The sequence below is a fragment of the Mytilus galloprovincialis genome, chromosome 2 (assembly GCF_965363235.1).
Source record: "Mytilus galloprovincialis chromosome 2, xbMytGall1.hap1.1, whole genome shotgun sequence".
NCBI lineage: Eukaryota > Metazoa > Mollusca > Bivalvia > Mytilida > Mytilidae > Mytilus > Mytilus galloprovincialis.
Window position 1 is genome coordinate 115,515,890 of NC_134839.1, and position 254,684 is coordinate 115,770,573.

General features: G+C 33.4%; 4 protein-coding genes across 6 annotated transcripts; all 4 read left to right on the top strand.

Annotated features, from left to right (window-relative positions):
• The first annotated feature begins 16,187 nt into the window (after nucleotides 1–16,187).
• On the top strand, nucleotides 16,188–81,107 carry LOC143065522 (integrin alpha-4-like). Its single transcript, XM_076239147.1, has 21 exons — nucleotides 16,188–16,435; nucleotides 25,087–25,223; nucleotides 28,024–28,112; nucleotides 45,201–45,413; nucleotides 53,455–53,512; nucleotides 53,962–54,078; nucleotides 57,820–57,926; nucleotides 60,136–60,204; nucleotides 62,124–62,264; nucleotides 62,715–62,826; nucleotides 63,103–63,282; nucleotides 65,933–66,139; nucleotides 66,450–66,625; nucleotides 68,108–68,242; nucleotides 70,179–70,678; nucleotides 71,314–71,485; nucleotides 73,870–74,139; nucleotides 74,851–74,979; nucleotides 77,243–77,335; nucleotides 77,746–77,871; nucleotides 80,315–81,107. Exons 1-21 carry the CDS (start codon nucleotides 16,284–16,286, stop codon nucleotides 80,474–80,476), a joined length of 3,345 nt encoding a protein of 1,114 aa, XP_076095262.1. The 5' UTR covers nucleotides 16,188–16,283; the 3' UTR covers nucleotides 80,477–81,107.
• Nucleotides 81,108–85,884: 4,777 nt separating this feature from the next.
• On the top strand, nucleotides 85,885–159,436 carry LOC143065523 (integrin alpha-4-like). Its single transcript, XM_076239148.1, has 21 exons — nucleotides 85,885–86,096; nucleotides 116,376–116,512; nucleotides 117,591–117,679; nucleotides 120,129–120,341; nucleotides 124,303–124,363; nucleotides 125,915–126,031; nucleotides 126,592–126,698; nucleotides 127,992–128,066; nucleotides 129,535–129,675; nucleotides 132,040–132,151; nucleotides 134,449–134,628; nucleotides 139,519–139,725; nucleotides 142,347–142,522; nucleotides 142,869–143,003; nucleotides 152,132–152,631; nucleotides 153,742–153,919; nucleotides 154,647–154,877; nucleotides 155,202–155,330; nucleotides 156,417–156,506; nucleotides 157,351–157,476; nucleotides 158,998–159,436. The coding sequence occupies exons 1-21, from the start codon at nucleotides 85,951–85,953 to the stop codon at nucleotides 159,127–159,129; spliced, it is 3,282 nt and encodes a 1,093-aa protein (XP_076095263.1). The 5' UTR covers nucleotides 85,885–85,950; the 3' UTR covers nucleotides 159,130–159,436.
• On the top strand, nucleotides 121,193–123,832 carry LOC143061964 (uncharacterized; the record flags this gene model as incomplete). Its single annotated transcript, XM_076233820.1, has 2 exons — nucleotides 121,193–121,537; nucleotides 123,788–123,832. Coding segments are annotated over 2 exons (390 nt in total), but the record flags the coding sequence as incomplete, so codon positions are not given.
• Nucleotides 159,437–164,047: 4,611 nt separating the features above from the next.
• Nucleotides 164,048–233,411, top strand: LOC143065524 (integrin alpha-4-like). 3 transcript variants are annotated; one of them, XM_076239149.1, is made up of 21 exons: nucleotides 164,048–164,259; nucleotides 174,097–174,227; nucleotides 176,229–176,308; nucleotides 178,562–178,732; nucleotides 180,367–180,427; nucleotides 181,002–181,109; nucleotides 181,560–181,663; nucleotides 182,397–182,462; nucleotides 183,076–183,207; nucleotides 186,559–186,664; nucleotides 194,460–194,639; nucleotides 195,931–196,137; nucleotides 197,248–197,411; nucleotides 199,232–199,366; nucleotides 206,337–206,827; nucleotides 207,984–208,128; nucleotides 209,334–209,456; nucleotides 211,105–211,233; nucleotides 215,605–215,694; nucleotides 232,035–232,160; nucleotides 233,202–233,411. In XM_076239149.1, exons 1-21 carry the CDS (start codon nucleotides 164,099–164,101, stop codon nucleotides 233,337–233,339), a joined length of 3,048 nt encoding a protein of 1,015 aa, XP_076095264.1. In that variant the 5' UTR covers nucleotides 164,048–164,098; the 3' UTR covers nucleotides 233,340–233,411. The 3 variants fall into 3 exon arrangements, with proteins under 3 accessions (XP_076095264.1, XP_076095267.1, XP_076095266.1); XM_076239151.1 differs by lacking the exons at nucleotides 164,048–164,259; nucleotides 174,097–174,227; nucleotides 176,229–176,308 and adding an exon at nucleotides 176,501–176,516; XM_076239152.1 differs by lacking the exons at nucleotides 215,605–215,694; nucleotides 232,035–232,160; nucleotides 233,202–233,411 and having other exon boundaries at nucleotides 211,073–211,206.
• Nucleotides 233,412–254,684: the final 21,273 nt, after the last annotated feature.

The following is a 254,684-nucleotide window of genomic DNA, read 5'->3' on the forward strand; positions in this document are numbered from 1 at the left end:
TAGATTAATAAAATGAAAACCAAGTCTTGAAAGGAGATTTTTCATATTTATTATCCAAGAGTTATTTTTTTCAGTTGCTTTATATATTTTTAGGGCAAGTGAATTATTTGATTCAAGTATATGAAGCCAATATTTTATTGCTGAAAATTCTATTCTGGTATATAAAGGCAATCTATTTAGCTCGGCTAAACATGCAGCATTTGATGCTTTACAATGTATTCCTAGAATTTCTTTAATAAATTTATACTGCAAGTGTTCAAAGGGATCTGAATCCCCGTGTTGTTTGCCTATTCCCCATACTTCACTACCGTATAGAGCAATAGGCACAACTAGGGAGTCAAATAATTTTTCTAACAGCTTGCATTGGTTATTTAGTCCAATTGTTTTTTTTATTTTAAAAAGTGCTTTTCTACCCTTTTCAACAAGCAATGAGCTGCACAGATTTAGATTTCCTGTGTGCTGTAGTGTCATGCCAAGGTAGCAGTATGATTTGACAGTTTCCAGGAATTCGTTATTATATTTAAAAAAATTATTATGGGTTTTCCCATTTGAGTTAAATATAATGACTTTTGATTTGTTTATGTTGACTTCTAGTTTCCAGCATTTACAAAAATCACTAAAAACATTTAAAGCTGTTTGTAGTCCCTTTTCAGAATTTGATAATAAAACTATATCATCTGCAAATAAAAGGGAATTTATTGTTGTATCTCCAATTACAATGGGATCTGTATTAGCATCTTGGAGACTTTTTACTAAATTATTTATGTAAAGATTAAATAATAAAGGACTGAGAACATCTCCCTGTTTAACGCCACGGTTGGAGATAAATTCTTCACTGAGACCATTTTGGAATTTAATTCTACATGTAGTATCGTCATACATAGAATGAATTATATTAAAAAGTTTACAGGGTAATTTAAGTTCTAAAAGGATATAAAATAATCCATTTCTCCAAACTGTGTCAAAGGCCTTTCTGAGATCAACAAAGGCAGCAAACACCTTCTGTTTCTTATTTTTCTTTTGTTCTATAATAGATTTCAAGGTGAATATGTGATCTGAGGTACGGGATTTTTCTTTAAATCCAATTTGGTTTTCACTAATAATGTTGTGTTCATTCATGAATTTTGTAATTCTCATATATATAATTTTATTGAATAATTTTCCAAGATTGGAGGTTATAGAAATACCTCTGTAATTTGAAGGGTCTAGCTTATTGCCCTTTTTGTGTATTAATGAAATGAAACTTTCATTCCATACCTTAGGAAATGTTCCTTTTTTGAAAATTAGGTTAAATAATTTAGTTAAAGGGTCAACTAGTACAGGTATACCATATTTAATCATTTCATTTGAAATCAAGTCCTTTGCACTGGATTTGCCATTTTTTAAGGTTTTAGAGGCTTTGATTATTTCATCTGATGTTATTGGTTGGTTATATGACATATTTATATTATTGTTTTTTAGTGCAGTTATTAGCTCATCTAATTTTTTAAGGATAGTTTTGTGAAATTTATTGTCCTTTGGTTGAGCCTCACAAGAATTTAAATTTTTGAAGAAGTTATAGAATGTTTGCTCGTCCAGTTTTTCAGTAGTATTATTTTCTGATGCTCGTTTCAATTTATTAAGTAAGTCCCAGAAGGATTTTGGGTCACTTTTGATATTATTGGACAGATCAGAACATATTTTATTCTTGTATAATTTTTCTTCTTGTTTACATTTTCGCCTCAATTTTGAGCGATAAGAGTAGTATTCTTTTCTGTAAGCTCCATTAAATGGAAATTTATTTATAAGAAAGGCATAGTGCTTAACAGTTTTATATAAGTCATCACATGAACCTGAAAACCAGGGTTTTCTTTTTGGTTTATTTGTTTGCTTTTTAAGGCGCCCTTTGATAAATTTGGCCGAAGCCAAAGCTGTTTCTTGAAGAATTGTGTTTAAGTCATTAACAGCCTCATTACAATTTAAGTATTTTGTACTGAGAAATTTCCTGAGTTTGGTACTTGTATTTTTATCCTGTATTAGTGTAGAGTAACGATTTATAGCTTCTGAATCCCATAAAAATTTACCTGGGAGTGGTTTTAAATATGCTTGTTGGGTTTTAGTATTGTCATAAAAAGATGTTAACAAGCTACAGCTTATTGCACAATGATCTGATAATGTTGTAAAGTCATGCACAGTAAAACTATTTATGGCATAAACATGTAATAAGTTTGCAGATGCAACTGCATAGTCAACAACACTAGAACCATTATATTTTATACAAGTATATTTACCAAGTAGATCGCCAATTGTTCTACCATTCAAAATTCGTAGCCCAGCTTCTTTACAAAGCTCGATTAATAATTTGCCACTCTTATTTGGCCTTTTATGATCAAGATTATTTCTTGGTGTACCTATATCATATATATAGCTATCATCCTCAGCATGAGGATAAATAGATTCATCAGAGTATACAAAGTCTGGTGTTGTGCTAGTGTAGGCATTAAAATCGCCTTGAATCAATACTTCACCATATTGACTATAGTTTTCTATATTACAGAGTAATTTTGAATACATTTCTTCAATATCTTTTGGTTGCCCAGAAGAATTTTCTGGGGAAAAATAGATAAAAGCAAGATATATATCTTTTGGAAGATTAAAAAACTTATGGTTAAGCTTTACCCACTGGATATCACTATGTTCATTAGGAAGCTTAGTCAAACCTTTGATCAAAGAAAGTTTGGCATATATTGCAATTCCACCAGAATTACGCCTTGCTTTTTTATGTTTAGATCGACTACTGTTGCAAATAAGTGCATAATCTGGTATATTCAAAGTAGTTCCACTGTCACTCCATGTTTCAATTAAACTAAATAGATGCATATTAGATATAATATTCAAAAAAGTAGGGTCCTTAATTTTGTCTTGATTTAAGCCCTGGATATTCCATAAACCAATTTTCAGGTTATTCGTGGTCATTGTTAAAGAATCAATGATGGTAAGATGTTGGGAAGTTTTGTAATAAATTGGATTTTTTATGACATGATTGCATGTGTTTAGATGTTGGTTTGGTTATAAATGAAGATATTAAATACCTTAATGAATGTCCTATGGTCTAGGTACCTTTAAATAATAATATAAGAAATAAAACAAACAAAAAAACAAAAAACAAAAAAAGTTAACAATTTACTTTATAGGTGCATTAAGAGGTCAATTATTGACATTTTTGGTGTAAAGAGGGATAACTCTAATTCATAAGTAAGCTTGAAGAAAAAGATTGATAAAAAGATACATAAAAATAAAATGAAGATATATTAACTGTTGATGATGCACAGGCAATGACTAGAATCAATGTACTCAGGATATATGTAAATGATATCAAGATACATAATGGTACAAATATAATGTTATATTGATATATGATACACAATTCATATTTTCAATGTAAAATGAATAACAACCAAAAGAAATAATAATCAAAGTAAAAAAAAAAAACAAATATATAAAAAAATAATACAGTTCTGACAGTTAACAATGAGAATCAGAATGGTTCACTCACAAATTGATAAAGAAAATATTTATTAGAAGTCCATTCTCTGCATAGCTGGTGGCATGAGCAAACTATAGTGGAAAAATCAATATAAGATAGCACTTAATAACTATTGGTCTAGACTTGCTACATGTCCCTTCCTAATTATTATTATTTTTTCAATTTTGCCCCTTTAATAGTTTTACTGCTATAACTAGGAGATTACAATTATACTGACATCTGCAAGGGCAATCAGTAGGCTGGCACTTATCAGTAAACATATAAATTACTAAAAGAGAAATATTAGAAAGGGAATTGTAGCAAGTCTACTATTGGTCAAAAAACCTATAAAGAACAATCCGCCAATAAATCAACACTGAAACATCTCTGTGTGGATCAAGTGGAAAAATGAAAACCGCATAAAATTTGGCAATCTATTGGGTCATCGCGCGCGGTCACTGAGGTGAAAAGGTCTATCAACCACTGTCGTATAGCAACAGGGACATACCTACTACAAACCGACATAGCTGAATTCAATTACAATAAAGAAACTGCAACATGTCCATTATGTGGTCTAGAAGAGGAAGATATGATACACATGCTCACAAGTTGCATACTGCTACAGGATGTCAGAAAAACACATCTATTAAGCCTAATTAAAAAACATCATCATTGGATACATTAGACTAAGACAATGGAATGCATTCTTTGAAAGTTGTCCCGTTGGCGACCATACCACATCTCCTTATTTTTTGTATACAAACATCTTTCAGAAAGATCGGTTTTCCATTATGAAAAGTACTATTAATTAAAAGTGGTTTTTAACGTGATTGGAAAAATAAAAATACCATGGCGAAGACGGCAAAATGACTTTTTTTTATTACTTTTCAAACAAATTAGAAGTTTCATAGAACTCTGGAAAAAAACCTTTTTTTGAGATCATAATAAAGATAGTCATGGTAAAAAACTATGAACGTATTGAAAAGTTAAAAATTATTTCGAATTAGAAAAAATAATATCTTCTACAAGACCTTAACAGAAATGACATTTCATAAATGGTAAAAATTAGAGTAATGGTAAATTACTTATAAAAGTTGGTAGGCATACTAGAACGTCGTTAGAACCGAGAATTTGTTCACTCTGCAAGGATGGAATGGCCGATGAGTTCCATTTCCTCATTAGATGTAAAGAGTTCGACTTCAATGACAGAAATTTTACATATTTTGCTATATAAGTGATATATTCTCCTCTTTTTTTAAATATGCATAAACAAGATAAATCTATTTTTATATGAAAAGGAATGATACTGACGTATGAACTGTATGTGTGGCTGGAACAATATGTATGATAAATCCATGTATTTGAAGAAAACATAATGTTGCAAAGAACTAGTGTAGTATTAATGCTTCTTGCAATCGATTTGATTTGATTTGATTCGTACTGCATTATTCACATTGTGTATTTGAGTATCTGCATTAAGTACCATACTTTCATTTCATATCATGTAAACTAATGCAATCTCAAATCACGTACTTAAACAAAAACATCACATAATGAAACAAACACATCATGTAATGAAGTAAAAACATCACATAATGAAATAAACACATCATATAGTGAAAAACACATTACGTAATGAAGTAACCACATCACGCAATGAAAAAAACACATTACGTAATGAAGTAAACACATCACGTAATGAAGTAATCACATCACATAATGAAGTATCCACATCATATAATGAAGTAACCACATCACGTAATGAAGTTACCACATCAAATAATGAAGTAACCACATCACGTAATGAAGTATCCACATCACATAATGAAGTAACCACATCACGTAATGAAGTTACCACATCAAATAATGAAGTAACCACATCAAGTAATGAAGTTACCACATGACGTAATGAAGTAACCACATCACGTAATGAAGTTACCACATCAAATAATGAAGTAACCACATCACGTAATGAAGTATCCACATCACATAATGAAGTAACCACATCACGTAATGAAGTTACCACATCAAATAATGAAGTAACCACATCAAATAATAAAGAAACAACATCACATAATGAAGTAACCCCATCACGTAATGGATTAACCACATCACGCTATGAAGTAACCACATCACGTAATGGATTAACCACATCACATAATGAAGTAGCCACATCACATCATGAAGTAACCACATCACATAATGAAGTAACCACATCACGTAATGAATTAACCACATCACGTAACGAAGAAACCACATGACGTAATGAAGTAACCACATCACATAATGAAGTAACAACATCACGTAATGAATTAACCACATCACGTAATGAATTAACCACATCACATGATGAAGTAACCACATCACATAATGAAGTAACCACATCATATCATGAAGTACCTACATCACATAATGAAGTACCTGTAATGATGTTACCACACCACATAATGAAGTAACCACATCAAATAATGAGGTAACCACATCACATTATGAAGTACCGACATCACGTAATGAAGTAACCACACCACATAATGAAGTAACCACATCACATAATGAAGTAACCACATCACGTAATGAAGTAACCACATCACATAATGAAGTAACCACATCACGTAATGGATTAACCACATCACATAATGAAGTAGCCACATCACATCATGAAGTAACCACATCACATAATGAAGTAACCACATCACGTAATGAATTAACCACATCACGTAATGAAGAAACCACATGACGTAATGAAGTAACCACATCACATAATGAAGTAACAACATCACGTAATGAATTAACCACATCACGTAATGTATTAACCACATCACATGATGAAGTAACCACATCACATGATGAAGTAACCACATCACATAATGAAGTAACCACATCATATCATGAAGTACCTACATCACATAATGAAGTACCTGTAATGATGTAACCACACCACATAATGAAGTAACCACATCAAATAATGAGGTAACCACATCACATCATGAAGTACCGACATCACGTAATGAAGTAACCACACCACATTATGAAGTAACCACATCACATAATGAAGTAACCACATCACGTAATGAAGAAACCACATCACATAATGAAGTAACCACATCACGTAATGGATTAACCACATCACATGATGAAGTAGCCACATCACATAATGAAGTAACCACATCTCATAATGAAGTAACAACATCACATAATGAAGTAACCACATCACATAATAAAGTAACCACATCACGTAATGAAGTACCTACATCACATTATGAAGTAACCACATCACATAATGAAGTAACCACATCACGTAATGAAGTAACCACATCACATAATGAAGTAACCACATCACGTAATGAAGAAACCACATCACGTAATGAAGTAACCACATCACGTAATGAAGTAACCACATCACGTAATGAAGAAACCACATCACGTAATGAAGTAACCACATCACGTAATGAAGTAACCATATCACGTAATGAAGTAACCACATCACGTAATGAAGTAACCACATCTCATAATGAAGTAATTACATCACATAATGAAGTAACCACATCACGTTATGAGGTAACAATAATAAATTCTAATGCAATTAGTTTGTACCAATGGTTCTGATTTGACATTAGTCAGCGTTAAATTCTCTATCTCATTGACTGTAACAAAGGAAGCCGAAAATGTTGAATTGCTGAATGTACTGACATGTAATTTCTACAATAATAAGCAGAAAAACCTGACATTTTGCACATGAAAATCTTCTTTTTATCAAATTTTATTACATTTTGAAGCGGCACAGAAGCCAGAAAACTCCCGGTAGTTATGTTTGACGCCGGAAGCATATCAAGTGTAGGGACCAAAGAAAATAACATCTTTTCGCGGAATTTTCTTTAGTGAAGATTTTACACTGAAATAAATTTTTAATGATTGAAATTTAATTATGAACTTGTTTTGCATTATAATAGAGATACCTGTATTGTATTTGAAGCTTTGCGGACGTCCATCGGTAGTTTTAATGTCGCAAATACCTGTTTACCTGTCTCCGCTACGCGTCGCCAGGTAAACTATATTTGCGACAGTAAAACTACTGATGGACGTCCGCAAAGCTTCAAATACAATACAGTTATCTCTTAAATAACCACATCAGGTAATAAAGTAACGACATGCCATGTCTAACTAACCACATCATGTAATGAAACAACATCATTACATAACGAGGCAATGACATCATGTTAAAAAGTAACCACATTATATACTGAATTTTTTACAACAGATAAAGTGGTAAACGAATTCATAAGCTTAAGTCTTAAAAAAACATTGAAAAAAACTTTAACAACAGCTAAGCAAGCGAGACGACATGCATTCAATGAGCGATGAAAAAGATCACTTCATAAGATTGAATTAAGTTTATGTGTTTTCTTCTGTGTTAGTTTTTAAACGTATTTGTTTTCTCTCTATATATACACATGGAAAAAAGTATTGCAACCCCAGATTGAAATTTAAATTAAAAAAAAAACTTTTTATTTAATTGTTGAAATAGAACTAGTTAAACATTATTTAAATATCACCTGAGCTTAATCAATAAATATCGACTGTATCAGTTCGTATCTGCACACGCAGCTAATGTAGTCGAAAACACTAACACAGATATTTGTGTCGTCATTGTTTTCAACACTTAAAATAACCAAGTTTATTAGTTTATGTTATTGACACCTTGTAATTGGTCATCCACAACTCATAACTGCAGCAAGATGGCAGATATCCAGCATGAGGGAAGCAGGTATGTCGCTTTGATAATTGCACGTATTGTTGGTCATCACCATTCCTATATAAGTCATTTTGAGAATAAAAATCAGGCAAGAAACGATGTTAAAGACCTTCCGAGGTCAAGAAGACCCCCTATGACATCTGCAGTGGGAAAAAAAGCATAATGAAGGTTGGTCAGAAGGAAACCCATTGCAAACAATACAATCCTAAAAAGAGAATGGTTACCATACAGGAGCCTTTAAACAAGAACTGTTCCAGATCGGCTCATCTCTACTGGTTATCTTGCGATAATACCATTTCGGGGACATTTGCCTACGAACAGACACACAGATGACCGTATCGAATATAGTGCAGAGCTCGCCAAAGTTGGAAATTAGCGTCGTGGAGGCAGATCCATTGTTCCAATGGAATTCGGTTAATCTTCCTTGGCCCAATCGTTGCCAGAATTTGAACCATATCGAGCATATATGGGACACTACTGGACGTAAAGTTCATGAAAGGTAACCCCAGTTCAAACAAGTCATGAAATAAACAATACCCATCAGGATTCAGAAGACGTTAAGATGCGGTTATCCGTTTGAATGGAGGCTACGCACAAAGTACTAATTCTTTGGCGTATAACGATCAAGCATGATGCGAACAATCATCTAAAGATTAATTTTGAAATGTCTGACCTTGTAAAGTTCGACTACAGTAAAAGTTGTAAAATACATTTTTTTGTTGTTCAAAAAACACTTTATTTTGTTATAAAAATTTTGGTTAGATAAAACTTTTTTTTTCATACATTTTTTGTTCGTTTAAAAGCCGATGTTATCATTAACTACGTTTCAATATTATTTTGAAAATATTTTATCTTATTCCATCCTAAATAAGAGACTGATTTTTCAAGTTTTAAAAAATCAAGGTGTTGCAATACTTTTTTCAATGTGTATATTTATGACTTTTAAACATCAGTTTACTACTGTTGTCCTTATTTAGCTGGCTATAAAACCAGGTTTAATCCACCATTTGCTGCATAATAAAAAAACTGTACCGAGTCAGGAATATGACAGTTTTTAGGAACTTTCCGTTTCCAGTTTTCCTCATAGTCGGTATTTTGTTAATTTACCTTTTCCTGAGTAGTCTAACCGACATGCCTTAAATCAACTATGACATTCAAATCAACTTCCATAGAAAGAGAGATAACACGTTTCTGCCAACGGTGAAATGTTAAGCTTATCTCTGCAAAATTCAAGATAAGAAATTTTCATAGTTGTAATTTTACTTTTGATATAATTTTTATTTAAGTCAACTGTATTTGACTCCATTTTCTATATATAAACTCATCATAGATACCAGGACCAAATTTTTTTATATACGCCAGACACGCGTTTCGTCTACAAAAGACTCATCAGTGACGCACGAATCCAAAAAAGTTAAAAAAAAAAAAAAAAAAAAAAAAAAAAAAAAAAAAGTACGAAGTTGAAGAGCATTGAGGACCAAAATTCCTAAAAGTTTTGCCAAATAAAGGTAATCTATGTCTGAGGCAGAAAAGCCTCTGTTTTTCAAAAATTCAATTTTTTGTTAACAGGTAATCTAAAAATATAACCATATCAATGAAAATTCAAGTCAGCACAAAAAAGTAATGACTACTGGGCTGGTTATACCCTCTGGAAAATAAATCTTCACCAGCAGTGGCATCGACCCAGTGGTTGTAAATAAACTCATCATAGATACCAGGACTAAATTTTGTATATACGCCAGACGCACGTTTCGTCTACAAAAGACTCATCAGTGACGCTCTAATCCAAAAAAGTAAAAAAAACCCAAATAAAATACGAAGTTGAAGAGTATTGAGGACCAAAATTCCTAAAAGTTTTGCCAAATCGAGCTAAGGTTATCTATGTCTGAGGTAGAAAAGCCTTAGTTTTTCAAAAATTCAAAATTTTGTTAACAGGTAATTTATAAATATAACCATATCAAAGATAATTCAAGTCAGAAGTGCTGACTACTGGGCCGATGATACCCTCGGGGAAATAAATCTCCACCAGCAGTGGCATTGACCCAGTGGTATATATGTGCTCTTGTTTAAAATGTTTAAGTATGTTTTTGCTTTTCTAGAACCCTTGAATAATGTTTATTTATCTTATATGTAGACGTAGAAGGACATGCGGCGGACAAACCGTGTTGTTTACTTCCGAAAATGCGAAAAAATTAAAACACGTCAATTCAAATGAGGAAAATAAATTTACAACATGCCTTCTGTCAACGACCAAAAGTTAAATTATCTCCATCGGCAAGTGATACGACATGCCTTCTTCAAACGACCAAAAGTTAAAATATCTCCATCGGCAAGAGATACGACATGCCTTCTTCAAAACGATCAAAAGTTAAATTATCTTAATCGGCAAGAGATACGACATGCCTTCTTCCAACGACCAAAAGGTAAATTATCTCCATCGGCAAGAAATACGACTAGCCTTCTTCAAACGACCAAAAGGTAAAATATCTCCATCGGCAACAAATACGACATGCCTTCTTCAAACGATCAACAGGTAAAATATCTCCATCGGCAAGAGATACGACATGCCTTCTTCAAACGACCAAAAGTTAAAATATCTCCATCGACAAGAGATACGACATACCTTCTTCAAACGACGAAACGTTAAAGTATCTCCATCGGCAACAAATACGACATGCCTTCTTCAAACGATCAACAGGTAAAATATCTCCATCGGCAAGAGATACGACATGCCTTCTTCAAACGACAAAAAGGTAAAATATCTCCATCGGCAAGAGATACGACATGCCTTCTTCCAACGACCAAAAGGTAAAATATCTCCATCGGCAAGAAATACGACTAGCCGTCTTCAAACGATCAAAAGGTAAAATATCGCCATCGGAAAGAAATACGACTAGCCTTCTTCAAACGATCAAAAGTTAAAATATCTCCATCGGCAAGAGATACGACATGCCTTCTTCAAACGACCAAAAGGTAAAATATCTCCATCGGCAAGAGATACGACATGCCGTCTTCAAACGATCAAAAGTTAAAATATCTCCATCGGCAAGAAATACGACTAGCCGTCTTCAAACGACCAAAAGGTAAAATATCGCCATCGGCAAGAGATACGACATGCCGTCTTCAAACGAGCAAAAGGTAAAATATCTCCATCGGCAAGAAATACGACTAGCCGTCTTCAAACGATCAAAAGGTAAAATATCGCCATCGGCAAGAAATACGACATGCCGTCTTCAAACGATCAAAAGGTAAAATATCGCCATCGGCAAGAAATACGACTAGCCTTCTTCAAACGATCAAAAGTTAAAATATCTCCACCGGCAAGAGATACGACATACCTTCTACAAACGACCAAAAAGGTAAAATATCTCCATCGGCAACAAATACGACATGCTTTCTTCAAACGATCAAAAGTTAAAATATCTCCATCGGCAAGAGATACGACATGCCTTCTTCACTAAATTATCTCCATACAGCTAAAGGAATAAAAACTATTACAATATTTAAATTAAGTGAGACGTCAAGTCTTCACAAACGATGAAACATCTCTTTATAAACATATCTGGGTATTTATTTTAATGTTAAATTTGATTGCCCTTGTTAAGAGAGTGCAACACTCACTACACTTGAAAGACACTTAAAAATATCTTTAATATAATATTCCCAAGCATTTTATCATGTCTCCTACTCTGTTCGAAGTCTCTCTGTCCAGTAGGAGTCATTTACCTTTTTTTTTTTAATTATAAATAGTAAGCACCATAAACTATATAGCAGGGCTTACAAGTGAGACGTCTATCTAGCTATAAAACCAGATTCAATCCATTATTTTTTACCTAGGGAAATGTCTGTTTCAAGTTCATGTGGATGCTTTATCCTCTTTGCATGACAAATATGTCGTTGTTCCGGCAGATAAAGCCTCCAATAATATATGTAAAAAACATTATTTGCAATGTCTCACTACAGAGCTTGGAATTGATCAAACTACTGGTAATCCTACATATTCTTTAACATCATTTACCAAGGATGAAATTTTACAAAATCATAAATCTGTCCTTCTTTCTTTTGGTATCAACATCAAAGAAAACGAAGAAAACTTGCCCTCATTATACTGGATACCTAAATTACACAAAACTCCATATAAAGAACGATACATAGCTGGGTCTTCAAAATGTTCGACTAAACATCTTTCTAAAGTATTGACTACTATTCTTTCTACAGTTAAAGATGGGCTTCAAAAATATTGTGAGGAGATATATTTTACCAGTGGTGTTAACCAGATGTGGATTCACAAAAATTCGAAAGATCTACTGCTTAACCTTCGATCACAATCTTTGCAATTTTGCAGCAACATAAAAACTTTTGATTTTTCTACGCTATATACTACTATTCCCCATGCTCAGTTGAAAGATCGACTTCACCAACTCATAAAACAGAGCTTTTTCTATAAAAATGGGAATCGTAGATACAAATTTCTTGTTTTGGGATACAATACTTCATATTTTGTGAAGAATCACACTGAATCTTCCAGAAAATATACTGAAGATGATATTATTAAAATGCTGGACTTTTTGATCGACAATATATTTGTTGAGTTTGGAGGATTTATATTTCAACAGACAGTCGGTATTCCAATGGGTACTAATTGTGCACCCCTGCTGGCTGATTTGTTTTTGTATTCGTATGAAGCAGAATTTATTCAGAACCTTCTAAAAGACAAAAAGAAAAAACACCTTGCGAAATTCTTTAATTTTACTTTTCGATATATTGATGATGTTTTATCGTTGAACAACCAATACTTCAGCCAATACTTACATCTCATATATCCCAGTGAACTTGAAATTAAGGATACTACTGATACTAGAAGGACTGCTTCATACCTTGATCTTTTCCTCAATATTGACGTAGATGGACGACTTCACACAAAAATCTATGATAAACGGGACGATTTCAACTTCCCAATTATCAATTTCCCATTTCTCAGCAGTAACATACCCTCTGCCCCTTCGTATGGTGTTTACATATCACAATTGATACGTTATTCACGTGCATGTTCACACTATACGGACTTCATATACAGGAGTGTGCTCCTTACGCAGAACCTGCTCCAACAAAGTTATGAGGAGGACAGATTAAAATTGACACTCCGTAAATTTTATGGACACCATCACGCATTGGTTGATCCCTATGATGTCTCTTTAACCAAACTAGCTAAGGACATTTTTACCACATGGTAGATTGTGGTTTGTCATTATGTCGTCTAATCTTTTAATTAACAAACGTGACTTATTCCCGATTGTGACCGTTTTGCTGAATGTGAATTCGCATTACTATAAGACGTGTTTCTGTACTTGTTTATCCCAAATTCATGTATTTAGTTTACATGTTTAATGTTATATTTGTAATTCTCATCAGATTTTGTCAAATGTGTTGACGTCTTCTTATTATATATTTAGGTATGACGTATAGAGAAATTAATCACCTCCTCTTTATTAATTATATTAAATTTTGTACGATTATTTACGTTTGAAGTTGGATTCATAACAAACTGGACATATATATATATATTACAGTTAATTGCTATTAATAAGTATTGCAATATGCATTTTGTTTAAATGAATTATCAGTATTTAGTTCTAAATCAATCCTAATTTTATCTCATTTTTGAATGATAGTTTTTCATATGTGACGTCATGCTGTTTCTAAATTTCATAAATTCAAATGTGGCATAACGTTTCTGCCTTTTCGCCATCGTATGTGACGTCACAATTTTTTTAATTACGTTGACGCCTGGACTGATTCGGATGTGTGTCTATTTTGTGATAAACTTGGGTTTAGTTTTCTGTAATTAGTTAATATTTCAGTTTCATTATGTATATCTCTTTCATATTCATTTGTTAAAATTTACTGTTTGCAATAGCATTAAGTATTCTATATAATAAGGATGTTCTTATCCCGTGCATAAAAACAATGCCGTATTTGTCAAAACCTTTTCAACTTTTGATCTTCAGTGTTGTACATCTTTGTACCTTTTTCACGTTCGATCTTTTATATCTAGGCGTTATGTATTCAGGTTTAGTTTTCTGTAATTAGTTAATACTTTAGTTTCTTTGTGTATATCTCTTTCATATTCATTTGATAAAATTTACTGTTTGCAATAGCATGAATTGTTCTATATAATAAGAATGTTCTTATCCCGGGCATAAAACAATGCCGTATTTTGCGAAACCTTTTCAACTTTTGATCTTCAGTGCTGTACAACTTTGTACTTTTTTCACTTTCGATCTTTTATATCTGGGCGTCACTGGTGAGTCTTGTGTGGACAAGGCGCGTTTTTGGCGTATTGAATTTTAAACCTGATGCTTTTTGTTATTAATCATGTTTTTCTGTGTCTAATATGTTCTCCTATTTATTTGTATTGTAGTCCTGTAATATTATGTTGTCATTTCAATGTTATATTTAACTTTGCCATTAAAGTGCGAGGTTTGGCATGCCTTAAAACCAGGTTCAACCCACCACTTTTATTCCCCTTTAAAAGTGTTCTGTACCAAGTCAGGAAGATGGTCATTGTTATAATATTGTTCGTTTCTCTTTGTGTTGCATTTTAACGTTGAGTCGTTTGTGTTTTCTCTTATTTTTGAGATATTGAGATAAGACGTGGCACGGTACTTGTCTATCCCAAATTCATGTATTTGGTTTTCATGTTACATTTGTTATTCTCGTGGTGTTTTGTCTGATGATTGGTCTGTTTCTGTGTGTGTTGCGTTTCGGTGTTGTGTCGTTGTTCTCCTCTTATATTTAATGCGTTTCGCTCGGTTTTGGTTTGTTACCCCGATTTTGTTTTTGTCCATGGATTTATGAGTTTTGAACAGCGGTATACTACTGTTGCCTTTATTTGCCATTCGTTTGATGTGTTTGAGATTTTGATGTTTGTCAATTAATAAGGGACTTTCCGGTTTAAATTTTCCTTGGAGTTTGGTATTTGCATGGCCTATGATACTAATTTGCGTTATTTTACTTTCTATGCACCAAAAGGGTACGCACAAATAGTGCTTTACCTGTTGCTTATGACATGTGACAATAAGGTGATAAGTCGAGTTGTTGGTAAGATCAAAAGAAGATGGCGGACCGGATTGTACCTATGACAATTGAAATTATTCAAAGTCATATGTGACACATACATTTGTCGATTGCTAGAAAGTATGTATGGTCATCTATTAGAAGAATATGTCAAAAGCTATTAAGTTTCTATGTCATCTATAAGGGGAACATGCTGTAAAGTCCGAACTGATTTATGATCCCACACATAAAACATTTCAAGTAAATTACCGTTTCTTTAAATCGTTTACAATAAGAATTCGTCTTTCAATAGCACCTCATAAGAATAGCAAGTATGTCTCTCAATTGAAATAGGGAAAGTAATAAAGACGATATTACACAAAATCAACTGCGAATAATTTAAAATATTTAATTTGTGATGAAAAACTGCCTGTACAAAAGAGAACAACGACCCTATAGATCAAAACTAGGGAACCATGCGATAAACACAATTCAATAAATGTATAGTATTTAGGTAAGAAATGTTATCGAGTAGAGAGAGACCATTAAACCAATTAACCCACACCTTTTTATTTTATGAATATGAAGTATTATCGGTCACCTAAACTGTTTAAACTGAGTTTTTTTGTGAAACATTTTAGTTTACTGTTGCAGAAAGGTAAAATTGATTTTTAAAGTATTAGTTTCAATTAAAAGTTACATGCATATACAAAACTATACCCTTTATAATTCATTAGATGTATATTCTATTGACAAATTTACTTAACATCAACTCAAGTATGACACAGCGATTCAAATTTCAAAAAGTAATGTTGCTTCCTGATTACTATGTACTAGAAGATAACATTTTTTAAAAGGGCATTTTTAAAGACAATCGAAGGTAAACATTGAACTTTTCATTTCCTCAGTGACTAATACAAAAGTAAATTTGTGTTAAATATTTCCTCAATATTAAACTGTGATTGCAGGATGACATTGAACGTGATAACATGTTTGATGCTGGTGATTGGAATAGACTGCTTCAATATAGATACAAACAATGTAGTCAATATTCTCGGGCCAGAAGGGACACATTTTGGATATTCTGCTGTAATGTTTAGCAACGAGGATAGTCAGAAATGGTTAGTATGTCTAATACTTTAATATGAGTTTATACATATACTTACAGTAAAGGAAAGTAAAAGGAAAATAACATTAAACAAAACATCATACAATTCAGGTTGGCAGATAATATAACATTAACAATGTTTTTAACAATGAAAAAAAAAATAATGAGGAAGGCTAATATTTTTATTTTTGTTTTGAAAGATGTAATTCCGAGTCTATACGCAACATAACAATCAAACTTTTCATTGACCATTAAAAGGAAAGTTTTAGAGTCGAATGTTATTTTCTATTTGTAGATAAGATTATAAGTGTGCTTTTGTGCTTTTAGTTTCGATACACGTTCTAAAAATTTCTGATCATAGATCGCGAATTAGTATGACTACTAAGAAATGATTTCACTTTGATTTGTAATGCTATTTTTTCCAATCAGAAAAATATTATTGTTTGTCCACTCAGAAGAATAAAACTGATTTGTCCACAAAATCATGTTCTAATCAGATCAGAAACATTGGACTAATTCGTTAATTAATTACAGAATAAGCATGCAAAACAGTAGTGTGTTCTCTTATAACCTCTTCTTTTGATTATGGGAACACATCGCTAGATGGACTCCCAGCAACATCTATTCAAAAATTAAAGCGAGGTCAAAACACAGCAGCTAGGGTCATTTCAAGGAAGAGAAGTACATCCACATCACACCAATCATGAAGTCTCTCTATTGACTGCCCGTAACGTATCGATGCCAATATTAAGTTCTTGTCTATGTGTTCATGGCTTTGCAAGAGGAGGCACGGGTATATCTACAAAAACTCGTTCATATATATACAAACCAATGCGAGCACTTAGGTCTGACAATGTCATGATCTTATCAGCGCCACGTGTAAAAACTAAAACATATGGGGAGAGAAGAATCATCAAAATTGGGATGTTGAAATTAAGGAAATACTTAAACTGGACTGGCAGCCGTTCTGTGGAATGATTTACCACGTGATTTACGAAACATCCATTCTGTGAACTTTTTAAAGAAAAACCTGACAACTCATTTATCAGACATACTTTTCATAGTTTTTATGATATATTTTGTTATCAAAGTTAATTGTTTAAGCAATAAGTTTTGAATTCTCAACTTACTTTGATTAGTAATTTATTTTTTAGCATTTTTTATTGAATATTTTACTGAGTAATAAAAGTCCAGTTTAAGTATTTCCTTAATTTCAACATCCCAATTTTACATAAATTTAATAATTTATCAGTGAATGTAATAGTATAATTAAGTTTTACATGCAATATTTTAAACATCTGTTTGTTAAAGGATCAACTAACATAGTCTTTCATATTTTATTGTAAATACTTATATATTGATCGGATATATGTTGTAAAGCGCGTAGGGGAATTTTAATATTATATAATGCGCTGTTATAAATACTGTTTAATAATAAAAATAAAACTGATTCTTCTAACACTCAGAACATTAGGACTGATTGGTCACTTAGTAAAATAAAACTGATTTGTCCACTCAGAGAAAATAAAGCCCGTTTGTCCACTTAGGAAAAATAAAACGGATGATTTGTCCACTCAGAGAAAATAAAACTGATTTGCCCACTGAGAGAAAATAAAACTTGTTTGTCCACTTAGAAAAAATAAAACTGTTTTGTCCACTCAGAAAAAATAAAACTGATTTGTTAAATCAGAACACACACTTACAAACTTAGTATTTATTTGTGCACTTTGAGCTTCAAGAAGATAATACAATTTTGATTAACATAGATGTTATGGGTATTTACTAATTTAAAAGACGGAAGTATTGTTTGGTGTTAAATAACAGTAGGTCATATACTCAGGTCAGATATTAAGGTGTCGACAACAGACCATCTTGACGTTATCAGAGACATCCTCATCGTACAAGCCGGTCACGTGTTCTATTTAAAAAAAACTGTTTATCTATTGTGTTTATAATATTTCAATTGCACTATTAAAAGTGAAATAAGATAGAGAAAGTATATGGGGAATGTGTCAAAGAGACAACAACCCGACCAAAGAGTAAAACAGAAGCCGAAGGCCACCAATGGGTCTTCATCACAGCATGAAAATCTGCACCCGAAGACGGACTTCAGCTGACCACTAAACAAAAATGTGTAGTAGTTCAGTGAGAACGGGCATCATAGTTAACATATAAAAGATGTTAAATAAAAAAAAAAACCACAAACGACTAGTGTATGTCCCAGATTACAGTTAATCCTATCTTATTCAGTTCTCTGGAACATTCAACAGTTTATTTCCTTCTTCCTGATAATTACTTAATATGCTTCGTTAATCATGTATATGTGAACAGTCTATTTATTTAGTTATACGATATCCAATGTTTGTCTACACTCACGTTATTTAAGGCTTTTTCATTTACATATACCCTTTATGTTATTCAATTCAATTGCTTTTCTTTCACATACACCCCATTATTTTATTTAGATAACTTGCTTTTGCATTCACACACACCCCTTATGTTTTCCAACTCGATTGCTTTTTCATTCACATGTACTTCATATGTTATTCAACCCAATTGCTTACTCATTCACATATACTTTATATGTTTTTCAACTTAATTGCTTTCACATTCATACATACCACTTATGTTATTCAACTCAACCGCTTTTCTTTCTCATATACCCCTTATGTTTTTTACTCATTTGTATTCACATTCACATATACCCTTCTGTCATTTAACTCAATTGCTTTTCATTCACGTATACCCAATATATTATTCAACTCAATTGCTTTTTCATTCACACATACCCCAATGTTGTTTAACCCAATTGTATTCACATTCACTTATACCCGGGGTAACCCCATATGTTATCTAACACATTTACAATCTCATTTGCATATATCCTAAATGTACTGAAAGTGGTAATTGATTTGATATTTACCAAAACATATATTCGAATAACGAAAAATCCAAAAAGAAACAATTTACAATGCATGGACTCATAATAAAGGATCAGTTTTTCGTATGTTTTTTTCAGACTAGACTGCGTTCTTATTCATCTCAAATGAATAGCACCTTGCGATTCAAACTGGTATAATGAGTGCATTGTTTATGAACAGGGGCTTTCGAAGATCTAACGACTGATATTCCCAAAAGTCCCCTTATACACTACTGTAGAAACAACATTTAACATCAAACCGTTTCACGAATGATATTGGATATGTTCCTTACGTCGTAACTACAATCCCCTTCCCTTTCATGAATGTGACCTACCTAATTAGACTATTTACCGGATTTGTAATCACATAAGGTAGCAATAAACAGTTAGGTAAACATATTAAAATTTGCCCTCATAAATTTTACCATCCCCTTTTCATTGCTTTCTAGCAATACTTAGCTTACTGCTTGTGTCATATATATGTGCATATGTATGTAATCAGAATCTTCCATAGATTTTATATCCAGTATATAAAATGGTAAAATAAAATTTCTTTTGGGTGTATCCATGGCAAAAATCTGCACTTATTTGCTATAAAATATTGCAAAAAGGGGGGAAAAGATGTCTCATATTTCCCCAAAATTTGGCTAAAAGCAGAATTTCAATCGCTTGAAATAATACCTTTTCTGAAACTGTGTACATATATCATTCGGTAGATCCAATGAAAATCATATGTCTTTCATCTCATTTTTTTGTAAAATTGCGTCAAAAACTTCGTGAAGAAAAAAAGTGTTTGTAAACATTACATTAATTTCTGGACCGATGGCCGGTCAAGCTATAAAAATACGGATTGTCAAACAGAAAATAGCCCATAAAGCATGTTAAAAACAATCTTGATGCTCTTATAAATCATCTTTGAAGGCTAAATTAATACTCAGCTGTCTAAAAATGAATTTTATTACACAATAACTTTCCTATTTGAAAAATCACAGGTCCCAAAATGTAAAACTAAACTCCTAACTGTGTATTGCTACCTAAGCAACACGACGGGTGCCATATGTGGAGCAGGAATCCGGGTCCGTTCGCGCCCATTCATGTTCGCACCCACTCATGTTCGCACCCTTTCACTTTCGCACCCTACATGTTCGCACCCAAAGTCCGTTCGCACCCTACATGTTCGCGCCCAATATAAATTGGTTTTGGGTTTAATAACTTTGTAATCAAGTTTTGGCAAGTAGTATTCTTATAAGTATAATTGTTTTCGTTGTCTCAAAATAAAGTGAGACAGCATTTTTATTGTGTTGAATAAATCTTAATTATGTTTTGGATAGTGTATTGTTAAAAAAAATAATATTCCTTTCTAGATAAAGTGGCATTCTGTCAACGTTTTATTTTGTGTTGAATAACTCTTAATCATGTTTTGGTTAGTGTATTGCTATAACTTTGTTTCATTGACTTGTTTCAAAATGGAGTGAGATTCTGACCACGTTTTTTTTTGTGTGTTGAATAAATTTTATCATGTTTGATCATGTTTTGGTTATAATAGTGTATTGCTATATTTTATTGTTTCATTGTTTCAGATCAAAGGGACCAAGCTGTTAAAAACAATTATCTTTTGTGTTTTTCATTTAAAATCTTCAATCTTTTACTCATACCAAGCTATAAATACATTCAGTATTTACACGAAAGCAATTAAAAACAACAATCATGATTTTCCAATTATCCAACTGGAATTTGAATTAAAATTTGGCGAGAACGTGTAGAGTGCGAACGTGCGAGGTGCGAACGTGTAGGGTGCGAAAGTAAATTGGGCGCGAACGGACCTGATACCGTGGAGCAGGATCTGCGTACCCTTCCGGAGCACCTGAGATCACCCCTAGTTTTTGGTGGGGTTCGTGTTGTTTATTCTTTAGTTTTCTATGTTGTGTCATGTGTACTATTGTTTTTCTGTTTGTCTTTTTAATTTTTAGCCATGGCGTTGTCAGTTTGTTTTGGATTTATGAGTTTGACTGTCCCTTTGGTATCTTTCGTCCCTCTTAAATGAAATTTTAACACTACAACGTCTGTTTATGATCAAGGACATCTATCCTCGAGAAGAATTAGAACGAAAATATTTCGTGTATGGTGAAAAAGTTCTAAAAAATACTAAAAAGTATCAAGGAAAAAAGTGTGTACTATACATTTAGGCATGTATTTTGAACAGTCGCTAATGGAATTTTATTTTTAACCAAGATGCCATCATCTCCAGATATTCTATGCAATTAAAGGAACATGATGGAAGATGTTTATTTTCTCCTTGGTAATATTTATGTACGTTTCGGCAACACAGTTTATCGACATGTTGTAGGAATTCCCATGGGCACTGATTACGCCCCTTAAATAACATCTGTTATGATTCAAAGTTTATTACCAAACTCAGGAAAGACCCGTCTTAATTGCATTTAATTGATAAATTCTTTCCGATATTTAGATATTTCGGTTTTAAACAGGAAACTCCAAACTAAAATTTACAACAAAAGGGACGATTTTTCGTTCCCTATTTTTAATATTCCGTTTTATGAACGGTGATGTTCCTTAAGCATCAACCTACGGTGTTTATATTTCACGACTCGTTCTCTATGCCCGTGTTTGTTATGTCTTTTTTGATTTTAACGAACGTAATCTATGTATTACTGGTAAATTATGAAGCCAGGGATTTGATTACTCAGTACAAATTACTGAAAACCTTTACTATATTCTTCCATAGATATACAGATTTGGTTTTGAATTTTGGTTTCACCTGTAGAAAACTTATTTCTAACGGGATAGCACATCCTCATTTTTACGGAAATGTTTACCGTGCCCGGAAATTTAGAAACAACCCGTGTAAACTTATCGATCCTTTATTTACTTATTCTTAAAGATTACTAATTCAACACTGTAATGAGATCATTGCATATTGTTTTTCATGGTATTATGATTGATTTTGTTATTAGTTATTTAAAGGATAATAAATATTATTCTTATATACATATTCACAATGCTGGATCTTCAATCTGCCGATATCTGTATCTTGGCATCGCAGAAGGACATGTTTGTTTCTTACTGTTTATGACGTCTTTAGAATAAATCCATTGGATGTTGTATGTGTTCGTATTGATAATTTAGTCTTAGATGCAGGAATTTTTTATTAGTTGTTAGTGGCTTTGAACTAGCTATAAGTAACTGCGAGTATTCTCATATTTGTACTTATAGTCTATTATAGTCTATTTGTTGTTAGGATGTACACATATCCGGCCATGTCCACTTTTATCCATCTGATGAGTTGAGCCTTGTTAAACTGATTTCTATAGTTCGTTCTTATGTAGTACTGTTACACCACTGTCCTAGGTTAGGACAGTGGTGTACTGCTGTACCCATACTGTGACTATTTTACTTATATAGATATAGGTAGATGTGGTGTGAGTGCCAATGAGACAACTCTCCATCCAAATAACAATTTAAAAAAAAAAGTAAACCATTATAGGTCAATGTACGGCCTTCAACACAGAGGCTTGGCTCACACCGAACAACAAGCTAAAAAGGGCCCCAAAATTACAAGTGTGTCTGTTTTGTTCACGCATTGTAGTAAACATAATGGAACTTGATGCGACTGTCAAACAAATGAGAGTTTAGCGCTATAAAACCAGGTTCAAGCCACCATTTTCTACATTTGAAAATGCCTGTCCCAAGTCAGGATTATGACAATTATTGTCCATTCGTTTGATGTGATTGAATCATTTGATTTTGCCTTTTGATAAGAGACTTTTCGTTTTCCGTTTTGAATTTTTCTTGGAGTTTAGTTTTTTTTGTGATTTTACAGTTTAATCATCGAAATGACCTCTAAAGATCGTTACATAACCTCCAAAAAACATAAACATACATACAGATAGATATCAACCTATCGTAAATGGACTTTGCTATGTGTGTTCTATGTTATGCTATATATCGGTTGAATAATAAGTTAATTATCGTCTTAACCCGTATAAGAATGATTCTTTTGTGAATTCCAGTTACCCTTTTCACTTATGTAAACATACTTTTTCTTTAAATGGCTGAACACGACTTAAACATGCGTTAAACATCTCTATCTACTGGGTTAAATTGATGGTCACATATATACAGATTAAATAGTTTATAGTTTAAACTATTTATTTATAGTGGATTGGGAAACAAGTTTTGCAACTTATATTAATCCCTTTCCACTTTGCGGGTGCGAGTGCTGCCTTGTAGCGGCATTAGCCTACTCTTTTTCGAAATCTACAAGGGTGTCTTTAACGTGCAAGAGATATGGCTCTCTCTTAACACGGGTCAGCCATTTATCGTCTACTTCCGACGGACTATCATCGTTTCCTTAAGACCATTCTCGCAAATGGTGTCAAGGGAGAGCCGAAAATTGAGTTCCTGAAATTTTCATCTCGAACGGGAATCGAACCAGGAACCAGATTAAATGAGGTCAAAATGTTCACCTGCAAGTATTTAAAATTTTTACATTTTGTAGCTAATGCCCCTTCGTTTAGGGAATGTCTGTTTTGAATGTTCCTTGGAGTTCGATATTTTTGTTATTGTTAAAAAACACATTTACAAGATTTCTTACTCTATCCTTAAGGCACTCTTATCAATGTATTTTATTTCGTTTGAAATAGAGTTTTTCCCGTTTGCTATTTGTAGTTAATATTTACAGATAGGAACTAGTATAACTAGTTCGGATACTGGTTTTGTAACAGTATGTACTATTTATAAGTTTGATGTTAGGTGCAGGAGGCACGAGGAAAGTTTTGGCGGTTTTTATGGGTGGGGTTTAAAGGTACTATATAAAGTTTGGGATTTAAATGTATCAGTATCGAAGGTGCTCGCAGTTACGTCGGATTGAAGTTGGTCACATAGGTATATGTGCAGTTGCTGCTATGTTTATTGTACGTACAGGCGTTGGAGGCATTAGCCGGGGGAAAAGAAACGATGCGAAAGAGGAACAGTGTTATATGTCATGTGTTTATATAATGTTTCGATTGAAGAAATATGAACAATTCAGTAAAATAAAGTATTGTATCGCAAGAGAAAATAAGATGTTACTGCGAGCAACTAATCCTATATCTGTGTTTGTCTTGTTTATAGCCTATTGAATTAGAGATAAAATGCTTTAAATTCGGACGAGCAGGGCGAGGGAGAATTTAAATATATAATATATAATTTTTAGTAACTAACAACAAAAACACTATATCATTCGGACATGCTTTGATATAATAAGCCCTCGAATTTTAACTTGATAACATGGTTCCATTTGGAGATTCCATATATCACCAAGCTATCGGAATTCCAATTAGAACTGACTGCGATCTACTTATCGCGGACCTGTTTTTGTATTGTTATAAGTTACAATTTTTGACTAAAATCAGCAAAGAACCATCGGAAAAACATCAGATACAAAAAATTGATATTACTTTTAGATATTTGGATGATATATTGGCTCTCAATAATGACGACTTTAGTCTGAACACTAAAGAGATTTATCCTTTTTAACTAACTTTTAATACACAAAATTACTAACAATGAAACCTGCGCTTTTCTGGATCTTGATATCTATATCATAAACGGGAAACTTAATACCACAATTTATGATAAAAGTGGCGATTTTCTATTTCTTATGTTAATAATGAATCTTATGGTGTCTCAAGTTTAAGTTTCCCTACTGATTTTTTTTATATTCTTACTTGAAATTATTACAGGGTTGTGGTTGGAGCTATAAAGGCAAACTTTACAAACGACCTAAAAATAAAGACACCAGGCAATATATTCAAGTGTAAACTAAACTTCACTCAATCCACACAAGACACGTGTGAACCAATGAACATCAGAACAGATGGTAAGTAAGTAAATGAACAACATTACTAACGGTTGGTTAAAATCAATCAGGACATGAGTGTGAACCATTAAACATTAGAACCAATGATAAGAAAGTAAATCTCATTCCGGACGTGAGTGTGAACCAATTAACAACAGAACTAACGGTTGGTATAAATCAATCAGAATGTGAGTGTGAACCAATGAACAACATTACTAACGGTTGGTATTAATCATTCAGAACGTGAGTATGGACCAATGAACATCAGAACTGATTATTAGTAAGTAAATCTTATTCCGGGCGTGAGTGTGAACCAATGCACAACAAAACTAACGATTGATATAAATCAATCAGAGCGTGAGTGTGAACCAATGAACAATAGAACCAATGGTGAACCAATGGTAAGTCAGTAATTCTCATTCCGGACGTGAGTGAAATAAAAACCAATAAACAGCACTTACGATAGGTAAAAATCAATCAGGATGTGAGTGTGGACCTATGCACACCAGAACCAATTGTAGCTAAACAAAACCCTTTTAGGAAAAGAGTGATTCAATGAACATCAGCACTTAAGGTAAGTAACAATGAAATCAGAGTGAATGTGCAGCAATAAACATCAGCACTTAAGGTAGGTACAAAATCCTTTTAGGATGAGTGCGAACCGATGAACCAATGGTAGGTAAAAGATCGAATCAGGACCAGCGTGAAACAATGAACATCAGAACTAATTGGATAACAATAATGTTTATAAGGCCAACCACAAGTTCTCTAAATCAAAATAATTTCTCAGCTATAAACCACATTGAAAACGTCAAAAGCGTGAGTAAAACATTATGAATGGTTTTAGAACAAAGTCATCGATTTTCATTTTTACAGCACGGTTTAAAAAGGAAGTAATTTAAGTCATTATATCCGTCCCATAGAAGGTTTTAATTTTCTAATAGATTGATATCTTTTAAGTATTGTTTTCAATTACTTTCTATAAATAACCTATTTCTTCAAATAATTTTTCTTTTTAATTTGTATGAAACTTTTAACCAGTGATATTATCAATAAAATGTATTCATAAACAGGAAGTAGTGTTAGACATCAATCAAATAGTTTCACCAGTATTTTACATTATAGTCATAAGTTGTTATGAATTTCTTTTATATGGAAATTAGATTTAACAAAATTATACATATAACTCAGACAAACCAAATTTTGATATGCTAAAACGCTTTTTATAAGGTGTAAAATGCGTACTATAAAAAGTGATAAGATTAATTAATTTGACTTTTCTCGGTTTTAAATTCTAAAAAGCAAGTTAAATAAAATTTATATCTGATACAAAAGTGACATATTAAAAATTGTTAGTAACATAAAATAAAAATTATTTAACTAAAAAAGTAAAGGGTTTTGTATACTTTTGTGTGTCTTTTCGTGTTTTTTCTTTTAACATAGTATTATTGGTTCGTCTTCCACTTATGATATTTGATTGTCTTCTCCATTTTTCAATGTAGATCATTACACAAATATCAAACAGTACGAAGACGATCTCTCGGAATCTTTATGTTTTGTTTTGTATGTGTACAATTGTTCGAAATGAGCAGAAAAGATACCAATTGATATATCATTCTAATTATTTCATGCCCTCTAAGATATATAATGGATTTAGACTACATTTGCCATGAAAACTTTTTCTAAATATTTAACAGTCAATGATTTATACTTATGTTAACTTTGAACGTTAGTAGCCAAGGGACCGACAGAGGAAAAAAAAGAAAAATAACTTCAAATTCGAATTAGAGTAAAGTTTCTCTAAGAAGTTAGAATAATAATGTCTTGATTTATCAAGGAGGAATATCAGAAAAGAATGTTATAAATAATCTTATTACCGACGCACTGCATACAGAAATGATAAAAAAAACATCTGGATCTTTAGGCCACCAGCATTGTATGTATTTATTGTAAATAAAAACATCAACAAATGAATGTCTTGCGTTTAAAGCAGTTATTATAATTACCATCAGCAGGAACATTGAATATTTGAAAGCCATGAATAAGTACATAGGAACTTCGAAGCTAAGTGACCACAAATGACCGAAAAAATATATATCGTTGTAAATTTTGCCTGCGGGAGGTGGACTTTATTTTTTGATGATTTCTTAATTAACCGATGATGACTTTTTTAGAAACGTTTTCTATAAATCATGCCAGTAACTGAGCCGAACTTGTCCACATCATCTGTGGTTGTTACAAAAAAAGTACAATAACAAAAATACTGAACTCAGAGGAAAATTATAAACGGAAATTCCCTAATCAAATAGCATAATCATAAGCTCAAACACATCAAACGAACAGAGATCAACTGTCATATTCCGACTTGGTAGAGACATTTTTATATGTACAATGACTGACCAAGATTTAGTCCGAGATTACTCTGACGTCCAACGACTGTTTTGCCAGACAAGCTGGGCCGTGAGATGTCAGAGTAATTTCGGACTAACCAACATTTTGATATCAACATGAATTGTTGCTAACACTGTGTTTTTTGAAGCAGCTTTCATTGCCTAACCCATCGACTAACCTAAACATATCACAACCGACTGTCAATCGATGGAAGTTATGTTAAGAAGTCCAACTAAGATAAAAATTCATCTTATCTTAAAAGTTAAAAATACTCAAATCCTTCAGATGTTTAAGTTCATAAGTGAAATATTTGAAAGTATCACTACGGTAAAAATGTACAATCCAATTGAAATTAGAATAGAGAAGTCTATAACAAAACCAAACGACATCAAACAATTGATTTCATTCCAACCAATTATATACTTTACAGGTAATGCAAGATGGCCACATCTCCCTGGATACGAAGAAGACAACGAGTTACTTGGAGCTTCCATGTCTATTTTTGATGACACCATAATCGTAAGTAAACCACAGTTACCAAAATCGCGTTATGGAAACTTTCCTTGACATTTAAATGATTAACAGTTACTTCTACGTATTAGATACAATTCAAAGGAAACAAAGAAACAGGCCGATAACATCCGTTGCAGGATAGTTTTCTTTACGAGTAGCTGGACCTAACTACAAGTGCATACATACTATACGGCAAAATAAAGGTAACAAAAACAGGCTGTTTTTTTTCAAAGTAATATTATTTTAAACTTTTTTTCAACACTATCATGTTAAATTTTTTTTTAATTAACACTGTTACGTACGGTATTCGGAAAATCAGGAATCAGAACATTATTTTGTGATCTGCTTGACCATGATATATATTGTTTCTCATTAAATTTAGAAACATAATATTTTGTTTCGAAACAGAACTTGTATCCCTTAAACGAGGTAAAAAGCTGTGTCTAAGTCCATATCTGAGATGAGGAATACCAGTGTTTTGTCAGTAGATGCAATGTTGATAGTCACGAGTTTCAAAATCAAGTTTTTAAGATGAATTAGATGATATTCGAATTCATCAACTGCACAATGCAGTTATATCTTATAGCATTATCATAACTAATTGTATTGGACCAGTTCTGATGGGCGTCAAGTTGGTTACCTATTCCCTATTCCCTATTCGTTACCTATTCCCTATTCGTTGCCTATTCGTTACTTATTCCCTATTCCCTATTCGTTACCTATTCGTTACCTATTCCCTATTCCCTATTCGTTGCCTATTCGTTACCTATTCCCTGTTCCCTATTCGTTGCCTATTCGTTACCTATTCCCTATTCCCTATTCGTTACCTATTCTCTATTCCCTATTCGTTACCTATTCGTTACCTATTCCCTATTCCCTATTCGTTGCCTATTCGTTACCTATTCCCTATTCCCTATTCGTTGCCTATTCGTTACCTATTCCCTATTCCCTATTCGTTACCTATTCGTTACCTATTCCCTATTCCCTATTCGTTACCTATTTGTTACTTATTTGATTTTTAATATCCTTCCCCCTTTTTAATTATGGCATGGAATAGTTTAATATGGCTGCCGTTACCATGGAAACGGCACAATTGTGAAAAAAAATCAGTTTTTTGGTTTTTGGTGAACTGTTTGGATATGCTTCAACTCAGAATCATCATATTTTATGTAGGTGCCCACTATGTACAGGTGTTGGATGATTTTGGCGATCCTTGGAACTACTATGTTGCTATGGAAACTACACCAAAATTTTCAAAATTCTCCAAATGCTCAAAACTTCATGAAACTTCACAGTAATGATGAGCAACATTGTTAGATGTGGCATTTGGAGTTGGAATTTTCAAAATAGGTCTTGTTACCATAGAAACAATACAAAAAGGTCAAAAATTTCAAAAATTAGAATTTTCAGCAAACTGGATGAAACTTTACAGGAATGGTAACTGGCATAGCCAGAGTTGGATTTTGAAGTTGGAATTTTCAAAATGGCCGCCGTAACCATGGAAACAGGAAAAATATAAAAAAATTTAAAATTTTCAATTGTGTCCGTGTCTCTGGTGGTAAAAATGTGTTCTTAGAGATGAAAATACCCTATTAGCGCTCATGTACCCGTTCCAGCGCTCGGTTAATACCCTGTTACCTATTCGTTACGTATTCACTTAAATAAAACGTTTGTTGTACGTTGCACCTTTTAGAAAGGAATTTTCAATTTCTTCCGTGTCTCTGGTGGTAAAAATGTGTTCTTAGAGATGAAAATACCCTATTAGCACGCATGTACCCGTTCCAGCGCTCGGTTAATACCGTGTTACCTATTCGTTACCTATTCGTTACCTATTAACTTATGATACGTTTGTTGTACGTTGCACCTTTTAGAAAAGGATTTTCAATTAAATTCATATCTCTGGTGGTAATAATGTGTTCTTATAGATGAAATACCCCTATTACCGCGTATGTACCCATTCCAGAGCTCAGTAAATACCCTGTTACCTATTCGTTACCTATTCGTTACCTATTCACTTATAATACGTTTAGTGTACGTTGCACCTTTTAGAAAAGGATTTTCAATTGTGTCCGTGTCTCTGGTTGCAAACATGCGTTCTTAGAAATGAAATTCCCTATTGGCGCGATTGTACCCATCCCAGCGCTCGGTTAATACCCTGTTACCTATTCGTTACGTATTCGTTACTTATTCACTTATAATACGTTTGTTGTACGTTGCACCTTTTAGAAAAGGATTTTTTAATTGTGTCCGTGTCTCTTGTGGTAACAATGTGTTCTTAGAGATGAAATGACCATATAAGCGCGCATGTACCCGTTCCAGCGCTCGGTAAATAACCTGTTACCTATTCGGTACCTATTCGTTACCTATTCACTTTTCAGGATTTTCAATTGTGCCAATAAGTCTGGTGGTAACAATGTGTTCTTAGAGATGAAATGACCCTACTAGCGCGCATGTAACCGTTCAAGCGCACGGTAAATAACCTGTTACCTATTCGTTACCTATTCACTAATAATACGTTTGTTGTACGTTGCACCTTCAAGAAAAGGATTTTTAATTCAGTTCATATCTCTGGTGGTAATAATGTGTTCTTATAGATGAAATACCCTATTAGCGCGTATGTCCTCGTTCCAGCGCTCTGATAATACCCTGTGACTTATTCGTTCCTTATTCGCTTTTAATGCGCAGGGTAAACATTGCACCTTGATATAAATCGTTTTTTAATTGTGTTCATGTCTCTGTTGGTAACAATGTGTTCTTAGAGATGAAACTACCCTATTAGCGCGCATGCACCCGTTCCAGCGCTCGGTTAATACCCTGTTACCTATTCGTTACCTATTCACTTATAATACGTTTGTTGTACGTTGCACCTTTAAGAAAAGGATTTTTAATTAAGTTCATATCTCTGGTGGTAATAATGTTTCTTATAGATGAAATATCCATATTAGCGCTTTTGTACACGTTCTAGCGCTCGGATAATACCCTGTTACTTATTCGTTCCTTATTCGCTTTTAATGCGCAGGGGTATACGCTGCACCTTTAAATAAATCGTTTTTTAACTGTGTTCATGTCCTTGGTGGTAACAATTTGTTCTTAGAGATGAAATGACCCTATTAGCGCGCCTGTATGCGTTCCAGCTCTTGATTAATACCCTGTTACCTATTCGTTACCTATTCACTTATGATACGTTTGTTGTACGTTGCACTTTTAGAAAAGGATTTTCAATTGTGTCCATGTCTCTGGTGGTAATAATGTGTTCTTAGAGATGAAATAACCCTATTAGCGCGCATGTACACGTTCCAGTGCTCGGTTAATACCCTGTTACCTATTCGTTACCTATTCACTTATAATACGTTTGTTGTACGTTGCACCTTTTAGAAAAGGATTTTCAATTGTGTCCGTGTCTCTGGTGGTAAAAATGTGTTCTTAGAGATGAAAATACCCTATTAGCACGCATGTACCCGTTCCAGCGCTCGGTTAATACCCTGTTACCTATTCGTAACCTATTCGTTACCTATTTACTTATAATACGTTTGTTGTACGTTGCACCTTTTTGAAAAGGATTTTTTAATTGTGTCCGTGTCTCTTGTGATAACAATGTGTTCTTAGAGATGAAATGACCATATAAGTTTGCATGTACCCGTTCCAGCGCTCGGTAAATAACCTGTTACCTATTCGTTACCTATTCACTTTTAATATGTTTGTTGTACGTTGCACCTTTTAGAAAAGGATTTTCAATTGTGCCCATAAGTCTGGTTGTAACACTGTGTTCTTAGAGATGAAATGACCCTATTAGCGCGCATGTAACCGTTCAAGCGCACGGTAAATACTAGTAACCTGCTACCTATTCGTTAAATATTCACTTATGATACATTTGTTGTACGTTGCACATTTTAGAAAATTATTTTCAATTGTGTCCATTTCTCTGGTGGTAATGTGTTCTTAGAGATGAAATACGACTATAAGCGCGGATAAACCCGTTCCAGCGCTCGGATAATACCCTGTTACCTATTCGTTACCTATTCACTGATAATACGTTTGTTGTACGTTGCACCTTTTCGAAACAGATTTTTAATTGTGTCCATGTTTCTGGTGTTAACAATGTGTTCTAAGAGATAAAATTACCCTATTAGTGCGCAAGTACCCGTTCCAGCGCTCGGTTAATACCCTGTTACCTATTTGTTACCTATTCGTTACCTATTCGTTACCTATTCGTTACCTATTCACTTATAATACCTTTGTTGTACGTTGCACCTTTTAGAAAGGAATTTTCAATCGTGTCCGTGTCTCTGGTGGTAAAAATGTGTTCTTAGAGATGAAAATACCCTAGTAGCACGCATGTACCCGTTCCAGCGCTCGGTTAATACCCTGTTACCTATTCGTTACCTATTCACTTATGATACGTTTGTTGTACGTTGCACCTTTTAGAAAAGGTTTTTAAATTAAATTCATATCTCTGGTGGTAATTATGTGTTCTTATAGATGAAATACCCCTATTAGCGTGGATGTTCCCGTTCCAGCGCTCGGTTAATACCCTGTTACCTATTCGTTACCTATTTGTTACCTATTCACTGATAGTACGTTTGTTGTACGTTGCACCTTTTAGAAAAGGATTTTCAATTGTGTCCGTGTCTCTGGTGGTAAAAATGTGTTCTTAGAGATGAAAATACCCTATTGGCGCGCATGTACCCGTCCCAGCGCTCGGTTAATACCCTGTTACCTATTCGTTACCAATTCGTTACTTATTCTTTTATAATACGTTTGTTGTACGTTGCACCTTTTAGAAAAGGATTTTTTAATTGTGTCCGTGTCTCTTGTGGTAACAATGTGTTCTTAGAGATGAAATGACCATATAAGCGCGCATGTACCCGTTCCAGCGCTCGGTAAATAACCTGTTACCTATTCGTTACCTGTTCACTTTTAATATGTTTGTTTTACGTTGCACCTTTTAGAAAAGGATTTTCAATTGTGCCCATAAGTCTGGTGGTAACAATGTGTTCTTAGAGATGAAATGACCCTATTAGCGCGCATGTAACCGTTCAAGCGCACGGTAAATAACCTGTTACCTATTCGTTACCTATTTACTTATAATACGTTTGTTGTACGTTGCACCTTTAAGAAAAGGATTTTTAATTAAGTTCATATCTCTGGTGGTAATAATGTGTTCTTATAGATGAAATACCCGTATTAGCGCGCATGTACTCGTTCCAGCGCTCTGATAATACCTGTTACTTATTCGTTCCGTATTCGCTTTAAATGCGCGGGGTAATCATTGCACCTTGATATTAATCGTTTTTTAATTGTGTTCATGTCTCTGGTGGTAACAATGTGTTCTTAGAGATGAAACGACCCTATTAGCGCGAATGCACCCGTTCCAGCGCTCGGTTAATACCCTGTTACCTATTCACTTATGATACGTTTGTTGTACGTTACACCTTTAAGAAAAGGATTTTTAATTAAGTTCATATCTCTGGTGGTAATAATGTGTTCTTTAAGATGAAATACCCCTATTAGCGCGAATGTACTTGTTCTGGTGCTCGGATAATATCCTGTTACTTATTCATTCCCTATTCGCTTTTTTTGCGCAGGTTACATGCTGCACTTGAAATAAATCGTTTTTCAATTGTGCCCATGTCTCTGGTGGTAACAATGTGTTCTTAGAGATGAAATGACCCTATTAGCGCGCATGTACCCGTTCCAGCGCTCGGTTAATACCCTGTTACCTAATCGTTACATATTCACTTATAATACGTGTGTTGTACGTTGTACCTTTTAGAAAAGATTTTTTAATTAAGTTCATATCTCTGGTGGTAATAATGTGTTCTTATAGATTAAATACCCCTATTAGCGTGTATGTAGTCGTTCCAGCGCTCGGATAATACCCTGTAATTTTTTCGTTACTTATCCGCTTTTAATGCGGAGGGGTATATGCTGCACCTTAAAAAAATCGTTTTTTGATTGTGTTCATGTCTCTGGTGGTAACAATGTGTTCTTAGAGATGAAATTACCCTATTAGCGCGCATGTACCCGTTCCAGCGCTCGGTAAATACCCTGTTACATATTCGTTACCTATTCGTTACCTATTCACTTATAGTACGTTTGTTGTACGTTGCACCTTTTAGAAAAAGATTTTCAATTAAATTCATATCTCTGGTGGTAATGATGTGTTCTCATAGATGTTATACCCCTATTAGAGCGCATGTACCCATTCCAGCGCTCGGTTAATACCCTGTTACCTATTCGTTACATATTCACTGATAGTACGTTTGTTGTACGTTGCACCTTTTAGAAAAGGATTTTTAATTGTCTCCATGTCTCTTGTGGTAACAATGTGTTCTTAGAGATGAAATGACCCTATTAGCGCGCATGTACCCATTCCAGCGTTCGGTAAACACCCTGTTACCTATTCGTTACCTATTCGTTACCTACTAGTATTCACTTATAGTACGTTTGTTGTACGTTGCACCTTTTAGAAAAGGTTTTTAAATTAAATTCATATCTCTGGTGGTAATAATGTGTTCCTATAGATGAAATACCCCTATTAGCGTGGATGTTCCCATTCAAGCGCTCGTTTAATACCCTGTTACCTATTCGTTACCTATTTGTTACCTATTCACTGATAGTACGTTTGTTGTACGTTGCACTTTTTAGAAAATGATTTTCAATTAAATTTATATCTCTGGTGGTAATAATCTGTTCTTATAGATGAAATACCCCTATTAGCACGTATGTACCCGTTCCAGCGAGCAGTTAATACACATTATTACCACCAGAGATATGAATTTAATTGAAAATCCTTTTCTAAAAGGTGCAACGTACAACAAACGTATTATAAGTGAATAGGTAACGAATAGGTAACAGGGTATTAACCGAGCGCTTGAACGGGTACATACGCGCTAATAGGGTCATTTCATCTCTAAGAACACATTGTTACCATAAGAGACTTGATGACAATTAAAAATCCTTTTCTAAAAGGTGCAACGTACAACAAACATATTAAAAGTGAATAGGTAACGAATAGGTAACAGGTTATTTACCGAGCGCTGGAACGGGTACATGCGCACTTATATGGTAATTTCATCTCTAAGAACACATTGTTGCCACAAGAGCCACGGGCACAATTAAAAATCCTGTTCTAAAAGGTGCAACGTACAACAAACATATTATAAGGGAATAAGTAACGAATAGGTAACGAATAGGTAACAGGGTATTAACCGAGCGCTGGGACGGATACATGCGCGCCAATAGGGTCATTTCATCTCTAAGAACACATAATTACCACCAGAGACACGGACACAATTGCAAATCCTTTTCTAAAAGGTGCAACGTACAACAAACGTATTATAAGTGAATAGGTAACAAATAGGTAACAAATAGGTAACGGGGTATTTACCGAGCGCTGGAACGGTTACATGCGCGCTAATAGGGTAATTTCATCTCTTAGAACACATTATTACCACCAGAGACATGGACACAATTGAAAATCCTTTTCTAAAAGGTGCAACGTACAACAAACGTATCATAAGTGAATAGGTAACGAATAGGTAACTGGGTATTAATCGAGAGCTGGAACGCATACAGGCGCTAATAGGGTCATTTCATCTCTTAGAACACATTGTTACCATAAGAGACATGATGACAATTAAAAATCCTTTTCTAAAAGATGCAACGTACAACACACGTATTATAAGTGAATAGGTAACGAATAGGTAACGGGGTATTTACCGAGCGCTGGAACGGTTACATGCACGCTAATAGGGTAATTTCATCTCTTAGAACACATTATTACCACCAGAGACATGGAGACAATTAAAAATCCTGTTCTAAAAGGTGCAACGTACAACAAACGTATTATAAGGGAATAAGTAACGAATAGGTAACGAATAGGTAACAGGGTATTAACCGAGCGCTGGGACGGATACATGCGCGCCAATAGGGTCATTTCATCTCTAAGAACACATAATTACCACCAGAGACACGGACACAATTGCAAATCCTTTTCTAAAAAGGTGCAACGTACAACAAACGTATTATCAGTGAATAGGTAACGAATAGGTAACAGGGTATTTACCGAGCGCTGGAACGGTTACATGCGCGCTAATAGGGTAATTTCATCTCTAAGAAGATATTGTTACCACATGAGACATGGAGACAATTAAAAATTCTTTTATAATTTAAAAGGTGCAACGTACAACAAACGTATTATAAGTGAATATGTAACGAATAGGTAACAGGGTATTAACCGAGTGCTGGAACGGGTTCATGCGCTTTAATAAGGTCATTTCATCTCTAAGAACACATTGTTACCACCAGAGACATGAACACAATTAAAAAACGATTTATTTCAAGGTGCAACGTATACCTCGTGCATTAAAAGCAAATAAGGAACGAATAAGAAGCAGGGTATTAACTGAGCGCTGGAACGGGTACATACGCGCTAATAGGGGTATTTTGATCTATAGGAACACATTATTACCACCAGAGATGTGCATTTAATTGAAAATCTTTTTCTAAAAGGTGCAACGTACAACAAACGTACTATAAGTGAATAAGTAACGAATAGGTTACGAATAGGTAACAGGGTATTAACCGAGTGCTGGAAAGGGTACATGTGCGCTAATAGGGTCATTTCATCTCTAAGAACACATTATTACCACCAGAGACACGGACACAATTGAAAATCCTTTTCTAAAAGATGGAACGTACAACAAACGTATTATAAGTGAATAGGTAACGAATACGTAACAGGGTATTTACCGAGCGCGGGAACGGTTACATGCGCGCTAATAGGGTAATTTCATCTCTTAGAACACATTGTTACCACAAGAGACATGGAGACAATTAAAAATCCTTTTCTAAAAGGTGCAACGTACAACAAACGTATTATAAGTGAATAGGTAACGAATAGGTAACGAATAGGTAACAGGGTATTTACCGAGCGCTGGAACGGGTACATGCCCGCTAATAGGGTAATTTCATCTCTTAGAACACATTGTTACCACAAGAGACATGGAGACAATTAAAAATCCTTTTCTAAAAGATGCAACGTACAACAAACGTATTATAAGTGAATAGGTAACGAATTGGTAACGAATAGGTAACAGGGTATTTACCAAGCGCTTGAACAAGTACATGCGCGCTAATAGGGTAATTTCATCTCTTAGAACACATTGTTACCACAAGAGACATGGAGACAATTAAAAATACTTTTGTAAATGATGCAGCGTACAACAAACGTATTAAAAGCGATTAGGTAACGAATAGGTGACGAATAGGTAACAGGGTATTAAGCATGCGCTTGAACGGGTACATGCGCGCTAATAGGGTCATTTCATCTCTAAGAACACATTGTTACCACCAGAGACACGGACACAATTGAAAATCCTTTTCTAAAAGGTGCAACGTACAACAAACGTATTATAAGTGAATAGGTAACGAATAGGTAACAGGGTATTTACTGAGCGCTGAAACGGGTACATGCGCGCTAATAGGGTAATTTCATCTCTAAGAACACATTGTTACCACATGAGACATGGAGACAATTAAAAATCCTTTTATAATTTAAAAGGTGCAACGTACAACAAACGTATTATAAGTGAATAGGTAACGAATAGGTAACAGGGTATTAACCGAGCGCTTACACGGGTACATGCGCTCTTATAGGGTCATTTCATCTTTAAGAACACATTATTACCACCAGAGACATTAACACAATTAAAAAACGATTTATTTCAAGGTGCAACGTATACCTCGTGCATTAAAAGCAAATGAGGAACGAATAAGTAACAGGGTATTATCCGAGCGCTGGAACGAGTACATATCCGCTAATAGGGATATTTCATCTATAAGAACACATTATTTCTACCCGAGATATGAACTTAATTGAATTTTTTTTTCTAAAAGATGCAACGTACAACAAACGTATTTAAAGCGAATAGGTAACGAAAAGGTAACGAATAGGTAACAGGGTATTAACCAAGCGCTTGAACGGGTACATGCGCGCTAATAGGGTAATTTCATCTCTTAGAACACATTGTTACTACAAGAGACATGGAGACAATTAAAAATACTTTTCTAAATGATGCAGCGTACACCAAACGTATTAAAAGCGATTAGGTAACGAATAGGTGACGAATAGGTAACAGGGTATTAAGCATGCGCTTGAACGGGTACATGCGCGCTAATAGGGTCATTTCATCTCTAAGAACACATTGTTACCACCAGAGACACGGACACAATTGAAAATACTTTTCTAAAGGTGCAACGTACAACAAACGTATTATAAGTGAATAGGTAACGAATAGGTAACAGGGTATTTACTGAGCGCTGGAACGGGTACATGCGCGCTAATAGGGTAATTTCATCTCTTAGAACACATTGTTACCACATGAGACATGGAGACAATTAAAAATCCTTTTATAATTTAAAAGGTGCAACGTACAACAAACGTATTATAAGTGAATAGGTAACGAATAGGTAACAGGGTATTAACCGAGCGCTGACACGGGTACATGCGCTCTTATAGGGTCATTTCATCTTTAAGAACACATTATTACCACCAGAGACATGAACACAATTAAAAAACGATTTATTTCAAGGTGCAACGTATACCTCGTGCATTAAAAGCAAATGAGGAACGAATAAGTAACAGGGTATTATCCGAGCGCTGGAACGAGTACATATGCGCTAATAGGGATATTTCATCTATAAGAACACATTATTTCCACCAGAGATATGAACTTAATTGAATTTTTTTTTCTAAAAGATGCAACGTACAACAAACGTATTTAAAGCGAATAGGTAACGAAAAGGTAACGAATAGGTAACAGGGTATTAACCGAGCGCTTGAACGGGTACATGCGCGCTAATAGGGTAATTTCATCTCTTAGAACACATTGTTACCACAAGAGACATGGAGACAATTAAAAATCCTGTTCTAAAAGGTGCAACGTACAACAAACGTATTATAAGGGAATAAGTAACGAATAGGTAACGAATAGGTAACAGGGTATTAACCGAGCACTGGGACGGATACATGCGCGCCAATAAGGTCATTTCATCTCTAAGAACACATAATTACCACCAGAGACACGGACACAATTGCAAATCCTTTTCTAAAAGGTGCAACGTACAACAAACGTATTATAAGTGAATAGGTAACGAATAGGTAACAGGGTATTTACTGAGCGCTGGAACGGGTACATGCGCGCTAATAGGGTAATTTCATCTCTAAGAACACATTGTTACCACATGAGACATGGAGACAATTAAAAATCCTTTTATAATTTAAAAGGTGCAACGTACAACAAACGTATTATAAGTGAATAGGTAACGAATAGGTAACAGGGTATTAACCGAGCGCTGACACGGGTACATGCGCTCTTATATGGTCATTTCATCTCTAAGAACACATTGTGACCACCAGAGACATGAACACAATAAAAAAACGATTTATTTCAAGGTGCAACGTATACCTCGTGCATTAAAAGCAAATGAGGAACGAATAAGTAACAGGGTATTATCCGAGCGCTGGAACGAGTACATATGCGCTAATAGGGGTATTTCATCTATAAGAACACATTATTTCCACCAGAGATATGAACTTAATTGATTTTTTTTTCTAAAAGATGCAACGTACAACAAACGTATTTAAAGCGAATAGGTAACGAAAAGGTAACGAATAGGTAACAGGGTATTAACAAAGCGCTTGAACGGGTACATGCGCGCTAATAGGGTAATTTCATCTCTTAGAACACATTGTTACCACAAGAGACATGGAGACAATTAAAAATCCTTTTCTAAAAGGTGCAACGTACAACAAACGTATTAAAAGTGAATAGGTAACGAATAGGTAACGAATAGGTAACAGGGTATTAACCGAGCGCTGGAACGGGTACATGCGCTCTAAAAGGGTAATTTCATCTCTAAGAACACATTGTACCACCAGAGACATGAACACAATTAAAAAACGATTTATTTAAAGGTGCAACGTATACCTCGTGCATTAAAAGCAAATAAGGAACGAATAAGTAACAGGGTATTATCCGAGCGCTGGAACGAGTACATATGCGCTAATAAGGGTATTTCATCTATAAGAACACATTATTACCACCAGAGATATGAACTTAATTAAAAATTCTTTTCTAAAAGGTGCAACGTACAACAAACTTTTTAAAAGCGAATAAGTAACGAATATTTAACAGGGTATTATCCGAGCGCTGGAATGGATACAAATGCACTTATAGAGTTATATCACCTCTAAGAGCCCAAATCTTCCACCAGAGACAACAAAACAATTGAAAATGATGTTTTAAAATGTGCAACGTAAGATACTCGTATTATAAGCGAATTATGGAACGAATTAAACAAGGTAATTGCATGCTCCGAAACGATGTACACCCTGCTTACATGTTTAACTCCACCACATTATGTGAGTACGTGCCTGTCCCTAGACAAGAGCCTGAAAGTAGTTATCGCTTGTTTTTGTGTCACATATTTCCGTTTATTTTTTTGTATATGAAATACGGCCGTCAGTTTTGTTGTTTGAATTGTATGAGGTTGTCATGTCTGGGCCTTTTATAGGTGACTACACGGTTTGGGCTATGCTCATTGTTGAAGGCCGTACAGTGAACTATAATTGATAATTTCTGTGTCATTTTGGTCTAATGTGGAGTGTTGTCTCATTGGCAATTATACCACATCTTCTTTTTTATGCAAGCGCTAACACGGTGATTTCATCCCGTCGAACCAAGATCCATCTTCAAACATACGGACATAAAGCAGTTAAAAGGTAGAACGTATAAAAACAAGTAAGGAACAAATGCGTATCGAACATGAAGTAAAAGGATCGGTTGAGCACAAACACATATAAATAGGTCATAAAAAGATCATTTTACCACAATGAATATCATATGTAAGAGTACTAACAACTAGATTTGTAATTGCTAGCAATAACAAATGGCACCCGGCCTTCCCCCTATTACCAGGTGAGCGGCAGCCATTTTGACAATTGCAAAGTCAAAGAGAGCATCTTCAGATGTCTAGTAACATTTTTGCAAAGTTTCATTAAGTTTGAACATTTTGAAATTTTTGATATTTTTGCTGTTTCCATGGTTACGGCGACCATTTTGAAAATTCTAACTTCAAAATCCAACTCTGCCTATGCCAGTTACCATTCCTGTAAAGTTTCATCCAGTTTACTCAAAATTCTTATTTTTGAAAATTTTGACCTTTTTGCATTGTTTCCATGGTAACAAGACCTATTTTGGAAATTCCAACTCCAAATGTCACATCTACCAATGTTGCTCATCATAACTGTGAAGTTTCATGAAGTTTTGAGCATTTGGAGAATTTTGAAAATTTTGGTGTAGTTTCCATAGCAACATAGTAGTTCCAATGATCGCCAAAATCATCCAACACCTGTACATAGTGGACACCTACATTGTTTTAAAATATGATGATTCTGAGTTGAAGCATATCGAAACAGTTCACCAAAAACCAAAAACTGATTTTTTTCACAATTGTGCCGTTTCCATGGTAACGGCAGCCATATTAAACTATTCCATGCCATAATTAAAAAGGGGGAAGGATATTAAAAATCAAATAAGTAACGAATAGGTAACGAATAGGGAATAGGGAATAGGTAACGAATAGGGAATAGGGAATAGGTAACGAATAGGCAACGAATAGGGAATAGGGAATAGGTAACGAATAGGCAACGAATAGGGAATAGGGAATAGGTAACGAATAGGGAATAGGGAATAGGTAACGAATAGGCAACGAATAGGGAATAGGGAATAGGTAACGAATAGGGAATAGGGAATAGGTAACCAACTTGACGCCCATCCAGTTCTGTCAATTGAGGAATAAAGTTAACTCAATATACATATTGTTTATATACTATTTTGCATTATTTTTTTACACCAACAACCTCCGTATTTCCGGCCCAAATATTTGGTGCATGAACCAATAAACTCTCTTGTTCGAATTTTAATCTGTTACCCCTTTTAATGCTCTACATTCTTATCTCTGATAATACTTATTTGTTTTTTGGAGTTAAATTATCCTTTTTAAAACGTGTATGTATCCGTTTTGTGCTCAACTGACCCCCTGCTACTTTATATTCGATACGTATTTGTTCCTTATTCGAATAAGATACGTTGTACCCTTTCAACTCCGATGTTTCGTGTCTCTGGAGTTGAATCTTGGTTCGAAGAGAGGAAAACCTCATATGCATCTTTTCGGTGCTCGACTGATACCTTTTAAGTTAGCTACGAGTCCCGAAAGATGCATTTACCCTTTTAGTGCGTATGTACTACTTTCAGTGCTCGACTGATACCTGTTACTCAGTCGTTCCTTATTCACTCATAAAACGTGTGTATATATACATTGCACCTTTTAAAAAAAACTTTCAATTTGTTTTTAATTCTGGTGTTAGCCTTTCGTTTCTAGAGAGAAATAACCTTATAAGCGCGTATGTAGCTGTTTCAGCGTTCGACTGATACCCTGTTTCTTTTTCGCTTATAAAAATACGTGTGTTATACGTCGCACCTTTTAATCAAAATCTTTTTTCTTGTCTCATGTGTAAGCTATTGGTTCTTAGAAGTGAAACAACCATATATGTGCGTATGTACTCGTTTCAGCGCTCGACTCAAACCCTGTTACTTATTTGCTACTTATTAGTTCATATTCGCTCTTAATACGTTGCATCTTTTTATTGTTATTTTTTCTTTTATTTTCTTGTCTCTGGTGTTAGCTGTTTTAGAACTTGGATGCGTATGTATTGTGCGAGTTGTAAAAAAGGCTTAACTCATCAGATGGACAAGAATACAAGTTGGCGTGGCCCGGTACTTATACATCCCGACACAAAAAGACACAATGAACAGATCTGAGCGTACTCGCAGTTATCTGACAGCTAGTTCAAAGTCACTAACAACTAATAAAAAAAACTTGCATCTAAGACTAAACTATCAATCCGTACACATCCAACATCCAGTGGATTCAGAAGCGAATTAGTAACAGGGTATCAATACAGTGTGGAAACGGGTTCACATCCCCCGATTGAGTAACTTCACCTCTAAGAACCAAGAACAAACACTAGGTCACAATGATCAAGCAGTTATAATTTGCAATATATAAATATTGAATAAGGAACAAATGAGATTGAATAAGTAACAGGTTATCAGTAGAGTAATGAAACGGGAAAATACGTGCTAGTAGGGTTATTTCACCTGTAAGAACCCATAGCTAACACCAAAACAAGAAAAAAATTGAAAATATTTTGTTTTAAAGGTGCAACGTATAACACACGTATTATAAACGCATAAGTTACTGTGTTTCAGTCAAGCGCTGAAACGGATCCATGCACGATAGTATCGCATCAACTGATTCTACATATTTAGACGCGTTTTGTTGTAAATGATTGTTCTCAACGGACCCTTGTTGTTAATATCTAAATGTCGGCGAAGATATCAGGCAGACTTAACTGAATCTTTTGTATCCTTTTGCAAGTTCGATGGGGAAGTTGCATTCAATATATACCAAACTTTAAATTATTTAGTAAAAGGACATCATCTTTATTGTAGAAGGTTAAAAAAAAACTCGATCGGCTGTTCTAAATGCATGCAAAAACACCACCTTTATCGTTTTTAATAAAGACCACATAAGTTCAAATGTTTCATTTATCAACACTTTAAGAAGCACAACCATCCTATAACATATTTAGCTGTTCAATCTTTAGAAGTAGCCTCGGGAATCTCATCTAATGTTTGGACGACCACAGAAAAAATAAGTGAATTAAACATGTTAAATTGGATTAAAAAATTAAAGATAGTCTATCCTCTCGTTCTTAGTGATTATTATGGGGAACCGGTTATATATCAAACACTGATTCTGTTAACATTTTTGACATAGTGTCTTAAAACTGTTCAAACAAACCATCATGTCCGTAATATAAATTACAAACAGAGAAATGTTGTACCAACTATACAAATATTTCGGACCTTTTTTAAAAAATATAACGGCAGACAATATTTGTAGACAAAGCCCCATTTTTTATCTGTTAAAAAAGTACATCGAAGTTTAGAGGATTGCAAAACAATTCCGTATTGCAGTTCTATGTATGAAATCGGCAAAATTATAATTGCATCACGTTTTTCTAAATTTTCTAAAAGTTGATTTCACTGAAGATCATACAAACATTTGATGGAGGTTAAATATGTCAATACATGTTTTAATTTTCTATAAAAAAATCCTGTATTATTTTTTTTATATAAAATATTTATTTTTGTATTTTTGTCTTTCAATTTTGCCAATGTGATATGTATATATGCCTATTTGTGCTTCTTTGTTACATACCTGTTGGTTTTCATCATGATTAAGATTATAACACAATGTTGTCTGCTGTACAGCAATTTTTGTCATTTCATTATTTCTGTTTGTTTTGTTCACACATCGTTGTCAATAATATAATGGAAATCGATGCGACTGTCTTACAAGTGAGAAGTTTAGCTAGCTATATTACCAAGTTTAACTAATCATTTTCTACATAAGAAATTGCCTGTACCAAGTCAGAAATAAGACAGTGGTTAACCATTCGCTTGATGTGTTTGAGCTTTAGATTTTGCCATTTGATATGGGAATTTCCGTTTTGATTTGTTTTTGTGAATATTTGTGATTTTACTTTTTTCTAGATCACTCGACAAACCAGGCTTTATCAAACTACAGCTTTTGTTACTCGGAGGTCAACTATGTATAATCACTTATTTCTTTTTAAAGTTACCTCGCGCTGTTATCTGTAATCAATTTTCAATTTTGCTATATTTCAATTTAATAATATAAAATAATGCAAATTTTTACAAGCTTAAATAATCCACGCGTCCATTGAAATTCAGAATAACTCTGTTGATTTTTATTTTAAAAAAACAAATAGGTAAAATTAATGTAAATATATATTAGTAAAGCCCCAGATCGATAAAATAGTGTATACAAACTTATATTACTATACAAAACATTAATACGATTTTTTTTCTTTCTGCGATTAACAATAATTGTACTTATTAAACTAAAGAAAATGTATCTGTCTATTTTTTTTTGTAGACTTGTGCTCCTCTGTGGAAAAATATGATTCCATTGCGAATTTCCAAGTTTGTCCATCCTATTGGAAGTTGCTTTAACATAGATAAAGATTTGCAATCCTATACAACAAAACAATTTAAAAATAGGTTCTTCGATGACAAATATGCAGCAGACAAATCAAGTGGATTCCATTTCGAAGTTGCTCAGATAGGATTTTCAATATCTAACAAAAAGGTAAGGAGATACGACAAGAATGTTGTTTCAAAGTATTGTAAAAGAGGGACGAAAGATACCAGAGGTACAGTCAAACTCATAAATCAAAAATAAACTGACAACGCCATGGCTAAAAATGAAAAAGACAAACAGACACACAAAAGTACACATGACACAACATAGAAAACTAAAGAATAAACAACACGAACTTAACCAAACTAGGAGTGATCTCAGTAGCATGATCTGAATATTGGCTTATAGAACTTTATAACAATTTGACAAAAGGTACATATGCTTGACTGATCATACGTATCACTCATTGTTTGCGTCATGGAACTTCGATGGCTTAAACCCTAATGTCCCCCTCCCCCAAAACAATAAAATAAATTAAAAAAAATTCCTCAAATTCGGATTATAATGTCATTTCAAGCGTCAAACGATAGCTTGTTGTTCGCTTATGCCAAAACAAATATGGGGTCTATCCAATGTTTTGATTAAAAAAGTAAAAGCAATAGCTGTCGGTAATACGTGAATTAAGGAATAAAACGTTGCATGTTCTAATAATTTAATCGATCAATATAATCCCAAGTATACAAGAGACACGTCACAAAGTCTTGACTTTACTATGTAAGACTTAAGTGACGTTCCCGCGTTGTGTTCGCGCCATATTTACAACATCAAAACGTTGCATGTTCTAATAATGTAATCGATCTATATAATCTCAAGTATACAAGTGAAAGTCACAAAGTCTTGACGTTACAATAGAAGACATAAGTGACGTGCCCGCGTTGCGTTCTCGCCGTATTTACAACAATAGCTACTTCCGATACACACAAGGTCACTTCTGGTTGGCCTTTGCAAGGTCAAATGGTTTGCAATAAAATTAACGGTACCAATTTTCTTGCACCAGATGCGCATTTCGACAATACATGTCTCTTCAGTGATGCTCGCGGCCAAAATATTTGAAATCCAAAGCTTATATAAAAGATGAAGAGCTATAATCCAAAAGGTCCAAAAAGTATAGCCAAATCCATAAAAGGAACCTATTGCAACCTATTGTAAAAAGTCTCGCGTACTTTTGCTGTTAATCGCAGGCTGAACAATAATCAGGGAAACAAAATCAATAAAAATATTCCTCCCAATACTATCTTTCGGTTATAAGATGGCTGTTCAAGTTTGGTAAAAATCCAGGTTAGTTTATGAATCTAAGAAATGTTTTGAAAACTTTAACTGCAGACTGTATGTAATATTAACTCGAGGAAAAACAAAGTCCATTTATATGTAAAATACGGATAAACAGGTACAAAATGTTAACGCAATTTCCTTCTAGATACTTGCTTTTGATCATAACCAAGCTTCAATCCAAGTTTGGTACAAATCAAGGATAGTGTTTTGGACGTATCGATATAAGTAAACACAAAAGCGTCTTCAATGTTTCGTATACTTTACTAGTCTAATATATACAAGAGAGACGTCGGCAAGTGACGACGTTGCGGGCCTATTGTTACGTAAATGGCGGTAAAACGTTAACCAAATAAAAGAGTATAAAATAACTATAACTAATTCACAACATTCTGGGGGCCGCAAAATGCAATTACTGTTCATGTATTGTTCATAAAAAAGGGTATTGAAAAAATACTTTTAACAATTAAAGTTCATATTTCCAATGGCACCAGTTTCACAATTGGTCTCGTGGTAATCAGTCCATTTGATGTCCGAAGTTTGACTGCTCTTACGACTTCATCTTTCCCGGTGATCAAATCTTCTATAACAGCTAGTTTCCACATCATTCTCGGTGAATTGTCCATGATTTGTACGACGGAACCGATTTTTACATGTGCGCTTTGGTTTCCGGCGACGCGATGAAATTCTCTTAATCCGGTGAGGTATTCCATTCTCCATCGTTTTGCAAAGTGTTCAATTAAAGTTACTTTATTTGTTTAACGTTTTACCGCCATTTACGTAACAATAGGCCCGCAACGTCGTCACTTGCCGACGTCTCTCTTGTATATATTAGACTAGTAAAGCATACTAAACATTGAAGACGCTTTTGTGTTTACTTATATCGATACGTCCAAAACATTGGTGCCGTGACAAAAACAGAAGAATACGAAAGATGAGTACCGCGAAGATGAAGACCAGACGAGCTGGACATCGGGGCGTTCTTACTAAGTTACTGTAGAAAGTGGAACCGAGTTTCGAGGAACTTTTACAGGAATATGACGTTAGTGAACTTTCAACCATTCGAGGACTTATTGTGAAGAAGCAGGAAACGATCGACCAACTGAACGAGAAGATTGTGGAGGAACTATCGGAAGAGGAAGTGAGCGAAGAAATAGAGGAAGCCGACAGATACACATATGACATAGAAATGAGTGTAACTAAACTTTCAAAAATCATTAAGGAATCGGAAATCACAGACAAACAGTCAAGTATGTCATTGCTTAACCCAAATGCACACGAGTTTATTAATTACACAAATCATCAAGAAAGTCAGCCACAGCCCAGTTTCATGCACGCAAATACATCAGCGTCCGTTTTTTCAAACTCAAGCATGTACCACAAACTTCCCAAATTAAATTTACCAACCTTCGGTGGGAATATGTTAGAATGGCAACCCTTTTGGGATTCGTTTAGTGCTGCCGTACATAATAACCTGTCTTTAAACGATGTACAGAAATTTAATTATTTAACATCTCAACTGTTCGGAGAAGCCACCCAATGCATACCAGGTCTACAAATAACTAACACAAATTACGGACAAGCATTACATGTACTGAAACAAAGATTCGGTCAACCACATAAGATAGTACAAACATACATGCAGAGTTTAATCAGCCTTCCTAGTCCAACGTCAAATATTGCACATTTGAAAAATTCTACGACAGTATGGAAAACTACATCCGTGGCCTTGAAAGTATAGAGGAGTCTCATGAGTCGTTCGGAAGCCTTTTAGTGCCCATAATATTAAATAAATTACCTGGGAATATACGAGAAAACATGGTACGTGCCCACAGAGGCGACCACTGGGACTTGCCGTCGTTACGGCAAGCAGCTATTCAACATGAGATAACGATTAAGGAAGCGGGTCAGTCGGTAAACGGTGATGATATAGAGCCAAATTACACACCCACATCAGCATTCTTTACGGGAACAAATCGCAACTACGCAAATCAGAAAGGGAAAAGAGACATAACCAAGAAGCCGTGCATCTTTTGTCAAGGAGTTCACGCCCCATTAGCTTGTAAAACTGTTACGGAAATTGAAGCTCGAAAACGCATTATTAAGGAGAAACAGGCATGTTTCAATTGCTTAGGAAATCACAGAGTTGCCGATTGCAAATCCGATAAAACTTGTAAAAATTGTAATAAACGATACCATACCAGTATTTGTTCAAAGAATGAATCACACCTGTATACCAAGTCTAAAGATAGCAGTACATCAAAACCAGATACCGATGCCGCAGTCGCAAGCATGCATTCATCAACATCATCGGTTAGATCGCAGGTATTGTTGAAAACCGCGATAGCACCTATCACGTATGACAAGACACATTTTAACACCGCCAATATACTATTAGACGAAGGAGCCCAGCGAAGCTTTATCACTCAAGAGATGGCCGATTTATTGAACCTGAGACCACACAGGAAAGAAGCGATAACGATATCCGGTTTCGGTGAATCCAATAAGAAGGTTAGAAATTTACAAATTGCTACTATCTATATAAAAGGTCTAACGAATACACTTATCCCTATTGAAGTTCTTATAGTACCACAGATTGCTTATCCGATACATACTTACGCAAGGAACCAGTCGAGTTTTCAGTATTTAAATGGATTGAAGTTAGCCCACCCAGCTATACAGGACGAGGATTTTGAGATATCAGTCTTAGCTGGCGCCGATTATTATTGGGATATAGTTGGAGACAGAGTAATAAGAGGTTCCGGACCAACCGCTGTACAGTCCAAAGTTGGATACTTGCTATCAGGACCTATACAATTGAACACTAACAATAATAATCAATCAACGTCATCGATTATGAACATTTTGATCCCACACAGACTAGAAGAATGTGAAATACATAAATTTTGGGAAATCGAATCCATAGGAACAGAAACAGACAGCGAAGTGAAAGCGAAAACGGACTTGCAAGAAATGACCACTTACCAAGAGAATAACATTCATTTGAAAGACAATAGGTACATCGCCAAGTTTCCATGGAAACCAGAACATCCGGAGTTGCCTAGCAACGAGATGATCGCCAGAAAGAGAGCATACAACGTGATAAACCGACTTGCTAAAGAACCAGAGATGCTTAAGATATACGGTAACATTATCAACGACCAAGAAAATCGAGGTTTTATAGAGAAGGTTGAGACCCCGGATGAGACTACTAATCGAGTACACTATATTCCGCACCACCCAGTGAAAAAAGATTCATCGACTACACCGATACGTATAGTATATGATTGCAGTTGTCGTCAAGATTCAGAATCACCCAGCTTAAATGATTGCCTTTCTTCTACACCGCCGCAGCTTAATAAGCTAAAAGATATACTTACAAGATTCCGCTACGGGAAATACGCCTTAACAACTGATATTGAGAAAGCATTCCTCCAGATTCGACTAGACGAAGAAGACCGCGATTCCACCCGATTTTTCTGGCTTAGAGATCCAAGCAACCCCAAGAGTGAACTTGAGACTTACAGATTCAAGGTAATTTTATTCGGAGCGACATGTTCGCCATTTATTCTTAACACTACATTATTGAAACATTTATCAACGGTTACAAGTGCTACAGCTGAGATACTGAAGCGTGATTTGTATGTATACAACGTACTTACAAGTGTTAATACGGAAGAAACCGCCTTAAATTTCTTTGAAAAATCTAAAGAACTCATGACAAATGCAGGATTCAATTTGAGAACATGGAAGTAAAATAGCAATCAACTTAGCAACGAAGCTACAAAGGCAAACGTACTTGATACGGATAGCGAAACGAAAATTCTTGGGATGCGTTGGGATGCGAAGTCAGACATATTGACATTTGCGAAATTGAATGAAGATCGTATAGATATTGATAATTCACAAGCGACAAAGAGAGAAATATTGAGTAAATCATCGTCAATTTACGACCCACTCGGAATTCTTGGACCAGTGACCGTAAGAGCTAAGCTACTGGTACAAACATTATGGAAAGAAGGATACGATTGGGACAAGGTGTTGCCTAGCAACATAGTTAAATCATGGTATGAAATTTTAGATGACATCCGAGATGTAACAGTTAATACAAAAATCGCACGACATTATTTCAACGATCAAAATGAGAACGAAAGCAACGAGAAAATCACATTACATGTCTTTGTTGATGCCAGCCAACGCGCTTATGGAGCCAGTGCCTACTTGTGTAAAGGAAACTCTTCTTCTCTCGTAATTGCAAAAAACCGGATCGCTCCGCTCGCCAAAATGACATTACCGAAGCTAGAATTGATGGCTGCAGTAATAGGAGCTCGAATGGCTAAAAACCTCACGAAAACCCCAAAAGCACAACGCACAGTACTATGGAGTGACAGTCAGATCGTTCTGCACTGGATTTCGTTTTGAAAATCATTTGGAAGATTTGTTCAGAATCGTGTGATAGAAATTAAAGAATCGACACAAAATTACGACTGGAAATACGTACCAACAGACTCAAATCCAGCCGACCTTCAAACTAGAGGAATATCATCAACGCAATTCAAAGAATCGACTTTGTGGATGCAAGGACCGTCGTGGATATCGGATGAGAACAGTTGGCCTACATGGACCCCACAAGTTAAACAAGAGACTCTTTTGTTAACGACAACAGATGACAGCGAAAGGACAAAACCGTGTGAATTAAGTGGAATTTCGATAATAATTAATCTATCGAGATTCTCGTCATTAAAGAAGTTACTACGAGTTACATGCTACGTGTTTAAATTTGTGAATATATGTAAAAGTAAGCGACCGTATAACTTGAGGAAATATGCTAGACACGGAAAAGATATTACGAAAGATGAAATCGACCGCACAACTCGTACATGGATTACAGATATTCAAAATGAAAAATTCAGTAATGAAAAGCAGCAACTCGCAAACCCGTCACATGACAAGAATCTACCGTTAGTAAGACAACTGCGCTTGTTCATAGATACAGAAGGTGTCATTCGATGCGCCGGGCGCATACACAATTCACAGTTAGACGACTCCGCCAAGTTTCCAGTGTTACCACCGAAGAAAAATCTATTTACAGACTTAGTTATATTGAACGCGCACCTGCAGATGTTGCATTCTGGTGCTGGACAGACAATTACGCAAATCCGCCAATCATATTGAATACCTTCCATTAGACAATGCGTTAACCACATCGTACAGAAATGTGTAACGTGCCGAAAAGTGACCGGAAAAGCATTTCCACAGCAAATTTCGCCTCCGCTACCAAAGGACAGAGTCACCGATATGATACCGTTTACGACAACTGGTGTTGATTTCGCTGGACCACTATTCGTTAAAGATAATGGACTTGTTACAAAAGCGTATATTTGCCTATTCACATGTGCGTGTATTCGTGCCGTACACCTAGAACTAGTTACGGATATGACAATCGAGTCATTCAAATTAGCGTTTATACGATTCGTAAGTAGGAGAGGAATTCCGAGTACTGTGTATTCCGATAATGCACCAACCTTTGTTTCCGCCTCACATGACATTCCGCAGGAAATGAACATTCAAATTAATTGGAAATTTATTCCGAAAGCTGCACCCTGGTACGGTGGATGGTGGGAGAGACTAGTTGGAATTACGAAAACAACATCCTGGTCACGGCACCAATGTTTTGGACGTATCGATATAAGTAAACACAAAAGCGTCTTCAATGTTTCGTATGCTTTACTAGTCTAATATATACAAGAGAGACGTCGGCAAGTGACGACGTTGCGGGCCTATTGTTACGTAAATGGCGGTAAAACGTTAAACAAATAAAAGCGTATAAAATAACTATAACTAATTCACAACAGATAGTATTAAAAAAGTTATTAAATCTTTTTTAAAACTTTAAACAGAGAGTAAATGTATTGTATTAAGTCCATTTGTAAGTGAAATACGGAAAAAAGGATTTCTTTTTACAAAATTCACTTCTGAATACTATCTTATGATAATAAACAAGCTTCTGTCCATGTTACAAATCCAGGATAGTATAAGGAACCACAGAGTGAATATATGGGGATGCCGCCGACAACGACGACGACGACGGAATGTTAGACCAATATGTCTCGACTTTTTTCTTACTAAAGTCGAAGACTCGACATAAACTATGTTTGGGAGATAACTCTTACAAGAAAAGGTGTTTGACTTAACAGGTTCAGTTGTAAAATTGCAATAACTGTTCGGTATCATATGCAAAAAATCTAAGCGACATCTTCAAAAACGAAAAATCGCCGATAGATAAAAAGTGGTGGATAAAAAAAAGAAAAAAATAATAATTAAAACCCAGTTGTTCAGAGAACAATTGATGATCTTTCCACTTGTAAATATCTATTTTGATATGAAAAATAGCAAAGTTGGGTTAAAAATGTCATTTAGAGGGTTAGCCCTATAAAACCAAATTTAGTCCACAATGTTCTACATTTGAAAATGCCAAGTCAGGAATATGAAAGTTCTTGTCCATTCGTGTTCGAAGTGTTTTGTTATTTGATTTTGTCATGTGATCATGGACTTACCGATTAGATTTCAGTATTATTGTGATTTTTACTTTTTTTCCAGTTTCAAATGATAGATTATTGTACCCGGATTTCAAAAATATATGGTTTCTTTACAATTCGTTTTAGATACTTGAAACTTATAATACACGTTTCCTATGATATGACCGATATAATTTGAATGCAAATTATATGTTGACCCCAGTTTCACTATCCACTGAACATAGAAAATGATAGTGCGAGTCGGGAATCTGTGTACTATGGACACATCACACTGATGTTAATGTTTGTTAAGACAAAAGTTATATTATCGATTAAGATTATTGATATTTTATATTCAATAGTATGAAGATTCATTGTTAGACATACTATTAGGAGCTCCAGGATTCTTTGAACACAAAGGTTTGTATCTTATAATTTAATTTTTGTTGTGACACGGACACAATTTTTTCTGCCACACACCAGGTTTGTTTTTAACAATATTAAATTTGTTATAGTATTCCTTTCACAAGTTAGTAATGTGTGTTTAATAATCTGCCATGTTATGTTATATGAACAGTTATAGCTTAAACAAATATGTCATATTATGTTTTACAATTTTCTGCTACTGGTTAAATATCATGAATCGAGTATCACCAGTTGATTATAAATATAACGGATAATTGTATCTTTAATTAATAGTTTAAAAATTACAATGCCTGCCATATAAAGTTATTTAACAAGATTGGTAGGCTCTCTGATGATATGAACTGTCAGTAACTCTGTGAATGTATAACAAGATGGATTTCACGAATACAATAGTTTCATTTATTGTTTAACTGGTGATTTTTTTATTTTTTTTATACCAACAGGTGGCTTTTTACAGTATACTGATGATAAAACGATTGCGAATTCTTTTGATAGCTTTACCCAATATGAACTTGCCGATGTATCCCTGAAGCAGGATTTGCAGCAGGGGAGCTTAATGGGTATTTATACGTCTATTTCATTTTTATTTGAATAATCACAAATAAATAAGATATTAAGCACATATCCCGACAATTTCTCAGTTATCTATTTAATCCCTAATTCTATAAAAAACATGTAAAGAGAGTTGTTTTTTGCAGACTATGTACTTACGCCCAACCTGTCGTTTGCTTTTGTCTTCAAGATCATAAATTTACTGATTAATCGTGTTTGGCTTTGGACTACTTTTAAATGTACCCTATTACTTTTTTGGCACCTTTTTGTATCTTTTCGTTGTTTAAAACGGATAACACGTTACAATTGTAGAGATAAATATAAAAGAGGGCCGAAAGATACCAGTCGACATTCAAACTAAAAAATCTAAAAAAAAAAAAAAAAAAAAAAAAAAAGACAAACAGACAAACAATAGTACACAAAACACAACATAAAAAAATTGGTACTCTCAAAATTAAATGAATGCACAGTGTAAAACGACAAGATATAAACAAGGTCCTTCGATTTTCTTATATCAAAAGACAATTTTCCAACTGATTCTTCGATATTTTAAGGTTGTGTAAAAATATTCAAGTATTTAAAAAAAATCCGTTGTGTACCAATTGTTCCACGAGTATAATTTGGTTTGTCAAAATGGGGGATCTTTTGTTTGTTTTAAAGCAGATGAAGATGAATATGCAATATAAATTCTTTATATGTTTAGATACCCATTTGAAATAACTGGTTTACCTATATTAGGAAGTTTTTAACAAGTGCAAAGTAAACGAAACCTTGAGTGCTCAAACATTTTAAGTTTCCACCAATTCTGCATTAACCCTTGTTTCTTATGTATTTGTTTAAATCAGCAATTTATAAACGCTCATAAAGAACAACTTTATTTCGATATCTTGATATTTAACTTTTTTAATAAGGTATTGTTACTTTTCTTATGTCTAAAAAAACAGTTCTGGTCTTAAAATAGCTTTTCAACAAATAACCATTTAAATATTGCATGTCGGGCAGTTGTTAAGCTACTTTGCAGACTTATTCACTACAATGGATTCAAATCTGTTTCAGACAGTTCACCTGCAGTCAATTACATCTGTTTAGTTTACTATAGATTATGATGCTATAAAACGAACATACTAAGTTAAACGGTTGTATATGTTCGAGATTGCTTGTTAGTTATGTAAGAGCATCTCTGATTTTAAACCGGATTTTTGTGTCAAAAATTTCGGTTAGTGATTTGGGGATGTACGGTGGTCGGGCGGCTGGGCAGTCGGGCGGCTGGGCAGTCGGGCGGCCGGGTGGTCGTGCGGGCGGCAACCAAATGTTGTCCGTTCATTTATTCATAAACCGTTCAACAAAAGCTTTTAAAATGTTAATATGTTGTGACGGACAACAAAATGAAGGTCAAGTTCCATTATGACGATTTTGACTTTTACTGTTCAGGAATTATGGTTCTTGAAAGATTGAAAAATGATTTTTCCAGTTGTGTCCGTGCATTTACGTATGAACTTTTCAACCAAAGCTTCCCAAATTTTAATATGTTGTTACTGATGACAAAATGAAATTCAAGTTAAATAATAAAGATTTTGACTTTTACCGTTCAGGAGTTATAGTTCTTGAAGGATCGAAAAATGACGTTTCCATTCATGTTGTTGCATTTACTCATGAACCATTCAACATAAGCTTTCAAATTTTAATATGTTGATACTGATCACAAAATGGAGGTGAAATTTGATATTGACGATTTTCACTTTCACCGTTTATCAGTTTTGGTTCTTGTGATATTGCCTGGATACAAATAAATGTTAATAAAGCCGGTTTGCTGTCGTTGTGACAGCCTCTTGTTATATATTGCGCTGTTTGTCGTTGATATAATATGTTGGTTCTGTGCTGTATTTCTTTCACGAAGTGTTTAGGCGATATTTATTTATTTTGTCAAAAAGCTAGCCATTAATCATAATTCCACCCACCATGTTTTCTTAATAGTCCTGTACCAAGTTAGGAATATGGCAGTTGTTACCAAATAGTTCGTACGTTTCTATGTGCGATTGTTCGTGTTGCACTTCAGTGTTCCTTTTTTTCCTCTTGTAATTAATGTGTTTACCTCGGTTTTGGTTTGTGGCATGTATTTGTTTTCCCTAAATCGATTGATGAATTTGAACCCTGGCTAAGATTCTATGTAATGTTTCAGCTACGATAAACAGTGTGAAGTAATTTTTAGATATTTTGACTTACAGGAAACTACTATATTGGAAAGATAACAGTTTTTAAAAATTCAATGGAAAATATTCCAACCAGAACAGGTTTCGAATGAGATTCCTATTATATTAAAATAAAATCATAATGAGAAGACGGAATGGCGTATATAAACTGTTTGTGCTGTAGTATAAATATGTATGATGAAAACTTTCGTTATGCATATATATAAAAAAAGATGTGGTGTGGTTGTCAATAAGAAAACTCTCCACAAGAAAGCAAATGACACATAAAATTAATAACTATAGATCACCGTGCGACCTTTAATAGTGAGCAAAACATGAACGAAAAGCTTATGAAAAGAAAAGCAGAGGGGAACAAATTTTACATAAAAGTCAAGATGGATTACTTTAGTGGTATGATATCCTAGTCATCTTATAAATTATTTTTTACCAAACAGATTACTTTTAGGTTTAATTCTTAGATCCTTTCTAAAATTTGAGTCGTCAATGCTCAATAAATTCGAACTTTTTTTACCTTTTATACTTTTTTGTTTTCGAATTACGCTGCTGAGTCTTTTGTAAACGAAACGTCTGATGTACATAATTTTTTCCTAGTATTTATGATGAGTTAATTAAAAGTTTAAAATAACTCACCTTGCTGACTTATATAAAGAAATTCAGTGGCGAACAACTTTTACATTAAAGTCAAGATGGATACTTTATTTAGCTAAGACCATCATCAGTGGAATGATATCCAAGTAAAAATGTTAAGGTTGCCAATAGGTTCAGAGTAGAAGTTCATACTAATACTCAAACATCAAAACAGATAAGATTAATTTGACGATTAGATGTGTATTTCGAATTAATACATTTTCATAAACAGATTTTTTCCACAAAATGATAAATACAATTTGTTTTATTTGCGGGGTGTCATGGTAATATTAGTCTAAATAAATTAGAAATTATTGTAGAAAATTGTAGGTTTTAGAAGGACAATATCGGAAACAAATTACTAGATAAAGTTAAAAAAAGACAATAATTCTGCAAATTTTAATAATATTTTTTTTAAATAATAAAATTATTCTTATCTATGATATATATTTTTTGTATTCATCTGTTAGAGTTAAGCCTTTTTCAACTGATTTTTATAGTTTGCTCTGATGTTGTACTGTTACACCAATGTCCTAGGTTACGGGGAGAGTTGGGATCTTGCTTACATGTATTACACCGCCACATTCTGCATGTATGTGCCTGTTCCGAGTTAGGAGCCACATCTTCTTTTTTTATTGTAATTGTGAAAGTGTGTTGCTTTTTATAGTTATAGAAGTACTAGTACTTGTTGTTGTGTACTAGTGTTTTTAATCATCTTCTTTATTTTTGTATCCTTATAACGTGATCAATTTGCGTGATTTTTTTAAAGATGGTGCCTACTGAGGAATAAATATTATGTAGTTTCGCATGTTTCAGTTGTGAAAAATGAAAAATGAAATAATAAAAAAAAAACAGAATTTGTTTTGAAAATGTAGTGTGAAAAATATAACAATATTTCTATTCTTATACCAGGTTACTCTGTCAGCACAGGGAATCTTTCAGATTCTGATGAACATTGTCCCGGAACTATTGTACTAGGAGCCCCACACTATATATCGACAAGTGGAATAGTAGGGACGGTAAGTTGTTTTCATTTATACTATCTGATGTTTATCTAATTCTAGTTCAGAACTATTATTCCTTCTCAAATTTCGTTCAGTTTATTTACATTTTATATATGAACATTTAAGATTATAGTTTGGGCTTTCCTACAGTACATATATGTCAGTTATTATTAAAAAAATGACAAGCATGAAACAATCGATTTAAAGTTGATTAAAGTCGTTCATTAAGCATATGAATGGCGACACACATACACTTCCGAATGGGAAACACCAGCTAATACCAACAAACTTAACCATCAGATATAAAATTGCTATTGCATTCTTTCATGAAGCATATGAACGTCGACACACACATATCCTTATGATGAAAATTTCTGAATCGCAATACACTTAAACATTCCAATGACGATAACATCAGAACGGTGACAAAATCAGACACTCAGTGTCAAAAAAAGTAAAATCACCAAAATACTGAACTTAGAGGAAAATCAAGTAGGAAAGTCCATAATCACATTGCAAAATCAAATAACAAAACGCATCAAAAACGAATGGACAAGAACTGTCATATTCCTGACAGGCATTTTCAAATGTAGAAAATGGTGGATTAAACCTGGTTCTATAGCGCTAACCCTCTCACTTTAATGACAGTCTCATCAAATTCCGTTATATTTACATTGATGCGTTAAACATACAGACACAATAAATAAAATAGTCAAAATATGGGTACATCAGTCATCATCGTATAACAATTTTAAAATGAACAATTTGACAGAACATATTAACACGAATCTACGAACACATTGATTGATTTGAGTGTCTGACGTCAGAATTTTTTTATACGTCACTTAAATCTGTCGTTCAATGTGCATACAAACAATTTTAGAATTTACATAGGCAATATTAGCATATAGGGTTAAAAATTAAAAATTATGTAAGAATAAGTTTCAGAAATAGACCGAGATATAAACTAGTCCAAAAGTTATATATAGAATTTATAAGAATCCAAAAATAGTAAATTCCACTACGCAATACACATAAAACAACTGTGGCAAAAACAAAAACGAATGTCATTACAACAGAACTAAAAACATAAATAATGTTCACATTTTAAGTAATCAATATAGTTTGGTGTTCCATTTCATCACGAAAACGTTGAATAGTTTTTGAATAGTTGCTCTTTGGTCGAGTATGGACATAATCTTCATTTCCATTCTCAATTTTATAGCGTTGCAACATGCCACTATTGATTTTAGGTCTTTAATATTTCATTACCAAATTCAATATCATGTAGTTCACGGGTTCCGATGAATCAATTTTTGATTTAACGTAATGAAATGCTGGCATAACACCACATAAAAGAGAAATATAGACTTTTATATACGCACCAGCTGATTTTATTTATAAGTAAAATAGTGCAAGGAAATAATTTATCCTTTTTTTTATTTTTATTAAATCATAAATCAGGGGAAAATGGTCATTTTATTTGTATTTGATATAATATAGAAAGTACATACTTGAAGTAAAATCATGGTTAACATATCTTAAAGGGATACAAATGAATTTGTGGAGACATTGTTTCTTTTTCTGTTATTTGTTATACGTGAAATGATTACAAAAAACAAGCTATCAAGTAGGTTGCACAATAATTACTATTTGGAAACTGTCTATCTGCTGAAATCATAATTGACCTAAATAAGCTTATTTGGTATGGATTAAAATTGATGGAGTATCATTTGTTGGAATCAATGTGGGTCTTAACAATGTCAGATCTTCTAGGACATAAATTTGTAAGGAATAAAAAACACTGTTCAGTGCAGTCTATCTTTTGATTTAGTATGTGAAACCGCAGTATGGATCTTTCAGATATAAAAATTTCTAATATTGCTTCAAAATAATAGTGAATGTGATTGCTTCATGTTTTTTCTCTTATATTTGATATGTTTCCTTTGGTTTTAGTTTGTAACCCGGATTTGTTTTCTTTTAATCGATTCATGACTTTCGAACAGCAGTATACTACTGTTGTCTTTATTCAATGTTTCTTACTAGATGTTAATTACGTGGATGTAGACACAAAATGTCGTTTATGGCCTTTAACAAGTTTTTCAAAGACTTTTAAGACAGTAATCACAAGACGGTCTATATACGATTAATACATTTCACACGTTAAATTATTTTTATTAATATTTGTTTGAACTCAATCTTGATATTAGAGAATTTTTTTCAGGTGTTTGTTTTTTGTTTAAAGCAAACTGACAAGAAGTTATATTTGAAGAAACAGTTTACAGGTGAAAAGGTACCATTTGACTTTTGCAATATATGAAACCGAATGTAATCTTAGCTGATACAATATGTTAAGCTTACAAAACCTGTAAACAGACTTATTAACTACGATACTTTTATCAGGGCATGGCATATTTTGATTTTAATATTGATAAAAAAAGGGTCTCGCATCAGAAAAAAAGCAGATTTATTCTATAACCTGTTGTTGGCATGATACGGGTTATGTTTTCTTATATATCTGATGATGGTATGATACTAAAACCCTAACGGGAGGGATTGGGCTTGATATCAATATGATGAAGACATAATCTTTCAATCTGTTTTATTGAGGTCTGGAGCTGACATGCCTGTAACTGCTAGTAGTCCTTTGTTAATACCATTGATATTTTGTTTATTGTTCTATTAATTGTATTGTCATATTTAAAAAAAAAAAAAAAAAAAAAAAAAGGTAAACAAATCTGTTGTTCTCGGTTGGAGTAAAGAAGTGAACATTTTTCGTAATATTGAATACTCCAAGGACGGTACATATTTAAAAAAGTGGGAAAAGATTTAACACAAAAAATGAACAATGAATAACCGAAATACATTTCAAATTGTGTCAAAAGGCAAATTAACAAGAGAGTACGATTTGAGAATACTTGCAGCAACTGAAAACTTATTAAAAGCCAAAAACAATTAAAACTTTTAAATCGTGCATCAGCGACTAAAATTAATTAAAACACATTCAGGGATTTAGTGTGTATACGCCATCAACAGTCAAAGAATAGATGACTTATGCATTGCTAAAGTATTGACATGCAGTAGGTTATAAAAAAGAAGATGTGGTATGATTGCCAATGAGACATCTCTCCACAAGAGACAACAATGACACAGAAATTAACAACTATAGGTCACCATACGGCCTTCAAAAATGAGCAAAAGCCACACCGCATAGTTAGCTATAAATGGATTCGAAATTACAAGTGTAAAACAATAAAAACGAGAAAAAATTAAGAGTACTCACAATTACTGATAACTAGTTCAATGGAAAACAAATAGATTTAGTGTAAAGATGTCATAGACATAAAAACATGACCCTGTGCAATGCCAAGATACAGGTATCGACAAATTGTAGATCAATGAATGTGAATATCTATATAACGCTTATATTTAGTTTGCTTTTAAATTACTAATAGGATAGTATGGATTTAACCTTTTCAAAAGTCGTGTACAGATAAAGCCATATATCAATAGAAAATAAACCTGGATGTATAAATTAAGCTATGTTTTAATTTGTTGATTAAAAAATTAATGTAAGTGCCAATGTAAACCATTACGAGACACATTTTTACAACGTCAGTAAAATAACCTTTACTTATAAGTTTGTTTAAAGGTTTGATGAGTTTACACGGATAACGTTCTGATTTCAGCACTTTTAGTACAATATTATCGTAAATATTAGGATTCAAAATTCCGTTTTTAATTTGCTGATCAAATCTGTGTATCTATGAAGGGTTGAGTAAATGTTTTAAGTATTTTATGGTAACAAATACATGACTTAATAATTTACCAGTGACGCATTGATTACGTTCGTTAAAATCAAGGATGTTACTACGCAGACGTGCGTAACGATCAAGTTGGGATACATAAAAACCGCATGATAGAGCCAATGAAACATAATTTAAGATATTAAAATTAACTGTATGTAATTAAAAATCGTTCCTTTAAAAACTACCGCTGTTTATGTTAAAACTATCAAAAATACGTTTTTTTTGGTCAAATTTCAGTAGTATATATTTGGAGAACTCTGGCTAAGACGTGTTGTAACTGATGAAAGCAATACTTTGATTTTATAGGCTTGTTTTCACGACATCATTCAATTTCTCTTTCACCCACCAAACTATATGAATCCACAGTTACCCGCCTACGATATAATGTATTTTTTTCTTCCAGTCCGGAGGTGGATTTGGTAGTTCGGTTGTCTTTGACGATATAAATGGTGATGGATTAGATGATTTACTTATCGGAGCACCTCTTCAATATAATGACGTTCTAGATTCAGGCGTTGTACACATTTACTATGGGGACACAAAGGTACGTAGATTGATTGAAAGGTTGAAAAAAGTATATTTTTTTAACACTGAAGTACACAAATACTGCATCCATTATATTTCACATCAGTACAGCAGCGCTAAATATTAGATTGTCGACACATGGGAATAAATAGTCCATCGGTGGCTTCTCAAAATTGTAAAAAAAAAAACCCGTATAAAACATTCCATTTATAGTCTGAATATTTGTAAAGAATAAAACACTGTTCAGTGCAGTTTATCTTTTAATTTAGAATAACAAACATTCTAATAACGTATTTCTGCAACAACGCATGACTCGTCATATTTTGTTTAATTAAAAGTTATTCGATTAAAATGATATTTACTGTCTTGAAAGGCATAATTTATGATGTTTGGCAAGGAATGTCCGTTTTTGTATTAACCAAAGATAACTTTATATATCTATGTATGATATTTCTTTACACATGAACAGCCAAATGTATTACTCAGAGTCAGTGGACAAAAGTTGCTAGGAATGTTAGAATGGGGACGATTTGGTACAGCATTGCAGTGTATAGGAGACATAAATAAAGATGGATATAAGGGTACGTAGGGGGAGGAGGGATCTCATGTGGGTCGAAAAGTTAATCCTGTTTTTCTATCCGGAAATATGGTTTAATTGGAGATATGTACTCCGTATGCAGGTCTGTTGGAATGTTGCTAAATAGAAATGAAAAGATAAAAATTGTGAAGCTGAAATCACCTTTTTTGTCGGAAACTTTTTTGTTTTCAACTGACTTTTAATTCAATACACGTGTTTAAACAAAAAGTAGTATCCTATATATTCATTTCTTAAGAATGTAAAATATATCTTTACACAGATGTAGCCATTGGTGCACCGTACGAGGAGAACAGTAAAGGGGCAGTATATATCTACCATGGTGGTTCTACTAAACTAACGTTCACACAAAAAATTAAAGCGCAAGATATAAGCAGTAACTTACAGTCGTTTGGTTGGTACATTTCTACTGCTTATGACATCGACAAAAACAACTATCAAGGTAATTAAGTAAGATGTTTCAATAATTTATTTAAGGAAATTCGCTGCTCAGTTTGAAAATGAATAACTTTCCGTAACACTAGTAAAGATTGATAGGAGATAAATAAAGGAATAAAAAAGCAAAAAAATATAGAGGTCAATGTGCAATGTTTTCGAGATATAAGCCATTGCAATTTTGGCGGAAAAATGTTGATTTTTCATAGCTTTATCATTGACAAGTTAAAGTTCTCAAAAACTATTAAAAAAATAAAAACAAAATTTTAAGGCTTTAACAAATGGCTTATAGTTATAAATGTAAAACCTTTATAAAAAGAAAAATGGGGATCAATGGGCAAATTGTAAAAGTCATTCAACTGGACAAAACAAGAGGATTCCGAAAATCTGGCAAAAATTCCCAAAACATGACAAGCGAGCATCCTTAAATGTTATTATTTATTCATAAAAAGTTAAAGTACAAAAATACCGAACTTCAACGGAAAGTCCTTTGTCAAAATCAAAAGCTCAAACATCTCAAAACGAACAGAACTTTGAAAGCAACTGTCATATTGCTGATTTGTTACAATAAGATGGAGAATGGAAATCGGGAATGTGTCAAATAGACAACAACCCGACCATAGAAAAAACAACAGCAGAAGGTCACCAACAGGTCTTCAATGTAGCGTGTAATTCCCGCACCCGGAGCCGTTCTTCAGCTGGCCCCATAAAAATTATCTACTAGTTCAGTGAAAATGAACACCATACTAATTTCCAAATTGTACACAAGAAACTAAAATTAAAACAGGATAAGACTAATAAAGGCCAGAAGCTCCTGACTTAGGACAGGCGCAAAAATGCGGCGGGGTAAAACATCTTTATGAGATCTCAACTCTCCCCTATACCACTAGCCAATGTAGAAAAGTAAACGCATAACAATACGTACATTTAAAATTCAGTTCAAGAAAAGTCTGAGTCTGATGTCAGAAGATGTAACCAAAGAAATTAAACAAAATGACATCGATACATAAATAACAACAGACTACTAGCAGTTAACTGACATGCAAGCTCCAGACTTCAACTTAACTGATTGAAAGATTATGATTTCATCATATGAATATCAGGCACAATCCTTCCAGCTAGGGTTTTAGTATCATACCATCATAACATATATGAGAAGAACATAACCTGTGTCATGCCAACAACTTGTTTTTGAATACATGTGTTTAATTTCGATGCAAAGACCTTATTAATGAATCAAAATAAACGACCAAATATGCAATCTTTAATGACCTGACAACAGTATCGTTACTATATCCCTTCTTAAAGTCTATTTAAAGGTTTTGCTAGTTTCTGAGGTGAATACTGAAATTTTTGTGCTTTATAAAGAATATTTCTTTAAAAAATTAAAACCTGAACGTATAAGAAGTTTGCATTGAGCTATATTTACGAATGATGTCCTTATACCGATGATAAAATTTATTATCACTATTTTGTGCATTTTTCCTTTGATCTTTTTTTGTGATAATTTTCATATCATGCTTCTCGCTTGAGATGGAAAAATTATCGCTAGAAACTAAGGAGGCCACGTGGCGTTGCTAACGAAATTGACATGAAATTGACAACGTCTTTATAGGTAAAATAGCGATAAACAGATTATCATTGGTCATCTCAACTCGATTGCTTTTCTCACTTTCGCTGTACCAGCTCAAGCGAGAAAATCAATCTCGTTGAGATGATCAACGATAATCTATAAGTAAATGTTTTGACTAGTTTGTGATATCGAAAACCCTGGTGTAATAACTTTTCAGTAATGCATAAATTTCTCTCGTTAAAATCTAAAACATTGTTACATACACGAGCGAATCGTACAAGTTGAGATATATTTATAAACATCGTAAGATGGTGACAAGGGAACGTCACCATCTACAAATGGATGATTAACGATAGGAAATGAAAAATCATCTCTATAATCGTTCAAGTAAATTGTGGGTTAAACCACACGTTGATTGAATCGAAATAAATAACCCGACAGGAAAAGGATCAATCTTCCAAAAATTAGAGAAACACGATTATGCTTTTAGGCGATATATCTTTGTTTTATTAAAAATATGTTATATATTGGGATATAACAGTTGTAGTCCTGAGACATAACAAATTGGCTGTACTAAGTGAGGAACATGTTAATTGTTATCCATTCGATTTATGTGTTTAAGATTTTGATTTTGCCATTTGGTTATAGACTTTTATTTTTTTTTACTAAAAGTTCGTGTTTTTTGTTATCTAACTTTTTGCTTATGCTTGAAACAATAAAGGATATTTTTAATGACGAATTTGGTTTTTTACAGAATTCTGAGAGTATTCCTATAATAGACTTACAACAATTTAATGTGGTGAATAACACGAATTGCATTTGAGTAAATATACATCATTCATGTATGATTTTTTTTATTTTGTTCAAGAGGAAAATTATCATATTTTTAAATGACCTAAAAAACGGGGGCTTTCCGAGATAGGTACAAACAATAAAACCTTGTTACACATGTATTTGTCAGCAGCGTAATGTGGTAAAATTAATGTTTTTTGTAAATGTCTACTGTTAACTCTTTGAAGGCATCACTGTCATTTGAGTTTGTGTTGCAGACAACAGATTATGATCATTTCATTTTTATTTTTAGATTTCTTAGTTGGATCTTACATGTCCAATACTGTTACCGTATTACGAGGCAGACCTATTATAAAGCTTAACAACACAATTGAAATTTCCCCATCTGATATACCTCTGAACTCCTCTGAACTGAAATGTCGAGATAAATTATACAGACCATGTGTGACAGTTAGACTGTGCTTTTCCTACTCTGGTGTTTCAGTTCCGGATTCCATTTGTGAGTATAAAACGTTTACTTTTACACAATCTATTCATGGTAAATGATGAAAATAGTAACAAGTGAACTAAAAGGTACATCGAATGCGACCTAAACCTTTTCTACGAAGGATTTTAAGGTCTATTATTTGTTTTTTTTCCGTATGCTGTATAAATAAAACAGATTTTACTTACAACAACTTTTGATTAAACAAAAAATATGATGAGAGAATAACTGCACTGTTGATAACAATTTGAATGTTTACCCCTTGATAAAGCATGGACCAATATGTTATTTTAATCAAATGTACCTTTGTATTTCTAATTCCTAGTGGTTGATTATAATCTAAGCTCGGATATTCTGAGAACTATGTCAACACCAAGTAAACCATCCCGGGTTCATCTTTCCTCCGACACAGAAGAAATTGGAAGTGGTAACTTAGAAAGCAATAGATTTCAAGTCACACATTTGTCAGAATCATGTATGGAGTACTACGCTATTGTGATGGTTTGTCAAACTATTTATTTTTGAAGAAAGGAAAACAATATAAAAAAGAAGATGTGGTATGATTGCCAATGAGACAACTATCCACAAGAGACCAAAATGACACAAACATATTCCAGTTAGTGATAAAAATCAGAAGTGAATTAATCAAAATCTCACGATGACAAAAATAAAAACGGTGTAGTAAACAACAGCAATATTTGAAGAATAAAGTAGATGAGTAAATAAAGAACAACACAAACCAAAACGAACCCAAGAAATCTCAGGTACTCGGAAATGTAAACTACGTTCGCAAATGTGATCAGAACAGGATTGATTCAACATACTATGAACACTTGCATGAGCAGCTCTGCAAGATCCCTGATCAATTTGGGTTATAGGATTTTTGTACGATTTTCAGTTTTCTAAGTAGTACTTTATTAAAATGTTCGTCTTTTGGTCATTGTTTTGTTTATTAATATGGCTATGTCAGTGATTATTCCTCTTATGAGTGTAGAATCCTGGTATCTACCTACTCTATTTAATACGTCAAAAAAATACTATAAATTAATTCTCCAAAGGTATGTCAGAAACATGAGTGCAAATCGAATAATCTTAATGTAAGTTAAGACGACTGTTTAGCTTGAATCAATTTCATTTGCTTTATCTATGTACTGCAATATCATCATGTACCTCCGTAGTTGCCGCAATGCTAATATCGTTTTCTAAAATATATATTTTAAAATCTCTATGGACATCATCATGAGCCAAATCAGTGTAACATTTGACGCAAGATACAGTGTAGGACATGTTTGTCTGAATAACTATTTCTCTCTGTTTGTTATAAAGTTACACCAACGAAAGTAACTTATTAGAGATTATATCCATGCAATGAGTACATTTATGAGAAGAACCTGATTTAACGTGTTTTATTTACTGGTGTTTGTAGCTATAATATTGGTTGTTTTTTTTACTATCAAATGTTATTACTTCATAGGTATTTTATTCCACATCCTTCTTTTAACAATGACTTTGATGTAGTAAACGGTCATGAATGTGATGGTTGTTTTGTGCGTTCTGGTTTTGGAAATAAAGATGCATGGTCAGTAGTGTGTCATCAAAATAAACACAATACGAGTGCCTGGTGTTAATCCTAGTGTACTCAATATTGGATGCAAACACAAACACGACAGTAGGTGTAACCATTAAAGGCCCCGATCCTGGTCGATCCGTAGGTTGGGATTTTATTCTTTTGGACCCGATGGTAGGTGTGAATACACTTTGACTCGAGGTTGGGTGAACATTCTACTCGATTCATATTTGGGTGTATATCGACCATTATGGGTTTTTCAATACGATCCTGCAGTGGAATTTTAATGACAACAATGTACTGAAATTGTGTGTATAGGAATTAGACTATACTACATTGTTATGAATCATTTATTTAATATATGCATCTACAATTAAATAAAAGTAAATAAATATAAAGAATATTGCTTCTATTAGGCAGTGGACAGACAGTTTTTTGCTTCGCTGGAGGAAGAATTAGTTATGGAAACAACGTACAGACTAAGTGATACTCCACTACTGGGAGAAGTTCAACCTGTACTGGACAATGCTCTTACAATCAACAGAGACTCAGTATGTTATGTATCTTAACACTTGTAGGTGTAGGGGATTGAATTGATTAAAATACAAATAGCGCAGATATTAGTCTACCTTTTAAACGTTATGTTAAAACTGGTTAAGCCAGAAATGACATAGTGGTCACATCTTTAAACTTAAGCTGCTCTTAATACATACGAGCGATGTTCAAATCGTGAAATCAATTCAGAACAAACATTCAAACAAATCCTGATAAACAGAGTAACAAAAGAAAGGCAACTAATCATTTCCAAATTTGAATGACATAGGTGTATCTCATGTTGTCACAAATGTTTTCACGAATGTGACCTACCAAATTAGACTATTTACCGGATTTGTAATAACATTAGCAAAATGACGGGGGATCCGGATCTGCTCACCATTCCGGTGCACCTGATATCACATCAAGTTTTTGGTGGGGCTCGTGTTGATCAGTCTTAAGTTTTCTATGTTGTGTCTTCTATTCTGTACTATAGTTTGTCTGTTTGTCTTTTTATTTTTAGCCATGGCGTTGTCAGTTTATTTTCAATCTATGATTTGACTCTCCCTCTGGTATCTTTCGTCCCTCTTTTATGCATGATTTACCTGCCCTGCCATTTTGAGTTAAAATGTCACAGTGGCTTACAGGACACCATCTTACAATTGATAATAAGACCAAATCAGACTATGGAAATCCAAAGAAATAAGTAAAGATTGAGAATTTAAATCACAACAACAAAATCTTCTATATTCTGTAATTAGACTTGGAGTTATTTCTCTTGTTATTTTTAATTTGTTAAACAAAAATGATGAATGATATGATAATCAGAAAAATGCCACTCTAGAACAACATTATTGACATTGCGATACCGTCGGGAACTCTAATTCACGCCGACAAAATATTTAAATGTCTGCGTCCCAGGCGGTGTTCTGGATTTTACTTCACCGCACACTACTATTTTTTCAAAGTCAACATATAGGGCTGTGTGTCATATTTTCAACGTTAATATGCTCCGAACTTCTGAGAATTTAAACTAACACTAAATTACTTAACTTCCTCTACCTCGACTGTAAGGTTCTCACATATTTCAATGTAAACAATATTCATATGTATATTTACTGGTAACATTCCCGAATTATGTCTTTATGATATGCAACTTACAGATCAGAACTGGTAACCAGTATTTCAACAATATTAATTATATATGAATATTCTAAATCTCCCCAAAAGAGGCGTGGTTTGCAAAACAGCTGTATTTACAAATTGAAACCTATAAGTGTTGTTATTCATCATAGCAATAACCAAAAAACTGCCTACTGAGCTGATGATGCCATAGGTCTCGACCACGTGCTTATAAAAATGGAAACATCGTTTCATAAATTTCATGCGTCTTGAGCGCATTTTGTATATGTCTGTCCTTAGTCAGTTAACTGTAATTCAATGGTTGTAATATGTTGCCGTATCTCAATTTGCTTTATATTCATTGTTAAATACATGAATGAGGCCGTTAGTTTTTCCCGTTCAAATTGTGTAACACTTGTCATACGGGGCCTTTTAAATCTCACTTTGTAGTTTGGAATTCGTTAATTGTTAAAGGTCGAACAGACACCTATGGTTGTTAAGATCTATGTCAGATTGTCTCTTGTAGAGAATTGTCTCTTTGACAATCATACCAAATCTATTTTTTATATTACAATTGATTTAGCTCCATCAGGAACGTTAAAAGTCCAATATTTGAAAGCCAAGTTTGTATTATAAGAACCGAAACAGTTGGAGAGCTTTATGATCAAACGAGACTATAAAACATATCCAAATTATTCAGGTCAGCTTTGTCTTATGGAGTCGAAACCTTAGTTTTTTTGCTATAATTTAGAATTCATAATCGGATAATTTTAGAAAACAGTCAGGCAAAGACGAAAGAAACTATAATAAAAGATATTTGGTTTGTTTCAGTCTAACTTTTCAACAGGTTGTAATGGGACATGTCATCCTGACCTGAGGATTGAAGCCACATTAAATCCACAAGAAATTGTATTAGGAGTAACTTCTGAAGTAGATGTTACCATTAAAGTTACAAACAAAGGGGACCAGTCACATGGAACACAGATAACTATTGATATATCTAACAATACCAGATATATTGGATTTAGTCAGCCGACAAATCAAGTTACAGAGCCTGTAGACTGTAAAAATATTGTGGAAGAAAACAATGAGACACACGTTCAGTGTGATCTGAGAAATACATTATTTCAGCAACAAATCGTCATCTTCAATGCCCGCTTTACAGTGTCACGTGACTTATTGATTAAAGATGGCGACAATCTTGGTAATTTTGATCAGCAGCTAATCTTTAGCACTTTTATAGAAGCCACCAGTACCGATATGGATATATCGGATAATTCATGGAAATTAATTGCTAGTGTGAAATTGCATGTCAGTGTACAGTTAAATGGGTAGGTGATTATTTTACGATGCAAACAGGATAAAAGCAATGAGAAGTTTTATATTGATGTTTATCGTAATTGGTAATTGATAATACAAATCCGCTACTTAATCTTTTGAAAGTGTAAGTGATTTTATAACTCAAGTTTATTTCTTTGAACACATAATGGGTTGCATATATTAACACACCGAACTGAAACACCGTCATATGTAATTATCATTTTTAGGTTCCCCTTTATTACCTCAGAAATAGATTACCCTAGCTGTAGTTGGCAAAACGTTTATGATTTTATGGTAATCAATGCTCTTTAACTTCGTATTGAATTTGGCCTTTTATACTTTTTTGAGCGTCACTGATTAGTCTTTTGTAGACGATACACGCGTCCGGCGCAAATACAAAATTTCTAACCTGATATCTATGATGTGTACATTTGGTAATTAATCATACCAAGCCGTGACTCCGACACGCATTATGAATGTTAGATGTGTTTTGAAAGCTAAAATAATGTATAACAGTTCAAGAGACGATGAGCTCCCACGTTGTTCACTAGTTTTATCATTCTTTCAACTATCAATTTGAAAAAAAACGAAAGACTTTTCATTTCCATTAATTGCATAAAATTATAAACTATTTTATTTCGTACAGAATATCAAGACCAGATCAGTTAACTATCATAGAGAACGATATAGTTAATTTCGTTCATACCTACGATATAAAGAATGATGGTCCTAGCCCACTGTATAATGGATCAATAGACATCTGTCTACCTGTCATATCAGATATAGGAATTAGTATGATGACAAAAGAAATGATACAGGTAACTTAAAAGGTCCTAGCCCTCTGCATAATGGACCAATAGAAATCTGTCTACCTGTCATATCAGATAAAGGAATTAGTATGATGACAAAAGAAATGATACAGGTAACTTAGAAGGTCCTAGCCCACTGTATAATGGACCAATAGAAATCTGTCTACCTGTCATATCAGATAAAGGAATTAGTATGATGACAAAATAAATGATACAGGTAACTTGAAAGGTCCTAGCCCTCTGTATAATGGACCAATAGAAATCTGTCTACCTGTCATATCAGATAAAGGAATTAGTATGATGACAAAAGAAATGATACAGGTAACTTAGAAGGTCCTAGCCCTCTGTATAATGGATCAATAGAAGTCTGTCTACCTGTCATATTAGATAAAGGAATTTAGCTGATGACAAAAGAAATGATACAGGTAACTTAAAAGGTCCTAGCCCTCTGTATAATGGACCAATAGAAATCTGTCTACCTGTCATATCAGATAAAGGAATTAGTATGATGACAAAAGAAATGATACAGGTAACTTAGAAGGTCCTAGCCCACTGTATAATGGAACAATAGAAATCTGTCTACCAGTCATATTACAGATAGGGATAAGTATGATGACAAAAGAAATGATACAGGTAAGTCAAAAGGTCCTAGACCTCTGTATAATGGATCAATTAAAATCTGTCTACTTGTCATATCAGAGATAGGGATAAGTATGATGACAAAAGAAATGATACATGGAAGTCAAAACGTCTGCTGAACAATTGACCAATAGAAATATGTTTACCTGTCATAACTGATGTAGAGATTGGTATCATGACTTATATACACTTATGAATAACATAATAATAAGTATAAAAAAGATGATTTGGTATGATTGCAAATGAGACAACGCTTCACAATAGACCAAAATGACACAGAAATGAACAACTATTAGTCACCGTACGGCCTACAACAATGAGCAAAGCCCATACCGCATAGTTAGTTATTATAGGCCCCGAAATGACAATGTAAAATAATTCAAACGAAAAAACTGACGGCCTTATTTATATAAAAAGAATGAAGACATTTGAATATTTAAAACAAGCCACCATGCGTCATATAAACTATTATTGCACATCAATGATTAGATCATAACTTCGTTGCAGACTATCGCACTAAAGTGTGACCATTGCACTACAGTGTTTCGATTGCTTATCCGATTCCTACAGTATATTCACATTTATATAAGAGAGGTAATAAAACCTCCCCATTTTTCCTTCAAATTTTTTTCAAGTCAGGAATATAATAGTGTTTATATATGTATGCTGGCGTTTTTTTTTGTTCCAGTTTAGTGATTCTGTTGTTCTGTTGTTTTCATTTCACAGTAAATGTGTTTCCCTCAGTTTTAGTTTGTCACCCGGATTTGATTTCCCTCAAACGGTTTAAGTCTATTGAACAGTTGAAAACTACTGTTGCCTTTCTTAAAAAGTGCTTTATGAACTTTCTATTTTTTCTCCTATAGTAGTTGACGTGTACTTAAATAATCCATCCTGATTGTGCTGTCGCATTTTTTTTTAAATAAAAATTTATTGTAATTTAAATTAATACATCCCAATAGGTGTGTTCTCGGTCAAATTTAAAGTAGTCAATTTATTCATTGTGTACATGTATTAATACTGGTAAAGATCTAAAGCTCTCGTAAGAAAGATCGTTCAGTAATATCCCGTCATGTTAGATATAGACATTGCATCTAAACAGATTTAGGAACAAAATAATAAACGAAAACTAGCATCAAAATAATAAACACACCAAAATGACAACAAAACTCTGTTGAGACTGCCATAAAATTCAGTAGAGGACGTACGATACACACCTCAAAAGCAACTTACAAAAAAACAAAAGACACGTAGTAGAGGTATTAAAATACTTGCAGTTACTGATAGCGAGTAAAGTAAATAACATTTTAAAGATTAAATCATGTAGCTTAGAATAAAACTTAAGCTTAAAGCTACTCTTGATAATCTCATATAATATAATGTTGTCATTTTAATGTTTTATTTAAAAATGCCATTAAAGCGGGAGGTTTGGCATGCCACAAAACCAGGTTCAACCCACCATTTGTTTTTCTTAAGATGTCCTGTACCAAGTTAGGAAAATGGACATTGTTATATTATAGTTGGTTTCTGTGTGTTACATTTTAATGTCGTGTCGTAATTTTCCTCTTATATTTGATGCGTTTCCTTCAGTTTTAGTTTGTAACCCGGATTTGATTTTTCTCTCAATCGATTTATGAATTTCGAACAGCGGTATACTACAGTTGTCTTTATCTATACCAGAAATGATAATATGAAACAACCATTATTAACTTTACTAATCTAGAAAGTAACTTTTACAAGTTACCGTTTTATTACAGATATCAGGACACAGTTCGAGGATTACATGGAGTGTGGTTGAATTTGCAGGCGAATCATTTAATGAACATGTTGATACTGATTTAACGACATCTGAACCCTTTACAAATCAAGGTTCAACTGTATCGTCTAGTAATACAACAAATCAAGATTCAACTATACCGACTACGTTTAGTAATACAACAAAACAATCAACACAAAGTCGACGACGGAGAGAGACTAATCAGATGCTCAGCCAAGAACAACAATCAAAACGAACAATTAAGGAAATTGTAAGTGATGAAAAGCATAATCAACGTCTACACTTTACATTTATTGTACGTGTTTGTTTGATTGTGAGTTTACACTTACATTTATTGTACGTGTTTGTTTGATTGTGAGTTTTCTTGTTAGGAATCGAGTTTACTTGCAAACGTGTCTCTTATTCATATTTGTTCTGCTTTTGGTATTTTAAGTTTATTTCGACAGCTGAAGCTTGATGTGTTGAAGACCATGTTGTTGCCTTGTGCTTACTGCTATTTGGTCAAGTTGTTATCTCTTTGACATATTGCTCGTTTTCAGTACGTACCTATTTTGTTTTGACAAATTAGAAATATTTTAGCAGTTCATTGAGATAATATCTATGACATCGAGCTGAATAATACCAAACTAAATTCTTTCGAGAATATGATTAAACATAACTGTATATAGATGCAAGCTAAAACTTTGGACCGTCGATGTCATGATTTATCATTACCAATACTCAAATTGGAACCCTGTATACAGATGCAAAGTGAGTGATACAGTGTCCTTGAATTAATACTTCTGGTACTGCGATTGAGGCGCAAGTTATAAATGACAGGTTAGTGGTACATGGTATTTGAAATTTCTTCTCGATTTGTAATGCAATTAAATTTCTGCTTACGTTTTAGAACGATTGTAGTTATTCATCTCTCCTAAGTGAAGGACAACATACTAATCAAGTTAAACCTATGTTGTTGTAGTCGTGTCGCACAGTTGATTCGAGTAAATGGGCGATCATTGAAATAAAGGTTGACATGTTAGAGAAAGACGAAACAGATAAGTTTGATGTTCTAGTGAATATATCAGAGGATTCACTTAGTTTTACAAAGGTGAGTACATTGTTTCTGGGGGACATTTCGCAGTTCTGATCCTCGGAAGTGATTTAAAATTAAGGTATCATGTTTTGATAACCCATGATAGTGTAATTGACTGATTGTTTGAATTTGCTGTCAAAACAGCTCTTTACCAGCGACTTTTTTCAAAAATATATCTTCCGAGAAAAAAACCCAGTAAGTCATGAACATTTTAGGTAGAATAACGATCAATATTTGTTGTATTTGTTATTGTAAAAAGAGCCATACTTTTATTAATTGATACTTATTTTTTCAAATGGAATCTTTTTATACAATAAATTGTTTTTCATGTAGAGATATGTTACTTAAACAGTTAAACAAAACAGCGAACTACACGGTAAAAACCTGACAAAACACTGAACTACACGGTAAATAACTGACAAAACAGCGAGTACACGGTAAATAACTGACAAAACAGCGAACTACACGGTAAATAACTGACAAAACACAGAACTACACGGTAAATAACTGACAAAACGCAGAACTACACGGTAAATAACTGACAAAACACAGAACTACACGGTAAATAACTGACAAAACGCAGAACTACACGGTAAATAACTGACAAAACACAGAACTACACGGTAAATAACTGACGGTAAATAACTGACAAAACACAGAACTACACGGTAAATAACTGACAAAACACAGAACTGACAAAACACCGAACTACACAGTAAATAACTGACAAAACACCGAACTACACAGTAAATAACTAACAAAACACCGAACTAAACAGTAAATAACTAACAAAACACCGAACTAAACAGTAAATAACTGACAAAACACCGAACTACACAGTAAATAACTAACAAAACACCGAACTAAACAGTAAATAACTAACAAAACACCGAACTACACAGTAAATAACTGACAAAACACCGAACTACACAGTAAATAACTAACAAAACACCGAACTAAACAGTAAATAACTGACAAAACACCGAACTTAACAGTAAATAACTAACAAAACACCGAACTAAACAGTAAATAACTGATAAAACACCGAACTACACAGTAAATAACTAACAAAACACCGAACTAAACAGTAAATAACTAACAAAACACCGAACTACACAGTAAATAACTGACAAAACACCGAACTACACAGTAAATAACTAACAAAACACCGAACTACACAGTAAATAACTGACAAAACACCAAACTAAACAGTAAATAACTAACAGAACACCGAACTAAACAGTAAATAACTGACAAAACACAGAACTACACGGTAAATAACTGACAAAACACAGAACTACACGGTAAATAACTGACAAAACACAGAACTACACGGTAAATAACTAACAAAACACCGAACTAAACAGTAAATAACTGACAAAACACCGAACTAAACAGTAAATAACTGACAAAACACCGAACTACACAGTAAATAACTAACAAAACACCGAACTAAACAGTAAATAACTAACAAAACACCGAACTAAACAGTAAATAACTGACAAAACACCGAACTAAACAGTAAATAACTGACAAAACACCGAACTACACAGTAAATAACTAACAAAACACCGAACTAAACAGTAAATAACTAACAAAACACCGAACTAAACAGTAAATAACTGACAAAACACCGAACTACACAGTAAATAACTGACAAAACAGCGAACTACACGGTAACTAAAAAATAGGAAAGTCCGTAAAAAACTGACAAAATAAACGTTTTTGTAGTTGACAGCGCATACAGTATATATCATGTCTCAATGATGTACAAAGTCATTAGAATATAGATAAGGGTGAACAATAGTGTAAAAACCTCTTGCGTCCGAATCGTACCTCTCTCTGCACCACTTATCGTTAAAGTCACAAACTCGATAGCGCGAGGTATCATTACTGAGTGACGTCAAAAGTCATGCAAACAAAAGAAATATTTTATCACGAACTTAAGCAAAACTGTAACGTCAATAAATCGATACACAACTTCAGGACAAAAACACTGTTATTTATTATCATCTCTTCAACCTCGGCTCTCGTGCTGATGTTTTGACCATTGACTGATAAGAAATTTCATATGAAAACTTCAAGCAATAATCTGATATTATTATTTATTCTGTATCACGAAAGGGATATCAAGTAAAATTGTCCTATTTCTTTGGATGATACTGAATATTTGTATCCTAGTCCGCGTAAATAGTATGATTTTTCTGCGTTAAACATGTAAGACCATACATAACAACAATGTATACCGCTATTTACGATTACAATTATTTTTTTTCAGGTGACTGGTATAATTTATAAAAGTATAGCAACACTAAAGAGTGAGAATAGTAACAGACAACTCATCGTCGCTACCAATTCTTCGAGCATAGAAGTAAGTCCAATTTTAATTCCAAATTAGAGATGTCATTCCATTTTCACGGTCCACTGTACATAGAAAAAGATGGTGCGGATGGGGCATTCGTGTTCTGGGGACACATTCTTGTTTAATGATAGGACTAGCTTGTTAAGTCCGACTTTTTCAGAGAATACCCTTCACCGTGTGTACGATTAAAAACACAAATAAAAACAGATAAGGTGGTTCTACGGCAACCATTCAATAACAAATCCTTTGCTTTGGACAAACACATACAAACACTTTAAACTCTCCATACCTGGGATAAACAGTGAATATCATTTGAAAAGTCTGTAACTCATCGAAGCGACAATATGTTCATATAAATGTAAATAGAATAAGGTTTTATCCTAAGTCAAATACACAATGTTTTACGTGATCACTTACAGGTTCCAAGTGAAATATTTCCAAAAGATATTGCAGTACAGTCAGAACAAATTAATTTATGGATTATAATTGGAAGCAGTGTTGGTGGATTAGTACTTCTTGTTTTACTGGGTGTAGGTCTATGGAAGGTGGGTATGTTTACTGGGTGTAAGTCTATGGAAGGTGTGTATGTCTTACTGATTGTAGGTCTATGGAAGGTGGATATGATTACTGATTGTAGGTCTATGAAAGGTTGGTATGGTTAACTGGGTGTAGGTCTATGGAAGTTAGATATATTTTACTGGGTACAGAGGTCTATCCGGCAGGTTGGTATGTTTTACTGGTTGTAGGTCAACGGAAAATGGGTATGTTAAATGGATGTAGATCAATGGAAGGTGGGTTTGATATACTGCACGTAGGCCTAGTTCTATGGAAGGTATGTATGTGTTACTGGCTGTAGGTCTATCAGACAAGACGGTATGTTTTACTGGTTGTAGGTCAATATAATGTGGGTATGTTTTACTGAGTGTTGGTCTATGGAAGGAGGGTATGTTTTACTGGTTGTTGGTCAATGGAAGTGTTTTTTTTTTACTGGATGTAGGTTTATTGATGGTGGGTTTGTTTTGCTGGATACAGGTATATGGAAGGTGGGTATGTTTTAATGAATGTAGGTCAATGGAATGTGGGTATGTTTTACTGAGTGTTGGTCTATGGAAGATAGGTATATTTACTACGTATTGGTCAATGGAAGATGGGTATGTTTTACTGAGTGTTGGTCTTTGGAATGTATGTATGTTTTAGTGAGTGTTGGTCAATGGAAGGTGTGTATGTTATACTGTATGTTGGTCTATGGAAGGTGGGTTTGTTTTACTGCTTGTAATGCTAAAGAAGGTGTTAATGTTAAACTTGGTGTTGGTCTATATAAGGCGGGTATGTTTTACTGGTTGTTGGTCAATGGAAGTGTTTTTTTAACTGGATGTAGGTTTATTGATGGTGGGTTTGTTTTGCTGGATATAGGTATATGGAAGGTGGGTATGTTTTAATGAATGTAGGTCAATGGAATGTGGGTATGTTTTACTGAGTGTTGGTCTATGGAAGATAGGTATATTCACTACGTATTGGTCAATGGAAGATGGGTATGTTTTACTGAGTGATGGTCTTTGGAATGTATGTATGTTTTAGTGAGTGTTGGTCAATGGAAGGTGTGTATGTTATACTGTATGTTGGTCTATGGAAGGTGGGTTTGTTTAACTGCTTGTAATGCTAAAGAAGGTGTTAATGTTAAACTTGGTATTGGTCTATATAAGGCGGGTATGTTTTACTGGGTGTAGTTCTATGAAAGAGAAGGGTATGTTTTACTGGATGTAGGTCTATGGAAGGTGGGCATGTTTTACTTGGTGTAGGTCTATGACAGTTGGGTAGGTTTTACTTGGGGTAGGTTTTTAAAAGGTGAGTAGGTTTTACTGGGTTTAGGTCTATGACAGTTGGGTTTGTTTTACTTGGTGTAGAACTATTGAAGGTGGGTAGGTTTCAATTGGTGTTGGTCTATGGAAGGAAGGTAGATATGATTTACAGGGTGTAGTGCTATGGATGGTGAGCATGTTTTAATGGGTGTAGGTCTATAAAAGGTGGGTAGGTGGATATGTTTTACTTGGTGTTGGTATATGGAAGGTGGGTTTGTTTTACTGGATGTAGGCCTAGGTCTATGGAAGGTGTGTATGTTTGACTGGGTGACCGTCTACAGAAGGTGGGTATGTTTAACTTCATGAAGGTCTGAGAAATTTGTAAGAATATTCTATGTATCCTTATGAAAGAGGGACGAAAGATACCAGAGGGACAGTCAAACTCATAAATCTAAAAAAAAAACTGACAACGCCATGGCTAAAAATAAAAGAAAACAAACAGACAAAGCAATATTACACATGACACAACATAGAAAACTGAATAATAAGCAACACGAACCCCACCAAAAACTAGGTGTGATCGCAGGTGCATCGGAAGGGTAAGCAGATCCTGCTCTACATGTGACACCCGTCGTGTTGCTTATGTGATAACAAATCCGGTAAATAGTCTAATTCGGTAGGTCACATTCGTGAAAGGGAAGGGGATTTTTGTAACGACGTAAGGAACATATCCGATATCATTTGTGAAACGGTTATTCCATAACGGTCAACCAATTCGTGATGGCGTCCGTAAAATTGACGAAGGGACGATTTTAACTTCACCATTTGAAACTCTTGGTTTAATAGCTTCTTTGTGATCAGCAACACTCTATCAAGAAAATCATGATAGGAAATGCAAGCACGGGAATATCGTATCAATTGGGAGATGTATACCCCGTATGCAGGTGCTGCTAGAATGTTGCTACTAAGAAATGGAAAGCTCACAATTGGAAAGCTGAAGTCATCTCTTTTGTCGTAAAGTTTTGTTTTCCACTGACCCTCATTGTCAATTTCATAAATTTATACTTATATTTTTCTACATTGAATATATTCATGCTACGGTTTCCTCTTGATATAACAAAATGTGTTATTTTCCCCTCAGTAGTATTATATTATAGGTATATTTTACATGTTCATACTGCTTTTACAGTGTGGCTTTTTCAAACGGCAAAAGAAAGAAGAAGTTAAAGAATGGAAACGTAAAAGTAATTATTATGAAAAAAGAAAAACGGCGAGAATTTCAAAAGCTAACTTTCGGGCGTCACAAGCAGCAGCTTTAAAGAGCAAGAAAATACCAATTATTACTGAATGATATAACTGACTTAATATAATAATGACACTGACTATACGCTGGTGTAAATTATACTCTGTTGTTATTATAATAATGACACTGACTATACGCTTATATAAATTATAATTTGTTATCATTACAATAATGACACTGACTATACGGTTATGTAAATTATACTATGTTATCATTACAATAATGACACTTACGGTAAATTATACTATGTTATCATTACAATTATGACACTGACTATACGCTGATGTAAGTTATACTATGTTATCATCACAATTATGACACTGACGATACGCTGATGTAAATTATAATATGTTATCATTTCAATTATGACACTGACTATACGCTGATGTAAATTATACTATGTTATCATTACAATAATGACACTGACGATACGCTTATGTAAATTAAACTATGTTATCATTACAATAATGACACTTACTATACGCTGATGTAAGTTATACTATGTTATCATTACAATAATGACACTAGCTATACGTTGATGGAAATTATATAGGTTATTACAATTATGACACTGACTATACGCTGATGTAAATTATACTATGTTATCATTACAATCCTGACACAGTGTATATTGAGTAATGCTCCAAATTAAATAAAAAACATTGGAAAATAATAAAAATGTTAATTTAGTCGAATAAGAATTCAAATAAAATTGAGAATGGAAATAAGGAATGTGTCAAAGAGACAACAATCCGACCAAATAAAAAACAACAGCAGAGGGTCACCAACAGGTCTTCAATGTAGCGAGAAATTCCCGCACCCGAAGGCGTCCTTCAGCTGGCCCCTAAACAAATATATACTAGTTTAGTGATAATGAACGCCATACTAATTTCCAAATTGTACACAAGAAACTAAAATTAAAATAATACAAGACTAACAAAGGCCAGAGGCTCCTGACTTGGGACAGGCGCAAAAATGCGGCGGGGTTAAACATGTTTGTGAGATCTGCAACCCTCCCCCTATACCTCTAACCAATGTAGAAAAGTAAACGCATAACAATACGCACATTAAAATTCAGTTCAAGAGAAGTCTGAGTCTGATGTCAGAAGATGTAACCAAAGAAAATAAACAAAATGACAATAATACATAAATAACAACAGACTACTAGCAGTTAACTGACATGCTATTCCTTTTCTTTAAAACATAATAAAACTATGAGGATTTTAATGACATTGTTTGTGAGGATTGTGAGAAGTGTGACCTGTTGAACAAATATTTTGGTTTGATGCATGAATAAAGGCAACAGTAGTATAAAGTTGTTCGAAACTCATAAATCGATAGAAAAAAAAACAAATCCGTGTTACAAACTAAAACTGAGGGAAAAGCATTAAATATAAGAGTAGAACAACGACATAACATTAAAATGTAACACACACAGAAACAAATTAAGCATTAGACAAAATTCCATGAAAATAACAAATATAACATCAAAACTAAATACAGGAAGTTGGAATAAAAAAGTACCTTCCCATGTCGTATAGTAATGTGAATTCACACTCAAACATAAGAGGAAACAAACGACATAACAGAAAAACAACGTGGGTTGAACCTGGTTTTGTGGCATGCCAATCCTCCCGCTTAAATGGCAATGTTAAATATAACATTCAAATGACAACATTACATAACAGGACTACAATATATATAAATAGGAGAACATATTGGACAAAGAAACAATGGAATAATAGCTAACAAAAGGCATCAGATTTAAAATTTAATACGCCAGGAGTGCGTTTCGTCCTCACAAGACTTACTAGTGACGCCCAGTTACAAAAGTTCGAAAGCCAAAACAAGTACAAAGTTGAACAGCAAAAGTTCAAAAATGCTAATCCAAATACGGCCAGGGTTTTCTGCTTGGGATACAAACATCCTTATTATTTAGAATACTTTATACCTTTGCAAACAGTAAATTTTATAAAATGACTATATAAAAGGTAGACATGATAAAACTGAAGTATTAACTAATTACAAGTGTGGAGAGAAAAAAACAAAAACAAAACAAAACAAACCGGATACATTATACATAAACCAACACAAAAATAATTAGACACACCCGAGTTAGTCAAGGCCTCAACGCAAAAAGTGACATCACATTTGAAATTGTAAAAAAAGGACAAATAATGACGTCACATTTGAATGACTAAAACTATTTTTCAAAAATAAGATAGAATAAGGATTGATTTAAGATTATATCTGTACTAAATACTGATATTACATTTGATAACAATGAAAATTGCGATACTTATTAATATCAAATTGAGGTCGCTATTAGACAATAAACTATATTCTATCTTCGGTGTCTGAATCAAACTGCAAACGTAATACATCGTATAAATTACGTTGAACAAAATCAATTTTAATAAATGAAGACGGTGATTAATTTTCTTTACCATAACACATGAATTAACAAAAAAGACGTCAAGACATTTGACAAAATCCGATGAGAATTACAAATATAGCATCATACTAAATACATGAATTTGGGATAGAAAAGTACCGTAATACGTCTTACAGCAATGCGAAATTTTTTTTTTTTTTTTTTTTTTTTTTTATTTTTTGCATGCAAACGTCACTGAAGATGTTTTGTAGACTTTTAATTTTAATCCTGGTATCTTTTTATCTCAGCTGGCCCGAAGGGCCAAGTGAGCTTTTCTCATCACTTGGCGTCGGTCGTCCGTCGTCGTTAACTTTTACAAAAATCTTTACCTCTGTAACTACTGGGCCAACAAATTTGGCTACAATCATCATTGTGGTATATAGTTATGAAAAGTGTGTCCTGTGACCTGGCCAACCGACCAAGATGGCTGCAATGGCTAAAAATAGAACATAGAGGTAAATTTTAGATTTTGGTCCTATAACTCTGAAACCAAAGCATTTAGAGCAAAACTGACTCGATAAAATTATTATTATCAGGTTAAGATTTACATGCCCTGAAATTTTCAAAGGAATCGGACAACCCCTTGTTAGGTTGATGCCCTTGAATTGGTAATTTTAAGGAAATTTTGCTGTTTTTGATAATTATCTTGAATATTATTATAGATAGAGATAAACTGTAAACTGCAAAAATGTTCAAAAAATCAAGATGTACAAATAAGTCAAGTGACCAAAATGGTCAGTTGATCCCTTTAGGAGTAATTGCTCTTTAAAGTCATTTTTTAACATCTTTTACAAAAAACTTCATCCTCTGAAACTACTATGACAAATTTAACCAAACTTATCCACAATCATCATAAGGGTATCTAGTTTTACAATTGTGTTGGATAACCCCGCTCTGCTCGCAAACCAAGATGGCCGACATGGCTAAAATAGAACATGGGGTCAATTGCAGTTTTTGGCTTATATCTCTGAAACCAAAGCATTTAGAGCAAATCTGACATGAAAATTCTTCATTAGGTCAACATCTATCTGCCCTGCTATTTTCAGACCATCCAGGCAACCCGTTGTTGGGTTGCTGTCACTGAATTGGTATTTTTAAGAAAATGTTGCAGCTTTTGGTTATTATCTTGAATATTATGATGGATAGAGATAAACTGTAAACAGTAATTATGTACAGCAAAGTAAGACCTTAAAATAAGTCAAACATGACCAAAATAGTCAATTGACCCCTTATGGAGTTATTGCCCTTTATTATCAATTTTTAACAATTTTCATAAATTTTGTAAATGTTTACAAAATATGTTCCCCTGTAACAACTGAGCTGAGTTCATTATAGATAGAGATAATTATAACTAGCAAGAATTTCAGTAAACTAAGATCTACAAACACATCACCATCACCTATACAAAATTTTGTCATGAATCCATCTGTGTCCTTTGTTTAATATGCACATATACCAAGATGAGCGACTCAGGCTATTTAGAGCCTCTGGTTTATAACTGCATATCTTTTTATATAAATTGGTTCTTTTGAGAGTATATTCAGGTCTTCATAAAACTTCTGAAAATAAGATATTCTATAAAACCAAGTTTCCCTGTAGAATACATATGAGACGAGGATATACACTTTTAGCTGACTTGTGAATGTACACATAATTGCATATCTTTAATAAAGGTGTTTCTTCATCATCATCCACAGTCAATTTACACTGTAAAAAACTGTCCAGAATTTTAAAGGAAAGAAGTGATTTGGTCCAGTTGAAAAAGGTTAAAAACTAGCACTTTGGAAGCTGTCAAAAGATTTCAAGACGCCCTATTAAACGTAAAATTTTCCATATTTTGAGTTAGGGCCGATGAAGTTTACTATAATTTTGATATAATTTGTCCCAAAAGTAGTACAAACACTGTAAAAATTTCATTGAGAAAGCCCAGGTGGGATTTGTTTAATTTTCATTTATGTTCTAAAAGAAATGCACTACGAAATAATTGTGGTCTCGGACCACAACATATTCTTTGAACAAAACAACCACTTCAACATTATCTGAACATTTTTAACAAATAAATGATCCGTAAACCTATCAAAAACTATAGTTAAGACCTAATCGTTGATATAATAACGTGAGCAAAACAAATTACCAAATAATTCAAAAAATCAATACAAAAATGTTGACCTATTTTTTTATTTATTTATATTTTAAATTCTCCACAACTACTTACATATTATACACAGGAAATTTAACTCACACACATGTTTTTGCTTTAATCAGAATATAATAATCTCGTTATAGTAACGAAATGGACGTTTAATGTTCCTTGGGGTAAAGGTGTGTGTGTTGGTATGGTCTTTTTTTTTTTGGGGGGGGGGGGGGGGGGGAGTTGGGTGAAGGGTTGTAAGATGATTACTTCCCGCTTTAGATAGGTTATTTATTCAATATATAAACTATAATCTATTTAACCACTAATAAAGAGCACGACAATTGTATGCTATCATTGATAAATTTAGCCGTGTGCTCCTAGTATTTCGTATACTTTAACGAGTTAACCAATGGACACTAACATAAATGGATATCAAGATTTTTTTTAAACATTATTTCTTTGTCTAGCCTATATAGGATTTGATGAATCTTTTTAAATAAAGGCTTTGTCTCTGATAAAGAGATACAGCCTGAAGCGAAATAGAATATTGTTTGTGTTGTATTTGTTTGTCTTTTACTGTTACACGAATTTTTTTGGGCAGTTATACATACTTGTTGCAAAAAAAAACTTATGAAGCAAAGTGCTAGATTAAAAAAATAATTCTTATTTTACTAATAAATGGACATGATGGTCAACATCACACATTGTCACACCTTTACACGTACAGCTGAAGTCGATACACCCTTTACGATGATTTTTTTGTAATACACAGATTTATGTAATTAATCATATAAAACAATGTAAATATACCATTGGATATAGGTGTGTGATCACGATAAAAATATATTTAAATAATATTACAAGTGTGTTGACAACATATTAGAGCTTCCTATTCCACTTGAATCAGTATAACATGTATAAAGGGGACTGTCATCTTCGTTAGAGTATGATAACATGGATGTGTTAGTTTTAACGTGTTTAATTTGTGGGGTATATAGTTTTAATGTAGATACAGACAATGTGGTCAGCATGAGGGGACCAGAAGGCACATATTTCGGGTATTCGGCAGTTATGTATGATAACGACGACGGAAAGCAATGGTAAGTACTAGATATTTAATGGAAGACAACCAATATTCCTCTCTGAATAGAATATCAACTAATTATTGAATGTAATAGTGTATTGTAATTATTCGTGTGTAGTTATAACTTTTAGTTTATATAATAATCATAGACTCCAGCTGGTTTATAAATGACTTGAACTGTATAATACACATATCAATTTATTTCCGTACAAATGTGCAAAGCGGGTACGTGTAAAGATCTGTAAATATTTGTGATTTTTTGTCTTAGTCACGTCTTGCAGTTTGCTTATCAACAAGCCAGAAATGTACATATTATAAAGGTCGTTTGAATACCGACCTGATTTTTTCCATGATTTACATTCACTCAGGACTGTTTGATTATCGACACTAGAGAGATTACATAATTAATTATCAACATGAATTTTCAGAGTTTTTTTATATCACAAGAGACGTTCGATTATTGACTTGACTTTTCAGATATTTTTGGGATACGATTGCTTTCAAGCAATCTGTAGACTTATACCGGTGGCTCAGAGCATTGCCCTCACGTCAATCGTTTTATTCTAAACATTAAGGAACATCTCAGATTCTTATGATTGTCTTGCTTTAAAAGGTAAAAACAAACAAAGGGATTGAACTTAAACAACTTTCCTATAATGTTCTTTTCATAATCTTCATGTTTGATAATTCCCTTGATTTATATGCGTGTTTTAAACAACACAGAAAATCAGAATTAAGCAGTATTTATATTTAGTATTTTTATAAATTTAGAAACACGTCAGAGGGAATTCACAGTTTTGATAAAATGCGAGAGTTCTCTGAATTCCGATAGAATGTCATTTAAGAACTGAAGTGGAGTTTTTCTTAAATGTTACCGTTATGAAACTGATATTTGAGATTGTACTTCCATAAAGAAATAGAGAACCATCCAGGTCGTTTAATAAACATTTGATTTACGTTCTTGCTCCAGGGTTTGTTTTGGAAATTATGCGCATGCGTATAGTTTTCTTGACTTCAAGGGGTTTTAGATTGAATGTTTGCTCTGGATTCTCCACTCAGTTAATTAATTTATAACTCATGGGATTTTTTCTATGTATGTCTGCTATTGAAGGTTATTGTTGTTGCATAATTTTAAATCATATGCATCATTTAAATTTAAAAAAAATCCTTATCGTAGAACAGCCCTTCAGGTGAAATGGAGTCTTCCATATTATCGTTTCGAGTTGTCTCCCTTCCGGAAGAGAGACAACTAGAAATGATAATATGGAAGACTCCTTCCGTAAATTCTGAATAACAACACGTCGAGTATTAGCTCGTTCTGTCAACATGATCAATAAACGTCGTATTATATTAAAAACGATCGCATTTTAAACCGATAAATGTGTACGGAAAGGAGTCATGATCACTGACCCAAAGGAAATTAAATATTTAAAGAGTTAGGAATGGGGTTCCTCCTAGAATTAACGTAGGAAAATAGGTGATAATTACGAAGTGACATACCTTCTCTCAGTCTGAGTCTCAGTGACTGCTGTGGAAAGTAAACTTGGAATTGATAGTACAAAAATAGAACATAGGCCTGATTACATTGTTCATACACTTTTATCGTGATTGGCTATTTTGTAACTATTTTAAATGTGAAGTTGAATTAGTTTTGAAAATAATATATTATCCAGCTACATGTATACATGTGTCAATGAAACAACGGCAATCGTATCCCTCAGAGCAATCTGCTCTTTGATTTTATCATATGAACCGTGTGATTATTGACAGGACATTTCAGATAAAATATTATTTTGACCATATGATTATCGGATTGATAGAGATTATATTACATTAAGACAAATTAAAAAGAGGTTCATATCTATGTCGTTGTGTGCAATTTCGGAACTATAGTGTTCACCAGTTATAGCTATTAAATAAGGTCGACATAAAAGAATCGATAAAGATTAAATATTTTATATGGGCAATGAAATATAGGTTAGAGATGCGTATCATTTTCAAATGGAATAAAATTGAGAATGGAAATGGGGAATGTGCCAAAGAGACAACAACCCGACCATAGAAAAAAAAACAACAGCAGAAGGTCGCCAACAGGTCTTCAATGTAGCGAGAAATTCCCGCACCCGGAGGCGTCCTTCAACTGGCCCCTAAACATATATATACTAGTTCAGTGATAATGAACGCCATACTAATTTCCAAATTGTACACAAGAAACTAAAATTAAAATAATACAAGACTAACAAAGACCAGAGGCTCCTGACTTGGGACAGGCGCACAAAAATGCGGCGGGGTTAAACATGTTTGTGAGATCTCAACCCTCCCCCTATACCTGTAGCCAATGTAGAAAAGTAAACGCATAACAATACGCACATTAAAATTCAGTTCAAGAGAATCCGAGTCTGATGTCAGAAGATTTAACCAAAGAAAATAAACAAAATGACAATAATACATAAATAACAACAGACTACTAGCAGTTAACTGACATGCCAGCTCTAGACTTCAATTAAACTGACTGAAAGATTATGATTTCATCATATGAACATCAGACACAATCCTTTCCATTAGGGGTTTAGTATCATACCATCATAACATATATGTAGGACTCAAATCTATGGTGGGTTCCAAATCTATGGCAGATTCCTAATATATGGTAAATGTGACGTCATGTCATGCCTAATCTATGGCAAGATTTTTTACAACCTAATCTATTGCAAATTGTGTAATGTCCTAATCTATGGCGAATTTATGTTGTTTCCTAATCTATTGCAAATTTTGTGCAAATAGAAAACAATGCAGTACTGTACATTTTCGACCAATGACTTGTCTTGAGCAAGTTGAAATTTACGACAACGGGAGCATGTCTATAAACATTTGTTTAATAAATATTCCATAATGGTCAACCAAAAAAATCATCATTGAAATGATAAATTCATATACCTTAATACAGACTAAAGATTAAAATGTTGTGCTCTGTAAAAAATAAACATTTATTAATCTGTGCATGGTACCTGTTTAACTCATTCATTAAACCAACTAATAAGTCCTTTAACAAACAAAAAGGCCGCTTTTTATATAAACAAAAAGTAAAAAAGTAACAAATAAAATGAACAGTTTGAATTTTTAAATAATATTTATTTCAGCGATATCGTAAATACATCTTTTTATTCGATGATGGATCATGATGATTTAAATCAAATTTGTATCTGTTAATTTTATCTTTCACTTTATACACTGTGCCAGCCGTATACAGTAAACTACTGCTAAAACTCCTTTTCTAAAATATGCCGTGCTGAAAACAGCGGTACCCTTTTTCAGCACGGACTTCTGCTGGTACTGCATATTTTGTCCCTCTTCAGGATAATAGGTGACATCTTCCTTTAAACCACCCAGATGAAACCAACCACAAATTGTTGTCAGGGAAATACCTTCATCTTGAATAGTGTTCAAATCTATGGGTTCCGCCATCGTAAGTGGCGGCAAGGATGTAATATGGCGGCGTTCTTCAATTGTGACGTTATATGTTACTCTTTCTCCCAAATCTGCCATAGATTTGGAAAAAACAAAAATCTGCCATAGATTTGAGTTGTTTGGCGTTTGTCACGTCACATTTGCCATAAATTAGGAATCTGTCATAGATTTGGAACCCGCTATAGATTTGAGTCCTACAGATAAGATAAGATATTTTTTATTTTTTTTATTTCCAATTATGGGCCCCAAAGGGCATAAACATTACAACATCAATAATTTTTCATAATACAATGCATTTTATTACAAGTGTGGTTGATATAGATAACAAACAAGCAGCCCAAAAAGAAAAAGAAAAGAAAAATAGATATCCACATATGTATAGTACACAAAAAGTTGGATCAATTAAATATATAATACATATATGAGAAGAACATAACCCAATGCACTCTTTATTTCTGTTATTCTATTCCTGAAGAAGTATTTATTCGATGTTAAATCTTCCCTTATATTTCAAAGAACAAATAGTTCACATGGATGATGTCATGTGACATGTGTGAGTCTGAAATGCAAGTATTTATCAATGTCAAGCTTTAGAAGTACTTGTTTTGAAATCGAAGCCATTTTTCCTTTCATTAACTAGATGAACATATTGTGATGGCTCTTTCCGGTTCGTTGCTACGCAAGGTTCTTCTGCTGCTCATTATACTGTCATTAGAACAAACAATTTTGAATGTACAACTTTATTATGACCGCTGGCCGAAATATCTGACCAGCAATTACGCTTGTTACACACTTTACAATTGAGTTTCCATGCATGAGGTGCGGCAATGTTAACTTTTAGTGTGAATAAAGGCAAAGGGTTATATTAGAATATTTCCTCTAGCTGGCCCCATAACATAAGAGGGAACTCTAACAAACAATGTAACTATTTTATTGTTTATTCAAATTGATAAACTATGGGCATTGTTTAGAAGGAAATAACAGGGCACTAGACTATGCAAAATCAGCTTGAACAGTCACACATTCATTCACTCTATTTAATACTCCTGTGTCTTAAGCTGTTACCAAGTCTTCCAAACAAAGCACCTTTTATTCGACATTCCCATGGTCCCATATTGGTTTGATTTGTTTTATTGTCCCATACTAGAATATATATGGTTTAGGGGTGGGGATCTTGACCGTTTACAATTAATCAAACTTGAGGGGGTGGGGTGACTGCCATGGGCTTCACCTATATTTTATTTGATTTGTTTTGATGTCACATTCAAGAATGTATATGGTTAAGGGGTGGGGATCTAGATCGTTTAGATTTTATCAAACATGAGGGGTTGGGGATGACTCCCAGGGACTTCCTTTTTATTTCATTTAATTTGTTTTATTGTCCCATACAAGAATAAATATGGTTTAGGGGTGGGGATCTCTGCCGTTTAGAAGATAATAGCATATTCTCAAATTGAAGGGGATGGGGATAACCCCCATGGACTTCCCTTTTATTTCATTTGATTTGTATCATTGTCCCATACAAAAATATATATTGTTTAGGGTGGGGATCTCTACTGTTTACAAGACAATAGCACATTCTCAAATTGAACGGGATGGGGGTGACCCCCATGGACTTCCGTTTTGTTTCATTTGATTTGTTTTAGTGTCCCATTCATGAATATACATGATTTAGGGGTGGGGATCACGACCGTTTACAAGATTATAGCATATTCTCGAATTAAAGGGGATGAGGATGACCCCCCCCCCCCCAGGGACTCACCCTATAATTCATGTGACTTATTTTATTGTCCTATGATCATTTCTGAAGTATTGTGTGTCACCTACATGACTTACAGTATTCATTTGAAAATAAAATCAAATAGGGTTCTTTAGTAAACCCTCCCTTTTTTTGCCCCCTCCCCAAATACCCCTTAATAAACCTCAATGCACAAACGAAAGATTGATGGCTCCACTAGACATATTAGTCTAACATTTTATGAAACCCTAAGTAAATCTAACAAGCGGTTTTGGAGAAATGCTGCGGACAAATTCATTTTTAAAGTGGCGAAAGAAGAAGAAGAATTTCTAACACGAACGATGCAAACGGCTAAGCGCGCACATGTTTTGATCATTTCTTTCAAACATACGTTTGCAAAGTTTACATAAAATTTGACAAACTATGCAAACGCTAAAAATGCGTCTGCAGTTTGTCGCTTGTCGTTTGTTAGTACAGACGCTACATTTGTTTCTTACCTCATCCCGATTAAACGAAGTATTTGTTTTTACGTTTGTAAAAAGTCTGTTTGGCACTCACACCACATCCTCCTATATCTGTTTACCAACAACGTGTGCATGAATTATTGAAAGTTCAAACAGGGTCAGTAAAGACTTATTACACGATGTATTTGTTTCTACTTTTGTAGCGTTTAGAAAACACCAATAAACGCGACACAACGTTTACAAAATTTTGGTTAGAAAGAAATGCGGCCTAAGTCTCCAAACTGTCGTATTCATAACTAATTTTATAGTTTATTTTAAATCAGTTTCTGATCTACAAATCATCAATAGAGTTACTGGTCATCACTTATGTGTATCGTTATACAGGATAATTATATTACACACTTTTAATTGTCATGTCGGAAATTAGGACATTTTATTCCTTTCAACAATCGGGAAGGCGACGTACACCCTTCAAGTCATACCACATCTTCTGGTATTTATTGTCTGTTACTCAAACTAGTTTATTAATTTGCTCTTTGTATTAATCAGTCGCACCTTTTGTCATTTTACATTCTTATAATCAGCTTATTGTTTTTATCGCATTATCATTTTTTTTATAACTTTGGGCTTAATTCTCCGATAGTTTATTTGGACTGATACAGAACGTGGATACATTTTGTATGTCACAGATGTTTTCTTTTATTTTATTTGGACTGATATAGAACATGAATACGTTTTGAATAATGTTTTCTACAAACTATAGCGAAGGTTACATTCCTGTCTTAAATGTGAAGACCCTTAGGATATATGCAATTCGGATAACAAAATCACAATCCTAAACACTTGACTGAAGTGCCGAATTTCCTGAACGGCCTAACAAGAGTATAAAAGTTTGTAAGATTGATTATACTCAGTCTTTATCGATGAACATTTCAAATGATTTTACTTAAATACATCACTGCATTATTTAAGCTGATTGTACTCTGTCTTTATCGATGAACATTTCATACATCACTGCATTATTCAAGCTAATCGGAAACATTTTAACTGATTTTCATAAACTAATTCAAACCAGTAAATATACATTTCTCCTGAAAAGTTAACTTATTTCAACTAGTATATATAAATACATATCTCCTAAACAGTTAAACAATTTAAACTATATATATGTTTATATAGAGTCTATACGAATCTACCAACCAGTAAACTTAATAGGTATTGGATCATCAAAAATTGACAATACTACACAAACAGGAAAAATTATATGAGTCTGAAAGATTGTGTAACAATACCGATAAATATTTATCGGTATTGTTACACAATCTTTCAGACTCATATGTTTATATATATATACATATCTCCTGAACAGTTAAACAATTTAAACTACATATATGTATATATATAACTCGTCTAAACATCAACCCAACAATGTTAGATCTGTAAATTTGCTTTCGCAAATTTTTGGTTCTTCCCTCGCCGGGATTCGAACCCATGCATATCTCCTGAACAGTTAACTAATTCAAACTAGTAAATATATACATTTCTCCTGAACCGTTAACTAATTTAAACTAGTATATATAAATACATATCTCCTGAACACCTCTATTTTAAACCGAGTCCCTGGTATACATACCATATAAAAAAACACTGTATTTATCTTTTTGTTTTCTTTTACATGTATGTTCTGTACATTTGATATTTAAATTACTAAGGTATATATTCCACATGGAGGTGCTCCTACTTACAGGAGGTTAAAACACCGAAGAAGAAACCAAGCGTCATCTGTCGTCATAATGATCGTTAGGGACCGTTCAATATTTACCAGATGGATGGGCCGGTGCATTCTTAATATTGTTTCATTAAAAAAGCTAACGCCCATCCTTTTAAATTCTGAAAAAAAGTCCTTGCCCATCTAAAAAAATCTATAAAAAAAGTCCTTGCCCCTCTAAAACTATAAGACAATCTCAAATGATTTAGGTTCTTTTTTTATTTTAAAGTTTTTAAATTTTATGTCTTGAAATCAAAGAATAAACTTTGGTGTTAATACAAAATTTAAAATGTGCTAGTTAATTCCATATATATGTATACATTTAGTTCAAATATGAATATTCCTTTATCTGTTCTACTTTTGGAAAAAGAAATTATGGTCCTTTTGAGCAAATATAGGCAGGCATGTTTTTGAATTTGATGCAGCCTTTTTCGCCTATTAATTAATTCCCTAAATTTGACAACTAAACACAAAACTATCAAAAAACCTAGCATTCTGTAAGATTGATATATAAATGAGAAAGCTGTACAGTTATATGAAAATCTAAGTTGATTTGAAAAAGTTAAAAAATAATTAAAAAGTGACCAGTCACCATCCAAATTTGGTCCAAACTTAAAATTGCAGCTTTTTTTTAAGCTATTAACTAAATCCATAAAAATGACAGCAAAAAAACAAAGTACTAAACAGCCTGGCATTCAGTAAGATCAATATAAAAATGATTTAGCAGTAGAGTTTTATGAAAATGCAAGTTGATTTGAAAAACTTATGAACAAATTTAAAGATGACTATCTTGAAATAACCTAAAACAGAAAATTTAGCTTTTTCTTTAACCTTTTTATTAAATCCATAAGAATGACAGCAGCACACAAAACTACCAAACAACTTGGCATTCTTTTAGATCAATATATAAATGAAAAAGCTGTAAAGTTTTATGGAAATCCATGTTGATTTGAAAAAGTTATAAAAAAATTAAAGATGACTATCTGGATTTAGAATAAACTGAAAATTTGAGCTTTTTCTTAAACCTTGTTATTAAATCCGTAAGAATGACAGACATACACCAAACTACCTATCAACGTGGCATTCTGTAAGTTCAATATATAAATGAAAAGGCTGTTTAGTTTTATGAAAATCCAGGTTGATTTAAAAAAGTTAAAAAAAACATTAAAGATGACTATCTAGATTCAGCCTAAACTTAAAATTCTAGATTTTTTTTACCTATTTATAAAATCCATAAAAATGACAGCAATACACCAAAGTACCAAACAAACTGGCTTTCTGTAAGATCAATATATAATTGAGATAGCTCTTGAGTTTTATGAAAATCCAAGTTGATTTGAAAAAGTTATAAAAAAAATTAAAGTTGACTATCTGAATTTAGCCTAAAATGAAAATTTGAGCTTTTTTTCTTACCTATTAATAAAATCCATAAATTTAACAGCACTACACCTAACTACCAAACAACCTGGTTTCCTATAAGATCAATATATTAATGAATAAGCTGTATAGGTTTTTGAAAATCCAAGTGGATTTGAAAAATTTACAAAAAAATTAAAGTTGACTATCTGAATTTATCCCTAACTAAATATTTGAGCTTTTTTTCTTACCTATTAATTAAATCCACAAATTTAACAGCAATACACCAAACTATTAAACAACTTGGTATTCCATTAGGTCAAAATAATTTATAAGATAGTCTGATATATTGAAATCTGAAATATTGAACAGTCCCTTAGCATAATACAACGATGACATTTAGCACATCGACATTTCACGAATCGACATGTTACAAATTATAAAACATCCATATATAAATTGACAATTTACAAGTTACAAGTTACACATTGACAATCATTTGACAATTTACGAATTTAGAATTTTGAAATTACAAAAATTCAGGTTACAAATTGACAATATACAAATTAGAATTTTGAAATTACAATGATACAAGTTGCAAATTGACTATTTACGAATTAAGAATTTTGACTCCGTTGGCTTTCCATAGTTTTCTGGCGAGGCAAATTTCGACGGGCCTCATCATTGGTTACTGTCCTGAATTTATCATCAGTAGGCAGTTTGTCACGAAAAAGAAATGCATTTTACTTTTTTTTGTCCTTATGTCGTTTGAATTGGATATATTGCATTATACTACTTTTACTAATTTTCCTTTCAGCGTATTATTTTCTTCTGTAAAGTATTTAATTTTTAGGCAGTTAAGCTGCCTTATGCTAGCACCCTAGATTTGTATTCCTCCCAACGAATGCTAAAGAAAGTGCCATTGTTATAATCTAACAGGCTGATATGTTATTGATTAATTAATTGGACACTTTTTTGCGTGAACCCGTGAGGGTTCACGCATATTTATTAGTTAGAAATATGGTCTATGGAGAAATATTCGGAAACTTTCTTTTTGTTCATTCGGAACATTTTTTCTTCTTATCTGTATTAGCATCCTGCAATTAAGAGCAACTCGATACGGGGTATTCAATATATTTAAAACATGACAATAAAGAACTTTACACTGATTGCTTACTCACTTATATGCTATATGATAATAAAATATATAGTTGAAAATCTATATAGAAAAAAACGAAATAGCTATCCATACGTATAATTTTTAATCGTACTTTAACGTTTAATCCCGCTACAAATGTTTGCACCTGTCCTTAGTCAGGAATCTGATGTACAGTAGTTGTCGTCTGTTTATGTAGTTCATACGTGTTTCTCGTTTCTCGTTTTTATATAGACCGTTAGTTTTCCCATTAGAATGGTTTTATACTAGTATTTTTGGGGGCCCTTTATAGATTGCTGTTCGGTGTGAGCCAAGGCTCTGTGTTAAATGCCGTACCTTGACCTATAATGGTTTACTTTTATAAATTATGACTTGGATGGAGAGTTGTCTCATTGGCACTCATACCACATCTTCCTTTATTTATCTAGTATGTTTTTTTTCACAGAAAAGTAAATAAAATGGCGGTTGGACTTAGGTGAAATATTACCTCTACCAATAAGAACCCTAGAAGTGTCATCCATTGGTAGTAGTTGGACCTTTCACGTTGGTAAAAATTAATATCGAAATAAAAACATTAATTATCTCCTCACTTTATATTTAACACCACTCTCAACATACCCAAATTGTCCTGATTTACAATAAAAAGAAAACATTATCCTCCACACAGATGATAATGAAAACACTGAGGTATAATTTGCAATTCAGTTGAAATAAGATTTGCATAAAAACGAGTTCTAAGGTTCACGTATTGACTTTTTTTTCTTCTAAAAAAGCAACTTGTTTCTACTATTAATTCTGGAATACAAAATATTTGAAGTTGCACATAGAAAATAGTGCCCACAAAAAATCCGTACGTAGTTTATTATCCCTTGTGCTTTTGGCTAAGATATCAATGACCAACTGCATGAAAAATTTCATCGCCGAAAATCTCTTATTAATTTACAAGTATTTTACATTTCTCAAATGGCAAAAGGCACAGGAATATTGCTTGGCGTCACGTATATTTTCTTTAGTAGTCTAAGTTGGCGGTAATTTTAACTTACAAAATGTATTTTGATAATATAAAGCCCGATCAGCAGGTAAAGGTTGTCTATTTCTTGCATTTTTATTACAAACCAAAATACATCATGCTCGTTGTATGCAGTTGTCAATATTATAATCCAAAGAGTAAGAACCCCCCTTTTTAAAGATGAATCGTTTAGAATAGAAACATATGACTCGGGTAAAAGCTTTATCTTCAAACAAAGAAGATTTTATTTATTTAAAATAATAGATACTTTTTAAAATATTTTTTCGATATTGCCGTGAATTTCCTAAAATGCTTTTTTTAATATCTTGAAACAACAAGTACACGGCCGACACTCGGCTAACCGAGAGATAGGTCGGTTAATCTATATTGAGTATGCGGCTATATCGGTGGTGGGTCTGTTAATCGGGTTGGCTAAAGTCTGTTAATCAGGTGTTATCGTGAAAATCAGTGCAAGGTCAGCATGTTTCATTGTATAACTTTTTAATTATATTTATATCATAAAAACTATTCATGTCTGACAAAATGATTTGGAGTACTGAATCCAGTGGTGTAATTAATTTTTTTCTAGCTTCAATAAACGATCTATAAAATGAAAAGGCGAGTTACTCATCAGTAAATTTATACACATTTTACACACACAAAATGTACACAAAAATGACAAGTTGGTTGAGTTTACTTGCATGCAATCTTTTGAACATCGAAAAAAGACTGGCATTATGTTTGTTTACTATATTAACATCAATATGTGAAAAATCTACACGAAAAACTGTATTTTGGTGACATAAATCAATTTTTTATAAAAATATGGTCTGTTAATGGGTCGGATGTATAAAACTCGGTCTGTTAATTGGTCTGTTAAGAGTTATGAATGACATTACAATTATATAATTCAATTGTTATATGGGGTGTTATCTGAATAAAGAGATAGGCCCAATATTAGTGGCTAGAATAAATGGAAACAACACATGAACAATGAAACATAAGTTTAGACAATGGAATCTGAAAATTGATATAAATGATTTTAAAAAGTGTAAAATCAGAGTAATATTATTTCATCAAAGAATGGTCGCATATATCATGTGGATTCTGTTTCATTGATATGAATGGCACCAATTTGTCATTTACATAGTTAACAAGTACATAAATCAGAGATAAACTTCGTAATGTTTTGATTTTTTTTATCAAATGAACTGAAATATGTTTATAATGCAAACAAATATAGACACCTTTCAACATTAACCTTTCTCTACACCACCTTGAAGGTCACTCGATAGAAAAACAAGCACGTTTGCGGACTGCGAGTCGGCTAAATGAATTACGATATCATTGGTATTGATCATTACTCGAAAAATAAAATTATTATTATGCATTCATTGTGATTTACAGGAATATAAAATTGTCTTGTTGTTACACATTAGATAAGCACCCAACACTTTAAAAAAAAAAAAACTAATGTCTATCTCTTGTTTAGAACCACGGTTTAGAACTTGGTACAGACATTTCCTTAGGCGGCAGAAAATGAGAATGATGACTCGGTACAAAGGAATATACATACCGGAAATAAACTCCTCATAGATACCAGGATTGAAATTTGATACTTGCGCCTTATATTTACGCCAGACACGCGTTTCGTCTACGAAAAACTCATCAGTGACGCTCGAAAAAATGTTTAAAAGGCCAAAAACAAAGTTGAAAAGCATTGAGGAAATACAACTAATACCGGCGTCACACATCAGCGTATAGCTCCGGCGTGTTAAAAATCATTTACGCTGCCAATATGCTTTAAGCGTGTATTGGGGGTACTAGAAGCGTACCTAAGGCTAAGCGTTTATCCGGTGTTCAAGAAACGAATGTTGGCGTATGTTGTATTTTTTTTATGCTGCATAAAAATTTCCTCGGGTTGTAGCGTTCATCAAGCGTATTTACTTTCCTTCAGTGGCTAGAGGTATAGGGGGAGGGTTGATAATACATAAACATTTTTATCCCCTCCGCAATTTTGCGCCTGTCCCAAGTCAGGAGCCTCTGTCCTTTCTTAGTCTTATATGATTTTTAATTTTAGTTTCTTGTGTATAATTCGGACTTTATTTTGACGTCCATTATCACTGTACTAGTATGCATATTTTTTAAGGGGCCAGCTGAAGGACGCCTACGGGTGCGGGAGTTTTTCTCTACATTGAAGAACCATTGGTGGCCTTTGTCTGTTGCCTGTTCTTTTGTCGGGTTGTTGTCGCTTTGACACATTCCCCATTTCCTTTCTCAATTTTACCTTTGTATTTCGACGTACTTCAAACTTATTTAACGCGCTTTGAACGTTTGCTAAGCGTTCCTATGGCGTGCAACTAACGTATACCGACTTTGTCAGTTTTCTCTGTACGTTTGGTGCACGCTGGTCTATCCGCCAATGTGTGACGCCGGCATAAGGTAATCTATTCCTAAGGTAGAAAAGCCTTAGTGTTCAAAAGAAAACGCATGGAATTTAACCAGCTGAATTGCAACACATGACAGATTCATAGATGTTACAGACTTTGAACAGACAAAAAAATAAGGCTGATTGATAACTTGGCGTAAATAATAAATTCATGCGAATTCGAGCGGCCAATCAGTCCATATAACGCTAATTAGAAGTGACACACCCTTTTAATGAAATGCAGAGAAAAAAAATTAAAATAAAAGTGCTCTTTCTATAAGGATACTGTTGCACCGTATTGTAATTTTTTCGTCATAAGTACATCTCATTTTTTTTCATGTGAAAATATAAACTCAAGGTAGTAAGACTATTGTCGTGGCTAAATAACTCTTAACTGACACGATTTAAATTGTCCAACCCATTAACAGACTGTATTCCTCTAATATTCATAAAAATGTGGTATAACTCAACTTATATAACAATTATGAAATATTTATCAATGACAATTGATTTTTTAGAACCAAAGTACTACTTTGTGTCCTTTAAATCATATCTAAAAATGGTTTTTGGCCTTTTATCTAAAATATTGCTATGCGTACAAGCATAAAAACCACATACTTGCGCGACGCCTTTTCGTTTTACTTAAAATTGCGCAGGCTATGCATTTTTTTTAATTGTGGAAAATGTTCTATGATAGATATCATTTTGTCAGACACTTTTCTTTTTTTGATGTGATTCTCATAATGTGCCAAAAAATCTGTATATTTAACAGAGTTCAACATTAAATTGTGAGTTTTACTCTTAACAGACTTTAGCCAACCCGATTAACAGACCCACCGCCGATATAGCCGCATACTCAATATAGATTAACTGACCTATCTCTCGGTTAGCCGAGTGTCGGCCGTGAAGTAGTGAACACTATTGGGAATTTTGTATGCTCATGCTATTTTAAAAAAAATAATCAATTTCTATTGTTATAAATAGCAATGGACTGTGTTTCCGGGAGGTAGAAGCAGGAGTTTTGAGAAACCCTACTCGTCACACCCTGTGCCAAAAATCCATTGTTATTCGTAACAATAGATCTAATCAATTTACACTAGTTACAGAAATAGAAACTATGAGTAAAAACAATAGAGCTGGGATTAACGGCTAATCAACGTCTTCTCCGGTATTAGATCATTCATAAAATAACAAACAGGTCAGTGGTACACGGAATAATATGACAAAAGAAGAATTTAAATGTGAATACATCTAATTTAAATCAATTAAATCATCACAATCTTCTTAAAAAAAGAATATCAAGATAAACAATACTTACTTCTAATCCATATTAGCATCCTGTTACAATTATTTCTTGTTTATTTTAACATTTAATTGATGCACAAAAATAAGTCTAGGTTGAAATTACTTCAATTACTTTTGAGTTATTTCTTGGTCAATGAAAAATTATAATGTTTGGCTCATTTTAAACTTACCATATTTAAAATCAATTAGAAATAACTTTTGAAAATGGTAGGATTTGGTAGCGGAAACATTAAGGTACACACGTTTGTTGAAAATTGACCTAGCTGAGATAAATAATTTAAGATTTATTGATAACGCTCAGACACATTAATGTGTAACATGAGGTCAAAGTATAATACATAAACAATTGAATGACGAAATGAGCATGCAGTACTATCTAAACATATAGAAATACAATAATTATTGTAGATATTTTAGAATAAACAAGCAATTTTTTTAATAAAAAATGACAATCGTTTGTAGACATCCATATTACATATGGACAATAATCCTTCCAACTTCAGGGGCGTAGCTGCCGTTAGGCACCTTAGGCACGTGCCTACACATAATTTTTTCACAAATATTTGTTTTTATCAAATAAAATAATAAACAACGTTATATGTAGATGAACTCCAGTGAAGTTGTCACAACTCGAATGTCATGTGTACACTTGTCTTTCGTCCTTAGTGAATGGAATATTGGATAGAATTGAATGTTTTTATGTGTGTACCTTATATAGAAACTATAAACTAGAACTTTGGTTCAGATCATTTCAATTCTATCAACAAAAACTTGAATGAACCTCAACTTAGACACATGAATTTTTAATTAGTTGTTGTTAGTTTTCAACTAGCTTTCCACTTTTTCTTCACCCAACTTGCCAATGTTGGTCCTCCGTTTGGCTGTGCAGGATGCATAAATACGTAGTCACGTCTGGTCAGAATGGGGATATTTAATCTTAAGCCTAGTTGTAGAGAGAATGCCACTCTTTAAGGAATTCGTAGTTGGTCTACTGAAAGGCAAAGTTTCTGCTCCTATCCAATAATCCCTAATTTTCCAATGCATGGCATTTTCAAATTTCCAGACCTTCGTCCTGTACAACACTTATTACAGGACTAAGTTCCCTGTTGTGTTTATTGTAAATAATCATTTTTTGTTTGTTCTAAACTTACATAAATATTTAACACTGGATGTTTAGAAATCAATCTATCAACTAGCTTCCAGTAGTTTTGAGTACTCTCAGATCTACGAGTAAGGACTACAATTATTCAAATTCCTAAGCAGGTAGGGATTTTACAGTAGCGCGGTATATAAAGAAATACGAATTTCTTGAATTTGGTTACGTTAGTATGAACAGAACAGAACTTTTACAATAGGCATTGACTTTGTGTGTATGTGTTTGTGTGGCTAGGTTGAAGGTTTAAGAATCAAAATTTTGATGGTTGATGTCTCTCTAGCCAAAAGGGTAGTGTTATTATATAGTATAATATCAGTGTTTACGTGCACGTACGTATTTTTTTTAATGAAGGATCGTCAAAATGTACTATCCATTAAGTTCAACGTATATATCGATCATAACGGAATAGATTTGAAAATACCAAAATAGGGTGTACTGCTTAATTAAAGGGATACGCGGATCTATGATGGGCAGTACATATTGTAAATATTTTTTTTAATATTTGATTTTCCAATTGTACTGAGTTATTTAATTCCCCATTCAGATGTTATGGTAAATTATTCATAATTCTTCGAACTTTTCATCATGTATAATATAATTATCATGATTAAATGACCAGAAAATTTAATATTTTTGTGCATAAAATTTTGCAGCCAAAACGCTGAAATCCGTTTTCCGTCGGGGGAAAAAAGCCCCCCTGAACCCCTACTAGGGCTCTGCCCTGGACCTGTTGGGGGCCTTAATCGGCCCCCAGACCCCCTGCCGATTTGTGCCTACAGTTGAATGAATGCCTAGCTACGCCCCTGAACTTAATATATTGAGGATTAATAGTATAATATTTAGGTAAGTATTTGTTTCTATAATTAACAATAGAATCATGTTGACATACAAATAAAACATGAAATTCATCACCAATAAATTTATGACATAAGGTACATATTCTCTCTGGTCTAGGTATATTTTGCCAACGGCCTGTCTCGATTGAAATACGTAGGTTCGATGTCCTTAATTTAGTTATCCACCCTCTATTCTGTTCAGATAGTCTGATCAGATATTTTTCTAGTCCAAAGTCCTTTTTGAATGTCCCATAAAATTGTCCCCGGGATGAATTTTCTATATCGCCAAACCATGAGGTAATAAACTGATCACTCAATATACGATCAAGATAATTTTTATCACAAAAGCCAATTTGGTTTATGAAAATATATCCTAGACCAGTGTTGTTAAATATTGATTCGACAGAATCAATCCATTTGAAAACATAATGGCCATGATTCTTCAATGATAACATCAGCCTGTACAAAGAACTACTTAGTTTACTGCTATTGTTTACAACTTTACACCAATACGAAATCATTCTACATTTAACTCGAATTTGCAGAGGAAATCTTCCCAATTCTCCATACACCATGAAATTGGGTGTAGTATTTCGAACTTTTAAAATTCTTTTGCAAAATTTCAAATGCATCTGTTCAATAATTTTCAAATTCTCAAAACCCCAAACTTCAGAACCATATAAAAGAATGGGTTCTATCATGGAATCAAATAATTTCAGTTGCAAATCTATAGAAATGTTTTCGTTTTTAACAATTCTATGTATAAAATGCATCGATTTATGTGCTTGATCAATAAGTTTCTTTTTGGTATCTAAAAAAGTACCGTTATATTTAAAGATAACACCTAAATAAGAAAATTTTTCAACAATCTCAAGTTCTTTGTCTTGTAATAAAAATTTAAATTTCTTTTTACTTTTTCTCTTTCTAAAAATCATCACCTTTGTTTTATTTAAATTGACTTCTAATTTCCACTTTTCACAATATGATTGAAAAATATTTAATGATCTCTGCATACCTTCTTCTGTTTCAGATAAAATTACAGTATCATCTGCATATAATATAACAAATAATTCAAAAAATATGTGCAATTCACTTTGAAACTTCTCTTTAACAGTTTCTAGTGGAATCCCATCTAGATTCTTAAAGTAGTCTTCTAAGTCATTAAGAAAAATTGAAAACAAAAATGGCGATAAATTCTCCCCCTGTCTTACACCTGCTAAACAGGGGAAAAAATCTGACTGACATCCATTATATTTTACACATGATTTGATTCCTTGGTACATATTAAAAATAACTTTAAAGCACTTCCCTTTAATATTACTCAATTGAAGTTTTTCCCATAAACCAGATCTTGATACAGTATCGAATGCTTTCCGAAAGTCTACAAAAGTACAAAAAAGTTTTTTTCCAAATGAGAAATACAGCTCTATGAGTGCATGAAGCACAAAAATATTGTCTACAGTTGAATACCCCTTTCTAAAACCCGCCTGATTTTCATGTATAAGTGAAATTTCATTTGCAAAAAAATTCAATCGAGTATTGATTATGGAAGTGAATAATTTCCCTATACAACTAATTAATGTTATAGCTCTATAGTTATCTGGATCCTTTGGACAACCCTTATTTTTAAAAACTGGTATAATTATTCCTGCTGTCCAAGTTTCAGGAATTATACCTGTATCCAATATCACATTAAATAGTTTAGTTAACCAAGCTTTGTTCTTTACCTATAAATAAATTAAATAAAATTTTAGAGGATTGCAACACAATTTCATATTACAGTCCTAAGTATGAAATTGTCCAAATTATAATGGCATATTGTTATTCTAAACTGTTTCCAAAAATTGATCGCCCTGAAGATCATAAAAAACATTTTATTAAAATAAAGTATGTCAATAAAGGTTTTGATTTTGTAAATATTGCCGGTATTTTTAACGACCATTCTGTTAAAGACCAAATTCCTGGATATTTTGATAATACTGAACTCCCTCTCATTTGTTATATTTACGAGAAATCTACCCGAAAATATGTGTTTAATTATAGCCAATTGTGTAAAGATGTAAATATCACTGAAAATACACCTATGTCGTGTAATTGCAGTAATTCAGAATACACCTATGGACCAATTTCCCATGTTATAACAGGAGACCTTAACATCGTTCGCGACCGAGAGTTAAAATCATTCCTCAGTAAAGGACCTAAATATCGTCCCCCGTCAACTATTAACTGGAATGAGTGTCGTAATATCATCAACGACTCACTCCGCGCCTACTGTTTGAAATGGGTAAAACGGGAAAAAGCTGACAAAAAATCTTTGGACTCTTTTATTAATTCAGTAATGAAGATAGTTGATATTCGAATACAACATTTTAAAGAACATTTTACCCTCAACAAAAACTATAAAAACCCAATTTCGCGTATCAAAAATAAACTAACAGAACTAGCCAAGGAATTTGTTTTTGTCCCGGCTGATAAAGCTGCTAATAATATCATTATTGTTTGACGTAAATTTTATATAGAGGTTCTGCAAAAGGAAATCACGAATTCACCAACATTCCAACTGACTTCATTTTCAGAAAACGACATCTGTAACAAACATAAACTTTTAGCTACTTCTTTACAAGCAGAACCAAACACAATGAAAGTCCCAACTATGTACTGGCTTCCGAAGCTGCACAAAAAACCTTACAAATATAGATTTATTTCATCTTCCAGCCATTGTTCAACTACTAAATTGTCTGTTTTACTTACTAGTACACTTGGTACAATAAAAAACCTGATAATAAATTGTTCAAATAAGGCCTTTGAAAATAGTGGAATTAATTACTTTTGGAGTGTCAAAAACTCGTTGGAAGTACTTGATAAATTGCATGCATATATTGGTGATTTTGAATCTGTTCAAAGTTTTGATTTTTCTACCCTATATACCACTTTGCCTCATATTCTTATTAAGAAAAAATTCACATCCCTAATTAACTGGGCATTTAAAAAGTCGGAATGCGAGTACATATGTTCAAACTCTTTTAGATCATTTTTTAGTAGCAATAAACAAAAGAACTATGTCAATTGGACATGCTTTGATACTATTTATGCACTTGAATTTTTACTTGATAACATTTTTGTTCGCTTTGGAGATTCCGTATATCGTCAAGTTATTGGAATTCCAATGGGGACTAACTGTGCACCACTTATTGCGGACCTGTTTTTGTATTGTTATGAGTTACAATTTATGACTAAAATTAGCAAAGACCCATCAAAACAACATTTGATACAAAAATTTAACAATACTTTTAGATATTTGGATGATATATTGGCTCTAAATAATGACGACTTCAGTATGTATACTAAAGAAATTTATCCTGTAGAACTTACTTTAAATAAAGCTAATGATAACAATGACCACTGCCCTTTCCTCGATCTTGATATCTATATCATAAACGGGAAGCTTAATACAAAAATTTATGATAAAAGAGATGATTTTTCATTTCCTATTGTTAATTATCCATTTTTAGATGGTGACGTTCCCTTGTCACCATCTTACGGTGTTTATATTTCTCAACTTGTACGATTCGCTCGTGTATGTAACAATGTTTTAGATTTTAGCGAGAGAAATTTATGTATTACTGAAAAATTATTACACCAGGGTTTTCGATATCACAAACTGGTCAAAACATTTACTAAATTTTATCACCGGTATAAGGAAATAATTCGTAAATATAACTCAACATGCAGACATCTTATACGTTCAGGTATTTCACATCCAAAATTTTATGGAAATATTCTTTATAAAGCACAAAAATGTCAGTATTCTCCTCAGAAACTAACAAAACCTTTAAATAGACTTATTAAAAGGGGATATAGTTACGATACTGTTGTCAGGTCATTAAAGATTGCATATTTTGGATTTAACATTGATTCACTGATAGGGTCTTTGCATCGGAACTAAACACATTTATTTCTAAAAAAACAGTTGTTGGCATGACACGGGTTATGTTCTTCTCATATATTTTATGATAGTATGATACTAAACCCCTAACGGGAGGGATTGTACCTGATATTCATATGATGAAGACATAATCTTTCAATCAGTTTAATTGAGGTCTGGAGCTGGCATGTCAGTTAACTGCTAGTAGTCTGTTGTTATTTATGTATTATTGTCATTTTATTTATTTTCTTTTGTTACATCTTTTGACATCAGACTCGGACTTCTCTTGAACTGAATTTTAATGTGCGTATTGTTATTCTTTTACTTTTCTACATTGGCTAGAGGTATAGGGGGAGGGTTGAGATCTCATAAACATGTTTAACCCCGCCGCAATTTTGCGCCTGTCCCAAGTCAGGAGCCTCTGGCCTTTGTTAGTCTTGTATGATTTTAAATTTTAGTTTCTTGTGTATAATTCGGAGTTTAGTATGACGTCCATTATCACTGTACTATTATGCATATTTTAGGGGCCAGCTGAAGGACACCTACGGGTGCGGGAATTCTCGCTACATTGAAGACCCATTGGTTGCCTTCGGCTGTTGTTTGCTCTATGGTCGGGTGGTTGTCGCTTTGACATATTCACCATTTCCTTTCTCAATTTTAGTGTAAATACAAATAAAAAATGGTGGAGAGTTTTTCAAAAACTCATTCAGTATCTTGTCAGTACCAGATGCTTTACCATGTTTCAAGTTCTTAACGGCATCCACAACCTCTTGTTCTGTTATGACTCCATTTAAAATTTCATTATAAATGGGGTCACTACACAACGCATTGATGTCGATGCCGTCAAGATCTTCTTCGTCATTTGCATTCATGTTTTTAAAATATTCATGAAATGCTTCAATACTGATAGAGGGGTTGTCTTTTTTGTAGCCAGAATATTTTTTAAGTGTCTTCCAAAATCCCTTAGAGTCATTTTTTGAGAGTGCCCTCAGTTCATCCGAACATTTTTCTTTATACTGCTGATAGTTAATGTTAAGTGTCTTGCGGTATTCCTTGGCCTTGCTATTCATTGCCAGTTTATTACCACCTGATTTCGCTCTAGCCTTGTGAAACTCATTACGTTTGTCTTGGCAATTTTTATCAAACCATGGTTTATTTTTGCGGTCGGGATAAACCGGTCTTTTTTTAGTCTTGCCTAGAACTCCTTCTGCCGTATCTAACAGTACATTGCCAAGGTCATCAACTAGACCGTTTATCTTTTCAGGCGTAAAATTATTTGTGTCAATACTACTCAAAACGTGATCAATCTGTTGTAAATTACCTGAGACACTGGATAACGCTTGAAAATATTCGTCTGCTTTTCTACAGTCCCATTTAATGTGAGTTTCTGTGTTACCTGTATTTTTTTCTGTGTTTACCTTATCAGTGAGGCCCCTCATGGGGGGGTCCTAGTAATCACATAATCACCATTTTTTTGCCAATATAATCACATAATCATTAAATATTTGCTTATCTTTAGTAATCAAATAATCATAAACTAAAAATACAGTCCTAGGTAATCAAATAATCATGAAATATCTGGCTTAATAATCAAATAATCATTAAAAAAAAACGGCCAAGTAATCACATAATCAAAAACCCCATGAGGGCCCTCATCAGTGTAATTACTATCAGTATTGAAAGACAATGTAAAACATATACTGTTATGGACATCTGAAAACATGGGATTAAACTCATCTACTCTAAATTCAGAGATATAATCAAACATGTGAGGAGATACAATTAAATAATCTACTACGCTGGAGTCTTTACATGTAGTATGACCTATAAATTTGTCTGAGAAAATACGACCATTACATATAAAAATTCCACATCTTTTACATAGTTCTAAAAGAAGAGTACCATATTTATTCACTCTACCTTGATCATAACTGTATCTTTGTAGAGGAATATTTTTACTTTCTAACAACAGATAAGAAAAAATATCTTTATTTATAACATCGTCTTCTACCTGTAAAATTTCTAGTAAATTTTCATCAGGTATAACATGATCACTATCAATAGAGGTTCTAGAATTAAAATCACCAATCAGTGCTACTTCTTTTGAAGTATTTGAAAATCGAATAAGTTCATCTTCAATCTCTGAAAAAGATTCATCAGATGAATATCTGGAGAATTCTGGAGGTATATAAACACACCCAAGTAAGATATCTTTACCCGTATCAAAATGTCCATGTAAAATTTCTACCCACTGAACGAACTCAGATTCTGAGTTAATAAATTTAAGAATATGTGACAGTTTCTTTTTATAAATGATAATAATACCTCCTGATTTCTTTTTAAATTTTTGTCTATTCTTAGTAAATAGAGTATAGTCTGTTGGTAATTTAATTTCGTCATAATCATCAGTTTTTGTTTCTACAAACACCAGAATATCATGTTTTTTAATAAAATTATCAAAGTCAGGGTTCAACAATTTTGATTTTAAACCACAAACATTAAGGTAAGTGATAGAGTTTATTTACATTGTTATTTAGCGTTCTACGACTGTCTGTTGCGTTATCCTAACGGTGTCCCGTCTGATTACTGTGTATTGGGTTACGAGGCTCTTCACCGGCTGGTTTGATCGTCTACAAAAATCTGATCATACACTAATGATGCCCGGATATTACGCCTATAGAGTTCCTTTAGCTTTGGTAACAGTTTTTGACGACGGTTGCTGATCTCAGTGGGATATTGCTGGTTAACTGTAAATTTTGGTTTTAGTTAAAGTTTCTGCGGAACGACTTTTTTCACTCTTTCATGGTCTTTATAGTGAGTAAATCGAGCAATAATATTACGCGGTTTTCCGTCCCGTCGTGGTCGTAATCTATGGACGTTTTGGAAATCTATTTCATCCGCTTCAGGAATATTTAGTTCTGTTTTAATAAAGTTCTTGAGTACAGTTTCAGTATTTTCCTCCTCATCAGTTTATACAATACCGCCGAATATAAGGTTGTATTTCATCGAGTGACTTTGTAGTTTTAAATACTCCTCTTTCAGTTGATTTTTTTCTGTATCAATTTCTCGGGTGTAATTTTCTACCAAATTCATTCTGTCGGCAATTTCAAAATGGTGCTTTTCTTCATTTTCCAAAATTTATGCATGTTCATTTTGAGTTTTCTTTACAGAGTCGATTTCTTGGTGTAAGTTTGAAATTTTCGTATCAATGTTGTTGAATCTTTCATCAAGTTTTTTGTCCAGTTTAAAGAGTTTATCACCTACTTCAAAGTCTATTCGTTCTAATCTTTGGTTCATTATGTTAATTGTTGAAAACAACATTTCCATGGTTATATTTGAACGAGCCCCATCAGTTTGTGATGATGGAAATGATGGGAATGAAGGTAATGGTGGAGGTTGATAGCCGGAGTAAGAAGTTGGACCAGCATTAGGAGAAAAACGAGATGACTGTTGTATCTGTGGGTTCGGGCATTCAAAGGTCTGGTTCATATGATTCGTAGGATTGTGATAATTTTGTTGAAATGTTCCCGTTAGTGGCGTTGTGTGAGAGTTCATTGGTGTACTAGTATATAACGTGTCGTGAGCTTGACTCAGTACATTAGAGAAACTTTGTTGTTGTTGATGACAGGGTGACGCCATATTGATTTGTGTTTTGTTTGGTGGGGTCAAACCTGTCTTGTTGTTATTACTGTTCCTCCTTTTCCCCATTTAGATCTCGTAATGTCACAAATGTCACAAATGTTCATATCTGGTTCTAATCACAAAATAATTAGTTGGAATATAACCACAACACATCCATATTGATCAATATGAGTAGACCTTCACTCATACCGTCATGCTCAGTCCGCCATCTTATTTGTATTAATCAAACCAATTCTTCCACAATATTCGTCTTAACTTCTGCCACGTTTGCCTTTTTTTATTTCTTTTTTTTTAATTAACTGCCTATAGCGGCCATTGTGCTTTGATTATTATATGCTATCATGTCTGATTTTGATATAAACTGTTTGTCCTAATGTAACCGGAGAGCACGAATTTCATTACAAAATTGCTTGTCTCCACCGGGACTCGAACCCGGACCTCTGTGTTACAAGGCAGCGCGCTAACCGACTGAGCTAAAGAAGTACTTCCCTAGCTCAACCGCTTACGGCTGACTAAGTATTTACCAAATGTTCTAAGGGAAGCAATCCCGTCACACTTCCCCCCCTTAAGAGTCATCATACCAATATGACTCTCACACAAACATACCCTAGCTAGATTTCCTCTCTAACTACCATGGGTTTTTTAGTTGGGCGCCAATGTAACCGGAGAGCACGAATTTCATTACAAAATTGCTTGTCTCCACCGGGACTCGAACCCGGACCTCTGTGTTACAAGGCAGCGCGCTAACCGACCGAGCTAAAGAAGTACTTCCCTAGCTCAACCGCTTACGGCTGACTAAGTATTTACCAAATGTTCTAAGGGAAGCAATCCCGTCACACTAATTCTGCTCTATACTAGTAGTTAATGTATCAGTCTTAATCACATTAAAATCAGTTCCCTATACCCTGAGATAACCATCATGTCACGCCCCAAATTTCTTTAATCGATCTATGATAGTTTCGTGTCTATTCTGTTTAACATGTTCAGCGAGTATCTGCGATCCTTCTCCACGTAAAACATTTCCACTTTCCATAAAGATCTTCGTTCTAGGTTTGTCACACCCCCCCCCCCCTTTTTTTTGGTCGTCCAGCATTAACTCAAATAGACTTTCAATTGTAATGAAGAGTAACGTACATCTGCATTTTGGATAAAAAGTGATAAAAAATACAAAATTATCCGTACTATTGGGTATTGAGGGTTTTAAACGTCAATCAAAACCTAAAAAAGGCACATTCAATGGGCTTTGCTCATAGTTGAAATCCGTACTTTGACCTATAGTTGTTAATGTATATGTCATTTTGGGCTATTGTGGAGAGTTGTCTCATTGTCAATTATACCACATCTTCTTTTTTATATATACATCCAATCTATAATATTTATATCCACCATTTATTTAAATTTAGTGAAAACAATTTTTTTTTTTTCAAAAGTGCACAAAAAATACAATTATACAAAAGAAATACAGAGATTTGGAAACAAGAAGAACTAATATAAATCTGTCTCCCTTTAAAATAATGGGTTATTTAAATTTGTATCGAGAGCTTATAAATTCAAAACTTCTATCTGTGTATGCGTGTTTCATCATTTAAATGTAGGTTTGTTGCTGGACATTAATACCATTCTAAAATGTCAACAACTAATCTAAGGACATTGCTAGACATACTCTCATGTTGTAAAAATACGTGAAACTGTGAATTTGAGCTTTTTCATCTTTTTGTGTCGTGTTTGGTATCAACAGTCATTATTTTTTATGAGTTATTAATAGAACGTTTCAATATGTTTATCACGCTAGAAGTGCATTTTACTCGGAAATCAAGTTTTTAAACTATTTTTTTACAAATAATTTTATATAAGACATGTATTATTCGTTTTAGGGACCGGTCAATATTTAAGGGTTGGGGGTTGGGAGCGGTGCAATACGTATTCCTCCCTTAAAATAAATCTATGTCCTACCCTCTGAATATAACAAAAAAGTGCCTGTCCTATATGAAATATCTACTTAATAAGTATATGTCCTATCTAATTTCTAAATGAATCAAACATACTGTAACTTCATCTTTATCAGATTAACATAGATCAAATATAGCAGTCTTTGAATTTGTCTTTGAATTTGTCTGAAAATTGTTACTGATCTTCTCCTTGAAGAAGGCAATTAAGTCTGAGATTCCTTTTCAATTTCACTTTCACTTTCTTTCATGAAGAGTAATAAACTACAATAGTTTATGAACAATTAGTATTTTTTTTTCAATAAATATTTTTTTTCTGTCTTTTGACTTTGTTGTCTTTCTTAATTTTTCTAGTTAGAATGTTTGATTGTTAAAGAGTTTTCCTTATTTTTAAAGATGCATATTTTATTTATTCCTAAATAGCAATCAAACTAACAAATCGAAAACGATGCCACGGCAATTTTTTTTTAAGGAAAATGATTTGCATTTAGTTAATTTGCTGAACGGTGAAGGGAGTATATCATATCACTTTAAATAGAAAGATTAATTTTATAGTTTTTGTTTGTTATTATATATTTTGTATACATGTATATTCTTTTCAAAATCATTTCATGATTATTCTATAAACATGATATTAATTTATAAACTTGAAATTGTATTTCCATTGTTGTTCCTCAATTAATCTGGTTTATTTTGTTGTAATTCAATTTGTGTAACCTATTTTCTACATTCATATACATGCCATTAAAATATTGCTGTGCTATCAGTGCTGAAGACTAAATAAGTAGAAGTCCTATAAAAATTAAGTATTAATAAATGTGTTTCCTACTACGTTTTGCACCGGTCCCAACCCCCAATAAATATTGATCGGTCCTTTAGCGTTACTAGGAAATATTTATGGATTAAAATTAAGATTATGTCGTGAGAATTCTTTTTGACAACAATGGTCACCAATGTAATTTATTTGTCAACACCCAAACTGTATATAGAGTGAGTAATGTCAATTAACACTAAGTCTTAATTTAATCTGCTTTTGATATGTTTCATTGTTTGGAAACTTTTCGCCCGCTCTCGATCTACGAGCAGCAGCGGGTTATTATATGTCGCCATGATTACTGGTTTGTAAATCTGCTTTATGAACTGTGATTGCATATATGAACATGTTGGATGGAAAAATAAAGTACGTGAGCGTTCACGTACCCAGGCTCGTGTATTGATTTACCACAACTTTCCAGTATAAAACCTCTGTCATCTAAAACAGGCCTAATTCGTTTGGATTGTAAATCACTGTTATTTATCTCCGATGTTGGAGAATTCTTAAACATGTCGATACACTTATTCTAACGTTTCACCCTTTACTCTAAAGTGAGTGCTTACAATAAACGTTTATTCTAATGCTGCATCATTCAATGTAGGGTTAATGTTGGACATAAACACATATTCTAACGTTTCATCACTAATGAATGTTTATCCTTAGACATAAACATATTCTAACGCTTTATCATTTAAAATAGAGTTATAACTGGAAAAAAATATTCTAGCATTTCATTCATTTATCTATGTTTAAGAGAAATAACTCCCATAAGATGTCATCGACTCACATCAGTACAATTTAACAAAACATTCTTAAGATAGACGAACAATTTGGTGAAAACAGTTTGTTAAAATCTTTAACGGTTAAGAAATAAAGATAACAAGAAAAAAGGGATGCGGGGAGATAACTCCTATAAGAATAAGTCACACAGAGTGAGTTTTGAAACCCTCATTACTGTACAACATCATTAGCCAAAAAAATCCTTTCGATATGTTGTAAAATAAAAAAGCATCTCAGACGGCTAAGAAAAAAACAAATAATCAGAAGAAAAACAAAAGGTCTTTCCACGAAATGTGGAAAGACCTAATAATTAAACATATATTTAAACGTTTCATCCTTTTAGTTACTGTTATTGTTGAACACAGACAAATATTGTAACGTGTTATCATTTAATTGCTGGACATGGACACATATTCTATCTTTTCATCCTTTAAACCAGGAGTATAGTTGGACATGGACACATATTCTATCTTTTCATCCTTTAAACCAGGAGTATAGTTGGACATGAACACATATTTAAGCGTTTTATCATTTGATATAGGGTTACTGCGGTTATTGCTGGACATAAACGCGTATTTAAAGTGCTCTTTGGTCGAGTTGTCTCTTTGACATATTCCCCATTTCCAATCTCAATTCTATTCATCATTTAATCTATCTTTATATATATACATAAGCACATATTTAAGCTAGATTCATTGCTTTCACAAACACATATTGTAACGCTTAATCATTTAATCTACACTGCTAATTTTGCATAGGTACTTTTTCTGTACAAAAAATCTGTAGTACTGGAAAATTACTTTTAAAATATAGTACTTCTTTAGTACTATAAATTTATTGTAATATTTAGGTACCTGTTTTTTACAGTACTTGATTTGTACTTCAAATTTTAAGTACTCAATTTGTACTTTAATTGTGTAGTACTAAATGTGTACCTCAAATATTAGGTACTCATTTTGTACCTTTATTTTGAAGTGCTTGATATGTACTTAAATTTTAAGTAATGTAGTTTTATTGTTGAACAAAAGCACATATTTAAGATAGATTCATTGCTAGACAGCAACACATACTGAAACATTGGTTCATTTAAAAAGTAAAAGAAAAAAATAACCATGAACTTTGAGGAAAATTCAAAACGGAAAGTCCCTAATTAAATGGCAAAATCTAAAGTTCATCAAACAAATGGATAAGAATGATCATATGCATGAGTACAGAGACACGTCATATGTATGAAAGAATCACAAAAAAGGCATACAGATAAAGCACATTATCAAAATTGAAAGACAAGTATACAAAAATTCAGGTAGGGTTATTGCTTGACATTGACACATATCATAATGTTTAATCATTCAAGTAAAGGTTATTGCTGAACTTAAACCCATATTTGAACATTTGATTATTTAATCTAGGAATACTGACTGATATACATACATATTCTAGCGTTTTTTCATTTAATCTAGGATTATTGCTGGACATAAACACATATTCTTACGTTTAATCATCTAAGGATGTTTGCTTCTCTGTTTCAGAATAGCAAGCTTTCTTAGATACCCTTATACATTGATAGTATATAAAGTATGAAGAAAGTAAAAAAAAAAACAACAAAAAAAAAACAAAAAAAAAACAAAAAAAAAAAAAAACAGATAAAAATGAAGGGTCTGTGTGCTTGTTTTGAAATATAAGCAATTGGACATTTGGTTGAAAATAATATTTTCTAGACTTTCCTACATTTTACCTTGAAAGCTTTTTTCTTAAAAAAAAATATGAAAAAATAGCAAATATTCTATAGGATTTTCAAATGGCATTCTTAATTTTATGTAATAAAGTTTAGAAACAAAAGTAAGGGTGAGCTTGAACATTTTTTGAATGACAATACATGAATAAAACCAGAGGATTCTGAATATCTGGCAAGCCTCGAAAAGAAGAGGGGCGAACAATCTTAATGCAGTGTTATTGCTTTGTCTGGACATAATCAAATATTCAAGCTATATTTATTGCTGGACACAAACACATATTGAAAAGTTCAATCATTTGTCAGAGCTAGGATTTTTGCTGGACATTAACACATTTATAGCATTTTATCAATACATCAAATCATTAAATCTAGGATAATTGCTGGGCATAAAAACATATTCAAACGCTTCATCATTAAATGTAGTTTTATTGGTGGACATAGACACATATTTAGACATTTCATCATTAAATATAGAAGAGGGGCGAAATATACTAAAGGGACATTCAAACTTATAGATAAAAAATAAATTGACATCGCCATGGCTAAAAAAGAAAAAGACAAACAGACAGATATAAAGAATTTTTGTTGGACATAAACACATAATTAGACGTTAAATCATTAAATCTAGGATAATTGCTGGGCATAAACACATATTTTCACGCTTCATCAGTAAATGCAGTTTTATTGGTGGATTCTAACGCTTCATCTTTTATTGTAGTGGTATTGCAGGACATTAACATATACTTACTATCTTTATCATTTAATCTAGGGTTATTGCTGGAGCTACAAAGGCCAATTTTTCAAACGACAACAAAATAAAAGAACCAGGCAATATATTTAAGTGTCAAGTTGACTTCAAACAGTCAGTACAGAATAAATGTGAACCTATGAACCTCAGAGTAAATGGTGAGTAGATCAAGTTGAAACCAATAAAAAGTAAAATCACAAAAATACTGAACTCCTAGGAAAATTTAAAACGAAAAGTCCCTTATCAAACGGCAAATCAAATGATAAAACACATCAATAACCAATTACATTTTATGATCAAAATGTGAAAATACTCAGCACAGCACAAAGCACAAGTGTAAACATTACTAATAACAGTATACCAATAAACCATGGGCAAATACAGTCTACAAAGCACGAATTTAAACAAGTAACATTATACAATTAAAGCATAAAATATACAAAAAAAAGTAAAATAGCAAAAATACTTAACTCCGAGGAAAATTCTAAAAGTAAAGTCCCTAATCAAATGACCAAAATCAAAAGCTCAAACACATCAAATGAACGGTATAACAACTGTCACATTTCTGACTTGATACAGACATTTCCCTATGTATGAATGGTGAATTGAACCTCGTCTTATAGCTAGCTTAACCTTTCACTTGTATGACAGTTGTACTAAATTCCATTATAATGACAATGATACTTGCACAAAACAAACAGACATAGTATTTGTATGGAGAGTTGTCTCATTGGCACTCACACCACATCTTCCTATATCTATAGTAGTTACAAGTTAAAACCCATTACACGAGTGAAAACCTATTACATTATACAAAAAAAAAAAAACGTCGGTGAATAAAATCTACAAAGCACGAGTTAAAACCAAAATCGTTACTAGTATACAAATAAACCATGGACAGATTAAATCGACAAAACATGAGTGTAAACCAATAACATTATTCAAATAAATCATAGATGTTTAAAATTTACAATGCGCGAAGGTAAAGCGTTTAAATTATACGTACAAATGATAAGTAGAACTTGTTTTATCTAAAAATATTTCGAAAAAAAACGGTGGGTTAAATCAAACCATGTAGCACATATGTGAACTGATGAACATAGGAAAAAATCGGGTAGCACAATCGTAAACAAGCAATTCGTGTAGTAATTCGTGTAGTAATGGTAAGGCAAAATGCATTATCCTAGTAAGGTACTTATATTCATTTTCTTTAACACATATAGTATTTGTTTATAGATAATAACAAATGGCCTGACCTCCCTGGATATGAAGAAGATAATGAGTTACTTGGAGCTTCCATGTCATTTATAGATGATACTATTGTTGTAAGTAGTCAATGTATGACTTTCTTTGAGATATTGTTTTGTCTGGAAGACACAAATAACGCCGCCGCTTATTTCAAGTGTTATTTTGAATACACATGGTTGAGCATGGGAGCACGTAGGTCTATGATTCTCTGTAGAAAGCAACGCTATTCACCTTTTATACTAGTATGTACTGCAAAAAAGAATGAAGTTCAACTAAATCCTAAAAGATCAAAAATCAATACAAATCAATATATAATCAACCCTGACCACATGCGCACCTTCAATATATGCACACAGCCACCAAAGTCAAAACCTCCGAGCATTTAAACTTTTTGAGTTATCTGGAATAACTATATACACAAAATGGGACGAAAAGACGACGGGATGATGAAATTACCGACAGACAGGGATAAAACAATATCTTTCAATTGCAGTAACATTCAAACGAAAGTACAACACTTTCACATGAACCGTTAAAGGGTCACCATTCAATGCATCTACAGGTCAAGTATCTCCTGATAAGCAAGTATCATATACTTTAAACAAATCAATTCAGTCAAATGTCACATTTGGGATTGAACAGAAAAATTTAAACTACAGTTCAACTGACATTTCTGGTATATAAGATCACTGAAACATGTCAATAGTGAGTTCAGACACAGACATATATATTATATCGATGAACAAAAAAGTTGATATAGGAAAATGTGTTTGTGACCGTTAAACTTATGTTGTGTCAACCCCATACGTAATAGCCCGCATTTAAACATTATTAATTATGACGCAATAAAACTTGTTACCTGTATAAGAATATGTAAGGCACTCAGACTGTATCACCAATGATATAACCATTAAAAGCGTTATCTAATCTTCCGCTTTAAAAATGTTTTATGTATTATATTAAATTATTTATACAGACCGCATTGAAAACGGTCAAAGTTACAATTAGTGAACATTTATTACAGCTGCATTACCCAACTCGTTTCATATTTAGCCAAATAAAAAGCCTGCTACCTGAAGCCAAAATCGTTGTACGTTTACTCCGTTGCCTGAAAAAGTAACGGTTAATCATTTACTCATCTTTCAAAACTGGTTGTGGACGTAAAATGAACCATATTTGCGCTTTTCATTAATCTAGATTTTATAATAGAAAAAAATATGTAAGTAATTGTCATCGTATGCAATGAATTAACTCAGCAGACAGTACTATAAAAAAAAGATGTGGTATGATTGTAAATGAGACAACTCTCCACAAGAGACCAAAATGACAAGCAATTACAGTATAAGAGATAGAACATAAACCATGATAATAGATTAAGTACTGTAGAAAGCTCTCTCATAAACAAAAAAATATAAGGGCATACACTACAGGCACGGGGACATATTCTACTGAATCCACACAGCACGAGTAACAAACCCTGCCGTAAATATAAAAATGAGGATATGGTATGATTGCCAATGAGACAACTTTCCAGAAGAGATCAAAATGACATAGCAAGTACAGTATAATAAATATATCATTTATGTCTTTTATACTCAGTGAACAGTACTTTGTGTTTATGTTCTCAGTGAATAGTACTTTGTCTTTATGTTCTCAGAAAAGATTACTTTGGTGACATATTCTAAGCTTGTAGTGCTTTGGCAACATATGCCCAGCAAGGAATACTTTGGCTACATATACTCAGCAAAGAGTACTTTGGCTACATATTCTTAGCTTATAATGATGTGGCTACATATACCAAGCAAGGAATACTTTTGCTACATATACTCAGCAAAGAGTTATAACTGTACTTGGCCACATATACTCATCGAAGAGTACTTTGGTTAAATGGACTATGCAAAAAGTACCATGACTACTGGCTGGTAACCTCCAATTCACTTCTTCTGCAATGCGTTCATATCTTTCATATGCCATGACTGATCTTTGGAAGATTTCGGTTAAATATTCCTATTTGCTTAACTGTTTTCAGTGCACCCTCTCAATACCATTGTTTCAAACGAAATTTAAAGGTATTTCTGTTTTAACATGACTCATTTATCACTTTCGTCATTAACATTAAGTAACCTCCATGTATGGCCGTTTTTTTCTACCTTCATAAGTTGTTTCTTCTAAGTCCTTTACAGTATGGTTAACACGTCTTAATTGGATTTTTACTGGCATAGCTTTGAAACTGTTGAATATCCTGTAAAAGATCCCCTGTGCTGTGTTTTTTATGAGCATTTTACACTTTTCTACTTAATCCTTTCAATTTGAAAAGTGTATACATGTATCTAAAATGACGAAACGACAATGGAAAAGGTTGAGGTTTCAATTTATCGAATTGCCAACCCTACTACATCTTTTTCTGCATTGTAATGGATACATTAATTCTTTCACCAATATTTTTATAATTGTAAAAAATAATTAACTTTATAAACGCATACCAGATTGTGACCATTACTTATATATGTGGTATTTTTGTTACAGACTTGTGCTCCAATGTGGAAAAATATGATCCCTCTGAAGAGTTCAAAACTTGTTCATGCAATTGGAAGATGTTTTAACGTTGACAGAAGTCTCAAATCATATACGACAAAACAGTTTAAAAACAAGGTGTTTAAATCTCAGTATACACCAGAAAACAGTAACGATCTTACTTTTGAATTAGCACAGATTGGATTTTCAATATCTAACAAAAAGGTAAATATTTGACATTATTTAAATACTTTTCAACTTTACGTTTTAAATCAAGTTTTATAAGGCTGCAACATGTCAGATGTAAAACAATTAAAACGATAAACACCACGATCTATAACATACAAAACAATAAACGACAAAAAATATGATCTACACGAACAACAACTGAACAAAGCACATACAGAATTTTGACGAATCAAAGATGTTTGTATTCCCCAACAAATAGATATACAGGAACAAATAACAACTGAGGTACATGATCCTGACTTGGAAAAACATAAAGAGAATGTATCGAGTCAAAGATGTGTTTGGCATTCAACCCTCTCCTAACTTGATACAGTTGTGAAACAACACAACGTGTAATAACACAACATGTAACAACACAACGTGTGACAACACAACATGTAACAACACAACATGTAACAACACAACATGTAACAACACAACATGTAACAACACAACATGTTACAACACAACATGTAACAACACAACGTGTAACAAAACAACATGTAACAACACAACATGTAACAACACAACGTGTAACAATACAACATGTAACAACACAACATGTAACAATACAACGTGTAACAACACAACATGTAACAACACAACATGTAACAACACAACGTGTGACAACACAACATGTTACAACACAACATGTAACAACACAACATGTAACAACACAACGTGTGACAACACAACATGTAACAATACAACATGTAACAACACAACATGTAACAACACAACGTGTAACAATACAACATGTAACAACACAACATGTAACAACACAACGTGTAACAATACAACATGTAACAACACAACATGTAACAACACAACGTGTAACAATACAACGTGTAACAACACAACATGTTACAACACAACATGTAACAACACAACGTGTAACAATACAACATGTAACAACACAACATGTTACAACACAACATGTAACAACACAACATGTAACAACACAACGTGTAACAATACAACATGTAACAACACAACATGTTACAACACAACATGTAACAACACAACATGTAACAAAACAACGTGTAACAAAACAACATGTAACAACACAACATGTTACAACACAACATGTAACAACACAACATGTTACAACACAACATGTAACAACACAACATGTTACAACACAACATGTAACAACACAACATGTTACAACACAACATGTAACAACACAACGTGTAACAATACAACATGTAACAACACAACGTGTAACAATACAACATGTAACAACACAACATGTAACAACACAACGTGTAACAATACAACATGTAACAACACAACATGTTACAACACAACATGTAACAACACAACATGTAACAAAACAACGTGTAACAAAACAACATGTAACAACACAACATGTAACAACACAACATGTAACAACACAACGTGTAACAATACAACATGTAACAACACAACATGTTACAACACAACATGTAACAACACAACATGTTACAACACAACATGTAACAACACAACATGTAACAACACAACGTGTAACAATACAACATGTAACAACACAACATGTTACAACACAACATGTAACAACACAACGTGTAACAATACAATATGTAACAACACAACATGTTACAACACAACATGTAACAACACAACATGTAACAACACAACGTGTAACAATACAACATGTAACAACACAACATGTTACAACACAACATGTAACAACACAACATGTAACAACACAACGTGTAACAATACAACATGTAACAACACAACGTGTAACAACACAACATGTAACAACACAACATGTAACAATACAACGTGTAACAACACAACATGTTACAACACAACATGTAACAACACAACGTGTAACAATACAACATGTAACAACACAACGTGTAACAATACAACGTGTAACAATACAACATGTAACAACACAACATGTAACAACACAACGTGTGACAACACAACATGTAACAACACAACATGTAACAATACAACATGTAACAACACAACATGTTACAACACAACATGTAACAACACAACATGTAACAACACAACGTGTAACAATACAACATGTAACAACACAACGTGTGACAACACAACATGTAACAACACAACATGTAACAACACAACGTGTAACAATACAACATGTAACAACACAACATGTAACAACACAACGTGTAACAATACAACATGTAACAACACAACGTGTAACAACACATGTAACAACACAACATGTAACAATACAACATGTAACAACACAACATGTTACAACACAACATGTAACAACACAACGTGTAACAACACAACATGTAACAACACAACGTGTAACAATACAACGTGTAACAAAACAACATGTAACAACACAACATGTTACAACACAACATGTTACAACACAACGTGTGACAACACAACATGTAACAACACAACGTGTGACAACACAACATGTAACAACACAACATGTAACAACACAACGTGTGACAACACAACATGTAACAACACAACATGTAACAACACAACATGTAACAACACAACGTGTGACAACACAACATGTAACAACACAACATTTGACAACACAACGTGTGACAACACAACATGTAACAACACAACGCTTGACAACACAACGTGTGACAACACAACATGTAACAACACAACATGTAGCAACAAACATAAGAACAAAATATAAAAGGCAGTTGATTTTTTAGTTACATACTGAATATCAAACGTAAGACCATTATTTATAATGATGAAATGATTAAAAGTTGATTTAATAATACTAGTATTTAACTTCATTTTTAATTTGTATAGACAGGGTCTTCTGTAAAGAAGAATTATCATTAAATCTGTAAAGTAACAAATAATTAATTATAATGAAGGTTACAGCAACACACGTTCATAACATATACAATTTAGATGTCACCATACAAATTCTTTAACAATGAAGCTCAAACCTAACAAAAACCACATGCTTTGCTAAAAACTATAGCATCAACAACTGAAATTTTGACACAAACACGCAACAAAAGGAAACAAAATAAACATGATAAAGAAGAATATTAAAACATTGACATTCATTGACAAGATTTTTGAATCGGTCACAAAAATATATTTTAACTGTTTAAGAGTAGCTTGTCATTTATCTGTTATTTCGATTATTTAAAAGGCATGGATAATGTGTTTTGAAATTTTTAACAAAACGTTAGAAATGTCTATATTGAAATAAGAACCGTTCCTTGTATTTGTGCATTTGTGATAAATTTTATGTCCTATCTCCATGACAAAATGTTATTGTCCACTCAGATAAAGTTCAGATTAAAACCGTGTCTTTGGGTAAATAATATTGCACCGACTGTTTGATACAGGAAGGTATTAACAGTTCAACTGTAAACTGAACATTAACATTCACGACACGGTCCAATGAAAACTAGAACCTTCACGACACGTACCAAATGAGAACATTATATTGACAGTTCACCTGTAACCTGAACATTAACCTTCATGACACGGACCAATGAGAACATTAACCTTCACGACACGAACCAATGAGAACTAGAACCTTCACGACACGGACCAATGAGAACATTAACCTTCACGACACGGACCAATGAGAACATTCTGAAAACTCAGGTCTATTCTATATTCCTTTCAAATTTTAACAAAAAATTAGAATCTGCCTACTCTTCCAAAGTACCTGAGATCCCCCCCCCCACCCTAGTCATTAAAACGGATTCATATTGCGCAGTCTCTAGTTTTTCTATGATGTAGGTTGTATACTTTTTGTTGTGCTTTTGTCGTGTGTCGTTATTACAATGACGTTTTCAAGTTGTCAGGAACTGATCGGTTGAATATTGCTGTGGTATTGTCCGCCTCTAATTATTACATATTTGTATTGACCAGTATACAGACCATGCTTTAATTATCACATATTAACTGATGGAGAGTATACTGACCAATCTCTTATTATTTCACATTTTCTGTTGACCAGTATGAAGAAGACCCTAAGCTGCACATTCTTCTCGGAGCTCCAGGTTTTTTTGAAAACAAAGGTAAGAATATTGTTTTCATTTTCACAGATCTTTGAAAACAAATTGTTAACCAGAAACACATGTTATACACAGATAAATCATTACCGTCAGCCTACCGCAGGTGAACGGTTTCACTAGTCGGTTGGTGGATGTCAGTGTGATGTTAATTAATAATACATTTTCATGGTGGAATAATGGTGCTTTCACAATGGATTTTTAGATTTTCTTAAATTTGACTTGTACTTAATTTGATAAAGCTAGAATTTGTCAGCAATTCCGTTAATGGGTCAAGTATGCATTACCAGTAAAGTCTTATAGTGCTTAACTTTTTTTACAAATTTTAGACAACTGCAATATGTTTCGGAAACTTCGTTTTTATATAACAGTTGTTTTCGTTTTAATTCCTTATTCTGCCTCTTATAGTAAGTTAAGTTATTGACTGTCTTCCTTTTTTCTGCTTATACTGTTTTTTTTAATTTGTTTGTGTCAAGTTTAAATTTTAATTTCATCCCCCTGTGAACAAATTACTTTCTTATGATAGCTTTCCCATTTTTGAAATTTTGAAGTTCATGAATGTTAAACGGTATCAAAGGTACATTCGACTCATCAGTAACGCTCAGATCAAAGTAGTAAGAAAACCAAACAGGTACAAAGTTGAAAAGCATTTCGAATAATTCATACTTTAGCAAACAGTAAATTTATAAAAATGACCGTATAATTGATATTCATGTCAACTCCGATAAAACGTATATTAGTTCCGTCCAGCTTAACACTCTTGAGTTTTGTACTTCATTTTTTGATTCAATTTGGCCTTATTTTGATTTTAAGGAATGTATTGTGTAAATGTTGTTTGTGTATTCTTTTAAAAAAAATATCATTTTATGTTTGCAGTTCATATATTTCGTTTTGTGCAATTTCATATTGCAATTTTAAGTCAGATGCAACTTCAGATGAAATTTCGAATGTTGATTCCATATTTGTTTTTTCAGGTCCTTATTTTTAAACGTCACTTTATAATTTCACAAATGTATAAAAACTTTTTTTCTTTTATCGCGCTTTCGTCCCTGTTTGATTTTTTTGTACTGCTCGTATATGCTGGGAAAATAGATGTGTAATTTTGAGTTCTAAGTCATCATTACTGATTATTTTTGCAATTTATCTCACAGTTCAACGAATTTCTTGTATTTTTATCTTAAAACAGAGGAAGGTGTAGTCAGGGAAACTGTGATTGTTAATTTCCATTTATAGTTAGGCGCTTAAATATTGTATTTGTCATTTGATCACTGTAGCATTTGTTAGGTCCTTGCAGTGCAGTAAAGTAAAGTCAGTGAATGTAATAAAGCAATTAATTAATCTATCGGTCACATATTAAAAAAAACAGTCAAATTTTTATAATATCATATTTTAGTCTACTATTCTTATTTGTATGAAACCTTAAATATCCTTAAATTTCAGGGGGCTCCAAACATTGCTTACATTGGTACACTTTGAGCACAAATCAGACTTGTAACCGGGTTTGTACTTACATGAACAACACGATGGGATCACATTTTGCACGTTGTTTTTTTTCAGGCGGTTTTCTTCAATACAGTGCAACAGAAACAACAGAACAGTTTTTTGACAGCTTCACACATACGGAATTTGAGTCGGAAACTCAAAAACAAGGCATAAAGCAAGGAAGTTTTATGGGTACGTATTTATTTTACCTAATTATTGTACCGAATCTTTGTGTCCGCCTGATTCAGTGATTTCTAATAAGCTAAAATCAATCTAGTATTTAGTATGTTCTACCTTCAATATCTTGTTGTTATAACTTGTATCCGATCTCGTTGTTTATTTAAAATGGACATGGCGCAATACAACAGAACGTGAAACATAAAGAACTAATATGGCTGCACCATAACAAAACATCAATTCTTAAAAACTAAAATTGCAGCACAATAAAAAAATACATTATTAATAAAGAACTAATTTGGTGTCACAACATCCGTCATGAAGAACTAATATTGTAAGATCATAACAAACAATAATTTATGAATATAAAGACCTGAAATGGAAACACTATAACAAAACACAACTGTTCGGATCTAATATGGTGACTTAATCTGCAGCAGCCGTTATAAAATACTATGTCGACATCATAAAACAAGACATAAACAATCAATTTTTAAATGAACAAATAATGACGTTAAATAGCATAATGACGTTAAATAGCATTATGACAGCAGCTATTTGTTATGTTTGGTCAGGTTATTCAATCACCTCAGGGAAATTGTCAGATTCAGATACAGATTGTCCAAGTGTTATTGTATTAGGCACACCACATTTTAGTTCAGAAGATGGAATTGTGGGAGCGGTAAGTTATATTATTGTACTGGCATAGCACACCAAATGTCAATTCAACAGATGGCATTGTTGGAGCGAATATTGTACTTGCATAGCACATAAACATCGAATTTCAGTTCAACGGGAGGAATTGTGAGAGTGGGAATTACGATTATTTTACTAGCACAGCACATAGTATTTTAGTTCAACAAATGGAATTGTTGTAGCGGTTAGTACGATTATTGTTTAGCGCATCTGAATCATTACCAGTACACATGTCCATTTAATATTCATGTGAATATACAACACAAGGCGCAGTATTATATATCGAATAGTACAACGCATATCAACGCAATGTAAGTAACTTATTATCTTCACGTGAATGACCCTTTGCAAGACTTTTCCAAGCGTTCGTATGTGTCATATTTGCATCTATCCAACATATTTTTGTTTTCTGGTAGGTATTTTGAGTCCATCGATTCACCAGGACTGACCACTTTAGTAGAACCTACATATTTAATTTGTTCTGCAAAATCAAGAAATAATTGTCACTTGACTCAAAATAAATGGCAGAATCAAATATTCAAACTTATCGATCGAATGGATAATAGCTGCCATATTCCTGCAAGGTACAGGCAGGTAGAAAATGGTGGATTAATCCTAGGTTTAAACCTCTCACTTGTATGATAGTCCCATTCAACTCCATTTCACAACAATGTGTCAAAATGGACCTTCATCAATAATTTGATGCCAAATAGAAAACAATAAACTTGAGGATTGTATACCAAAAACAAAAGGTGCACAAATTAGTTCACCATACCCGGATGTCGACAAGTAATTTCTCTTCAATGATGTTAGGAATCGAAATAGTATTTGTAAGGCCATACAATGTACCTCCCTTTAGGATATATAGTATATATCTATACCTGGGTTATTATATAACATCACAAAATAAGCTTAGTAGCCGGGCCACACAATCAGTGTGTATAGTTTGGCAGTTTTATATAATCCATATAAAATATATATGGAAATAGAGTTAAAATGTCATATTAAAAACGAGTTATTCAGAATAATTCTTAACTGATCTCAAATATTGTTTAATTGTTAGGTTCTGGTAGTATGAATAATTCTTAATTTATCTGACATATTATTTAATTGTTAGGTTCTGGCAGTATAAATAATTCCTAATTTATCTGACATATTGTTTAATTGTTAGGTTCTGGCAGTATAAATAATTCCTAATTTATCTGACATATTGTTTAATTGTTAGGCTCTGGTAGTATGAATAAAACTTAATTGATCTGAAATATTGTTTGATTGTTAGGTTCTTGTAGTGTGCGCAGAAATAAGAATGACCGGGAAAAGTTTGTATGTGAAGAAACAGTTTAGTGGCAAACAGGTAATATTTAACATAAATATGAAACATACAGTAAAAAGAAACAGGTAAAAGACAAATAGGTGGAGAATCCTGAAGTACTGCAGAAAGTCTTAATTGATTTACTGCTGTTCTGAATTCGAATAATGGCGGTGTTGATATAATTTGTTACTTCCGGTTTTAAAACTGTCACTTCCGGTTTCATTTGATAGTTTAACTTGACACTTATTCCCAAAATATATGGTTCTATATACTTTTACATTAAAAAAAAAATACAAAAAATAGCTACTTACTGGTTTAAATGGGTCACTTCCTGTTCCTCTGTCAAGGTCATATATATTGAAACTTAATGCACAAAGTCCAATAGCTTTATCATGCTTACATTAATAAAAAGTGTTCGACTTAACATAGTCAGTTTCAAAGTCGCAATAACTGTTTGATATCATATGCAAAAAATCTAAGCGACATCTTGTGAAGCCGTCAGAAAAAATAATAATCAGAAGAAGAAGAAGAAAACCAATAGGTCTTTCCACAGAAATGTGGAATGACAAAATAATGACGTTATGTAAAGAGTGTATTAGATTCAAGAGTAGTACATATATACTATGGTGACTAGTATCTATGTATGTAGGTAAACTCTAGCTTAGTATGACATAATTTAGTGTTTTGTATCGGTTCATGGTGCGAAGCCATTAGATACATACGATCATACCGTCTTGAAATTATAACGTAACAAGCATCAGTTTTTATACGCCCGTTTAAATTTTGACGGGACGTATTATGGTTTATAATGTCCGGTGTCTGTCCGTCTGTCCGTCCGTCCATCCTTCCGTCCGTCTGTCTGTCCGCCGTTAACATGTCGCACCGTAACTTGAGAACGACTTATCCAAATTTCATGAAACTTAATATAGTAGTTTCTTATGATGGTCAAATGATCTGTATACTTTTTGGTGAAAATAAAATAAAAATTTTTTGAGTTACGGCACTTTTTAACTAAAACAGGGGTATGGTTTTTTTCACATGTCCCGCCGTATCTCAAAAACCATATATGGTTATTGCTTAAAACTTTCTCAGAAACTATTTAGGATTATTGCATTAAACTTCCACATCAGACGTCGGATGTATCATGCGCTCATGGCGCAGCTGTTTGTTACTGGTTGCTATATGATGTCAGAAATATTATATTGGATAGAATCAGATAAAGGTTTAGGAACATATGTTGTTAATATAATTAATAGAGGAAAATACTTATCCGATCGTATACTCATCAATGAATTATTTTGTGTTTATTTGTTTAACTTGCTTTATAAAGTCCCGTGAAAGGCTCAGATAGTTTAGATTCATCGATAGTTTTGAATTGATAATGATATAATGATAATAAGTATAAGTAGAGATTATCCGAACTGTTCCTCCTGAAAAACACCACTGACGTAATTTTGATACTGTGAAGCACTTAAAAGAAATGTTAAACTTGTATTCCTTTATTTTATAGTCCGGAAGTGGATTTGGCAGTTCTGTTGCCTTTGATGACATAAACGGTGATGGATTAGATGATCTGCTAGTAGGAGCACCTCTACAGTATAACAGTGTATTAGATTCAGGAGTAGTACATATATACTATGGTGACAAAGATGTAAGTACCCCTACAATATCAGGACTTGATAATGTGAGCATCTCTACATTATATTTGATTCAGGAGAAGTACATGTATACTATGGCGACAAAGATGTCAGTACCCCTACAATAAAAGGACTTGTAAGTGAGAGCATCTCTTCATTGTATTCGATTCAAGAATAGTACATAGTACATAGAATTCGCATTACTATAAGACGTGTTACGGTACTTATATATCCCAAATTCATGTATTTAGTTTAAATGTTTAATGTTATATTTGTAATTCTCATCGGATTTTGTCCAATGTGTTCACGTCTTTTATATTATATTCATGTGTTATGGTAAAAAAAATAAATCACCACCTTCATTAATTAGATTTAATTTTGTTCAAAGTAATCTATACGATGGTTTACGTTTGAAGTTAGATTCAAAACAAGCCGGACATATAATATAATTAATAAATAAGTTAATTGCTACCTTAGTTTGCTATTAATAAGTATTGAAATGTGCATTGTTATTAAATGTAATATCAGTATTTATTTCAAATATAATCTTAAATCAATCCTTATTCTATCTTAATCATTCAAATGTAACGCCATTTTTCATTTTTTGATGATCTGTTTTACAAATTCAAATGTGACGTAATTTTTTTGTCATTTTTTTTCAATTTCAAATATGACGTCACTTGGTGTTGAGGTTTAAACTTATTCGGATGTGCTGCATTTCGTCGGGTTATGTAGTGCATTTCGGTTGTTTCCTGTAATTAGTTAATGCTTCAGTTTTATCATATATCTTTTGTACAGTCATTTTATAAAATTTACTGTTTGCAAAAGTATAAATTATTCTAAATAATAGGGATGTTCTGGTACGAAACAGAAAACCCTGGCCGTTTTTGGCACAATTTTTTTGAACTTTTGGTCCTCGATGCTGCTCAACTTTGTACTTGTTTCGACCTTCAAACTTTTGTATCTGGGCGTCACTAGTAAGTCTTGTGTGGACAAAATGCACTTCTAGCGTATTAAAATTTTAAACTTGTTGCCTTTTGTTAGCTATTCTTCGTGTGTTTCTTTGTCAGTTATGTTCTCCTATTTATTTATATTGTAGTCCTGTAATGTTGTGTTGTCATTGTAATGTTATACTTCACATGGCCATACAAGAGGAGGTTTGACATGACACAAAACCAGGTTCAACCCACGATTATTTCCTTTAAAAATGTCCTGTACCAAGTCAGGAATATGGCCAAAGTTATATTATAGTTCGTTTCTGTGTGTGTTACATTTTAACGTTGTGTTTCCGTTGTGTCGTTTGTTTTCTGATATTTTTGAGTGTGAATTCACATTACTATAAGACGTGTCACGGTACTTATCTATCCAAAATTCTTGTATTTGGTTTTGATGTTATATTTGTTATTATCATTGGATTTTGTCTAATGCTTAGTCCGTTTCTGTGTGTGTTACATTTTTATTTTGTGTCGTTGTTCTCCTCTTATATTTAATGCGTTTCCCTTAGTTTTAGTTTGTTACCCAGATTTTGTTTTTTGTCCATGGATTTATGAGTTTTGAACAGCGGTATACTACTGTTGCCTTTATACATAACGTTATAAATGATGGTCATTTATCAAGAACAGTAAAAGTGACATTTGTTTAACGGTAATAAGCAAAGTGTATACTATTCATAAAACTAGTTTGAGGCAAAATAGTATTAAAGAAACTAATTGTTGGGACGTACGTACCTACGCACGGACAAGGATAACACTTAATGTCCCCTCCACAACGGCGGGCCATATAACAAAAATGCATACGTTTTTCTAATCTGACATTGTACATACGACCGATTTCCGATTATCCCTACGACCTTTATACTATCAGGTCGATCTGGTCTTATCGAGATCATGCTGATATCGAGTGTAATTGACTTGTTCTAGCTAGTCGAGTAAAAATTAACGTTAATTGATCGAATTTATAGAATATGTATTTAACTATTGGTCGTATTGGAGTCATTAAGGAGTTGTAAATGGTCGAGTTAAGGTCTTGTACGGTCATATAGCGGTTATAAGTCGTAAACAGGCACGATCCAGAACTTGGTCAAAGGAATTTGGCAATCAGGATCATCGAGTTGATCTACCGTTGATTACTATAAAGAAATGTCATATCTATTCAGACTGATAGAAGACAAAAAAATATCAGTACAGTCGAGTACAGATATAGGTATTTTCAGAATTTTCCTCGTTTGAAGCGATAGTTATAGATAGGCTATTTAACCTTCATCATATTTCAGGAATCACTCCGACTACTGCTGATTGCAGTGCCATGAAATAAACTATGCACACTTGACTTTATTTTAATATGACTAATTCATACTATATAATTTAATCATTTAACAGGAAAATGTTCTTCTGAGAATAAGTCAAAAGGAGTTACAAGGTCATTCAGAATGGGGACGATTTGGTACAGCACTGCAGTGTATTGGAGATATAAATAAGGACGGTTATAATGGTACGTATACAAGAATGGGTACTGTTTGGTGCAGCACTGCAGTGTATCGAAGATATTGATATTAGTAAGTATATAAGAATGGGGACGGTTTCGTTTAGAACTGCAGTGTGTCTGAGATATAGATAAGGATGGATATACTGGTACGTATGTAAGAACGGGGGCGATTTTTTCAGTACTTCAATGTATTAGAGATATTGAAATAAATGGGTACATTTGCACGTATATAAGAATGGGGACTGTTTGGTTTACAACTACAGTGTATTGGAGATAGAGATAATTTAAAATTGAGAATTGTATGGGGAATGTGTCATAGAGACAACCACCCGACCAAAGAGCAGACAAAGGCATTCGGTCACCAACGGGTTTTCAATGCAGCGAGAAACTTCCGCACCTGGAGGCGTGCTTCAGCTGGTCCATAAACAAAAATGTATACTAGTTCAGTAATAATGGACTTCATTCTTAACTCCGAAAAAATACACAAGAAACTAAACTTAAAAATCATACAAGACTAACAAAGACCAGTGCAAAAATGCAGGGAGGGGGAGGGGCGGGTAAACATGTGGTTTTAGATCGCAACCCTAACCCTTTACCTGTAGCCAATGCGCATGAATATACTGTTACGTATATAAGAACGGGGACGATTTTGTCGAGTTCTTCAGTGTATCGGAGATATTGATATAGATGGATATTATGGCTCGTATATAAGAATGGGAAGAACGTTTTGGCCAGTATTGCAGTGTATCGGAGATAAACATATGGTTGGGTATAATGGTACATATAGAACACTGTCAAATGTTTTACAAGTCCACGACTATTACCGAACTGTGACAGATCCAGCTATTCCTCAAGTATTGCTGAACTGCAATATATTCAGCAAATATCTAAGTAGTTTAGAAATATTATATTGTTAAAAAAAGGCTTATGGATTAGACACAAGTTTTTCGACTAAGTAACGTCTTAAGTCCTCGATTATTACTGTTGTCATTATGGTCCTGGCTTTGACACAAACTACTAGATATTATAATAAATTTGTTTATCGGCTGATATTAAAAAAAACTTACCTCATGATTGCACCTTGTATCACATTAATCATATAAATGTATGTAATGTTGTCTACAGATTATCTCCAGGGATAAAAAAAAGGCAACAGAAGTATAAAGCGCTGTTCGAAAGTCATAAATTGATGGAGAGAAAACAAATCTGAGTTATAGACTAAAACCGAGGGAAACACATCAATGTATATATGAAATAAAACCAATAATACATAGCCTGTTGCTTCTATGTTGAATTCTGCAATATCAAGCATTTATGGCTACTTTGTCTTACGTTTCAGTTTTAACTCCCCAAGGGTATCACCAGCCAATTAATCAGCACCTCTAAGTTGACTTGATATGTAGAAATTCAGTCCTGGTATCTTTGATGAGTATATTTACAACCACTGGGTCGATGCCACTGCTGGAGGGTATCACCAGCACAGTAGTCAGCAATTCTTTGTTGATTTGAGTTATCATTGATACGTTCATTATTTTGAATTAACTGTTAGCAAATCTTTGAATTTTGAAAATGCTAAGGATTATCTACCTCAGAAATAGATAACCTTAGCTGTATTTGGCAAAACTGAATTTTTGGTCCCCAATGCTCTTCAAATTCATACTTTATTTGGCCTTTTTGACATGTTTTGATTCTCGAGCGTCACTGATGAGTCTTTTGCAGACGAAACGCGCGTCTGGTGTAGTTTTAGAATTTCAGTCCTTGCATCTATGATGAGTTTATTGATAAAATCGCGGTCATTTGACGTCAAACATATACATTATTTTGTGTTTTGTTGAAAGATCTTATAAACCCTTTAATTACACATAAATGCGCAATGGTTCCCCGGAAGTTTGACAGTACAAAGCAGATATTTATGATCTGAACAACAGGTTTAATGTGCCCTCCTGTAATAAATTCATTTCTCATTCAAATTAACTTTCAACAAGATCTCCTCGGTGATCTCAAGTCCCTGACCTTTAACACACTTGATGTAATATGTTATTAGCTGACAAAGATGAATCGATGCGTAGACATTATTTTGTTCAAAACATGTAGTTTGTTGCAGGTCTAAAACTATTACTAGCTTAAAATCAGGAAAACTGATAACACTCAAAGAATGATATATATAAGTAATTCACAATAAATTAAGTCTTAAATGTTTCTTAGAAAAGGTCGTCTGCCTGTATGATATCCTTATACTTTTATTATCATTTTCTATCAAATTATCTTGACATATTATTTAACAGTATATTTTGTTCTTAAAGATGTTGCTATCAGTTCACCGTACGAAAACGACGGTAAAGGTTCGGTCTATATATATCATGGTGGTCCTACAGAACTTACATTTACACAGAAGATACAAGCTAAAGATATAAGTAATGATTTGTTTTCATTTGGTTGGTACATTTCTGCTGCTTATGACATTGACAGAAACAATTATTCAGGTAAGATGTAACTTGTTATTAGCGTGAGTGTATGTTTTTCTAACTGTCTGAGCGGTTAACATGGTTCATGTGTCTGTTTTGTGACAGTAAGGGCGTGTTTAAATGTGTCTTTTTTATGACTGTACGAACGCTAATGTGCATATTTCGTGACTTTCTGAACGGTTAATCTATTAGTTTCGAAACTGTCAAAAAAGTATATCTGCTTGTTTTTTGAATGTTTAGACGGTTGATTTGCCTGTCTCGTGTTTGTCTGAACGGGTAATGGGTCTGTTTTGTGGATGTCTGAAATGTTTCAATGCGCCTGTTTTTGTTACAGCATTTGGTTTTCTGTGTGCTAGGTCTCTTCTTTTAAGATTTTGTCACATGTCGTTTATACTTGAAATGTTTTTTTTTGTCGGTCAGTAACTAATCTATCTACCCTTCCTTGTCCTCTCGTTTAGTTTATTGACATCCTTAATAAAGTGTTAAAGGTATAAATCAGACAGAATATTTTGGTAATGATCTGACTAAAGATTGGTATGACTGATCTTATGCAAAAGAGGGACGAAAGATACCAAAGGGACAGTCAAACTCATAAATCTAAAACAAACTGACAACGCCATGGCTAAAAATGAAAAAGACAAACAGAAAAACAATAGTACACATGACACAACATAGAAAACTAAAGATCTGATTAAATTGTAACCCCATGGTAATTATCCTTGTCAACCGTGTGTGTCTTTTTAAGGTCTGATTAAATTGTACTGCTTATGTATTTATCCTTGTCAACCGTGTGTGTCTATTTAAGGTCTGATTAAATTGTAACGCCTAGGTATTTATCCTTGTCAACCGTGTGTGTCTATTTTAGGTCTGATTAAATTGTAACGCCTAGGTATTTATCCTTGTCAACCGTGTGTGTCTATTTTAGGTCTGATTAAATTGTAACGCCTAGGTATTTATCCTTGTCAACCGTGTGTGTCTATTTTAGGTCTGATTAAATTGTAACGCCTAGGTATTTGTCATTGTCAACCGTGTGTGTCTATTTTAGGTCTGATTAAATTGTAACGCCTAGGTATTTATCCTTGTCAACCGTGTGTGTCTATTTTAGGCCTGATTAAATTGTAACGCCTAGGTATTTATCCTTGTCAACCGTGTGTGTCTATTTAAGGTCTGATTAAATTGTAACGCCTAGGTATTTGTCTTTGTCAACCGTTAGTGTCTATTTTAGGTCTTATTAAATTGTAACGCCTAGGTATTTATCCTTGTCAACCGTGTGTGTCTATTTTTTTGATTGAGTTAAGTCTGCCAATTGATATTTTATCGTATGTTTTTCTTTGTTGTGATGTTATGCTATTGTTTCAGAAAAAGGGAGAAGGTTTGGATCCATTAAAACGTTTAATCCCGCTGCAAATGTTTGCACCTGTCCTAAGTCAGGAATCTGATGTACAGTAGTTGTCGTTTGTTTATGTAATATATACGTGTTTCTCGTTTCTCGTTTTGTTTATATAGATTAGACCGTTGGTTTTCCCGTTTGAATGGTTTTACACTAGTAATTTTGGGGCCCTTTATAGCTTGTTGTTCGGTGTGAGCTAAGGCTCCGTGTTGAAGGCCGTACTTTAACCTATAATGGTTTACTTTTTAAATTGTTATTTGTATGGAGAGTTGTCTCATTGGCACTCACACCACATCTTCCTATATCTGATTAAATTGTAACGCCTAGGTATTTGTCATTGTCAACCGTGTGTGTCTATTTAAGGTCTGATTAAATTGTAACGCCTAGGTATTTATCCTTGTCAACCGTGTGTGTCTATTTTAGGTCTGATTAAATTGTAACGCCTAGGTATTTATCCTTGTCAACCGTGTGTCTATTTTAGGTCTGAATAAATTGTAACGCCTAGGTATTTGTCATTGTCAACCGTGTGTGTCTATTTTAGGTGTGATTAAATTGTAACGCCTACGCATTTATCCTTGTCAACCGTGTGTGTCTATTTAAGGTCTGATTAAATTGTAACGCCTAGGTATTTATCCTTGTCAACCGTGTGTGTCTATTTTAGGTCTTATCAAATTGTAACGCCTAGGTATTTATCCGTGACAACCGTGTGTGTCTATATTAGGTCTGATTAAATTGTAACGCCTAGGCATTTGTCATTGTCAACCGTAAGTGTCTATTTAAGGTCTGATTAAATTGTAACCCCTAGGTAATTATCCTTGTCAACCGTGTGTGTCTTTTTAAGGTCTGATTAAATTGTACTGCTTATGTATTTATCCTTGTCAACCGTGTGTGTCTATTTAAGGTCTGATTAAATTGTAACGCCTAGGTATTTATCCTTGTCAACCGTCTGTGTCTATTTTAGGTCTGATTAAATTGTAACGCCTAGGTATTTATCCTTGTCAACCGTGTGTGTCTATTTTAGGTCTGATCAAATTGTAACGCCTAGGTATTTATCCTTGTCAACCGTGTGTGTCTATTTAAGGTCTGATTAAATTGTAACGCCTAGGTATTTATCCTTGTCAACGGTGTGTGTCTATTTTAGGTCTGATTAAATTGTAACGCCTAGGTATTTATCCTTGTCAACCGTGTGTGTCTATTTTAGGTCTGATTAAATTGTAACGCCTAGGTATTTGTCATTGTCAACTTTGTGTGTCTATTTTAGGTCTGATTAAATTGTAACGCCTAGGTATTTATCCTTGTCAACCGTGTGTGTCTATTTTAGGCCTGATTAAATTGTAACGCCTAGGTATTTATCCTTGTCAACCGTGTGTGTCTATTTAAGGTCTGATTAAATTGTAACGCCTAGGTATTTGTCTTTGTCAACCGTTAGTGTCTATTTTAGGTCTTATTAAATTGTAACGCCTAGGTATTTATCCTTGTCAACCGTGTGTGTCTATTTAAGGCCTGATTAAATTGTAACGCCTAGGTATTTGTCATTGTCAACCGTGTGTGTCTATTTAAGGTCTGATTAAATTGTAACGCCTAGGTATTTATCCTTGTCAACCGTGTGTGTCTATTTTAGGTCTGATTAAATTGTAACGCCTAGGTATTTATCCTTGTCAACCGTGTGTGTCTATTTTAGGTCTGAATAAATTGTAACGCCTAGGTATTTGTCATTGTCAACCGTGTGTGTCTATTTTAGGTGTGATTAAATTGTAACGCCTACGCATTTATCCTTGTCAACCGTGTGTGTCTATTTAAGGTCTGATTAAATTGTAACGCCTAGGTATTTATCCTTGTCAACCGTGTGTGTCTATTTTAGGTCTTATCAAATTGTAACGCCTAGGTATTTATCCGTGACAACCGTGTGTGTCTATATTAGGTCTGATTAAATTGTAACGCCTAGGCATTTGTCATTGTCAACCGTAAGTGTCTATTTAAGGTCTGATTAAATTGTAACGCCTTGGTATTTATCCTTGTCAACCGTGTGTGTCTATTTTAGGCCTGATTAAATTGTAACGCCTAGGTATTTATCCTTGTCAACCGTGTGTGTCTATTTAAGGTCTGATTAAATTGTAACGCCTAGGTATTTATCCTTGTCAACCGTGTGTGTCCATTTAAGGTCTGATTAAATTGTAACGCCTTGGTATATATCCTTGTCAATATGTATAGGACTATGTTAAGTGGAAATACTCTTCTCTAGCTAAGGGCGTCAAAGGTTATAGTCAACACTCACCTCTTGAAAGAGAACAGGAGGGTCTATACAAAAGGAATAGGAAGAAGTAGACTTTAAACCTTGGCCAGCAAAGAAGAGAGTTGTCATATACTAATGAATGACCTTTATTACGACTGATTGACTGTTTAAACCTTTGAGTAGACAGTTATCTATCTCAAGCAGACCTCATTACATAACGTCTGTATCAAGTGTAGACCTGTTTGTATATTTTTTTCTTACTGGCTTTTTAGAAGGACTTTTATTGGTCCCCACATGATATGACTTTGACTGCTTTAGACAAGTCGTTGTTTAAACCTTTAAACAGACATTTATTTAATGACTTTGACTGCTTTAGACAAGTCGTTGTTTAAACCTTTAAACAGACATTTATTTAATGACTTTGACTGCTTTAGACAAGTCGTTGTTTAAACCTTTAAACAGACATTTATTTAATGACTTTGACTGCTTTAGACAAGTCGTTGTTTAAACCTTTAAACAGACATTTATTTAATGACTTTGACTGCTTTAGACAAGTCGTTGTTTAAACCTTTAAACAGACATTTATTTAATGACTTTGACTGCTTTAGACAAGTCGTTGTTTAAACCTTTAAACAGACATTTATTTAATGACTTTGACTGCTTTAGACAAGTCGTTGTTTAAACCTTTAAACAGACATTTATTTAATGACTTTGACTGCTTTAGACAAGTCGTTGTTTAAACCTTTAAACAGACATTTATTTAATGACTTTGACTGCTTTAGACAAGTCGTTGTTTAAACCTTTAAACAGACATTTATTTAATGACTTTGACTGCTTTAGACAAGTCGTTGTTTAAACCTTTAAACAGACATTTATTTAATGACTTTGACTGCTTTAGACAAGTCGTTGTTTAAACCTTTAAACAGACATTTATTTAATGACTTTGACTGCTTTAGACAAGTCGTTGTTTAAACCTTTAAACAGACATTTATTTAATGACTTTGACTGCTTTAGACAAGTCGTTGTTTAAACCTTTAAACAGACATTTATTTAATGACTTTGACTGCTTTAGACAAGTCGTTGTTTAAACCTTTAAACAGACATTTATTTAATGACTTTGACTGCTTTAGACAAGTCGTTGTTTAAACCTTTAAACAGACATTTATTTAATGCAATCAGATTATATTTACTTACTTTTGTATCGTTTAGAATATCGAACTGTTTCCTTTTTGCACATTTTTACAAATTGTTATTAAAGTACAAGTATATATTGAATTTTCTTTAGATTTCTTGATTGGATCCTACAAGTCAGACATTGTAACAGTTTTACGAACCAGACCTATTATAAAACTGAATAATACAGTCGAAATTTTCCCGTCTGTAATACCTCTAAACTCTTCCGAACTGAAATGTAAAGATGAACAGTACAGACCATGTGTGACAGTCAAACTGTGTTTCTCTTATGATGGATTCAATGTTCCACCGGCGATAAGTGAGTATAAGTCAAACTGTGTTTTTCTTATAATGGATTCAATGTTCCGCCGTCAATAAGTGAGTATAAGTCAAACTGTGTTTTTCTTATAATGGATTCAATGGTCCACCGGCGATAAGTGAGTATATGTCAAACTGTGTTTCTTTTATAATGGATTCAATGTTCCACCAGCGATAAGTGAGTATAAGTCAAACTGTGTTTCTCTTATAAGGGATTTAATGTTCCGCCGTCAATAAGTGAGTATAAGTCAAACTATGTTTCTCTTATGATGAATTCAATGTACAACCGGCAATAAGTGAGTGTAGGTCAAACTGTGTTTCTCTTATAATGGATTCAATGTACCACCGGCAATAAGTGAGTATAAGTCACTGGGAGAGCGTCTTTAAATTATACTTGTTTGTGACATATTATCTTTAAAAGTTTCAAAACGCTTTTATTTTTTCCATTTCCTGAAAATATAGTCTTTATTTCCATTATGCTTTGATTTTTTTTAGCACACGATAAAAGAAGTATGCGAAAGGTTATATTTTTCAAAGATATCGAGAAAATCGATGACTTGTTTATCTGTGGAAAAATGGTATTCTCACTTATATGGAAAATATTTTGTTGTTCATCGCATCTTTTAAACACATTACAACTTTAGCTCAGTCATGAATATTCAAAGAAAATTTTAGGATTAGTATGTATAGTCCAATGGTCGTAATCCCAATCCCGTCAACCTTTCCTCATTAATGACATGCCTGTATGTAATCACAATCCCGCCAACCTTTCCTCATTAATGACATGCCTGTATGTAATCACAATCCCGTCAACCTTTCCTCATTAATGACATGCCTGTATGTAATCACAATCCCGTCAACCTTTCCTCATTAATGACATGCATGTATGTAATCACAATCCCGTCAACCTTTCCTCATTAATGACATGCCTGTATGTCGTAATCACAATCCCGTCAACCTTTCCTCATTATTTGGCATGCCTGTTCCCGTCAACCTTTCCCCATTAATGACATGCCTGTATGAGAATTATCACAATCCCGTCAACCTTTCATCATTAATGAAATGCCTGTATGAGAATTATCATGGTCGTAATCAAAATCCCATCAACCTTTCCTCATTAATGACATGCCTGTATGAGAATTATCATGGTCGTAATCACAATCCCGTCTACCTTTCCTCAGTAATGACATGCCTGTATGAAAATATCCCCAAATGTGTTTTTACGATGAGCTATACCACTGCCGGAACAGGAACGTTCCATATACATGTACTGTCGGTTTTTGATAGCATTCGTTTTGCCCATCTTTAGTTTTTTCTGTATTGAGTGTTGTTTTTTTTCGTTTATCGTGTTTTGCCTTTGTATTATTCAGTCTTTCCTTTGGTTTATCGTGTTTTGCCCATGTTTTATTCAGTCTCCTTTCGTTTTATCGTGTTTTGCCCTTGTATTATTCAGTCTCTCCTTTGGTATCTTCAGTTTAGTTTAAACATATTTTATTTGCTGAATTAAAGCAAAATGGATTAGACACAAGTAAATCATACTTATGAAGTCTTCTCCATAATACAATATAAAGTTACAATAATAGTATAATATAATGGACATGCATATAAAACAAACAGTTTATACAATATAATACTAGCTTTCATAGGTGAACAAAGAGGAGACAAAGTAAAAAAGGAAAAAGAAAGTTTGAAAAATCGTATACTTCTGTGACGATGACTTGTGGATTGATGGCAACGATGACGTCCTGTGTCAGCAATAATAACGCTCTATCAAGGCATAAGAAATCTGTTTGACCTTTTTATGTAATTCTGAACATGTTTGAAAATTTGAATATTTTGTTCGTTCGAAAGTTCCAAGTGTCCGCAAATTAATAGTTTTGTATCTAAAACAAAGTTTTCAGATAGCCAGTTAAGGTTATCGAATAAGTTTTTCCTACATAATGTGTATTTTGGGCAAACGAAAAAGTAATGGTAGACATCCTCAATATCGGACCCACAATGACAAGAGGGATCATTTATAATGTTAGCTCTAAATAGGTCATTGTTTAAGGATGAAGCGGAACATCGCAATTGCGTTAAGATAATATTTAATTTCCTTGGGCCGTACAAATAAAACGTTTCAATTTTACATAATAGACTATCGTTTTTTAATTCTTTCTTAAATTTAGAAATAGAGTCGACACTGCGAATTTTTGGATCAAGTTTATTCCATTCACGTATAGTAGAGGGAATAAACGATTCAGTAGTAAGAGAAAGTCTACAAAATGGAACAATAATATCTTGACCATTTCGCAACGGGTAGTTGGTTGTACTTTGTACACAAGGAGGTACAAGATTACATAGATATTCTGGTGCATGCTTTTGGTTCATGTTATAAAACATCTGTAATTTTCTTCTTCTTCTTCTTTCAAAAAGAGATTCCCAGCCAACCTCAGAATATAAAGTTTCAGTTTTTGTAAATATTGGTAGACCTGTTACTATTCTTGCGGCCTCCAATTGTCTAAGTTACCTTAAGCATTTACCCATGTTTTCGAAGCAATTTGGTTATAATTAGTAAGATAATAAAAGGCTAATGCAGACCGTTTGTGATGATGTTCTAATTTGTTAAGTTTATTGTTTTAGTGGTCGCCTATAATATAAGTACAGATACATCAAGAACTACGTCAAAACCAAGTAAACCTGGTCGAGTTCACCTTTCTTCCAACAATGAAGACTTTGGAAGTGATTATATTATAGGGAAAAACATTCAAGTCGGAAAAGGGTCAGGATCATGTGTGGAATATTATGCTATCGTGCAAGTGAGTTTTGTTGAATATAATTTTGTTTTATCCAAATATGATCCATGATTATGATACTTTATCATTGTACAAGTAAGAAATAAGCATTTGAAAGCTATTTTATTGTAAAATATGTGCGTTCTAAGATAAGTAATTGCCATATAACATATAACGTCTCACCTCTCACGAAAGTAACACTTAAAATATACAATCAGTTAAGTCATGCAGTGTTTAAAACATAGAACAAACACCTGTAACAAAAATAAAACCTTATATATGCAATATGTTATGAGGGTCAGTTATCAAAACATTGAATGTCTAACCTGTAACAAAAATAGTTTTTAATCTAAATAATCTGTTTTAACAGGCAGTTGATAGGAAATTTTTTGAATCACTTGAGGAGAGTTTAGTTATTGAAACGACATATGGACTGAGTGAAACACCAATAATAGGAGAAGTACAACCTATACTGGATAATGTTCCCTCAAGAAATAGTAATTCGGTATGTATCTTAAATACCTCCACACGAAGCGCTTATTATATTAACGTTTAGAGTTATCCAATAAATCTGTTTATAATAAGAAACTCCACGCCATAATTATAAAAATTCTTACTAAGCCAATCATATCATAGAAATTCATACTTATTATAGATCAGAAAAATAAAATAATAAACTATACCATGTCGCAAATACTAAATTGACATCAAGATTAAGAGTCAAAATAAGAAAGCAGGTCAACCACTCATTTAGAAAATAACTTGCATTTTTGATATGGATTTCCGAATTGACAATCTGAAACCGGTTAATATTACAACGGAGTTGAAAATATTGCATACAATACATTAAAAAATGCTTGATATTCCGTGGTTGAGATCAAACAAAAACGCGCACTTACTATACAGAAAATTCCAAATAGTATATCGGGAGATAACATCGTAAAATGATAAAAGAAGTCAGTTTGAAGTTCAACTGAATAAGAAGAAATAATTCTTTTTGACAGGAAATTCTTCATCAATCAATTAACAAAATAACCATAACACTGGAATAGTTAAATTGTCACAAACGTCAGTTATGGGGTAGGAATGAATTCTAGAGTAGAACTGTAAGAATCATTTCTAGAATGGGAATGTCAAATCAAATCTAGAGTAGAACTGGGAGAAATTTCTCGAGGGTAGAAATGCCCAAATGGAGTCGAACTGAGTGATCCATTTCAAACAGGAATGTCAAAATCTATACTAGGGTCGAACGGTGGGATCCATTTCAAATGGGAATGTCAAAATCAATACTAGGGTCGAACGGTGGGATCCATTTTAAATGGGCATGTCAAAATCCAAACTAGGGTCGCACGGTGGGATCCATTTTAAATGGGAATGTAAAAAATCAATACAAGGGTCGAAGTGGGATCCATTTCAAATGGGAATGTCAAAATCAATACTAAAGTCGAACGATGGGATTCATTTCAAATGGGAATGTCAAAATCAATACTAGGGTCGAACGATGGGATTCATTTCAAATAGGCATGTCAAAATCAATACTAGGGTCGAACTGTGGGATCCATTTCAAATGGGAATGCCAAAATCAATACTAGGGTCGAACGATGGAATTCATTTCAAATGGGAATGTCAAAATGAATACTAGGGTGGAACGGTGAGATCCATTTCAAATGGGCATGTCAAAATCAATACTAGGGTCTAACGATGGGATTCATTTCAAATGCAATATGGGCATGTCAAAATCAATACAAGGGTCGGACGATGGGATTCATTTCAAACGGGAATGTCAAAATTAATACAAGGGTCGAACGGTGAGATCCATTTCAAATGGGCATGTCAAAATCAATACTAGGGTCGAACGATGGGATTAATTTCGAATGGGCTTGTCAAAATCAATACTAGGGTTGAACGGTGGTATTTATTTCAAATGGGCATGTCAAAATCCATACTAGGGTCGAACGGTGGGATCCATTTCAAATGGTAATGACAAAATCCATACTAGGGTCGAACGGTGGGATAAATTTCAAATGGGAATGCCAAAATCAATACTAGGGTCGAACGATGGGATTCATTTTAAATGGAAATGTCAAAATCAATACTAGGGTCAAACGGTGAGATCCATTTCAAATGGGCATGTCAAAATCAATACTAGGATCGAACGATGGGATTTATTTCAAATGGGCATGTCAAAATATATACTAGGGTTGAACGGTGGGATTCATTTCAAATGGGCATGTCAAAATCAATTTTAGGGTCGAACGATGGGATCCATGTCAAATGGTAATGTCAAAATCCATACTAGGGTCGAACGGTGGGATCCATTTTAAATGGGAATGTCAAAATCGATACTAGGGTCTAACGATGGGATCCATTTCTAATGGGAATGTCTAAATCAATACTAGGGTGAACGATGGGATTCATTTTAAATGGGCAAATCAAAAGCAATACTAGGATCGAACGAAGGAATTCATTTCAAATGTGCATGTCAAAATCAATAATATGGTCGATCAATGGGATCCATTTCAAATGGGAATGTCAAAATCAATACTAGGGTCGAACGATGGGATTCATTTCAAATGGGAATGTCAAAATCAATACAAGGGTCTAACGATGGGATTCGTTTTAAATGGGAATGTCAAAATCAATACTAGGGTCAAACGATGGGATTCATTTCAAATGGGCATGTCAAAATCAATACTAGGGTCTAACGATGGGATTCATTTCAAATGCAATATGGGTATGTCAAATCAATACTAGGGTCGAACTGTGGGATCCATTTCAAATTGGAATGTCAAAATCAATACGAGGGTCGAACGGTGGGATCCATTTTAAATGGGAATGCCAAAATCAATATTAGGGTCGAACGATGGAATTCATTTCAAATGGAAATGTCAAAATCAATACTAGGGTCGAACGGTGAGATCCGTTTCAAATGGGCTTGTCAAAAACAATACTAGGGTCTAACGATGGGATTCATTTCAAATGCAATATGGGCATGTCAAAATCAATACTAGGGTCGAACGATGGGATTCATTGCAAATGGGAATGTGTAAATCAATTTAAGGGTCGAACGGTGAGATCCATTTCAAATGAAAATGTCAAAATCAATACTAGGGTCGAACGATGGGATTCATTTCAAATGGGCATGTCAAAATCAATACTAGTGTCGAACGGTGGGATTTATTTCAAATGGGCATGTCAAAATCAATACGAGGGTCGAACGGTGGGATCCATTCAAATAGGAATGTCAAAATCAATACTAGGGTCGAACGGTGGGATCAATTTCAAATGGGAATGCCTAAATCAATACTAAGGTCGAACGATGGGAATCATTTTAAATGGAAATGTCAAAAGCAATACTAGGGTCGAACGGTGAGATCCATTACAAATGGGCATGTCAAAATCAATACTAAGGTCTAACGATGGGATTTATTTCAAATGGGCATGTCAAAATCAATACTAGGGTCGAACGGTGGGATCCATTTTAAATGGGCATGTTAAAATCGATATTAGGGTCGAACGGTAGGGTCCATTTCAAATAGGAATGTCAAAATCCATACTAGGGTCGACCGGTGGGATCCATTTTAAATGGGCATGACAAAATCCATACTAGGGTCGAACGGTGGGCTCCATTTTAGATGAGAATGTCAAAATCCATACTAGGGTCTAACGGTGGGATTCATTTTAGATGGGAATGTCAAAATCCATACTAGGATCGAACGGTGGGATCCATTTCAAATGGGAATGTCAAAATCCACACTAGGGTCGAACGATCGGATCCATTTTAAATGGGCATGTTAAAATCGATACTAGGGTCTAACGATGGGATCTATTTGTAATGGGAATGTCAAAATCAATACTAGGGTCGAACGATGGGATTCATTTCAAATGGGCAAATCAAAATCAATACTAGGGTCGAACAATGGAATTTATTTCAAATGGGCATGTCAAAATCAATAATATGGTCTATCGGTGGGATCCATTTTAAATGGGCATGTCAAAATCAATACTAGGGTCGAACGACGGGATTCATTTCAAATGGGAATGTCAAAATGAAAACTAGGGTCGAACGGTGTGATCCATTTCAAATAGGAATGTCAAAATCAATACTAGTGTCGAACAATGGATTCATTTCAAATGGGCATGTCAAAATCAATACTAGGGTCGAACGGTGTGATCCATTTCAAATGGGTATGTCGAAATCAATACTAAGGTCTCACGATGGGATTCATTTCAAATGCAATATGGGCATGTCAAAATCAATACTAGGGTCAAACTGTGGGATCCATTTCAAATGGGAATGTCAAAATCAATACTATGGTCGAACGGTGGGATCCATTTCAAATGGGAATGCCAAAACCAATACTAGGATCGAACAGTGGAATCCATTTCAAATGGGAATGTCAAAATCAATAATATGTCGAACGGTGGGATCCATTTCAAATGGGAATGTCAAAATCAATACTAGGGTATAAAGATGGGATTCATTTCAAATGGTCATGTCAAAATCAATAAAAGGATCGAACGGTGGGATCCATTTCAAATAGGCATGTCAAAATCAATATTAGGGTCGAACGGTCGGATCCATTTTAAATGGGCCTGTCAAAATCAATACTAGGGTCGAACGATGGGATTCATGTCTAATAGGAATGTCAAAATCCATACTAGGGTCGAACGGTGGGATCCGTTTTATATGGGCCTGTCAAAATCCATACTAGGGTCGAACGGTGGGATCCATTTCAAATGGGAATGTCAAAATCGGTACTAGGGTCGAATGATGGGATCCATGTCAAATGGGCATGTCACAATCAATACTAGGGTCGAACTGTGGGATCCTTTTCAAATGGCAATGACAAAATCCATACTAGGGTCGAACGGTGGGATCCATTTTAAATGGGCCTGTCAAAATCCATACTAGGGTCGAACGGTAGGATCTATTTCAAATTGGAATATCAAAATCGGTTCTAGGGTCGAATGATGGAATCCATGTCAAATGGGCATGTCAAAATCCATAATAGGGTCGAACGGTGAGATCCATTTCAAATGGCAATGACAAAATCCATACTAGGGTCGAACGGTGGGATCCATTTTAGATGGGAATGTCAAAATGCATACTAGGGTCGAACGGTGGGATACATTTTAGATGGGAATGTCAAATTCCATACTAGGATCGAACGGTGGGATCCATTTCAAATGGGAATGTCAAAATCCACACTAGGGTCGAACGATTGGATCCATTTTAAATGGGCATGTTAAAATCGATACTAGGGTCTAACGATGGGATCCATTTGTAATGGGAATGTCAAAATCAATACTAGGATGAACGATGGGATTAATATTAAATGTGCATGTCAAAATCAATACTAGGGTCGAACGATGGGATTCATTTCAAATGGGCAAATCAAAATCAATACTAGGGTCGAACGATGGAATTTATTTCAAATGAGCATGTCAAAATCAATAATATGGTCTATCGGTGGGATCAATTTTAAATGGGCATGTCAAAATCAATACTAAGGTCGAACGACGGGATTCATTTCAAATGGGAATGTCAAAATGAAAACTAGGGTCGAACGGTGAGATCCATTTCAAATGGAAATGTCAAAATCAATACTAGTGTCAAACAATGGATTCATTTCAAATGGGCATGTCAAAATCAATACTAGGGTCGAACGGTGGGATTCATTTCAAATGGGCATGTCGAAATCAATACTAAGGTCTAACGATGGGATTCATTTCAAATGCAATATGGGCATGTCAAAATCAATACTAGGGTCGAACTGTGGGATCCATTTCAAAGGGGAATGTCAAAATCAATACTAGGGTCGAACGGTGGGATTCATTTCAAATGGGAATGCCAAAATTAATACTAGGGTCGAACGATGGGATTCATTTCAAATGGGAATGTCAAAATCAATACTAGGGTCGAACGGTGAGATCCATTTCAAATGGGCATGTCAAAATCAATACTAGGGTCTAAAGATGGAATTCATTTCAAATGGGAATGTCAAAATAAATACACGGGTCGAACGATGGGATTCATTTCAAATGGGCATGTCAAAATCAATATAAGGATCGAACGGTGGGATCCATGATTTCAAATAAGCATGTCAAAATCAATATTAGGGTCGAACGGTGGGATCCATTTTAAATGGGCCTGTCAAAATCAATACTAGGGTCGAACGATGGGATTCATGTCTAATGGGAATGTCAAAATCCATACTAGGGTCGAACGGTGGGATCCATTTTATATGGGCCTGTCAAAATCCATACTAGGGTCGAACGATGGGATCCATTTCAAATGGGAATGTCAAAATCGGTACTAGGGTCGAATGATGGGATCCATGTCAAATGGGCATGTCATAATCAATACTAGGGTCGAACGGTGGGATCGATTTCAAATGGCAATGACAAAATCAATACTATGGTCGAACGGTGGGATCCATTTCAAATGGGAATGCCAAAACCAATACTAGGATCGAACAGTGGAATCCATTTCAAATGGGAATGTCAAAATCAATAATATGTCGAACGGTGGGATCCATTTCAAATGGGAATGTCAAAATCAATACTAGGGTCTCACGATGGGATTCATTTCAAATGCAATATGGGCATGTCAAAATCAATACTAGGGTCAAACTGTGGGATCCATTTCAAATGGGAATGTCAAAATCAATACTATGGTCGAACGGTGGGATCCATTTCAAATGGGAATGCCAAAACCAATACTAGGATCGAACAGTGGAATCCATTTCAAATGGGAATGTCAAAATCAATAATATGTCGAACGGTGGGATCCATTTCAAATGGGAATGTCAAAATCAATACTAGGGTATAAAGATGGGATTCATTTCAAATGGTCATGTCAAAATCAATAAAAGGATCGAACGGTGGGATCCATTTCAAATAGGCATGTCAAAATCAATATTAGGGTCGAACGGTCGGATCCATTTTAAATGGGCCTGTCAAAATCAATACTAGGGTCGAACGATGGGATTCATGTCTAATAGGAATGTCAAAATCCATACTAGGGTCGAACGGTGGGATCCGTTTTATATGGGCCTGTCAAAATCCATACTAGGGTCGAACGGTGGGATCCATTTCAAATGGGAATGTCAAAATCGGTACTAGGGTCGAATGATGGGATCCATGTCAAATGGGCATGTCACAATCAATACTAGGGTCGAACTGTGGGATCCTTTTCAAATGGCAATGACAAAATCCATACTAGGGTCGAACGGTGGGATCCATTTTAAATGGGCCTGTCAAAATCCATACTAGGGTCGAACGGTAGGATCTATTTCAAATTGGAATATCAAAATCGGTTCTAGGGTCGAATGATGGAATCCATGTCAAATGGGCATGTCAAAATCCATAATAGGGTCGAACGGTGAGATCCATTTCAAATGGCAATGACAAAATCCATACTAGGGTCGAACGGTGGGATCCATTTTAGATGGGAATGTCAAAATGCATACTAGGGTCGAACGGTGGGATACATTTTAGATGGGAATGTCAAATTCCATACTAGGATCGAACGGTGGGATCCATTTCAAATGGGAATGTCAAAATCCACACTAGGGTCGAACGATTGGATCCATTTTAAATGGGCATGTTAAAATCGATACTAGGGTCTAACGATGGGATCCATTTGTAATGGGAATGTCAAAATCAATACTAGGATGAACGATGGGATTAATATTAAATGTGCATGTCAAAATCAATACTAGGGTCGAACGATGGGATTCATTTCAAATGGGCAAATCAAAATCAATACTAGGGTCGAACGATGGAATTTATTTCAAATGAGCATGTCAAAATCAATAATATGGTCTATCGGTGGGATCAATTTTAAATGGGCATGTCAAAATCAATACTAAGGTCGAACGACGGGATTCATTTCAAATGGGAATGTCAAAATGAAAACTAGGGTCGAACGGTGAGATCCATTTCAAATGGAAATGTCAAAATCAATACTAGTGTCAAACAATGGATTCATTTCAAATGGGCATGTCAAAATCAATACTAGGGTCGAACGGTGGGATTCATTTCAAATGGGCATGTCGAAATCAATACTAAGGTCTAACGATGGGATTCATTTCAAATGCAATATGGGCATGTCAAAATCAATACTAGGGTCGAACTGTGGGATCCATTTCAAAGGGGAATGTCAAAATCAATACTAGGGTCGAACGGTGGGATTCATTTCAAATGGGAATGCCAAAATTAATACTAGGGTCGAACGATGGGATTCATTTCAAATGGGAATGTCAAAATCAATACTAGGGTCGAACGGTGAGATCCATTTCAAATGGGCATGTCAAAATCAATACTAGGGTCTAAAGATGGAATTCATTTCAAATGGGAATGTCAAAATAAATACACGGGTCGAACGATGGGATTCATTTCAAATGGGCATGTCAAAATCAATATAAGGATCGAACGGTGGGATCCATGATTTCAAATAAGCATGTCAAAATCAATATTAGGGTCGAACGGTGGGATCCATTTTAAATGGGCCTGTCAAAATCAATACTAGGGTCGAACGATGGGATTCATGTCTAATGGGAATGTCAAAATCCATACTAGGGTCGAACGGTGGGATCCATTTTATATGGGCCTGTCAAAATCCATACTAGGGTCGAACGATGGGATCCATTTCAAATGGGAATGTCAAAATCGGTACTAGGGTCGAATGATGGGATCCATGTCAAATGGGCATGTCATAATCAATACTAGGGTCGAACGGTGGGATCGATTTCAAATGGCAATGACAAAATCCATACTAGGGTCGAACGGTGGGATCCATTTTAAATGGGCCTGTCAAAATCCATACTAGTGTCGAACGGTAGGATCTATTTCAAATGGGAATGTCAAAATCGGTGCTAGGGTCGAATGATGGAATCCATGTCAAATTGGCATGTTAAAATCCATACTAGGGTCGAACGGTGAGATACATTTCAAATGGCAATGACAAAATCCATACTAGGGTCGAACGGTGGGGTCCATTTTAGATGGGAATGTCAAAATCCATACTAGGGTCGAACGGTGGGATCCATTTTAGATGGGAATGTCAAAATCCATACTAGGATCGAACGGTGGGATCCATTTCAAATGGGAATGTCAAAGTCAAGTACAGGGTAGAAATGTGGTAACTAGTTTTAGGATTTATCAAAACGACAACAGGTTACTTCATTCAAATTTCGTAAATCGATTTGAAAATCATTTATTTCAACCGTAATGATCCACACACAAGGCGGTAAGATATTCAATTCCTCCGAGAGCAATTGATGTTTTGATGTTTTCTTTTTACATGACAATTAAATACAGCAGTAAAATAATCAACTGTGTATTTTAATTTCCTGTTATTTATCCGTGTTGATATGGACCTTGGTGGGCACGTGTGTGTTTGCTCATAACCCAGTGTGTTCAAAGGCATGCATAAATACACCTTTTGATGTTTTTGTGCGAAATTAAAAAAACAAATTACGACTAATAGCACTTGATCAGTTAGTATTCCATTGTTTCACATGTTTATAACCAGAAATACATGATATACACATTCCAACTAATAATGTCGAAAACAAAAATGGCCCTATAAAATTTTAAATTTCTAAAAGAGATAATTTCTTTCAGGCAAATTTTTCTACTGGTTGCAATGGAACATGCAATCCTGACTTACATATTGAAGCCACCTTACATCCAAAAGAAATTATCGTAGGAGAGACTTCAGAAACAGTACTAACTGTAAAAGTTATTAATACAGGAGACCAGTCGCATGGAACACAGATAAATATTGAGATATCTAATAATACCAGATATATTGGATTCAGTCAGCCGACAAATGAAGTTACAGAGCCTGTAGACTGTAGAAATATTGTCGAGGAAAACAATGAGACACACGTACAGTGCGATCTGAGAAATACACTATTTCAGCAGCAACAGGCAACGTTTAGTGTACGGTTTAGTGTGTCACGTTATTTGTTAATTAAAGAGAATCAAAATCTTGGTAATTTTGAACAAAATATAATATTTATAACAATGGCAGAGACAACGAGTCCAGATTTGGATATGTCAGATAATCAACGGAAACTGATAGCATCTGTCAAGTTACATGCTCATGTAGAACTGACTGGGTGAGTGGAACGTTTTATTACTTAATAACAAATGTATAGTACCTGTGTTTATCTGAATTTCATAAAACACATGTATGAAATTTTCAGATGTGGGGTAATTGTCATAGATACAACGTTCAATATAAAAACATGCAGAAAATTCTCAGAGGCCTGAATATTCAGGTAACTGATGGAAAAACACAAAACTCCTTGACAGCAAATAGATACAATGGAGCCAGGTATATAAAAACTTAGATGTAATATAAATATAGCTCCGCTTTATAGGTTTGTACATTCTGAGAATTGGAGACATGTTTTTGCTGGTAAATTGGGCATACAGCAGGAACTTAAATAGAAAACAAAATAGAATAGGCGTATTTGTTAGATTTGTCGAAATCACAAATACATTCTTTTGATATGTAATTTTGTCGTTATTTAACAAGTTTTTGAATTATCAAAGAAACCTCAAGACATAAAAACATTTACCAAATAACCTTCGAGTCCCCTTACTATCATGATATATCGTCTATTGTTGTCGAAAAGCAAACACCGATACAAACTCACTTATGTATATATAATTACTTACATGGTGTGTTAGTCACCTAATACGATATAGATATGGAATTAACTGACCCCCTGTATCATGTATATACCGTATTATGTCACTAGCACACCGTGCAACGAATTTATCTTACCGACTATCTTCACATGTGGTATTTTGACGAGCGGCCTATCAAAGTGACCAAGTCTTCAATACTTAGTATTAAGATCCTACTTCTAATTGTCTAAACAGAAAAGAAATGCCAACAATAACATCTTTTTAGCTTTTAATTTATTTCTTGAATCTATTTCAATCGTTCATTACATGTATCAATTTCTTCGTCTGTTGAATCCATTCAGAGATTTTCTCAACACAGTGTTGTTTTTATAAAGGATTAGGGCATCTTTCTTTTTTTTTTTGAAAGGGAGTTACTCCTTTCTAACCCCATATAGTAACTATTCATTTATGGTAACTAACCCTATATTTTTTAGGACATCCTATATCAAATATACATATATACGTGTAGTCTTTTAACAAATCATATCTCTATCAATCTATAGAAGGTAATATATATTCATTCTTTTTAATAGGATATCAAAACCGGATCAGTTAACTATCTCTGAGAGGAAGAACAATGTTCTTACGTTTATTCATACGTACGAAATAAAGAATAGAGGTCCAAGTCCGTTGCATAATGGAACTATAGAAATCTGTCTACCTGTCATATCAGATATAGAGAAAAAGATGATGGCAAGAGGGACAATACAGGTAACGTTAACACTAAGGGTCTGAATCCCCCTGTCTAATGTATGTATACATATGTTTTATCGTCATATTAGATATAGAGGTCATACCAGAGGTATGAACCCCGTATATAATGAATATATAGAAATATGTCTTATCGTCAGATTAGATATATAGAAAAATATGATGGCAATACAATTATGTACAGAGGTTAACGTTTGCTTGGTGGACAAAGAGATAAGCGAAGGATACTGAAGGCACATCAATTTAGTTTAATTGACTAGAGCTTTTTGTGATCAGACACCGATGACGTTTTACAGAGACAAAATAGCATCTGCAAAATCTTGAATAACGTTTCAATCGCGAAATGTTTACTCCATACGCGATTAAAGTTGTATATTGCTGCTAATTAATTAGGCGAGCAAAATATATATTATCAAAATTGAAAACGTCTCGTTTGTCATAGATTGTAGTATTGAGATGACTGCTGTTATGAAAACTTAAGATTTGCCATTACAAACCCCTCTTAAACAGGGGATGATCTTAAGTACTATAGGAAGGGTAGGCAGAGAGTCTGTCGTATTGCTCATGTGAGTACAAACTCGGTAATAATTATAACTCGGTAGGCCACATTCGGTGAAAATTACTATAAACGAATAATGAATATATATCTATAACCCTCACTAAATAGACTGTTATTTCATAATAAATACGACGATATCTTAATATATGATGTTTATTTATTATTTAGGTCTTGCATAATAGTCCAGTAATAAGTTGGAGAGTAATAAGGTTTCTAGGAGAGATGATATACAAACCAGAGAGACAACTGTCAACTACTACAACCACACCTCAAACTGAAACATTGTTTCAAACATCTACATTACCGGAAAGACCCACTGTTAATCCAAATCGGAAACGGAGAGAAACCTCACTCAGACAAACTCAAGAACAGCAATCGAAACGAACAATTAAGGACATTGTAAGTTATAGTGCTAATATAATATAGAATTGCAGAAGCACTTAAACACGAAGAAGTTATGCAGGGTTTCTTTCATTATTTTACTATTTTGCTGACCTTCATTTGACATTTAAGAAATTAAACGGAAATATTTATATATTGAGAATGTGTATTTTTTTGAAGTGTCGAATGGTTTTATGTTTACTATTTAGTATATTATGTCTCATAATAAAGAGATAATGTCGGATTATGATGAGTATTTGTCTGTTATTTATGGTATGATTTTTTTGACATTACGACAGAATATTTCTGAAATTGCGATTTAACGAATTATTTATATTTTAGTCATGTAGCACAGTTGATTCGAGTAAATGGGCGATCATTGAAATAAAGGTTGACATGTTAGAGAAAGACCAGACAGAAACATTTGATGTGTTAGTGAATATATCAGAAAATTCACTTAGTTTTACTAAGGTGAGCAAAGACGCAGATAATATATAAGAAGATTCACTCAAGTGAGCATGGACGCAGATAATTATAGAGTACTCCATTTAATACCTTTGTGAATATTCACCTAGTTTTACCTGGCAGTGCCTGGCTGACTTGAAAAATAAGTTTCTTTATAATATTAGAATCAACGGACAATTTTAGAAAGTTTTGTGATGAATCATGTCAATGAAGAAGTATAAAAATTGAATCCTTTTTTCATTCAAGTTTAAACTGGCTTTAACGTTCAAAGCATATATGATATACATAAAAAGTTTTTACCAATTTTTGTAAGGAACAGTAGGCTGAAGTTAACCATGTCAGATTCCTGTGTTTGCCGTGGAATTCATAATAACAAATAGCGTAAACATTCTCTCAAATATGATTGGTATGTTATGTACAACATGGAATTTCAAAGGATTTTTTTTCATTGTATAGTAGCATTATCAGAGTAAAACTATGTGGTATGATTGCGAAAAACCCTTCTTCATGACTAAGAGGTCAACACACACCCGCCAACAATAAGCAAAACCCATACCCTAATAGCATGTTATAGAAAGAACACTAATTACATACACAATAAAATGACCGACAATTTCAGTATAAATTAAGGAAATAACAAGTGTTTAGTTTGCAGTTTCTCAAACTGATATGTCTAAGAGAAAAAAACACCACCAAATTAGACAAAAGAATGAAAAAAGACAAAATAGAATAACAAAAATATCTAACTGTAAAGCAAATTCAAAAAGTGGAAGTCCATTGAAACGAACAAATGTAACGCTTTTAATCAGCAGAACTAGTGAAAAACAACTGCCATACTCCTGACTTGGTACATGTATTTCCCTAAGAAAATGGTAGATCAAACCTAATTTAAAGGTAGCTAAACTTTCAACTTGTATACCATATGTGTATTTTCTCGTTATAGTATAGATATATATGCTTCAGCATATAAAAGAATAAAAGTTGCAGGATTTCCATTGAGAAACAGGATATACCATGCAAATGTATGAAAGCAGTTATAGAAAAGGACGACAATAGACAAATGACTATTTGTTGTTTTAATTTCTATTACAGGTATCCGCTATACTATATAAGAGTATAGGAACAGTTCAAAGTAAAAACGACAACAGACAATTAATCGTGGCTGTAAATACATCATATGCAGTAAGTAACGTCAACCAGAATATACTTAAAATATTATATACAATTGTTGGAGACGGTTGGTTAAGGGAATTTATAGATTTTATAGACTTATCTACTTTGTGTAAAGGACAGAGACAATACTCATATTAAACTGTTTTACTTAAGGCCAAAATAATGAAGTAACAATTTACATCGGCGACAATGGTAGATGTTTTGAATTCTGAGTTTTTCAATATTAAAAATTCTCAAAATCTGAAGTTTCTACACCTTTGGGTGTTAATAAAACTGCAGCTTGAGTGAATGAAGAGTTCCCTTTGCTAAATTTTGCACTGCAAATATTGCTCATCACAGAAATTTTTCTACACATTTCTCACGTTTTCTACACCAATGGCCAACACTCATTTCTCACTAGTTCAATTTTGTTTTATAATCAACAGGGCAGCATAAAATAAATTGATCACTACCTAGTATCTTTGATTTATAAGCCAGTTGACGCCTGACATCATTAGTTACATTTGTTTGATCTGGTCTATTCGTTCCGTTGGTTAATATAGTCGATTGTATTAACAATTTGTCAGTTCTTGTAGAAGAGTTATTCTGAAAAGCATATTGGACGCACTTGATTTATTGTGTAGTTTCCGTATTTAGCAATGTCGTCAAAAGCACTTTACAATAAATCTTTGCGTGAGAGTAATGCAATTCCAAAAACCTATTAGTATATACTTTGAACAAGGAAATTAGTTCTATTGTATACACACATGTACAGCTCAGGAGTTAATATAATACTTTTTTTTATCTGTTGTAGATATTACAATATGTTTATCGTTTGCTTGCACCTAACACAGAATATATTTATGGTTTTCAGGTTCCTAGTGAAATATTCCCAAGAGAGGTGAGACTTGAATCGGAAAAAGTGAATATATGGATTATAGTTGGTGGATGTGTTGGTGGGTTACTGCTTTTGATATTAGTCGGTATATGTTTGTGGAAGGTAATTACTTGAAATAAGTCGGTATATGTTCATTGAAGGTAATTACGTCATATTAGTCGGTATGTGTTGTTCGATTTCATCATATAAACATCAGGCACAATCCCTCCCGTTAGGGGTTTAATATCATACTATCATAAAATATATGAGAAGAACATAACCCGTGTCATGCCAATAACTGTTTTAAAAAAATGTGTTTAGTTCCGATGCAAAGACCCTATAAGTGAATCAATATTAAAGCCACAATATGCAATCTTTAATGACCTGACAACAGTATCGTTACTATATCCCTTCTTAATTAGTCTGTTTAAAGGTTTTGTAAGCTTTTAAGGTGAATACTGACATTTTTGTGCTTTGTAAAGAATATTACCATAAAAGATTGGATGTGAAATACCTGAACGTATAAGATGTCTGCATGTTGGGTTATATTTACGAATTATTTCCTTATACCGGTGATAAAATTTTGTAAATGTTAAATAAAACCATTTAAATGATAAATATACAAACACGAACATCCTCGGAACACATGTAGATTAGAAAATGGAAACGGGGAATGTGTCAGAGAGCCATCAACCCGACCAAGGAATAAAACAGAGCCGAATGCCATCAATGGGTCTTCATCGCGGCATGAAAATCAGGCATATAAAAGCGGATTTATGTCGCATTTTAATATCAATACACATAGTCGGGTTGTTGTCGCTTTGACACATTCCCCATTTCCTTTCTCAATTTTACTCAATGACAAACAAAACATTCAAAATGACAAAAAGCCACACACGACTAACAACGGCTAGGGTTTCCGAAATTGGGACATGCGCTAAACGTGGGGGATAAACATTTTAGTGAGATCTTCCCCCGATACCCCTTGCCAATGTGAAAAAAACATATGCACAGTAATACGCTCATTACTATACCTCTTGCCAATGTGGAATAAACAAATGCACAAAAACATTTGACATTTTCACATTATTACCTATTATATCTGTTTGTTTTGTTCACGCATCGTTGTCAATATAACGGAATTTGATGCAACTATCATACAAGTGAGAGTTTTAGCTAGCTATCAAACCAGGTTCAATTCACCATTTTCTACATAAGAAAATGTCTGAACCAAGTCAGGAATATGACATATGTTATCTATTCATTTGATGTGTTAGAGCTTTTGATTTTGCCAGTTGATTAGGGAATTTCCGTTTTGAATTTTCCTTCGAGTTCAGTATTTTTGTGATTTTACTTTTTAAAGTGGATCAATCATAGTTAAATATTGACGAACGTTTTGTGGCTGTCAAGATAAACACAGTTGTAAATTAAATACTGCAGAATATTTTTTAAAATGCATTCAAAGCAGTTTGATCATTTCCTAATAAAAGCGTCATTGATTTGCCGTTTTAGATTGATATTCAATCTTCACATGCTTCAAGCAGTGAGATTTATCTCTTTTTATGCTTTTTCTGTTCTTCATAAACTTATACGTCTATGTCTTGAGGTTAACGAAATCTGTAAGAAACTTTATTTTCCTTTCAGTGTGGATTTTTCAAACGAAAGAAGAAAGACCATATTCAAAAATGGAAACGGCAAAGTGGTTATTACGCAAAACGACAAAGTGTAAGAGCGGGTTCTACAAAAAGTTCAAATTATAAACCTGTGGATTGGTAACAAAGTGTCAGAGTTGTCTTCAAATTATTATCAAACTGTTATTAAGAAGGAACGTTGAGGTTAAGCCAAAATTGAGGAAAAAGTCAATTGTTTCCAAAGATAAAGTTATGAAAGATGAATTAACTATTTGAATTTAAAAATGTGATTAGGTATAGGACACTAATTATTTGCCAAATTTACAAATTTACATTTGAAGCTTTTGAATGACATGTTTGTTTGTGTGTATTTGGTGTTAGGTTTTCTTATGTTGTATGATTGCTGCTTCATGTACGCTTAATCTAGATCATTAAATCAATACAAAGTTTAATTGTGGGGATAAGTAAAAAGTGAAAATAACATCAAACTTTCTATTGGCTATAACACCGGGTTTATAAATAAACTCATCATAGATACCAGGACTAAATTTAGTATATACGTCAGACGCGCGTTTCGTCTACTAAAGACTCATCAGTGACGCTCGAGTCCAAAAAAGTTAAAAAGGCCAAATAAAGTACAAAGTTATCTAAAAAAAAATTTCTATAATTCAGTTTTTTATTTCTATCAATATTACTTAAAACTATTTAGAGTTTAAATGTCATAACTATAGACACTGAAAAACGTGGAAAGATTGCCAGACTAGAATCTTTGATAGAGAGGTAATCAGCCAATAAGGGAGAACACTTATGCGGATCAATGGTAGGATTTCAACCTAAGAACCTGTGTTGATTTTAATCAATTTGTCCTCCAAATGATGATTGAGATGTATTTTGTACTACGGCATTGTATTCGTGAAATCGTAAAGTACTTACTCTAGTTGATCATAGTAATTGGAACATTTAGACACCACAGACTGGTTATTACGTTTGATTTAAAAGGTAATATTTGGAGAAAATGAACTATGGCGTTATAGTTTTCAGATGGCTTTTATATATTAGTGTTAATACAAAAGTCTGGAAGTTAATTGAATACTTTTTTTCCCTTTTGTATCAGAATGGATTTTATGTTGACTGGAATATATGATAAGTATTTTTTTAAAAAGACAAAATAAACGAATATCATCAAAACATGTATATCTGAAAGTTGTTGATTTATGTTTCAAATCCTGGTGTGATACATCTATAAACAGAGCAAAACTTCAAACTTAAACCTTTGTATATATGATAAATACTCCTATTTTTCTATTATACAATTTTAATACAATATACCTTTTAACCCGAAACTAATCTCTTGTAAAAAAACAAAAATCTACACTTAGGATGAGTAATTTGAAATCCCGACAATTGTTTGAATTTTAAATATAGAACCTTTTTAATAGTTTATTCAAAAATATGCGGTACTAGTTACATCTTTGGTCTTTCGGTACTAAAACACAGATATTCAAAAAGCTGAACCTGTGATGCAATGTCTGCAGAATAACAATGATGTAAGCCTATAGTTATTTCATTTGTAACAAGGGTTTGTAAACATACTTTATTCATAAGGGATAAACGACATGAATAATATTCTTTATGTTAATTTTTTCATATTATTTTTTCCCTTTGATTAGATTGTGTTGAAGATCGTATTTTACTTCTTAAACATCATTGCTCTTTTCCTAACCTTCACTTTACATTTAATTCGTCATATCACGTATTCTTGGTAGTTGACCAGATAACTGTAAGTGTCTATCGCGCATCTCTATGTATGCAATAAAACTTAAATATTTAAGAGACTAAATCATAAAAGTATAGCTCAGCACGACAAATGACAAAGCTTCTCTTGTTGGATTTAAGATATATACGCTGAATCTTTGTAGCAGTTGTTTGCAAACATAATTTGTTCATTAAGGATAACCACTGTTCTTTCATTTATTGTTTCATAATTATTTCTTCCCTGTTTTGTCAGGGAAACAGAATGTTTTTAAAGAAACCTTGTTTCCAATCTCTTTAGTTATGCATATAACTGCATTTATATGTTTATTTCATGTACATGATGTTTTGAAACAAAATATGTCTGTAGTTGTTAATGTCTGAATTATTTGGTCTCCTGTGAAGAGTTGTCCCATTGGCAATAATACCAAGTCCTTTTTGATATTTAAGTAGATCTCATAATCTTTGATAATATGGCCAAAATCAACGAACATGTTGTATAAATATGCTATTCTGAATCAAATATCGGTGATAAAGTGCTACTCAGTGCATAACGATATTTGTTGTAAGCTCTAGTTTTAATATGTGCAAACAGTATCTGTAGACAATAGAAAAGGTAAAGTCTAGTTTCAAGTTCTCTTAACTTCGTAACAAATTTATTATTTAAATCCAAATGCATCTTCATATATAGCATTTCCATCATTGAGAACGTACGAGATTTAGAAGTCTTTATAATAAATGTTAAATAACTTACCAATTGGCAAGGTAAGATCAGCCTTTCACAGACTAAGAAACATCTGGAAAACACCATCAATCAGAAAAAGACCAAACTGAAAATCTATAACAGCTGTGTAACATCAGTTTTACTTTATGGAGCTGAATGCTGGAGAATGACAGAAAAAGACATTAACAGGTTATCCAGCTTTCATAACTCCTGCCTACGTAGAATCATGAAGATATACTGGCCAAACAAAATAACTAATGAAGATCTTAATAAGAAAACAAACAGCCAAGATATCGAAACCACTCTGCTACAGAAAAGATGAAGATGGCTTGGTCATGTCATAAGAAAACCACAAGGAGATATGACCAAAGTTGCATTAAGATGGACACCAGAGGGAAAAAGGAAGAGAGGACGACCAAAAACAACATGGCGTAGAACATTAGAAAAAAAGATGAAAGAGAGAGGTTACACCTGGGGAACTATTGAGAAAAAAGCAGAAAACAGAGAGGAGTGGCGGCAACTTGTCCTTGCCCTATGTGCCAAAAGGCATAACAAGGACTAAGGAAGTAAGTAAGTTAAGTAACTTAACTTATTAACTTTATATGCATTTTGAACTCATTAAACTGTATAATAGTCATATACATGAATATTATGTTATTAATGCTAACGTTATATAGCTTTTGGTGAATTAAAGCATAACTATGTATGACTAACAGTTATAAAGTCATTTATTTTAGCATTGTTCGGTGTGAGCCAAGGCTCTTTGTTGGAGACCGTACTATGACCTATAAAAGTTTACTTTTACAAATTGTGACTTGGGTGGAGAGCTGTCTCATTGGCACTCAAACCACATCTTCTTATATATATATATATATGAATAAAAATACAAAATAATTAAATCTCATAATATTATTAACTACATTATGAAGAAAATGAAGAATACGGATTAATGTAGTATAGCTGAAGAATTTCTAGTACTTTATCAAGGTTCGTGGGGAAATAATGAAGTCTCGGTATAACATATTCTATTAAGGGAAGAATACAATTTGATGACGAATCGTCATAACAATTTTATTTGGGTAAGAATACAATTTGATCAAGTATGGCCGTAACATGTTCTTTTCAGGGAAGAATACAATTTGATCAAGTATCGCCATACCATGTTCTTTTCAAGGAAGAATACAATTTGATCAAGTATCGCTGTAAAATCTTCTATTTAAGGCAAAAAATACTAATTAATGAAGTATCGCTATATTGTTCTACTTTTCTGTATGCAAGTATAGAACAAATGAAGTATAGCTATATCATGCACTGTAGTTTAGAAAAAAAGTAAAAAATTCAGAAACTTTAGGTGTGAAACTTGTACAAGAAACAACAGTATGAATGAACTAACATTAGCTGCATAAAGAAAGGTAACAGTAGTATACTGCTTTTCAAAAGTCATAATTTGATAAAGGTAAATAGATCCGGGTTACCAACTAAAACTAAGGGAAAATCGCAACTATAAAAGGTAGATCCGGGTTACCAACTTAAACTAAAGGAAAATCGCAACTATAAAAGGTAGATCCGGGTTACCAACTTAAACTAAGGGAAAATCGCAACTATAAAAGGAAAACAACGTATCAGCAGAAACACTGAACTGCAATAACATTAACGCCAACTATCATCATAACTAACACTGGGCAAAGTTTCATGCTTTTACCATAAAGTGATCAATTGTCCCAAAATATTGGACTTAGCTGCTGGACTAAACATAAAAGAAACGGACTATATAATAACTATATCGAATACTATATATTAGACAAAATACGAGCAAATACGGTACTGCTGTATTTTGAATTATGCTGTACAGTAGGACGAATTCAAAATGATACCGTTTCCAAAATTATAGTTTACTGCAAAATATGATGCGACACCCATGATTCCCATCCCAATACGTAGGAATATAAAAGAAGCTTCTCATATATTTGCAATTACAATGCGCACCCTAATGCTACTAATACTCTTTGAATGTCGATTGTCAAAATTGTTTTTCGGACTAATCTTCATCACAAACACTAGCCTAAACTTAAAGTATAGGCTAGTTCTAACCCTACCCCTATCCCTAAGTCATGTTTGCTTGCAGTATATTGAACTTGTATCATGTTATTTCTTGATTTATCAGCTGTTAATTTTAGAGTTTATATTATCTGATTCACTGACAAATGAACTGGTGAAGTCTTTGGGGTTAACTATCTACAAGCAGGAGTATCAACTCAGTCATTTTAAGTTAACAAAAATTAACAGTATTAATGTCCCTGACTCTACATTTACTACCGAAGCTTCAACTGAAACAACTGAAATCCTGGGATGTATAAATACGTTCACAAATATTACAATATAATTAGAGGAAATGAATACTTATTATTTGAGAGGGATAAACGTTTTGAGTATGTGTCCATTTTAGTTTCCTAGCTGTATCATAGGCTATTTTCGGAACTTCCTGTTTTGTGCCCATAAACAATTTTAGAATATGAGGAAATGACACATATTGTATTGAAGTGTTTTTTTTTTAAATTTCCTTTTCCTAGTTCCGCTTGCAATTTTACCAATCCTCTTTTCAATAAAATTGAGAATGGAAATGTTTACATTTGCTTAAATGGCAACGACGACATTTTATCTGATTTTTGGGTTATGTTATATGTTTTATAGTGTGCAAAGTTTCAACATTGATACGGATAATGTAGTGACATTGAAAGAAGAGTCTGGCAAATACTTTGGTTATTCTGTAGTGATGTTCAATAATCAAGACGGCAATTGGTAAGAATTATAATAAACTGATTAATATTGTTGATTTGGTGTAACCATATGGTATAGTAAGTATAGAAACTGGTAAGAAATATGATAATAATAGACGGATAAATACTCTAATTATTGTGTAGCCAGGTATAGTCAGTATGAACACTGATAAAAATTAGAATTTTAATAACAGATTAATACTGTGCTAATTGCGTAGTCAGGTAAATTCTGTATAGAAACTGGTAAGAATAAGAATTATAATAGACTGATGAATACTCTGGTTATCGTGTAATCGGGTATAGTCAGTATAGACACTGGTAAGAAGGTCCGAGACCACAATTATTTCGTAGTGCATTTCTTTTAGAACATAAATGAAAATAAAAAAAATCCCACCTGCGCTTTCTCAAAGAAACTTTTACAATGTGTTGTACTACTTTTGGGACAAATTATATCAAAATTATAGAAAACTTCATCGCCTCTAACTCAAATTATGGACAATTTTATCTTTAGGGCGTCTTAAAATCTTTTGACAGCTTCCGAAGTGCTATTTTTCCACCTTTTTCACCTGGACCAAATCACTACTTTCCTTTAAAATTCTGGACCCAAATTTTTTTACAGTGTAATTTCACCCCCTACTTGCAATATGAGGCATTAAACATGGAGAAATAAATTTGGAAGGGGTATAAAAATTAATGGCAAGTAACCCACTGTCAACACTAAGGACTATATTTGTGAACAACGAAAATCAAGGGACGACAATTGTGGTCTCGGACCTAATAGGATAGAAAGAGTTGACAAATCTTAAAAAAACTTGGTATGACCAAAGCGTAATAAATTATAACACTACTTATAAAGTTTCATGACAATAGGATGTATATTATAGACAATAAGTTAAGTTCTATACTCATCTTTGCGTGTAACATTTTGACGTTAAAATGGAAACATTTCAACTATCAACATTTGGGGCTTTAAAAATTAAAATATTGCAAAACAAATACTTTTTAAATGCCTTAATATATAACTTATGATGTACTAAAAGCAATAGAGTACTAATTTGATTGATCAGACTTGGTATGATTATTCAAAAGTCAAATTTATATGAGCCTGTGCCTAAAAATTGAGTTTTTTCAATGAAGGGGGGCCTTACATGAAGATGTAATATTTTCCAGCAATTTTAAATTTGTGAAGCTTTTTGGTTATAAATAATCCTTACATATGTATTGAAAGTACTTTAAATGGAAAGAAAAGTTACAAATAACATATCATATTAGTTTAAAAGGGTCTTAGGCCAAGTAAGACTGGAAAAAAATTAGGGTCAATTTAGGCCGTGCCACATATTTACATTAAAAAATGCATATTGAGGCTAGGTCACACCAATTTGATTTCTTGTTCTACGGATTTTTGGACTTCAAAATTTGAGGCGAGCGAGCGATTTGAAAATTTAAATAAAAAAATATTTAATTTGCTAATTTTTGAGGCGAAGCTTGAAAAGTAGAGGCGAGCGATTATAATTTTTTTTTTGTAAACATAAAATAGTAGGTTTTGACAATATTAAAGCTTGATTTATCACTTGTACTTTGACATTTCTTTAATTTCTGAAGTATTTTTTCCCTGTTCACCAAGAAATAATTAAATCTGGTCTATGTATGACATGTATGTGTGACTGACAATGAGACAATTCTGCATCCAAGTCATAATCAGTTTGGGGACAACCCCTTAATGTTATAAATATCCCTTTTACATGTTTTATGAGGGATCAATATAAGTTATAATATATTTGTTTGTACAAAAGGGCTCATATTGTCTGAAAGAACTATATATCTATCTGGTATTAAATGGTCAAAACATGTCCAAGAATTTGTAATATTCCTGGACTTTAACCATGTTAACACATTTACTTTAACAGTTTAATATTATTCAAAATAAGTGGACCCCTCTTTTAGAAAAAGTTGTTTAAAATATGATGTAACTCCTCTTTTTGAGTACAAAATTCTAAGTTTTCAAAGGTTTTGTATAGAAGAACTATACAAATCCTTGGCATTTCTATTTTCTTTTCTACATCAGTAAAATGACCCCTTGTCCATGTACGTTGTCTGAGGGAGGGTTGTTCTCAACCTGATATAAATAACAAACACAGGTCAAAGTACGGCCTTTTACACAGGGCTTTGATACAGACCAAACAGCAGGCTATAAAGGACCCAACATTATTAGCGTACACAATTCGAACAGGAAAACCAACGATCTAATTTATATATCATGTATATCTAAACGGGAAAATACCAATGAACAACATTACCAAACGATAACTGCTGAACGACAGGCCCTTCAATCAATCAGGACAGGTGCATACACATGAAGAGGCTGTGGATAGTTTTGTTTCGCCAGCATACAATATAATTGCAGTTGAAGGCAAATCCTTCAGAAGTTCTTTGTACTTTATTCTAACAACGAACATGTTTTGATAGGGAATATAAGTAAGGGGGAAGTAACCAATTCTTTGTTCTCTACTCCGGTATTTCCGCTGATATAGATTTATATCGGAGATACAAATCCTTCATCGGAGCACTTCCGCTTTGGATAAGTAGGTTTGACAAATATTCTCACAGATATTTACAAAGTGTGATGGGGTGCTTTTATGTTTAAAATCGTTATATACAGGTTAGACTGTGATTTTAAAAACAAATGTTAATATCATTTTATAATGTTTACAAAAAAAAAAACGGTGCGGGAAATGGACATGATTACATTTCCGGATGTGGGAAGCGGGAATATAAAAAAAATAAAAAAATTCTGTTTTGAAAAAATAGGTGCGGGCGGGTCCGTCGAACAAGGAATCAAATTGGTGTGGCCCTATAAGAAATAAAATTTTGTGTTTTTTTTATCATTTCTATACTCATGTGACATGATTCAACAAATCTGAGCACAAAAAGACTCTTGCAATTAACTTTTCTTACAAACAGTATGGTCTGATACAAAAAATTTTGCCTTTTTAGGGAAAAACTTGCATGCAATTTATTCTCAACAGGCTTATATTTAAACCACTTGCTATCCTACAGAAGAAAAGAAAGATATTATGTGAAATGGAACAGGTACAATAGACATTGTAAAGTGTTTTTGATACAAATTAAGTGAGGTCTTTATTATGGACTTCAAATTTTATGTACCAAGCTCCCCACTTTTGACTTCATCCAAACAGGGCGTTAGACAACGGTCTTTTATACAACACATTTTGCACATATTGTCTGAGATAATCTTCATTTCTGTAGATTCAGAGTTCATAAATAAGTAAAAGAACTAGATAAAGGCATAGAAACACAAATATTGACACATGAAAACCTGTCAGATAGAAAGTCAGGATGCCATTTATGCATCAATATTGAAAAAGCTATAAATGCCTATTTTGACCATAAAATGCCAAAATTGGTCAATTTTGCAGAAATTCTATAAAATAAAAGTTTAAATCCTTTAGTTTCATGCTATTTGACAGATTGACACCATCAAATCATTTAAAGAAGTTGCCAAAGTACAGATTCTATATTTACAGATTTCACCTCTTAGGTCCGAGACCACAATTATTTCTAGTGCATTTCTTTTAGAACATAAATGAAAATAAAAAAAATCCCACCTGCGCTTTCTCAAAGAAACTTTTACAGTGTGTTGTACTACTTTTGGGACAAATTATATCAAAATTATAGAAAACTTCATCGCCTCTAACTCAAAATATTGACAATTTCATCTTTAGGGCGTCTTGAAAACTTTTGACAGCTTCCGAAGTGCTATTTTTCAACCTTTTTCACCTGGACCAAATCACTACTTTTCTTTAAAATTCTGGACCCAAATTTTTTTACAGTGTAATTTCACCCCCCTACTTGCAATATGAGGCATTAAACATGGAGAAATAAATTTGGAAGGGGTATAAAAATTAATGGCAAGTAACCCACTGTCAACACTAGGGACTATATTTGTGAACAACGAAAATCAAGGGACGACAATTGTGGTCTCGGACCAGAATTAGAATTAAAATATACTGATGAATACTCTGGTTATTGTGTAGTCAGGTATAGTCAGTAAAGACACTGGTAAGAATAAGAATTATAATAGACTGATGAATACTCTGGTTATTGTGTAGTCAGGTATAGTCAGTATAGACACTGGTAAGAATTAGAATTATAATAGACTGATGAATTCTCTGGTTATCGTGTAGTCAGGTATAGTCAGTATAGACACTGGTAAGAATTAGAATTATAATAGACTGATGAATTCTCTGGTTATTATGTAGTCAGGTATAGTCAGTATAGAAACTGGTGAGAATTAAAATTATGATAAACTGATGAATACTCTGGTTATTGTGTAGTCAGGTATAGTCAGTAAAGACACTGGTAAGAATAAGAATTATAATAGACTGATGAATACTCTGGTTATCGTGTAGTCAGGTATAGTCAGGATAGACACTAGTAAGAATTAGAATTATAATAGACTGATGAATTCTCTGGTTATTATGTAGTCAGGTATAGTCAGTATGGAAACTGGTAAGAATAAGAATTATAATAGACTGATGAATACTCTGGTTATCGTGTAGTCAGGTATAGTCAGTATAGACACTGGTAAGAATTAGAATTATAATAGACTGATGAATTCTCTGGTTATTATGTAGTCAGGTATAGTCAGTATAGAAACTGGTGAGAATTAAAATTATGATAAACTGATGAATACTCTTGTTATTGTGTAGCCAGGTATAGTCAGTATGGAAACTGGTAAGAATTATAATTATAATAGACGGATGAATTCTCTGATTATTGTGTAGTCAGGTATAGTCAGTATAGACACTGATAAGAATAAGAATTATAATAGACTGATGAATACTCTGGTTATTGTGTAGCCAGGTATAGTCAGTATAGACACTGGTAAGAATAGGAATTATAATAGACTGATGAATACTCTGATTATTGTGTAGCCAGGTTTAGTCAGGATAGACACTAGTAAGAATAAGAATTATAATAGACTGATGAATACTCTGGTTATTGTGTAGTAAGGTATGGTCAGTATGGAAACTGGTAAGAATTAGAATTATAATAGACTGATGAATACTCTGGTTATTGTGTAGTCAGGTATAGTCAGTAAAGGCACTGGTAAGAATTAGAATTATAATAGACTGGTGAATACTCTGGTTATTATGTAGTCAGGTATAGTCAGTATAGAAACTGGTGAGAATTAAAATTATGATAAACTGATGAATACTCTGGTTATTGTGTAGCCAGGTATAGTCAGTATGGAAACTGGTAAGAATTATAATTATAATAGACGGATGAATTCTCTGATTATTGTGTAGTCAGGTATAGTCAGTATAGACACTGATAAGAATAAGAATTATAATAGACTGATGAATACTCTGGTTATTGTGTAGCCAGGTATAGTCAGTATAGACACTGGTAAGAATAGGAATTATAATAGACTGATGAATACTCTGATTATTGTGTAGCCAGGTTTAGTCAGGATAGACACTAGTAAGAATTAGAATTATAATAGACTGATGAATACTCTGGTTATTGTGTAGTAAGGTATGGTCAGTATGGAAACTGGTAAGAATTAGAATTATAATAGACTGATGAATACTCTGGTTATTATGTAGTCAGGTATAGTAAGTATAGAAACAGGTTATAGTTTCATCAATGATTTTCAGTATAAAAACTGATAAGTATAAAAATTTAACTTGATTGGCAATTAATCTGGTTAAAAGTAGTCATGAAAACTGTTCGATATGAAAACTGATAATAGGCAATATTGAAACGGGTTAGGAATAAGAACACATTTGGATATTCTTTGGTTCTTGCGTAGTAAGGCAAACAATATCCGTCTGCAAACTGTTGAACTATACGAGACTGTGAAAGCCTGTGGTTATCATATAGTCATGTATAAAAGCCAATATTATTATTAATATTATTATTATTACAATTTTTCTATAGCGCTAAATCTAAAACAATATTACTCAAAGCGCTTTACATCACATGTTAAACGAAATATACACACAGACAGTGATAAAAATATACAACATGAACCCACAAAATAAATATTTAAGTGTTAAAACTTTTCTAGGATGAATAATGTGGAAATTTTTACAAAAAAGTGGAATATATATATATATCAATGAATAAAAAAAAAAAAAAAAAAAAAAAAATTATACTGAATAAAGTTGGTAAAACAAATAGCAAAAAAAAAGTCTAAAATAAGATTGCTATTACAAATTATCAAATATAAGTTAAAAATTTGAAAACGTATTCAAAAGATGAAAAAGGAATATTACCATGTAAAAATATAATTACTGAAATGAAAAATATATGTGCTACTAAAAAACATACAATGTACATATTATAAATGAAACATATCTCCAGTTAAAAGAAAGGTTCGATAAATATGGAAACTTGTAAGAAAAAAAACACCGATGAGATGGTGGGAAATATATAAGTACTTGTATTGTCATGCATTATAGTCAGTATAAAAACTTGTAGATATAAAACTTATTCTAGACAGGCGGTCATTTTGGTTAAATGTTGTCATGTGTAATATTCAGTATAGATATTGGTGAGAATAAAATCTAAAAGCGACTGACATATTTTTGGTAATTGTGTAGTTTTGTATAATAGTCAGAACTCAAACTCGTAATAATATAAAAAAAACTAAAACAGACTGGCATATTGTTTGGTTATTGTGTAGGTACGTTTATAGTCAGGGTGTGTACTTGTCGTGAGTATAAGCATATGACTAAAAATGCGATTGTTTTTTTAAATGTAGTCATGTAACATGTCAAATAGTAGGTATGGAAACTAGTGGATATAAAATCAAACAAGACAGACGATTACTTTGACTATTTTTTGTCAAGTAAAATAGTAGTTATGGAAACTGATGAATATAAAATTAAGCTAGACAGGCAATTATTTTGGTGAAATATATTCATGCAAAATAGAAGGTATGGAAACTATGGAATATGAAATCAAACAAGACAGCCAATTACTTTGGTGAAATATAGTCATATAAAATAGTAGTTATGGCAACTGGTGAATATTAAATAAAACTAGACAGGCGTTTACTTTGGTGAAATGTTGTCATCTTAAATAGTAGGTATGACAACTGGTGAATATCAAATGGGCCTAGGCATGTGATTTTTTGTTTAAATGAAGTCATGAAGTACAGTAGGTATCACTACAAAAGTTTTAAAGTCTGAAAAGACAAGTTTTTGTCTTAATTTGCATGAAAGTTTACTCGACATTCTCCAAAAGTATGACATGGGTCTTAATTTTTTTTGACAAAGTCTCATTTATATTAAATTTGTATGAAATTTACTCGACATATTCTCGACATTCTGAATATGGTCTTAAAATTTCTTGACAAATTCTTGACATTTGAATACTGTTCGGGTATGTAAAATAACTTAACATTTGGGTGTATAAATATTTTTACAAATGCAAATTTGGCTATGAAATCTAAAGTATAAAATAATTTAAATGGGGGTTTTTAAATAATTACAAATTTTGATTCCTAAATCTTATGAATTAAATTATTAAAACCAATCATACTGTAGACATATTTCATTCAACTTTCTTAATATTCAATGTTAATATGGTAAATAATTATTGTACCAAAATGTGGTTTATATGAATAGCAAATAATGATGATATGTATAGAAATCATTCATTTAACAGAAGAAAAATTTGTGTAATGTCATCTGTTGGAATATATTGTAAAGAATGTCAAGAATATGTCAAGACAGATTGAGATCAAGAATTGGTCGAGACTAATCCAGACTCTTATCAGAGGATACAGGAAGTGTCGACAAATTTTAAGACAATGTTCATACTGTCAAGACACTTGTCAAGAAAAATCAAGAAATTTATCAGACAAAATCATACTAAGTTAAAAATTTAAAAAAAAAATTGAGACAAATCAAGAATGTCGAGTAAAAATTCATGCAAAATCAGACAAAAACTTGTCTTTTCATACTTTTTGACTTTTGTAGTGTATGAAAATTGATTAACAACGACTTGGCAACTGAGAGTTGATATAACAGGTGATTATTAATAAAAAAATGTTTAATATTAAAAAAAAACCATCGACAAGATACGCGATTACTGTGGTTAAACTTTGAAATATATAATAGTCAGTATCGAAAGTAATACGTATCAAAATAAGACTATTTTTGCAAAGATTCGGCTCATGTCGCAGCTAGTGGCAGCTAAAAACTAGAATTGAGGTGAGGTATTTGTTCAAGTCGTATACCGCATTAAAAAGAGGTTTAAAACTGGTTATTATAAGAGTTTAAAGAGACTGGCGATAATTTGGTTATAGTGTCATTTATAATAATAATCATGGAAATTGGTTAAAAGCGAAATCAGCATGTTACATAAATTTATTTCATCCGGCGCGCTTACCTTGTTTTTACCTTCAAAATTAAGAATTAGAATAGGTCTTAGGTCATCTGACAAGTTCGATGTAGAAAAATCTCAGAAAGTGCAAAATACCTTGGTTATTCTGTTGTCATAGCCTCTCCATACAAGCCAAACTTTGGAGAAGTAAACCATTAAAACGGTCTTTACCTCTGAGCCAGGGCTCACACCGAACAGCAAGCTATAAAGGACCACGAAATATGCCACTATTACAAAAACAGAAACGAGTAAGAATAAGTTTAGACTTGCAAATGCTATTTATTATGTAGACGTCAAATCATAAATATTGTGAGAATAAGGTCAACTTTATTTATAATTCGGAGGTGATGTAAAATATTCAGGATGGAAACTGGTGAATACAAGACTTATTTCGAAAGAATAGAAAAAGTCTTTAGCAAATCTATATAGGGTGTTGGGCAATTATGTTTTCGATACTGACTTTATTAGGCTGAATATTAAACAAGCCACCGAGTTTATATTCGAGCTGATGGAGCAAGTATCAAACAACAAAGTACCACTATTGTTTTTATCGGCAAATTGCCATAACTGTAGTTTTTTGTTGTTGATAATATGAAGTAGAATTGAATAGTAAATAAAACTGATTTTATGCGTACAAAACGTTAGTAAAATCGTTTGGTTGTATGAGGGATGTCGCTTGCATTTCATTAATAAATTGATCCGGGTAGACTTGATCACGCGATGCCACTGCACTTATACATGACGGCATTGCCTATTTTTTTTTATAATAAGTGTTGTCCTTGGTCTTTAAAATATAAGGCAGTAAGATCAAAGGTAGAATGTACAAATAAACAGTTACATTTTACTTTGAGCGTTGCTGATGAAGGTACATTTTAGAAAAGCACATCGGATGCATCAAATTCATCACGTCTTGTTTCCAGTTTTTATAATACGAGCAACAGTGATATGACACATATGATTTTAAATTCCTACGGGTCACTGTTTAAAGAAACCTTCGCCGAAAAAAAAAGACATATGAACAACGGTTGAAGAAAAAAATAAATGGTAAATTGACAATTCTAATCACTTTATAACATTTTATAGGTTCACTGTGTTTGAATAAATATTCTTTATAATTATAATTAATACTAGTATATCAATTGCGTATTTCACTGTACGAAACAAACCTTGGATGCGTTTGGTAAAAACAATCGAAATTCCCGTACTTTTTTTTATAGCTTATTTGTAATAATAATTATGATTACAACTAAGAAGTACAAAGGCCATTCATATAAATTTGAAACATTTGAAGAGTGCAAACATTCATAAAAGTATTATATAAAACATTCACCATTAAAATTAGTTTGTGTTTATCATGTTTCATGATGTAACTTTGTAAATATTGTCTGTGAATAAGTTGGAGCTTACTTGTTTCATGCAATACATTTATAAATATCTGTAGGGTATTAGTTGGAGCACCGAAGGATACATTTACACACAGCAATGAGAAAAAAACTCCAGGGAACGTATACAAATGTAAGGTGGATCTTACCACACAGGAAAAATGTTCACCATTAATGATCAGGACTATAGGTAATTTATGTCTTTTAGAGATAACAAGTGAGTCAAATTAAACTTGAAATGAATATGTTGCCGGTCGGGTTGTTGTCGCTATGACACATTCACCATTTCCTTTCTCAATTTTATGCCTTGTATCTAAACAGGAAAAACAGTATGCAGTTTAGATTCAATTGTTATATATTGTGTTTGTCTTTCAATTCAATTCTGATTTTGGGAAGATGTTTCAAACAAATTGCAATGTCGTAATAGGTAAATATAAATCGATGTTGTCATAACGTGCATCCCTCAACTCTCGGAGGCAATTACAAGATGAAAGTCAAGTTGTGAAATAGACATAATGTACCCTTAGGTTGGTATTTTAACATCAACATATGCAGATAAAACTAACTTTAAATATAATAATAAAGGAATCGTGATTTTTGTATTTATTTGGGTTATTTTTTTTCATCCCGAAATCGAAACCAGTGTTTTTTGCAATTGTATTTTTTTAATTTTCTTCGAACATGCTCTGAAAAATAAAATGACGTTATTATTTATTGCAAAATTCGGTGTCTTATTTCAAATATTTTTAGGGAAAAAAAACGTGGTAGCTTGATTTTAACAATTCAAATCACTTTTAATATTTTTTCTCTTATATTCGTTTATTTTTCTAAAAAAACCCAAATATGATGCAAAAAAGTAAAAACATGTCGGTCAATATTTTCATTAAAATGAGACGTGATAATAAAATTGAGACTGTAAATGGGGAATGTGTCAAAGAGACAACAACCCCACCATAGAACAGACAACAACAGAAGGTCACTAACATGTCTTCAATGCAGCGAGAAATTCTCGCACCCGCAGGCGTCCTTCAGCTGGCCCCTAAACAAATATATATACCAGTTCAGTGATAATGAATGCAATACTAAACTCCAAATTGTACACAAGAAACTAAAATAAAAAATAATACAAGTTTAACAAAGGGCAGAGGCTCCTGACTTGTGACAGGCGCAAAAATGCAGCGGGGTTAAACATGTTTATGACATCTAAATGCATTCTTATTCATCGAAAACTAAAGTTTATGTGTATTTTCCTTACACTATTTCCACTTTACACAAAATAACTTATCTAAAGTAAATTATAATAACTAATTGCAATTGATGTTGCATTATTTCTGTTATAGAAGATGAAATATGAGTCCTTTTAAAAACCTGTTATAAACGCATTTCTTTTCAAAAAGAAGAAAAATTGATAATTGGAAACAACGCGAACAACATTTTAATATATTTACTTTCATTAATACCTTGTACTTTTAATGAGTATATATATATATATATATATATATACAACTCGTCTAAACATCAACCCAACAATGTTAGATCTGTAAATTTGCTTTCGCAAATTTTTGGTTCTTCCCTCGCAGGGATTCGAACCCATGCTTCTGTGATATCGTGACACCAAATCGCCTGCAGTGCAGACTCAGACGTACTTATGAATATAATTATTTTCTGTGACTGTATCTTACATTAATTTGTAGGATCCTTTACTATAGATAATTTAGCTGATCTGTAACAATAACATCTTCATGCCTTATATATCATGTACTGTAGTACGCCGCTAGATTAAAACTGACGTGGAAAGGTAACACATGCCCACCGAAAGCTCTTTTTTTGAGAGCCCAGGTGTCCGTGTGGTCTAGCGGGACGGCTGCAGTGCAGGCGATTTGGTGTCACGATATCACAGTAGCATGGGTTCGAATCCCTGTGAGGGAAGAACCAAAAATTTGCGAAAGCAAATTTACAGATCTAACATTGTTGGGTTGATGTTTAGACGAGTTGTATATACATTATGTACACAGCCATGTATCACCATCATTGATGGCGATCCGATGGATACATCTGTTGTAGGGTTGTCACTGACTCAGACGTACTTATGTATATATATATATATATATATGTATTTGTTGTTCGTATCTATACGTATATTAGTCAATTGCTTATGTATAGATATTGTATAAACTCTTCCTTAATATAGAAGATAGAAATATCACACATCGTGGGGAAGATCATCAGTTATTAGGAGCATCTATGGCTGTATTCAATGACAGTATTGTTGTAAGTTTCACTTTACTTACTATCTATGACTGTATTCAATGACAGTATTGTTGTAAGTTTCACTTTACTTACTATCTATGACTGTATTCAATGACAGTATTGTTGTAAGCGTCACTTTACTTACTATCTATGACTGTATTCAATGACAGTATTGTTGTAAGTTTCACTTTACTTACTATCTATGCCTGTATTCAATGACAGTATTGTTGTGAGCGTCACTTTACTTACTATCTATAGTTGTTGTTTTTATACTAAAAAATATTCTAATGTAATTCATCAAACGTTGACAAATGTTTTGAAGGGTTATATATTACGTTCTACTAGTCCGTAACTGAGAAAGCTATCATGTTGTAAATACTATACCCCTTGCGATGCGTAAGCAAATTATAGAAACATCTAGTGTTTATATTTGTCATCCGGAGAATATATATATGATGTCATATTGTTTAGATACAAAAGGCGATGGAACAATTTCGCACTTCTTTGTTGATGGCATTTAATGCTGACAGTTTATTGAATACAATTTGTTTTGGATATCTGACACTAGAATGAAGATAACTGTATCGTATTTTAAGCTTGGCCTTCGTAAAACCTAACGTTTAGGAATTTTGGTCCTCAATGCTCTTCAACTTCGTACTTTATTTGGCCTTTTTAACTTTTTTGGTTTCGAGCGTCACTGATGAGTCTTTTGTAGACGAAACGCGCGTCTGGCGTATATACAAAATTTAGTCCTGGTATCTATGATGAGTTTATTTTACTGTCACAGACATCCGTTTACCTAGCTCCGATCGCGTCGCTAGGCGAACAAAATTTGTGACAGTATAAATTTACGTTTTACGAAAGCCTAGCTTTTAATACAGTACAGTTATCTCCTAAATACACTACCCAATCTTTGATACTATTATGCATAAAATTAACCACACTTAAAGACGTACAAACAAATGAATATTGGTATTGGAACGAACTTTGTTCCTCTGCTTGTTGATCTCTTTTATCAATTTCCTCACCTTGAACAAGAATGTGTATTAGTTCAATGAAATTGGACGTCATACTGAACTCAAAATCATATTTATAAGCACAAATTAAAAAATTGTACAACACTAACACTGATACAAATATGTGCAGACTTAACAACAGTTATTACAAAGGCACAAATTACAGTGGAACAAAATACGGAATGGCGCTCATTAAAATACCTTAGCAATCTAACACAAACGACAAAAATGGAACCAAGAATCCCAGAGAATATCATGAGATGTCAATATAAGAGAGGGTTGTTAAAAAATCTGTTATACAGCAATTAAACAATGGAAATTTAACATCACAATTATAGAAATCTATCTCCGGGATCTAATATCTCTGACACTATTTGCTTTCAGTACAGGTTGTTTAAAATATGGACATTAACTCAAAGATAGGAGCGAATAACTATGACATTTATTGCTTACTGTAGAAGTAAGTCATAACTGTGTACACATATAATACAGTGTATTGCTTACTGTAGAAGTCAGTCATAACTGTGTACACATATAAACACTTTGTTGCTCAGTGTAGACGTAAGTTATAACTGTGTACACATATAATACACTTTGTTGCTTCCTGTAGAAGTAAGTTATATCTGTGTACACATATACTACACGTTGTTGCTTGCTGTAGAAGTAAGTTATAACTGTGTACACATATAATACACTTTGTTGCTTACTGTAGAAGTAGGTTATAACTATGTACACATATAATACACTTTGTTGCTTACTTTGAAGGTGTAAGAAGACCGTTTTTTAAAAGACGATGTTTAATGACCGTTGGGGTCTATTAACCGTGTTAGATGACCGCTTTTTTAAAAGATGATGTTTACTGGTTTTTGATGTGTAATTGTAAACATATATTGATATTTATAGATTATCGTTGATCATCTCAACGAGATTGATTTTCTCGCTTGAGCTGGTACAGCGAAAGTGAGAAAACCAATCAAGTTGAGATGACCAATGATAATCTGTTTATCGCTATTTTACCTATGACGACGTTGTCAATTTCATGTCAATTTCGTTAGCAACGCCACGTGTCCTTAGTTTCTAGCGATAATTTTTCCATCTCAAGCGAGAAGCATGATATGAAAATTATCACAAAAAAAGATAAAAAAAAAATGCACAAAATAGCGATAATACTATATAACAATATCAAGATATGGAATTCATTTTGATTTTTATTGGAATCAGAATAATACTTTTATATACTAGTACTTGTTTTATACAGATTTGTGCACCTCTATGGAAAATGATGAAAGGGAATGTGAGTGATTCCGTTGGTCGTTGCTTTAACGTAGACAAATCTCTTGGACTTGATCAAAGTACAATCTTTAGTTTGTTCACTAATGAAAGTGGGAACAGTAATGCACAAGCAGGTTTTTCATTATCACCGAAGGAGGTAAACGACGTTTTATTTTCATATAAAAAATATTGTTTTGATTACAATAACATATGCACGGTAGGTATAGTGTCCGACTAGGATCGTGGTTTTTCGAATGAACCTGATCATTTCTATCTGGCCAACTTGTGTCTTTATTATTATGAGGCTGACTTCATACAGGAACTTCTGATGAAGAAAGATAAGAAGTTAGCAATATCCTTTAAATTTGCGTTCCGCTATTAAGATGATGTTCTCTAACTAAATAATACAAACTTTGTTGACTATATATATATATATGTTGAACGAATATATCCCATTGAACTAGAGATAAAGGATACTACAGATAAAGTTAAGACTGCCTCATATCTTTACTAACATGTAGAAATTGACAATGAGGGTCGGTTGAAAACACAACATTACGACAAAAGAGATGATTTCAGCTTCCCAATTGTGCACTTTCCATTTCTATTTAGCAACATTCCAGCAGCGGCTGCATACGGAGTATATATATCCCAACTGATACGATATTATCGGGCTTATATCTTCTATCATGATTTCCTTGATAGAGGATTGCTGCTCACAAGGAAGCTTCCAAGCCAAGAGTTCCAAATGGTAAAGTAGAAATCATCCCACCGTAATTTTTACGGAGGCCATCACGAGTTGGTTAACCGTTATGGAATAACCGTTTCACAGATGATCACCTCAGATCACCTCTAGTTTTTCTTGGGGTTCGTGTGGCTAATTCTTTAGTTTTCTATGTTGTGTCTTCTGTACTATTATGTGTCTGTTATAATCAATCTATGAATTTGACTATCCCTCTGGTATCTTTCGTCCCTCTTTTATCACGTATCAAATGATTACTTCTATGAAGAATAAATCATCTCCAACATAATTTATGACTGCTTATGCCTGGTCACACATTCACGGATTTGAAGCCTAATTAGCTACGGATACGATCTGACATCATTCGCGGCAATCTGTATCAGTACGTAGATTTCTGTATTGTTGCTGTAGTCATACGTAGTAGAACTGTATGTATACCCTTGAGAATTTTTGAAAATGCGCATACAGCCATCTATCATGATCCCTACAGTAAACATTGGTGTAGGGGAAAATAAAATCCACGTTATTCTAGTATCATGACAAACAGTTTCATTAGTATACATTAAAAAAAAAGATATAGGAAGATTTGGTATGAGTGCCAATGAGACAACTCTCCATCCAAGTAACAATTTATAAAAGTAAACCATTATATATCAAGGTACGGACTTTAACACGGATCCTTGGCTTACATCAAACAGCTACCTATAAAGGGCCCCAAAAATTACTAGTGTAAAACTATTCAAACTGGAAAACTAACAGTCTAATACATGTATATACAAAAAAGAGAAACGAGAAACACATATGAACCATATAAACAGACGACAACCACTGAACATCTGACTCATGACTATATTTGAAGAATAAGATGATAAAATTACAGTTATTCTATATAAATTGATTTAATATTTCATACAAAATGTCGTGTGTAATCTTAAATAGAATACATTTTCTAGGTTTGACAAGCAAGTTTCTCCCTATTCACATAAGTGGTATATATGTTTAATGCATACATAACCATCATTAGTTACATTTTTCTTTGCTATTTCCAGTTACAGGACACACAACGGAAGACTGTTCTCATAGGTGCACCCGGACTCCATCATTGGAAAGGTAAGACCTGATTTACATTGATTTATTTTACACAAGGTGTAACAACAAAACAGCCGATTCTAGGTTTTGTTGAAGCAGTGACTAGGAAACTATAAATAGGGTTTGTTCTTATGTTACACAAGCTAATTTAATGTTTAGTAATGTGGTAGTAATATTCTGTTCTGATTGACGAAATATTCTACATACAAGGTTGCCCGATTCACATAAAGTGATATATTCGCTGACGTTGTCATTAAACCAACATGGCCACCATGGCTAAAAATAGAACATAGGGGTTTACACTAGGACTCTGCGGAAAATTATATTTGAGTGGATCATTGTGTGTTTCGTGATTTTGAATATAAGTACAGATTTTCAATAAGATTTTGTCTATAATATTTCATTTTCATTTAAGGTCATAAACCATCACATGATAAAGTGGACGAGAATGTAAAAATCCTGACCTTTTAAGATATAAAATAGCGTTACATACCAAGACTCATGTTTCGAAAACATTACATGTTAAGATCCCTAAAAAATATATTATAATGCTGCTTCATCTTTTCATAATGTTTACGCCCTTGTTTATATTTAGGTGGTTTTGTACGTCTCAATATGGAAAACACACAGAGGTTTCAGAGGTACTCACATGTGAGCATACATTCTGATATTAAGAATGCAATAGTGAATAACACATTAATGGGTAAGTTTGTATATGTTTATATAATCACAACTATGGCATATGCGGAATGATGTCAAGACCATTATTTATGACACATTTAAGACAACGCATATGATGACACCAACTATATTTCATCTCAGAGGACGTGTTCTGCATGTTAATTGAGGTATAACTTTTCACATCAGTCTACTTTCCCATTTTCGAACTGTGTTATATGTTAATCTCAAAAATCACATAGATACCTTCTTTGCATGTTGCAGTATACTTTCAAATAAATTACCTATTTTCAACCTATTGTTGCACCATCATATATTCAATTGTTGTATGTTTTATTATTTAATACTTCCTTTGTGTAAATTTGCCATTCTGTATAGTTTTGTTCATACATGTTGTGCTAGTTTATTTGTTACATTAAAGAAAATGCATTATAAAACAAAATACTTTTAAATAAACAACCTGTAAATCATACAGGATATTCAATAACAACTGGCAAACTGGCACTGGAACATAACTGTTTGAAAGCAGTGGTATTGGGGGCACCGTACTTCAAGGGAACAGAAGGAACTATAGGCTCTGTAAGTAAATTGTATTTGAGATGGTTGAAGCACCATACTATTAGCAAATAATACATTTAAAGGTATTAAGAGCACTGTTCTTCAATACAACAGAAGGTAGTATAGGCTCTGTAAGTAAAGTATATGAATGATTGTGAAAGCAACGTTCTTCAATAAAACAGATGGTACTTGTATTAGATGCTCTTTATTCTGTTAGAAAATAATTCCTTTAAAGGTATTGGACTCACCGATCTTCAATACAACAGAAGTTTTATAGGTCCTTTTTGCACATTGTTATCGTAATGTTAATGATCTTCCCCTCAAAGTAAAAATATAGATTGTATAAGAAAAATAGAGAGAAGATAACAAGGTGAATAACATCATAAATCAAAGAAAAGAAAATAGCATGACAGAATAGAAAAAGGAAACAAAATAAATAATTATCAGCACGAACCTTTAAACTTACGGTGAACTCCGGAGAAGTAAGCACATGAAGGGTAAGTAGATACTGATGGCACCCGTCGTGTGTTCTCATGGATTAAAAATACAAATTCGATGTGATATTGAAGAGGTAAAAGGACGGGATTTTGGTTCAATAGTCTCTTATATTTCCACAACATATATCCCTGATAACCATATTTTATTTCAAATAGAAATATAGAAATAAAAAGAGGTGGTATGGTTGGCAATCAGACAACTCTCCAAAAATGACAAAAAGACACGCATATTAATCAATATAGGTTATACTTAATAGGTATTGGTAGTATGTCTGCAGAATGATGACAGTTTGGTGGTAAAAAAACAAGTTTCAGGTAAAAAGGTATGTTCTTAGCTCCTTCAAACTATCATTTGACAAATGAATTCTGTTTTATGTTTTTTCTAGGACTAACACTTTTTTTTAAAGTCAGCAATACGTTTATATTCATCTATTGTCAAGGTTAGCCTGGTTAAACTAATTTTGACTGATTTTATGAGACATTAAGAAGTTTCAAATAGCAATACCATGCCAAGTAAGCAATACCGAATAACAAAGAACAAGTGATACCATTATTCGCCTTTCAAAAAATAAGAGCTACAAAACGATCTGTTAATATACAGAAAAAGTCAGTAAAAAAGTTACTAGATGAAACATTAGTTTATATTCAAATCTCATAAATACGTACACAACATAAAAATAAATCGTCACCTTTCATTATGAATCAATTTGTTTCTGTGCACGTATTACACATTTCAATATTCGAGTAGACACTATATGGATTGCTCAGCTACTGAAAGATTGCAGTTCAATAAATATTAACTTTATTACAAGAAAGATCCCAAGTTATCTTCAGTACAGATTTTTACAGAGTAAGTACCAGTCAATAAGTAGAACTCATTAAAATTCGTAAGAATATAATTTCCTGAACTAATAATGAAATGTCTTATTGATGCAGCATGGAAGTGGGTTTGGGACTGCTCTTGTATTTGAAGACATAAATGGAGATGGTTTAGATGACCTGATTGTAGGTGCTCCTTTTAATCGTATCGACTCTGGAGAAGTATATGTTTATTATGGATCTGATACCGTAAGATAATTAATTTGGTATATATCGAACATTGTAGTCGAATATTATACAAAAAAATCATGCGTCCGAAGGCCTGTTTTGTTTACCTTCATCAGGTACACTCAAAGCCTAATATTTGAAAGGAATTGATCAATATGGACTCAAAACGTTGAAGAGTTAAAAATATTTTTTTTTAGAATAATCAAGTTGAAAACTCAGTTTCTGTATAATTACAACATATAGGTCTAACCGATATGTCAACATGTTTATAATTAATTGTACACTGTGTCAAAATAGTCAGAATCCCCGCCTGTGTCAACATTGTCATGATTCCCTATTGTGTCAACCTAGTCAGAACTATCCAATATGTCAACATATTCATGATTTTACACTGTGTCAAAATAGTCAGAATTCCTGCCTATGTCAATTTTGTGATAATTCCATATTGTGTCAACCTAGTCAGGACTATCCGATATGTCAACACATTCATGATTTTATACTGTCAAAATAGTCAGAGTTCCCGCCTGTGTCAACATTGTGATAATTTCCTAATGTGTCAACCTAGTCAGGACTATCCGATATGTCAAAATATTCTTGATTTACACTCTGTCAAAATAGTCAGAATTTCAACCTGTGTTAACATTTGGATAATTCCATATTGTGTCAAACTAGTCAGGACTATCCGATATGTCAAAATATTCTTGATTTTACACTCTGTCAAAATAGTCAGAATTCCAACCTGTGTTGACATTTGGATAATTTCCTATTGTGTCAACCTAGTCAGGACTATCCGATATGTCAAAATATTCATGATTTTACAATGTGTCAAAATTGTCAGAATTCCCGCCTGTGTCAACATTGTGATAATTTCCTAATGTGTCAACCTAGTCAGGACTATCCGATATGTCAAAATATTCTTGATTTTACACTCTGTCAAAATAGTCAGAATTTCAACCTGTGTTAACATTTGGATAATTCCATATTGTGTCAACCTAGTCAGGACTATCCGATATGTCAAAATATTCTTGATTTTACACTCTGTCAAAATAGTCAGAATTCCAACCTGTGTTAACATTTGGATAATTTCCTATTGTGTCAACCTAGTCAGGACTATCCGATATGTCAAAATATTCATGATTTTACAATGTGTCAAAATTGTCAGAATTCCCGCCTGTGTCAACTTGGTCATGAGTACCTACTATGTCAGCCTAGTCACGATTTCCCACCGTGTCTTGTAGCAATTTTTTTTTATATTTCTGACAACTTAACTATATTATCTGAACATTTCTATTGCAACCAAAGGCGAGTCACATCAATAATTAACTTCATCAGACAAATAGTAAAGCGCGTTTTATGTCGGCCACCTAGCGTACTAAACTATAATCCTGGTACCTTTGATAACTATTTAAACCACTGGGTCGATGCAACTGCTGGTAGATGTTTCGTCTTCGAGGGTATCACTAGCCCAGTAGTCAACATTTCGGTGCTGACATGAATATCAATAATGTGGTCATTTTTATAAATTTCCTGTTTACAAAACTTTGAATTTTTTGTAAAACTAAGGATTCCTTATTCGAGGCATAGATTACCTTAGCCGTATTTGGCACAACTTTTTGGAATTTTGGATCCTCAATGCTCTTCAACTTTGTACTTGTTTGGCTATTTAAATATTTCGATATGAGCGTCACTGATGAGTCTAATGTAGACGAAACGCGCGTCTGGTGTACTAAATTATAATCCTGGTACCTTTGATAACTATTACATTATGTTTCTGTCATTGCCTCCATTACCGGTATTCAGAAGAGTGATATGCAAAAATAAATGTGGCATTTGGTATTTTTGTAATTTCAGACATACGTTTAACACTCTATTAACATTTTCTATTTATATAACATCACTGCGTAACATATTTTACGGCCAAAAAAAAAGAGATGATTTCAGCTTTCCAATTGTGAACTTTCCATTTCTAAGTAGTAACATTCTAGCAGCATCTTCATACGGGGTATATATATCCCAATTTATACGATATTCCCTTGCTTGCATTTCCTATCATAATAAAGGGTTGCTGTTCACAAGAAAGCTATTAAATCAAGAGTTCCAAATAGTGAAGTTGAAATCATCTCTTCGTACATTTTACGGACGGCATCACGAGTTGGTCGACCGTTATTGAATAACCGTTTCTGATATATATCGGATATGTTCCCTACGTCGAAACTACAATCCTCTTCCCTTTGATGAATGTGACCTACCGAATTAGACTATTTACCGGATATGTTATAATATGAGCAACACGACGGGTGCCACATGTGGAGCAGGATCAGCTTATCCTTCCGGATCACCTGAGATCACCCCTTGTTTTTGCTGGGGCTCGTTTTGCTCGTGTTGTATTTTAGTGTTACTATTGTTTGTCTGTTTGTCTTTTCTTTGTAGATTTCTGAAAGTTTTCTTATCTTTGTAAAAATACTTTTGTATTTGATTTGCTTTTTAGTTACTTTCAGTACTGCTCTGAAACGTTAGATATTTCACTTCCCAATGTTTTGTCATTAAAGCCATCGAGTGCTTTTCAAGAAATCAAATTCACTAAGATACCTGTCTCTCCATACCTTAATAAAGGACCAGGTTTTACGAAACACAAGAACAAGTACTTCGAGAAAAAGTGGACGGAATTGTGGCTTGGACAAATGGAAAAAACTTATCATCATATGTGATACAGAAAAAGAGCAAATGACTGTCAATCATCTCATGATCCCACATTCTCCAAATGGATTACTTAATTTTCACTACACTTTTGGTCAGGCAATGGAGTCAAAGCGGTAATCACTATTATGTATTTCCCTCGGTTAAAGTTTATAACAGGAGTTTACCTTCGCTAAATCGACTTATGACAAATGCCACTGTCGCTTTTTAAATGGATGAGCAATTTTGTCTTTACAACTGCTGTCACTATAGAAGCAACTAAAATAACCGGAACGAAATCTAACGCACTAGATGCGTATTTGTTAATTAATGTCTCTTCTGTGATGCTTGAGACAAAGATGTTTTAATATCTAAAACTTTTATAAAGATGCAGCATTGAAATTGCAAGTGCTAGTGTAAAAAACTCTAGCAATTCAACAACCAATTAACAACATACCGTTTGTAACAGACTTGTTGGTGACCTTCTGGTGTTGTCTGATCTATGGTCGGGTTGTTGTCTCTTTGACACATTCCCCATTTCCATTCTCAATTTTATTGATCTCGAAAGCTAGCCTCTCTTCACATATTGTTAAATACTACTGAATTAATTCAAGTAATTCTAGTATAATATATTAATTCAAATCATGTTTATATGAACTAATTTAACTGAAAGTAATATTAGTATCTTAATTACAGGAGGATGTGTTAGTGAAGAGTGAACAAGAACTGATAATGTCCGTTCCAGGGAGGTTTGGTTCTGCAATACAGTGTGTAGGAGACCTTAACAAGGATGGTTACAAAGGTAAGCAAAAATATCCCTCTTTTAACCTCAATGGAAACAATTGAATAAGGCAATATAAGACAGTTGTTATCCCTTCGTTTGATGTGTGTTGAGCGTTTGATTATAGACTTGCCGTTTTACAATCAAGCTTGCCTCATATCTTGACTTACATCTAAATAGACAATGAGGGTCGGTTGAAAACAAAACTTTACGACAAAAGAGATGATGTTAGTTTTCCAATTGTGGCCTTTCCAAGTGATGAATATCATCACTTCGTAAATTTTACGGACGCCATTACGAGTTGATTGACCGTTATGGAATATCCGTTTAACAGATGATATCGGATTTGTTCTTTATGTCGTAACTACAATTTCGTTTCCTTTTCACGAATGTGACCTACCGAATTAAGACTAATTACTTGCTTTGTAATAAAATTAGTAACACGACGGATGATATATATGGATCAGGATCTGCTCAACCTTCCGCAGCACCTGAGATCACCCCCGATTTTGGTGGGGCTCGTGTTGCTCATGTTGTGTTTCTGTTGTGTCGTGGTTCTCCTCTTATATTTGATGTGTTGTCCTCAATCTTAATTTGTAACCCGGATTTTTTTTCTCAGTCGATTTATGAAATTAGAACAACGGTATACTACTGTTGCCTTTATTTAGTCTTTAGTATTCAAGGTTGTGTCTTTTATGTTATTATTTGTCTGTTCGTCTTTTTATTATTTAGCCATGACATTGAGAGTTTATGTTTTATTTGTGAGTTTGACTGTCCCTCTAGTATGGGTTGCCCCTTTTTGACATTATGCACTAGTCAAGATAGTCTGGTTTAATAACTAAAACGAAAATTAAATATTACACTCAGTTGAATATGAAAAAAGGCGAAATATATCAGAGGGACATTTAAACTGAAATATTTGAAACGAACTGAACTGACAATGTCATTGGAAAAAAACGACGAAATGACAAAAATATCTAAACAAACAATATAAACAGCTAAATACTGACCAACACAAACACTGCCAATAACTACAGGTGATCATATGTACCCTGACAGGTATACATATCCTGCTACTCATATGACACTCATTGTGAATATCAACTATAATTAAGTCATACATTACTTAGGTTTCAACTCCCTCAGGCAAAGTTGTTTTATATGAATTTAGTTATTTATTTTAGGTATTTTTTACATATAGCTCTTCAACGGTTTCGATACTTGCAAAGTTGTTTTATATGAATTTAGTTATTTATTTTAGGTATTTTTTACATATAGCTCTTCAACAGTTTCGATACTTGCAAAGTTGTTTTATATGAATTTAGTTACTTATTTTAGGTATTTTTTACATATAGCTCTTCAACGGTTTCGATACTTGTACATCTTTGGATTTCAAATGTTTGGCTCTGAGCGTTCCTTATGAAGGTGAATCCAGAAAAGCGCTTCGGACGCAACAACTTAATAACGTGTTGTTTTCAATATCTTAAATCACTGGGTAGATACCTCTGCTGATAAACTATGAGTCCACGAGGGTATCATCAGCTCAGTAGTCAGTATTTCGGTACTGACATGATTTCACAAACTTTACTAAAATTGTCCGTTTCTAAATTTAGAAATTATTAAGAAACTAAGATTTAAACTCCCTCAGGCAAAGTTGTTTTTAGATGAATTTGTCTATATATTTTAGGTATTTTTGACATATAGCTCGTCAACGGTTTCGGTACTTATACATCTTCGGATTTCAAATGTTGGGCTTTGAGCGTTCCTGATGAAGATAAATCTAGAATTGGATTGAGCAATATTTACATGTTCGTGGGTTTTTTAATTCGTGGATTTTATTTAATTTATTTTAAATTGAAAATTAAAGCCTTTAGAAACGAAGGTTACAAATGTTTTGAATGGTGGAAATTGCAAAGTAAGCATTGACCCCTGTAAATTGAAGTGATAACACTAATGAACCCATGATAAAGTGATCATCAAAGGTGTAAATTAGGCCATAAACATGTCACCTAAAGAAAATAGTAACATAAAAAATGATATAAACGTATCTTAAATTTTGAAATAATTCTTATCAAAATCAAGCCCAGTATGAAATTATTATTTCCCATATGTACGAGCACTATGAGGATATGAAATGAATACTTTATCATACTAGCATATCAATACCAGAAATCTGACTTTCATCGATCAAAAATATTTTTTATGAGGATTAAAAGATCAAAAGTTGTACAGTTTAGGCTATTAAAGATTAAATGAGTATAACCCTGCATGTGGTTGTAGTTCTGTGACTGCTATTAAAGTATTCTCAGATTTGGCGTTATTCAATATATTCTCAAGATTATATCAGTAGTCAAACCTACCGACGGGGATCTTTCCATGTCTTGATTTGGACAATGGTTGTTTTATTTCGTTGGAAACTTAAATTCGTGGATAAAGTCATCCACGAAAACCACGAAAATTGGTACCCCACGAATAAAAGTACTTTCACAGTATACAAAATACTATTTGCCATCATCTTCCAAATTATCAATATTCAAAACACACAAAATACTGTTTCGTGGCCGATCAGGAAAAACCAATTTGGAAACCTGCGTCCTTTTGTCAATGCCATACAAAACTCAAGTGTTGGACCGCACTCATAAAACATAAATGTGCATGTACAAAAAATGCTCAATCTAACTAAATAAAAGGGAGTTTTAGTCCGAAGACTACGGCTATAAAAAAATTATAAGACACAACATATAATCCAAATCCGATTACAGTTATATAGCCATACCATATATATAAAAATTATGTATAACAGACCATTAACAATTAACAATTGTCAAATTGAACATTCTTTTTGCTTATGACAAAATTTGATGTACACAGTACGAACGCAAGGCTAGAAGTGATACTCATATAACTATCTATTTACCACTACAATTTTGGCGCCAAAAATTCATACGCCTCGGAAATACCTTACCGAGTAGACAATAAATTCACGCTTTACTGCGTGCCGCGGGATTATCTAGTCTTCTCTTTACTCATGTACCTTAGTATCTAAGAAAAATAACTAAACTACAAATATAAGTTTGTTGACTAGCTCGCTGCGTATATGGAACTACAAAGATAGAGTATAAAGAAAAAACTGTCAAATTGTTTAATCACAGTAATGTACGAAACAAACTTCAAATAATTGACAGCTAAACAGCGGACAAAAAATTTGAACACAATGACAATGTATAAACCCAAATGCTCTGAAACTTGTAATCGGTTAGCAACAGAATCGGCTACATAACCATCCTTACTTGAATCACTCTTCCACCTTCCGTGTCTTTTTCAACACCTGTCATTAACACCTGCATTAGCTGCCGAAGTGGCACCTCCTGACCGTAAAGAAGGTAAACCGAGATTAAGCTCTGGGGCGATCATTTTCAAACGCTTTATCATACATTCTCTTGCAGTAGTATAACTTATAGGCCTATTAACCTTAATCAAACCACATTTATCTTTAGATCTATACAAAGGACGAAATAAATACATGTCTGTGGATATTTCAATATTCGCCAAACCAAGATATCTTAAGAACATAGAATAAGGACAAGCTAAAGACTGCCGCTTGGATACCAACACCCCATCTCCAGCTCTTTACTGGTTGGTCTTACTCTTCCTAATTTTAAATACCAAATAACCTTCTTTAATAGTGACATCATTGCATTTCAATTGGCTCAATTCACTAAAACGTAGAAAAGCACTAAAACTTAACAAAATCATGACAAGATCTCGTACAACTGTTAAATCATTGGAATATTGATACATTCTACATAAATCAATTAAAATATCTTTAGACACTGGATCTTTCTTATTGACAGGGTTATTTGCGGTTCGCTTAGCAGACTCGAGTAAATTTTTCACAAATGTGTTGCTAGTTGGATCTAACTGACCACAAATTTCGTGAGCCCACTTAACGGAGTAAAAAGCAGAGTTAACAGTACTAAATGTACCACCATTATCTAATAAATGTACAAATATCAAGCTATATGAATTGGAGCAGCTGGCAAAGAAAGCAAACTATGTTCTATACAAAATCTGTTCCATTTCATAAAACCGTAATAATATTTTTTATCAGTACTTTCACTTCTGGCATCTAGTAACCGTGTAGATAAACTCCTCACTAAATTATGTAACGAATGTCCCTCTTCAATTCCACTGTCCTCCACACGACTTCGTGCACAAACTGCTCGATGTTTAAACCTGTTCCAAAAATAAAAACACATCAATCAAATCTTATCTTAAATGCAAGCATCGTTAATGTTCCTTGTTTCCCAAATAAACCATTATTACCTCTCCCTGTAATAACAGAATTCTCTTCTGTCAAGAATTTTTTGTTGTTTATAAAACTTTTGAAATTTCCGTTTGATTCACACAATAACACCCAATAAGGTGCAGATTTCCAAAAAGGAACTATCAAAGTACCGTTTGCTTCGTCTTCCAAAAATGTTCTAATAACTTTACAAGCCAAATTAGGCAGTGGGACGACCCAATTGTTTTCGTCTTTCCAATTTTGTTTAAAAGCATCTACTGCTTCTGTACAATTACACCAACATTTTGAATTAAATCTTGTACATTTAGTGTTATAGTCTATGGCAAATCTGTCCACTGTATGAATACCCCATATATTATCTAAGCTATTAAAAACGTCAGTACTGATACCCCAGTCATCACAATCAGAGTATCTACTCAGATTGTCTGCCACTTTATTTTGGTCTCTAGGTATCCATTGTGTTGTAATTTTACAACTATTTTCAAAGCATAATGTGTGCAATTCACATGCTAAACCTGAAGGTCTGTTTTCCTACTCCCGTTTTTTACTATGCTAGTAACATTTTTATTATCTGTATTTATTTGTAATGTCTGGTTTTTAAGCAAGTGCAGAGAACTTTTAACTGTTCTATTGACTGCCTCGAGTTCACGCCATGTAGAACTCTTGATCCTCTCATGATCTGCCCAACTACCCACTACAGTGTGCAAACTATTTCTGGGCGTTATCAGACTACTGTTCATCTGAACATCGCTAGAGTCACAGACCGACTCAGTACTATTGCTATCAATAGCAGGGACTACAAATCCCCCAAAACCAATATCTGAGGCATCCGTATAAGCCTTAAGATCTTACAAATCTGACTCATGCAGATTCACACCCATCTCATTCAGATCATTTACTGAATTTGACCAAAATCTACGCTCACCAACCGCTCGAGCTGTCAAAGCAACCAGTGACTTCCAACTGGCTCTAAGAACTATACACTGGTATAATTCCCTTGTCCTTAATCTTACCAGACTTCCAAAAACAACTTGCATTGAAATAATTTGTCCAACAATACAAGCAACCAGTTTTGCTCTGTATAAAATTTTCCCTTTACTGACACCGTCAAGAATTTTTACAATACTTAAAAACAACCTATCCACTCGCTCTTGAGTAATCTGAATTTTGCCCAAATACATATCCCACACTAAACCTATCCAAATCAATTTTTGTTGTGGATACCAAATACATTTATCCTCAGCTATAAGAAAACCAAAATCAGACAAACTCTGTCTGATATAATCACTAGCTCTTTTAGAAGAAACTAAATCACTAGCTCAACCCAAACCATCATCAAGATACATAATTATCAATAATCCCTGTTTTCTCCATTACTTAACCACCTCTTTCAACACTTTTGTAAAAATATGTCCTGCACTTGCAATACCAAAAGGAAGAACATTGAAAACAAAACAGTTAGCAACTCCGTCAATAACCCAACTGAAACCTAAATATTGCTTGTGCTCCTCTCTTATTTCAATATGATGATATGCATTTTTCAAATCATATCTCAATAGATAATCACCCTTTTCAAATAATTCTCTTGCCACCGATGCATCTTCAAATTTAAATTTAAATTGGTGTATGCAACTGTTAATGTGCCTGCAATCAAACACTAATCTAGGCTGAGTTTACCTACGGGACTGCTCAATTTAGTGGGTGTATTTAAATGTCTAGACAATTGATCTACACATTCCTCACGGTTGAGTAAACAAATACTATCATTGCCGGAGTCTAGTAAGTGAGCTTTCTTTAAATGAGCTGTTTCCAATGTTAAACTTTCATCAATGAAAAAACTTAAAGAATTACTATTTCTATAAGCATCATTATATGACAATAAATTGCCATGTGTACTTAACTTCTTATTCTTTTCTGGGCATTCAAACTGCCAATGGCCTGGTTTATAACAGGTATAACACACTCCTGGCCTCCTAGCTGACTTAGCGCCACCACTGTTGTTACCATTATCAGCTGAAGTTGAAGGTCTAGAATATAGAGTTGAACGCTTCTTTCTGGATTTTTCTACCTTCTCCTTTCTCTCTGCACGCGATGTTGCCCTCATGATCTTCCTGTCGTCTTCTGAATCATCGGCCAGCGGGTTTGAAGTGTATTCTTGAACTACTCTCCAACCATGCTCACATGAATCAGCCATTTTAACTAGTTTTTGACGATAAGCTAAAAGTTCTATACCTTCACTAATTCTCTGTTTAGCGTGAGCGGACTTGTCATCTGAAGAATCCAAACAAGATTCTGCTTCCTTGAGTGTCGCGTTCATCTTCTTGTTGAACTTGAACTGGTCTTCACAGCTCTTTTTCTGGAATTTGTATGTATCTGCCGTTAAAATGTCACTTTGAAGTTTACACATCTACGCCTCCGAACGCTCTTTTTGTTGGTTGCCGAATGCCTGCAATCTTGATGTGAATATCTCATCTAACTTGCTTAAAAAATCATTTTGAGACCTTTGAATTTCTTCTCCAACTATCCTTTTCACGTTAGTTTCAATGTCCATGGGGTCCATTATGAGAAACTGGCACTCAGAAAAAAATTGATGTTCACAGTACGAACGCAATGCTAGAAGTGATACTCATATAACTATCTATTTACCACTACAATTTTTGGCGCCAAAAATTCATACGCCTCGGAAATACCTTACCGAGAAGACAATAAATTCACGCTTTACTGCGTGCCGCGGGAAATGTCTATTATATGGGGTGAGAGAGAAGCTCGAATCCCCATATGTTATTTACTTACCCATATATACCGTATTACGTTACTAGCACACTATGTAACGAATCTATCTTACCGACTATCTTAACGTGTGAAATTTTAACTAGTGACCTATCAAAACGAGCAAGTCTTCAATACTGTTAGCATACCGAAACCACTTCCATTGATCCTACAAAAATAGATGCCAACAATAACAACCTGTCAGGTTTAAATGTGTTTTATGATTTTATTTCCATCTTAATCATCAATTTCTTTGTCTGTTGAAACTTTCAAGATTTTTTCTCAGTAACGTTTTGATTTTATAAAGGGACGTCACACCTACTAACCGTGTATGAAACAAGCCCCGCCTCCCTTCTTACCAAATATAGAAAATGAAGAGACGTAACACCAGAACACTGTGTATGAAATAGGCCTCGCCTCACTACTAACCTAATATGAAATATACCCGGTCTCCACGCGGACGTTTTTAACCAATCATATTCCTAAGAATGTATAGGAGGTAAGATAAACATTGTCATTAAAGAAAACATATCCTTGTGACAATTACAACGTCGTTACCAGTGACATCTTAGTGTTTTTAATGACATAGTCGCCTGGAGATTGCCAAAAGGCATGGAAGCGCCAGTAACATTATTGTAGCGAGTTTTTCTTATTTGATGTGAAATGAAGTATTTGAAAATTACACAATTGTATTATATATCTGTACATGTGTGTAATTATGTCAAATTCTGATTGATTCAGATATTGCAGTCGGTGCCCCATATCAGCGTGATCTTAGAGGTTCAGTTTACATCTATAATGGTGGACCTACGAGTCTTATCTTCACACAGGAAATACGATCTGAGGAGGTTGGAAAAAATCTATTATCGTTCGGATGGTTTATTTCTACCTCATTTGATATTGACCACAACGGATATGCAGGTTATTTTTTATTTGACTTAAAAAAAATCAAGAATTGAAAAAGGATATACTGCAATTTTCATTTTGTCTTCTGAATACATTTAGATATAATTATGTCTTCTTGAATATACATAGAATTGGTTTATGTACATACAAGTAATGATAATAAGAGTTACGAATAAATAAGGATTGAAAAATGATTAACAGGTAACAACCGCTATAGTTAAGAATAATCAGTGTTGATATATGTATATACCAAAAATGTTTTCTTTAATAAATTGTTATTTGGATGGAGAGTTGTCTCATTGGCACTCATAGCACATCTTCCTATATCTATATACAGGTAATAGCTATTATAGTTAAGAACAAATTGATATTGAAATATGATTATACATGTAACATAGAAACAGATAAACTGTAAACAGCAATAATGTCCACCAAAGTAAGATATACAAATAAGTCAATTGACCCCTTAAGGAGCTATTGACCTTTTATATTATAGTCATTGTTTTTACAGTTTTGCGTAAATTGTTTGTAATGGTTTATAAAAATCTTCTGCTTTGAAACTGCTTAAACAAATTTAATCAAACTTGACCACAATCATCATAAAGGTATGTAGATTAAAAAATGTGTCTGATGACCCCGCTTGCCAACAAATATAGCTGACATGGTTAAAATAGAACACAGGAGTACAACGCAGTTTTTTTGGCTTATATCTCTGAAACTGAAACATTTAAAGCAAACGTAAAACAGGTAAAACTGTTCATAAGGTAGAGATTCATCTAGCCTAAAATGTTCAGATGAATCAGACAACCTATAGGGATTGCTGCCCCTGAATTAGTAATATTAAGGACATTTTGCAGTTATTGGTTATTATCCTGAATATTATTTTAAAGATAACATTTAAACAAGCAATAATGTTCAGCAAATAAGATCTACAAATTAGTAAACATGACCAAAATTGTCAATTGAATTCTAATGGAGTTATTTCCCTTTAAAGTAAACTTTTAACAATTTTTGGTAAATTTTTGACAATCTTCTTCTCTGAAACTACTGAGACACATTTGACCAAACTTTGCCATAATCATCATTCGGGTATTTAATATAAAAATGTGTCCGATGACTCCGCCTGCCATCCAACATGGCTAAATATAGAACATAGAAGTTAAATGCAGTAAACAAAAAATATCAGGTCAGCGAGACAGGCTCCTTGGAGCCTCTAGTTTAAATTTACTAACAAATTGTTTCTATCTTTACAAGTTGCATGATTTAACTTATTCAACCATATAATTTCATGAAATACATATTACAGATTTTGCTGTCGGTTCATATCTGTCAGATACAGTTTTGATATTGCGGACAAGGGCCATTATAGATCTGACGTGTCAAATGAACATTACTCCTTTGTCAATACCATTAAATTCTTCTGGGCTTCACTGCCACAATGATAACTTCAATCCATGCGCTAGACTGAATATATGTTTCAACTATACTGGGCTAGGAATTTCAGAGAATATATGTAAGTATTGAGGTTCAGTGACTCATATAAATCGGGAAAGGTGTATATGCTTAAAATATCTGCATTGAACTTCAAAACTTCGAAGTTTTAATTGGAGTAGCTCCCAAATTTAGTCGATGAGATTAACTACGTTAACTGGGATGTAACCTACATAATGAAATCGATAGTACGCGCATAACCTTTTATTTTTACAAGGGAAGTATTTAATATATTGTGAACAAGTTATCTTTTTGTACAAATTATCATTTGTGCAAAACATTTTTACAAATTATAATTTGTATTTTGACTTTGTACAAATTACAATAAATTCACTTATAACGTGTACAATAATTAAAAATATGTATTTAAAAAAAGCCATTGATACACACTATCGATCTTTTTATTTAATGACCGCATAATAAACCTTATTCACAAAATATTAAAATACCCAGATCGAGACAGTGAATGTTACTCCATACAAACAAAAAACTCGGAGCAAAACATGAACTGGACCATGACTATTTCAATTTCTTCTGTTCAGCAATTAAGAATCGAAGAAAATGTTATCTCTCGTGGTAATTTTTTCTCTTTAGCGACGAAAATTCCAAACGGCAGATGTAGTCTTATGGTCATGATCAGTTACTTTTAATTTCCTATTTCAATGTTAAGTTTTCTTCTTGATATCAACAAAGAGATGTGGTATAATAATGAAATATGACATCAGAACAGCGTTTAAGGATTCCGCTACACTGTTGCAAAGTAATAAGTACATGTTGGACCTCTAGTTGTTAATGATATTTACCTTTTGCACAAGATCGTCACATTTCTTATTCAAAGTTTTAGTAAATTGCTCATACTGTAACATGATATTTATTCTTTGTTGATGTCTTTTTTTTTCTTGCGTTCATTTTTTTGTACATAAACCAGGCTGTTAGGTTTTTTTTTCTAATTGAGACTTTTTTAATTACACATGTGTTTGTTAGGCCTTTTATAACTATCTTATTTGTATTGGTATCAATTTTGCTCATATTTGAAGGCAATACAGTTACTATAGTTGCTCACTTCCACGTCATTTAGTTTCGTGAAAAAAGCAACTTATTGAAACCCCTATTGCTCATTGCTATGTTACAGCTGTTTCCTACACAATAAATATAGACACTAACAGAAAAAAGACGGTACCAAGTAGAGTTGCAGTATTCGATAACAACACATACCATAAGGATACATTCAGCCAATATGATGTGATGATAAGTAAAGGCGGGGAATCATGTTCATCAGTTGACATTGTTGTTCCGGTAATGCATTGATAGAAATTGAATATAGTTCATATTCAAAGAAAATGTAGTTTGCCATGTCTCACAAAAAGTGAAATCACAAAAATACCGATTTGGCAATTTGATAAGGGACTTTTCGTTTTGAATTTTACTCACGGTTCGGAATTTTTGCGATTTGTTATCCATTCGTTTGATTAGTTTGAGCTGTTGATTTTACCATTTGATTAGAAACTTTTCGAGATTTTCTCGCAGTTCAGTATTTTATGGATTTTACTTTTTAGTATAATTTCATCGTTAAATACATCAGAAGAACATAATCCGTATCATACCATATTAGTCTTCCTTAGTTTAATAATACTAATCTAAAAAACTGTGAAACATATATGTAGACAACTGTCGGAAGTTTTTGATGCCGACTACCTAAATTACCCTAATGTTGTTGAGAGATTTGTTCACGAATGCATACCATGACCTGCATGGACGAATGATCCTCATCTTAGTTGAATGTTTTGTGTCGACCACAGAAAATGATCATCATCTTAGTGTAATGTTTTGGATCCTCAATGCTCTTCAACTTTGTACTTGTTTGGCTTTATAACTATTTTGATATAAGCGTCACTGACGAGTCTTATGTAGCCGAAACGCGCGTCTGGCGTACTAAATTACAATCCTGGTACTTTTTATAACTATTGTGTCGACTACATAAAATTATCCTAATCTTAGTGGAATGTTTTGTATTGACTACATAAAATGATCCTCATCTTAGTGGAATGTTTTGTGTCGACTACATAAAATGATCCTCATCTTAGTGGAATGTTTTGTATCGACTACATAAAATGATCCTCATCTTGGTGGAATGTTTTGTATTGACTACATAAAATAATCCTCATCTTAGTGGAATGTTTTGTGTCGACTACATAAAATGATCCTCATCTTAGTGGAATGTTTTGTATCGACTACATAAAATGATCCTCATCTTAGTGGAATGTTTTGTATTGACTACATAAAATAATCCTCATCTTAGTGGAATATTTTGTGTCGACTACATAAAATAATCCTCATCGATGTGGACTTGATAATACAATCTGTTTTACGTTGGGAAGGTTTGTTTGCGACAACATAAAATGATAGTCATGTAGTTTAGAGGTTTGGAGGTTCGGTACCGACTAAAGACGATGATCTTCACATAAGTTAGGAAATTTCTGCTGATCACGACATAAAACGATCTTGATGTAGTTTTGAGGTTTTTATGCCGACTGCATAACACGATCATTTCAGGTAGTTTGAAGGTATTGGTGCTCACTACCTGATATGATTATTAAATATAGTTTTCAGATGTGGTGTGGAATTCTCAAATTATCTCCATGTCGTTCGAAGGTTTTGGAGCGACTTCCGAAAGTTAATCTCATGTTGTTTGAGGTTTAGTGACGATTACATAGGAAAATGATCGCATGTAATAGCATTATCTAAATCCAAAAGCAGCAAGTATATATTAATTGTTTCAAAAGGAATCAATATATAGATCGATGGTATCTTAACCGGTAGATTAATGACCAAAAAAAAAAGCTGTTAAGGGTTCTCAAGGTATGAAATATTTTTACAAAAAAGGTACAGAAATATATGGGATTTCTAGAGTATCTAAACGCGAGTGCTTAAAAAATATCTTCAAAATGATCTGGTATATTGATGAATCCAAAAGAAGATGGTATTTTGATTAAAGCTTGGAAATGATATATTGTTTTTATTATCCTTCGAGGTGCATTCGTATTCCATGTTTTTCTGTTTATCAATTATCCAGATTTGTAATGTGCAATTTTAACTTGTTTGAAACTATTCTTCAGATTGTTACTAGGCAGTTTCTAGAAACACTTACAGATAAGCTATACGTGGAAGCGTCATTTAGCCTTAGCGAGAATCAGCCACCTGGAAAACTAAAACCTATCCTGAACAACAAGCCAACAACACAAAAAGTATTGGTTAGTGATTGTTAGATTATATACAGAAAGTTTTTATTAGTTATTGTTAGATTATATACAGAAAGTATTGGTTAGTAATTGTTAGATTATATACAGAAAGTATTTGTTAGTTATTGTTAGATTCTACACTAAAATAGTTTGATAAAGGTCATGAACAAATGTTCACGATACAGATTTATTTCATAAATTTCATTCGCTATTTTAAACTTATGTTTGGAAATATACCTTTTTATGCAAAAGCTGAGAACTCAGTTTGCAGTAATCTTCAACCAAGGACAACTTTATAATGGTACAATTGTGCACCAGTTGTATATATTTGAAGAAGAATAGTAATATATAATTCATTATAGAACGCAACTAGCAGTTGTATATAGTTTTAGTGGCGGATCCAGAACATTTTGTAAGGGGGGCCCGCTGATAGACTTCAGTGATTTCCTATATAATCAACTAAATGTTTTCCACGACAGGGTGCTCCAGGCCCACCCATCCTGGATCCGCCTACGAGTTTAATTCATTGATGTCACTTTATGGCTAAAATTTACTATTTTGTAAATTAAACATTTTGGATCCAGTATCACACCGCTTACTATGTTTATACGTTACAAAAGTTTTAATTGGACTATTTTTGGTCTATAACTGGCCATGGTCTGCACATAACCTGATAGGGCTATATCTTAAAACAAGTATTCTAAACCTTGCTGCAAAGAAACTGATAGGGCGGTATCTTAATACACAGAACCTGATAGGGCGATATCTTAATACCTGATAAAGTGATATCTTAATACAAGTATTCTAAACCTTGAATGCATGACATGGCACCTGACAAGGCCATGGTCTGCACAGAACCTGATAGGGCGATATCTTAATACAAATATTCTAAACCTTGAATAAAATTGAGAAAGGAAATGGGGAATGTGTCAAAGCGACAACCCGACCAAGAGCAGATAACAGCCGAAGGCCACGAATGGGTCTTTTATATAGCGAGAAACTCCCGCACCCGTAGGTGTCCTTCAGCTGGCCCCTAAAAAAATATGTATACTAGTACAGTGATAATGGGTGTCATACAAAACATCGAATTATACACAAGAAACTAAAATTAATACTTATACAAGACTAACAAAGGCAAGAGGCTCCTAACTTGGGACACGATCAAAATTTTGGCGGGGTTAAACATGTTTATGAGATCTCAACTCTCCCCCTATACCTCCAGCCAATGTAGAAAAGTAAACACATAACAATACGCACATTAAAATGCATGGCATGGCACCTGACAAGGATTATACTTCACCTTATTCCTGAAACCGCACTCTTCCCAAGGATATCGCTAATTGTCTTTATGGACCCTGAAAAGGTGTATACCTCACCTTCTTCTTAGTGTAATATCCCACCTAACCCCAGGATATCGCTAAAATGTCTTTATGGAACCTGACGAGGATTATATTTCACCTTCTACTTAATACCCCACTGTATACCTAGAATATCGCTAAATTGTCTTTACGGAATCTGACAAGGATTATTCCTCACCTTCTTCTTGATACCTCATTGCATACCCAGGATATCGCTTAATTGTCTTTACGGAACCTGACGAGGATTGTATTTCACCTTCTACTTGATACCCCACTGTATACCCAGGTTATCGCTGAATTATCTTAACGGAACCTGACAAGGACTATACTTTAACTTCTACTTAATACCCATATATACTTTAGGATATCGCTAAATTGTCTTTGTGGAACCTGACGACGAGTAGGACGAGGAGAAAACTGTCCTTTCCTGGATTTAGATATTTCGGTTTTAAACGGGAAACTCCACACTAAAATTTACGACAAAACAGACGATTTTTCGTTCCCTATTGTTAATTTTCCATTTTAGATGGTGATGTTCCTTTGGCACCATCTTGCGGTGTTTATATTTCACAACTCGTTCGCTATGCCCGAGTCTGTTGTGACGTTTTTGATTTTAACGAACGCAATCTATGTATTACTGGTAAATTGTTAAACCAAGGATATCGTAACCATAAATTACTTAAAACCTTAACTAATTCTTCCATATATATAAAGGTTTGGTTTTGAAGTTTGGTTGTACCTGTAGAAAACTTATATCAAACGGGATAGCACTTCCTCAATTTTACGGAAATGTTGTTAATCGTGCCCGTAAATTTAGAAATGATCCATGTAAACTTGTCGCATCTTTAAATAAACTTATTCTAAAAGGTTACCTTTTCAACATTGAGTGATTGATTGTTGGTTGCTTAACGTCCAGTGGCAAATATTTCATGCATATTCAGGACAAGCCTATTCAACACTGTAATAAAAGGTATAATCCTTGTCAATAGTCAATGATCCTATTCAACACTGTAATAAGATCATTGAATATTGTTTTTATTGGTATAAATATTGATTTTGTTATCAGTAAATTAAAAGCTAAATAAATATTACTTCTATGTTATATACATATTAATATTCATGGATCTACAATCTGTCGAAACCTGTAACTTTGTATTGCACCAGGTCATGTTTTTCTCTGACTGTTTATGACGTCTTTACACTAAATCCATTGGATGTTGGATGTGTACGGATTTATAGTTTAGTCTTAAATGCATGATTTTTTTATAAGTTGTTAGTGGCTTTGAACTAGCTGTCAGATAACTGCGAGAACTCTCAGATCTGTTCATTGTGTCTTTTTGTGTCGGGATGTATAAGTACCCGGCTACGTTCATTTGTATTTTTGTCCATCTAATGAGTTAAGCTTTTTTCAACCGATTTTTATAGTTCGTTCTTATTTTGTACTGTTATACCACTGTCCCAGGGTAGGGGGAGGGTTGGGATCCCGCTAACATGTTTAACTCCGCCACATTATTTAAGTATGTGCCTGTCCAAAGTCAGGAGCCTTTAATTCAGTGGCGGTCGTTTGTTTATGTGTTACATATCTGTTTTTCGTTCATTTTGTTTTTATAAATAGGGCCGTTAGTTTTCTCGTTTAAATTGTTTTACATTGTCTTATCGGGGCCTTTTATAGCTGACTATGCGGTATGGGCTTTGATCATTGTAAAAGGCCGTACGGTGACCTATAGTTGTTGATCTCTGTGTCATATTGGTCTCTTGTGGACAGTTGTCTCATTGGCAATCATACCACATCTTTTTTTTTTATATACCCCACCTTCTACTTAATATCCTACGTTTAACCCAGGATATCTTTAAGTTGTCTTTACGGAACCTGACGAGCATATAATACCTAACCTTTTTCATGGTAACCTCTATACCGCAGAATATCGCTTAATTGTCTTTACGTAACCTGAAGAGGATTGTACATCATTTTCTACTTCGTACCCAACTGTACCTACATGTATACTTCAAATTCTACTTGGTTACCATATACACCTAAGGATATCGCGTACTCTTTTCTTTACGGAACCTGACGAGAATTGTAAATCACCTTCTACTTAGTACCCATATATTCCCCAAGATATCATTAAATTGTCTTAACGGAACCTGACAAAGATTATTCCTCACCTTCTCCTTGATACCCCACTGTATACCCAGGATATCGCTAAATTGTCTTTATAGAACCTGACAAGGATTATTCCTCACCTTATACTTGATACCCCACTGTTTACCCAGGATATCACTCAATTGTCTTGATAGAACCTGCTAAGGATTATTCCTCACCTTCTCCTTATTACCCCACTGTATACCCAGGATATCGCTAAATGTTTTCATTTAGACATAGATTACCTTAGCTATATTTGGCAAAACTTTTAGGAATTTTGGTCCTTAATGCTCTTCAACTTCGTACTTTATTCCACCTGGTATCTATGATGAGTTTATTCTTTACGGAACCTGACAAGGATTTTACATCACCGTCTACTTGGTACCCTACTGTACTCCTAAGTATCATAACATGTCTAAATGGAACCTAACAATTATTATACCTCAACTTTTACTTTGTACCCATGTATACCCATGATATCACTAAATTGTCTTTAAGGAACCTGACAAGGATTATTCTTCACCTTCTACTTAATATCCCACTGTACTTCAGGATATCTATAAATTTTCTATACGGAACCTGACAGGGATAATACCCCACCTTCTATTTGATACCTACTGTACCCCTTTGATATCGCTATAGTGTCTGGATGGAACATAACAATGATTATACTTCACCTTCTACTTGGTACCTCACTGTACCCAATAATATCTATAAATTGTCTTTACGGAACCTGACGAGGATTATACTTCACCTTCTACTTGGTACCGATATCTACCCCAGGATATCGCTAAGTTGTCTTTACGGAACATGACGAGGATTATACTTCATCTTCTACTTGGTACCGATATCTACCCCAGGATATCGCTAAATTGTCTTTACGGAACCTGACGAGGATTATACTTCACCTTCTACTTGGTACCTCACTGTACCCAATAATATCTATAAATTGTCTTTACGGAACCTGACGAGGATTATACTTCATCTTCTACTTGGTACCGATATCTACCCCAGGATATCGCTAAATTGTCTTTACGGAACCTGACGAGGATTATACTTCACCTTCTACTTGGTACCTCACTGTACCCAATAATATCTATAAATTGTCTTTACGGAACCTGACGAGGATTATACTTCACCTTCTACTTGGTACCTCACTGTACCCAATAATATCTATAAATTGTCTTTACGGAACCTGACGAGGATTATACTTCACCTTCTACTTGGTACCTCACTGTACCCAATAATATCTATAAATTGTCTTTACGGAACCTGACGAGGATTTTACTTCACCTTCTACTTGGTCCCTCACTGTACCCAATAATATCTATAAATTGTCTTTACGGAACCTGACGAGGATTATACTTCACCTTCTACTTGGTACCTCACTGTACCCAATAATATCTATAAATTGTCTTTACGGAACCTGACGAGGATTATACTTCACCTTCTACTTGGTACCTCACTGTACCCAATAATATCTATAAATTATCTTTACGGAACCTGACGAGGATTTTACTTCACCTTCTACTTGGTACCTCACTGTACCCAATAATATCTATAAATTGTCTTTACGGAACCTGACGAGGATTATACTTCACCTTCTACTTGGTACCGATATCTACCCCAGGATATCGCTAAGTTGTCTTTACGGAACATGACGAGGATTATACTTCACCTTCTACTTGGTACCTCACTGTACCCAATAATATCTATAAATTGTCTTTACGGAACCTGACGAGGATTATACTTCACCTTCTACTTTGTACCGATATCTACCCCAGGATATTGCTAAATTGTCTTTACGGAACCTGACGAGGATTATACTTCACCTTCTACTTTGTACCGATATCTACCCCAGGATATCGCTAAGTTGTCTTTACGGAACATGACGAGGATTATACTTCACCTTCTACTTGGTACCGATATCTACCCCAGGATATCGCTAAGTTGTCTTTACGAAACATGACGAGGATTATACTTCACCTTCTACTTGGTACCGATATCTACCCCAAGATATCGCTAAGTTGTCTTTACGGAACATGACGAGGATTATACTTCATCTTCTACTTGGTACCGATATCTACCCCAGGATATCGCTAAATTGTCTTTACGGAACCTGACGAGGATTATACTTCACCTTCTACTTGGTACCGATATCTACCCCAGGATATCGCTAAGTTGTCTTTACGGAACATGACGAGGATTATACTTCATCTTCTACTTGGTACCGATATCTACCCCAGGATATCGCTAAATTGTCTTTACGGAACCTGACTAGGATTATACTTCACCTTCTACTTGGTACCTCACTGTACCCAATAATATCTATAAATTGTCTTTACGGAACCTGACGAGGATTTTACTTCACCTTCTACTTGGTACCTCACTGTACCCAATAATATCTATAAATTGTCTTTACGGAACCTGACGAGGATTATACTTCACCTTCTACTTGGTACCTCACTGTACCCAATAATATCTATAAATTGTCTTTACGGAACCTGACGAGGATTATACTTCACCTTCTACTTGGTACCTCACTGTACCCAATAATATCTATAAATTGTCTTTACGGAACCTGACGAGGATTTTACTTCACCTTCTACTTGGTACCTCACTGTACCCAATAATATCTATAAATTGTCTTTACGGAACCTGACGAGGATTATACTTCACCTTCTACTTGGTACCGATATCTACCCCAGGATATCGCTAAGTTGTCTTTACGGAACATGACGAGGATTATACTTCACCTTCTACTTGGTACCTCACTGTACCCAATAATATCTATAAATTGTCTTTACGGAACCTGACGAGGATTATTCTTCACCTTCTACTTTGTACCGATATCTACCCCAGGATATCGCTAAATTGTCTTTACGGAACCTGACGAGGATTATACTTCACCTTCTACTTTGTACCGATATCTACCCCAGGATATCGCTAAGTTGTCTTTACGGAACCTGACGAGGATTATACTTCACCTTCTACTTGGTACCGATATCTACCCCAGGATATCGCTAAGTTGTCTTTACGGAACATGACGAGGATTATACTTCATCTTCTACTTGGTACCGATATCTACCCCAGGATATCGCTAAATTGTCTTTACGGAACCTGACGAGGATTATACTTCACCTTCTACTTGGTACCGATATCTACCCCAGGATATCGCTAAATTGTCTTTACGGAACATTACGACGATTATACCTCACCTTCTACTTGGTACCCCACTTTACCCCAGGATATCGCTAAATTGTCTTTACGGAACCTGACGAGGTTAAGGGTTAACCGTAATCCTAACCAGATAACCAACTAGAAAAAGAACATAACAATAACAATAAGATCGTACTCCTAAAAACTTTTTAATTTTATGAACTACTTATGTTAATTTAATACTTAGTTTTATGGATATATGGTTGATATTTAGACGAGTTGTATATAAAATGAAGTATCTATCTATCTATTTATCTAACAGGCGATGTTTGAATCCGGTTGTAATGGCACATGCTATCCAAATTTAAAGCTAACACTTACTTCAAGACCAAACGTTATCATTTTTGGGAAAACAGTTGAAATAGACATACAATTGAAAGTAACTAACTCCGACGATCAATCTCATGGGACAAGGTTTATTATCTTAGCATCAAACAACACGGAATATCTTGGTTTTTATCAACCGCAGAATCAAGGAACCGAGTTAGGAACTTGTATAGATCCAATGAATGTTTCTGTTGTCTACTGTGACCTTGATAAGAGTTTATTTCAACAACAAGTGGGATTATTCAACCTACGATATAATGTTTCTAAACATCGATTAACCGACCAAAACATCGATGTGTATCATGCAACCAAGAGTGTTGTATATGCTGTGAATGTATCCTCAACAAGTTCCGATCTTGATTGGTCTGACAACAATCGTCGACTAGAAGTGCCGATACAATATATATCAGAAATCCAACTAACAGGGTGATTATTTCATTACACTTTGAATGAAAGCTCAGATTGGATTAAATATAGAATGTCCATTACAAAAACAAACAAAAAAATACTCACGCACAAAAATCAACCAACTTAAACACCATGCATCATACATAACACTTTCTTTTTTTCATTTTATCAAACTAAATGAGGTTTTACCCGGAACCATAATGCCGTCTGTCTTAAGGCAAGCCCATTGTCATTTAGTGTCGTTACCGTGCAACATGATGTTTACTCTGTCTAAAGGTAAATACATTATCGGTGAGAAGTCGTTACCATGCAACATGATGTTATATCTTTCTAAAAGCAAGAACATAATCTTGCAACATGATGTGTGTCTGTCGGTAAGATTATTGTCAGTTAGTGTCTCCACCCTGCCACATAATGTTGTGTCTGCCTAAAGGCAAGTACATAATCTTGCAACTTGATGTGTGTCTGTCGGCAAGATTATTGTCAGTTAGTGTCTTCACCTTGTCACAAAGACAACTATCCACCAAAGTTCAAATGAAATAAATGTCAGCAATTATACGGTCTTCAACAATAAAAAAACTAACAGCCTAATGTATAACAACATAAACAAGACAATATTCTGGTAGCTAGTTCAGAGCCAATAACAATAGTAGAAATATCATGTATCTTAGACTTAAATATCAATATTTTACTGTACCCTATACCGTAATGCTGTTTTTGTTAAAAGTAAAAAAAAACAAACATTGCCAGTGTTTGTCCTACCCTTAAGCATGTTGATATGGCGGTCCAAGGGCAAGGATATACATATGGTGTGTGCATCGTATTGCTATGTTTATTCAAAATTAAGAACATTGTCAGTGTTTGTCCTAATGTAGTCGTCGAAAGTCAAGGTCATCATCATACACATCGTGATTTTGATATTTCAAGTTTAACAGAATGTTTCAAGTATCTTTTTTTTCATTTAACGTTAACTTTTAGTTGTGGATTTTAGCTTTGATTGCAAATTCCTGGAGGTTCTTGTTAGTTAAATAATAGATTTATTCAAATGGTATGTATATATACGACGATTGAAAGCCTTATGAACTTATTTGTGTAGTCTTGATACAACATGGTAAGATGTTAATATGTCAATAATGAAGAAAAACGTCAACTTATGTTTATTTGTATTATCTAGTATTTCAGATCCAGAACAAGTAACACTGTCAGCGGTCTCAAGCATTACATTAGTCCACACGTATCACGTGTACAACATGGGTCCAAGTCCGTTGGCTACAGCTGTTGTCAGAATTTGTTTTCCCGTAGTATCAACACAAGTTCAGGTATGCTATCAGTATAGTTCACGGCTCGGATTGGATATCAATACTAAAGTATTAGTTTGTGTGTCATGTTTCATTCCTTAAGCATCAACACAGGTTCCAGTTTTGTGTCAATATTAAGATATACGTGCACATGACATGTTAGTATGCCTGTATAATCCACGAAGGTCTTGGTATTATATCAATATGAGGGGATGAATGCGCATGTCACGTTAATCTTCTTGTAGGTTTGGATAATATAACAATATTAAGACATAAAAGAGGGACGAAAGATACCAAAGGGACAGTCAAACTCATAAATCTAAAATAAACTGACAACGCCATGGCTAAACATGAAAAAGACAAACAGACAAACAATAGTACACATGACACAACATAGAAAACTAAAGAAAGCGCATGGGATATATGTGTGGTTACCTTTCTCTCTGTCCCTATGTATGTGTTGTACTATTTGTCCAACTTGATATTTTATGCATGTATCTGTACCTGTGTTGTACCCTTCTCTCTGTCCCTATGTGTTGCAATATTTGTCCAACTTAATATGTTATTTTTGTCTCTGTATCAGTGTGTTTACCTTCTTTTTTTTTGTCATTCAATGTTTTTGTGTTGTAATCTTTGTCTCACTAAATGTGTTATGTTGTTTCTCTAAATGTGTTATTACCTTTAAACTTGTCTCTGTGTATTTGTTGGAACTTTTGTCCCAACTAAATGTCTCTGTACATGTTTGTTTTCATTACCTCTGTATTTTATTTCTGTTGTTATTATTGTATTTTGTATTGGATGACACCGTGCATCTTTTAAGAAAATTAAAAAAAAGCTTTTGCTAATTATTCCTGATTTGTATTCTATCAAAAATCCCTAATTGTTAATAGATCTTCCTTAATTAGTAGCGTTCCTGTATGTCTATTTCAAGTCCGTTCTGAACAAAACAGATTTATTTGAAGATTGGTCAAGCATTCAATATTTTCTATATCAACCTGTAACATAGTATGTTAGCGCCACAGACAGTAAAAAAGACATGACTTAGCATTCTTTTCTTTGTGTCATATGATTACAGTTTGATGGATACTCATTGCATTTCATATCGCATTTTAACTATTTTGATCTGAGCGTCACTGATGGGTCTTATGTAGACGAATCGCGCGTCTGGCACATTTAATTATAAGTCTGGTACCTTTAATATATATTAAAGATGTTTTCTGTTTCAGGCTAAATCTACAAGCGATAAAATAACATGGGAGGTTGATGAGAGAAAGATTGATAAGATGCTTGATGGAGAAAGCCATATTTCACAGAAAAAAACAGAAAAGAAAACAACGTTTGGTGAAATAGTAATTACTATTATTCTATATTAGTTATATTTCTCTATATAGACATTCTACGTCAGCGTGTAATCTGAATTTATAATAATGTGTTGAGAGATTATGTAGAGAACACAATGCAGTAATTTAGAATACAATTTAGAATTTAGTTGAAGTCTGGAGCTGGCATGTCAGTTAACTGCTAGTAGTCTGTTGTTATTTATGTATTATTGTCATTTTGTTTATTTTCTTTGGTTACATCTTCTGACATCAGACTCGGATTTCTCTTGAACTGAATTTTAATGTGCGTATTGTTATGCGTTTACTTTACTACATTGGTTAGAGGTATAGGGGGAGGGTTGAGATCTCACAAACATGTTTAACCCCGCCGCATTTTTGCGCCTGTCCCAAGTCAGGAGCCTCTGGCCTTTGTTAGTCTTGTATTATTTTAATTTTAGTTTCTTGTGTACAATTTGGAAATTAGTATGGCGTTCATTATCACTGGACTAGTATATATTTGTTTAGGGGCCAGCTGAAGGACGCCTCCGGGTGCGGGAATTTCTCGCTACATTGAAGACCTGTTGGTGACCCTCTGCTGTTGTTTTTTTATTTGGGCGGGTTGTTGTCTCTTTGACACATTCCCCATTTCCATTCTCAATTTTATAATCACCTTAGCTCTTCTGATAAAAAATAAGCAAATGAACAAAATTGTATTGCTTTACTTCGTCTTCAAGAGAAAAACCTGGATGAAGTCGTAAATGGCATCGAATCATATCAATAAGATTTTTATGTCATCTTTCAAAATCTTCTGCTATAATCAAAGTTGATAAAAGTTCATGTGTCTTCCCATGCAACTATTGCAAATCCTGTCTCTAACGTTATCATTGTTTATTTTTACTTCTATCTGGTCTTCTTCTGTCCTAAGAGTGTGAGCGTTCGGAACTCTGTCATACATGAAAATTCTATAATTTAAGCACTATCTGCTGCTGCACCACCGCCCGACCCCTGTGAGCAATGAGAACTGTGTCATACATGAAAAGTCTACAATTTAAGCACTATCTGCTGCTGCACCACCGCCCGACCCCTGTGAGCAATGAGAACTGTGTCATACATGAAAAGTCTATAATTTAAGCACTATCTGCTGCTGCACCACCGCCCGACCCCTGTGAGCAATGAGAACTGTGTCATACATGAAAAGTCTATAATTTAAGCACTATCTGCTGCTGCACCACCGCCCGACCCCTGTGAGCAATGAGAACTGTGTCATACATGAAAACTCTTTAATTTAAGCACTATCTGGATTCTTGATGCTCCCTCCCCCACCCCGAGTGTGATCATTTGGAGCTGTGTCTTACATACAAAATCTATAATTCAAGCACAACACATAGGGACAAAGAAAAAAGTAACCACACAGGTACAGAGACATGAGTAGATTTGGTGTGAGTTTCTTTAACGTTTTTTTTGTTTGTCTTATCCTGCTTTTTTGGCGATTGGCAATTAGAAATAGGTTACTTTTAAAATAATTTTTGAGTATATACACTTTAAAAGGAGAAACGAAAAAACAAAACGTAGAGATAAAAGAAAACTATTACGAACAAAAACTTATAGGCAAGAAAATAACCACAATAACTTATACTTCTTTTCAGTATGCTACATAATACTCTTAAATATTTTCCAGTCATGTGGTACTGTTGACGAATCTATGAACGTGATATATGACGTCACAATCACACAGTTAGACCTAGAACAAACCGTTGAGATTGACTTTCATGTTGTTCTTCAAAAAAGTGATTTGATATTTGATAAGGTAAGTAGAAATTGGGCTTTTCTGCGAACCATCCTTTTATTGTATCTTGAAAATATTTTTGCCGGAATGAACATTTTAGTACTTCTTATTTTTTATAGAGATAAGTAAATTCATATTTCAGAAACGTTCAAATCTAAGTGTTGGCGACTGACAGACCCTTGTTGCATTTATAATTCTTTTGTGTGTGTTTAAATTAAAATATATTTATACATATCATATGTGTTTTTAACATTTCAAACTATTCAATTCGTTTCTGATCTCGTCGAAACGATCTTACAATAAAAGTGTAATAATGGATAAGTGTTGCGCCTCTTAAGTTGATTCCATCAAGAAACCTAAAGACAATCATTGTATTGTATGAAAACACAAGATCACCTCTTCTCATTTAACGCGTGCTTAATTTCAATATACCGTAGTGTAAGGTGTAGGAGGGGTCCTGTGCACTGGGTATAAAGCAGACGGTGTTGCCACTAATAGCTTAGTCCATGCGCTGTGTACAGAGCAGACGAAGTTGTCACTAATAGCCTTGTTGGCAGAGCGGTCTCATGGTATAGAGATGACAGTGTTACCACTATGTTTCAGAAGCATGTGTTTAAATCCTAATAAAAGAAATTTTATGAGTGATGCTAATACTATGCTATTGGATAAACTCATCCCACAAACATTAGCAAAGTCCATACTAAAGGAAAGCAGTCACTATGCGTAGTATATTCACAAGCATACGTAACCTCAATAATAAAAGAGTAGTAGTGAGTAGGAGTATATTAATCAGGTACAAGTAACGTCAATAAAAAACAATTAATTAATACAGGACTTACAAAGCCAAGAGGCTCCTGACTTGGGACAGGCGCAATAATGCGGTATGGCTAAATAGATTTTTAATATCTCCCTCCCCCTATACTTCTAGCCAATGTAAAAAAACAACGCACAATACTCACAGTTAAACTCAGTTTAATAGTAGTCCAAGTAGCAAAAGAAAATAAGCAAAATGACAATAATACATAAATAACAAAAGACTAGAAACAGTTTCTGACATGACAGCTCCAGACCCCAATTGAACTGATTGAAAGATTATGTCTTCATCATATGAATATCAATCACAATCCCTACCGTTACGGGTTAAGTATTATACCATCATAAGCATATTTAAACAAAAATCATAGCATTCAATGCATGTAGGCGTATACATCAGGCATAACTACCATCAATCCACTAAACATATCAGTGAATAGACGTATGCATCATGCACAAGTAACATCAGTACTAAAAACATTCCAGTGATTCGACGTTAAGTTAACAGACATAAAAAGTAAAATTACAAAACTACTGAACTCCGAGGAAAATTCAAAAAGGATAGTCATAACTGCACCAAGTCAGAAATATGTCAATTGGTATCCATTCATCAAATGAAAAAAAAAAAATAAAAACTAAGAAAACATCAAACGAATGAACAAGTGACATATTTTTGACTTGGTGCAGTCTTAATTAGGTAAAATCAATAATAAAACCATAACAGTGAATAAACGTATCCATCAGTCAGAAGTTACATCAATACTAATTCATAGCAGTGAATAAACGTATACATCGGGCTAAAGTAACATCATTTCTAAATCTAACAGACAAAAGCGTATCTACCAGGCTTGAGTAACATCAATACTAAATCATAGCAGACAAAAAGGCGTATCCATCACGCTTAAGTAACAGCTATACTAAAAGCAGAAAAGCGACTTGAGTAACCACCAGACCTAAGTAAATTCAATACTAAAATCATAGCAGTTATACATTATTAACGTCAATACTGAAAGTATAGAAGTGATCGACGCCATAACGATTTCGGTGAACCTATAGAATATCCGTTTCACAGATGATAGCGTATATATTCCTTATATCGTTACTATAAGCGCTTCCCTTTTCACGAATGTGACCTACCGAATTAAACTTATGACCGGGTTTGTACTAACATGAGCTACACGACAGATAACACATTTAGAGGAGGATCTGCTCATCCTTCTAGAGCTCCTGGGATTGCTCTAAATTATGTGTGTGTGTGTGTGTATGTGTGTTTGTGTGTGTAGGTGTGTGTGTGTGTGGGGGGGAATAAGAAGTCTTATTTTTTCTATTTTGTTTTTTGTGTACATTTCTTTTTTTTCTTCTTTAGCCAAGACGTTGTCAGTTTTTTTTTAATCCATGAGTTTAAATGTCCCTCTGGTATCTTTCACCCCTCATATTTTTGAACATCAATACTAAAATCATAGCGGAAAAAAGGCGTTTCCATCGGGCATCAGTAACACCAATACTAAAACGCTTAAAAGTGAGTAAGCATATTATCCGTGCATAAGTAACGCCACCACTAAAAGTACTATAAGTTATTTGGCGTAATCAGTGTAGGTTTAAATAACGCAAAAACTAAAAAAAACATTACTTTTAATAAGCTTATTCATCAGGCATAAGCACCGCCATTCCTTAACGCATAGAAGACAATGAGCGTATTTATCAAGCATAAGTAACACCACTACTTAAAAGCATTTTAATGAATAGGCGCATTACTCATCCATAAATAACGCCATTACTAAAAAAAAATAAAGTAAATAGGCGTAGGCATCAGTCATAGGTAATGCCACTACTTAAATCATGCGAATGAATAAATAGACGTATTCATCAGATATGAATAACGCTAATACTAAAAAGGATAGAAATGAATAGGCGTATTTATCAGTCGTAATTGACACCATTACTAAACAAAAACATTAGGGTGAATCGGCATAATGTATCAGTCATGTCAAAACGAAAACACAGCAGTGATAAGGCATTTCGAGGTCTATGGTATTGTGTTTACTGTACATGCGCGCTTTTAAACTGTGTTTCACTCTTTTCTTTTTGCTTGTAAAGGCTATACAATAGTATTTAGAACTGTACGTGTCCAGTTGGAATGGTCTTTTTTTTTCAATATGTGACTTTGATATGAGAATAAACTCATCATAAATACCAGGACTAAATTTCGTATATACGCCAGACGCGCGTTTCGTCTACAAAAGACTCATCAGTGACACTCGAATCCATTCGCATTTGTACTCATAGCACATATTCTCATATCTATTAGAATACTGTAATTGTCCAAAAGGTATTTTCTATATGTGTGTAAAGACTAAATATACATACTTAAGATATTGTATTTGTATATAGAAAGGTGTGATATGAGTGCTATTAAGACAACTCTATATCCAAGTCACAATTTGTAGAAGTAAACAATTATAGGTCTTAGTAAGGTCGCCATCACGGAGCCTTGGCTCACACCTAACAGCAAGATATAAACAGCCCCATAAATGGCTAGTGTAGAACCATACAAACGAGAAAACCAACGGTCTAATCTGTATAAAGAACGTTAAACGAGAACACTTATGATCACAACAACAAACGACAACTACTGAACATCAGATTGATAACTAAGGACAGGTGCAAACAAATGCAGGGGGTTGAACGTTTTAAAAGGTACAAACCTTCACCCTGATCTGAGACAATAGTCTTACATCACAAAATAAAAAGACATATTGTAAACATAGTTAACATGTTTGATCAATAATACAATGTAAATATAAAATCAATATAATGGAGGGTGTATAGATAAAGACAACCGACAAATATCGCTATGAGATGTTAGTATGTACTAAGAACAATGTTATAATCTAACAGTATTCAAATGGGAAAACCAAAGGTCATGTCTATATAGAAAAATACGAGAAACGAGAAACACTTATGAACTACATCAACAAACGACCACTACTTAACATCAGATTCTTGATTTTGGACAGGTGCAAATACTTGCTTTGATATTAAACGTTTTAATTATACCAAACCTTCACCCTTATCTGAAACGATAGTGTAACATCACAACATAAAAAGTCACACAATGAATGAGTGTTTCTTGTTTTTTATGTAGATTAAATGGTTTTCCACTAGTATTTTTTGTGATCCTTTATAGCTTGGTGTTCTTTGGGAGCCACTTTTCCGAGCTAGGCCATGCTTTGATCTATATTGGTTAACGTTTCGCAAACTGTAATTTGTATGAGAGTTGTTGCATTGGCACTCATACCACATCTTCTTATATATATTCCATAAAAAAAGAGAATTTCATATCATGGCAACAATTTATTTAAAAAAAAAAACCAACAATAAAACTTCAAAGACATCTAAAAGTAATGCAACACGAACTCCACGTGCACTAGATGAACACAGGTATACAAGATTATAAATTGAATGTTGACAGGAAATATGACAAATTAAACTATATAATCAAAAATGGTAAGCATATTCGAACATGATATAAGTTTCGTTATATCTATTCCATTTACAAAAGAGAACGTATCATTTCAGGTACCCGCTATTCTATTCAAATCAACTGGAGAAGTTATAACAACGAATAGGAGAGACTATACAATCACATCCTTGAATGCAACTTTCCAGGTACTGACTTCTATACAATTAAATCCTTTAATCCAATTTTCCAGGTTCTGATATCTATACAATGCAATCCTATATTCTAACACTCCAAGTTTCATTTAAACCTGCAGAATATTCTTTATGGAAGTCCTGAATAACTCAACTGTGTTGGCCGATAGAACTGTTGTTGGTAAATTGTTCAAATCCCTGATGGTCCTCGGGAAGAAAGATTAACTGTATGCATCTGTACATAGGTATAAAAAGATGTGGTAAGCGTGCCAATGAGACAACTCTCCATCTAATGTTATTTCTTGGTAGAAGCGGTTTTTACCTCTGGTCCGGTTATCATTTAGGATTGAATATTGTTGGTTTTATATGTCTATAAGATCGCACTGGATCTTGAATACCATGCATAATCTGTTTGTTTTCCTCCGTATTTCGAGGTTTTCCAATTTTATAGTTTACCATATTTGATATACAGTTAGGTGTTCGGTCTGTGTAGTTGTTATTCACAACTCGTGCTGCTCTTTCCTGTACTTAATCTATTGCCTTGAACATATTTTAAGTTATTGGATCCCATACTGTGCATGTATATTCAACTGTAAGTCGTACCATGGATACATATGCAGATGCTTTTAAATGTTTTGTACAGCCTTTTGGATTTCTACATATAACTCCTACAGTATTATTATCTTCGCTTACTGTTAGGTTAGGTTAGGTTATTTCTGATGGGTACTCCTAGGTATTTGATAGCTTCAACTGTGTCTAGAGTATGACGTTGTAGTTTGTATGCTGCTTGTATCACTGGTCGATTGTTTGGTGATATTCTCATGACAAGAGATAGAAACTCGTTTGCCATTTGTTGTCCAGTCTTCCAGGTACCGAATTCTATACTTGATTGCTTGAAACGAACATTCCAGGAACTTGTATCTATACGATTCAATTATTGAATCGAACATTCCCGGAACTTGTATCTATACAATTCAATCATTGAAACGAACATTCCAGGAATTTGTATCTATACAATTCAATTGTTGAATCAAACATTCCCGGAACTTGTATCTATACAATTCAATCATTGAATCGAACATTCCAGGAACTTGTATCTATACAATTCAATCATTGAATCGAACATTCCAGGAACTTGTATCTATACAATTGAATCATTGAAACGAACATTCCAGGAACTTGTATCTATACAATTCAATCATTGAATCGAACATTCCAGGAACTTGTATCTATACAATTCAATTATTGAATCGAACATTCCCGGAACCTGTATCTATACAATTCAATCATTGAAACGAACATTCCCGGAACTTGTATCTATACAATTCAATCATTGAAACGAACATTCCCGGAACTTGTATCTATACAATTCAATCATTGAAACGAACATTCCCGAAACTTGTATCTATACAATTCAGTCATTGAATCAAACCTTCCAGAAACTTGTATCTATACAATTCAGTCATTGAATCGAACATTCCCGGAACTTGTATCTATACAATTCAATCATTGAAACGAACATTTCCGGAACTTGTATCTATACAATTCAATCATTGAAACGAACATTTCAGGAACTTGTATCTATACAATTCAATTATTGAATCAAACATTCCAGGAACTTGTATCTATACAATTCAATTATTGAATCGAACATTCCTGAACTTGTATCTATACAATTCAGTCATTGAATCGAACATTCCCGGAACTTGTATCTATACAATTCAATCATTGAATCGAACATTTCAGGAACTTGTGTCTATACAATCCAATCATTGAAACGAACATTCCCGGAACTTGTATCTATACAATTCAATTATTGAATCGAACATTTCAGGAACTTGTATCAATACAATTCAATTATTGAATCGAACATTCCAGAAACTTGTATCAATACAATTCAATCATTGAATTGAACATTCCAGGAACTTGTATCTATACAATTCTATTATTGAATCGAACATTTCAGGAACTTGTATCTATACAATCCAATCATTGAAACGAACATTCCAGGAACTTGTATCTATACAATTCAATTATTGAAACGAACATTCCAGGAACTTGTATCTATACAATTCAATTATTGAATCGAACATTTCAGGAACTTGTATCTATACAATCCAATCATTGAAACGAACATTCCAGGAACTTGTATCTATACAATTCAATTATTGAAACGAACATTCCCGGAACTTGTATCTATACAATTCAATCATTGAAACGAACATTCCAGGAACTTGTATCTATACAATTCAATTATTGAATCGAACATTTCAGGAACTTGTATCTATACAATTCAATTATTGAATCGAACATTCCAGGAACTTGTATCTATACGATTCAATTATTGAATCGAACATTCCCGGAACTTGTATCTATACAATTCAATCATTGAAACGAACATTCCAGGAATTTGTATCTATACAATTCAATTATTGAATCAAACATTCCCGGAACTTGTATCTATACAATTCAATCATTGAATCGAACATTCCAGGAACTTGTATCTATACAATTCAATCATTGAATCGAACATTCCAGGAACTTGTATCTATACAATTGAATCATTGAAACGAACATTCCAGGAACTTGTATCTATACAATTCAATCATTGAATCGAACATTCCAGGAACTTGTATCTATACAATTCAATTATTGAATCGAACATTCCCGGAACCTGTATCTATACAATTCAATCATTGAAACGAACATTCCCGGAACTTGTATCTATATAATTCAATCATTGAAACGAACATTCCCGGAACTTGTATCTATACAATTCAATCATTGAAACGAACATTCCCGAAACTTGTATCTATACAATTCAGTCATTGAATCGAACCTTCCAGAAACTTGTATCTATACAATTCAGTCATTGAATCGAACATTCCAGGAACTTGTATCTATACAATTCAGTCATTGAATCGAACATTCCCGGAACTTGTATCTATACAATTCAATCATTGAAACGAACATTTCCGGAACTTGTATCTATACAACTCAATCATTGAAACGAACATTTCAGGAACTTGTATCTATACAATTCAATTATTGAATCAAACATTCCAGGAACTTGTATCTATACAATTCAATTATTGAATCGAACATTCCTGAACTTGTATCTATACAATTCAGTCATTGAATCGAACATTCCCGGAACTTGTATCTATACAATTCAATCATTGAATCGAACATTTCAGGAACTTGTGTCTATACAATCCAATCATTGAAACGAACATTCCCGGAACTTGTATCTATACAATTCAATTATTGAATCGAACATTTCAGGAACTTGTATCAATACAATTCAATTATTGAATCGAACATTCCCGAAACTTGTATCAATACAATTCAATCATTGAATCGAACACTCCAGGAACTTGTATCTATACAATTCTATTATTGAATCGAACATTTCAGGAACTTGTATCTATACAATCCAATCATTGAAACGAACATTCCAGGAACTTGTATCTATACAATTCAATTATTGAAACGAACATTCCAGGAACTTGTATCTATACAATTCAATTATTGAATCGAACATTTCAGGAACTTGTATCTATACAATTCAATTATTGAATCGAACATTTCAGGAACTTGTATCTATACAATCCAATCATTGAAACGAACATTCCAGGAACTTGTATCTATACAATTCAATTATTGAAACGAACATTCCAGGAACTTGTATCTATACAATTCAATCATTGAAACGAACATTCCAGGAACTTGTATCTATACAATTCAATTATTGAATCGAACATTCCAGGAACTTGTATCTATACAATTCAATTATTGAATCGAACATTCCCGGGACTTGTATCTATACAATTCAATCATTGAAACGAACATTCCAGGAACTTGTATCTATACAATTCAATCATTGAATCGAACATTCCAGGAACTTGTATCTATACAATTGAATCATTGACTCGAACATTCCCGGAACTTGTATCTATACAATTGAATCATTGAATCGAACATTCCCGGAACTTGTATCTATACAATTCAATCATTGAATCGAACATTCCAGGAACTTGTATCTATACAATTCAATCATTGAATCGAACATTCCAGGAACTTGTATCTATACAATTCAATCATTGAAACGAACATTCCAGGAACTTGTATCTATACAATTCAATCATTGAATCGATCATTCCCGAAAGTTGTATCTATACAATTCAATCATTGAATAGAACATTCCAGGAACTTGTATCTATACAATTGAATCATTGAATCGAACATTCCAGGAATTTGTATCTATACAATTCAATTATTGAATCGAACATTTCAAGAACTTGTATCTATACAATTCAATCATTGAATCGAACATTCCAGGAACTTGTATCTATACAATTCAATCATTGAATCGAACATTCCAGGAACTTGTATCTATACAATTGAATCATTGAATCGAACATTCCTTGAACTTGTATCTATACAATTGAATCATTGAATCGAACATTCCAGGAACTTGTATCTATACAATTCAATTATTGAATCGAACATTCTAGGAACTTGTATCTATACAATTCAATCATTGAATCGAACATTCCAGGAACTTGTATCTATACAATTGAATCATTGAATCGAACATTTCAGGAACTTGTATCTATACAATTCAATCATTGAATCCAACATTCTAGGAACTTGTATCTATACAATTCAATTATTGAATCAAACATTCCAGGAACTTGTATCTATACAATTCAATCATTGAATCGAACATTCCAGGAACTTGTATCTATACAATTGAATCATTGAATCGAACATTCCAGGAACTTGTATCTATACAATTCAATTATTGAATCAAACATTCCAGGAACTTGTCTCTATACAATTCAATTATTGAATCGAACATTCCAGGAACTTGTATCTATACAATTCAGTCATTGAATCGAACATTCCCGGAACTTGTATCTATACAATTCAATCATTGAAACGAACATTCCAGGAACTTGTATCTATACAATTGAATCATTGAAACGAACATTCCAGGAACTTGTATCTATACAATTCAATCATTGAATCAAACATTCCAGGAACTTGTATCTATACAATTCAATCATTGAATCGAACATTCCAGGAACTTGTATCTATACAATTGAATCATTGAATCGAACATTCCAGGAACTTGTATCTATACAATTCAATTATTGAATCAAACATTCCAGGAACTTGTATCTATACAATTCAATTATTGATTCGAACATTCCAGGAACTTGTATCTATACAATTCAGTCATTGAATCGAACATTCCCGGAACTTGTATCTATACAATTCAATCATTGAATCGAACATTCCCGGAACTTGTATCTATACAATTCAATCATTGAAACGAACATTCCAGGAACTTGTATCTATACAATTGAATCATTGAAACAAACATTCCAGGAACTTGTATCTATACAATTCAATCATTGAATCCAATATTATTTGTACTAATTCTTATTCCAATCTTTCAATCCAATATTCTTTGTACTGACTATTATTCCTATCATTCAATCCAATATTCTTTGTACTGACTATTATTCCAGGAATTTGTATCTATACAATTCAATTATTGAATCGAACATTTCAAGAACTTGTATCTATACAATTCAATCATTGAATCGAACATTCCAGGAACTTGTATCTATACAATTCAATCATTGAATCGAACATTCCAGGAACTTGTATCTTTACAATTGAATCATTGAATCGAACATTCCAGGAACTTGTATCTATACAATTGAATCATTGAATCGAACATTCCAGGAACTTGTATCTATACAATTCAATTATTGAATCGAACATTCTAGGAACTTGTATCTATACAATTCAATCATTGAATCGAACATTCCAGGAACTTGTATCTATACAATTGAATCATTGAATCGAACATTTCAGGAACTTGTATCTATACAATTCAATCATTGAATCCAACATTCTAGGAACTTGTATCTATACAATTCAATTATTGAATCAAACATTCCAGGAACTTGTATCTATACAATTCAATCATTGAATCGAACATTCCAGGAACTTGTATCTATACAATTGAATCATTGAATCGAACATTCCAGGAACTTGTATCTATACAATTCAATTATTGAATCAAACATTCCAGGAACTTGTATCTATACAATTCAATTATTGAATCGAACATTCCAGGAACTTGTATCTATACAATTCAGTCATTGAATCGAACATTCCCGGAACTTGTATCTATACAATTCAATCATTGAAACGAACATTCCAGGAACTTGTATCTATACAATTGAATCATTGAAACGAACATTCCAGGAACTTGTATCTATACAATTCAATCATTGAATCGAACATTCCAGGAACTTGTATCTATACAATTCAGTCATTGAATCGAACATTCCCGGAACTCGTATCTATACAATTCAATTATTGAATCGAACATTTCAGGAACTTGTATCTATACAATTCAATCATTGAATCGATCATTCCAGATACTGATATCTATAAAATTCAATCCTCCATTCTAATATTTCAGGTTCTGACTTCTGTAGAATTTAATCCTTGAAACCCCCATTCCAGGTACTGACTGCTATACACTTCAATTCTTGAATTTTAAAATTCCATGTACTGACTTCTATACAATTCAATCCTTCAATCCAATATACCTTGTACTGACTAGTTTTCCAATCCTTTAGTCAAACATTCCTTGTACTGACTTCTATAAAAATCAATCCTTTAATCCAATATTCCTTGTACTGACTATTGTACTGATTATTATTCCCATCCTTCAATCCAATATTCCTTGTACTGATTATTATTCCCATCCTTCAATCCAATCTTCCTCGTACTGACTATTTTTCCCATCCATCAATCCAATATTCTTTGTACTGACTATTATTACATTGGTTGCAATGAATTACATTGATTTCCCAGTTAGATAAAAACCGATAATTTCACTTGTGAAATAAACGTGGTTATTTCACTCTCTGACGTCATACAACAATAGGCGTTATCAAGACGTCGATAACGTCGGATCAAAACAAATTGTCAATGCGTAGGAAAAAGATATAGTTCCTTACATTTTCTACATTAATTTCATAAAAAAAAGCCATTTGCCAATGTAATAAAAAGAATAACTAATCGCCGTATTTGAATATCAAAAATAAGACAACTTGTGACCGAACGCCGCTATGGATTAAACTCGTGCATGCGTCGTTCGGTCACGCGTTGTCTTATTTTTGATATTCAAATACGGCGATTAGTTAGACTATAATTATTCCAATCCTTCAATCCAATATTTCTTGTCCTGACTATCATTCCCATCCTTTAGTCAAACATTTTACTGACTTCTATACAATTCAATCCTTCAATCCAATATTCATTGTACTGCTTATTATTCCAATCCTTCAATCCAATATTCTTTGTACTGACTATTATTCCCATCCTTCAATCCAATATTCCTTGTACTGACTATTATTCCCATCCTTCAATCCGATATTCCCTGTACTGACTATTATTCCCATCCTTCAATCCAATATTCTTTGTACTGACTATTATTCCAATCCTTCAATCCAATATTCTTTGTACTGACTATTATTCCAATCCTTCAATCCAATATTCTTTGTACTGACTATTATTCCAATCCTTCAATCCAATATTCCTTGTACTGATTATTATTCCCATCCTTCAATCCAATATTCCTTGTACTGATTATCATTCCAATCCTTCAATCCAATATTCGTTGTACTGATTATTATTCCAATCCTTCAATCCAATATTCCTTGTACTGACTATTATTCCCATCCTTCAATCCAATATTCCTTGTACTGATTATCATTCCAATCCTTCAATCCAATATTCGTTGTACTGATTATTATTCCAATCCTTCAATCCAATATTCCTTATACTGATTATCATTCCAATCCTTCAATCCAAAAAGTAAAATCACAAAAAATACTGAACATAGAGGAAAATCAATTCGGAGAGTCCATAATCACATGGCAAAATCAAACAACAAAACGCATCAAAAACGAAAGGACAAGAACTGTCATATTCCTGACTTGGTACAGGCATTTTACAAATGTAGAAAATATCACTTGTACTGACTATTATTCCAATCCTTTAGTCAAACATTCCTTGTAGTGACTTCTATACAATTCAATCCTTCAATCCAATATTCCTTGTACTGACTATAATTCCGATCTTTTAGTCAAACATTACTTGTACTGACTTCTATACAATTCAATCCTTTAATCCAATATTCCTTGTACTGATTATTATTCCCATCCTTCAATCAAATATTCCTTGTACTGACTATTATTCCAATCCTTCAATCCAATATTCCTTGTACTGATTATTATTCCAATCCTCCAATCCAATATTCCTTGTACTGACTATTATTCCAATTCTTCATTCTAATATTCCTTGTACTGACTATTATTCCAATCCTTCAATCCAATATTCTTTGTACTGACTATTATTCCAATCCTTCAATCCAATATTCTTTGTACTGACTATTATTCCAATCCTTCAATCCAATATTCCTTGTACTGATTATTATTCCAATCCTTCAATCCAAAATTCCTTGTACTGATTATTATTCCCATCCTTCAATCCAATATTCCTTGTACTGATTATTATTCCAATCCTGCAATCCAATCTTCTTTGTACTGACTATTATTCCAATCTTTCAATCCAATATTCTCTGTACTGACTAATATTCCAATCCTTTGATCCAATATTCTTTGTACTGACTATTATTCCAATCCTTCAATCCAATTTTCCTTGTACAGATTATCATTCCCATCTTTCAATCCAATATTCCTTGTACTGACTATTATTCCCATCCTTCAATCCAATATTCCTTGTACTGATTATCATTCCAATCCTTCAATCCAATATTCCTTGTACTGATTATTATTCCCATCCTTCAATCCAATATTCCTTGTACTGATTATTATTCCCATCCTTCAATCCAATATTCCTTGTACTGATTATCATTCCAATCCTTCAATCCAATATTCCTTGTACTGATTATTATTCCAATCCTTCAATCCAATATTCCTTATACTGATTATCATTCCAATCCTTCAACCCAAAAAGTAAAATCACAAAAAATACTGAACATAGAGGAAAATCAATTCGGAGAGTCCATAATCACATGGCAAAATCAAACAACAAAACGCATCAAAAACGAAAGGACAAGAACTGTCATATTCCTGACTTGGTACAGGCATTTTACAAATGTAGAAAATATCACTTGTACTGACTATTATTCCAATCCTTTAGTCAAACATTCCTTGTAGTGACTTCTATACAATTCAATCCTTCAATCCAATATTCCTTGTACTGACTATAATTCCGATCTTTTAGTCAAACATTACTTGTACTGACTTCTATACAATTCAATCCTTTAATCCAATATTCCTTGTACTGATTATTATTCCCATCCTTCAATCAAATATTCCTTTACTGACTATTATTCCAATCCTTCAATCCAATATTCCTGTACTGATTATTATTCCAATCCTCCAATCCAATATTCCTTGTACTGACTATTATTCCAATTCTCAATTCTAATATTCCTTGTACTGATTATTATTCCAATCCTTCAATCCAATATTCCTTTTATCGACTATTATTCCAATCCTTCAATCCAATATTCCTTGTACTGAGTATTATTCCAATCCTTCAATCCAATATTCCTTGTACCGACTATTATTCCAATCCTTAAATCCAATATTCCTTATACTGATTATTATTCCAATCCTTCAATCCAATATTCCATTTACCGATTATTATTCCAATCCTTCAATCCAATATTCCATTTACCGATTATCATTCCAATCCTTCAATCCAATATTCCTTTTATCGACTATTATTCCAATCCTTCAATCCAATTTTCCTTGTACCGACTATTATTCCAATCCTTCAATCCAATATTCTTTGTACTGACTATTATTCCAATCTTTCAATCCAATATTCTTTGTACTGACTATTATTCCAATCTTTCAATCCAATATTCCTTGTACTGACTATTATTCCAATCCTTCAATCCAATATTCCTTGTACTGATTATTATTCCAATCCTTCAATCCAATATTCTTTGTACTGACTATTATTCCAATCCTTCAATCCAATATTCTTTGTACTGACTATTATTTCCATCCTTTAATCCAATATTCCTTGTACTGATTATCATTCCAATCCTTCAATCCAATATTCCTTGTACTGACTATTATTCCAATCCTTCAATCCAATATTCCTTTTACCGATTATTATTCCAATCCTTCAATCCAATATTCCTTGTACCGATTATCATTCCAATCCTTCAATCCAATATTCCTTGTACTGATTATTATTCCAATCCTTCAATCCAATATTCCTTGTACTGACTATTATTCCAATCCTTCAATCCAATATTCCTTGTACTGATTATCAATCCAATCCTTCAATCCAATATTTCTTGTACTGATTATCATTCCAATCCTTCAATCCAATATTCCTTGTACTGACTATTATTCCAATCATTCAATCCAATATTCCTTGTACTGACTATTATTCCAATCCTTCAATCCAATATTCCTTGTACTGATTATCATTCCAATCCTTCAATCCAATATTCTTTGTACTGACTATTATTCCAATCCTTCAATCCAATATTCCTTGTACTGATTATTATTCCAATCCTTCAATCCAATATTCCTTGTACTGATTATCATTCCAATCCTTCAATCCAATATTCTTTGTACCTATTATCATTCCAATCCTTCGATCCAACTGACTATTATTCCAATCTTTCAATCCAATATTCTTTGTACTGACTATTATTCCAATCTTTCAATCCAATATTCCTTGTACTGACTATTATTCCAATCCTTCAATCCGATATTCCTTTTACCGACTATTATTCCAATCCTTCAATCCAATATTCCTTGTACCGACTATTATTCTAATCCTTTAATCCAATATTCCTTGTACTGATTATTATTCCCATACTTTAATCCAATATTCCTTGTACTGACTATTATTTGAATCCTTCAATTCAATATTCCTTGTACTGATTATAATTCCCATCCGTCAGTCCAAAATTCCTTGTACTGACTTTTATTCCCATCCTTTAGTGAAACATTTCTTGTACTGACTTCTATACAATTGAATACTACAATCCAATATTCCTTGTACTGACTATTATTCCCATCCTTCAATCCAATCTTCCTTGTACTGATTATTATTCCAATCCTTCAATTCAATATTCCTTGTACTGACTATTATTCCCATCCTTCAATCCAATATTCCTTGTACTGACTATTATTCCCATCCTTCAATCCAATCTTCCTTGTACTGACTATTATTCCAATCCTTCAATCCAAAATTTCTTGTACTGATTATCATTCCAATCCTTCAATCCAACTGACTATTATTCCAATCTTTCAATCCAATATTCTTTGTACTGACTATTATTCCAATCTTTCAATCCAATATTCTTTGTACTGACTAATATTCCAATCCTTCAATCCAATATTCTTTGTACTGATTATTATTCCTATCCTTCAATCCAATATTCCTTGTACCGACTATTATTCCAATCCTTTAATCCAATATTCCTTGTACTGATTCTTATTCCAATCTTTCAATCCAATATTCTTTGTACTGACTATTATTCCTATCATTCAATCCAATATTCTTTGTACTGACTATTATTCCAATCCTTCAATCCAATATTCCTTGTACTGATTATTATTCCCATCCTTTAATCCAATATTCCTTGTACCGACTATTATTCCAATCCTTTAATCCAATATTCCTTGTACTGATTATTAATCCAATCTTTCAATTCAATATTCTTTGTACTGACTATTATTCCAATCTTTCAATCAATATTCTTTGTACTGACTATTATTCCCATCCTTCAATCCAATATTCTTTGTACTGACTATTATTCCAATCTTTCAATCAAATATTCCTTGTACTGATTATCATTCCAATCCTTCAATCCAATATTATTTGTACTGACTATTATTCCCATCCTTCAATCCAATATTCCTTGTACTGATTATTATTTCCATCCTTCAATCCAATATTTCTTGTACTGATTATCATTCCAATCCTTCAATCCAATATTCCTTATACTTACTATTATTCCAATCATTCAATCCAATATTCCTTATACTGATTATTATTCTCATCCTTCAATCCAATATTCCTTGTACTGATTATTATTCCCATCCTTCAATCCAATATTCCTTGTACTGATTATTATTCCCATCCTTCAATCCAATATTCCTTGTACCGACTATTATTCCAATCCTTCAATCCAATATTCCTTATACTGACTATTATTCCCATCCTTCAATCCAATATTCCTTGTACTGACTATTATTCCCATCCTTCAATCCAATATTCCTTGTACTGACTATTATTCCAATCCTTTAATCCTATATTCCTTGTACTGAATATTATTCCCATCCTTCAATCCAATATTCCTTGTACTGACTATAATTCCCATCCTTCAATCCAATATTCCTTGTACTGACTATTATTCCAATCCTTTAATCCAATATTCCTTGTACTGATTATTATTCCCATCCTTCAATCCAATATTCCTTGTACTGACTATTATTCCAATCCTTTATTCCAATATTCCTTGTACTGATTATTATTCCCATCCTTCATTCCAATATTCCTTGTACTGATTATCATTCCCATCCTTCAATCCAATATTCTTTGTACTGATTATTATTCCAATCTTTCAATCCAATATTCTTTGTACTGACTATTATTCCAATCCTTCAATCCAATATTCTTTGTACTGACTATTATTCCAATCTTTCAATCCAATATTCTTTGTACTGACTATTATTCCAATCCTTCAATCCAATATTCTTTGTACTGACTATTATTCCAATCCTTCAATCCAATATTCCTTGTACTGATTATTATTCCCATCCTTCTATCCAATATTCCTTGTACTGACTATAATTCCCATCCTTCAATCCAATATTCCTTGTACTGACTATTATTCCAATCCTTTAATCCAATATTCCTTGTACTGATTATTATTTCCATCCTTCAATCCAATATTCCTTGTACTGATTATTATTCCCATCCGTCAATCCAATATTCCTTGTACTGATTATCATTCCCATCCTTCAAACCAATATTCTTTGTACTGATTATTATTCCAATCCTTCAATCCAATATTCTTTGTACTGACTATTATTCCAATCTTTCAATCCAATATTCTTTGTACTGACTATTATTCCAATCCTTCAATCCAATATTCTTTGTACTGACTATTATTCCAATCTTTCAATCCAATATTCTTTGTACTGACTAATATTCCAATCCTTCAATCCAATATTCTTTGTACTGATGATTATTCCCATCCTTCAATCCAATATTCCTTGTACCGACTTTTATTCCAATCCTTTAATCCAATATTCCTTGTACTGATTATTATTCCAATCTTTCAATCCAATATTCTTTGTACTGACTATTATTCCAATCTTTCAATCCAATATTCTTTGTACTGACTATTATTCCAATCCTTCAATCCAATATTCCTTGTACTGATTATTATTCCCATCCTTTAATCTAATATTCCTTGTACCGACTATTATTCCAATCCTTTAGTCCAATATTCCTTGTACTGATTATTATTCCAATCTTTCAATCCAATATTCTTTGTACTGACTATTATTCCAATCTTTCAATCCAATATTCTTTGTACTGACTATCATTCCCATCCTTCAATCCAATATTCTTTGTACTGACTATTATTCCAATCTTTCAATCAAATATTCCTTGTACCGACTATTATTCCAATCCTTTAGTCCAATATTCCTTGTACTGATTATTATTCCAATCTTTCAATCCAATATTCTTTGTACTGACTATTATTCCAATCTTTCAATCCAATATTCCTTGTACTGATTATCATTCCAATCCTTCAATCCAATATTCTTTGTACTGACTATTATTACATTGGTTGCAATGAATTACATTGATTACCCAGTTAGATAAAAACCGATAATTTCACATGTGAAATAAACGTGGTTATTTCACTCTCTGACGTCATACAACAATTGGCGTTGTCAAGACGTCGATAACAACAATTCAATCCTTCAATCCAATATTCCTTGTACTGACTATTATTCCAATCTTTCAATCCAATATTCCTTGTACTGATTATTATTCCAATCCTTCAATCCAATATTCCTTGTACTGACTAGTATTCCCATCCTTCAATCCAATATTCCTTGTACTGACTAGTATTCCCATCCTTTAATCCAATATTCCTTGTACTGACTATTATTCCCATCCTTTAATCCAATATTCCTTGTACTGACTATTATTCCAATCCTTCAATCCAATATTCCTTGTACTGACTATTATTCCAATCCTTCAATCCAATATTCCTTGTACTGACTAGTATTCCCATCCTTCAATCCAATATTCCTTGTACTGACTAGTATTCCCATCCTTTAATCCAATATTCCTTGTACTGACTTCTATACAATTCAATCTTTCAATCCAATATTCCTTGTACTGACTATTGTTTCCATCCTTCAATCAAATAATCCTTGTACTGACTATTATTCCCATCCTTTAATCCAATATTCCTTGTACTGACTATTATTCATATCCTTTAATCCAATATTCCTTGTACTGACTATTATTCCAATCCTTCAATCCAATATTCCTTGTACTGACTATTATTCCAATCCTTCAATCCAATATTCCTTGTACTGACTAGTATTCCCATCCTTCAATCCAATATTCCTTGTACTGACTAGTATTCCCATCCTTTAATCCAATATTCCTTGTACTGACTTCTATACAATTCAATCTTTCAATCCAATATTCCTTGTACTGACTATTGTTTCCATCCTTCAATCAAATATTCCTTGTACTGACTATTATTCCCATCCTTTAATCCAATATTCCTTGTACTGACTTCTATACAATTCAATCCTTCAATCCAATATTCCTTGTACTGACTATTATTCCCATCCTTTAATCCAATATTCCTTGTACTGACTTCTATACAATTCAATCCTTCAATCCAATATTCCTTGTACTGACTATTGTTTCCATCCTTCAATCAAATATTCCTTGTATTGACTATTATTCCAATCCTTTACTCCAATATTCCTCATATTGACTATAATTCCAATATATATAGGAAGATGTGGTGTGAGTGCCAATGAGACAACTCACCATCCAAATAACAATTAAAAAAAAGTAAACCGTTATAAGTCAATGCACGGCCTTCAACACGGAGCCTTGGCTCACACCGAACAACAAGCTATAAAAGACCCCAAAATTACTAGTGTAAAACCATTCAAACGGGAAAACCAACGGTCTAATCTATATATATAAAAAAAAGAGAAACAAGAAACACGTATAAATTACATAAACAAACGACAACTACTGTATATCAGATTCCTGACTTAGGACAGGTGCAAAATTTGCAGCGGGATTAAACGTTTTAACGGATCCAAACCTTCTCCCTTTTTCTGAAACAATAGCATAACATCACAACATAGAATCCTTTAATCAAACATTCCATGTACTGACTTCTATACAATTCAATCATCTGCATTCAAATTTTACAGATAATTACTTCTATAAAAAAAGACTGGTATTTTGTACATCAAATATGTATGTTAATGACTCAAATTTGTTCTTACTGAAATATAATTCATGATAAATTTCTTACGACTGTCATTTTGAAAGGAATATTGTGTTCTACCCATTTTGTATGCAGCCGTATTGTATTTGTTACCTTTACAAAACCGTACTACTATACAAAACCTTAAACTATACAAAACTTTTAACTATACAAAAACATACACCGTAAGAAGTTTACATATTCTTAGATTCTAACGATAAATTATATGTTTGATTGCGCAAGCTTACATATTTTTAGATTCTAACGACGAATTATGTGTTTGATTGCGCAAGTTTACATATTTTCATATTCTAACGACGAGTTATGTGTTTGATTGCGCAAGTTTAAATATTTTAGATTCTAACGATGAATTATGTGTTTGATTCCGTAAGTTTACATATATTTAGATTCTAACGATAAATTATATGTTTGATTGCGCAAGTTTACTTATTTTTAGATTCTAACGACGAATTATGTGTTTGATTGCGCAAGTTTACATATTTTCAGATTCTAAGGACGAATTATGTGTTTGATTGCGCAAGTTTAAATATTTTAGATTCTAACGATGAATTATGTGTTTGCTTTCGCAAGCTTACATATTGTTAGAATCTAACGATGAATTGTGTGATTGATTGCGTAAGTTTACATATTTTAGATTCTAACGATAAATAATGTGTTTGATTGCCCAAATGTACATAATTTTTAGGTGACGACAGAGATTTTTCCGATGAATTTTGCTGCGGAAACTGGCAGAATATCACTTTGGATAATCATTGGTGGATGTGTCGGTGGTCTGACATTACTTGTAATACTTGGTGTAGTTCTATGGAAGGTATGACAAATATGCATGTACAGTTCGTAGAGTAAGACAAATAATCATGTATACATTCGTAGAATAAGAACAATATGTATACATGTACACGTTCGTAGAAAAAGAATCATATACATGTACACGTTTGTAGAATAAAAATTATATACACGTACACGTTCGTAGAATAAGAATCATATACATTTACATATACGTAGATTGAAAAAATATCAAGTTCTTTTAGGCAATGAAAATATCTAATTAAAACGTAAATGTCTCATTTTCAAAACTGGATAAACTAATAACAATGAAAATTTACCAAAGACGAAATTTCAAATCGGAAGGATCTATACATAAAACAGAGACATAACCTATCAGAATGCACAAATACAAAGATGTGGTATGCTTGTCAGTGAGATATATTTCCATTGGAGATAGAAAGTTTTAAAATTTAACTATAGATCATCGCACAACCGGCATCAATTAGAAAAAACAAACCCATATCATATGATAATCTTTACTATAAGCAAATCAAATGTAAACGATTCATTGGAAAAAAATGCTATCTATGTGAGAAAAACAACAATAAACGAAAATCAAAAAACAAAATATGATGATTACTGCAACAAACAATGACTACTGAATAACAGTCACTTGATTCAATAGATACCTACAAAGCACATACAAAATAAAACCATTACAAAGACTTATGAAACAAATCATCGATCTGAGATACTCAGTACTCGCAGTCAGTCAAATCTAGTCAATTAGGATTTAATGGGGAACTTCAAGGGTCTCGTTCATAAACCTCCCGAGTCAGTTTCTTGTACTCTTACTCGAAAATTAACCAATCAAAAAGCTGAATTTCATGTTTCGAGCATGCATTTTGTGCTCCAAGCACTTAGCTAAATTTTAAGACATAACCCCAGGAACGCTCCATGCAAATTATTTGACAGCCAGGGATGTTTAAAAAGTCTATATCATATTTTTAGGTGATATGACAGAAAAGGGGGTGAAATGTGAGGCAGATAACTTAAACAAGGTTTTTTGTATTTGTTTTACTAGGTTGGATTTTTCAAAAGAAAAAAGAAAGACGACATTAACAAATGGAAAAGACAGTCTGGGTATTATGCCTCCAGGAAAAGTCAATCTATTGATCATTTTCCGAGACAATCAAACATGGTTAATTCTGTGCACTGGTAAAATCGGGCCAATGTAATATCATATAACTCTGTCCTTTCACTTGTCAAACCATCTAATAAATAATATTCGTGATACGTCTTTCATTATTTATAACTCAGCTTTATTTTAGAGGCGTACGTAAGTCTTGTCTATATTTTTGTGATGAATGTAAAAAACGTGTCATGCTACATGTAAAATTTGAAGACCTATATTCCATTTATAATGTTTCTACAAACTAAGTTAGATTGATTTTTTATCCATCTTGAACATGCAAATGATCTAATGTTGTGAGGGGATGTAAGACAATTACCATAATACTTTGATGTAAAATATAAATTGGTGTGATATCTAAAAAAAAAGCTAAAAAAGCTCCGACAAGATTTCAGAAGAAGAATTAAAGTAGGCTATGTCAATAACAATTTAATTAACTGTTATCTGATCGTATCTTATTTATTCTATAAACATGGCAAGTTCAATCAAAATCTAAACTGTTAAAACGTTATGCACGCCTACAAAAGTTTGATACACCAATCATATAAACAATCTAAACGCCAGGCACACCAAACACTGTGGTAATGCATCATAAATCAAAATGATTCAAACAGCTGGCACACCGAAAGTGAAGTTTTGATACCCCACACACCAAATATCACCAAACACGATCCAAACGCCCGACAAACCAAAGACTGCTTTGAAACACCACAATCCAATACAATGAAATCTCCCGAAAAAAATGCAAAAACTGTTTTGTTATATCACACACCAAACTATTTGAACGCCAAACACCATAGATTGTTTTGATACACCACACACCAACACTTTTTAAAAGCCCAACACACCAAAAACTGTATTGATACACCACACACGAAACTGATTCAAACGCCCGACACACCAAAAAGCTGTATTGATACACATATCAACAAAGCGAATCATACACCCTACACACCAAAACGATTCAAACATCCGACACACCAAAACGATTCAAAAATCCTACACACAAAACTCAGCTCAAATCCCATTAACACCATACACAACAAAACGAGTCAAACGCTCGACACACCAAAAACAGTTAAAACGCCATTAACACAATACACCAAAACGGTTCAAACACCTTATACATTAAAAATATTTCAAACGCCATTAATACCATACATACCAAAACGATTCAAATACCCTACACACAAAAACAGTTTATACGCCATTAAACACCATAACGATCAAAACGCCCCACACCAAAAAAATGTTTAGACATCACACTCATCAAACTGTCCAAACACCTTAGACAAATTACTTAGTTTATTAATGCGTTTAAGGTGGTTAGTATTTTATGATATTTTAGTGACTGCTGGTCTTCACCATTCAATGTACATATAGGTGGTTACTTATTTACCTAAAAATATAAGAAGATGTGATATGAGTGACAATAAGACATCTCTCCATCTAAGTCACAATATCTCGTTTCCTGTCAGTCTCTATCTAAACACAAAAGGTGGATTTAAGGGACAGGATCCTATCACGTAGCGGAGCTACATGTATGCTAAATGCAAATCATAGAATCTATATTAAGATCTGAAACTCTGACACCTAAAAATCTGTCATGCAGTGTAACATACAATAAAGTCTAAATCCAAAACTGTAACTCTAACTTCTCAAAATAAATCATGCAATTTAACATACAATAAAGTCTAAATCCAAAACTGGAACTCTAACTTCGCAAAATAAATCATGCAATTTAACATACAAAAAAGTCTATATCCAAAACTGAAACTCTAACTTCTCAAAATAGATCATGCATTTTAACATACAATAAAGTCTAAATACAAAACTGGAACTCTAACTTCTCAAAATAAATCATGCAATTTAACATACAATAAAGTCTAAATCCAAAACTGGAACTCTAACTTCTCAAAATAAATTATGCAATTTAAAATACAAAAAAGTCTATATCCAAAACTGAAACTCTGACATCTCCAAATCTATCATGCAGTGTGACATACAATAAAGTCTAAATCCAAAACTGAAACTCTGACTTCTCAAAATATATCATGCAATTTAGCATACAAAAAAAATCTATATCCAAAACTGAAACTCTGACATCTCAAAATCGATCATGCAGTGTAAAGTTCAATAAAGTCTGTAACCAAAGTTGAAACCCTTACATCTCAAAATCTATCATGACATGTAACAAAAATAAAGTCTAAATCCAAAACTGAAACTCTGACTTCTCAAAATTTATCCTGACAAGTAACATACAACTACGTCTCAACCCAAAAATGAAACTGTTGCATTCCAAAATCTATCATGCAGTTTGAGTACAATAAAGTCTAAATTCAAAACTGTAACATTGATATCTCAAAGTCTATCATGCAGTGAAATATACAATTACGTCTAAACACTAAACTATATTTCTGACTTCTCAAAATCTGTTATGCAGTGTAACATAGAATAAAGTCCATAACTAAAACTGAAACTGTGACATCTCCAAATATATCATAAAATGTAATATATTATTAAGTGTAAACCCAAACTAAAATTCTGAAATCTCGAAATATATCTTGCAGTGGAACATACAATTAAGTTTATAACAAAAGATGGTCATCTGACTTCTGCAAATCTATCATGCAGTTTAACAAACAATAAAGTCTACACTCAAAAATGAAACTCTGACATCTCAAAATCTACCATGGAGCGTAACATAAAATAAAGACTTTATCAAAACCTGAAACTCCGACATCTCAAAATCTATCATGCAGTGTAACATACAATAAAGTCCAAACACAAAACAGAAACTCTGACATCTCAATATCTATTATGCAGTTTAACATACAATAAAGTCTATAACAAAAACTGAAACTATGACATCTGAACATCCATCATGCAGTGTAACATACAATAAAGTCTAAACACAAAACTAAATCTCTAGAATATCAAAATATATCATGAAGCGTAACAAACAATAAAGTCTTTAACCAAAACTGAAACTGACATCTCACAATCTATTATGCAGTGTAACATACAATAAAGTATTTAACCAAAACTGAAACTCTGACATCTCACAATCTATTATGCAGTGTAACAAACAATAAAGTCTAACCCCAAAACCGCAACTCTGACATCTCAAAATATATCATGAAGCGTAACAAACAATAAAGTCTTTAACCAAAACTGAAACTCTGACATCTCACAATCGATTATGCAGTGTAACAAACAATAAAGTCTAACCCCAAAACTGAAACTCTGACATCTCAAAATATATCATGAAGCGTAACAAACAATAAAGTCTTTAACCAAAACTGAAACTCTGACATCTCAAAATATATCATGCAGTGTAACAAACAATAACGTATATACCTACAACTGAAACTCTGGCATCACATTGTTGCGCTTCGGCTGTAGTCTACTCTGTGATCTTGTTTTTTGTCTCTTTCACACATTCCCATTTCCATTCTCTATTTTAACATACAAGAAAGTCTATAATCAAAACTAAAACTATGGTATCTCAAAATCTATCATGCAGTGTAATTTACAATAAAGTTTATAACCAATACTGAAACTCTGGCATCTCAAAATATACCATGCAGTGTAGCAAACAGTCAAATCTCTATCGAGAACTGATATACAATATAAATGTATCAACATATGGAATTTCTTAGTTTTAATTTATTAAAATCATACTCAAGTAACACCGATCTGTAACTTAAACAAAAAAAGGCAACAATAGTATACCGCTGTTCAAAACTCATAAATCCATGGACGGTGTAACAAACTAAAACTAAAACGCATTCAATATAAGAGGAGAACAACGACACAAAATGTAACACACACAGAAACGGACTAAGAATTAGACAAAATCCTATGAGAATAAAAGATATAACATCAAAACCAAATACATGAATTTGGGATAGATAAGTACCGTGACACGTCTTATAGTAATGTGAATTCACACTCAAAAATAAGAGAAAACAAACGACACAAAGGAAACACAACGTTAAAATGTAACACACACAGAAACGAACTATAATATAACAATGGCCATATTCCTGACTTGGTACAGGACATTTTTAAAGGAAAAAATGGTAGATTGAACCTGGTTTTGTGGCATGCCAAACCTCCCTCTTTTATGGCCATGTGAAATATAACATTAAAATTACAACACAACATTACAGGACTACAATATAAATAAATAGGAGAACACAATTGACAAAGAAACACACGCATAATAGCTAACAAAAGGCAACAAGTTTAAAATTTTAATACGCCAGAAGTGCATTTTGTCCACACAAGACTTACTAGTGACGCCCAGGTACAAAAGTTTGAAAGCCGAAACAAGTACAAATTTGAACAGCATTGAGGACCAACAGTTCAAAAAAGTTGTGCCAAAAACGGCCAGGGTTTTCTGTTAGGTACCAGAACATCCCTATTATTTAGAATAATTTATACTTTTGCAAACAGTAGATTTTATAAAATGACTATACAAAAGATATATGATAAAACTGAAGTATTAACTAATTACAGGAAACAACCGAAATACATTACATAACCCGAAAAAATGCATCACAAAAAAATAGACACATCAGAATAAGTTAAAACCTCAACGTCAAGTGACGTCATATTTGAAATTGTAAAAAATGACAAAAAAATTACGCCACATTTGAATTTGTAAAACAGATCATCAAAAAATGAAAAATAACGTCACATTTGAATGAATAAGATAGAACTAGGATTGATTTAAGATTATATTTGAACTAAATACTGATATAACATTTAATAACAATGCACATTTCAATTCTAATTAATAGCAAACTAATTAGTAAACAAAAATCAATACAATTACATTCATATTTAATGAAAATTAAACACTCGATATCGATTCTCACACAAAGTGTAGTATATAGTAGGATTTATGAACTTTACGTTGAAACATAAGAAGGAGAACCAATTAATAACAACAGATGTAAGTATGGAACTAGACTTCAATATGAAGGATAGCACTATACAACCAATGTATCCGTACTTCAGTATGTAACTGGACGTCAATATATTAGGTAGAAGAATACAGCCAACGTGTCCGTACCTAAATTCCAATGAGTAACTTATTTGTACCTATTTGCCTTACATTTAAGAAACTAAAATCGCACATATTTTTATAGAGACTGAACAATTTGATTGTATAATTTGCCATTATGCACGTCATTCAAACATAGGAAACATACTTAGATGTGCAGTATTTGGTATTGTACAGGCGTAGATTCAGCTATTTGTAAAAGGGGTTCCCTACTCAGGATAAGGGGAGAAGACAGTGGAGTTTTATATGTTCAAATATAAATGCATTGAACGTAAACAAGAGTGCTCCAACCCCTGGAACCCTCCTTCCCTTGGATTCTCTAGTGCTATATATCAACAGATGATGTCCAACCCCCGGAACCCCTACCCATGGATCCGCTTGTGCTATGTATCAACAGATGATGTCCAACCACTTGAACCCTCTCCCCATGGATCCGCTAGTGCTATATATCAACAGATGATGTCCAACACCTGGAACCCTTCCCTTGGATCCTCTAGTGCTATATATCAACAGATGATGAGTCAAGAGAATACAGTAAAATCTACGAAAACTTTAGGAAAAAGCCGTACTAGAAAATTCATCAAAAACTGAACCTCAAATTTATCATGCAGTGTACCTTACAGAGTTATAGTAGTGTTGTAAAGTAGGTGCCACGAATTCGCTAGCTCCTGGTATTATCTAGAATTATAACATATTCACTAGACTATTCATTACGAAAATGTGTAGTCTGGTACATAATTCTCAACCGTAATGTTAAGGAACGTTACTTTTGTCCCTCAGCTTTTGTAACTTGGTTCATATTCACTTTTCCAATTATTAAAGCAACCCACTACATAACGTATATTCAAGTCTCTATGTATAGAGTACCTTCGTGTACATATAAAACCTGCTCAAGCAATGAAGTATAGAGTACCGTTTTGTACACATAAAACCTGCTCAAGCAACGACGTATAGAGTACCGTTTTGTACACATAAAACCTGCTCAAGCAACGAAGTATAGAGTACCGCTGTGTACACATAAAACCTGCTCAAATAACGAATTATAGAGTAAGGTTGTGTACACATAAAACCTGCTCAAGCAACGAGGTATAGAGAACCGTTGTGTACACATAAAACCTGTTCAAGCCACGAAGTATAGAGTACCGCTGTGTACACATAAAACCTGCTCAAACAACGAAGTATAGAGTACCGTTGTGTACACATAAAACCTGCTCAAGCAACGAAGTATAGAGTACCGTTGTGTACACATAAAACCTGCTCAAGCAACGAAGTATATAGTACCGTTGTGTACACATAAAACCTGCTCAAACAACGAAGTATAGAGTACCGCTGTGTACACATAAAACCTGCTCAAACAACGACGTATAGAGTACCGCTGTGTACACATAAAACCTGCTCAAACAACGAAGTATAGAGTACCGTTGTGTACACATAAAACCTGCTTAAGCAACGAAGTATAGAGTACCGTTGTGTACACATAAAACCTGCTCCAGCCACGAAGTATAGAGTACCGCTGTGTACACATACACTCTACTCAAGCCATTAAGTATAGAGTACTGTCGTGTAGATATAAAAACTGCTCAAGTTCAACTTCGGTATTTAATTTTGACATATAGCTCTTCAACGGTCTCGGTACTTACACATCCTCGGATTTCAAATGTTTGGCTTTGAGCGTTCCTGATGAAAGTAAAACAAGAAAAGCGCATTGGACGCATGAAATTATTAAACTTGTTTTTTTTTAATTTTTCGTTAGGGTTTTGAACCTAACTCTTTAAGTTGTATGTTGTCTTCTAGCTATTTCTTCATTGTGTAGTTTTAATGTTTTATTAAAAGTATTGCTACATGTATTTTGTATGCATTTAATACAATCGATGTGCTCGGTTAACAACATTTCAGTAAATATAAGCATGTGCTATTCCGTTTGAAATTCCCTTTTTTCAAGGTACGACGATAGTTTTAAACAAAATATTTGTTTCTATAAAATTAATTTAGCAAATTTTTAAAGTTATTTGTGGTAACGAAATCCCTGAATTGATAATTTATTAGGGCTACAGAATTCATATTCATTGAAATTTAAAACGTCACAACAAACACGTACATAGCAAATAAGTTGGGATCCATAAACACTGTAAGATGGTGCCAAATAAACATCAAAATGTCTGTGTCATTTTGGTCTCTTGTGGACAGTTGTCTCATTGGTAATCATACCACATCTTCTTTTTTTATAATCACCGTCTACAAAATGAAAATTAACAATAGGACACGAAACATCGTTCCATTTGTCGAATTGTGTTTAAACTGAAATATTAAAATTAAAGAAACAACAGTTATTATCGTTTATATTTGATTAATTCAGTGTTATTGCTTTATGTAAATTTCGGCAATATATTTAGAAAAATCATGATTATTTGAAGGAAGAATAAATCAATACAGCGGTAAGTGTTTGAATTTATCAATCAAATTAAGATTGGGTTTTACTGAGTTCGGTCAAACACTATGATTCAAAGCAGTATAAGAACAAGTAAACTTTTAAATGGCGATTGTCCACCATAGAAATACATACAACCTGTCCATAAACCTGTATGTCGAATAGTGTTTGAAGATCATTACTCCTTTAACGGTTTTAAACGGATGGATAGGATTACAAAAAAGTAAAATCACAATTAAAAAACCCAGGGAAATTTCTTAGAAGGTTCGTTCGTAGTTTCAAGTAATTTACAGTTATAAACGAGAAAAGAAGTCTACATATAAGTTTGGACTCGGAAGGCAGACGTATCATATTTTCAAACTAACTGGGGTTTGAGTCTACAATAATACAAATTTTAACTCGAACAAACTGGTTACATGTGAACAAAGTCAAATATAAGGGGAATCTTATCAAGAATCCCACCAAATGAGTTCATTTAATCTGACTAGTCCCTTGAACATTTCTTTAGTGTTATGAATATTCTTTAATACCAAATGAATATTTTACTGATATCATTGGATACATAATTCCTACATTTATATATATAAAAAAAAGAGTTGGTATGATTGCCAATGAGACAACTGTCTACAAGAGACCAAAATGACACAGACATTAACAACTATAGGTCACCATACGGCCTTCAAATAAATGTATCTGCTTCACACAAACCTACAATTATTAGCAAATACTGACAATAGTTTTATTATATCAGGTTGGTCCATCCAGGTATTATCAAACGTATGGAGAGTTTAAGTCAAAAGTTGTTATTCGAAATGAACTCTCACAGAACATTGGTTTTGGAAACTTAGGTTAATTGTGATTTGTTTTGTGCAATATAATTTATGCAACTTTTAGATCAGTTGAATTTTTTTGCACATAATGTTGTTTCTAATTTCATATTTCTAAAGTACTTTTTCTCGAAAGAACTAATAAAAACATCATTTGTGTTTCACTAATTATTCGTAAAATCAAATAAACAGGTTCGTGTGAAAAATAGTTGTAAACAAAACAATAATTCTGGACTCTGTTCAAGTATTCTATATTTCAAAATAAGATAAAAATGTATGAAATAAACACATTCTAAATTTCACGCGTCCGAACGCTTTTCTTGATTTACCTTAATCAGGAACGTTCAAAGCCGAATATTTGACAGCCAAATATATTTAATGACTTCAACAGTTGAAGATATATTTGACAAAACAATACATAAATATCAAGAAATACGATTAACAAGCGCCGTTAAGGTAACGTGGCGTATACAAACATAGACAATCATGTAATTCATTACCTTTAACTTCTCTTTATAAATGTTGAACAATCAAAGAAATCAATAAATCATTTTAATGGAGATATAAAATATCGGTATTGAAAAAGAAATTCAATAGTTATTTAAAAAAGCTATAGATATTACTTCAATGAATTATTAATGGGATCATAGTATTTTCTCAGTGCACATTATTTTCTTTGTTGTTCACTAGTTCATTTTTATATATATATATCTGCTTATTTTCTTTCAAAATGATAGTTCTTTCTTTTGAAAAATCAACTCGAACGATACCAAGTACCAATGAAATTTGCTTTACTCAAGGAATAAAATAATGACCTGTGTTAGGTCATTATATTCCCGATTAAAATTCAAAGTTAATTAAACATTTGATTCGTTTCATAGTTATTGTGCACGTGGAGTTTATTTTTAAAAGTGTCCCATAATAGATACATTTAAGTTGAATTCAGAAACAATCCTTTCCTCCGTGTATTGGACTGAAATACCAAGGATTGTTGTCGTAGACGCACATTTCAACTTTTGAAACAAATAACGTGATGTTTTGTAAATGTATCGCTTCAATTAAAGGAGCATTATGTAACATCAACTTGCTCATGCAAATTATTTCAAAATACTTTAAAACAAGCCAAATGTAACACACGTTTATGTGTATAAGACTTAAAAAATGTTTTTTGATTCACTGTCTTGTAAATTATACTATAACCTATGAATATTCTATAAATATTTTTTACTCTACACGTATTTAATAATCGAATGACCCAATATTCTTATTTCCTATGGAACAACACCACTAACTCTTTAACATTGGATAACAGGGAGTATGATATTTTTTAGTTTATGAAACACTTGCCATCCAAAAATGAGAAAACGATCATTGTGATTAATTAGGTAAGAATTTGTTAGTAAAATTATCTGTCCTTTTAAAAAAAGAAAGAAAGAAAAATAAAGCATCCCCTTTCACAAACAAAGTTTAAACAATAAATTACTTACAAAAAAATTAAAATAACAAAAATTATTTACAAAGTGACTTTAACCTTTTCACTCACCCTAGCATTCATTTGTGCCTTGCTCTAAGGAGGTCCAGTAACATTTCTATTGTTACTCGATAATGATTTATAAAGTCCTTTGTTAATTCATTTATCATTATTATTTGCCTAGTTTATTTTTTCAGTACCGACGTCGGACTGGTACTTCTTTCATACTGAGTTTACTGTATTGATTTTTTTTGTTCTACATTGGCTAGAGGTATAGTAGGAGATCTCACAAAGCATTCTTAACTCCGCCGCATTAATGGGCCTTCCTAAATCAAGAGTATGACAGTTGTTGTCTATTCCTTTGATGCGTTTGAGCTTTGATTTTTCAATTTGTTTAGTGACTTTCCGTTTAGAATTGTTCACGGAGTTCAGTATTTGTGGGCTTTAACTTTTTTATATATGTTTTGGAGTTTAGTATGACGTCTATATTCACTGAACAAGTGCAGGTTGGTTTAATGACCATTTAAGCCTGGCTCTTGATGTGGGATTTTCACGTTCAGACTTTTATATGATTATTCGATTATACGATAGAAAAACCATTATCTATAACTTTAAACATGGTTAATAACCATTATCTTCTTATTCTAATTGGTTTATTCACATATTCAAGTATGGTTCGTACTACAAAGGACAACACAATGTCCTAGATTAGGAGAGAGTTGAGAGCTCTCATACATGTTAAACCCCGACAATTTCTTTATGAGCCGGTCTGAAATCAGGTGCTTGTAGTTCAGTGGTTTACCTTGGTTCCTGTTTGTCATATGTTTTTGGTGTATTGTTTTATTTCATATCAAGCTGTTGGTTTTCTCTTTTGAATTATTGCAAATGTTTTGTGTTGAGCTTTCACATCAAACTAAATTAAGGCAACAGTAGTATAACACTGTTCGAAATTCATAAATCGATAGAGAAAAAAGAATGCGAGTTACAAACTAAAACTGAGGGAAACGCATCAAATATGTAAGAACTACGACACACCTGAAACACAGCATTAAAATGTAACGGTATGTTTTTTTCTCATTGTTAAAGATTGAACAGTTGCCAATAACGCTACATTCATTTATTAGTGATTAATAATTGTCTCATTAACAATCTAACCTCATTACGTCTTGTTAGTTATTGCAAATAAAACGTAGGTTATAAGTTTCGTTTTGGGATAACTCAATTGTCTAAATAGGCCACACCAAGAAAAGCATATCCGTCGTCATCTATACAAATATATTATAACTTCCAACCAATTAATGATTGTGTCCGTTATACAACGAATGACAAGTATAGGCCTTTGTTCAATAGCTTCCTCGTACGAAACCACCGTCAACCAGGCATACTATGATAGGAAATAAACTCAAGTCAGAAACCTGTAATTCGGTGGTTGTCGTTGTTTGACGTGTTACATAATTAATTAATTGTTCATTTTTTGTACATAAGTAAGGCCGTTAGTTTTCTCGTTTAAATGGTTTAATAGTTGTTCTTTCAGGGCATTTTAAAGCTGAATATGCGGTATGGACTTTGCTAATTGTTGAAGGACGTTCGGTGACCTATTTTTTGTTAATTTCTGTGTCGTTAGCATTGTATGATTTTCAATTTTAGTTTCTTTTATATATTTCGGAGTTTAGTATGACTTCCATTTTCACTGAACTAGTACACATGTGTGTTTAGGAACCATCTCCGGATGCAGGATTTTCTCGCTGTATTGAAGACCCGTTAGTGGACTTTGGCTGTTCTCTGCTCTTTGGTAAGGTTGATGTGTCTCAATTCTCATTCTCTATTTTATTATGTCTGGAAAATGCATACCAGATTGAGATTTTTCTAAAATAATTGTTAGATATGCCACAAAATGAGTTTTAAAATTCCATAGAAAATTAATACATGTTTTCTTAATTTGTAATAGTACTTAGAAGGTATAGTCTGCACTGTAAGTGTTTACCATAATTTAAACATCAGTATATAGTCTGCACTGTAAGTGTTAACCATAATGTTGACATCAGTAGAGAGTCTGCACTGTAAGTGTTTACCATAATGTTAACATCAGTATATAGTCTGCACTGTAAGTGTTAACCATAATGTTAACATCAGTAGAGATGATATAACAGTAAATATACCATGAAGTGAAAGATGCCTCTGTTTCAATCAATTTAAAACAAAAGTAACGTGCTTATTTGTTTTCTCTTATTTTAAGATACTATGAAACATATTTATATGTTTATGTCAGTACATTTATCATAGATACATGCATTACAATTCTGTATGACAAACAAGCGTTTCGTCAAAACCAAGCAGTCTGGTGATATCCGCTCTGTTTATATATAGAATATTTATTCGTGTGTAATACATTCTATAAAATATTACAAACATGTTTATGTTGGCCAGCATTCATCCTAAATATGAATGAAATTTTGTTCACTCGTCTTCAACAATCGAAAATCAGTCAATTTAAAATATAGACATTAATTATTGTTTTACAATAACAAAGCCGTTTGTATAACTCCAATTCAATGTGTTCATTTACATATTTCTATACATTAGATTTTTAACGTGACGGACAATATAAACACCGAGCAATTAATCAATGACTATCATTATCTTTACAATGACGAAACAAACCGGAAACGTGTTACAACCAGATGCTATTAAGAGCAATTTAATTATTTGTAAGAGCAATGCAACTTACTTATTATCAGTTCATTATTAATAATTATAGATTGATCTAACTGTTTCGTATCTAATATTGTCATATGATAATTTATTTGGATTAATCTGTTCAATTTGATAGGCAATACTAGTGAAAGCATATGATTGAAAACCTAGGCCAACACATCTTTAAATATACTCATATACGCACATATTCAAGATGATAGACTTTACAAACACTTACATTTACATGATATAAGTTAGATAGAAGTTTAGAATCATATGTAAAATGTTATATAGGTAAGAGTCAATAATTGTCCGTTTATAAATTTTGAAACTATTACAAAACTAAGGTTTCAACTCCCTCAGGCAAAGTTGGCTTTAGATGAATTTGGCGATTATTTAAGGTACTTTTTTGATATATATATAGCTCTTCGACGATTTTCGGTACTTATCCATCTTCAGATTTCAAATGTTTGGCTTTGAGCGTTGCTGATTAAGGTAAATTCCAAAAAGCGCTTCGGACGCAATAAATTATTAAACGTGTTGTTTTCCATTTTTTAAGGCATGAGATAACTTTACATTGATAATAGATGAAATGTTTTATAATCTTCACTACTAAATTAACGTGGCTCAGTTAGCTGGTATGCCATAAAAAAAAAGAACCAATGAGTTCCACTATATACATTTCTTATTAAGGCCAATGGTGATGATTGAAAGTCACACCATGCAAGGTCCTTTTGTGTTTATATTACAAATAGTTTACAAGTTCCAGGTCAAATCCGATATCGATACAAATTTGTCTTTATTTTCTTTCTTTGCAGGACATTTATTCACTATCTTGAGCACCACTTTATTTCTTTTCAAAAGAGCAAAAGATTTTATAACATGCGTATAATTAAACTTATTCTGCAGGCTTAAATGTATGTCTTCGCAACTACACTTAGGAATATGAAATAGAATTGACAATGGAAATGAAAATGGGGAATGTGTCAAAGAGACAACAACACGACGAAAGATCAGAAAACTGCCAAAGGCTATTAATGAATCTTCACCACAGTGAGAAAATTTCGCACCCGAGTATTGCTTCAGCTGGCCCCTAAAAGACAAAAGTTTACTTATTCAGTGTTAATATACGTCAAACTAAACTCCAAAACATATAAATGAACTACAATTAAAAATATTTCAATGCCAGAGGCTCCTGAGTTTAGATAGGCGCTGAAATGCGGTGGGGTTAAACAAGTTTGGTATGATCTCAACTCTCCTCTTATACCATGTATATCTCTGGTCAATGTAGAAAAACAAACCTACAGCAATATTCACAGTAAAACATAGTAGTTTTAAAAGTCCGGGTCCGATATACAGCAACACAGTAATATACACATTTACCCGCCATTTAAAACAAAACAAAATATATAAAAGCCTTCTTAATTTGAAAATTCACCATTGGTTTTATGTGTCATATTTAGATTAAGTATATAGTAAGAAAGCCATAACGAGTTTAAACAGAATGATTTTAAGAGCAAAGAATGTGCACCTTATAATCGGCAGGAGTTAATCAGATGATAATACGAATACTGTAGACTCATTGTCATGGTTAGAAAATACATACTATAACACCATTGCTAGCTCATCCTAAATTATATTTTTGTGTTTGTCTCTAGAAAAAACAAAACTAAGTTTTTTTTTTTATAAATTTGCCTGTGATAACATAAATAAAGGCAACAGTCTTTTACCGCTGTTCAAAAGTAATAAATCGATTATGCGAAAACAAATCCGGGTAACAAAACAAAACTGAGGTAAACACATCACTTATAACAGGAAAATCGGACTTGATACAGTGCATTTCAAGAAAATAAAACCGGTTGAATATGCTTTTATGACTATCTAAATCTCCTGCTTGAATGGCAATGTTAAACAAATCCCGCTTAAATGACAACATTCCTAGGAGTTCAGTATTCTTGTGATTTTAAGTTTAACGTGAAAGGAAAACAGTACAAATAAACACATGAACACGTAGGACAGGGTTATACATACATAATAATATTATAATAAAAAACAACTTTTTGGGGCATTGATACTTTCATGTGACGTGGAGTTTATACTTTGTTAGTGGTGTCCTAGTATTCTGTCGTAAGTTCGCGAGATGTGTCCGTGGTTATTCTGTTGTCGACATGTTGAAATGCAATAGTTGATTATTAATTGTATGATTTTTATATTATGTCACATGACGATAAATTTGTATTTGTATTTTTATTTAGTGATGAAATTGTATAATTTAACACTTACAAAATCTGCTTTGGTATTTTTTTTAAATAAATTATTATCATATTCTTTAAATGTATATGTGCAGTTTTTATAATGTGTAAATGTTTTATAAGAAAAGTAAAATCACAAAAATCATTGGCATTCAATATGTAGGAAAAGTTATCAAAGGTACCAGGATTATAATTAAGTACGCCAGACGCGAGTTTCGTCTACATAAGACTCATTAGTGACGCTCATATCAAAATATTTATAAAGTCAAACAAGTACAAAGTTGAAGAGCATTGAGGATCCAAAATTCCAAAAAATTGTGCCAAATACGGCTAAGTAATATATGCCTGGGATAAGAAAATCCTTAGTGTTTCGAATAATTCAAAGTTTTGTAAACAGGAAATTTAGAAAAATGACCACATTATTGATATTCATGTCAACAATAGGAAGTGAGATTTAGATAAAAAAAAAATTCCTGGCTTTTCTGTTGATATAACTTATATAGGACAATGATGTTGATAAAAAAAAAGGACACCATTCAATGCCCTTTTGTTTTTCACATAATACATTTTACCTATTATTTATAAGTTCCGGGTCGACGGGTTCAAACAGAAAGATTTTATACGCCTTAACTGAAAAAGGAATTCAACAAAAACGAATATTCATATCAATAAAACAATAACATAACTTATTTTATTTTTCTTTATTCAAATATTTTAAGATTATAGCATAGAACTAAATTGATTGTGTGATTTATCTCGTATTAAACTTATCGCAAAGCTCTGAATTACCACAAATCGTCAATATAAAGCTCTAGATTACAACAAATCCTAAATATGAATCTCTATATCACCAAAAAACGTTTATGTTGAGACCTAAATCACCATAAAAACATATATATTAAGCCATATACAAAGCTGTGAATTACGACACATCTATGTATCAAGCTCTTAATCACACCAAATTGTCTATGTTAAGATATCAGTTGTTTTTCGCTTCTTCTATTGATTGATACCGTTTTATTTTGTCATTTTTTATAGACTTTCTTATTCTAAATTTGTTTTGAACTCGCTAGTTTTAGTAATATCCCCTTTTTTTACCACAAAACATTTGTGTAGAGCTCTTAATTATCACAATATCGAATTTCCGAAAGCACTAAAACATCACTTCAACCATCAACACATACAACCACTCGTCCGTTTATCACAGACATCTCAAAATGTAACAGTATTACGGTATACTCATTACCGAGTAAGTTTCTGATAGACAGACAAGAATTAAGCTGATTTACATGTGCAACCACTAATTCATAAAAGCTTTATTCAAATAAAGCAAGGTCCAATCAAACCAATGAGAAGGTTTCTACTAGACGAGTTACAGCAATATGTGATAACAATCACTTGCCATGTTACCCATTCGTTTGATGTGTCTGAGTTTGTGAATTTGCCATTTCATTGGGCATTTTCTTCTTTTACTTTTCCTAGAAGTTCAGTATTTTTGTGATGTTACTTTATTTTTGACAGTTATATTGAAATTAACATTTAAATTGATGCAACTTTTTTTGCATTTGCTAAATAATACCATTAAATACATTTCGATACTAAAGAGTGACCCGTCATATTGAATTGTAGAGATGCATAATTACTATCACTGACCAAGGTACTGACAGCTATATAAAGATAGTAGTGTTATGTTACTAACAATAGCTTACTATATTCCTAACTTGCATCTGACATTGAAGAGGTGTATAATTACAACCACTTGCCATATTCCTGAGTGACATATAAAATAAACTATCGTGGTTTATTTTCAGCTACTGACCAGCTTCATAACTATAACATATATGAACAAATATCTTTGTATATGTTCAACCTCTGATCAGCTTTGTAACTGATACATACACAATTATCTTGGTTTATTTTCTAACTACTGACCAGGTTAATAACTGATATATTAAAGAATATAGGGTTATATCTACATTCAAAGACCAGGTTCCTGGCAGACATATCAAAATATATCAGACTGTCATATATAAAAATGTGGCGGGATAAAATAACATGCATTGATTATGACCCTGACAGGCATATCAAAATGAAAAGATGTGTAAATACAAGCTATAAATAAGTTCCCGACTTACATCTTAAAATATAACAGGGTATAGCTTCACCCGATGGTCAGATTCCTAACTGGCATATGATGTTGCTAGCAATGATTACAACTATTGACCAGGTGCCAGTTTGAAATATAAACATGAAGCATTGTATGATGAATTCCATATGCCAGTTGCCAGTTTGATATATAAAAATGAAGCAGTGTGTGATTAATTCCATATGCCAGTTGCCAGTTTGACATGTTAAAATGAAGCGGGTTATCAGTAAAACCTTTTTAGGTGCCAGTTTGACATGTTGAAATGAAGCGGGTTATCAGTAAAACCTTTTTAGGTGCCAGTTTGACATGTTAAAATGAAGCGGGTTATCAGTAAAACCTGTTTAGGTGCCAGTCTGACATGTTAAAATGAAGTCGAGTTTAATTAAAACCAGATATCAGGTTCCATTTTGACATATTATAACGAAGCGGGGTATGATTAATATCATATACCAGGTGCCATTCTGTCACGTTTAAAAGAAGCGGGGTGAAATTAAAACTGCATGCATGTGTCCTGTTTGACATGTTAAAAGAAAGTGGAGTTTTATTCAAACCACGTACCAGGTGCCAGTCTGTCATGTTAAAAAGAAGCGGGGTTTTATTAAAACCAGAGGTCATGTTCCAGTTTGACATATTATAACGAAGCGGGGTACGATTAAAACCGCATGGCAGGTGCCAGTTTGTCATGTTTAAAAGAAGCGGGGTGTAATTAAAACCGCATGCAAGTTTCCTGTTTGACATGTTAAAAGAAAGTGAAGTTTTATTAAAACCTCCTAGCAGGTGCCAGTTTGATATGTTTAAATGAAGCAGAGTTTTATTAAAACCAGATGTCAGGTTCCATTTTGACATATCATAACGAAGTATGATTAAAACATTAAAACCAAAAACTAGATGCCAGTCTTTCATGTTTAGAGGAAGCGGGCTATGATTAAAATCACATACCAGGAGCCAGTTGTACATGTGAAAAGGAAGCGGGGTAATATTCAAACCACATGCCAGGTTCAAGTTTTACATGTTGAAAGAAGTATTTGGCCAGGTTCGTGTTAAAAGGAAGCTTGGTATTATTTAAACTACAAACAAGGTGACAGTCTGCCATGTTTAAATGGAGAGGGGTATAATTAAGACCAAGTGCCAGGTTCGAGTTTGACATGTTAAAATGAGGCGGAGTATTGTTAAAACCACGGGTTATAATTGCAAGCACTGCCAAGGCTCCTTATTTCGATATTAAAATGTAGCTGGTTATAATTACTAGCACTGATTAGATTCCTAACTGCGATACTAAAATGTAGCAGGGTATAATCACAAGCAGTGACCAGGTTCCTGACTGCGATACTAAAATGTAGCAGGGTATAATTACAAGCAGTGATTAGATTCCTGACTGCGATACTCAAATGTAGCAGGGTATAATTACAAGCAGTGACCAGGTTCCTGACTTCCATACTAAAATGTAGCAGGGTATAATGACAAGCAGTGACAAGGTTCCTGACTGCGATACTAAAATGTACCAGGGTATAATTACAAGCAGTGACCAGGTTCCTGACTTCCATACTAATATGTAGCAGGATATAAAATACAAGCAGTGATTAGGTTCCTGACTTCCATACTAAAATGTAGCAGGGTATAATTACAAGCAGTGATTAGGTTCCTGACTTCCATACTAAAATGTAGCAGGGTATAATTACAAGCAGTGATCAGGTTCCTGACTTCCATACTAAAATGTAGCAGGGTATAAATACAAGCAGTGATTAGGTTCCTGACTTCCATACTAAAATGTAGCGGGGTATAACTTCAAGCAATACCCAGGTTATATATATACAGTATTTATAACAGTGCATTACATAATATCAAATTACCCTAAGCGCTTTACAACATATATCCATTTACATATATAAGTATTAATAATAAAATATGAAAACCCATTTTAAAAACTTCTAAAACTAACAGATTTTAAAAATTTAGCATTGATAAACAATTAAATTCATATATAATGAGCATGATAGAATTAAGGAGATATTGAATCAGTACCAATAAAAGTAGGTTCAAACATCAAATATATTGCTAAAAAAAAATCTAAAATAACCAATAAAAGTAAGTTAAAAATTAAAAAAAAAAGTAATTGCTAAAAATAAAAAAAAAAAATAAAAATACAATAATATAGAAATCTTTTCAGAACTATGAAAAGCATGTCTGAATAAATGAGTTTTCAGGTTTTTCTTAAAAATGTTCAAAAAATTGGTGTCCGGTAGATCACGTGGTAAATCATTCTACAGAACGACTGCTGCTTTGTCGAATCTTCTTTCCCCATATGTTTTAGGTCTTACATGTGGCGTTGTTAAAATCATGGAATGTTCAAATCTAAGTGCTTGCATTAGTTAATATATTTAAACGAGTTCTTGTAGGTAGACTGGTGCCTCCTCGTGCAAAGCCTTAAACACATACACAAGAAGTTTATACTGGCATCGGTATGTTAGGGGCAGCTAATGGAGAGACTTGAGGATATGTGTTATCTGGTCGTACTTCCTCTTCCTGTATACTTACAAGCATTGACCAGGTTCCTGACTGCGATATTGAAATGTAGCAGGGTATAATTGAAATCACTGACCAGTTTCCTGACTGCGATATTAAAATGTAGCGGTGAATAATTACAAGAATTGACCAGGTTCCTGACTGCGATATTAAAAGTAGCAGGGTTTAATTGAAAGCATTGACCAGGTTCCTGACTGCGATATTAAAAGTAGTAGGGTTTAATTGAAAGCATTGATCAGGTTCCTGACTGCGATATTAAAAGTAGCAGGGTTTAATTGAAAGCATTGATCAGGTTCCTGACTGCCATACTAAAATGTAGCAGGGTATAATTACAAACACTGCCCAGATTTGTGACTGACATATTAAAATGTAGCAGAGTATACATACAAGCACTGCCAAGGTTCCTGACTGCGATATTAAAATGTAGCAGGGTATAATTGAAAGCACTGATCAGGTTCCTGAATGCCATATTTAAATGTAGCAGTGAATATTTACAAGCATTGACCAGGTTCCTGACTTCGATATAAGAATGTTGCAGGGTATCACTGACCAGGTTCCTGACTTCGATATTAAAATTTAGCAGGGTATAATTACAAGAACTAACCAGGTTCCTGACTGCGATATTTAAATGAAGCATGGTGTATTTAAAAGCACTGACCAGTTTCCTGACTGCGATATTAAAATGTAGCGGTGAATAATTTCAAGCACTGACCAGGTTCCTGACTGACATAATGAAATGTAGCAGGGAATAATTGAAAGCACTGACCAGTTTCCTGACTGCGATATTAAAATGTAGCAGAGTATACTTAAAAGCACTGCCAAGGTTTCTGACTGCGATATTAAAATGTAGCGGTGAATAATTTCAAGCACTGACCAGGTTCCTGACTGACATAATGAAATGTAGCAGGGAATAATTGAAAGCACTGACCAGGTTCCTGACTGCGATATTAAAATGTAGCAGAGTATACTTACAAGCACTGCCAAGGTTTCTGACTGCGATATTAAAATGTAGCGGTGAATAATTTCAAGCACTGACCAGGTTCCTGACTGACATAATGAAATGTAGCAGGGAATAATTGAAAGCACTGACCAGGTTCCTGACTGCCATACTAAAATATAGCAGGGTATAATTACAAGCACTGCCCAGATTTGTGACTGACATATTAAAATGTAGCAGAGTATACATACAAGCACTGATCAGGTTCCTGACTTCGATATCAAAATGTAGCGGGGTATAATTTCAGGCACTGACCAGGTTCCTGACGTCGATTTTAAAATGTAGCAGGGTATAATTGAAAGCACTGATCAGGTTCCTGACAGCGATATTAAAATGTAGCGGGGTATAATTTCAAGCACTGACCAGGTTCCTGACTTCGATTTTAAAATGTATTGGGGTATAATTAAAAGAACTTACCATGTTCCTGACTTCGGTTTTAAAATGTAGCAGGGTATAATTACAAGCACTAACCAGGTTCCTGACTGCGATATTAAATTGTATCAGGGTATGTATACAAGAACTGCACAGGTTCCTGACTTCGATATTAAAATGTAACAGGGTATAATAACACGCACTGACCAGGTTCCTGACTGCGATATTAAATTGTATCAGGATATAATTACAAGCAATATCCAGGTTCCTGACTTCGATGTTAAAATGTAGCAGGGTATAATTACAAGAACATACCACGTTCCTGACTTCGATATTAAAATGTAGCAGGGTGTATTTACAAGCACTTACCAGGTTCCTGACTTCGATATTAAAATGTAGCAGGGTGTATTTACAAGCACTGACAAGGATCGTGGCAGAGATTTGAAAATGTAGTGACGTATAATTTCAACCGATGGCTAAGTTTATTGAAGGGTCTGAAAAAATTATATTTAATAATAATCTTTATAAAGAGAGAAAGAATACATACTCAATATTTGTTGAAAAATATCAATTATTCACTGATTATGTAAT

Coding starts and splice junctions, on each gene's coding strand:
- LOC143065522 (XM_076239147.1), top strand. CDS start 16,284: ATGACATTGAACGTGATAACATGTTTGATGCTGGTGATTGGAATAGAC. Junction 16,436..25,086: donor AACGAGGATAGTCAGAAATG/GTTAGTATGTCT, acceptor AAATTATTACAG/GGTTGTGGTTGGAGCTATAA. Junction 77,336..77,745: donor CCAATTCTTCGAGCATAGAA/GTAAGTCCAATT, acceptor GATCACTTACAG/GTTCCAAGTGAAATATTTCC.
- LOC143065523 (XM_076239148.1), top strand. CDS start 85,951: ATGGATGTGTTAGTTTTAACGTGTTTAATTTGTGGGGTATATAGTTTT. Junction 117,680..120,128: donor TTATAGATGATACTATTGTT/GTAAGTAGTCAA, acceptor TTTTTGTTACAG/ACTTGTGCTCCAATGTGGAA. Junction 155,331..156,416: donor ATTCACTTAGTTTTACTAAG/GTGAGCAAAGAC, acceptor TTTCTATTACAG/GTATCCGCTATACTATATAA.
- LOC143065524 (XM_076239149.1), top strand. CDS start 164,099: ATGGCAACGACGACATTTTATCTGATTTTTGGGTTATGTTATATGTTT. Junction 181,664..182,396: donor CAGAAGGAACTATAGGCTCT/GTAAGTAAATTG, acceptor TATACTTAATAG/GTATTGGTAGTATGTCTGCA. Junction 186,665..194,459: donor TAACAAGGATGGTTACAAAG/GTAAGCAAAAAT, acceptor TGATTGATTCAG/ATATTGCAGTCGGTGCCCCA.